The following is a 288,358-nucleotide window of genomic DNA, read 5'->3' as shown; positions in this document are numbered from 1 at the left end:
GGCCCGGCCCGGAACCCAGGCACGCTACCTGACTGGGAATCGAACTGGTGACCCTTTGGTTTGCAGGTCAGCACTCCACCCACTGAGTCACACCAGCCAGGGCGCAGGTCCTGGCTTTTAAAGGGAATTTGGAGAAGAGAACAAATAGCCCGATGCCCTAATGCTGGGTTTGAAGCGTTTCACGGAGAGGTGGAAGGCAACCCTCAATGAATACTCATTCATGGCTACAGAAGGAAGGTGGAAGATTTGGGGATTCTGAAGGCCTGTTTCACCCAGGAGAGCCGGGTGTTTGCCTTGGAAAAAGTTACCATGTAATTCTGACTTCCGGCATCTATATCTTGCATCAACACAGATCCAAAGATATGAATATCTGTCCAACACTGTTTTATGTAGTTAAATAACTTAGGTAGTCATTTAAGAGCAAAGGAAGTAGAATACCATCCCCTGGGTTTCCACGTTTGGTATTTTAAATATCTTTTCACAGTTGTACTTGAAGTCTCTGAAATACTCTCTTGCTTCTCTGCACATTGAAAAATTAGGCCAGTTAAGATGGTAACCATTCAGCAAGGGGGGAAGAGACCAGACATCAAAGTGTTAAAATGTGTAATTAGCATTGATATTTTTTAGGGTGGTAAAATCCTTCTGACTTTTATTCTTCCTTTGCACGTGTTCTGCATTTTGCAAGTGTTCCTCTTCTAACTTATAAAACGAACGGTCCATTTCGCTCCCTACAAGCTATTTGTCTTTACTCGGTACATACGAAAATGGTCATATTATGATCATTTGCTATTGATATTGTCTCTTCTTGAATTCCCTACAATATTAACCTGGACTCCCAGAGAAAATGATAAACCCTTGTTCTACATGTGTTACAACAAACTATGGGGTGTTTTTTTTTACATAAACTCTCCTTTGCCATTAGTTCCAGTACATTTTGCAAAAGTCCATCTCTTCTGCTTTTTCAAGAGTGCGTGTGGGAATATTAACACAGAGAACCAGCCTTCATACCATGAAATTACAGTTTTAATTACAAGAAAGTGTTTCTAACACACATACCCCTGTTCCTGTGCTCTAGACACTAAACATCACAAAGACTTTGTGGTTTTCAAATTTATACCATGAAGGTAAAAAGGAGAGAGAAATGTCAGTAACGCTTATAAATATGACAAAAATTCAGACTCCAACACATCAGAGAGGGAATTCAGAATATCAGCACAAAAAAAATTGTTTAGTGGTAAAAAAAAAAAAAAGTAAATCTACACAGATTTTTTTTTGCTTGTAGCAAACTCCAGCTTCATTTCACGACATACAACAGGGACCAATTTTTCTATAAGGGGGCAGAGAACGGATAGTTTTGGTATTAACATCAGGTGGTACAGTCTGATTCCCTCGCAGACAAGCAGGTTTTGGTGTTATGCAAAGAACTGGGGATGGCCTGGTTCCAAAAATTTAAGCAGTGTGTTTGCCTGTTTAGTTTGTCAACCTCTGGCGTAGCGTTCAGCTGAGAAAGGTGGAAATGTTAACAGAACAAAGCCATGGCGGGGGGAGTAAGACACTCTTACCAAATGGAACCCCCTCCCTCCCGGGTTCCCCTGTACTGGGTTCACCTTGCACGCCGCCAGGAAATTGTGGCTGTCAATGCCAGAGTTTGGTGAAAAGGAAAGGAACTGTTTATTCAAAAGTTATCCAGACTTAGAGTAATGACTGAATGTCTTTGTTAAAATCCCGAAGTCCCTTAAAACACCCACAAACACACACAGTCCTTCCTTCCCCCCTTTGCCCAGTCCAGGGTACTGCATCTCAGGAAAGGAAAGAGAAGTCCGTGGGCCAGGTAGCCCCCGGTTCTTCCCAGTGATCTGTGGTTGGCAGGCAGGCCTCCCGCGGTTCCCACCACCAACAGCTCTGTTGCCACGATCTCCAGATCTTAATCCAAACCCACGCAGCATCTTGTCCCGGCCCACCAGCAAGAGTCCCTTCACCCCTTTCCTCCCCGTGGCAGCTCTCCTGCATTCTTCCAAACTGCTAAGAGAGAGCTCTGCATTGCTGCTACATCTTCCATCCTAAGCAGCATGGAAGAAGGGAGCCCCCAAATCGCGTGGTCGATTCCCCTAAAACCACATGGTTCCATACCTCACCAAGGTTCCCCCAACCTCAAGACCACTTCCAACCCCCATGGCTGCCGTGCCTGGGTTTCAAGTCCCGACAGGAATCTTCCCCATTTCCGACTCCTCCCACAATCGGTTACACCTGCCAGCATTCCCCGATTTTCCCAGCCTTCCTGGGCCGCCATAGTAAGTCCAGGCAGGTGTGGCCAATCATCCCCAAGCTCTCAGGTAGGAGCTGTAACCAGGGGGAGTGTTCCCCTCGTTCCATCCTGGGTCAAAGTCATGCCCATCTCCCTGACTCAAAGCATGGCCATTTCACATATCCATGAAACCAGCCAAAAGTTACAGGTATGTTAAGACCATTCCTGAGGTTATCTGCAAAACTGTTGCTATGCAGAACATCTCTCTATGGCCCTGCTCCCTGGGTCCCATCCCCCAGTTCGGTCTTGTGGGGGTGAGGACATCTATATATATTTTTTTACTATTTTCTGGACACCCTGAGTTCTGGACCCCATTGCAACTCCCTCTGTGCAGAGGGTGGTGATGGCTGCACCCTGTTACAAAAGTACATCTGTCCCCATCTATGCAATGCCAAGGCTTAAATTAAACACAATAAACAAGAGCAGAAAACCAAAGACTCTAAAACACGCTGTGTAGAAATTCTGTCACGCTCTAGAGCAGCACAGAGGGTGACGGTCGTCCCCCACTGGTTCCCCATTTTAGCTTCTGTTTTCCTGCATTTATGGATGAGGGTGCACATCCCAGGAGGTCCCGGGCACCAGGGTGCACAATGGCAGCAGCCCCCCAGTCTGTCCCGAGATAAAACTTTCCTCTAAATAGAATAATGTGCGGGCAGCAAAAAAGACCCCTGGTGTTTATGGATGCTCTCCATCTGGGAGGAATGGTAACATTTTCAAAATCTCTGGGAGTTCAGCTCAGAAAAGCAGGGCAGCGTGGGAGGAAGGGGGAGGCAGGCAGGGCACCCTGGGCCGATGCCGCCTGGTACAGAGAGGGCCTGAGAATGTCCTCTCGGCTCCAGCCAGGAGCAGCTGTGCAGCCATGAGCTCCAGGGCCTGCCTCCCCCAGCCTGGGGATAGCTTGTCACCTTGTTCACCACAAGGAAGGGGAAAACTCACGCTAAGAAATACAGAACCGAAATACAGGGACTGCACGCAAGGCACGTGAACAGGAAACACACATCTAAAGCAAATGACAGCTGGCGGGGGGGTGGGGAGGGATGGAGCAAAAAGGGAAAAGGACACATGGACATGGACAACAGGGTGTGATTGCTGTGGGGAGGGGAGTAATAGGGGACTAAATGGTAACGGAAAAATCATGCAGAGAATAAAACATCCATGTGAGAGACAGACGTGGATTGGTTGCCTTTTTCATGCACTGGGAGCAGGAATCACACCTGCAGCCTGTTGGCGGACAGGACAACCATCCAAGCAACTGAGCTACCTGGTCTGTGTCCTCTTTCACGTCCTGGCAGTTCTCACTAAGTTTGTCGAGCATCCTTATAACCCTCTCTTGAACTCTGTCTCTGAAAAAGTGCTTGCCTCCATGTCTTTTAGTTCTTTTTCTGGAGGTTTCCCCTGATCTTTCATTTGGTGCATTTTCTGTGTCTCCTCATGTGGGCTGCCTCTTTGTGCCAGTTTTGATGTGTTAGATAGAATCTGAAGAAATCAAAAGCAGTAATTCGAAAGCATACATGCACATACTGTGTCCACTGTAGTATTATTTCCATTCGCCAAGATTGGGAAGCAGATGAAGTGCCCATCAGTGGATGAGTGGCTAAAAAAGCTATGGTACATTCACACAGTGGAATACTACTCAGCCCTAAAAAAGGAAGGACCTCTTACCTTTTGCGACAACATGGATGGACCTGGAGAACACTATACTCAGTGAAATAAGCCAGTCAGAGAAAGACAAGTACCACATGATTTCCTTCATGTGTGGAATCTAATGAAGAAACTAAACTAGCAAAGAAAATAGAAACAGACTCTTAGATACAGAGAACAGATTGACAGTTCTCAGAGGGGGTGGGTTGGGGGCTGGGTGGAAAAGGTAAAGGGATTAAGAAAAAAAGTCCTTAAAGGCACAGACAACAGTGTGGCGGTGACCAGAGGGGAAGGGGTTGTGGAGGAGGTAGAAGAAAATAAAGGGGATAAATGGTGATGGAAGGAGATGTGACTTTGGGTGGCGAACACACAATATAACGTACAGATGCCATATTATAGATGTATGCACCTGAAACCACAATAATTTCATTAACCACTGTCACCCCAATCAACTCAATACTTTTTCTGATGTAGAGAATAAAATGTGACATGTTATTTTATTCAATAACTCTGGCTCCATCCGCGGTACTGTTTTCTGGACAGACAGGGCAGGCATACTGCCAAGGAGATTTCTTGCCACTTTTGGGGGGAATCCCAGTCTAACTGGGTGGGGGGAAGCAAGCAGGTACAGAAATGGCTGAGGTCTGAGAGGGAGCTGCCAGCTGAGGGAGACAAAGGCCGATTTCCCGTGGGAATCAGTGGTCGGTGATGGAATCCAGTGGATGACTTCAGACACACACAGACCCTGAGGGGCCAAGAGCTTCGTCTTTCTCAGGTTCTGTTGGTGGGGAATGGGGCGTGGGCCCAGGCGCCAGGCTTGACCTCCGAATGCAGTCCAAGGTGTGTTATTCTAAGGCAGCATGTAAGCAAGCAAGCACAATAAAAGAAACCTTAGAGATAAGGTCAGATTTAAAAAATTAAACTTCATTCCATGGTTTAAGAGGAGCTAACCCAGCAGAAAATGAAATCCTAGCCAGAAAAGAAAAAATAGTTGGAAAATGAAGTTTTTGCCTCAGGGGAAATATCAGAAAATGACTAAAATAATGAAAAAAAAAAGATCAGATTGAGAGTGTAAAAAAAAGGGGGGGGGATGGAAATCGCTCATCAAAAATGGATGACACAGTCCTCAATAATAAATGGTGTGTAAATAGTAAATGCATGGGACTTGTGAACACTGTGGTACAAAAAAACCATGAATGATGAGAAAAAATGTTTTTGATTATAAATTTTTTAAAAATATTTTATTTATTTATTTTTAGAGAGAGAGGAAGGAGAAAGAGTGGAAGAGAAACATTAATGTGTGGTTGCCTCTATGTGCCCCCTACTGGGGACCTGGCCTGCAACCCAGGCATGTGCCCTGACTGGGAATCAAATCAGCGACCCTTTGTTTCACAGGGCTGTGCTCAATCCACTGAGCTACACCAGCCAGGGCAGGAGAAAGAATGTTTTTTTATCAATTGAAGGGGCAGGTGGCCTTCCTGCAGTTTCATTGGTTCCCTTCCTATCACTTGTGAATGGAAAAGGCTTTGTCACCTAAGACTGCTGATCTCAGAAAGTTAAAAATAGATCTCCTGCCACTTAGACCTGCTTTGTTCTCCTGGGTGAGACACATCCAGGAATCTTGGAGCCTATATATCTGGAAGATAATTTTGGTAAGAGTAGTAGGAACTCAAGCAAGTAATGGGTAACTTTGAGCAAAGAGCGTTAGAATGTTCTTTGTCTTGGTGATTTTCCTGGTGGGCATGTTGGGTGGATTTGTCGAGTGTGGTAGACATTTCAGTGGGAACATTTGGTAAAACACTTCGAGTAGGTGAGCTAATGCTTTGAACAGCCTACTGCAGGTTGGCAGGGCCCATGGCTCTAGCCAAATGGACTTGGGCCATAATACATCCACCAAGAAAGTGACTAGTCCTTAAATCCCAATCGGAAGGGTCAGGTACTTAGATGGACACTCACCACATGAGTTCCCTGATGTTTAAGGAGTGACCATTGTCTGCTGTATAGTTTCCAACAACCATGGACAAAATAATATACTGCAGTCAGTGAATGAGTACACATAAAAATGCTTTTGTTTGTCTTTGCCTTGTTTCCTTGGAAAGCATTTTTTTTTTTTACTATTTATGGAAGACCTTGGGCCAAGGAATCAACATTACACAAAATGTTCCTTTTGACGTAACGTGAAATATTTTTAATAGAATTTAAAACTGACTGTGATGGATAATTTTGTATCATCCGACTCCAGAAATTTTGTAAAATATTATTCTTGGTTTTTCTGTGTTTTCGGATGACCTGAACATTTAAAAATATTATTTTTTTAAAATTTTCATTGGTTTGAGAGAGAGAAGAGAGAGAGAGAGGACAATAAAAAGCTAAAACTTTGTTAGTGAAAATTAAAATACTGATATTCTTCTAGGCACCCTGGAAATGTCATCTTTAATCTACCCATCCAATAACAGATCATTGTCTTGCATTCACTGATGATCAACCAATACAAGCTATCTAGAATTGTTCAAATCTTGCAACTACTAAAGGGTTGAGCATCTATTTTTAAACAATGGCTTTTCCATAGATCATACTACCCACGGTCATACCAAATGCTTGTTTGTCATGTATGTTTGCATTGAGCATCACAATGCTGTGGAATTCGACCCAGGAGTAATAAGATGTAAAACAATTGGTTTTCATCCATGTTTTTCTTGTTGCACTTCCTTCCTTCCTTTCTTCCTTCCTTCCTTCCTTCCTTCCTTCCTTCCTTCCTTCCTTCCTTCCTTCCTTCCTCTTTCATTCCCTCCCTTCTTTCCTCTTTACAAATTCCATTGTAATTGTTGATGTGCAAAATCTCAGTCTGTAGTCAGTAACACAGAATCAGTGTGCCAACTATCTTTGTGATAATGAGTATTTGTTCTTCACTAGTGGAAAATGTTCTCTTTCAGAACACGTAACTAATTCTCAAAATGTTACTTCAAGAAATACCAGGTGATTTTTTAGTAAAAAGCAGAACAATCCTTCTACTAAGCATTTCTTCTATTTCTTTAGTCTAATTATAGTTTTGTTTATATGTATATAGATTTGCATCTATATTTAGTCTAATTTATAGTCATATATATGTATGTGTATATACAGAAGTGCCACATACATATAGCACTTAAATGTGTATGTATAAGTTTAATATATGTAGGTAGTTTTAGATACTGTTGTATATATTTAGTCTAATTATAGTTTTATATATGTATATGGTTTTAGATATCTATATTTATATCTCTCTCTATTTTTCTCTAATTTACTGATATACACACACCTGTCTATGCATATATAAGTGCTGTGTATGTTACATATTATGTTATAATGTATGTATGAGGTACACAACGTACAAATTGTAATTGCCATTGATGTGAACTGAAAAATAAAGAAACAGAAATTACAGTCTTTTGCCTTCACAGGCAGAGTGACCTTTCTGCCAACATCACCCAGTGCATTGTTGGCTGATGTGCAGCATCTCCAGGATGAGTGTGAATGAGTGTTAATAATAATAACAAGGCTCTTCTTCCTTTACGGCCTCCCCTAATTTCACACCCATGTCATCATCAAGTCAGGGACCAACCATCTAATTCCCACTCGACTGTCTTCATACCTCAAGACGTAAGTATCCATGACAAATCAAAGTAAGCCCTCCTCGTGCAGAAGTGCGTTGTGGAGATATTGCTTTTCACTAACCCTTCATTATACTTTCCTTTTATTCATGATGAAAAGACCTTGAATCACAAGGGCACCAAATGGCCATTGAGCGAGTCAGGCAGAAAAAAAAAAAACAGAAAAGAAGCTTTGCCTGCCATTTCTGTTGATTTGTGACATTTAGGGCAAAGGCCAGGTAAATGTGCGGTTACATTTCAGGGTCTTCTCATGTGTGTGGTTGTGGGGGCAGACACCAACGTCCGCTAGGCACCCAGACCGAAGTCATCAGCAACCTGATATACACAATTATTTAGGAGATTGCTTTTAAAATTTTGTTTGCTACCCTCACGCAAGGATTTTTTTTTCCATTGGCTTTAGGGAGAGAGAGGTGGGTTGCCTCCCTTTCACTCCCCAACCAGGGATCAAACCCACCACCTGGGCATGTGCCCTGATGGGGGACTGAATCCACAACCCCTCACGCTCCAACCAACTGAGCCACACTGGCCAGGACTAGAAGATCACTTTCTAAGAAATAACCGAGAGCCGATACACACAGTGAAGTGAAGGGAGATTTGTGCTCTTACACAAACTGTCTTCTTAAGCCTCTGTCTCGGGGCCCAGATAAAATCAAGGACAGGCGCACTCTTTAAAGATGATAAATGGTGTCCACCATTGGCCATTCTCTTGGAGTCTGCTAGTCGCTGTCCAAGGATGAGAGATAAGGGCTGTGGCCTGAGGCTGCGGTGAGGGAAATGGAAACTCTTGATCCCAATCTGAGCAGCCTTCTGATACTCAGGATGCGTTCAGAGAGCTCCCTGATACAAATCAATGTGTGGGCCCTTGGGAATCAAACAACTTCACTTTCTTAGAGGGAAGTAATGATCCCGGCTGACCTTCCTTTCCTGACGTGGCCGGCCTTGCAGATATTATTTGGCGGGCTTGTCTTGGGCTCTCCAGAGCTTCCCTTGCTGTGTCTGCTGAAAAAAAAAAAAAAACGCCCAGATTTTTAGCTCCCACTTCACACAAGCCTGCCGGGGTTTACCATGCAGAGCATCCGTCACTGCAGGAGAGTCTCCATGTTTTATGCATTTTTTCTGACCCAGAATTTGTAGGAGGTGTGGGTTTTGGGGAGTGAATGCGTGGGCATGCCTTTTAAATGGTTTTTGCTACCCCAGTAACAGGCTGACATTGCACTGTAATTTGATGACCAGTAAGCGTTCCTCCCTGTGGCACATTCTGGCTCACTGTCCTTTGCCGATGGACCCAGAGTATTTTGGGGGATGATGGTGTGAAAGTCACTCCCAAGGGGCGGTTTAGCAAGTTTCCTTAGTGAGCATGCGTCCTCGCTTCGGTCACGCCGATGGATTTTGTAGCGCAGGATGGACCTTCCAGCACGGAGCATTCCAGACATGTCCACAGGCCTGCCCCGCAAGAGTCTCAACTCGGCCATTTCCCCGTCCACCCCCAGCTGACCATCGATAATGGAAGTGCCCACTGTCATTCATCACCTATCAAAGGCCGAAACACCCATAATTCTCTTTCTCTCTCAGGCTGGTTAGCGTGCGTGGTTTACACAGAGCTGGTGGCTAGAGATGTGACCACTGGGATTTCTGAGCTGATTGCACTCATCCTTGTCTCTTGGGAGAAAGGAGAGAAAATTAGAATAATATGTGCCGGTCCTTTGCATTCCTGTGCATCCCAGGAATGGAGAGATGATGGGAAGGCGAACAGTTTCATCCGACTGGGATTCAGGGGGGCAGAAAGACAGCAGGAAGTTAAGTGTGGTCTGAGATCGAGGAGGAAGACCCTGAAACCATGGGCAAATCCACACATCTGTCCTGCCTCAGTGCATAGCTAAAAAAAAAATTCATGCCAACCTCTATCCTCAAAATCGGCTACTGTAGGATCATGCACATCCTGACACTGCCTAAGATAAAGTGGGCATCTCAAGAAAAGTAATGCTTTGTTTCTGCCCTTTTCTATTGATGGTAAAAAGTCAGTACACCATGTAACCTGATGCCAGCAGGGATTTCAGTTTGCTTCTGGGGCACCAATCACATCCTACTGGCATCTTATTAGCACGCTTGCCCACCCAGCCCCCAGGGCAAATGGACACTAGAGTGGAACACACCCCCCCCCATACTCTTCAAGTGGTGGATCTGGTTACGCACGCACGGCAGAGTAAGGTGGGGCAGACGAATGAAGACAGGATTCCTGGTTCAGCTGAGGTGAGGAATTAGTCTCAAAGTGCCCTGAACTGAAATTCAGACAGGAAAGAGAATGGGAAAAAAGGCAACCGTATGAGCAAGAATTGGGAGAGAAATTCAAAATTCGTGACTGACTCATAATTGGAATGCCAGAGGAGAACAAAGTGAGAAGGGAGAGAAAGAAATATGTGAAGTCATAATAACCAGAATTTTCCCAAAATCAATACCTGATTCTGGCCACATGATACCGCGCAAGAGAGCTGGGAAATCCTGAAATATTGGGAGATTAAAGAGCACAATTCTGAAGAACACATTGGTCCCAGGAGAAATGTCACGAAATTTTTAACATATTTCCAAAATCAATGAAAATGAAAATAAAATGTTAAAATTAGTGAATCAGTGACAGTAATGCTTAGAGGGAATTTTTTTGGTCCCCAAGTGCATTTATTAAAATAGAATAAATATTAATCATCTGTGATCTGAGCTCCCTCTTCAAAAACTGAGGAAAGGAAGAACAATTGAAGTCTAAATCCAGCAGAAGAAAAAAAATAATAGAAATGAAAACAGTCATTAATAAATTAAACAGGAAATCAATACCAAAAAAAATCAATACCAGCAAGAGCTGGCAATTTGAAAAGGTCAGTAAAACCAACAAGCCTCTAGCCAAGCTGGAAGGCACAGATTTTATGTCCAGATCATGTATATCCATGCATGTTGTGTATATTTACATACAAATACATTTCATAAATCATACATGTTACATACATCAAAAATAGGAATACTGTCTATCATTCGTACACACACACACATATATATATACACACACACACAATGCACTCAAATATACATTGCGCATATCATGGATATCACACAGAAACACAAAGAGACCATGAATGCTGATCCCAAGTTACCCATAGTCCAATAGAAAGAGCCTATTTAGTATCACATGGATGTGAACTTGGAAGGACTTCAAATGTAGCTAAACAAATAATAATGATAAGAAAACGTGGGTATGAAGGAAGTGAGGGACAGGAGACAGACATGAAGAGCCATGTTAACAGGAACAGGTGATGATTGACTAAGGGCTCGCCGTGAGTGAAGGACTGGACAGGGTTCAGCTCAGTGGATAGTTTTTTTTAACTCTTGGAGACAATATTATCTCCGTGTTACTGGGAAGAAAACAGCAGCGCAGAAGGTGGACCATGTTGGGACCCAAGATTGGTTGAGTCCTAACCCATCTGGGTGCCAGTATGGAAATCGACCTCTGTCACCGCATGTCACGGTCCCTTTCACACCAAGTGTTTTTCAACCCCCATTGGCTGGAGCCGGGGGGTCCCACAGAGCAGGAAGCCACAGGAGTGGGGCAGAAGGAGGAAGAGGAGAATCACACACCTTGGTGCCTCTGTGGTAGGCATTTGGCAGCTCAGAAAATTCCATTCACGGACGATAACTCAGTTACATTTCCACTTGGAAGCAGAGGCACCGCACACCCTTCATGTGAAAGATGCATCCGACATCCTTCTACACCCAGGTTCCCGTGGGCCATCAGAATGATTCAACCCACACTATGTACATACTATAACATCATACTCCCCACCTTATGAGAATATTTCTAATTATCCATGCCCCCAATCAAGGATGCTAAGTAAGATATGTTTTCTTTGACAATCCTTCCTTAGAAAATGGAAGGTATCTTCCCAACTTCATGATCCATGGGAGAAGGTGCATAAAGATACTTCACCCGAGACATGGAACCATGGACAGATGGTTGGACTGTTGTCAGAAGAGGGGGAGGCAGGGACTGACGGAAAGAAGAGGAAGAGAGATGTCGGAGAATGTACATGAAGAACAAAGGACATGAACAAGAGCGTGAGGATTGTCTGTGGAAATGGGCGTTGGGCTGGGTGGAGAACAGATTGTCAGGAAGAGTGCAATGATTTCTCTGGGGCGCTACCCTTTCCTCCGACTCCCCAGTCAGCAGCGGGGGATGGTTCTGGGAATGTGTCTGGGAGCCGGGGTGCTCTCTGTCCCCACAGTCTCTTCGAAGAGTGCATTTTATGAAACTCATGCCTTCACACCCAAAGTAAATGAAAGAACATCCTTATTGCGTTTTAGGATGTCAAGGACAGAGTTCTCGTACAGGGCAGGATAGAAGATGTCATGACTTTTCTTTTCTGGAGATCTGTTTATGCAGCTCGGCTATAAGAGCAATATTTCAAACACTTCTTTATTTTCCTTAGCCAAGGGAGGCGGCGTGAACAAAACATGCAATCTGGTGGGCCCTCCCACTGCACTGAGGGAATATTAATGATGATTAATTAATATTAATGAATATTAAAATGAACATGTACGCATTTCCCTCACTGCCTTACATGGGGAAAGTTTTCGAACTCAGCATTCAGTACCTTTTACTTCTTATGCATCTGCCTAGACAACTCTGTTGCATGAAATACAGTTCATTTCCCTGCACTGCCACACTGCACAAGAACAAGGAACCTATTAAAACAAAACAAAGACCAATGGATCTTTTTTTAAAAAAGCCATTAACACGAATAACTCAGTTTTGCATTTTCCAGAGAATTTATTATGGAAATGCTCTCACCTCGTCTAGGTTAAATGGTTACGGAAAATGGCCCATGCATCTCAGCAGTCTGCCAAAGAGTCTCCTGATTGTTATGTTCTGTTGTGACATACGAAGAACTATGTGGTGTAAGTCAACGGCCTTTCCCTTCCAGGAGGAGAAGAGGAAAGGAGGGAAAAATGAAAGATGAGGGACAGGAGAAAGAAGGAGCACAAAGCAAGGGAAAAGAATCTCTAGGACATAAGGAAAGAAAAGAAAAAGGGCACCAGATGTGCCATGACTCATTTGCTCTGGCTTTGAACATGAGTTTCTGCAAGGAGTGGAAGGAATCCGCAGTCAGTGGCCATGACTCCTAACCCAGCTGCTGACTATGGAGTGGTTCCCTCTGCCTCTTTAGGACTCAAAAGGGCACGAGGCATTTTTTAAAACCCCCTTAAAATCTTCTTGTTCAATGCAAGCTTCCAATCGTCCCCAAATTGTAATTCTAGGAATGTCACTTAGCTCTATGATTTTGATCTTTGCTACCCCAAGAATTATTAAAAATAGGTAGAAGAATAGAAAGCTCAGTCTAACATATTGAATTATAAATATTTCATTTGGAGAGAAGACTGCCTCTGTCATTTATCGATGTCTATCATCTATACGCTGTACGTAGACCAGCTACAGAAAGAATATTGACTTGCAAAATGACTGGCCATTTCTTCAGCAAGCGAATGTCCCAGGGAAGATTTTGACCCAGTTTCAAGATGGTTTCAAATCTCCGGGCCAGACAGGACAGAGAACATTCCACACCCACGTGTGTGGTACTGTGGATGCCTCCCATGCAGACACCACCAACTACCTTTACAAGGCAGGTGGGCACTGACCAGCAGAGCGTCCCACCTTCTAAGGAATAATCAATGCGCCTGTTTGAAGATGCTGTGGGCAGAGAAATGAAGCTGGGGTCCAAGATTTCAGGGTGTTACCAGGGAGGGCCCTCTCGTTTGCGGCTGCAGGGGACTTAGCTGCTTCTGTCTCTGTCCCCTCGCTCCACAGAGTGTTCAGGGGGCGGGGAAAGGACCAGCAGTATTTCAGAGGCTCTGATGGAGGATTCTCCCAGGCTATGCTGGCAAGGCCTGGGGTTCACGAAACAAAACACAATTTTTTAGGTGGTTAGTGTTGCCCGGCAGGCTGGCATCAGCCTAGGGGCGAAGGGAGTACCGTGCAGTGTTTCACCCTGAGAAATAATATCCAGGATTCGACAATTTGAACGTGGACCAACTATTCCCAAAGTCATGGCCAGGGTTACTGTGGCTTATGCTCTCAATCGGTCTCCTGTTGTTAAAAAAAAAAAGTCTCTTTCCCCCAATAAAGACACAGTGGTATTGGATCCAATGAAGAACCATTAACAAATGGACCCAGGTGGTTGTTTTCAACTTAGAAATGTAAAGGGCTTCCTTCCTGCCGAAATTTGGTGAATGAGATGCTCTGGGTGTCCTGGCATCTTAAAGTCCTGGATGAGGCTGCAAGTAGGAACACGTGGGGGGTGGCGACTTGAGTGTCTTTGTTTTCTCATTCGAGGGCAACGACCATGGCTGGTGAACTAAATCAGAGGGTAGGGAACCCCAGTGTAGTGGTAACTGGGGTCCCTTGAGGCCTGAAGTCTTCTTACAAGCACAGCAAACAGGAAGTGCAGCTCTGACCGCAAAAGCCATCTCTGGGCGGTAGGTACCCTCGCAAACAAGCAGCCAGCAGGCAGCTTTCTGCCTGTGAAGAAATGGGCGCTGAGCTGGCTCTCAGCTCGGTGGATGCTCAACAGTTTTCAGGTGTGAGCTCATGTGCCTTCCTGGAGTTTCCAGCGCATCTTGTGCCTACACACACACACACACACACACACACACACTCACACACACTCACACACACTCACACACACACTCATAACCACACATGTCCCTGGGTATACAGTAGAGTAGATATTTGCCTTCAGAAATGATCTTTGGACAATATGTGAGTCTAAACAGGAGGATTTTAAAGGATATGTGTGGGGAATAAAGTGTGTGACTCCTTTTTAACTGAATCTTTGCCCCTTGTCAGGTGGCGACATCGATGGGAAAAGTCCATTAGGGTTTGCGAGGCTTTTCGGAGGGCGTAGGTCCAGAATGACCGTGTACACATGGGGAAAGAACACGCCTGCTGTTTGTCAGGGGTCAGCCGTGAGCCTGTGGGCAAATTTCTTCGGTTTTTTTTTTCCTGATGTTGCCGGTTCTCATGGATGGAGACACTCAGTAGATGTGAATTAACACACAGGGTGGGGCAAAAGTAGGTGTACAGTGGTGAGTGTGCAAAACACACAGTTTATTCTTGTGTTAGCATTTCTTTGCTGTTGTGTGATTTTCTATACGAACAGCTGGACACCTACTTTTGCCCCACGCTGCATGTAACACAGGTGATGTAATTATAGCTGACGCATAGCGCCTGTTAAAATGAGGATGGTCAGGAGGGACAGGACGAGGAGGAAGAGGAGGATGAAGAAGAAGAGGAGGGAGAGGAAGAAAATAAAGATGTCGAAATACCACACTCTCTCGGGCTGAATTCCCTAGAAGCATGACCTGAGAGGTGATATACTGAGAGAACTGTGTCTTCATGAGTTATCTTGCCTCACGTGTGAACACTGCCAAAGTTGGCACCCCTGTAGGGCATTTTTTTTTAAAGAATGAAGCTGCGTGTGATTTGCAGGTAACACCCACAGTGGCAGGTCCCACACAGGCACCGGCCGATGACCAGACTCTGCAGGGATGACAAGAAAGTACCCGCTACAGCCTGTCTCTCTCTTGGGCAACTGTTCCGAAAGTTTATGTGGGTTTCAAATCTCAACAGCAATTTTCTCAAAGTAACAAACTTATTATTATTATTATGATTATTACTCAGTGGCTGCTTTTAATAACAGATGGCAAGCTGGCCCTCACACAGGCTAGCTGGCAAGTTTGTTTTGCCAAGGACTCGGAACCAGCTCCCATGTCTAACATGAAATGTATTGGGGCAACATTGGATCATAACATTATATGAGTTTCAAGTACCCAATTCTATGATACAGCATCAGTATATTGCATGGTGTGCCCACCACACAAAACCTACTCCCCCTTATATCATCATTTATCCTCCTTAAGCCTCTTCTCTTTCCCACTCCCTACCCTCTGGTAACTGCCATACTGTCATCTGTACCGATGAGTTTGGGGTTGTTTGCCTTTCTTGTTTGTCCATTTGTTGCTTTCAGTTTTCTATCCCACACATGACTGAAATCATGTGATCTGTTTCCTTGGTGCTTCATTTATTTGCCGAGCATTATATTCTCAAGGTCCATCTAGGTTGCCGCCAGTGGCGGTATTTCGACTTTTGTTAGGGCTGAGGAGTATTCCATGGTATGTATGTACCACCTCATCATCATGCAATCGTCCATCGAAGGACTCTAGGGTCATCTCCATGTCTTGTCCACTGTGGATAATGCTGCCGTGAAATTCATGGCACGTGCTTCAAGAAAGTGGTTTCGACACATGGTAATGAGGTATTTTTGTAAAGTCTTGGTGTTTGATTCCCTAGTGCAGGATTTATTTTGTGCTGGTTAAATGGAATTTAAGACACTCATTGCGGGCTGCCCTTCTTCGAACCTTAATTTAGTTTTGGAATTCTTAAGGGTAGTGAAAGGGCTTGCTCAAATAACATACACAATACAATTCTTTGGGTCTCTTGAGGTTGGCACATTTGAATTACTAATGAATCCACAGTATATTTCTATGCACTTCACTAGTCAGAGTGTTTCCTATTTTCCTTCATGCTTGATCATATAATATAAATGTGTTACATTTAGGTATATTCTGTTCATTTATGATGCATTCTATTAATATAAAAAATTAGCTGAAGGCTACATCTGTGAAAGATATTTTGAGAACAACGTTTCAGAATGGTGTGATGATTTGTTTTCTTTTTATGTGACTTTAAAAAATACACAAGAAAATGCAGAATAATGCCTTGCTTTTTATTGTTAAATGGTGCTCAGCTCAATTACCCCTGAGAAATGTGATGTCATTTATTTCTAAGCCAACATGTCAGCATGTTCCCTACTTCTTACAAGGAAGCATTTTTGCAGAAACATATCAATTCTATTAAACAACCAAAATTGGAACTATTACTCTTGACTCTTGCTCGAGAGTAAAAAATAAGTCAGAGAGCATGACAAGCAGGAGATGGATTCTCCTTATCAAGACGTTGGCATAAACCAAGACAAAAAATGACTTCAATTTTTGGAAAGTTACTAAAAAATTACCGTTTTTAAAATGTACAAGATTTGGGTGACTTGGGTCTCTCCTCGTGTGACCTGGCTTTTTTCGGAGATCTAGTTATAAAATGTTAAATTACGGTGTGTCCTTTGCTAGACTGGCCCATTCCAGAGAAATTTCAGAGTCAAGAAGGTACAGAATGAGACATTTTTGCAGAGAAAAAAAATAATAATTCAGAGGAACTGAGGCAAGAACCGTCAGTCATAAGTGAAGCTGAACGATGTATACTGGGTGCAGGTGAAATTCCACAAAAACAAGTCAAAAAGAAAAACGAAAAGCCTCGGGAATGAACTGCTTAACTATCAAAGATTTTCTGGAAGAATTAAGACTTTGATTTTCACAGGTGGCTTTTGAGTACTTAGTCACTGAGCATAACAATGCCTTCCTGAGTCAAGTCTTGGTGGAATCAAGTGCCTTGATGGACATCATTAAGCAGCGTTAGTGAGGTTGGCATGATTGGTAAGTGATCATCTTACCTTGTTGCTAGGCCTGGGTCTTGAGACCATGTGCCAGGCTTAGAATTCATTTACCTGTACTCCCTCACACAGCAAGGTGAGAGGGAGGGGCTCCGGGGCCCAAGAGCAATAAGTACAGCCAGAAAGACTGCCGGTATCCAACCGAAGCTTCTTCCTATGAACTTCCTTAGTCTTTGAAATCCCTGGGGAGTTAGAATAGTAGGTACACATGTGATTGAAGAGTATAAGATCAGATCACAGGGCGCCCCACCAGACTGGCCATGGAAAATCGGGGCTACGAAAAATTCTAGCTGAATGCGCTACAATCTGCAACCGTGAGTGCTTTTTCCAAGCAGAGGCCCTGCCAGATGTGATGGTGAGCTTCTTGTCCAGCAGAACGTTGACTTTTGAGAGGGCTTCCAGTACAGGAGAAGGCTCTGCCTTTCATGAGCCTAAAGGTGTGTCCCACTATTCACAATTCTACACAAAGTGTATAAAGTTTACTAAGATAACAGTTGAACATGACTCAATTTGTATGTGCCTTGTATCTAGATGGTTTTTGGGTATTGCAGAACAGCCTTGTGCTGTTTTCCGAATACCTGCAAAATTAGTACCACTTCCCACAGGGAGCCAAGGGTTATTTTCTAGGCATTTCTGGCTTGGATCCGATTTTACCCACTGAATTACTGCTTCTGCACCATTGTGATTCACAAGGAAGATGCTTTTTGACTGGTAATGATTCAGATCACCTATTTCTTAGTCAAGGAGGAAAGCATTGTCGTGGGAATTGCAACTTTTCACATGTTCCTCGAAAGTCACACAGCATTTTGCAGGAAAGGATGAAAAATATGGAGAATGGGGAACATCCAGTAATTCATTCAACATTCACTTAGCATGTACCATGTCTCATATAACTAAGCAGTGGGCCTGAGAGACCAAAAGATTCTGAAACATGCAGTAACTTCTCATTTAACCAGAAACAAAATCAATGCTCAGCGTTCATGATATGATACCAGCTTCCTGACATAGATTCAATGTGTATGGATCAACATGGTAGATCCCAGAAGACGTTACAGTTTTTCTTTTAGGGGGTTTTAAAAAATATTTTATTTATTTTTAGAGAGAGGGGAAGCGAAGGAGAAAGAGTGGAAGAGAAACATCAGTTTGTGGTTGCTTCTCATGTGTCCTCTACTGGGGACCTGGTCTGCAACTGAGGCATGTGCCCTGACTGGGAATCGAACCAGTGACCCTTTGCTTCACAGGCCCACGCTCAATCCACTGAGCTATGCCAGCCAGGGCTGTCTTTCAGTTTTTATGGGAAAATCTCTTACAGAGGCCTGGCACCGTGTTCACATGCTAATCTGAACATGCTGGTTGGTCAGTGGCCTTCCATGATCCACGAGCGAATTGAGGCACCTTTTCCATTGGACCCAAGTGCTTAGTCTGGGTGATGGTCCCATGGCATGAATTAGGTGGTAAGTGATTCAGTGGGTGCTGACACCTGGGGGCAGAGTTACAAGAAGGAGACAAATTACCAATGCAGGCAAAAGGCATCAGACCCTCATCCGGCAGAATTTCAATGGATTTCTCCCATTTGGACATTCGGGACATGCTAACGTGTGTGGCATTCATTGCTTCATTCAAAACAAAAGATGAAATTTATTAGAGGCAAGCACTATCTATATATTGCATTTATTTTAGGGGAGCTTGTATCTTATCGTTCATATTTTTGAAATATCTCTTTGTGGTTGAAATACTTCATGTCTAGGTGAGGAGCTCATATTCAAGGCCAACTTCCTGGGTCCCAATGGGGGGTTCAGGGTGTGCTGCCTGAATGGGTTTCTTATTGTTCTGATCCTGTAAAGTGGAACTACATCACCAACCACGTTGCAATCCTGCGTTAGGGGTTAGACAGTAGATACACACAAACTGCTTAGAAGAATTGCTGGTTCTTATTGAGAGCTATACATATGTTGTTATTATTATTTTACTATTATGATGATAATCCCGTAGATACTGGCAGAAGCCCCCTGCCTCACTTTTAGGTTTACATCCCTGAGGTCAACCCACAAATATTTATTTTTCTGCCCTTTGTGTTGGGGAACCTGCAACTTGGTGGAGACAAAAATGAGGAGGTGTACCAGGTCTTGCCTACCTGGAGCAGCACTAATGACGTGTTTCCCCCCAAAATAGAATATGGAAAATGTGGGGTGTGTTGATTCTGAGATGAGGGTGCCAGAGACAGCATTTTTTCTTGAGAATGAGCTGACTCCCATTCTCGGCTGGGTGTCAAGAACACTTCCACCCACCTAGGTGCGCCATCTTGAATTTCCACATCGTTCCAAGTCTACCTTCTGGCTCACATGTTGCATTGAATTCTTTTATCTTTGCCTCCCTCCTCGGATGCACCATCGTTAAATGCATGGATTTGGCGTCTATTTCTATGCTCAGCTAGAAGGCAGTGCTTAAAATTGCTCTATCAAGTTGTGGATACATCCACGAATGGTTAAAACAACATATGGTCATAGAGGGCCCTTTAGAGAGCTAGGCTGGGGGATGCATTTTTTGAAATCTTTGCCAACCCCATGTCTAGGCCGCAGAATAATAGCTATGCTTTATGCAATAGCTTGGACCAAGAATTTTAGCTTCATTAGCTCTAATTCTCACAACGGCTGAAAAAAAAACAAGCTGAATTTTGTCAATGAGCCAAGAATATACAGCTAGGAGGTGCCAGCATTTGGCACTGGACTCTAAAAGGTCTGTCTGGAAATTTGAGAGAATCGTGCAGGATTCTTGAAGAGATATAAACACAATCTATTTAAAATATATCCTTCTATATGCAAATTACCACCTCAGCCTATGATGAGCTAAAGCCAACTATTAGGACCCAGTGGGACTTTTCTTTTGACACCCATGCCTGCTCTGGCCAACATTTTTGTGCCCTTATTAACACGGGTCATGTTTTGTGTGATAAAACACAAAACACAGGATGGCTCTTTACACATGTAGATGTTTAAAGCTCCAAATCTCCTTCCTCACCAGCCAACAGTAATGCCTTACATGACAACACAGACAAGTAGATTAATTAGCCAGTGTTTGTAAAATACTTGGGTGTTTTTTTCCCCTTTCCCTGTGTTTCCAGCGGAGAACAGAAAAAGACGAATTCTGGGAACTGTGCCTGGGGCTTTATTAAATTATCCTTGTCCTGTTCTGTGATTTACAACCTGTGGGCTGCAGATTTGTGTTCTGGGGACATTTCCCAAAATGCCTGCGTTTTATTTTATCTGTGGTCCTTTCATGCAAAATGTGCATTCGCGTCCAAGTAGGATTTCTTTAATATAGGGCACAAATATCATCATGCCTCACTTTGCTGCTAAGTCAATTTAGGAACTATCTCCCTCCATACTAAATGAAGTTGGAAGTTAAAATCATGACCTCTGAAATCATTGCATTTGTACCCTCGGAGGGTTATTATCGTTTATTTCATATTTATCTAATCTGGTCGTAATTCACTTCATCCTTTCATCTCTGCCGTATTTGTTGGACTTGATTTATCTCGTGTATTAAAGACATTGCAATCATCAGGAAAAGGTTCATACCACAGGTAAGGATGGGAAGTTAAGAGGCTGTAATAAGTTATCTTTATTTCTTTTGAAGTTCTCTTCAAAGATATATATACTATATGCCGGGTACAAGGAATACTTTCCTCCATGTACGCAAAGCACAGGCTTGATGAGCTACTAGATTTGGTGATAGGAAACAGCTTAATGGATGATGTGCTCTTGCTAAAATCCAGCATGGTTGCTTTCGGGTTGTTTTGGTCTTTGTGGGGTTTTTCCTAATTCCTTATTGTGTTGTGAGCACATGAAACAAGCAATAATTATGTGTGTGGCTTACAGCTTTATATAGGAAGCTGAACATATGTGTTTATACATGGATCTTATAGAATTCAAAAAATTAAATTTTAAATCCAGTAAAAAAATAATGCCATTATTTTAACACCATTGATTGATCTGACCTAGAGTTTTTATAGAAAAAAAATGAGATCTAGGTTTGTTTCTTTGACTTTATTTATTATGTTGCAAAGGAAGGAGTTGATTCACAAGTAATTTCTAGACATGGTCCAAGGGCACATTGCAGCATCAGGATAAACTGCAAGGTTTAGTCAAATTGGTTATATTTTAAAATTACTAAATTACTCTTCTTATTAAAGGTCAGAGGGTGTCAACTTAAGCCAGTGGGTGTCCATTCTGTCATCCTGTTCGGCAGCCCAGACATCTCAGTCTTGCTTTCTTGTAACCATACCACTGCAGAAGGCAGCCCGTCTTTATCCAAGAATTCCGAGTGAAAAGTTAAGAAAACGGATGGGAGAAAATGGTCCCTGTTCTTCAGCCCCTTATGAAGGAATGGGTTTAGGCAATTCATCCAAGTCTTCTCGCTTCCTCCAAAGAGAGACGACCATGCATCCTACGTAGATTTTGGTGGAAGAACACACCACCACGTATAAAGCAGTCTTGCTAGAAATTGCAACTTGAGTCTGGTCAGTATTCTAGGTGCTGGAATAAGGTGGTGGCTGGGCTCAGCCCACCTGTTGGGAGCTGAAATAGCCGTGAGGGTCCTCCCAATGGAAGTAGGTGACCAACTGCATTATCTTCACCTGGACCAATCGTTGGCCAAAGTCTGCCTCTCAGGGTGGGATGTAAATTTGAAGGTGGATAATGTCCAGTGGTCTATGGCCACTCAGGAAAAGAGGAAGCTGGGAGCAGTGAGGAGCCGGGATTGTCAGCAGATGATGATGGGTATGCTCTTCTGAAGATGGGGTGGGTTAGAACCACCACGGTTGCTCTCAGCCACTCATAACTCCCTCACACCCACCTCTCCCCAGTCCCAGCTTCTCCTTAACCTCATTGGCCATCCATCACCAGCCACCATTCAGTGTCACTGAAAGGGTACCCACAAAGCTACAAACATGGGGTGATTTAAAATAAGTCCTGTGGAATATTAATAAAAACAAGAAGAAGCGATATCAAGCCGGGGAAATGATATTTCATACTCATAGGCTTAATAGTCTAGTCTATCAGTTGTTGCTTTCAATGATGTCTCTCAGTTTGGATAATAACCCTGCTTTCTCTTTCTGATTTTTTAAAAACATTTTATTTGTTTATTTTTACAGAGAGGGGAAGGGACGGATAAAGAAAAGGAGAGAAATATCAATGTGTAGTTACCTCTCTCACACCCCCTACTGGGGACCTGGCCTGCAACCCAGGCATGAGTCCTGATTGGGAATCAAACTGGCAACCCTTTGGTTTGCAGCCTTGTGCTCAGTCCACTGAGCCACATCAGCCAGGGCTGCTTTCTCTTTGTTAACATTTTTAATTGTATGTTGTGTTCTCCCTACCATCACTCGTCAGACAATGATGCCTTGGAAGGCAGTGCTGATTCTGAAAATACTAAGGAAACAGTGCCTATTGTGGTCATTATATGTGGAACTTCAATGCATCATCTATATTTCTACACCACATCCCTGTAACTGTGCCCTAGAATTAAGCTCCGCAACAATGGCAGTGCATGCTCCTAAATAATTATTCTCAATGCCATTTTGCTATTTTAGCTCATTATACAATCAAACACACACTGTCTCAAAAATCTCGAAAGCAGCAAGATGCTCCCCCCAAGTTAACCCTCCTTTACCACCCAGGGATAACTGTACTTCATGTTTCATTATGGGACTCTACCATCATTTCCAGGGTTAAAAATACTGATTATGTGATTTTCGCCACAGCATTTACATGTTCAACACATTTTTGAAATATGCATTTTTTCATCTGATAAGTAGTATAAACAGTCATCTTCGCTATTAAATATTTTTCTGTTTTATCACAGTAATGGATGAAATATCTGCATACACAGGATTGGGCACAAATAACACTGCTTTTTTATTACAAAATCTTTTATGACAAAATCACAAGCATGCGACTCTGTAACATGGCACTATCACACTCAAGCACCCCCTGGGATGTTTTGGGTGAAATGCTCAAATGAAAGCTATAAATTATTATTATACCACATTATTACCCTATCAACCACACACAAGCAGATGTTACTTCTGCTGGATCCTGTATTGTAAAATGATGTATCCAGCTGTCTAAGACTAAAAATTCAGGAAATTAAAGTATCATTTTCATCAACTATGTGTTAGTAAACATCCTCACTGAAAACTACAAATCCTACCTCCATTATTTCCTACTGGGAAATCTTAACATGGAATACATCATCGTACTTTCCTTACACATGAGAGAAAATGACGTTGGTGTCTCTCCCAGAAGTGGCAAATCAAGATAAATAAATCGATGCATAAAAATTGCAGTGCGCCAGTCTCACCAAACCCGAATTGAGGTAGCTAGGTCAGGTCTATGTGTCTTAAGAAAGTAGATGCTGAGGCTTCAAGAGCTGTGATGTATTAATAAGTACACTGGATATGGGTCATTTTGTATGAGAGCCAAATATGTAGTATTTTGTCTTCTCTGATGAGTCCATGCAAGTCTGGAGAGCACTCATATGTGACCATGCATTTAAGGCATTCACACACACTTTTCCTCAGGACACGGAAAAGTTGACAGACCACTAACTGTGTATGAACTTGGCTGTCATACGAAATTCAAGGCCTCTGCTTGGACTTCACAGCCTGACTGCGATGTGCTAATGAGACAAAATTAGGCAAATTCAGGAAAGAGTTTAGGACATGTAACATGTCGGTTAAATTCAGATAACGGAAAAACCAGTGTGAAATGGAAATTCAATGAGGGGATGTTTATAAATATGTATATTTAGAGAGCAGGAAAAAATAGAATCCATTTGAAGAACAGAATTTTTTTTTAAAAAAAAGAGACAACTTCATTTTAAGGGATTTCACCCACTTTTAATAAATCTGATAATGGAGTCTGAGAAAGTAAATAAACATCCAATTACAATAATTTCTGGGCATTTACCTCATGAGACTAAAGTCCCATAATCATACCAAATTGAAATGGAAAATCAACTTGTAGGATGTTATTTTAGGGCCTTCTTTGGATAGAATTTGGTGCCTAGGGTCACTGAATAATTTTTAAGTGCCTTTCCAAAGACGAAAATCATAATTTTAATTAAATAGAAGTGATATAGGTCATGTCTACAAAGTCTGATTCACGATAACATTTCTATAGCTGCTCCCAGCATTTGGAGTTTTTGACAAAAATTCTTAGAACGAGGGATTTTACCAGAGTGGCAGATTTCAGGAAAATAATCCTTACTCAACCTTCCCTGATAACTACAGGGCAGATCACCATTCTTTCCTCTTCTGAATCAATTTGTTTCTTAAAGTTTTTATTAAATGTATTGGAGTGATATTGGTTAATAAAATTATATGGGTTTCCAGTGTACAATTCTATGATACATCATCTGTATATTGTATGGTATGCTCACCCCCCAAATTCATCTTTTTCCATCACTCTGTATTCCCCCCCTTTACCTTTCACTACTTATCCCTACCCCATTAATCACATGTGCTTTTTGTATTTTTCTTACAAGTGCTTTTAGCGCCTGGTGAGGAAGACGAAAATGCAAGGTTTTAAAATCTCTCCTCCTTCCTGAAGTTGCCAAAAATCACTGTCTTTGGTTTTGCCTTTGCCTCTGTTCACGAGAAAGGGAAGTGCTGAGCAGGGAAGCAGTAATTCACTCTCAGGGTTGGAGGAGACACGTGTGAAATTTTTAAAAAACGTGAAAGGGGGCACTTTTCTGTGTTCGTTTATCACGTCTTGCTCTCTACAGGCAAGATCACCTACTTCTAAATAGCTCACGTCATAAATGTAAGCCCCCTGTCCCCAAAGTATGCAGTGGTGCTCAATTTCAAAGTCATTTCTACATGAAGGAGGCGGTGAAGTTGGGAACGCTTTTTACAAGAAAAATGCGTAAAACAATCGACTTTACTGAGTTCTCCATGTTCCACCGTGCGCAATGTTGACTTAGCTTGGTAGCAACAAGAATGGACTGCTATTCACCCTGGCTCCAAACAGCCTAACCATTTCAGTGTTTCCAATAGGTTTGGGCAAGCGTTTAAGGGAATATATCACAGGCAACAAGCCGTGGCAGGAAAGTGTTGATATCACCGAACGCTAGGCAGGTGCTGTGTTAATCTGCCAAGGCCAAGGTAATAAGAGGGAAGTGGTGATGAAGTCTGAGCTCCAAGGTTCCTTGCAGCTTTATGAACCATCAAGGAGACATGAAACCAACCCAACTGTCCACTGATGCATGAGTGGATCATGGACATATGCAAGCAAGAGACAGAGAGGCAGAGAGTGGTGGGGAGGGAGACCAGAGTACCTTGACAGTATTGAGTTTTTGGAAAGAAAGCCATGATGTCATTGGTGACAACATGGATGAACCTGGAGGACATTATGCTGAGTGACATAAGGAAGACAAATATTACAAGATATTTGTAGAGTCAAAAAAATGACCTCACAGAAGCAGAGAGTAGAATGGTGGTTGCCAGGGGCTGGGGCCGGGGGAAAGAGGAATAGGTTAAACAAGAAACAAAATGTTCTAATTGTGCAAGATGAGTGTATGTTCTGAGGAGCTAATGCGCAGAATGCTGACTACTGTTCACACTACTGTATTTTATCCTTGAAATGTTCTGAAAGATTCAGTCTTACGTGTTCTTAACTTACACACACACACAGAATGGTCACTGTGTGGGGTCATGCATAGGTCAATTCGTTTCTTTACAGTGATCATTTCAGAATGGCTACGTATTTCAAATCATTATCTTGTACCCCTTACATCTCTAAAATTTTATTTGTAACAATACCTCCATAAAGGTAGAAGTAGAAAAAAAGAGGAGTAAGTAGCAGCAGATTATATCAGCAGGAAACAGCAGTGTGACATTTATCACAAAACACACTCCGTCTTATGGGTCATGTAATTAAAAAACGTCCGCAAGCAGAGCCCATGGAATTTTCTAGAATTCTCAGGAGTCCCTGATAGGATTCTTTTCCCACTTTAAAGACATCAGGAAGCATGGATAGCCCATTTTGGATCTCCCACAGTCTTGGTGAGTGAGTCCCACCGCCTGTTTAAGCTCCCAGAGTCCCAGTCCCATTGCTACAGTCCCTCCATTCTTCCATCTAATTGGTCACCCTGCTTTGGGGGAGGTGGCTTCTAGACAGTCCAGTGACCCAGGTTGACTATTCTCGTGGACATTTGATATGGAAAAAACAGTTTCAGAAGGTGACAAAGACAACACTCCAAAGGGTTAGGACTTTGAACCATGGTTCTTCCCAAAGAGGCAATCATGTGCCCTCCTGCTTTCCAAGCTCTGGGTACACACACCTGCTTCCCTTGCAGACGTCCCTTTTTCATTTCCATCGGTTCATGCGTCCTCCTGAGCTCCAGGGAAGTGTCGGGCTGGTACCCCTGCCCTGGGCACTGTTTCAGCCTATGGCTGGTTGGGAGCAGTTGCCCCAATGACTCAATCCTCTGTGAGCACCCTCTGGTCTATCAGCCTCCCAGGGCTTCAAGTGTCTGTGTGTTTTATCCTTGTTCATCCCTGACTGTGTTGTCATCCAAACTACTCAAGGAAGTGCTTCTGAGAGATTCAGTACATAGACTCAACATTTTATGCGTTTACCACTGTTGATATATCGAGAGCCTGGCTGTGCATTTTCCTGGACTTCAGGTGTGGCCACATGGCTTTGTCTGGTAAACAGAACACGAATCTCGTAGAGGCCATAGGCGATAGGCTTCTCCTTGATCTCTAGTGATATGTCATTGCCACCACCTGCTTGGACTTCAGAAGAAGGACAGATGAGACATAGCTGGCCCTGGCTGGTGTAGCTCAGTGGACTGAGCTCAGGCCTGAGGACCAAAGGGTCACCCGTTCGATTCCCAGTCAGGGCACATGCCTGGGTTGCAGGCCAGGTCTCCAGTAAAGGGTGCCTAAGAGGCAACCATACATTGATGTTTCTCTCACTCTCTTTCTCCCCTGTTCCCCTCTCTAAAAATAAATTAATTAAATCTTTAAAGAAAAAAGAAACACAGCTGAAAGAAACCACAGCCTTGAGCCCAGCTGTAGGCTGAAGCAACTTGATTCATACCAGCCCGTACCAACCATCCTTTTCAACATTCAAAAGTGTGGCCACATTGGAGAACTATTAAAACACAGGCGTCACACAGAGTTGCTGAAACACTTTCAGATGCAATCAACACAGATTTTCAACGGTTGGATTTTTCTCCCCTTCCTCATATGGGATGTCAACACCTACTTTGGCACTAATACATGTAGCCACTTCAAAGCAGGAACAGGTACTGGTGACCAGGGTTCACAAGTGAGTTCTCAGGAGCTCTTATGAATGAATCTATCTAAAGGCTCTATAACTAACTCCACAGCATGTGGTGACTGTTTCACCTGCAGCCTTTAGAAATATCAGGTCTTGGAGAAGAGAAGAGGCCTCAGTATTTTGCTCAGGCACAGCCAGCTGGTGCAAGAAGCACACCAAAATAAAAAATTGTTATGATTTCAGAATTGCAGCCAGCACTGGGTGCCATCTTCCTGTCCCTTCCCCCCTATTACTTGGAAACTGTTGGTTTTAGGTTTTTAAATAGATCGCCAGTATATAATTCAGTCTCAATCATCCTCTAAGAAAGCATCCCTGCCTCAGTTTACCCTGGACCCAATCCCCCTTTTCCAAGCAAGTGCTGATGAGACAAAGGCCAGCTTCTCCCTGGGTCCTGCACACCATGCCTGTCCATCTTCAATTGGGCAGGTGGTCCTTGTCAGTGACTGAATCCTTTAACCTACATCAGATGGGAAGGTCTGTCCATATGAGCCACCAAAATAGAGTTTCTCCAAACAACCACAAAAAATTTCTCATTCGAGTCATTTCCCATTTAATTCAACCAAGTCATGCATTTTCGATGGCACGCAACTGTGTTTTTTAAGAGGACAGGAGAAGGGGCGTGGAAAAATCTACAGGAAACTCATTGACCTGGTTGCATCCCAGGAAGGTCTGGGTAAACTATTTGATGACTTCAAGAAATATTCTCATGGAAGAAGGAAGCACCTGTCTCAGGGCAAGCGGGAAATGGGTGGCGTGTGGTCATAAGTCAACCATCAGCCTGGGTGTACAATGGCTCAGCTGTCAGCCTGGACAAAGAGCCAAAGTGGACCTCACATTAGCTTGATTTCCCTTCCACCTGTGCCCTACTCAATGTCCGCTGAAAACTAGAATTCATGGTCAAGGAGCTAACCTTGAGCTGAGTGAGCAATTAGGGTGTATTCCAGACTGGCCCATGGGTGAGAGGCAAGGGTCATTAGGAAGACCAGCCCTCTGTCCTTTAACAGATTTGAAGTAAGCCCATGGATGTGGTTATTCTCCTGAATCGGGCAGTGACAGTGCCCTCAGTCAATACTCCTTAGTCAGCATGACCCACCCGAAGGAGAACATCACTATTTTAACAGCGTGAGGTATGAAGGGCATAGCCCAGGTTGATGTTTAGTCAAACTGGAGTGACATCAGAAATGTTACAACAGAAATACAAAGCACCCAGAATTCAGTTAGGAACGTGAGAAAAGAGGCACACATGACATCCAATGGAAGTCAGTTTGACCTCTAGTCCTGGGGAAGAAGATGTCTTTTTTCACTTTTAGAGCATCTGAGCCAGGACGGTATGGTTTCCACCCACTTTTACATAGAGACAAACAGGGGCATCGTGATGTACAAGACTGCCTCTTTCAAAACAACATCCCTAATACCTTTTGTCTTCATTCTACACATGCAGCCTCTAACCTATAAAGCGTAATAGGCCACATGCCACCTAGTTATATTCGTAAAGATATAACGATGTGAACTTTTTCATATTGGAGGTTACACAGCAGTGAATGTGTGCCTAAGAGGAATTTTGAACAAAATGGATTAAAGTAACTTTCTGGAGACATGAATAAGCTGGGACCGCAATGTGGTCGGTATCGTTGAAGGGTCTCAGCTCATTCTGTGCACATGACGAGGCTACATAGCACTGAGCACAAAGCAAAAAAAGGTTCCTTCTTGTTGTCCACGGTGGGACCTCACTTAGTGTCATAACTATAAAGACCTGTGCATATAGGTTCACAGGCACAAATTTATATATAAGTGTATAAGCACATGTGTGAGTCTCTATATGCAATATACTATGTTTATACTAAGTATATACCATATATAAGTATATATACCTTGTATGAGTATACATAGATGTACATGCTTATTATACATACTTATATGTCTATATAGTTATATGTGGAACATACTAGAAAGTATTTTAAGTATATACTTGTACCAAAAATATTAAAAACCTAAAATATAAATTTATACTTATATAAAACTATTTATATTTTACATGTAAAATATAAATGTATAACTCTATATATATTTATATAGAGTATACACTTGTATGTATCATTGACTATATTACGGCATACTTATAAATACCGTTATGTAAATGATGAGAGAGAAAGAAAAACTCCATATATTCAGAATTAAGAAGTTACAAAATGCATTATTTTAGCTGTTGGCATGCCCTGCTGTGTTTTACTAGTAATAAACAAAGCAAAATAACACAATCACAATACAAGTTTGCTCTTCATGTTGAATAATTATGCACCAAATCCGCAATATTCGTCTGTTGTTTTCATGAATTTTGTGCCAACGACAACTAAATCCTGAAGGAAAAATTGAAAACAAAAACAAGAAGAGAAAGAAAATGGTGGCGTTCGGTGGTTCCGCCACAAAAGGCGGATCGAAATCAGTGGGAACTGGTGAGGGCCAACTGAGTTTCAGGTTCAAGTTCTGCGAAGTTATCCTCTATTTTTATCCAAGCCATGTCAGCTTCGTATGCTTTATTGTGTTCTAATGTGTGGCTAAGACAAGCCACAGAATGTCATTGGTGTCTCGTTCAATGGGTGATGAGGAACAGGAGAAGCACTCATCATTTCTGAGCCTACCCAACCTGTGGCGTTTAGGGAGGTAGTACTCCTGACCTCCTTCCAGTGCGGGCCATCGCTGATAGGAACAAGGGCCCTGCGTCCCAGCGTCCTACAGAAATGAGGCGGCCAGCCTGGTCACCCATGTCACAGACAAGCCTGTGGGGATGGGGGGGAGTGGCAGTGCCACCTCATTTTGGTGAAAGGGTCTGTCAGAGTCTTCATCAACCAGGACTGCTCATCACATGCTACAAAACACTTTAGGCACTTCAGAGAGCCGGGAAATTTGTGCGTTCAGTGTGAGCAAAGAATCGAAGGGGGGAAATCCACCTTCCTGAATTTTCATGAAATGAGTTGGCTTCAAGGGAGTGCCTATCGATTTAAATGACACCGTCACCGAATTCTCAAAGTTAATATGGACTCAGGAGATATGCCATGATGTTAGGCTGTTTCCAAAGAGTGCAGAGCTTCCCATTGTTTTTTCCTCCCAAAATAATTATTTAAGATGTCTGTCAGGTGGAAAGATAATTATTTCTAGGCTATCATGATATTTTTTAGGTAAAGACAATCCAATTAGATTAATAATAGAGTCATTATGTCATATCTGTCAATTTGATGGCAGTATATGACAATGCATTATATCCATCAAGCATTCCTATGCATATTCATTTACATGATTAGTCAATCTTCTGTTTGCCTGCCAAAGTGTGTCATGTCCTCCATGACTTTTAAGACTGAGGAAAGTAAAAAAAAATTCATAGCATCATGAGCAAAATAAAGAATCATGTGTCTTATATCATAAGTCTATTATATATGTGTTTAACAGAAGAAATATTTGACCATCTTTTCATTAGTTCTATTCACTCAAACATATATTTTTAAAACAAATTTTATGGATCACACAGAGAAAGGGAAAACCTTTACTCCTTCATCTGCGATAATGCGTCATTCATCTTAAATCATTAGTGAGCTCTTTCACACCTTCCAGTTGTTCAAAATCTAACCATTCTGAAGCAAAACGCTCCTTAACAATTTTGGTTGTAATTTAACGGCTTCTCTGAATACTGAGTGCTCTTTCAATGAGACTTGTCTGACATCATCATTGTAGACTAGTCCCACGGGGTATTATTTGAGCTATGAAATTTATTGCATAACGCCTGTTACCACCTACTATGGAATTTATGCTTGCATAGCTTCATTTTAGCAGATTCTAATTTAACCGATCAACTTACAAGATAATGGCATCTCAGTAAAGTGTATGTGTGTGTAAGGAACAATGCGTTCATCTTAAGTCTGCAGCTTTGTGAATTGGTACTATCAGATGCATCCATGTGGAGAGGTCCCAGAACAAGATGTCAAGTATTTCCATCATCCCAGGAAGATGCTCCGTGCCCATTTTCCAAAAATCCTGTATCTCAAGACACTGTGGATTTGTCTGGGCTGCTCTTGGACTTCCTCTCAGTAGAATCACACAGTAGGTACTTTTTGTGTGCATACTGGGCTTCTTTAACTAAGCAAAATGTTTTTGAGGTTTATTCATGCTGTTATCAAATCACTATTATTTTTGTTTGTTTCATTGAATTTTGAGCGGTATTCCAATGTACGAATATGACGACAGATTTTTGTTCTATGTTGTCTTCCATTGATGAGCATTTGTGGTGCACCAGTCAACTGTATGAGTAATAAAATCAGTCACTGATTTTAAGCAATTATGCTAACCAATCTGATTGAAATAAAATTGCCTACTGTATTTGATTTTATTCTGTCACAAATTATAATACGGGAAAATGCAAGCAAGTAGATGTGAAGTCAACATGGTGAAAAGGATAGTGGAATCTTAATATTCCTTAGAATATATATTTTATTTATTGGTTGAATCCTTTAAAAGGGAACTTGGTGAGGCATCTAAAGTCTAACATCATCAACAGCAAAAGACCAGTTGCCACTCAGGTATCCCCAGGAACCCACTGAAGAATTCATTGGCCTTGGAGCCCACATAAGATTTCGACCTAAGAACAGGCGCTTTAGGAAACTCTGTACAAGTATTCAGAGTTGCATATTATTCTTGAAACATCCCCATGAGTGCTAACTAAGGCCATGAAAAAAGTTCTTACTCATAGATTTTCTTTTGCTTTTTTATGTATGGGCATTTCAGGGACTACCGGAAACAAATTTTGATTGTGAATCTTTGCTGGAGGTAACCTCTTTAAATTTCTTTTTCTCCCAAATTAACAGAGGCATCTCATTCTTCCAAGGACATTTTCCTTCCAGAAGGAGGGTTTCTCGGCCAGTAATCTACATATGTGCTGTAAATTCTAGAAAGTGTGTTATGTACAAAGGTGCTTACGTGCATGTTCCTGGTCAAGGTCAATCATCTTGATCAGATATTTTTTGTGACTCAGTGACATTAATAATTGCTGCTTCGGTGATGACAGCTTGTGTAACCTTGCTGGTATCTTGAGAAACAGCAGAAAAAATAACGTCTCCCAATTTGGGGAACCCATCTGTCCGTTCCTAAAATAAAGACTGGTAATGTCTGTGTTCAGACGGCAGCCAAGATTTCTGGAAGGACGAACATTTCACCTGCCGAGAAATCCTTTCAAGAGTCAGACAAAAACTTCAAAGAAAACGAAACTTCTACCGAAGGACTAAATCCATGCACTTGCCCAGCTATGGATTCAGAACTTCTAGCCACGAATGTGTATAAATGTGATTTTATATTGTGACAGAGTACAAAATTCATATTCCTAAATGTCTTTTTAGGAGAGCATAGCTTCATTAATATTTATGGTTTTATACTTAGAAGAGGGTTCGAAAATACTTTTCAATTTAATTTTATTTCCAAGAGCTGGTTTGCTCTGTCAGTCCACTGATTTAGGATAAAGATGGTTCAGTTTTCAATCTGTTCCTTGCGAAAATAACAAGTGAGAACATTTGGGATTACAAATCTTATTTAAAGAACTGCATCACTTGAAGCTGAAATCAAATATGTAAATGTTAATGGTTTATTTTACACAAATCAAACTAGCATAAATAATTTCATAGTAACATGTAGAAGCAATCTTCTCTTATTGATCCTGATAGGTTTATCAGCTCTCATGAATCAGAGGAAACACACACATAGATACTTTTTAAAAATGTGGAAATACAAGAAGTCTTTGCTTTAATTCCATTGGGTATGAAAGAAGCAGCTATAATTTTAACATTAAAATTGTGTTTTTAACTTTTCTGGCAAGAAAAACAATAATCTGAAAACCAGTGGGTATCTCTTTGTTTTCGGACACACAAGCTGCAGAGGAAAAATATTGGGGTGATTAGGGAGAACCAGCAGGGCTGATTTAGCTAACCCTAACCACCTTAGGTGCTGAAGAAACTACATGCCACATTTGCCGGTGAAGAGCCAAGTTTCCTTTGTGACCAACAGTGAGGAAAGAATAAGGCATCTCGTTTTGCAGTAACAAGCTCCTTCTGATGTGCTCTCATCATGTCTGTAGTCTCAGCTCCCTCCTCAATCAACCAGCTGATGTCTCCAGCTGGTCTACTGGACTAGGGCTGCCAACATCATTCTGGGGAATGGTACCCTACTCATGGCTCCCTTCTCCTGCTAAATTCAACATCGTTCCTCAAAACTCCTTTTATGCCTGCTTTTCCCCCAGCACTGTGCTGGGATCCCACCCCATGCCTTGTTAAGGTGACATTTCCTCAGGGCCTCGTGACACCACAGGTATATCTCAATTACGGTGCTTTGGGTCTTGTGTTTCAGTGGTCATTGATTCTTAACCTTGACATTGGCCCTGTGGTTTTTATCCTTATATTCTTTGTGCCCCACACAATGTCTGGTTGTATACTAAATGTCATGCCCATACATTAAAAAAAAAGATAGACAAAAATATTATTGAGATTTTGCTTTTGGTACAATTTCAAGAAAGTTGTAAGGCCACTGAGAATGGCCCCTACCAATGTTTGGATCAAGAGCCCATGATCCTTTGAGGCATGCTCATGTGTGATTCAAAGCTGAGAAATACCAGCATCCGGAAAAAAACACCTTTCATTTGCCCCTTCGGAGCTGTTGTCTATTCTTTCTCTGTCCCCTGAGGCTCAAATGTACGATCATATCAACAGGGTCTTCTGACACCTGGAAGCCATGTTGGTAATTCCCACCAAAATCTCTGGCAGGAAAACGAGGGTTCCTGATGTTGTATCAGTGATGTGGCCTTAGCCTGCTTTTTCCCCGAAGGTCACAGTGAACTGCCAGCCCTCTACCCCCCATACTCACCCGAAGCTTCCTTCTGTAGTCACTGGTAGCCTCTATCTTTATGTCTTTGGACCTAAGGAGGTGACCGCTCCATTGTTGCTGGTCCTGGGTTTGTGCCTGGACAGTGGTGGTGTTTCTAAACCCTGGGATGTTTCGTGAGGAAATCCTCTGGGGTGTTACCTGGTACAAGAGTTCTTCCTCATAGAGAAAAGGAAGTTCACTAGTCGCTAGGGAACCACAGTGGACTCTACCCTCTGTCTTGAGTTATAGTCTCTTGGTCTTCGGTTTTGTATCTTTCTGACTAGACTACACCAGGAGTTCTCTATCTGAACCCCTGAGCGTGTGTTTGCTTTATGGATTCACAGTGGGGCATTTTTCTAAAAGGCCACCTACTATGAGCTAAGGAATAATCACAGATACGCACAATGGCTAAGCTCTGAATACAAAGATGGTGTTCTCATATTGTTTCATGAGGTTTAATGCCATACAGGATAGAGATTTTAAAGTTATATGCTTGGGTTATATACATCTTTTTTGGCAGTTGGATTGAACTCAGGCTTAATTAGAAATTCTTCGTTGGCAATATTCTTTACTTGTTACTCTGAAACATAAATACATTTCCTGTTTCTGTATTTCTGACTATAATTCAAATTAATTACCTAACCACTTACTACTTAAAGGAGGTTTCTGAACTGCTTACACCTGGACCTATAACTTTGATATGGCAGTTTGGGGGGGTATTACAAAAAGAAATGTTGCCATATATTTACATGAAGCATGTTTAAAAATTGGAGTCAGTAGCATTACCGTTCAATATAAAATACTCATTAAAACACAAAGTTCAAAGGAAATGTGAGTAGAGATAAATAAAAGGTAGTTGGTATATTAGCATCAATTTCCACTGAAATAATTCCAGCTGTGATGTTACACTGAGGGAAGTAAAAATGCAGACAACCCTATTGGGTGAGTGAATTAAGATTAACTTTAGGGATTACTTTGATAAAGAAGAGACCAAATGTATACCCTGAAGAATTACAACCCACAGAACAAAATCCAAACACTATTGTCAAGGGAAATGCGATAAAACATAGCCAAACAAGGGACTTTAAGGCTTAAAGCAATGCAAACTGATATATTCATACAACTAAAACAGGATTAGTTTTTTGGGATCAAAAGATTTGAGGACATTTATAGAATATCAATGCTGGCTGAGTGTGGTGAGTGATAAATGAGTTGGGAGGGTTTGGGAGAAATCGTTACTGAGGGTGAGGAGATGAGGAGTGATTTCAAATGATTTGCTCTTTTCTCCATTTTTACAGTGTTGTAGGGAAAGAATGTTCCATGTAGCATTTCTTTCTCTCAGTGCCTGGAATCTACTGGGTTTTACTTCCAGCATCTCCCAAAGCCGCAGAAGCAGTGAGTGAATTTGCTGTCAGAAGAATGACGATGATTTTATCTGGGGCAGATGGAGGGCAGGGTTCATCAATCACTACCTGTGACAGAAAATGTTTGGGGTTGTGGCGAGGAACATGGACCACACCTCCTCTTCCTGTAGCATTTTCACTGGGCTGCGGTCAACGTTCTTTGGACCATGAATTATGTACGTGGAGTTGGGAATTCGTCACGTCTGCATGTCCTTTGATTATCTTCTGGGAGCGGAGATATTCCCGTCAGAGATTCCAGGTGATGAGGCAGAAACGAGAAAAAGCACAAACCATTTCTGGTCACTTCTCTACCTTGAACAGCTAGGATCAAGCAGGAAAACTGTGGGGGAAGCTGCCAGTGGAAAATCGATGTCAACAGTCTCCAAATCCTGACTGTCCTATCTCTATGTAATTCTGTGGCACTGAATGTTGGCTGCCCTAGTGAACTCCTTCTATCCAGGAGGAGAGGGTAGAATTGATGGGCCGACTTGGAATTCCCTCTTGTTGGCCTGCTCAGTCACCTTCTTGATGGATAGGCTTTCATCAAACAAGAAGCCAGGTGCCAGAGGTCCACATGGCAAGGAAACCCACATGCTCTTCAGACAGAGTTAAGGACTGAATGACTGTGTCCCCCAAAATTCCTATGTGGAAGCCCTAGTTCCTAATGTGGTGGTGTTTCAGGTCAACTCTTTGGGAAATAATTAGGTTGAAATAAGGTTGGTGTCACCATGGTGGGTTACTGTGCTTATAACAAAATTAGAGACCAAACCCTACTCACATTCTCTCTCTCTCTCTCAGTATCTTTGTATCTGTCATTCCACCAATCAAACTATCAATCATCTATCTATCCTATCTATCCATTTATCTATCATCTATCTCTCCTTCTTTTTCTCTTCCTCAATACCTATGTATCTATTGATCATTCCAGCAATCAACCTGTGAATCAACTGTTTATCTATCTATCTATCTATCTATCTATCTATCTATCTATCTATCTATCATCTGTCATCTCTCTCCACACACAGAAACAAGATATGAGCAAACCAGCAGATGGTGACCATGAGCCTGTCAAGCTAACAGGACTAAGAATGAGACTCTACCTTCATGAGAATACCTTTGACCTTGGACTTTCCAGTCTCCAGGATCATGAAAAATAAAGGTCTATTGTTGAAGCCTTCCTGTCTTTGGAATTGTGTTAGAGCAGACCAAAGAGTCTACAACAGCAAGTAAGACTCACAGTCCAACAACCTAGCCAAACTCAATTCTGCAAAGAGCTTTACTGACCTTGAAAATACATCCTGTCCTGGTCAAACCTTTGCAGCAGACCTCATTGACAGCCACCAGCTCGAAGGCAGTCTTGTGGGGCACAATGAGACAGATGCCCCCATGAAGCCATGCCTGGACTGCTAACCCAGAGGAGTAAGTACATAGTCTTAAGCCACATGCGCAATGTGATTTGTGCTGTAGTGATAGATAACAAGTCACGATGATGCGAGGGACGAGGTAGAATCGTGGACGGCCGTGAGAAGGATGACAAATGGCAGGTCTCGGGTGAAAAATAAAGTCTGCCAAACAGTGAATCAGTACTAGGAACTGGGTTCCAAGCATCAAAAATGTGCCTTATTATCTGTTCGAAAATGGGAGTCCCTTACATTCATCATGTCATTTCTGTGTCATTTGGCTCAAATTCCACACGAGTGTCACAGGCCCGTTCCTCACATCAGGTATCCTGTTTCCCAGTGCGGTCCTATTCGATCGGCACTCTCTGGGTCTTCCCACTGTTCCCATGCATCACCGGTTCCGGTGCTCTTGCCAAAAAGTTAGCAGGTAAACAAGGAGTTTTGGCACTGGGTGTCTAGTACTTGCTGTGAAAGATGCGTCCTGTATTGGAAGGAGCAAGAGAAAACTTGCTTGGCATAAGCACTACCCTTGCTAGAAAAGAACTGAGCTACCATGCAAATCAACCATTCACCATCTTCTTTGTCGGATGAGATTACCGTTAATCAGGTCTTTCCGGTGATCAAGGCAAGTCATGTATTCATGTATTCACGGGGTGATGCATAAATTCTGGAATTGACTTACAAAAATATGTAATTTTGCTCTTTTAATCACATGTACGCTGTTCGATGGTAACTCTCAATAAAACATGAAGTATCCCCAGTGCCCCCTTTGATGTTTGCAGTCGTGTTCATTATTGCGCTAAGAGGCTCCAAGCAGCTAACCACCAGAGAATCACACAACAGTGAATTGTAGGAATGACGCCCAACTCATTCGGGCCCATTCAATAGCCAAGGGGACTCTGTTCTCATTCCTGTTTTAGTGGGCTGTGTCTGGGGGCACCCCAAAGGTTAGCCTCGGCATTTCACGTGAGCATGAGAAGAAATGTTCCAGAGGTGCAAAATGACAGTTTCTTCCAGTTATTTATTGCAAAAGGTAGGCAGAGACAAGTCTGTCTTGCATTTCAGCAGATTCATGAAGCTAGATTCTACTGAGAGATTCAGTGTGCGGAAGTGTGGCCAAGCTATGGGGATCTTCCTAGGGCAGAAACTACAGTAACCCTTTCCTTCCCAATTTCACATCCATAAAAATAATAAACGATAGGCTCAGGAAGGCCATGACTCCTTAATGAAATGAAGGTTGAGAAAAATATTGAACTTTTCCAGTCTGTGGTTTCAAATCACCGAATGTGAACCTGGGAAAAATGAAAGAATAGCTCACCAACATTATGGAGAGTGAGCTGAGTAAAACTGGTGAATAGTCAAAGTCGTATCTGGTCATGACTTCCTTATCTCCTTTTAGTACACACAACAGAAAGAGTTAGAGAATAAGGGGAGAAGTTAATTCACTGGAGAAGTTTCTCTGGTAATTTTGCAATTAAAAAAGAGTTCATAAAAGGAGGGAGTTTCTAAGAAAAGGGTAGCTTGATAATAGTGTCTCGTCAGACATCTGTGTCTTGTTGATCAGGGAAGGGGACTGGGGCAGTGGTGTTTGGGGGCTATGGCTTAGCAGCAAACAATGTCAGAAAGAAACGCAATCCCAAAAGAGTTACTAAGATAAAGGGCTACGCCCGTGGCTGTGTGATGCATTAGTTTCTGGTGAGCATGCTTTATTCTATGGTCAAACGACAGCTTATCCCGCTGGTACTGCTCCAGGTCGAAGCGGCATCAGAACATGACATATATTAATAACTCTGCTTTCTCAATATATCGCGGATCTGAAAGTCACCAAGTGCCTTTGAAAGAAAAACACTTCCAGTGAGGAGGCATGAATATCGTCATTGATGAGGGAGGCATGTGCAGCTGTATATCACAAACACCTTTCAGGCATTCATAGTTAATCACCATGGGCACTGAGTTATCTTTACTCCCTCTACCCAAATCGGTTAGTCCCCCCCCCACATTAACATTAAAGGTAGACTCACTCAGCAATAAAGAAGACAAATAGCTTAATTTAAAAAATAATCAACACAAGCTTTGAACGGACCTGCCTCCAAAGAAGATACATAAATGGTCCCTGAGATTGTAAAATAATACCCAACATCATTAGTCATCAGGGAAATGCAGATCAAACCACAATGAAATGGCACTTCAAACCAAGGTGTTTATTTTTAGAAAAAAGAAGGGATGATAGTGTTGATAAGGATGTAGACAAACAGGAGCCCCTATACAGTGCTCCTCATGGGTAGATAAATAGGTACATAGATGCCAGCACAATGATAAAAGGAAAAAGTAATAGAAAGATACAGATAGATAGATATGGATGGATGGATGATGGATGGATAGATGGATGGATGGCTGGCTGGCTGGATGGATGGATGAATGGATGGATGGATGGAAAAATGGGTAGGTAGGTAGATAGATACATGTAGAGATGGATAGATATGGATGGATAGTAGACAGGCAGGTAGGCAGATGACAGATGATAGATAGATAGATAGATAGATAGATAGATAGATAGATAGATAGATAATAGATATAGATGGGTGGATGAATGAATCAATAGGTAGATAGGTGGATAGATAATACATAGATGAGAGATTGATGATACAGGTAAAATATAAAGCTTATAATAGCTGTACCCTCATCTTTATTGATTTCTGTCCACCCTGCACACGAGTCCCATCTTATCCCACACTGACCATTTTTGTAATGCTCTCCTTCCCAAGACTATGCCCGCCACCCATTTTGCTCTCCAACCCCATGGAATCATTTCTATCCCACCTCACCTGCCCTGCCAACCATTTCCAGTGCTGGCGGCCCCTCCCTCCGTCCCTGAAGGCTCTCTTCTTTTGACCTTGGGGACGTCATGTTCACCTCCTTTACTTATTGCAATTCTAGTAGCTCAATCTTGGGGTTCTCTGCTGAATCCTTCACGTATGCATACTCCTCAAACATCATATTTCTTCAGAAACACTATCAGGTGCCTGCATCTTGGATGTAACCACTCCATCTCCAGTGCCTCATGGGATCCCCTTCTGGGTGTGTGCAGAACGGACATTTTCATGTCCTCCTTGCCGTCCACCCCTCCCTTTCTAATGACCTTCTCAGGTCAACTAGAGGTTCCTAGTCTGCTCTTCCATACCTACCCTTCTCTGCCCAAGAGCTAGCCCAGGAGGTCCCAAGCCCACAACACGGAGGGGCCCTGTCTGGTTCTCTTCCGAACCACTTCCTGCAAGCCCCCTGCTTGGCTTCAGACTGATCTCCACACTGCCCCCCTGGCCCTCCCACTCAGCCCCTGGGCTCTTCATAGCTTTGTGGAGCTCTGTGGACCTTTGCCTGCCATGTAGTGTCCCATGGAACATGGAACCATTGACTGGAATCTTTCCATCTATCACCAAGATTACAAAGCCATAGATTTGGCTTCTGCTCACACCAAAGTACATTACAAGCTCACTTTGAACCTATGCACTCCCTACACATTCCAGGCCCCCTAAGCTTTCTTCAGTTGTCATTAAAGTCCTGAATTGTTCAGGAGTCCTGCTCTGTCTACCAGCTTCCTCTCTCCTGACCTTAAATGCTTGCGAGACGGAGCTCCTTCTCATTTTTCAAAACTCAGCTCTGACCGAACCACCACTTCTTTTTTTCCTGGAAAGTTCTTGTCCAATTTTGTACTCCACACACTTTGTTTATTTTCATCACCAAATCCCATGTCATTAAAAATACCTCAGCTCCAAACTATGGCTCCCCCCCGCCATTTCTGTTGTTTACCTTCTTGGCTAAACTAAATTCTTCTTTCATTTCAAAAGGAGCATGTCCCCAAAGCGAACAGGAAATCAGGCCCACAACAATCACAAAGTAAATACCCCTGCAACAGGCCAATTTTAAGAAATAGTGTTCAGTACAAATGATTGGCACATTCTAAGTTACCAGTCTTCTCAGCTCCCAAAATAACCACGTCTCCTAATGGATCGCAACAGTCAATTGAGTCTGTCACACAGAATCATTTTACGGTGTTGTGCAATCGATTCCACGGTGAAAGAGGATGTCAAACGGAATCTCCAAAGAAAAATGTAATAAAAAATAGACAGGAGAGGTTTAACGGAACATCATCTTCTATATGACTGAAAAGCCGTATGTCTCAGCTGAGGGTCTAACCATGTCGAATTCACTTTATAGTGAATTCACATTCACTATAAAGTGAATTCACATTCACATTACAGAATTCACTTCTTTAAAGAGCCGTAGTTGAGCATGAAATATCTGTGTAGGTTTCACTTCCCATCATGTTGAAACCATAACCTTTTCCTAGAACTGGAAACGATAAACTTTTCCTAGAACTGGTTTCAGAACAAATAACTATAATCATTTCTCAATGTGTGTTTAAGCCGCACGCGTTTCTCCGGGTGGAGATGCTGCCAATTCCCGATGTAATGTTTTGGGGATTTTCTTTAAAAAGTGTTAATCTAGCCCTGGCTGGTGTAGCTCAGTGAATTGAGCGCGGACCTGGGAACCAGACAATCGCGGTTTGATTCCCAGTCAGGGCACATGCCAGGGTTGCAGGCCGGCTCCCTGCAGGCCAGTTCCCAGCAGGGGACGCACGAAAGGCAATCATACATTGATGTTTCTCTCCCTCTCTCCTTCCCTTCCCCTCTAAAGATAAATAAATAAAATCTAAAAAAAAGTGTTAATCTAAAGGTATTAATAAAATAGGCGTTCATATACTCCTGTCAAAAGTGCTACCTCATGGTTGATTGGGAGCAAAATCCAGGTGGGATTGTTGCTTTAGTTTCGTTTGGCAGCAGTAATGAAAAAGGGACCATTGAGCTAGAAAAAACTATTGTAAAACCAGCCTTCATGGGGGTATATGGGGTGGGCATGGATGCTTCAAGAGAGTTTCTGCAAAGAATGATGAAGAGCCTTGCATTTTTTATGTCAACGCATCTCCATGTCCCAGCACCCGCCATCCTCTCCTCCCCTTATTCAACACAGTCCCGAGAGCCATGGCCATTGCAATCAGATAAGAAGAAGAAATAAAAACCATCCAAATCGGAAAGGAGGAAGTAAAACTGTCATTAACCACAGATGACATGAGACTGTATAGAGAGAACCCTAAAGAGTCTACCAAAAAAACGACCAGAATCAATAAACGAATTCAGTTAAGCAGCAGGATACAAAATAAACATCCAGAACTCAGTTTCATTTTTGTACAGTGATAATGAACTATCAGGAAGGGAAAAGAAGAAAACAACCCTACTTGCAATTGCATCCAAAAACAATTCTTAGGAATACATTTAACCAAGACAGCAAAAGACCTGTGTTTGGAAAACTATACGACACTGAAGAAGGAAAATGAAGAAGATACAAGTAAGTAGAAGCATGTCCCCTGTTCACGGACTGGAAAAATTAACATTATTTAACACGTCCACGCTACGCAAAGCAACCCATAGATTCAATGCAATTCCTATGAAGATGTTAATGGCGTACTTAAGAGAACTAGAAAAAAAGTTCTAAAATCTTATGGAACTATCAAGCCCCCAAATATTCACAGCAGTCTTCAGAAAGAATAATAAAGTTGAAGGAATTACACTACCTGATATCAAACCATAGTACAAGGCTACAGTCAACCTTCCCCTTCAACCCCAAGTGTCTACTCTCCGTGCTCTCCTTACATGGCGCCACCTACTGGGCACTTTTTTCTGTTAAAGTATTTTTTTCTGATTATATTAGCACACAGTAAAACAGAAACCCTCAAATATTTCACAACATTATTCCTATGAGTTTATGATATTATTTATATTAGGGTCCTAAAACTGAATGAGGGGACAAATGAGGAATGTAAGGAATGTACATAAGGTTGCCCAGGTAATTAAGTGTGGGGGGCTGGAAATTGAAATCGGTCTGGTTTTAAGCCAACTTCCCAGGCGTCTTGCAAAAGATCGTCTCCTAATGAGGGAAGGAGTGTGTGGATGGGAATCATTGCCTAATTGGGTTTTAATGACCCTTCTCCAAGGGCCCTAATCGACTGCACAGAAAGTCGTAGAAAGTTGCACAGAAAGTTGTTCATGGCGTAGAATATGGTAAGATTTGTATTACTGGCGTTCATAAAATGGTAACATACACTTACTTATACGTACATACTTTTACAACTAAGACAAACACAATGTATTATATAATTACCAATACAGGGCATGTTTTACACACACCACAAACACGTATATCATTAGACACATATAGCGTGTGTGTTTACATCCTTGGCAGTGAAATCCTGTTCTGGAAGAGGAAGCAGAATTTGGCCTTTGGTTGTCCCCCAACACGTGATAAAAACATGGGTGCAATAGGACGGTCTCCCTTTTCTCCATGTGTGGTAAATGGCTTTGATCTTGCTGGGGCAGGTGGGGTGTGCTACCTGATGTCTGACTGGCCCTTGACAGGAGGGTAAACGGCAGTCTGCAGCCTGTGGGCATCAGCGAGATGCTAATCTGAACAGACGAACCCCACGTCCCCAAGAGCATCTTTGCTCTTATTTGTGCAGCTTGAAATGATGATGAAAGGAACGGACAGTGTGCCCTTGATCTGAAGATCAAACAGGCCAAGGAAATCAAAGGTCCATGTTCATGCAGAGTGTGGCATCAAAAAGAGCATGTGCTAACAAGGGCGCAGTGCCTGCATTTGCGAGGGAGAGCTGATACGCCGTGTGGGTCGTTTAGCAACAGTTATGAATATGTATATGTGTGTGTATGTGTGTGTATACATATATATCTGTATGCAATACATAGCATGTTATGTACTATATTGTCCATGATTGTATAATACATACACATATAGCCACCTTAGATAATAACTTGCGTCTATGTAGCTGGAAAATGTATTATAGATATAAAACATACTATAGCCAGTATCGTATGTTATATAATATACATGATACATCATATACATACCATGTAATAATGTATAGCATATATACAGATTATATACTATACCCAGTAGATTGTATTCTATATTGTATTTGTATTTATTATATGTTATAGCTGGTGTACTTAAAATACAATTAAAGAAATATTTGTGATAACTGTTCATTCCATAAAAGTCTTGAGCAATAGCCAAAACATCGTATTTCTCAATGTCATGCCTTCTAGCTATACACCCCAGGACGTACCCAGGGTCACCGTGTCCTACTGTAGCATAGAATCAAGGGGATGGAGTCTGAGCGGTTCCTCTTTGTCACTCACATTTCCTGCTTCATTTAAGATCAGACGTGTCATGTCTGAGACACACACCCCTGAGCCCTAAACGTATCTATCTTTTTGTTTCGTATTGTCCTTTGATATATAGTTCGGTGTTGGTCTCCAAACTTCCTCAGATTCTTTGTTCCCTCTCTGTGTGTCTGCACAGCCCCCAAAGTGTCCCTTTCCTACTCACGAGCGTGAATGAATCACTTGTCTGCTTCTCGGGTATCCCCACAGGACCTGGTGTGCTAGCTATACAGGTGCCAAAGAAATAAAGAGAACACGGAAAGAAAATTGTCACCAGGTTGTAATGCCGAGTTCCTAGTAGTCCGCAAGACTGATGGTGCTCCCTCTCTTCAAATAGTGCCTGGGACACGGCCATAAAAAAGAAATCTCGTCCTTCATGATGGCATGGGGGAACCTGGAGAGCATCATGCCGAGTGAAATAAGCCAGACAGAGGAAGACAAGTACCATATGACCTCACTTACATGTGGAATCTAATTAGCAGAATAAATGGACAAAGTAGAAACAAGTATGGATACACAGAGCAGACTGACAGCTGTTGTGGGGGTGGGAGACAGCAGCAGGGTGGGGGTGCTTGGATGAAAGAAGGGGAAGGGAGTAGCCAAAGACCATGTGTGCCCGGCCCGTGGACACAGACAACAGTGTGGTGACAGCCACATTACATTTTGGGGACCATTTATACAATGAGTGACAGAGAGAGAGAAGCAAAAGTATGTTTTTTCTAGCACACACAGCCATCATCCAATGCCCGCAAACTTTTTGCAGATGTGACGGGCGATGTCATTTTCTCTGGTCACCCCAATAATTAATTCAAAATACAAAGCTGTAACCCTGCATATGTGATACATGAGACACGCATGTCAAAACGTTTGTCTGGGCCTCATTTCTGCCAGGGCACAGCATGCATGTAAGTGTGACCGAGGAAGAATTTGCAACCGAGCTAACACTTGTGTGATGAGTGGCGTTAGGTCTATAACAAACACGTGGTGCACGGATGTCAGAGGTGAACAGATGTCCGATGCATTTTTCCTAGGACTGTGTCAGCTCATAGAAATGTGTCATATGGGGAGAGGAAGAGAAAGAAAAACACCACCTATAAATCCATGATGGATATTAAAGGTGGAATGAATCTTCCTACATGACAACATTAAGCCAACGTGTTTGCCCCCCAAAATCTGGGACTCTGTCTACTCATAGTCTAGGTGTCCTCCTCAAGATGTGAGGATGGTTGAAGGAGCTTCTTACGCAGGCACCTGCAGCCAGATTGGAAAAGGGAGGTTCTCAATATCGAATACGTCTTGGGGAATGGGTTTCCCACTGCACACCTGTATGGATGAATCGTTTTGGTAGCCACACTGGATTTCAAGCGCGTGCTGAGGCCGCACGGATGCCAAGCTGGAAACAGCTGCCTCCTTCTTGTTATTCACAACCACCAAATGCCACGTCTTTTTTACAGGCTGGTTTGAGGATACAGTGGGCCACTCTGGAGCCTCAGCTCATGTCCATTCCTTAGGTTGTAAACTATTGACAGCATTGCCTTGGGTATTAACTCCTTCTTTCTTCTCAGCAACCCTGATACACACAGATTCAGGCCGGAGGCAGGTACTGAAGCAGTTTTCAACGTGTAATGACGCAAAAACGAACCCAACCATGTAAACACAACAATAGTTACAACAGATTTCCTTTACAAACATAATTCTATACGCACCCCGAGTCTAATGTTTCTGTATATGTCTTTGGGTGTGTGCGTGAGCCATCATTTTTCTCAGGTGTAGAGAGGTGAAGATGTTTTTATCTTCTTTTATATCTTGCAAAATCCCCACAGCAGTCATCTATCTACATGTGCCCTCACCAGGTCTGTTAGAGATTAGCTGATAAGCCTTCCACAGGCTGAACTCTCCCATTTCAGAGCCCGTTTTAATGCCCGACTCTGCCACTTGGGGCAGTTCATTTACCCTCTGCACCTCTGTTTTCTCATCAGTGCAGCGGAAGAGTCTACACCCAGAGGGTGGCCTCGGGATCCAGGGTCTTGATGTGCCACTATTTAGAGCAATACATTTGGATGACCATTAGCAAGCTCTACAACTCACAATGACTAACTGCTGCTTAAATACCTCACTTGACTCTTTAAAAAAATACGTAAGCTTAAAATTTGCTTTAACTTTCTTTGTAAGAAATACATGGCCCCCTAAAATGTTATATATTTTTGCTCACTGTAATTGGACAAATCATCATTTTTCACATTACCTATACCATACCAGAAAAAGCACACAAATAGCACCTAAAAATAAGAGGTAATAATGCCTTATTGATAGCTAAAGCCCAATAATATCAACAGCCTGCAGATAATGGTGTTGAAGTTATGTGTGTAAATCATGGATTCCTCTGGAGAGAAATGTCTCGTGCAGTAAGGCTCACAGAGTTTAAAGTCTGACAGATCTCACCACTGGGGCGCAATCAGGCTCCCAACATTGGGAACTGGACCCCCTCTATGGGTCCACTTTCTACGGGGCATTGCTGGGGCCGTGAACTGCCAGAAATGTCCATGACCACCTCCTTCCAACACCAGGAGAGGTACTCCAGCCCAAGGTCTTGCATTTGGAGACTAGAACCTTTGTGTAAATGCTTCCCCCAGCACCCTGACTGGTCATTTCTCTCCATACCCAGAATGGCCTGCCCACTCCTGTTAGGAGGTGATAACCTCAGGAACGTATCTGGAAGGTCACACTCACCTCCCTGGCAGATATTCCCTCTATTTCTTTCAATGATCTTTGCTGCCTCTTTGACCAAATGGGAGACAGCAGGATATTTCGGCCATTTTTCCTAAAGTCTTTGCTTCAAGAAAACACAACCATTTCTAGGCCTTCTAAGTATCTGTGCTGATTGTCACTTTATGGGGAGAATGGGTTGTAAAATACTTTTTCCTATATACCCATTATATATATATATATACATATTTATACTTATATATGTATATATATAAAACGAGAGTCTACAGAGACAGAATTGCTTTTACTTCCTTGGCAGAACCTATTTTTTCCCCCTAATCACGTGTCTCATAAAACATGAGGTGGCAAGTTCATTTGAAGGACGTTCTGAAAAAGGAGAAACAGCCTGGCCATCTGACTTCTACTGACCAGTTTGAACATTCATGCCTAAGTTGCAACGGGTCCAGCCATGTATGAAATACAGTGGAGCCCTGGCTGGTGCGGCTCAGTGGACTGACCACCAACCTGAGAACCCAAGGGCTGTTCGAATCCCAGTCAGGGCACATGCCTGGGTTGCAGGCCAGGTCCCCAGTAGGGGGCGCAGGAGAGGCAACCACACATGGATGTTTCTCTCCCTCTCTGTCTCCCTTCCTTCCCCCTCCTCTAAGAATAAATAAAGGAAATCTTCAAAAAAGTAAAAATATACTCTACCCTTGAACAACAAGGATTGGAAGTTCACGGGTCCAGTTATAGATGGATATTTTTAAATCCTCACCCAAGGATATGCTTATTGACTTGAGAGAGAGGAACTTTGATTTGAGAAACATGGATCCATTGCCTCGTGTATGCTCCCCAATAGGGGACCGAACCTGTAATCTAGGCATGTGCCCTGATGGGGATTGAACCCATAACCTTTTGGTGCATGGGTAGACACACCTACCAACTGAGCCACCCAGCCCAGGCGGTCCATGAAGTTTTGGAATGATACTAGAGAACTTCTTGAGATTCCCTTACGACCATGAAGCAATCTTATTGATTCCATCAAGTATTTCCATTGCAGTTCTTTGTTACCAACGCAGAAACCGTTCTACCTGTAAATGAAAGGGAATCTCCCTTTCACTCTGCCTTGTCATTTCTCATGTTTATGGTTGGCAATCTTGTTATAAAACTTACAGACTTGTATATCGTATAAGACAATATTGACGCAGGTACAGACAGGCAAGTCTTCTGGTAAACAGCTGACGTAAACCTAGAGTATCAATAAATACAGTGCAGGACTGTAAACATATTTTCTCTTCCTTATGACTTTTAAATAACATTTTCTGTTGTCTAGCTTACTTGAAGGGTAGTCTATAACATACATGACATTGAAGTATCTGTTCATTGGCTGTTTATGTGATTGGGGAGTGTTCCAGTGAGCAGGTGGCAAAGTTTGGGGGGAGCCCGAATTTTTGTGTGAGTATTCTGCCTGAAGAAGGGGGCGTTTGTCCATACCCCTAACCCCTGCCCTTGTTCAAGGGTCAACCGTAACTGTAACCTTGTCAACCTGATCAAGGTCATCCCCAGCCATTCTGGATTAAGACAAATAAATCAAGGACCATCTGCAACCAGTAAAGTGGACTCAACACCCCCTGTTATTGGACTTCCTTTACTGAGAATTCTAACTACTCAAAGTTTCTGATCCCCAACTTTTTTGTGTGTTTAGACATAAACACAGGTGCTGCCCCCTTAGGGCAACAGTGAATGTGAAATAAGATAGAAGGCGTGGCCAGATGTGCCGTGAGAACGTGACAGATTAGCCGTCGCTGGTACCATAGCGCTTTTCTGAGTCTCGGATTTTACTCAATGGAATTCTTTGGCTGTGCCCTTGAAGAGTTACTCAGAAGACCGCACCGTGCTCGGAAGCTTGACGGCCCCGTGACATCGCACACAACTCAGAACCCAAAGACACTCAGCGTGGCAGTGTGTTTGGTGTACGGTTTTCGGTGGTTGCACCGCAGGGATCATCTCACCCATGGGTGTCTCTACCCACAGCGTTTGTCTGCAATGTCAGGCCCGAGGAACGGACCCAACCACAGCCCAGAAAGTGTGCTCCGAACTACAAGAAACTGACTCTGTTGGCCACGGCGTTTTCCCTTTATAATGTAAGTCAGCTGCGGCAGGAAACTCGGCCAATGAAAAGGGCACGCGGGAAAGAATCAGAATGAATTCATCAACTGCCTACGAAAGAACGGACGCGGAATTATTTGCACAAAGCATTAGAAAATACTGTGATATTTTATTATTAAAAATGCTTTGCTGAAAAGTTTATACATATGTGTCCAGCCATATATATGTTCTATCATTACTTAAGGCAAAATCAAAAACAAGATCGCAAAATAACAACCCGAAAAACCATGAAACCCTGCGAGCCTGTGAAGGTCGAGAAGAAAAGCCTAGGAAAGAAAAAAATTTTTTTACGCATTTTTTCTCATTTTCCTCTTTTTTCAGTTTTTTTTAATAGATAGCAAGTCTATTTTATTCTCATAGAACTCTATGAAGATTCTAGAACTCCTTCTCATGTAGAAATACGGTATCGTTGAAGGCGTATTAAATTGCTTTTGATCATAATCCTCTGGAAAAGCTAAAGTAGTTATTCACTGAAGAAGAACTCCTTCCCTGCCCCCCGCGGACCCAAATGTGACAAGCCTGATACAGTGCTGGGCATAGTGCTAGCTGAAGACAACTGGAAATACTCAACAAATACTGGAAGTCCTAGTACAGACGTACCCACACCGATGAAAGTGTCTCTCCTCTGTGGTGTGATGGAGTGGGTGTTTGCGGTCAGTATACAGAGCCTGAGGGATGGTGTGACGCGAGCTGGCGGGGTTCACGCACCGGGGGCACGAATCCTCTCCTCCAGCTGCAAGAAAGGTGCGTGGCTTCGCTGCCTCCAGATGGGGGAATGAGACGGTCACAACAAGAACATACCGAGACTCCGCCTCCAGTTTAAACCAAGAGAAACAGGACCTTCGACCATTGCTAGGAAGTGCCTTTGCCCTCAAGGGCTTTCTCGAGCTCTCTGATTGAAATTGCTACCACCTCTGTCTTGCCTTCAGAGAAAGCAGGGTTGTGTTTGGAGGCACCCACCTGCCTTTGCAACAACACTGGAGACTAGGTTTCTACGGGACACCCCATGAAGCCCAGAGAGGCCCTCTGCAATTATCTTTGGCTACTCTTTCCCGGGGTCGCAATAATTTCTGCAACACAACACATAACCGTGGACACTGGCCCCCATTTGTTCCCCGCCCCTCCGTTTACGACACTCAACATACTCTTCACCTGGGGAGATGAAAGGGACAACGAGAAAATGACCACATGTCGGGGGGGGGGACTCTGCCCCCCAGGTTGCCCACTCTAAATGGGTGAATGACTTCCGTGTGTCACCTCCACGGGGAAGCCCCCCTAACTTCTTGGACACCCCACACCAAGCGCCACTGAGGTTCTGTCTCCCCTTCGGTGTGTGTTTTTCTCTGTCACGTTCGTGATCACAGCCAGATACACCCATCCACACAAAGCAATGTTGTGAGACGGACCTAGAAAGCATAGGGCCGAAAACCAAACCAACCAAAACTCTGCTTGCTGATTGATAAAGAAGGGACTCCCGGCTTCTACAGCGGAAAGGGAAGTCAGGCGCTGTCCTGCCACCGGGCGCGCTGAGCTAGGGACACCCACGCCTTGCACAGACAGACCTCGGAGCAGCTGCGGCAGAGGACAGAGCTGTACTGACAGGGCAGCACCCGCCTCGCCAAAGGCCTGCTTTCTCTCGTTCCTGGCAGGGCCCCCGCGCTGGCAAGCAACCCTTCCCCAACACAGTCGAAAAGCCCGGACAACAGAACTGAAATTTCCCTCTCTCTCTTTTCCCAGCCTGATGGGCCTTCCACAGACCCCACGCGAAGTGTCTTTGTGTGTCGACTTCATGAAAACTTCACACACACACACACACACATACACACACGCGCGCACACACATGAAAATAAACATTTCCTAAAACATCGGTCTCCTAAGGTTGCGGTCACATGCACTGGTACAACCTGGGAAGGGGACGGTGTCCCCAGGGCCACAGACGCTGCCCCCTGCTACACAGAACACCCGTGACAAAGCTGTTCCTCCTCATCCTCACAAGGAATTAAGAAGAAATACCTCCTACGGTTGGCAGGAAACAGAGGTGATATGACTAATGTGTGTGTATATATATATTATATACATACAGACCACAATGGGGCTAGTACAATCTCGCTAAAAGCTCTTTCAAACTAAAAACACCAATGAAAGCCTGTTTTGTTTTGTTGTGTTTTCTTGAGGGGGAGGAGGACGGGAGTGTCTGTGGGTTTCAACGCACATCTATATACATTTTCTTTTTATTGTTACAAAGTTTCTTAAATAGAGTCCAGGCTGGCAAAACACCCCTTTGCCCCCAGGTGTACCTACGGTTCTGCATAGTCAGTGGTCCTACTGGAATAATAAAATTGTAGTTCTCTTCCTTCTTGGACTAGAGCTGTTTGCTGGGTAAACGCCCACAGAGTCTTTCTCCCCTTCACTAGAGCCATCTGTCGTATGGCACATAAAGAACTTTTATTATCATTATCATTATTATTATTATTATTATTTTGAAATTGCAATTAAAAAAAAAGAAAACACCACCACCATGAAGTGTCCCTGGCTGAGTTTCGGAGGAGTCAGCTTGAGTGGTCAGGCTGGGGAAGACCCCGGTTCCGGGAGGGTGCTGGGCCCCGCGCTGAAAGGTTCGCCGCCACGGTGGCCATCTGAAAGCGGGGTTGGTGCTCGTGACATCTACGCTTCACATTTCGTGGGGTCAGAAGTCGATCTTGAGCCAAGGGGGTGCGTCCACAGGGACAGCGCAACGGGCTGCCCTTTCGCCGTGTGTTTTGCCTGTGTGGTCCTCAGGTGGACATTCCTTGGGTGGAGATGTTGCCTCGCTGCTCCCCCACTCTGGCTGGGAAGGGCCGAGGGTGCTGGCCAGGGGCGGGGCGCGGTGGGGCCAGCCAAGCTATACTCTGGTGGTGGAGTGCCCGTGTGGTAGGTTTGTACTGTTCTGCCCGCCGCTGAAGGTGTTGAAGGTGTGCAAAGGCTGCATGCTGGTCAGTGTGTTGGGGATCATGGTGATGGTGTTGGGGGTCATGAGCGGGATGTCGTCCGGGGAGCGGCGCAGGGTGAGGGTGTAGTCGGGCGGGCAGGTGAGCCTCAGCGTGTCATGGGCCTGCAGCGCCTCGCACTCGTGGTCGTGGTCCAGCTGCTTCATCTGCAGCGACATGATCTCCTCGTTCTGGATGTGCGCGATGTCATTGGTGGTGTTGCGCTGGGGGCTGGGGCGCCGGTGCGTCTCGTGCCGCCTCTTGTCCTTCTTGTAGTACAGGGCCGCGAACGCCAGAATGTTGAGGAACAGCAGGGACGCCCCCACCGCGATGGTGACGCTCAGCTCGGTGGAGTAGTCCCGCTTGGTCTCGATGAGGACCGTGGTGTCCTCGGGCCCCGTCTTGTGCGGGTCCTTGGAGTGCTTCGGGTGGTTGGCGGGCGTGATGGCCGGGCGCTTGGTGGTGGGCCAGATCTTGGCGGGGGAGCGCCGCGTCCCATAGGGGAAGGAGGTCATGTCAGGAGGAGGCACCTTCGTGGTGGTGGAGACGTACTGGAATATCTCGTTGAGGTTGTGCAGATGCGGCACCAGCTCCAGCCAGAAGGCCACCTTGGTGGCCCGGTAGTGGTCGCGCACTCGCGGCTTGAGGCCGATGTGGAGGTACAGCTGGTCTTTGGGGTTGTACTTGGACCAGGCTACCTCCTCGAAGCGGTTGGGTTTGGTGTGGATGAACTTGGTGTCCTGAGGCACGGGCTGATTGGGGTCACTGCAGGGGAGGGGTAACGACAAAACAGAAAGGAGGTCACATTCTCCCACTGGGCACAAGGAAAGTCTAATCGAGTCAGCACGAGAAATCACCATCTGTTCATCGTGGGTGCTTATCGACAGGCATAGAATATACTGCAGTAGCCACAGACGCGTTCTGTGTGGCTCTAAGAATGGCTACCATTTTCTCTCTGCCTTACAGTTCCCACACTGATCATTTTCTGTTTTATTTCTCCACTTGCTTGGTTCTTTAGATTCCTCACATCAGTAAAATTATATGGTATTTGTCTATCTGTGCCAGACTGATTCACTTAGCACAATACCCACTAGGTCCATCGATGCTGTTGAAAATGGTTAAGATCTCATTGTTTATGGCCAAGTAATATTCCATTATGTGTGTGTCTCTGTGTGTACGTACATACTATGTTCTACACATCAGTAAACTCATATGGTACCTCTCTTTCTCTGCCAGACTGATTCACTTAGCACAATACCCACTAGCTCCATCGATGCTGTTGAAAATGGTAAGTTTTCATTTTTTATGTCCGAGTAATATTCCATTGTGGGTATACGCGTGTGTGTGTACGTACTACATTCTACACATCAGTAAACTCATATGGTACCTCTCTTTTCCTGCCAGACTTATTCACTTAGCACAATACCCACTAGGTCCATCTATGCTGTTGAAAATGGAAACACTTCATTTTTTTATGGCTGAGTAATATTACCTTCTGTGAGAGTGTGCGTACATCACATTGTACACGTAAGTGAGATCATATGGTATTGGTGTTTGTCTGAATTATTTCACTCAGCACAATACCCTCAAGATCCATGCATGCTGTTGAAAAATGGTAAGACTTTACTCTTTTTATGGCTGAGTAATATTCCAGAGTGTGGGTATATGTACATCCCATTCTACACAGAAGTGAGATCATATGGTATTTCTCTGTCTGAATTATTTCACTCAGCACAATACCCTCAAGATCCATCCATGCTGTTTAAAAATGGTCAGATTTCACTCTTTTTTTGTGGCCTGCCAATATTCCCTTGTTAAAAAAAAAAGTGTACCACACCTTCTTCGTCCAACTATATTTTTTAAATAATTCCCGATGGCAGCATTAGGGCATTTCCATACTACTTTGACTAGAGTGCATCAAATGATCTTCAACGTCAGTACAAGAAAACCACGTCTGGGTGCATTTTTATGACGTTCCCTGCTCGCCATGGTCTCCCATGCTGGAAACCAGGTGGACCAGAAGGTCGTACTGAAAGACATGAGGTCTACAGGTGCTCTGAGACATCAGTAAGGATGCACACAGTAGACTTGGCCAGCAAACACCGCACCTGCCAAAGGAAGGACCTTCAGCCCACCCCCACCCGAGGCTGTCGAAATCGTTTCCAAAGTTGTGAGCTTTTTACACCTGGGAACTGGGGAGCAACCTCTCAGGATTCCTCATCTATAGAGAACCCTGGGTCTGCAAGTGAGACATGAAGGGGAGGTGTTCACTCCAACATTGCTGGTATACAGTAGGAGCTCGATAAATGTTACCCCTTTCTGCCAATCCATACATCAGAATCCCTAAAATATGTCTCATTTATACTATACCTCAATATACAGGGTCTGGCACAAATAACGCCTCTTTTTTATTCTAAAATCACAAGCATGTCACCCTGTAACAACACTATCGCACTCAAACACACCTTACGGCATCTGGGGTGAAGTGTTCAAATCACAGCTATACATTATGACACCTGTATTATTACCCTACCACTCCACTGAAGCGGGCCTTACTTCTGCCAGACCCTGTATAGCTTAGAATAACTGAAAATATAATTTTGAATACCTAAACATTCCCTTAGGGGGAGCTATGAAGTGGTATATGCCCATAGTAGATAGAGAATACTGTATATTTTTGTAGCGTATGCTATATAAAAGCATAGTGCATATACAGCATGTGGTATACTGTATATAATATATGCTCATAAAACTATGTATTCCAGTGTGTAGTGAATTATAGAGTATGTCTGTATTAATGCATATTATACATCACAGCTTATACAGTATACATACATAGATAATATGGTGTATGGATATGATTATATATGTACAGAAGGAAAAGCAGTTTTATCTCATGACTGAATGCACAGTAAAAGCAATGCTTTTATTTTGCTAATGGGACCAAAAATATAAGATTAGAGGTGCTCATGACACGCACTTTTGTTTGTATGTGTTCATTCACAGACTCCACAGTTCCAGACAAACTTTTTATTTATTTTAAGAACTTTTTATGTTGTCCACTAAGTGCTGGATTCCACAGGACACCTTGTATTTCTTTTACTTGAGCCCTCCAGAATCCCTTTTTGAACACTTTCTGTGTTTAACGGGAATCTGCCACAGACGCATTTCTTGGTGATTCCCACTGTCGGAGGCCCCGAAAGGTCGTGGGGATCTCTGTTAACCCTCCGCTCATCCAGCTGCAGGGACGTCATGGGGGAAAAAGAGTGTTCATGTTGGGTACCAGGCCGTTTTTTGATGGAATGTAGGGGACATTTGAAAAGCAAAGAAACACATTTATGTTGCTCCCAGAGAACAGAGCCCTGGCTGGCCTTGGGGAACCCAGACAGGTAAACTTGACCCTGACGCAATCCAGTAAACTTCCCAGATGCAAAGTTGAAAATGGGAACCATAGTAAACCACGGAGCTTCGGAAGGCCGACTTCACCGTGTCAGATGCTCCTCTCACTGTGTGGGTGTCTAGATGGGACCCTGAGTTTGGATTTTAGAGCTCCCCGTAGCATTTCACATGTTTTACCTGCCAGCTGCAAAACTCAAGATGGTAATGGTTCACAACAGCAACACACACATTTCTCCACAGCAGGGGCCTCTGTCCGCAGCTTCGTCCGGATGCCCCAACCCCCAACATGGACGTTTTCAAGGGTAGTATTCTACTGGAGAGGTCATGGTGGCCCTGAACACAGAGGGTCATGTGTTCCTAAGGTTTTCTGGGTCACTCATCGACCAGAGATAGGTGAGAGGAATTCTCTAAAGACAGCAGTGAACCCTGATACGGTGTTCTTGCAGACACGGGGCTCTCCTTCAACCTGAAGCTGAGTGGCTGATGCCTAGTTGTCCCCGGGCCCCTGGGGCAAACAACAGCCACACAGCAAGAATGGCATATTCAGTGACTCCTGTGGTATGGGTACAGGTGTTTATTTCTTTAGTATAAAGCACAGTTTGGCCATACAGGTCACTTGTAATGTGAGACCCACGCTGCTGGGCTATTCCCCTTGATGGTCTCTTCCCTGCTTTCTGCAAAGATTCGGTAAAAGTGCACTGTGAAGTCAATCGTAGGCTTCTGGCAAATTCCAAAGGAGAGATGCACCTGAGGCCAGGTAAAGAGGTAAGGCATTGCACCATACCCACCCCGAACTCTGGAGAACAAGGTGAAAATATTGAAGTGTGTGTTGGTTTTATTGTAGATTTTACGTTTTGGAACAAGTTTGGTGTATTAGTCATATTGCTATCTGCATGCCAATGGCAGCTGAAGTCTTCAAGGTACAGTTGAAACTCTGGTTGTGTAAACTCCTCTCCCCATGCCCTGGCTGGTGTGGCTCAGCAGATTGAGCACCAGCCTGAGAACCAAAGGGTCGCTGGTTCGATTCCCACTCAGGCCACATGCCTGGGTTGTGGGCCAGGTCCCCAGTAGGGGGCGCATGAGAGGCAACCGCACACTGATGTTTCTCTCCCTGTTCTCCCCTCTGTCGAAAGATAAATCAATAAAATTTTAAGAAAATAAAATCAAAGCCCTCTTCACAGCCATATATTCTAGGGAGATCTTCATTTTTGCTTTCTATCCACCTTTTCCCACACAGAACCTGGGCTGAATCAACAAGTGCCTGAGTTGTATGGACTGGCCAGGACTCACAAGGCCTTCTCTTCTGTTGCCAACGAGATCTGATAGGACAAAGATGCATCATCTTCACCATCGCGGCCAACGTTGGAATCGGCTTCCATTTCCCCTTGACATCACTTCTCATTCCCTGAATGTTCTGCCTGTGTAGTTCATTTCCCTGCCTGTTTGCGTTCAGTTCTCACGTGGGTCACTGAAACCGTCTCTTAGGTACGAATAAATCCTCTTGTCTTCCCCGACTCCCTTCCTCCCCTCTCTGCTCTCCACCACACGCACCTTCCCAATGTCATTTCTTGTGTGCTCAACAAAAAAACAAGCCAACGAGTCGAATATGCTAAATACATGCTCATCTGCACCCAGACATAAGGAGGTGTCCATCAGCTTCAGCATGTACCCAACACAGCAGCCACCCCACCTTGAACAATTGGGACTAGAGGGTGTTGTGTGTGACGTGGGAAAGCATTCAAGTTGCACTGATGTCCCAATACATGATAATGGCAATTAATGCGTGTTCTGGAGCCATGTGCTGCTTTCTCTGCTTGTGTTGTCTGGGATGCATGACCAGCTATTCTTTTCATCAAACTCCTGTCTCCCTCACGCTTGTAAGGAGTGGTGGTTGGTTGTCACCCGTGTTCTAGGCTGTTCTCTGCATCCTTGCTTGACCTGGTGTTCTGCAGGTGAGAGCTAAGCCTCCCACCTCGGACCGCGAGCCCAGACATGGTTTAACCTGTGCCATGCCGTACCTGGCACCATTTGGGCTCATTCTCCTCACCTGGACTGTTGAAGCAGTTTCCGTGGGGACGAGGAAATTCTCTGCACGGGGCTGCTGCGGCCACAGCCCTCTGCAAACTAACTAGCAGTGACCTCTGAAGCCTTTGTCATCTGCTCCCAGATACCTCAATCTCTAGACTATGCCCATCAGCTGTACCCCTTTTTCTCGTTGAACCAGCAGCCTGTGAAATACTTCTCTCTACTTACTTACCTCCAAAGTGGCGTTTTGCTTTGCACATTAAACGGAGCTCTGAGTGCCGCCCTTTATGGATGCTCTGAGTCCCATTGACCATCTTTACAAATTAACAACAAATAAACACCTCACTGCATGCATATGGCTAGAGAATCATTTCAGCGCTGATCCTCAAGGACCGCAGAAGCAAACTGAGCTCACGCTTGCGGATGCTTCTAATGGACTTCTGAGGCCACCCATCATCTCTATCCCGTGACCTCGGGGACACCCCTGCCTTGGGGTCAGGTGGCAGCTATTCTGTAAGATGAAGAAGGCATCATTCTTTTCTGTCTGTTCCTGACACTTGATGTCACCATGAAGAAGGCCAGAAACGTCATAGCCAGGTAAGAAGAATTGTCCCTTGAGTATGTGACTTATCCCAGGTGATGTTATATGCCTATTCCTTGCCTGTGCCCCCAAGGAGGGTGTGCACCCCCACTGCCAACCCGACGGGTCGTAGGAAGTACAGTTACGACATTAAAAAGCATTCAAGGCAGAACGGTGTGGTACTTTCCATCCTGGCTCGGCAGTTGCTGGAGGCAGCTACTTGGTGTGAACACACCACTCATCACCCCCCTTTCTCTTTCTTTCACTTTTTAAAGATTTTATTTATTTATTTTTAGAGCAGGGAAGGGTGGGAGCAACAGGAAGGGAGAGAAACAGCAATGTGTGGTTGTCTCTTGTGTGCCCCCTACTGGGGACCTGGCCTGCAACCCAGGCATGTGCCCTGACTGGGAATCGAACCAGCGACCCCTTGGTTTGTAGGCTGGTGCTCAATCCACTGAGCCACACCAGCCAGGGTTCTTTCTTTCATTTTTTAAAAAGAGAAAGCCTCTGCCCCAGGGCTGCTCTGGGCATCCTCTGTCAAGTCAAACAACATCCTTTGGGTAATTTCTTTCAACAGCCCTAGGAATCTAATGCATTGTTGTTAGTAAACACATGAATGGACTTGACTTCAATTCTCTCCTTGTGGAAGAAGAGAAGCTGTTTCAGGACAAGGGACCAGCCTTCTTCCCACATCTTTGCATCTGCAAAGATGCAAATCTTTTCTGCAAATATTGAAAATCTGACCGTTGCAGGTGGGCACCCAGGCAACACACTTCCCACTGGGTAGACGCGCCCTCGTTGGGCTAACCCTGCAAAGCATTTGGAAGCCCCTTCTCTCCAGCGTTTGGAGGCCCTGTAAAGAATGATGGCTTGCAGAGCCCTAAGCATAGAGACCCTCCAAATCCCCCATAATGCCCCCCTCTCTTGAGCCCCGTAGGGTGGGCGCCAGCAGGGCAGCCCTGTGGGAAGCTGACCCGGGCATCTGGCTCGCCATGGGGAGACTCATCCGCCTCGGAGCTGTGAGCGTCTTCATTTTCAATTCAGCACAAGAGGCTCGAGGTTAATGACAGAAGCACAGGCAGGAGGGACAGAATGACTCCTCATTAATCTCCACAATTAGGTTACGGGACAAGAGAAAATGAAGATGCCCGGGTTTGTGTGGCCACTGAAGGGTACTGAGCAGCCTTTTCTCTCATTGTTTGCAGAGAATCTGCTCTGTAGAATATTGGTGGAGGCTGTTGTATGTGTTGCTCTTGTGTATTTTCCACACATTTAGCCAAGGAGCTTTTAAAAAAAGAAGTACTTATAGATACACATAAATACATATCTCTCCATATGCACATATATATGAAATGTGTATTTACTTATGAAATCAGTATGGATCAATATTTCTATATATATTCCTATATATAAAGCACATTTCATAACTATACAGGGTTAGAAATACAGGCACCGCCATAAAGCAAATATTGCCATAAAGCGAGGGACTCAAATTGTTTGCTTTCCCAGGGCACACACAAGTTATGCTGGCATTATACTGAAGTAATTTTGGACTTTTTTCTTAATTTGTTTTTTTGGTCTTTTTTAAAAAAAGACTGTATTTACTTTTTTTAAGACAGAGGAGAAGGAAAGGAGAAAGAGAAGGCGAGAAACATCAATGTGTGGTTGCCTCTCACACGCCCCCTACTGGGGACCTGGTCCACAACCCAGGCATGTGCCATGACTGGGACTCGAACTGGTGACCCCTTGGTTTGCAGGACAGTGTTCAGTCCACTGAGCCACACCAGCCAGGTGAACCTTTTTCATGGCACACCTACACTCATCCCTAAAATTCTGCGGCACACCCAAGAATATATCTTTAGTGAATCTGACAAAAAAATAGGTATAATTTTGATTTGTTCACACTGGATGCTTATTGTATTTTTTTAAATTTGACCATCTAAGGTAAAAGAGGTCCGTGCCCCCAACTAAACTGTTGGGTGTTGCATGTGTTAAAAATTCTGGGGTGCCCTGGTTGACCATCAGTACTAGAGTATATGGAGTGTGCAATAATAGCATTATGTTTAAAAAACAACGCCCATTCATGAAGAAAAAATACCTTATTGCTTCAACAGTAGTGGCCATGATCTGATCCTTCAGTAAGTCACAATCTGTGGCTGGTGGAGGAGGGTCTTAACCTTACGTTTGTAAAATAAATGAGTAAGTGAATGAAGCAACTTTGAACAATAAAGCCAATGGTTATAAAATGAGCTATGCCTGTGTGTGTGTGTATGTGTGTGTGTATATATGTATATATATATACACATTCACATTATATATTTATTTCCATAGTTCATGATTAGGATATTTATCACGTGGCTTGCATTTTTGGATAACCCTGCCATTTAGCCAACGAGATGAGGTCTTATTTACATTCGAAACTCTACAGTTAGCTTTCAATAAAACTGCCAAGTATGTTTACATCCTGAAGTGGTACCACTGGTTAGAGCAACATCCTATGATACGGTCAAAGGTTGCAGGATCAATCCCCAGGCGGTGCACATACGGGAGGCAACCCTTCCATGTTTCTCTCTCACACCCATGTTTCTCTCACTCTCTCTTTCTCTGTCCCTTGCCCTCTCTCTAAAATCAGTAAACATGTGCTCAGGCAAGGATTCAACAAATGAGTCTTGGCAGAAATAGTTTAGGGGTGAAGAACAAACGTGGCCCCTGTAGAAGCTGGGGAACAGCGACTATCATGTGAGTACCTGCAAGCCGCGGCTTCATACCCGTGCAAACACCTGTACGGAGGAAGCAGCCAGCTGGGAGGAAGGGAACATAAGATGGGGAGAACCTACCCGGTCTTGGCGAAATTGGTCCAGTAGGTCATGACCACAGCGCTGAGCATCACGTCGTTCTTGGAGAAGTTGCAGCTGAAGAGCTCCGTGGGACCGATCATGGGGATGCCAAAGACGTAGGGGACCTCGTCGCCGTGGGCCGAGTCCGCCCAGCTGGGCTTCATCTCACTCTGGCAGTGGTGGTAGAAGGCGTAGAAGTAGGTCGGAGACCCGTACTGGGCGTGCAGATCGGCGGTGGCCACCGCGGGGGCCACCCACTGGTGGTCGGTGAAGAGGGCCACCAGGGTTTTACGGCGCGTCTCCGGGTTCTCCTTGTCCGCCCAGTCCGTGTACATGAACTTGATGGTCTCCCGCAGGGTGTCCTTGCCCTCCGGGTAGCCGTACAGGTTGTCCACAAAGTTGGACACGGAGAAGTCGAAGTCGTTGGGCGTCACGCCGTCTTCGTTGTCCACGATGCCGTCCACGAACTTGAGGCCCTCGCCCTGGTTGACGCCGAGCATGATGTCATAGTTCAGGAACTCGCCCTGCTCCATCAGGATCTGGGGGTCGTCGGGGATGACGTCCCCGTCAATGACGGGCCCAAAGGAGATGTGGTACGTGGCCGGGGTGATGGTCTGCTGGATGAGCTCCTTGTAGTTCTTGTTCCGAAGGCACTCCACCATGTCTGTGGTGTCCAGCATGTTGCAGCCCACCTTGTCTGCCAAGATCCGGGTGTACTTGGCCGGTTGGTAGTTCACGGCCCAGCTGGACAGCGCCGTCCCGCTCTGGATGATAGCTTTCTGGAACAGGCCTGCAGGTGCAAGATTGGGGGCATGCAAATGAAAATCCGACAGACACAGGAGCGGCTTGTAGCTCGGGGAAGAAGGCTCCGATTGAGTCCCGGGTCTGGGAACATCTGGGCTGGCGGCATTCAGCCCGGGCAGAACCTCTTTGACGCTCTCCCCACACCCCCTGCCTCCCTGCTGGGCGTTGCTTTTAAGGGGTGTTCTTACACACGTACACACACACCAGATATGGTGTTGAAGAAAATAAAACTACATTAACACTTACCTATATTGACAAAAAGAGGCATTCTCTTTCTCCCAGGACAATCTGCTTATTATATATCAACAAAGTCCGTCTCAGTGACAATCCTCCCCAGTCCCTAAAAATGCACTTTGGGCCAGAAGGAAGGTCACACAGGCTATTCTGTCTCATGGGGAAAACCAGCTACGGCTTCAGTACAGGAAAAGCAAATCGGCGGAGACCAGTCTCAGAGGATACATTCAGAGATGCAGTTCCGCCCGCCCCCTCAACTTATTGGGGGTATTAAAATGTTACAATTCCATTCGCGGAATTAACTATTGCTCAAGAAAGCCTCTGGTGGAACACCCGACTGAAATGTGGATTAAAAAAATATATTAGTCATTTCAAAATGGCACCCATTTTAAGCCCAGATGTTTGTACCATTTATGGTGTCCTGTTCTAAAAACATCTGTTTGGGGAGAAACTTGAAACACCTTGGGCAATGTGAGGAGTACAGTGTGGACTGCCCAACGATGAGGTACAACCTTGAGACTTGGCATTGAGGTGGCTTTGACCAACGCATGATCAAAATCATTTCAGGCCCATGTCCACGAGTTGATTACTGCCAGAAATAAGCAAGTACTGACTTGTGTGTTGGATTCTGAAGACTGATGCTCAAAAACACTTCAAAGAAATGACGTCAGTATTTGATCTATGAAGACGTTTATGGGTTCCAACCATCAGAATTAGAAAAATACTGCTAGAAGTTACTTTTTTCTAAAAATCTGTCTCACCACTCTTGGCCATGTCTGAGGAAGAAGGATGGATGTACCTGTCTGTTAGGGAAGTAATAAAGCCCCTGAAAAATGAGAAAAATTGAATAAAGAAAAAATATCGCCTACAATTCGTACTGTTAACATGCAAGTTACCTTCACATGTTAGTATCATTCTTTTTGGCTATTTTTCCCCCTTAGTGCACTTTGCTGAACTGTGTCCCTTATACGTATATTTTTTACACGGTGGTTCTCAGGCCATTGCATAACTGAAGCTCAGTTATTACAACTAATAAGTGTTCCTTTGAGTAAACACTTGTGTTCCTTATAACTGTCCTGTCCTTTTTTAAATCTTTGACCTCTTTTCATCATTCTCTGCTTTGATAATTCTATGGTAAGTGTGTTTGTAAATGTTTCTTTGATGTGCATGCTGATTTCAATAGAATATAGTGCTGGGAGAATATAGCTTTGGGTATATGTGTCATTCTTGACTCTATCTTTTTTTAAGAGTTTATTTATTTATCTTTTGAGGGCAAGGGAAGGAGAAAGGGAGAGAAATATCAATGTGTGATTGCCTCTTGTGCACCCCCTGCTGGGAACTGGCCTGCGACCCCAGGCATGTGCCCTGACTGGGAATCGAACCATGATCCTTTAGTTCACAGGCCTGCGCTCAATCCACTGAGCTACACCAGCCAGGAATTCTATCTTGGGGTTGATTTGGGGAGGGCACTCTGCCAAAACGAGCCACACAAGCCACTACTGCCCAGCATATTTGTCTCTATTGGTCAATTTAAGCAATTTCACACCCTTGCTCCCATTAGTTTTGGCTGACACGGGTTAGATTCCTATGAAATTTGGTTCCGACAAGTCTCTCAGTCGCAAAGTGAGAAGCAGGAGAGAGCCTGGGTGTTCATCCCATGACCCCTTTTTCCTTGTGGGCAAGGCTGAACACAAAGATAAACCTTGAACGCCACGTCTCCTTATCCATGAGGAAACGAAGCATCAAAAACACCCAAAGTCGAGGACTAAAAAGCTACCATCAACGTTCTCTTGCTAATGAGGACACCAGGGCACAGACAGATTCAGCGACTTGTCCGCGAGGGTACAGGAAGTGAGGGCAGAAGGGGACATCCTCATATGGCACCACGGTGGCTTCCCTGCTTGGTGTGTTTGTGGATCAGGAAGACGCTATGGAACTATTTAAAGTAAGAATAACGCCTTTCCAATTGTAAACGCTCCTGATAAATGGCTCAAAGAGGTCTGGTGTACCCTGTGTCCAAGCCCCACTGATCTCTCTCTTTAATTTAAAGTCAAATGTTTACTTTTTCAACTACAGTGCACATTCAACAGTGTATTAGTTTCACTTGTACTGCCCTGTAGTTAGACATTTATATAACTTATGAAGCAATCCCTCCCCCAATAGGTTGAGTACCCACCTGGCCCCATCCATAGTTACTACAGTATTATTGACTGTGTTCTCTATATGGTTGGTGCCTCTCTTAAATCTCCAAATTGCTTACATCCTCTGTCACCAACGGACAAGAGGGAAGGACCTTGAGTAAGCCTGGGTCGGAAAAGTGACCTGTGTTCGATTACAGCCAACTGTGAATTTTATTCTGTACAGTATGGTGTAGGGAATGCAGTCGGTGACAGAGGGGAGGCCGCCGGCCTGGTTATGTGAGAAGGCGCGTTACTGGCGACAAACCCACATCCATTATGTACGTTCTTTTTCTGTCTCCCACGGCTTCCGCCAAGTTGACATGAGAAGCTAACATTTCAAGTCGAGTGAATAAGAGTCAAAAGGCAAAAGGAAAGGGTTAGCCTTTCGGAAGAAGTCATCTCATTCCAGTTATTGTACGCCACAGATAACGGCTGAACATTTAAGTAGGAAAAAAGATGTCTTGTGAAAATACCGTATTTTGCTGTATATAAGCCATACATTTTGCCCAAACTGTTTAGGGGGAAATAAGGGTGCGCATCATACACAGGGAAATACGGTCGTGAAGATTACTGTGTTGCCTATCTGAACGTTGCTGGGACAATATATCTTGAAGATACTTTGTGACAATGGAAGGCAATGGATGTGAGTTAGACGTACCACAATCACCTGGCAAGATGTCCAAATAGGGTATCGTCATGTTGTACGCCTGAAACCCATCTAATGGTTTCATGTCCATTCTGTGTCCATTTTTGAAAAATGGAAAGAAAGCGGAGTCCAAAGGAAGAGAATGTAGATGCATGTTCAGCGGGTCCTGGGCACCAGCCGTCCACCGTGGGGAAAAGCGTGATTGATTGATTGATTACCTTCTGAGTAGTGCGACAATGTCAGCAGGCTGACGCAGGAGGCTCCTGCGCCCGAGCCGAAGATGGTCACGCGCTTGGGGTCGCCACCGAAGGCCCCGACGTTCTCCTCGATCCACCGCAGCGCCTGGATCTGGTCCAGGAGTCCGTAGTTGCCTTTGGCCGCCTGGTCGCCGGTGCTTAAAAACCCTGCAAGAGAAGACACGGCATTGTGATTGGTCAGCTTGCAGCAAGCACATCGGCCCGGATGCTGAAGGAAAAGCTCCTGGTTCACGGGGACCACTCTTTCCGCCCTGTGAGACATGGTTCACGGCAGCGAGGCTCAGAGGTTACGTCATCACGGTGGACGCTGTGAGGAAATGCCTCCTCGGTGGGTGGAGCTAACGCGAAAGACAAAATTAGTCTCAAATATTTGAGCCCTGGCTGGTGTGGCTCAGTGCATGGAGCACGGGCCTGAGAACCAAAGGATCTCGGTTCGATTCCCAGTCAGGGCACATGCCTGGGTTGCAGGCCAGTTCCCAGCAGGGGACCCATGAGAGACAACCATACATTGATGTTTCTCTCCCTCTCTCCTTCCCTTCTCCTCTAAAGATAAATAAATAAAATTTAATAAAATATTTGTAATGAGTAACAATGATAGGGCCCACAAATTTGACTGGATTCAAGGCATCATTCCGGTGCGTATGTCTGCTCTCTTCACAAAATGAAAAAGACTCCTAAAACACGTTTTCCCAGGGGAAAAGATCCCTGTGTATGTGTGTGTGTGTGTTTGTGACTCTCTGTAAGGCTGTGTGTGTGCATGTGCACAGCAACACTGAACAACACCCTTTTCTCATTACACGTTTATTAATATTTTAATGGAATACCATCTTCCTGCTTAGCTTTCAAAGTAAATTATAGACATAATGAGATCCCACACTTAATAGCTTAGCGAGTACCTCTAGTGTTCCATGCAGAAAAACGCTCACAGTTACACGCGCACACAAATAATTATTTTTTAAAGATGTTACTTATTTATTTTTAGAGAGGGGGAAGGGAAGGAGAAAGAAGGGGGGAGAAACATGGATGTGTGGTTGCCTCTCAGGCGCCCCCTACTGGGGACCTGGCCCGAAACCCAGGCATGTGCCCTGACTGGGAATCGAACTGGTGACCCTTTGGTTCGCAGGCTGGCACTCAATCCACTGAGCCACACCAGCCAGGGCAGGGAATCAGGATTTTGTTTTCAAATTACACCAGTCAGAATCCCAAATCTCTTGGCCCTAGAAGGAGATGCAGGTGACCCCTGCAAGGTCGTGCAGTTAGGACCCATCCCCTGACTCCTGCTGTCTCAGACACTCACAGGGACGGGTGTGCTGAGAACACACAGATGCACCAACCCTCCTTCATGGAATTAGCAATCACTAATTACCTGTTCTTGCCAACGAATGCTGTGCATCTCCAGCATTCAGCCCTAAGCCCCCCCTTTTTTTTTTCCTTTTTACACAGTTTCTCATGAAATGAGCCCAAGCTCTGCTTGGGAGGAAGGCCTCCTTCATGCCATTTGATGAATAAAACAGCTTGTAACGGCAGTGTGGGCACCGCGTAATCACCAAGACAGACCTCCCTCTCCCCATTAAGGAGGGCGGTGATTAACGCCGCGAGAGGCTCCAGGAATTTTCTGGCAGAACCATTCTGTCTCCAGCAGACGCCCCCTCCCCCACCGGCCTCACTCCCTCTCTGAATGCTTTGCAGAAATGACCTACTTTGCTTATTTTGTGTCTGCAAAGCAGGAGGAGGATTTGCAACAGGCAGTGATCGCGGCTCTTCATTAACTTGGGGCCCCTTCCCTCCCCAGCAAAATGGGACTGCGGTGGCCCGTGAAACCACCGGTTAATTAACGTCCCCCACTCTGGGAAGCCGTCCTTCTTCTCAGAGCGTCCCACTGAAAGGCTGGAGTCCGCGTGATGATGTTGAATTCTTTCCAAAAGTCCTAAGGGAAACAGCCCTCCAAGCACGTCTGAAGTTCGGCAAACAAATAGGTTTATTTTAAAAAAGAAGAGAAAAAAAACCCTGGTGTTTCCATAGTTTCTGCTCTGCAATTTTCATTTACATTCATCCCCAGGGATTTTTTCCCCCATCTCTTTTATAGTTTCCCCAACCCGCCGGGCCCGCGTTCCAGTATCATGTTCTCCACGCCGCCGCATTCCTGTCTTGTGCTGATAGTCCAAATACGATGTTTGATATGACCCAGAAGCAGGCTGCATGTGAGTTTACCGGTGTGAGAGGCTACAGCAACCCCGTGATAACAGCCAATCCATCTGCACAGAGGTGCTCACGCTAGCCAAGATGACAGGCACCGTAGACGCGTCTCTGTGAGCCCCGGGACCTCCATCTACGCTGGGGTGAAGAATAAACTAAAGTCCTCTCAGTCACCCTTCCATCCCAACCACGGAATGGGGACAGATAGACACAACCAAGACTGCGTGAGTTCAGACAGGCGAGGGAGCAATTGGGCCCTGAGTTTCAACCAAGAAGGGACAAGAACAACAAAAAATATACATGCTACAGAAATGCTCAGGGGTTGTGTGGTTATTCTAAAGGGTGACTCCTGGAAAAACGCCTGAAAAACACTCATCATATTTCCCCACGATGTGAGAGCAATGAGCGTGCTATGCAGATCAGCATGGAACTGGGTCTCCATACTGCTGCCGGACTAGAACGGTCCAGGGCTGTGCAGTAGGTGATCACGACATAAAGTTACCTTTTTCTCTTTTTTTCCTTTTTTTGTCTCCGATGGCACCGCTGGATTCAGGTCACACGGCTTCCCACGTGCTACCAGCCAGCAGAGGAAACCCAGTGGGGTCAGGTGCGCTCACCCCTTTGTTCATGAGTAATAGGGCATTAAACCCATCACCCCTTTTCTCGTGGGAGGTAACTCCTCACTCGTCACGCACAGTAGGCATGTCGTTGGCGACAGTGAACCAGAACACAATGTTTACGTGAAATACACGTTCAGTGACTGTGTATTCACCTGTAATTGACAGAATGAATCTGGAGTCCCAGGTGCATTTCCACGTTCTCTCTGTGTGGGTGTGTGTACGCTCAAATTGAAAGACGTCTTTCCTTGCGTATCTGCACAGGGAGAACTTGCAATATATGGAAAATCACTAGCCTTGTGACATCAAAATCCCTCCCTCCCATGTACTTACACGTGTGCCTTGGTGTGGACCTGCCTAGACACACACAGATGTTTCATTTCATTCCATCAAAGCAAAAATAAAAACGTTTACATAAAACGCTTCCCTGAAAACAGGCAGAATGAACTTTAGGTCACATCGATGAGCCCCCAAATGAAATGTCTGTGGTGAGACAAGGGCACACGTAAAAAGAATGAGAATCAGTCCAATACATGCATGTTGAGATTGTCTGGTGTCTATAAAAATCATTCACTGGGCTCATTTATCACAGGGTGAATCTTCCAATTTTCAATTTTCTTTACTGATTTTGGAAAGAGGGGAAGGGAGGGAAGAAGAGGGGGGAGAGAAACATCCATGTGTGGTTGCCTCTCATGCGCCCCCTACTGGGGACCTGGCCTGCAACCCAGGCATGTGCCCTGACTGGGAATCGAACCAGTGACCCTTTGGTTCTCAGGCCAGCGCTCAATCCACTGAGCCACACCAGCCAGGGCAGAATCTTCCATTTTTATTGGAATCATTTATAAATTAACTTAAAGAGAAGATGGCTTGGAAAAGAAGGGAAGTTGCATATTCAAATTCTATAGAACTGATAGGTAAAGTTGATTGAAGTTTACTTTCTGTATTTTTTTAATTTTACCTAAAAAGGACATGAATAGTAACTCAGCACCCTTGAATTCGGTTTAATGATCCCCTTAATATTGTACAGGGTCAAATTCTATTTCTAATGTCAGTAAAATAAATGTAAGGCCATTATAAAGATTGCTTTAGCATCAGTTTCCAAAGTTAGGATTCACTAAATTATCCATGAGATAGATAAAGTGTGTTCTGTCCCCACAGGAGTACTCAGACTGAAGCTGCGTGCTGTCTTTAAGTTCTTTGTTGTTTGTTTATCCTTGAGAATTCCTTAAAAGTATTACTTATTCACGACACTGGGAATGACCGAACAGCCTCATCAGTACTCCCTAAAATGGGAATTTCTCCGTTGTAGGTGTGGAGCAGAGAAAGCCTCCCTGTGGTACTCTGGTCCTTCTGAGGCTCAGGTATGGATTGTTGGGCGAACAATGACAAGGTGGACCATGGAGAAACACTGGTTCTCCTAAAACAGGAAGCTCCTTCTGTGAAGCATCAACTCAGAACACTGACGTGTGCTACATTCTAGAAACAGAACACGGAATCGCCAACACGGGTTCGTTGGGTGCACGGTGCAGGTCAAGATGGGAGCCCAATTGGCAACACTGCAGAGGGATGGAAATGGGAAAATGGCCATTGGAGAACCAAATCGCCTTTGATTTGCATGGTTTCTCATTCTCAACCCCATAGGGAAACGTTTTCCGGGAGGCGTGGATGACTCCCACTCAATGCGCTGCCAGCTCCTTTAGGTTTGATTTCTTACCGGGTCAACACCTCTGTGGTAAGAGCGTCATGTCGTTTCTTGAACCCAGTCTACGGCATCCCTCGAACCAGGGTGTTTACCAAGGCAGAACGCTGACACAACCATTCAACCCAAGCAAAGGAAAACTTGAAACCCGTTGACCCCAAAGGTCTATTTCTGTGCCAGCTTTCTATTTTAAAAAATCTTTATTTGGATGTACATCAATAGCCATGCACAGACCTACAATCTTCAGGGATAGTAGTTTTGAAAACAAGGATGATAGCCATTTCTCTGTCCGAGAATCGGAGATTCACTGCCTAATTCTGTTGGCTGAACCCATACTATGGGGAGCTCTTCTTTTGGACAAAGTCATAAAATAATCTATCTGTGTGGACAAAGAGACATGTCTCGGGTCTCTCCAGAGAAAACTATGAGATGTAGAATACTACATTATATGATTCCATTTTTATTAATACAAAAAAATTGGGTGCATAAAAGACACAGTCTGCCAGAAAATCCAACAGTTCATTGTGTTCACCCTGGGGATGTGGTTATAGATGATTTAGTCCGTGATATTTTAAGCCTATGCTGATAGTCTGTTCCATTTGAGCAACCACAGACACACACCACACAGCAGGTGTGGTTTTAAGATCAAGTTCACTAGTCGGACTCTGACAGACTTTCCTGTGGTTCCCTGTCTCCCTGTCTCTGGCCATGCCCTGCATTTAACCTCTAGCCTACACACCAGGCCCAGTTACTCTGACCAGCTCCTGCAATGTGCTTTGTCTTTTCTATAACTGCCATTTTACTTTTAACTTATTTTTAATCCTCACCCGAGGATATGTTTCTGGATTTTGGAGACAGAGGAAGGTGGAGAGGTAGAGAAAGAGGACAGAGAGACATCGATATGGAAGAGAAGCAATGATTAGTTGCCTCCTGCATGTGCCTTGAGTGAGAATCGAACCCACAGCCCTGTGGTGAACAGTCAATGCTCCAACCAACTGAGCCACCCAGCCTCTTATAATTTACTTTGTTGAACTGCGATTTGCAGGAAGCATTATATGATTTACGTTGGATTCGGGGGTACAGTACAGTGAGCTGTCACTTTTATGCTGTATCCTGTGACCGCCCCACTAATTCTATCACTGCACAGACTGACCACGGTATGTTGACTATACTCCCTTTCAGCCACCCCCCAAACCTCCCTGTGGTAACCATCCCCTTTGGTCTTCCTTTCCATGAGCCTGTCTTTCTTTTGTGTTTTTTCAGACAGCACCTACAAGTGACACCATATGGCATTTGTCTCCCTCTGTCTGACCTGTATCACCGAGCACAATACCCTCTCGATCCTTCTACATTGTCACAAAGGACAACGGTGCATTCTTTTTTATATTGCATTGTGTATAGGTACCACGGTGGACATCTATCGCCGAAAAGCTCATGAACAATTTGTGCTGGCCGTGGAGAAAAGGGCACTGTGGATGGGAATGCAGACCGGGGCAGCCACTACAGAATACAGAATGGAGATTCCTCAAAGAATGAAATACAGAACTATCTCGCCACCCAATCAATTCCACTTCCGGGGGTTTATATGGATAACGAAAAGAGCAGTGGCTCAAAAAAGATACACACCTCTATGTTCATTGCAGCATAATTCCCAGCAGCCGAGATACAGAGATAACCTAGGCATCCATTGATAGATGAATGCATCAGGATGTGATATCTATGTCTTTGTCTTTCAGACGCCCTTCGTCATTCTACATGCACTATCCTATGTTAGAACAGTGTCTACAGGGCTGCTAGGAGCCCGTCAACTACATTGTCCACATGGACCCCACACACCGCGCCTTCCTCCTGTAGACACCTGGGAGCGTCCCTTCCTCACGGAGCCCAGTGCCACCTGCAGGCCACGCCCATCACCACCTGGCCCCAGACCACAGGTACCAATCTCGGATCATCTCCGCCCCTCTTCCTACCCATGCTAAAGCTCCCTCACCCATGTCCTCAACACAGGATGTTGTCTGACATAAACTTGTACGATAGAACGTACCACTTTATATGAATGGTTAGGATTGGGGATTAGGGTTACGATGAGCGTTATGGTTTGGAGTAGTTTGGGGTGAGGATAAGATTGGGTTCGGGTTACAGTTAGGGTGCGTGTTAGGTTAGGGTTAGGGTCCCAGTTACAGTTCAGGTTAGGTCTGCTCCCAGATGCCTGTACTGGATGCAGGATGGGTCACCATCTACACACATCTCTTCCCATTTCCAAGCCCCACTTCTGCTCACTGTGGGAGCGAAAGGAGAATAAGAGCTTTGTGGTTGCTCTGTTGGGGAGCCCCATGGGCCGTCGGCATGCAAATCATTGCCGCTGGCATGCCCTCTACGGAATGTTTGCATCATCACCAGCTAGACGTATCCCTGGCTGTCAGGAATGTGCTTCTTATGTCTGTTTGTAGCTTCACAGCAGGGTCCTCTAAGTGAATGGGTTCCTGGTCTATTGACTTCTGATGTTGAGAGTATGCAGAGAATGCAGAAAGCTTCTATGCTGTCTGACCACCCATGTGGTTTGTGGTGGACTTCGCAGGAAGGTGATGAATAGTGTTTAATATAAATGTGCTTAACACCCAAACGGAAATGCAAGGCAAAGAAAAAAACATCGCCGCTTTTATTCATGCTGGGGAAGTCAGGGAAAGGCTTATTCAACCAGCGCTTACTTTAAACTCACACTTTTTAAACTGCACGATCCAAGCCGTGCAGATCGGAAGCTGGGGAAAATCAATGAGATGTATTTTGAGTGGATCTACATGTATATCTTCATACGTGAAGAAAACATTTTCTTTCCATTATAAGCAATGATTGAAATTGAAAGTCCTAATTTTTTATGATTAGCTATTATTACCCCCTTTTATTTTTACAAATTTTAATATCTTTTAATACAGTTGTATTGATTATGCTATTACAGTTGTCTCACATTTTTCTCTCCCTTACTCCCCTCTGCCCTGCACCCATTCCCACCATCAAAGTCGTCATTTTTTACATTAAAGTGTACTTATAAAACAGATTTAAGTGATGGTGTTCATTGCACGGTACTTACATGGTACCCCACATATGAGCAAAAAAGGACTTGCAAAAGGCTATGTAACAAATTAATTAAACGTAATTTCCCACAATTCCTCCTAAATTGCACCGAATCCAAATTTGCTGCTCTGTGGAGATATTCCCTTCTACCCTCAACTTGAAAACAAGCATGGAGCCCTGCTCAGAGAGGTCAGTGGGTTAGAGTGTGGTCCTGGTACGTCCACGTTGAGGGTTCGATCCCCAGTCAGGACACATTCAAGAATCAACCCACGGATGCATTAGTGGGTGGAAGAACACACCCATGTCTCTCTCTCTCTCAAACCCATAAATACAACTTGTAAAACAATTTTTTAAAGACTCAAAAATTATTTTTCAAAGGCTTTCAAACGACCACGGAATTGTGCATTCAAGGAACGTGGGTTTTGTCTGTAAATTATGTATTTAAAAAGGCACGGAAGTTTATCCCTACCAGGTTCAAAACAAAAGAATATTGTGAACACCTAGGGAAAATAAAGAGCTATGGGGGACTTGTATGTGGTTCATAGTCCGGGCCACTGAAAGAGTGTCTGAAATTCTCGTGTACAGAGAAACAACACGTAAAACATGGTCCCAGAAACCTATGCCGAGGTGAAGAAATTTGCACACTATTTCAGCAGCCTGGTCTATATAACAGGTCGACCCAGGATAAACGTCCAGTGTCAGAAAGAGAGTTGACTCTCTGTGGTCTAAAAATAAACAGGTGATCGCTACACCCGTGACTACTGGTGACCTCTGGTGACTGACGCCTCTCCATGTCCCTGGGGCTGAAAGCACGTTATTCAATGAAAATGCTCCATGAATAAGGACATACAGTCATCCAATGTCAAAAGATCAAAGACAGCCTACGCTTGAGATATGAAGAAGGCCACTGTGGTGATCACCATATTCATAGAGATAAGCTTTAGTAGAAGAGGAAACAAGAACCAGGATTCAGGCAGTTTATAGTGGCATTGGAGTGGGGACAAAGGGACCCGATTGGGGGAAGAGGTAGGGATTCAAAAATCCATACCGTATTCCAATTTTATTTCGGGTTGTGCATAGAACGATGTTGATTTGATTTTTTTTTGTCCTTGACCGAGGATATGTTTTTATTGATCTTTGGAGAGAGGAGGAGGTAGAGAGAAAAATGGGAAATTGATGCATCGATCAGTTGTCTCCTGAAAGCACCTTGACCAGGGATCCAACCCACAATCTAGGTTGGGGCTTGGATCAGGAATCGAACCCTCAACCATCTCTTGTACGGGACGATGCTGCAACCGACTCAGCCACCTGGCCAAGGCATCACTGAATTATTGGTGTCCACGTATAAAATATTCTCTAATAATAAAAAAATTGTTTATATCATCTTAAAAAGCTAGAACCAGGAGAGCTACGTAGCTAGAAAGCGGCGGGAGAGATAAAAACAAGGAACCCATTTTGCATTTCAGATCAAATTCAACAGCACAAAAGCTAGCATCATCCCAAAACTTAAATGTTCTAATCCCAAGGCAGCCTTGGTTAAATTTAAGCTTCCATCCTCGTTCCCAATAAACACTAAAGTAATGGGTTATCTGGAATGAACGAAAATGATCCATTTGCTCATTTTTCCTGTCCTGTGCCAAATGCCTTTTCTCAGCCGTCAGCACATGGGAATCCAAATGATTAAGTCTCGATTAGTGTTTATGAAGGCATTTATTAAAATGGTTTTTAAAAGGAAAGTCCCGGCATTCTCGGTGGCCACCTGTGGGGAATGTATTGCTTGTTCCAAATGTTACCAGAGGTTTGCAGAGCCTGCGGAACACCTGTGATGTGTTTTCCCAGAAGGCCCCTGGCTCCGCCTCCCCGAGATGCGGACCTATTGAGTGGGAAGGGTGCTGGTTCAGGTAGGTAGTAATTATTCAAATCACGCCACTTCTAAGGCAATTCCTGTGTGGCTGGAAATCTACCTGAAGAGGCGCACAGACACACTACTACTTGAATGAAGAGAAACCCAACCAGTCCCAGGGAGAGACCTGCCTTTCAGCTCCAGACGTAAGCTTATCAACAGGAGGCCCCTTCCCGGCTCTGTGAGGAATTTGCAGAAAAGCTTCCGGGCCGGCTGGCTTCCCCCACAGAGTGAGACCTGTATCTCAGTCAGCCACGGTGACAACCACTATAGGAATGTCCGCTGCACAGGGACAGCCACCTGGGGGTCTCCTTTGCTCAGGGCTTTGCAGCTGTTACAACCCCTGGTCCCTGATAAACATTTGCTGGGTGGCTAGGTTTCCAGGGTGCAGAAGTGCGTGGTAATGTCTAGAGAATACTGTGATGTCATCGCGAACACCGAGAGTCCCACGCGGTGGATATGACCGTAAACTCTGCCCACAGACCGGTGAACCTTGAACTTCAAACTCCTGCATCCCCTGACCCTGAGCGTTTTTCTGGGATGATGCAAGAGAGCCCTTGCCCAGGGCTATGTCTTCTCCAGTGCATTTCCAGCCCCCAGACACCCCTTCTCCCACGTCCCGGATAGGGACAGCTGCCGGTGGGCTTCAGCTCACTAGGTGATATTTAGGGGACGCCCATCTTCTGATGTTTGTGAGACTCCCCAAACCGAAAACAACACTTTTTAATCGCTTCTGTGCTACCACGCCAATTTATCATACGGTTATTCATTCTCTTTGACCTTTTCCGTGTCTTAACAGTAGGCACAGGTGACAAAGATTTTCCCATCTCTGTGCATTTCTGTTACGGTTTTCAGTCTCAGTGATGCCAGTGATGAAGGACGTCGTGTGGTTTTGCCAGTTCCCGCTTTGGTTGCAAAATGAGAATAACACAAGACCAAAAAAAAAAAAATGTCAGGGAGAAATCACCGAAAATAATTTGGTTGACGTGGCAACACTAACCATATGGCGTGAAATGTGCTGGCGAAGTCCCTTTTCCCCCCGAGCACCTGGAGGTGCTTTCTGCTTAGATTTTAATTCTTCAAAGTCTTCCTTGTGCACTGGAACTGGCTGCCCAGGTGAGACATCATTGAGGTGCAGAGGGGAGACCTAATGAAGTCTCTCTACCATGGAGAAGGGCATCCAGAAAAAGCCAAAATGTCCCTTTGTCACCTTGGCTCGACTAAATAAGGTGGCAAAACACACTGTTCCTCATATACTTCTTCTCTTAATGACTGTGTTTCCTTGAGGGGAAAAAACTCTTTATTTCTAATACTCATCGATGAAAAGAAAGCCCCTATTTCAGGGATTCAGGGATGGCCCAGAAGTTTACATTTATTCTCTCTGGTAGCTGTGGTGAACTTCAGAGTCGCTGTGGTAGGTAGGTGATGACCATGTTTCCGTGGAAATTTGTACCCGAGTCTCCTTGACAGTTGAGCTACAACTGATGAGGGGATGTTGGTTGAGGAAACATATGAGTCAATCCCTGCCTTGGTGTTGTCTCCAATACGGCATCTCAGCAAATTTTGTTGCCTGCAGTCCAACAGCTGGGTAGCCCTTGTGCTGTTCATACACTCGGCGAAACAGTTAGACTCATACCCTTGTAAAGATGTGATGTTGAGCAATATTCCGTTCCTGCTAAATATACTAAGGATACATAATCCGGGGACAGCACTTGCTTCTTTTTCCTACAAACAATACGTTGTTTTTTTCAGCTGACCACAATGGAACATAGAATCAAAAACCGTGTTCAAACATCTTTCTTCCGTTACTGAATTATCACAGCCCCGGAGAAGGTGTTACAAGATACGGGACTATGACAATAACCACCGTGAGCAAGCAACCCACTACCCCATGAATAGATGAGTCAATAAAGAAGATTCGGTGCATAAATACCATGCAGGGTTACGGGACTGAAAAAGAATCGAATGCTCCCATTTGTGAGCTAGGAGGTACGAAGTTAAGCGAAACAAAGCCAGACACAGAAAGACAAATACTTCATGACTGCAGTTATCTAGGAGATCTAAAGAACAAAATAAAATAAGAAACAAAACACAGACAGACTCGTACACACAGAGGACAGAGAGATGGCTGTCTGAGGGAAGGGGGCTTGGGGGGCTGGGTGGAAAAGGTGAAGGGATAAAGGAACGCAGAAGGCAGTTATAGAAGACTCACAGGATGTAACAAGTCCAGCTCGGGGAACAGAGGCAGTAACATTGTAACAACTGGGTGTAGGGCCAGGTGGGGACTGGAAGTACCAGGGGGATCACTTTCTTGGGTACAGAAATGTCTAACAACTATGCCGGACCCCTGAAACTAATACAAAACACTATCAAATCTCCACTGTAATAATGAAAAAACAACAAGGTACAAGGACATAAAATCAACAAAGCCAGACTCTTGCTAGAGAAGTCTGCCTCACACGGTGAAATGCAAGTTCATCATCACCAAGCCCTTACTATATGAAATGGTAACGGGACTTACCTAAGAAAAAGAAGATAAAAAAGATAAAGAGTGAAAAGGACAGCAAACTCAGTTATGAACAACCACACCTAAAACAAAAGCAAACTAAGAGGACAGCTAGATCAGGAGCGGAACACAGAAATGAAGATCGCATGGAGGGTTAGCAACAGGGGAGTGGGAGGAGGAGAAGGGGGGAGAAGGTACAGAAAACAAATAGCATAGATGGTGGGGAGAAAATAGGGGGGAGGGCAAGAATAGTAGGGGAAATCTAGAATCTAAGAACTTGAGACACGTGGTCATAAACTAAAGGGGGGATGGTGGGGGAGGGGGTGTGCAGGGTGGAGGGGAATGAAGGGGGGAAATAGAACAACTGTAATGGCATAATTAATAAAATATATTTTAAAAAATTAAAAAGTTCTTAAATCTAAAAAAAATGCAATGGAAAACTTAGCTGGAAGCAAAGATGAATCTTTGTTCTGGATGTTCTATGGCCAGTTTTATTTCGTCTTCACGGTAAGAGGCCGTTTAAAGACAGACTGTTTCACATCCCAAGCTGTATCTCCGCAGCGAGAACCCAAAGGAAAGCAAAGAGGAGAGAAACCTTCTGCAGGGAAGGTGGGCGTGGACCTAGGAGCTGCCCTTGCAGAGACCACCGCTGCTGAGGATAATGGGGGCAATGGCTCCGAACTCCCAGCAGAAAACGGTAAGTGTTCACCATCCAGGCTTCAGGGGCAGAGAAAAACCGCTGTAACCCTTCCCGAGAAGACAACACTTCCAGAGAATCAGGTGGTCCTCCAAGCTTTGCCTGGTTCTTTGCCGTTGAGAGCAAGGCAATTAAAAACGCAAAGGTCGCCAAATGACTTATTTCTAAAAAATGCACCCTGCTTTTGAGTCACTTCTGGAAACTGAAGGAGGGGGGGAAAGGTAACCTACGATGATACAAAAAATAAATAAAAAGGGGGGGATGGAAGAAGAGGTGGTGAGCACTCAGTCACCAAATTCCTTCACAGGAAGATGAGAACCGAGGCCGAGGTAGAAATAGCGAAAGAACAACTCCCTGTGGACCAGGGTGGACCCAGGGCAGGGCTCAGAATTCTGAGAAACAAGACTCTCTACCCAAAGCAGAGCTCATGGGGAGACAGGTTTGGGTATTTTGCATGTCTTCATGAGGGAAGTAGGTGGGATTTCATTGTTTCTGAGCATGGGCGGTACTGGATGATTCCACGGATTCTTTCTTAGACTGCATCCGGCATGAAGGTGACAGCAGTTCCTTCCCCAGCAGGTCTCTTGCTGGGTGACAGGGCCTCGGCCAGCGAAGCGGGGACCCAAACCCAGCGGCCGAGGGGGGTTCAACCATCGGGAACAATTACCGACATCCCGGGACCCAGTAAACAGAATGCCAAAGAGAAGCCTTGGTCGGTCAACGGGACCTACATGTAGGTCCTGGTGGGAAGGGCATCTGCCAGTGTCATCTGAGGGATGGGACAGGCAGTGTGACCTTAAGAAGATTGCCCCAGGGTGCCCGAGGGGCTTCTGTGGTGTCAGAGGATGATAAACAGGAAAAGACCAGGGTGGGATGATAGAGCACAGAAATGCAGGGAAGATGGATGAGGAAGAGGCAGGCAGAGAGATGTCAGAGTGGTCGGTTCAAAGAATCAGAAGCTGCCATGGGGAGGGGACTTGGGGGGGTGGGAGCAAGAACCAAGGGGCCCTGGGGTCCTCCAGAGACTGAGGACCGAAGAGTGAACATGGAAACAGGACCTTTACCTGCGCCAAATCCAATTCAGTGAGACAAACAAACAAACAAACCATGCGGGCTCCTGGAGGGGGACACGTCCCTCCCTCAGAGCCTCGAGGACGCAGTGGAGCTCAGCCACACAGGGCTCTCAGCTTCCTGTGGCTGCCCACGGTGAACTCGACTTTGCAGAAGATGCAGCTCAGAATCGTTGCAAATGCTGAGAAATTCATTTTCAGGGAGTTGGAGAGTCTTCGTACCCGCAGGGCAGTAAACAAATTTCGCATCAAAGTTAAAGGGATCATTTATGTAGGCATGCTGGCCATGTCTTATTAAGTTTCTTCTCCTCCCCAGTATGGTGTAGTTTATGTATGTAAAGGGTACTTTATATTTACATAAATACGTAATTTATGTATCTGCAGTGATTGACCATGTCCTAATAAGTTCCTCTCTCTGCCTTTCCTGGACGGTATCGCCCTGACTGAGCAGAAATACCAGGCATATTGGCAGCTTAAGGACTGTTTCAAGGTAGAATTGGCTCACAAGGCACTTCATCCCTATTTTTTTTCAGTTAATCCCTTCACCTGTCTCACCCAGCCCTCAACGCCCACTGCTCCGACAGCTGTCCGTTTGTCCCTGTGTCTGTGCCTCTGCTTCTATTTTGTTTGTTCGTTCACTGTGTTCATTAGACTCCACCTGTAAGTGAGAGCATATGGTAGTTGTCTTTCTCTGCCTGGCTCGTTGCACTCAGCACAATGCTTTCCAGGTCCATCCATACTTTCAGCAAAGGTAAGACTTGCTTCCTCTTTACGGCCGAGCAGTATTCCATCCTGCGAATTCACGAGAGCTCCCTGTTTCATTTCCCATGACGTGTAACACGCTGTGAGGAGCAGGCTGGAACATGGCTCTGTTCTGCCCCTCGTTTGCAGAAGCAGTGTGAGTGCCTTGTATGCGGGGAGCAAAAGGTGTCGGAACACTTGGCAGGTGAACACCCTGCCTGTTACCTCCCATGAGCAAAACTGCTTTGAGGGAGCCCAAGGCAGCTTCTTGGGCTCCTTCCTTCCCGCCGCACGACGTGACTCAGGATGAACGCGGAGAGGCCGTCTTGGCCCACAGCCCAGGCCACGGGGAGTCTTCAGTGGAAACTGGCCATATGTGCTCCACCTAATAAAGTGGTAATTTATGTCCCCACCAGGAAGCCCGGGGAGGAGGCAAGGGCTGGCCCATGGCCAGGAATGCCAGGCAATGCAGACAGCTGTTGTGGGCAGACAAATACTGAGCTCCCGTCTCTCCTCCATGCTTGGGGGAATTTGGAGAGGGAAGCCATTTCTAGGAGACTGTGAGGCATTCAGGGGACAGAAAGGACTCCGCTTATAGCCCTGGCAATTTTTAGCCAATGACCCCATTAAAGTGCGTTCTCTCCCTTTCCCTCTCTCTTTCTCTGTTGGACCGTTTTTGATCATCTGAAATGTGCACTATGACAGAGAGGTAGGAAAAATTTGCAGAAACTGTCAGAACACTGGAAAACAACCCATGATGCACTGGGGTTTAGATTATTGCAAACTTACCCATGAACATTTCACCTGATCTGTTTTACTGTGTTTTTGTTTGGTTTTGTGTCTAAGAGACGACAGACTCGAAAGCTGGTCGGACGGAAAAGTACTCCTGGCTTTTTTTGCGATCCTGTTGGTGGTGTGTGTTCAGAAACAAGGAAAGTGTGTGTGTGTGTGTGTGTGTGTGTGTACAAAGAAGAGCAAGGCAAAGGGATAGAAAAAGAGAATAACAGACAGACACAAGGAGCGAAGACAAATCAACAAATTTGTAAGGTCCAGCTCAAAGCTGCTTTCAAATATACCCACAAGCTTCCTTCTGAAAACCTGTTTTTTTTTTTAAAAACAAATGCCACTTACTGATAAAATTTCGAAACATTCTATGGACTGCCTGCACTCTGATGTGCAAATCACATAATAATGTAGGCTTTATCGATCCCTCTGTGGGCAATGCATCTTGGTTTCATGAGTTGCTCTCACAGGCCATCTCGACCACAAGAATTTCAGGGACAAATCCCAGGGAAGAGAAGGCACCAGACTGAAGATTTATGAGATTTTCACACGAGTGTGGCCCACTCATGCTCACATGTAACATACATGACATGAAAATACTGCCTACGATGAATCTGAAAGCCTCTACAGAACTTCCTTCCCTCCCTCCTTTCCTTTCCTTTCCTCTCTCCTTTCCTTTCCTTTTCCTTCCTTCCTTCCTTCCTTCCTTCCTTCCTTCCTTCCTTCCTTCCTTCCTTCCTTCCTTCCTTCCTTCCATTGGCTATCCATCTATACAATCCATTCGTCTGTCCACCCACTCATTTTTCCTTCCTTCCTTCCATCCATCTATCCATCCATGTATCCATCCATCCATCCATCCATCCACCCATCCATCCATCCATCCATCCATCTATCCATCCATCCATCCTTCCATCCATCTATCCATCATTGGTTCTCCATCTACACAATCCATCCATCCGCCCAGGCATACTTCTTTCTTTCTTTCCACTATTAAATGGAGTCAGTGGGCACTGAAGAAAAATGTAGAATAAAACAGGCTACAGAATGATTAACAGTACATTCTCCCAACCTCCTTCGTAAATGCCGTTCGATGGACAACAGCTTATGTTCTGCTACCCGGCGTCTATAGAGCTATGACAATACGGCAGATCCTGTGGCTTTTGCAGATTAGACTAAAACGCCTGACATGTTATTAGCAAAACCTGAAATGTATTAGCAGCAGAATCTGAAAGATGGATAAACAATGACACCTCCTTGGTGTGTTGTGGAACGCAGCTACTTGTATCAATTTGGCTCACTTTCCTCATCACTGTCCTATCATTTGCTGAGCTAACCCATCATGTATATTTTTCCTCTTCTCACTTGGTCATGGTTTATTGAGGATCAGCGAACGGCAACTGCATATGGCATTTCGCTACCCAGCTTCCAAGGCCAATATGTTTATGGATAATTCTTAGGTTCGCAGGGGGTCAATACTAGTAACCGCCAAAGAAGGTGATGGTTAGCTACACTGCCCTGCACCCTTACACCTTGAACCCACATTTGTCACAAATGCAACCATTTATTACACTCCGATGGAAGCCACAGAACATAGTTGGTATGAATAGCTCTATAAACTTTCAGGAGATTCCAGCGCTATCTTGTGCCTTCTCCAACTCTGGAACATCAGAGGACCACCAGGGGTCATCTTCGAATGGCCTCAGGCAACCAGAAATTATCTGTGGTCACTGGATGGACACAGGACTAGTGGGGCTTCCAGCCATGAGCACGGGACAATGGAACAGACACAGACCACTCTGCAAAAAGTCTGCAGTTTTTCTTTTGATCACACACGCGTGCATCCTGTGTTTACCACGTTTCGGCCAATCCATGTACCTTGCATATCTTCAATTTCTAAAGCAAACAAACATTTCTGTATTGTTGGGACGTTTCAGGGCTCGCTATGAATCTACTGGGATATAGGAAAGTACATAATCAAATAGTGCCAAAGTGGAAGTTAGAAAAAATTAACTCCGGGAAGGCTAAAGGATGCCCCATTTCGACGGAGAGTGAAGGAGAATTATCTTTATTATGCATTGCATCTCAGACATCCCAGAAAAACCGTGTAAACTGCATATGAGATGTTTAACTTACCGTCTTTCTATCATCACATTCATCACTAACCTTCCAAAGACACGATTCCTTAAATCAAAAGAGTATCAAAACTGGGGGGAATTTCACATAAAGTGAGCATGCCAGGAAGATGTTTAAGAAAGCAAGCATATATTCACTTAAAAAATATGCTGTCATTTCTTATCCTTCTTAAGCAAGTTGGTAATGAAATTATGAATGAGCTGTGAGACCATATAACCAGACTTGGTTCCATCATGTTTGTGAATTATAGACTTTACGGTGTTTTCCATAGCTTACGTTATCATGGAAAAACTCTTTTCATCTGAAAGAGGAGTCACATTAGAAATAGACACCAGGCATTAAGAGGGAAATAGTATAGTATTCAAATGTGCAATAACACTGTAGCATCCTCTCTGCAACAGAAGTTGAAATTCTGAATAACGGTTTTTGTAAACAGGAGGCTGGCTTTTAGAATCAAGCAGATGTTTTGATCAAGTTGGAACAGTGAGTATCCAGAGCTTTTGACGTTCTCAAAAACAGTTCCATTGGTAGAGTGTGACTTGGAAAGCAGTTCTTACTTAAGTAAATTATAACTCCTTCCACACTGGAATTGGTTTTCCAGAGGCATAGATATGCCTTTGCAGACATGCTGACTACTTGAATTTCAAATTCGCATGCCAAGAACAGGTAGGACAGTCTGGAAGAGGACAAAAATCTCTATTTTAACATCCTATCCCTTTAAGATCTAAAAACGAGAATGCAAACTGGTTTTATATTCGGTTCCATGACATTTTCTGGAATGTTCAAGCCCATAAAAGTTAGCAAAGCCATTTACATAAGACACAGGAGTTTAAAAAGAAAAAAGCGAATTGTGATTTACCAAAATGTCAACATCAACTTGAAACCCTATTACAGCTGGAAAAAGAAGTTCTTTGCCACGGATACCAAAAAACGTGTGTCATTTCAGACTGTAAAGGTGCTTGTATGTTTCTGGGGTATCTTGAGGAGGATTTAGTAGCTGAAAGTCTAACAACATAAAGGAAAAACACAGCATGTTGAATGCCTCCAAAGCAGTGTTCAAAATGGGCTTATTTCTGCTAACGATGCCTGCATGGAGGTCCCCATCTTCCCAGGCACGTAATCCGCCAAAGACAGACTGGAAGGAGCCATTGTCATCTCCTTGTAAATATAAATCAAAACCTCGTCTTGTCTTGAGTGTAGGTGAATTCCCTTCTTTAAGAAAAATCCTCATCTGAGGACATGTTTATTGATTTTAGAGAGAGAGGCGGGAGGGAATGTGGGGGGAGAAAAAGGAAGAGGAAGGGGAGAGAGAGAGAGAGAGAAATTGATGTGAGAGGGAAACATCAATCAGCTGCCTCTTGTACGCTCCCTAATCAGGGATTGAACCCATAACCCAGGCAGGTGCCCTGGCTTAGAATTGAACCCACAACCTTCTAATGTCCAGGACGATGCTCCAGCCCACGGAGCCACCTGGCCAGGATGAGGTGTTTTTTTATACTTTATTTATTTATTTTTAGAGAGAGGAGAAGGGAAGGAGAAAGAGAGGGAGAGAAACATCAGTGTGTGGTTGCACTCCATTCTGGGGACCTGGCCTACAACCCAAGGCATGTGCCCTGACTGGGAATCGAACCGGCAATGCTTTGGTTGATAAGGCTCACACTCAATCTACTGAGCGACACCAGCCAGGGCAATAATCCAAACTACTTTAGATTAAGTATTTAACTATGATTCCACAGAAATGAGAAGCAGAGAGACGGGTGGATTATAATACTGTGTATTACGCTAGGGTACCAGAACTCTCTATTGCAATTTCATGGGGACTAAATGGGTTACCTGAGGCAGCACCTCTTGAGGGACGGGGACCAGGGTCCTTGTCTTAGATCAGTGGTAGAGCACGCCACCCCAAAATATGCTCCTGGGACCATGATCACTTGGGAAAAGAGGAAATGCTGAAGCTCTGAAGAGAGTGGGAATTACTCTTTTGTGAGGGGCATTTGTGTCTATAAAGGCAATCCTCACTGGGAAGGGCATCTCCTTCTCCGCACCCAGAAAAGGATGACTATAAGTCGCAAGGAACTGTTATCAGGAACTTAGACCGGCAAGACAAGCTTACTCCTGTGTACATTGATTCTCCTTGCCACTTCCCCATGTGTGCCCTTATTCATATACCCTTCTCTCTTGTGCCTTTATCAGGAGATGGTGTTTAAGCCTCGATTCTAAGACACGTCTAATAGAGGTACTCAGGTCTCCCTGGGTATCTCCCATGAAGTGTACATGCTAATAAACTTCTGGTGGTTGTACTCTTATTAATCTGTCCTTTTTGTACAAGGGCCCCAGAGAAGAACTTAGAAGGATAAAAGAGAAATTATTCTCTCTTCACACATCTTAAGACTCAAGAGACCGGCTTCTGAGATATTGGGTAAGTTTGCCAAGAGGGTTTAAAAGAGAGGAGACGTACAGCAATTCTAAAGCTACACTCATGCCGATGTGTAAGGGGGAGTTAAATATCCCTACCTGAATTCACCTTCTGGGTCAAGAATAACCCCGGCAAAGCAAAAGCTGTAGAAACAAACACATACGTGAGTGTATTTCAATGGAAAAAGTGGATGAGTTTATAGATTTTCACAGCTTCTGGCATCTTCTTAGCTCTCTAACAAATTCCTTAAAAAATAAAATCCAGGGGGAATTTTTATCTAAAGGCTAATACAAGTAACTTCCTTTAATATTCAAATCCTGGCATTATTAGAAAAAGTCCAAAAGCCACGTGAGTTCAGTATACAAGCAGGAAGGAGACACAGGTGGCTGGTCTTCTCGAATCTTTCAGTATCGGTGTGGAAACGGTATTTGTAAAAGCCCACACACATGCCACCATGTCTACAAAACCTTTAGCTTCATCGATGGAAAATCAAGGCACTCCCTTCTCCTGCTTTAGGATGTCATTGCTGCTGTTTGTGTATCTTTTTGTGCGTTTTTCAGGACAATGGGATGACTGTGAGTGGGCCAACCCCACCAAGTACCTGGGTGCTTGGAAGGAGGTCACAGATTCCAAGACAGCCTCAGGGGGCTGGGAATACTGCGTCCCCCCCTTGAGGAAGGTGGACACTGGCGCTGGTCACAAGGTGGGCGATAAGTGTACAGAGAATGACGTCTACAGGGGCAGAGCTGGGTAAACAAAATTGCCGGAGAGGAAGTACCTCACAGGGCAGCACCCTGAATCTCAAGCTTTGAGAGCAAGCTTGGCTGACGCAAATGTCCCACATTCTTATAAACAGAGGCACATTAAAGACAGTAAGAGTTTATCTGAGCAAACATGGATTTGAATCTGGAGGCACCCAACCGAGCAGAAAGAAAGGAACTATGAGAGAGAGAGAAAAAAATCAAGGACATATCGGCAGAGGTGAGAGGGCATAAGAAAGTTATAAGGGCAAAAAAAGCAGGTTGCTGATTGCCAAGTGACTTTCCTTTGGGGTATTGGCGGTGGTCCGTCTGGGATGAACTAACTGGTGGTACCCAGGCCATTCTGACCAACTGCTTCCATCTCTTGCAAAGCTGAAAACATCACTATGTTACGTCCAGGTTTGGAGCTTCGCAGAAAGCAACTTCATTTTCGGCGCCTTGTCTTGTGTCTCACCAACATCAATCCCACAACTACACTCAACTTACTCAACTGTAGCCTATATTACAGTGTATGCAGAGAAGGCAGAATTGATTCTAGTCCTGGGTCTTCTACAAACATTACAACAAAGGTAAGAACTGGCTCCCACCTACAGAGCAGCACACAACAAAAGGGGAACGAAGGTTTAACGGGCGAATTAATGCCTCCCAAGCAGAAAAGGGCCAGAGCGTGGTCTTGTTACTGTATTTCAGTTGCGGTTCTTTTCTTCTCGTATGTAAAATGCCACTACCACACCACTAATGCTGTACACTTGAAAAAGAAGAGAGGGTGTGCTACATAAGACATTCAGTACTAATAGTCAACATTGATAAAAAATAGAATTTCCCTGTCGTGGACCACTCTGCTTGGTTTCAGGAATTGTAACAACCTCCCATGGCTAAGGATGAGCGAGCCGCAGGAATGCGGGCCGCAGGAGACAAAGCTTGTCTCTGGTAGCAAATGCTGCCTCAGTTTCCTCTCCCTGCCCCCAAAGCTTGGTCTATGTTGTTGATGGGTAAGTCTCCTCACAGCGGGGAGCAACCTAAGCCAGACACGATCACTTGGGAGGCCTTCATGGAAGGACTAGGGGGGGCTGTGACAAAGAGCAGTGGACTCTCACCCCCCCGCCGGCTTTGACATAGCCCGAGCCCCATGTTCTCTGGGAGAAGTGCTTCCTGGCTCTAATCCCCTTAAGCCTGAATACCTGATGGGGAAAGGTGCAGCTCCTTGCCTTGCTAGAGCGTGTCCTGGGGAAAAATCTGGCATCACAAAGACTTGCTGATAAACCTGTGAAATCTGCTCATCTGCTCTGCTAAGAGTGCTTTCATTCATATGTTAAGGTTTCAAGCAAGAAACCCTAAAACTCTGTTCCTGACAGACTCTGACGCATACTAAACCCTCAGATTTCTTTGAAATGGTATCTACTGTTTGATCCTGTGTATTACAACCCAATAAAAGTCCTTGGAGGAAGGGGCTCAACGCCTTTTTCCCCTGAGAAACTGGCCACTGCTCAAGGCCCTTCCCTTTTGAGAGATTGGCCACCTCTCCTCCCCAAGCAGATCATATATTGATAATGTTTCCTTTCATCGGTGGTGGACGGGGGGACTTGGACGCAAAGTTTCCCCCACATTTCCCAATTGCCGCCATGACATTATCTAATACACATGGAGCACCAAGTAGGTTTAGGGGAATTATATGGCCCTGTGTTCTGTGAAGCTTCAAGGCCATGAGTACATTTGTTGAGTTGAAGGAAGAGCTGGGTGGGGATTAGTTGAAATGCCTCTTTAAAACATCCTCTGTAATTGCTATCGATCGGATATCTGCATCTCCTCTAAAGTTCATACTGTATACCGAAACCTATTTACCCAATATGATGGTATTAAAAATGAGGCCAGTGGAAGCTGATGAGACCAAAAAGGTGGAGCCCTTATAAATAAGATTAGTGTCCTTATTAAAGACACCCCCAGACAGCTCAGCTGCCCCTTCCACCTCACAAGGACAAAGAGAGAGAGGTAACAACTGGCTGTGAACCAAGAAGAGGGTCCTCGGAAGACAGTGAATCAGCCACCATCCTGATTTTGGACTGCCCACCTCCATCTATGGGAGATCAATTTCTGCTGATCATGAGACAGTTGGACTATGGGATTCTGCTGCGGCCGGCCACATGGACTAAGATCCGAATTGAACGATGTATCTGAGAGAAAGCTCAGTAGCAGTGCCTGTCCTAGGCACATGGTATGTGCCTAAAGCACCGTGTGGGGTGTGTGAGGATGAGTGTGCCCTATTTGACAAGCACACAGCAAGGGTGCTCCCCTAAATGGCGGGGAAACGCAATGCAGGTAGCAACTCGTTCCTGACTGTGTCCCTAGCATGACCGCCTAGAGCTCAGTGCCTCTGTGGAACTTCAAGGGACTCTGCAAACAGCCCGCACAGCTGTCCCACTGTCCTACAGTAGCAGGCAGAAGAAGGCTGAGTGAGCGATTTTTCCACCCACACTTCCACACTGTTGGTTGGGAACCACATTCGAGTTCTTTCCACTGCTCTGTGCCTGCCCCTGGCATGGTTCTCCGCAGCTTCAGGGCAAGAACGGTACAAAGAGTGCCCTGGCTCGCATGCATTTTTTAAATTGGCAGGATGGGAAATACGACGTTTGGAGCTGTCCAGAGAGGAGGTGCTGAATCAGGGCTCTAGGCAGACATGGGCTATGCTACTATGCCCGCCTGCGGAGGACACCTTCTCTGAGAGGGGTGCCAACGTTAGATAACATGGAAGCTGAAAGAAGGGGAGACATGGATCCAAATTCAAACAGTCAGTGCGCAAGAAAGCACCACTTCCAAGTTGAGTCTTGTTCGACTCCACATAGCCCTGACCTCCAGTAGACAGATGTGTATTCGGTGGCGTGGCATTGTAACTAGCGTCCCTTCCATGAGAATGACAGGGAAAATTCTCTACGTGTGGCCCAAACCCCATTAAAAAAAACAAGAAGGGGCTTGTAGTGTCTGCATCATCACTGCCGTTATGAGATCTTTTCCAGTTAATGAGATGGCACGCCTTGTTGGCGGCAAGGAGCATCCAACATACCAGCATCCCTCCAAATGTGTCTGATCATTGATCAAGTTCTCCACAAAGCCTGAAAAGTGTGGTGTGAGGTATTCTTCCCTGAGCTTAAAAAAATAACATCCAGCCCCATTTTTTCATCGGCGTCCTCCTGAGAGTGAAATGTGCTCTCGAGATTCCTTGCTCTTGTTCGTAGGCTGTTCCACAATCATATGAACAGCTGGAGAGCCAAAGAAACAGACTTGGAGTGGAAGGGAGAGGCTGAGTCATCCAGCAGCTGAAATGAAATTTGAAATCACACTTTTTGGGAGAAGAATCATTTGGATTTTCCACGCTCCCACCTTAGCTTTTCAGGGCATACATTTTTGCTCCTTTATGAAGCTGTTTCACTCCCACGGCCTCACGGCCCGTGAAAATTCATGCACATAATACGATTTGTATGATAATATGTAAATATTGCACTTGGCGTGTATGTAGAATAGCCAATAAATATGTTATACTTTAAAACGCTGAAAAGGAGTGATTCACCATATACCACATTGGTTTGTTATTATTAATAGATAAATATACTCTAAACCACATAAATGCAAATGCCTACATTCCTTAATGTCACATTTAAATATACCCTTCCAAGTCGCTTTTGTGTGAAATCCAAAGGAGTAAATGCATGACAACTCTATATAAAATTTTAAATAACCCCTTTAGAATAATTTCAATGCACAAAGTAGAATACACATCATTTAGTAAAATGTCAAGGTTCAGCCGATTTTCCAGAACGCAAACTAAAGCCGTTTGTGAAATTGGCCATGGCACCAAGTGGATATTAGAAAAGATTCCTGTAAAGCATGATTACTGAAAACTTGGAGGGGAAAAGACAGCCTGGTAACGAAGTTCACACCCAAAAGTGGATGAATAATCTGTAATATCATTTCCATTTTTACCACTTCCACAAAAGACAGTCTCGTTATTTCTCTTCATTCGCTAAATATAGCAGGCTGGTGGCTGCGGTAGATCCTTGTCAAAGCTGAGACACATTCCTCTGTTATTCAGGCAAAAAAAAAAAGCCGGAAAAGGCCTCTTCGGCAGCCAGAATGAGGTCACTTCATGGGGGTTGGGGTGACTCGATCAGACAGCTGTGACGAAGGGCATGATCAAGCAGTTCTCACGTTCATTCCTTTCTTAGCGCCCCGACCCAGGACAAAACACGAATTTTTATTTTTTTTATTATTTTTTTAATTTTATTTAGTTATTTTTCAAGTACAGTTTTTTGTCTATTTTTCCCATCCCAGCCTCCCCCGCCCCTTGCTCCCCACCTCCCTCCCATTTCCACCCCCCCTTAGTTCTCGTCCCTGTGTCCTTCCTATTTGTTCCTCCAAATCCCTCCCCCTTTTTCCCCTTAACTTCCCTTCCTTCTCCCCTCTGGTCACTATCCCCTTGTTCTCTATTTCAGTGTCTTTGTTTTTTTTGTGCTTGCTTGTTTGTTTTGTTGTTTAGCTTCCTGTTAAAGGTGAGATCATAGGGTATTTGTCTTTCAGCACCTGGCCTATTTCACTCAGCATAATGCTTTCCAGTTCCATCCATGTTGTTGCAAAAGATAGTAGCTCCTTCTTTCTCTCTGCAGCATAGAATTCCATTGTGTATATGTACCACAATTTTTGGATCCATTCATTTACTGATGGGCACCTAGGTTGCTTCCAACTCTTGGCTATTGTAAATTGTGTTGCTATGAACATTGTGGTGCATAGGTTCTTTGATATTGATGTTTTAGGATTCTTAGGATATAATCCCAGCAGTGGAATTGCTGGGTCAAAAGGCAGGTCGATTTTTATTTTTCTGAGAAAATTCCCAAAACACGAATTTTTATAGTAAAACGTATCTAGGGCTTATTTTTAAATAGTCCACATTTCGTGTCTGTCAGCAGAACTTTCTGCAACCTTAATCATCCAGATACTTTTGCAGAAAATCCACCCTCCTGGAGCACGGACATCCTTCATCACAGTGGCCTCAGGTGGGCTGGGTTAGGAGAAGGGTGTTTGTTTTTGGCCCGCCAGCTTCTGCTTTATTCCCACGCTCCCACGGTGGAACTGGGTGGAAACTTCCTTCTTCTGTACGACTTTTCCTCCTTCTCTCGTCCTGGATTCAAACTGGCCCTGCACAGTCGATTGGTGCAACGCTCAACTCCCTGCCTCTCGGTCTCATCTGTCCACCTTTGTCCATCCACTCCCTTAACCATTAAGCTTTCAAGGCATCTGAGCCTCATCAGCTTCAAACAGTCCGAAAAATAAAGGGTAGCCAACCTGTGGCCCTGGATGGCTGTGAATGTGGACCAACACAAAATCGTCAATTGACTTAAAACCTTTTTTCTTTTTTGCTCATCAGTTTTTCTTAGTGCTTGTGTATTTAATGTGTGACTCAGGACAATAGTTTTTCTGCCAGCGTGGCCCAGAGATGCCACAAGGCTGGACTGCCCTGGTAAGATCTGCTGACGGCAGAAACTGAGTTTCGGTTAAACTACAGAGAACACCTCAATATTAGCTGGGTTTCGGCACCAGGCCTGCGAATGCGAACTGACGCTAGAGAGGAGATTCCCAAGAGGGTACACAGACAACTGTTATTGAATAACAATTAAGTATTATTTTTAAAAAGCGACAGAGTGTGCCCTGGTTGCTCCCAGGACCTGACACAATGATCAGCAACTCCCAACCCTGGTCCAACCAGTCAGGATAAGCCGGTGAACTCAACCAACTTCCTCATTATGATCCATACAGTTCCCACATGAAATCCATCCCCCAGGTGGGCCACGGGGGAGGTAGGTCTCACGGTGCCACCTCAGCTCTTGTCTCTTGAATTGGTGCCATTTCCTTCAACAAAACTTTCCTTTCTCTGGCACGAACCCATTTGCCTTTCTTTGGGCTCTGACAGACACAAGCAAACAAACTCCTTCTGTTCTGTAAAAGTAGCAGAATCTGAGAGGTCTTGGGGCCAAAAGGTAAGGAAGGAGGAAGGAGTTCAGAAAAACTGCCGAGTCATTCCACCCCGGCTTCCCTGTGGTCTCAAAGGTCTCAAAGCCTCCGTTCACTGAGCCTTGCTCAGGGGAGCTGAATCTCCAGGGCTGGGAAGGGGATTCGGAGAGAAGGTTCTTGTGGCGTCTGCATCAGCAGAGCTGGGCGTGGGTGACTCCTGTGGGGCAGACCCGCAGATGGGCTCTCTCTCCTCAAGAGTCAGGTGCAGGCCCAGACAATAACCGGTGGAGGCCACCGAGGAAGAATTATTCCACTGGAAGCTTTTAACGTCAGCCCTGCAGGGTCAAGCCCGACTTGCCTCTTGCTGTTCCCCAGACACATTCCCCAGACACAGGAGGAGGTGTGTGGCTTGCCAAGTGCATCCTGCTTCCATCACGCAACATCCAGGGAGCCTCCTCCCTCTTTATCTAGTTAGCTCCCCAAGTCCTTGAATCGGTGGTCTGGAAATCGGGTTTCCGATCTGGACTGGGCATCCAGGATTCATCCCAGGCTTCCCTCCACATCACAAAAGCCCATTTACGCATCTGCCTTCCCATCAGACTGTGAGCAGAAAGCACTAGCTAAGTGGATGATCAATATATACCTTTTTTTCTCCATGAAGGAATCAATAAATGATCTAAAAGGAAACTAGGGAAAATCCTCATGCCCGATTTTTATGATGACTCTAGGCTGTTCTCTCCAGACCTTTCATTCTTTCCTGAAAAGACCATGAGGAGGAATAAGTGCTGGAAACGAATATGAGGGTAGAACTGATACAGGGTGCAGCCAGGGCCCCCCCCCAAAAAAAAAGATTTAGAAAGGTGTCCAGAATTCAAAGTGTATAGAAATATTGGAGAGACATATAAGATGTCCTCACCGCCCCCCACCCCCAGGGGGAAGGGATGAATAGAGCCAGGCCATTGAGAGCTATTTTGCATAGCAACAGTTTTGGAGCTAACCTCTGGAGGAATGGTTATTTAACATATCTATAACCTCTAACTGGTTTCATAGATATGTTAAATAGCTGTGGCCAAGTTTGGAGCAGAAGGGAAAAGGGAGAAGGTTGTGGCAGAGACTCAGAATGTACCTAAGGGCTGCTCTCCTGAGTGAGTAGACTGGGACTCAGGAGGATGTAACTAAAGTCTGGACTCCTGAGTGAGAAGGGCTTAGGGACTGAGGATGGAACTTGGGGGACTCAAGATGGAAACTAGGGGCTACTCTCCATAGTGAGAAGGGCTTGGACTCAGGATGTAACTAGGGGCTGCGCTCCTGAGTGAGAAGGCCTGTGTGGGAGCTTGGAAAAGACTGGCTCCAGGACACAAAGGGTCCCCGCTTGGCCAGATGGGAGAGGGCCACGCGGTTTCAGCAGAGTGAGGACCCCCTCTTGGTGAGGTGAAAGAGGGAGCCACGTGGTTTTGGCAGGGTGCGGACCCCCTCTTTCCCAGGTGAAAGGGAAAAACCACGCAGCTTTGCCAGAATGGAGATCCCTGCAGCCAAGTGAAGAAGAAAGCCACATGGTTTTGGTGGAGTGCGGACTCCTGCAGCTTTGGTGGAAGAGGCCCACGCGGCTTTGGGGTGCCCCCTTTGGCTGTGGGGCCTGAAAAGCAACAGAGACTTTGACTGGAACTGGGTACAAAGGACTCTTGCCAGTGGACCATGAGAGGGTACCGCAGTACTTTGGATTAACTCGAGATCCTGTCTGCACGGTGACACAGCTGACGGTGCCAGCGGCCTGCCACACAGACGCGTGCTCTTTTCCTGATTTACGGTACCCGGAGTTGGGACAGTGGGAGAAGGGAGCGCTGTGTGGGTGTAGGTGTACAACCTAAAGGACTTTGATATTTTAGTGGTGGCATTAGGCCTGAATAGCATTAAATAAACATTTTGTTTCCTTTTCACAAATCTCTGGCATTAAGAGATGTCTTTCCAATTGGCGGCGGACAGAAGGGCCCAGTAGATATCAGTATTTTGTTTTTGGGAGGGGCCCCTGTTGTATAGCAGTTTTGGGCATCCCTAGGTGGGCCAAATATTGTATTGCCCCTCCCTCGGACCTCCTCTTGTTCGGTAACAGAATGAATGCAAGTTCAGGGGGAAGATGACTTTCTCCCCACATCCTCTACCCACATGCATGCTGGTAACGTGGCTCTGAGCATTTCCCCTTTGCCTGCATGCCCTCATCCTTCTCTCTGTGTATTTGTATCAACTGGATCTGGCTGTGTTATCTTTGATGGCGGCAGGGTTCAGGACACACTCCCCCAAGATCTGGCACCTTGGCACGCTGCATATTTTATGCTGATAGAGTTTGCAAAAACAGAAGAAGCTAGAAATTCACACTGAGGATCTCCCCCACCCCCTTGGCCCTGGCACATTTCCTGAGACCCTCAGGTGAGAGTCTGAAGGGTCTTAGACTCTACAGACCCTGAAGGTACATCCTCCTTGTACCCAAAGGAAAAGAACATCTTTATCTTTGAGACAAATGGACCTGAGAAGAATCATGACAGGACTTGCTAAGTGCCCCCCCACCCCACACTTTCTTCACATTCCTTAAGCTGCATATTCCAGCATGACCCACCCCCTCCATCGAACCCACTCTAAAAACACTCACGTTCACCTGCTCCTTTGGGTTTTCATCCCCTCCCCGTCAGACCTACACTAAACAAATCTACGTGATTTTTCTGTTGCTAATGCGTCTCTGTCAGTTTAAATTTCACACCCAGCCAAGGTCCCTCATAGGGTCAAGGAAAACTTCTTCCTCCCCCCCCCACAACTGTGGGAGTTTCTGCTATGTACGGTTTATCTAGAATGTCGACACAGTTCAAGCCTTGGCCAGGTGGCTCTGCTGGTTGGGGCATCGTCCCACACACCAGAAGGCTGCAGGTCCCACTCCCCATTGGGACACACACAGGGGGCATCTGATCAATGTCTCTCTCTGTCTCTATTTCTCCAACCAATAAACGTGTGCTCCAGTGAACATTAAAATGAGTGAGTGAATAAAAATTTAACACGTTTCTAAAGAAAATCAACTCCCATGAATGAACCCATGCATCCAAGTACTCACAGAAGCCTCCGCAGAGTTAATGAAATAAATAAATATCCGACCCAGAGCATTTTGTGGTTTTTTAAACAGGTGCACTTTTAGTAACCGAGTTGTTCTGAATGTTTTACGGTCCAGACCGTAAAACTTAAAGGCATTTAGTGGCCACCAAGGAGGAGCTACTTGTCTGTTTATCAGCTGTTCCAGAAAACCCCCATCCACCGAACCCCTGGAGATGCCTGAGTGTTTGCTGGTGGCTCCGATCCACCTGTTCCCTCCAGAACCAGCTTGGCCTTTGGATGCTCACATGATTCCAATAACTGAAAAAGGCAATGAACACCTATCTTAACGTCTCTGCCATGTACCAGCGCCTGAACTCTGGGAGAATCTTTACCTCCTTACTGGTCTCAACAGACATGTCCTCCAGTCTCCGGGAATCAAAGCATTTTCTACTACAGACTCAAGCACGTATATTCCTAGCTTTCGAGGGTGTATCTGCCTTAAAATTCACTGTTGAGCATCTTTCTGGGTTATCAGTACCCATCTTATTTCCTCCCTTTAGCAATTTATAAAGCCTTGTTTCTTTTTTAAGGCTTTTCTCTACATCTCACAGGAAGCCTCTTTTAGTTCTACTTGCAGAGGTAACTATTGTTATTTTCCAAGTTTCATTTGAATGACATGTTCTCATGATCACATGTATGTGTGTTATATGACTAAGCCTTCACATGTAGCTTTTAACCTTTACAAGCCATGGCCATACTTTCTCTCGATTTTCAATCAATCTATTGGCGATTATTAGAACAACGATGATGGAGAAAGGTTTGATGTGAAACGCCCGGACTTCAAGAATCTTAGAAAGAATGGCAAATCTGGCTAATTTCAAAACTGCTTCCGAAATGAGAATGAAGTTCGGACCACCCTGATGAGTATTTCTCCAACTACTGATGAAGCACCTTCAGTGGTGAGAAATTCACTGTCCCCTAAAAAAGCCCACCTGTGACTGCAGCCCTCAATTACAGAAATAATCAATACACATTATAAATAACCTATTTACTAGAACTGCAATTTATATGATTAGAAGTAATTATGGGAGACCGCCATAAGCTAGAGAGACTCTTAGCCTGGCTCTCTCCATTAATGAGTAGATCATCCATAATTCTGCCTCTTGCCTAATCCCCCCAACCAAAAAAAAAAATCACATCTGCCTAGACATTGGAATTGTTTGTCTATATTCTGCACATCTGAACAGCTCAGCAGGTAACTCACACCAGGGTTACACGATGCTATCTCTTCCCAAGACCTTCTTTGTGAGACCGACCCCCGAGTAATGAGCCCCCATCTCTGCCTCGGTCTATGCTTTGCGGTCCCCAGTTCGAGAGCTCCAAACAGTCTAACAAATTCTGTCCCTTCTAGCAAATAGAAAACAAGCTCTTATTCTGTGGATCACATTGCAACCACCTGAGAGTGATGTCCTGTAATTTTCACCTGCAAGGAACAAACATATTTGGAAGGTTGATGTTCGTGCTGTGAGAAAATGATGCCAAGTATGTCACCATGTGAGTCAACCTGGTCACCACTTCCTCAACTACACTCTCCTTGGCGCAGGGGCACAGCCAGTTTCTGTGATCAGTTCCATCTCGGCTGCCCCTGTCCTCATTTGGGTGTGATCTGCACCATTACAGACAAAATAGACTTTGGGGAAATGAGGCAGGATGTGGCTTCCGCCACTGTGCCTGGATAGTGCTCTGTGCCAGCTCCAAGCGGTGACAATAGTCACTGAATCACAATGCGTATCCCAAAAGGCAAGGCCCTTCTTGGTCAGTGGGAAACTCAAGTAAGATGTTCCTTCAAGGGTGAAACTTTAGTTTGTTTTTTTTTACTTTACTTTTAACGTTTTCCCTTCTGTCTTATGCAATGTGCCCTAGAGGGTAATGAATCAATTTGTGATCTGACAGTCATTTGAAACACTTCTTTTTGTATATATTTGCATATTTTTATAAGTGTTTTTGATTTTAAGAAGCAAAGGAAACACATGTGTTCTCCAAAGCTGTGTCATGGAAATAGTCTGATTCAGAAATTTTTTAGTATTATATTCACTATGATTTTACTAGCACTAATGAAATCTGGTCTTGCAATGTGGTTTCTACAGGTCCCTGACCATACATGGTCTGCCTGGAAAAAGTCCAGCCATTGTTACTACAAGGAGAATCTTTTGCACAACATGGATGTAACCTGGCAGCCAAGGACAGTGGACTGGAATGCGCATGTGTGAACAATGACGACTTCACTGCACTAGTCAGTGGGGGCAGGAGATGCCACTGAGTGAGCATGTGTGCTGTGTGGCCACCATAGTCAACAGACTGAGCTACTAGAGCAATGAATCTGCATCCAACTTTTCATTAAACTTGAACATCCCTGTGTGGAAACTATTTGGATGATTCAGAAGGCTGCAGTTTCGGGCAGCTGGTGATTGGTAACTTCATTAGGACAATGCACCTGCTCATCACATCTGGTGCAGAGCTTTTTGGTGAAACATCCAATCGCTCAGGTGACTCAGCCCTCCTCTAGCCTGAATTTGGCGACCTGTGATTTGTAGCTTTTCCCAAAACTAAAATCACCTTTGAAAGCAGAGAGATTTTAGACCATCGATGAGATTCAGGAAAATACGACAGGGCAGCTGATGGTGACTGGGACAACTGTCTGAGGCACCCAGGTGCCTACTTTGAAGGAGATTGAGGTGTCATTGTCCTGTGGACAAGGTTTCTTGTATCTTGGATCTTATTCAATAAATGTCTCTATTATTCATATTACGTGGCTGGATACCTGTTGGACATGTCTCCTTATATTAACGAAATGACCTTAAGTCAGGATGAATCTAACTGAAATTGGGAAGTGGACAAGGCTCTACTGCCATCAAACAAATATGAGATAAAATTCAAGTTCATTTTCCCACATACCAAAAATATGGAAAAAGCAGATCTTGTTCCATTCCAGGTAGAACCGATCTCCTGGGAGTTTCCCAGTCCCTTGAAGTGAAATCACGGAGTAAGAAGAATCGTCCAGGAAACCGTTGTGTTAAGAAGATTAAATCCCATTTCCCTGCCAACAAAAGCATGCTCACCGCGTTAAAGAAAGAATTCAAATCCCTACCTTCAAGGAAAAGTATACACTCAAACGGTCACTCTTGAGCCGTTTCCTTTTAGCTTCACTCTGGAAGGAAATTTTCCCTTAAGAGTGCTATAGAAGCCATTGAATTGAAGAAAGGGAACAAAGCGTAAAAGGGCAGAAATTACCAAAAAAAAATCTGACTTCTAAATGGAATCCCTAGCAAGGACAACATGCCCACACGTTAATCCGTCTCCAAATAACAGTTCTCAGTTGGTAGAACTGTCCCAGCTGAGTTGGGCATGTCTGAAACCACACCAAGTAGAGATGCATTTGAATCTCTACATTTTACACACTAAAATCTCAAAATTTCATTAAATTCATCGGGAAGACATGGGATCAAAACAAAACAAAAACACAACTCATAGACATAAACAACAGTGTGGAGATGACCAGAGAGAAGGGGGCTGGGGGAGGTAGAAGGGGGTAAAGGGGGGTAAATGGTGATGGAAGGAGACTTTGGGTGGTGAACATACAACACGAGATACAGATGACGTCCTCTGTCTGAACTTGTACACTTAAAAAATCTCTACATATTTAACAGCTTACATCACATTTGTGTTGATGTGTTCTTTCCTTGGATTTTTCTCATAGATTGTGGAGATCACTTCATTGACAAAGTGGGATTTTCCTAACTACATTAAAAAAATATGTTCGTTCTCCTGGTTACCAGCTTTGAAACCAAAAGCCATTTTTTAATTAAGTTTCTAATCTCAAGATGATCATAAACATGCATGCAAGAGACACACATGTTCAGGAACTAATACAGAAAGCATGTCCTTTACCCAATTTTCCTCAGTGGTCACACACTGCAAAACTACAGCACAAGATTAAAATGAGAATATTGATATTGATACAGTCAAGATACAGAATACGTCTATCCTCGCAGAGATCCATTGGATAGCCAGCCCTGCCCTCTTCTTCCTTAACCCTGGCAGTGACAAATCTGCTTCTCAATGACCATTTTCCCACTTCCAGAAGGCTCTAGAAATGATATCACACACTGTGCGACCTTTCGGAATTGGCTTTATCCACTCAGTGAAGTTCTCTGGTGAGTGGTTCTACCGAGTTACACCCAACCAGGAACAGAGGAACGATTCCATCTCGCCACTCCCTTGCCAGCCAGCACTGGGTGCTGAGTGAGACGGTCTTATGTTTTCATTATTGTTATTTGAGCCATTTTGACAGGTGCAGCGAAACCTCACTGTGATTTCAATCTGCGGTTTTTTAAAGGCTAATAATATTGAGCATCTTTTCATGGGATGCCATCTGTACAACCTCACTAGGGACTCATCATATCTTGTGCCTTTTTTTTTTACTCGACTGTTAAGTGTAGAGACTTCTTTATACATGGACACAGGAGTCCTTGGTCCATACGTGTTTTGTCCATCCCTGTTCTAACCTATGAAGATATCTCCAAATCTTAAAAATACCTTTCTGTTCACAAACTGCCATGGCGTCTTCCTGATTCAAACAATATAGCTCACATCCCTCAGGAAGAGACAGAAGGAGGTGATATGAAGGACCCTTAAACCCATGGAGGTTCTTGGAAAGACCATAATGGAAGAAGAGTGATCCGATTACACTGAAGTCAGAAAATCAGTATTTTTTCTGTTCTTCAAAACCGTGGCTCCCATGCACCGAGACCTTAGTCCCTGGTTACAACTGGTCAAACGGAGTATCACTGGTCCCTCATTCGACAGTCACTGGAAGATCATGACTCATAAGAACCTACCAACAGAACTATTCCAGATATACCCAAACTCTCCCAAGTAGAAGAAGCATATGCCCCACTTTATAAAGAAAAGAGCATCTACAGCTTTTTCTAAAGCATCAATCAGATCATAACAATGCACCACGGAGAGAATGTTGCTTCAGGAAGTACTGGCTTCCTTCAAGCTTCTTCAGACAGCGATGCAAAGATGTGACTTCAGGCTCAGCAGGCCAGAACGGCCTCACGTCCTCACTCAAAGAGTTTACTAGCTGAGCACCGTGTTTTTCACTTCCATCATTTTTGACTTCTCGGTGGCAGCTGATGGACAATGTTGTATTCGTTTCATATGTAAAGCCCCATGATTAGACACGACATAGCTTACTAGGGGCTACTCCCTAAGATACTAGGGGATAAATCTGGTATCCTTCGGACGCCCCACAGAGCCAACACGAGCTACTCTTTGTTAAGCCCACAATGCCAATGTCCACTTTGGGAAGGTCTGTTGGCAGAAGAAGGAAGAACTGGCCACTGGAAATGCCAGCAAACACACAGGGACATCCACGGATGACTATGTGATTCCAAAGCGAGCACTTGTTCTCGTGGCTATTCCCCCCTAAGCTTCGCAATTCCTATGTTTCCAACAAACCTACCTAGCCTACTTTTGTGCTCCTCCTTTGTCAGGACATGAAACCATCCCCTGGGGAGATACACACAGTTATCTTCCTTAGTGAACAACACCCCGCACAGGCTGAGAATGGAAGACAGACACTTGAGGGGAAGAGAGGGATCTTCGAAGGAGATGAGTCAACCCAAGGAAGATATCAAGGTTCTGCTGCTCCATGCTCTGCATTGAAAAAACTCATTGGCTCGAGAACAGAACTCATTCCCATCTGCCTCTCTCCTGCTGTGAATCCACTTCGTGCATTTTTGGGAAGGGAAGTCCTGTACACGGAACATTCTTGCCCTTACCCTAATGTGTGTTCCTGCTTTCTTCTTGCTGTCAAGAAATAAATAAATGGGTGCCTTTTGTGTTTGGTTTGCCGAGATGATGGCACTTCAACACAAGACACAGCCCCTCACATCTCAACTCTGCGTTATACTTCACACATGATTTTGTTCTGGAAGATCCTTGATTCCTTTAGGGTCATTCATTCTAAATCCCCACAGGCTTGCAGAAAGATGAAGAAAAGTAGTGAAATCTTTTCACGTGCCCTTGTGTGGTGCTTATATTGAAAGAGGGGCTACAGTCGAGTTTTGCGAGTGTCTGCTTTGCTCACGATGCTAATAGAGAGCTGAACAATTCCATAACACTTCTGGAGTCTGTCCACTTGCATATCAAAATATTTTTAACATGTGGCCAGCAGCATGGCTGGGTGTCTTCCTCATAAACATGAAGAATAAATACTGGCAAATAAACTTCTCAACCCATATCACATAAGGAGTCTTCAGTGAACACTTACAACTGGACCTCAAAACACAATTTAATAAACAACTCATGTCCTTAAACGTACTGTTAATGGCATGATGGTACCTTCTGTTTTCACACAGGTTTTTAAATGCTAATGAAACAGAAGATGTGATGGGGAAAACTCCTCACATTTTGGAAGTGCCAACCAGATTTACTATTGAACACTATTTACCTCTAAGGAGGCTCTGTTTATGTTTAGCCAGTTCACATTATGTAATTTTGGGCTAAAACTGACCACTTGTTCCATGGGATTCTCATCACGTAAAAATAACAGTATGAATTGCTTCACTGATGCGGTACAGTTTTCTATCTTCCGTGGGACAACAAGCAACACTGGGACAGACTGCACAGATATCTGATTATCACAATTCATGGAAGGACCGGTTTGGGAATCTATGAGCCTCTCTGGGTGGAGGCCAGGAATGCTGGCTATCATCTTACGGTGAACTATCCAGCTCAAAAAAACCACCAGTGCCACAGTTAACAAGCCCTAGCACAGATCTGTGTAGATGTTTCAAAACACTGGACCACCAGACACAATATTTTCATCGCAGAAGAAAGAGTTCATAGCCAACAGTCAATCCCTGCCCAGAGAAGAACAGTGTCAGACTTGTCAGAACGCCCTACAGGAGGGCCACAGGCTACCCGCTGCCACGCACGTTGCTAGTGGTGGCTCAGAGGGAGTCACTCTTGCTGCGTGATCATGTGTCCCAAGCAGCTTGTCCTTGAAGACCCGTCTCAGGTAAACACCTGGTGTCTCAGTCTGCACAAGCTACTGAAATTAAATATCATAGACTGCGTGGTGTACACAGAACAAGCATTCCTTTCTCACAGTTCTGAAGGCTGTAAATCCAAGATCAAGGCAAGAGCAAAGGTTGGCGTCTGGGCAGGGCTCTGTTACTATTTCACAGGTGGCCGTCTTCTTTGCTGTGTGTGTCCTCACCTAGTGGATGGGGCCAGGAGCTCGCTGGGATGCCCTTGATAAGGGCACTCATCTTATTCATGGGGTCTCCCCCTTCATGACCATATCACCTCCCAACGGCCCCTCCTCCTCATAGCACCTTATTGGGGGTCGAATTTCAGCACATGAGTTTGTGTGTGGGGGGTGGCCCATCCACATCCCATCTGTAGTCCTTGGCAGGTCGTCCCCAGATGTCTCTGAAACTATGCACATGCAGATCTTGAATAAAACTCCAGGAAAAGCAGGCCAGATGGAAAAAGAATCATTTTCAGAGACACATAATGCTAGTTAAAAACTGTCGTGTAGTTGATTTCCCCCAAAATTCTTTTGTGTGTGGAAATTCCATGATGCAACTCACTTTGCTTTTCTCCAAGATCAAGAGTTCTATCTCTTTTGATCTTAATTTTTTTCAAATTAGAAAAAAACTACTACAAAATAAACAAGAGGCATTGAGTCAGGCATAAAGAGTGTCCCTGTCTAGTTGACATGTGAGACATCTCATAAGCTAGATTAACAGGCAAAACAGACATTTCACCAAATGCTATCAATTATTTTTATTCTATAGAATGTTAGTTCTGCTTTACTGCTCAGGAAAAATCAGTGTGTCAGCAATATTGAATGACCGATGAGGGTTTCAATGAATAGGCTATAGATAGGTAGATAGTTAGACAGATAGGATAGGGTAAGGTAGGCAGGCAGACAGATGATACATACAGATGATACATACACCAATGGACAGACAGACAGATAGATATCTTCCCTATTTGCACAGTATTTTGTTAACGCCCCTCAGTAAGAGCATAGATTTCAATGCACACACAAGCCATGTAGTTTGTCCTATTTACCAGCACGTGGATTGTACATCGATATATCAAAGTCCCTCTCCATGATGGATTCGAAATGTAAGAAAAACCACCCAACAAAGAAACCTAATTATCCACGACAGGCGGTTGGGAAAGGTGGTGCTCCGAGATTTTCCCGAGCAAGGAGACCATTTTGAAAGCCCCCCATTTCTAAAGTATTTCACTTTCGGGCAACCCCTCTGTGCATTGTTCATCTGCTTTCCCTCAAAAGACTGGCACAAGTTCAACTCCTGCCGCGCGGCGCTCACTGGCGAGTTTTCCGTGTTTGTGTATCCGTGTTTTCCTCTGCTTCCCTTCGGCTAACCTGAAATTTCCTGCCCCGAAAGCATACTCCAGATCGGAATGTTTAGAGGTAAGTTTGCCTTCAGAGGATGGTGGTGTCCGCCCGCCAGAGAAAGGTAAATACCGTTATGATCTCGAAGTGAAGCAGAATCAAACCAACAGAATAAACTGACATACAAAACAGAAATAAACTCACAGAGAACAGACGGATGGTTCTCGGGGGCTGGGTGGGCGGGAGACTGAATGAAAGAAACTGAAGGGATTAAGAAAAAAAAACATATATGCATAACCCATAGACACAGACCACGGCATGGTGAAGGCCGGAGAGAAGGGAGGAGGCAGGCAAAGGTGGCAATGGGGCGTAGGGAGGAGTAATGGGGACAGAAAGAGATGTTTTCTTCACTCGGACACTTGAAAGCTAGATGGCTTTATGAACCAATCTCACCCCGATAAATCCAATTTTTAAAAAAAGGTGAACCAACAAAACTCTGAAAGTAAATCAGCCAGAGTCCAATGTTCAAAATGATCACTAAAAAAATTCTAATTTGCATTCCTCAAAAAAACCTATTTTCCTATCTCGAGAAATGGTAATATGGGGGGGGGGGGAAATACGCCATTATTCTCTTTTACTGGGCCGAGACTTCACACATAAATTCGCTCTACAGAACTGAGGAGCCCGTCTGTAGTGGCAGGGACTCTTGCTTAGTGATGAAGGTGCCCAGAGAAGCCCCCTTGGTCCTTTACAGGGACTGCATCAAAGGAAAAGGAAGTCTGCACAGGAGGACTTTCCTCACAGGAAGTCCTCAAAGCAGCCATCTTTATTGCCACAAGGTAGATTCAACTCAGACATCCCTACAGAGAGCTGCCAGTGACAGCCATTCATCTCTGAGGTCGATGACCTTGCATCCCGTTCTGCCCATGTAAATGAGAGCACCTTGATGAGAAAAATTTAAGTATCTGAATTGTAAATGAAACACCGGCTGGGTGATTTCTATTTATAACACTCAGGAGTTTATTCTGAAATGCTTTGTAATCACGCATTTTAAAGGTCAGACTCTGCCACACACACACAGACAGCTAAACTTCTATTTCCCAGGAAACACTCCTAGGCTGATTGAAAAGTTTAAAGAAAGCTAGGAAGTATGAGTTGATGCGCCACAGAGAAACGTAAATAAGAATATCTTCTCATCCACAACTCCAGCAGGGACATGAATCCTAATTATAATCCAGGGGGCTTGTGCTGTCTTGTTAAACAATCAACTGTCTGAAATGTCTTTGAGGTGGCGGTTGTTAGGAATACGGGCGCCTATTTAAAGCCTCGGAAACAGCGAAGTGATTCTCAGAATCCTAAACTGCTCTTAGAAGACTCGAACTCTAATAAAATATTTTGTATTTTCTGTATAAACGGGTATGCCTTCTTTTCCCTTCATGTTACAATTAGAATAAATCCGTAATCTGCACCTCGCAGTAAAAGACCACGAAATTCAAGCCGACCGCCTTATTAAGAACAAATAAAAAACGTGCATGACTCTGAAAAAATCTTAGAGCAAAACTCACTGCTGAAATCATACAGATGACAGACAGCATGGAAGCTGATGAGAAAGTTTTGACTTGTGTAGGTAGGACCCCAGGTGCAGACAGACAGTTAGCCGCTGCCCTTGGGACTCTTCCAACCTGGAAGAAATTTCTACCTAAGGGGGCATCTGTCAAACAGCAGTCTCTACTGAAGGTATGCTATCTGAGTAATCCCCCCCGCCGAAACACGAATCCTTCCACGCCTTTTGCCTCGAGGACAATCAAGAAAGCAAAGGGACTGGAAGCTTGGGTTCATGATGAAGGAGCCCGCACGCCACTGCTGTGCCCATTAACCCAAGTGCCAAGTTATTACTGTAACTATGGTTTTCCAGACCCCGAGACCGGTTCACAAGGACAACCTGGAACATACAAGGAGAAACAAGAAGCCACTGGTAAGATCCAGCAGAAATAATGGTCACTGGGAAGAGACTCTCCCCCCAAAATATTTAGGAAGTAGAACGATCAGTGTATCCGACGAATAAAACATAAAAATGAGGAATGACTGAGTCAGCTTAAGGGCAGGTCAGAGAAAATGCGTGAGCAAGTGAAGAGGAAGTGCTTTGGAAGGATGGAGAATACAGAAGACAGAATTAGACATGGGGAGAATAAAATGAGAATTTCCGAGATATGCCAAGACAGAATATACTCAGGTCAAGAAGATCAAGACTCGAGAGAGGGAAAATGACTCAGGGGTGACCACAAAAACAGCCATACAAGACGCAGGCATGGACACAGTAGGAAGAAATAGTGACAAAAACGTAAAAGGATGAACAGCAAAAACAGGAAATTATAAGGAGAAGTGAAGCACAATTCTAGAAGAAAATATGGAACAAAATGATGCGTTTCAAGCATTGCTTTCATTCCACATTAGGTACAGAAAGAAAAGAGAATCAATTAAGTAGAATATAGGTCTGAAGAAATAAAAAATCCAGAATGACACCGCAAAATTTAAAAAATACAAATAAAAATACAAAACAGGGACAGTCCCAGCTGGTGTGGCTCAGTGGACTGAGGGTCATGGCCTGTGAACCAAACGGTCACTAGTTCGATTCCCAGTCAGGGCACATGCCTGCATTGTGGGCCAGGTCACCAGTAGGAGGCGCATGAGAGGCAACCACACACTGATGTGCCTCTGCTTCTCTCCCTTCCTTCCCCTCCCTCTAAAAGTAACTAAATAAAATCTTTATAAAAAAAAACAGGGATAAATTCTGAGCTATGTGTAAGTAGACTACTTATTGGAGAAAAGGAAGAAAATACAATTGCCATATCTGAAGACTAATTGCAATATTGTAATGACGAAGCATTCTCAGAAGTTCAGCGAAACCCCACTGCAAAGCTTCAATGCAATTCAAGAATTCTAAAGAGATAAATGGGAAGAGTATGGTCTTCTCTGTGCATCCCAGCACAACGGCAGAAACTCAGAGGCAAACGGTGCGAAAGCCACCCACAGAAGTGAGATCTGGAATATGCACCGTTTTCAAAGGAGAACGTCCTTCCACAGACAGCTTCATTCTTTCCAGCAACAATGGAACCCAGAGGCCATGACAATGATGTGTTTGACAGCTCCAAGGAAATAAACGCAGATTAAAATGCAGCACGGATATTCTTCCCGGGCGGAGGGTGTATTGAAGGCATTTTCAGACAGGCTCACTGCAGTTTCCAGCGGCTCACACCCTGGGAGGAGACACTGTAGCTTTTGTTTTCCTTGTTTCGGTGGGAGCTGATATTCACTGGTTGCTGTGCCTTGTTTGTGAATTAAAATTGCATTAGACAATCTCATCACTGACCTCGTTCACCAGGACCCTGCCTGTTTCCAACAGAAGTTGGTTCTTGAGGATGAAGACCTGCCTCAAAGCAAGACATGGAAAACAAATGACTGTGGGCTCTGGGGCTGTTCAGAGCGGACAGACACACAAAGGGACCAAGCAATCTTACGCCCCTGCAGTTAGCACCTTGCCCCCAAAGTGACTGATGTGTACACAGCCACGCTTCTCTGGGGTACGTCATTTCTGACCGGCCCGCTCACTGACATCAGCCTCATTATGTAACGGTCAGCACCAACACACGTTCAGTATTTTATGGCGCTCATTCACGGATTTCCCGACCAACATCACCGGTCCGTGGATGGACAGGCCCGTAAACTGGGGTCCATCCAGACAAGGGAGTATTAACTCAGAACTAAAGAGACAGGAGCTGTTCCGTGAGGAAAAGAAGGAGAGGAAAGCGAATGTGCATTGTTCCTAATTGGAAAACAAAATCCAGTCTTAAAATGCTATGTATGGAATGATTCTGCATTCAGGATGAAACTCTGCCAAGGGTGAAAGGGCGGAGACAGAAAAGGATGGCTCACTGGCAGGTGTTGGGGAGGAGGGAGGGGTGAAGAGGGGAGCCCAGATGGTGTTTCGGGCAGGGAACGAGTGCTGTGAGGACAGGCACAGGTCATCCCATGGTCCTCCACCCCCACAGAGTGGACGCCAGCAGGCGCGACTCCTAATGTCAACTGCAAGCTCTGGACGAACCAATGTCCCCTCTGGGGGGGCGCTGGTAATGGGGGAGCTGTGACTATGGAGGCTGGGGGTGCATGGGGATCTCTGCACCTTCCTCTGTCTGCATTTTCTTATAAAACCCCAAAACTGGCTGGGGTGGCGGCTCGAGGGAGACATTGCTTTGATTTTTCCCAATCTCTCAATAGAGGAAGTCAAATAACAATCAGCTGAACCCCAGGTGTGGGCGGAAACAGAGACAAGAAAGAAGCAAAATAAATTGCAAAGAATCCCTCAAAACATACTGAATATTATAGTGATAAGAGACAAGGGTGCAGCTATCATTGCACAAACGATGCTCTAAAAACACCCCTAAAACGTTCTCAAAGCCTTTAAATATATAAGGAATGAAAATTTACTTTATTTTGCAGTGTCGTAACATTTCAAAAATTAAAGGATACTAGCGGTCGCCATGCATAGTTTTTTCAGTATTATTGACTATATTCTGTGTGCTCAATTTGACATTCTCATGGCTTTTTGGTGACCAATCTGTACCTCCCAGTATTTCACTGTTGCCCCCTTACTGGGAGCAAATCTCTTTTGAAGTGATGTAAAGGCTTCACCGTGACGCTGTGACCTGAAACTAACATGACATTGAATATCACCTGCAATGAAGAAATAAATATATATCCTAGCTGGAGTTGAAATTAAACAGAAGATTACTCAGAAGTAACACAAAAAACAAAGGTGATATAGCTCTGTGGGCAAGTTGGTAAAATAATTACGTTTTTCAAATATCTGACTTCTAGATTTGGGAAGATTTTTCAAGGACCAGAGTATAAGCAAAATACAGGTGGGAAAAATAAGTCAGAACATGCCCAGAGTCACAGGGATTGGCCCAAGTGACCAAGACCTGTGTAGGATGAAACTGAAAACCTCATGCCTTGGGACACCCCACGGAAGCTGCTGGACACCAGAAGATTCATCCAAAGACCGTATATGTCTTGAGAAAGAAAAACTAAACAGCAATTACAGTCATCTGTTGTGGACAAGAGAGACACACAATGACAGTTGTACCCAACAGCAACACAGAACAAAGCAGACACACATTCTGACATCCATGCATTTTGTATTTTAACCATTCATCCTTCTGTTCAAGAAATATGTGTCCAAGGCCTTCAAGGTTCCAAGGACTAATTTCGACACCGAGGCCCGGGCCGGCTACAACCCATCAAGTCAGGATAAGCAGACCAGTGACACATTAACAAACAAACTGATCGGAGGGTGGAGTGTCCTGGGCACGGGGTGAGGGAGACGCAGGCTGGGAGCCTCCTGTCAGTCAGGCGGCCACTGCTGGGGGAGGTGGAAGTGGGCACACCTGTGCCCAGGTGCCGAGCCGCCTGCCTGCACACAGGGGGCAGATCACACAGCCACGGGGACCTGCAGGGGTGTGGATGCACACCTTATGATGTTGACTTTCTTTTTTTAAAAAAAAAATGATATGGCATTGCATTAACTTCCTTTTTTTAATTGCATTTATTTATCTTTAGAAAGGAAGGGAAGAAGAGAAATACCAGTGTATGGTTGCTTCTGGTGCATTCCCGGCTGGAGTGGCCTGCAACCCAGGCATGTTCCCTGACAGGGAATCGAACCATGATCTTTTGGTTCACAGGCCTGTGCTCAATCCACTGAGCCACACCAGCCAGGGCTGATTTTGACTTTCAAGAAAAAACACGACTAGACTTGAGCGGCGGCAGCTTCCCTACCGACGGAGGTGCAAGGCAGAGACTGGCTGCAGCCCAGAACAGCAAGGCACGCACCTGGGCAGTGCCAGAGCCGGAAGGTGCAGCCCAGCGTTTGGCGGGGAGAGAGCTGGACCAGCATCGCTTTGCCACCCATATTCTGGGGTAGGAAAAGGCAGAAAGCACAAGCAAGTGGTGGTTTATTTATTAGTTTAGTATCAGATGAGACCGTTCACATCTGGGACTGCCTCCTGTCTGCCGTCCTCACAGCTTCATTAATATCAACAGGCCGGAACCTGGCACCTCCAAGGTCAGAAAAGCCAGGGACAGTGGAGGACTCTCTAGGACACTGTGACGTCCCTGTAGTTCCTGGAAGGAGAGGGAGATGTGCACCCCCCCGCAATGCACACAGCTGCCACTGGCCTTGGTGTTTCCATGAGCCCCGTGTGTTTTCCAACGAGCAAGACGGAACGAGCGATACGTTTCCACGTATCCGGGCAGGGCTGCAGTCTGCTCCAGCGACCCACAGGGCCATCAGGTCCCTCCCTCCGCATGCAGTCTTCAGAGGAAGACATGGACGTTATACCCGGATAACCACAGTGAACAAGTGCAGGTAATAGCAGCCATCGGCGGGAACCCCTGAGAAGACCCGGGACACCACTGTGGCTCATCGCGGCCACGGGTTCTCAATCGACGACAGAGGGGGTCACAATGGCACATGCAGAGGGAAGACGGGCCCCCGATGGCTGGACGTCTTTTCCCTTCCTTCTCCTCTTCTTACAGTGTCACCGCCTGGGTCCCTTTCAGGAGCGGGGCAAGAAGCAGGGCCAGAGACAAGAAACACATTTTGACTCTCAGGATTCTTTCACCCATGAGGCACTGCCTCCCAAAGAGAAGTTTTGTGCGGAAAGAATCATGACAGGGGCCTTCTTCCTGCTACCACAGTATTGCCTGAGATCTCGAAGCTAAAAGCAGAGTGCTAGTGACTGAATGACACTTTCGAAGAGCTTGCTGTGGCTCCGGTTGGCCCATAAAGCCATGTTTTCATGGGGTGGGGGGTGGGGCTTAAATAATAGACCCTGATTTCCCCCCCTATGCCCATTGCAGCGCTATTCACAAAAGCCAAGGTTTGGAAGCAGCCCCAGGGTCCACTGGGTGAGGAGTGGATAAAGAAGCTCTGGTGGAAATCTTGTCTTTCGTGAGAGCGTGGATGGACCTGAAGAGCATTATGCTACATGAACTAAGCCAGTCAGAGAAAGACAAATACCGTATGTTCTCACTCCGGTGTGGAATCGGATAAAGAAAATATAATAGCACACAAGACAGAGACAGAGTCACAGAGAACAGACGGACAGTTGTTAGAGGGGAGGGGCGTTGGGGATTGGGTGAAACCGGTGACAGGGTTAAGGAAAGAAAAAGGACTTACAGACACAGCCTCTCAACTGGGTTTATACCTACAATCTAGTTGTGTACAGTGCCAGAGGTTAAGAAGCACCGAGAAACAAGCTGTGTTTCAGAGGCTCAGGGCAATGGGGGAACTTGTGCAAGACCCCACACAGAGCGCATCCCTATCCAGGTGGCACAGCTTCAAAACCGACGCTCTGGGCTGCTTGTCAAAGTGGCTTCCAGCAGCAGCCTCCGGAGCGAGAGGCACCCCGTGTTCTGCACGGAACTTTCTCACCTTGAATGGTACTAACACACCGTGGCTTGGATCATGCTCCGCTGTTGAGGGTTCTTCCGTCCAGGGGGAGCGTTAAGTGCATCTTTGGTTTCTATCATCTTGATACCATCCCTGTGTGACTGTAACTTGTGGCGAGGAAAAATGTCCCCACACAGAGCCACATGTCCTCTTGGAGGCGAACCCGTCCCCTGTCGAGAGCTCAAGGTCTAGAGAAATCACGTAGTCATTGGGTAGGACAATGTGTTGACCTGAAGCATCCTGGTGCTGTTGACTTCTGGAATCAGATCATTCTTTCTGTGTGTGGCTGGCTGTGCATTTTCGGGATGCTCAGGAGCGTCCCTGGCCTCCACCTTATTTTGGAGAGGCCAGTACTGCTTTCTGCTCTCATGGTGACAACCAGACTTGTCTCCCGACGTTGCCGACCATCCGACAGGAGGCATGACCATCCACAGAACAGAGTCAGGGAGGGATTCCTCATCAACAGCCAAGTGCCTCCCTGTGAGACTGTGGAGACTTGAGATGGCCACCGCGGTCATTAGCCCATCAGCCTGTTTTAGTCTGTACCACACAGAGAGGTGGGAGATGCTGGACGGTTGCTGGGGAGGAGTCTACCTACGCCCTGGGCCAGGGATAGAGCCAAAGGTAGACCTGCCAGAAAGAGGCATCGTGTGGGTTGCCCAAGAGAGGCCCTGCTCAAGACGAACATCTCCACGAAGTCCAGGTGCGTGCAAGGACAGAGACCCAACAATGGGAGAGAAGACACGGACACAAGCAAAGGGAAATCGCAGCTGGTGGGCTCAACACAGCTCAGCTCCAAGGCAGAGCTGAGCTGGAGATGCTTCTGTCGCTCCCAAAGTCAGAGGCATCCGACTGTAACTCTGTCAGCCATGTAAGTTTGCTTCTTACTCTCATTTCCAGGATCCTCTTGAAGGAATAAAGCCACTGTCACTGTTGATCCCCTCCCTCCCTCTCTCCCTTCCTTCCTTCCTTCTCTTTTCTTTCCCTCCCTCCCTTTTTTTTTTGTTTAGCATGCTCCTTCCTTCTCAGTGAATGTTTGTCCCATCTGTGGCTGGCCCAGGAAAAGAGCGTGAAAAAGTTTTACCTGGAAAGAGATAGCATGTGCAATAGACCAAATTGGAGAGCTGTGCTCTAGGAGTGGCCAGAATCACTTTTAACGCACCTTTAATGCATGAGCATAAATAAGAGAATTCAAAACATTTACACAGAGACAGATTTAGTACTATCCGTGTATGATGCAATGCCCATCCTTAATTTTTCCCTCAAAAATTTGGGCAAAAAAAATGTGTGTATTACACACAGCAAAATATGGTACTTCTGTCTCTACAAGTTTTGTCTGTGCTTCTCCAATGAGTGAGTAAATATTTTTTTGGTAATTCCTCTCAATTTAGCTGTGTTTCTATCACACGATTTCCACATTCATTTGGTAAAATGAGGGGAATATCTGGGTTAATTAAGTGAATTGTACTTAGCAGAAAGGAATAATAATACCCCATGAAAGTATCATCCACTCTTCCCTGGGAACCTTCTGCACAACACAGGCTGTGTACAGAAAGGCAGCCAGCACAACACAGGCTGGCCGACACATTGTGACGGCCAGCATCCACAGAGAGGCGTGCACAGCCACACACGGGTGAATCAGAACGCAATCGGAGACGTGGCAGGTATGGACGTGCAAACTCAGCAAGCAGGCGTGTGACTCAAGAGCTTCTTGGTCACATTAGACTTTTTCTCACTTCAAAGGCGAGAGCAGTGTGAGCGCTAATGCATTCTGCCAAGTAGAGACCGTGTACTTGAGTTTTCTAGGGATGAGCCGCATGGGAGTAGCCTTCTATGGGCAGAATTGTGACCAGCAGGGAAGACCTGGCCAGAGTTTAGAAAGGCAAAGGATACAGGACTTGATGGTCACATACAGACCTGGGAACCAGCTGGCACATGAGCTGGTACTCAAGGTAAGTCAGGGACATCAATTCTAGTGGCCAAAACAGTCCACTTATAACAAGCACCAGGGAAAACACCAAAGAGGCTCAATTTGTGAAAGAAGCCACATTTGAGGGGCCGCCAAGATAAAGCTTCATCAGCCAGGCGGCATGAAATATCAAGGGCCACAGCATAAAAAGAAAAGCCTGTGTTTTTCTGACCGTGGAGAGCCTTCACACGTGTGCCAACGCCTGACCTCACGTCATCCCAAAACCTGGAGTCCTCGCTCACCAAAAGAAGTCAGCAGGTACCTTCTGTCTAGGCACATCCAAGTGGGCTCTCAGACCGTAAGACTATCCTCGGAATGAACCCTTTGTCCAACACTGGAAGTTTTACTCATTCCAGAGCACATGTCTCCATGACTTGTCACAGGGGGAGACACGTGAAGATGCTTATCACAAGCGAACAAACGCTTTTGCTTGTTTGATGCAAAGAAAAGGTCCCACAAAAGCAACGAAGCCCATCTGACGTCTGGGCTGGAGGCTGTGGTTGGGGGAACTCCCCTCCGGATGGGACTCTGATCGCGATGCCTGACGCAGGCCTTTGCACCTGAATTTCATCCTCGCCTCGGGGCCATCTTCTCGAGATGTCCGGCCTTTTTCTCCCCGTTGTCACGCCGCCGTGACAAACACCCGGAATTCACACGGAATAAGGTTGAGTGTTCACCTGGACGGGAGCCTGAGATGTCACAAGTTAACTTTTTAAAAAAGGTGTATATGAAATACTTGAAACTAGCGATCCACTTAGATTAAAATGTCGTTGCAGTGAGTCAACGAGTTTTTAGGCCAATAAAAAAAAAAGGCAGAAACTGAGTCAGAAATAAGGAAGCACACAGGGAATAATCCTGCAGACGATACATAGTGTCTTCTTAAATCTACATCGTCTGTGATACATAGTGTCTTCTTAAATCTACATCATCTGTACAAGGAGCCGGAAAGGAAATACTGTGCAATCCCATAACGAGGTTTCTGCTAGTCCGTGTAGATGCTCCCACAGAATTCACGTGGAATTTCATTCTTTACCTTTAGTGTCTACTTTCGGGAGGCAGGGGAGAGACAAAGTCTAGGGGGATTAAACAAACCCTAGACTTTGTAAATTATGTATGTAAATATTTGCATGCTTAAATAAAATAGATACTTCTATGTATTATATATGCAAAATACATGTATGCACATGTTTGTTTTTCTTGCCATGTATCTTTACATACTACATAGTTTTGGAGTTTTTAAAAAGATTTTATTTACTTATGATTAGAGAGAGGGGAAGAGAGGGACAGAGAGAGGGAGAGAAACATCCATTTGTGGCTGCCTCTTACACATTCCTCACTGGGGACCTGGCCCGCAACCCAGGCCTGTGCCCTGACTGGGAATCGAACCCGCGACCCTTTACTTTGCAGTCCGGCTCTTAATCCACTGAGCCACACCAGCCAGGGCTCTACTACATAGTTTTATATATTGTATGAGATATATACTTATTTTTATATTTTACATTACATACAACATATATTCAAATATGTATCATATGTTATATTTATAATATACAATGTTATATGTGAATTATATACACGTATATAAGAAGGCATGGGGAAATTTTATATACAGCTCATATACATTTAATATATTTTTACATATAAAACTTGGAAAATATATGTATGTGCTGCATATGTACATATATGCACATGTACCTATGGAACATATTTACTATAGTGTACATGGGCGCACATCTATGTGCCTATGAACACAGATACATATACTATACTTGGATGTGTAAGTTCACGTAGTACATGCATACACGTATGTGCACACACATGTAATGTAGGGAGTCTCCCGCCTGAGCCACTGCTCCTTCCACAGTCTCCTGAGCTCCCTCAGCACCCGCTGCCTGCCCCTTGCCCCCCACCCAAGCAGCCCTGCCTGCACAAAGCAGTCCTTTCTCTGTGTGCTGTCAGATCTCGGCGGTTCTCACGCACCGTGTGGAAGTCAGACATCAGTCTACGGGGACCCCGGTGGGGAGGAAGGAAGGACTTGGACCAGGAGTGTGGTGGGCAGGTGTGGTCCTGACCCACCGGTCCATGAAGAAAAGACACGAGTGAGATGCACTGGGCCAATGAAAAGAACCCAGTTATGAGGGTGTTGGAATCACACCAAGTGTGGAAAGAGGAAGAGGGTCCGGAAGGGAGACAGAGAAAGGAGACACCAGATGAACACCAGGACACTGACGTCGCTCTTGGTCCTGTCTCCCAGAAGTTGCCCATGAGTTAAAAAAAATATTATAGTTTTCCAACGATAGAGAATTTTCAAGAAGAATAGAAGCACAGTCTTGAGTCTCACCCAGCAACATCTCCCCGGAATGCTTGAGTATACAGTTTATAGTCCTTTTTTCCCCGTGCATAATATTTAACTTATAAGTTAAATGTATATAAGAAGGCATGGGGAAATGCCTTCTTATATACATTTAACTTATATGTAGTTACAAAGGTATAACGTAAAATGGGGGACCACAAAATACGCGCTGCTCACGATTTTGACGTTGAAAGCTTACTTGGAAATATTATCTTTCGCTTTTCGGCACTGGGAGTCCTTCTTCACTAAACGCTCGATTGAAATTCCCTTTATCTCATGGGAAACCAGAAATGAACGACATGGGATGAAGAAAAACGAAAATACTTGGGGGTAAGGCAGCAGAAGCCGCGTGGGGGGCTTCACAAATACTTTATTATCACCGGTGTACAGGTGAGAAAACAGCACCCGGAGAGCTGAAAATTCAGTCCCTCGTTCCACAGGTCAGGGCTCACGCAGGCAGACTACAACACCACTGCCCCACAGGTAAAGACGCCAGGTCGGGCAGGTGCAGTTTTAAGCAGCCTTAATCTCCCTTCGCTTCACGCTACACCTTGCGGCTCATGCTGTTCCTTCCCAGAGTTCGTGAAACACTGTCTTGTCCAAGAAGCTCAACATACAAAATTTCATTGTGCATCTTTTTATCGCATCCTCTGCATTGCCTCTTCAGGCCAGGATCATTCAGATATATTTGTCAATACTAGCACCTTTCAAAAACAATACTAGGGGGACGCTCTCCCAATACGTGAAAATCATTTTACGTCTTGTGCAAAGAGGTTACAATGTTTGGAATGCGCAGAGAAAGTATTTGCAGTCACTGACAGTTCAGACTTCCCAGTAAAGTAGAGCAGATTTTTTTTTCTTCAGAAGCTATGACAGCAGAGAGATGTGGCAGTTGCATTAAAAAGTAGAAAATTTAGCCCTGGCTCGTGTGGCTCAGTGGATTGAGCCAGGGCCTGGGAAGCAAATGGTTGACAGTTCGATCCCCAGTCAGGGCACGTGCCTGGGTTGTGGCCAGGTCCCCAGTAGGGGGCGCATGAGAGGCAACCACACATTGACAATTCTGTCCTTCTCTTTCTCCTTCCCTTCCCCTCTCTCTAAAAATAAGTAAATAAAATAATTTTTTAATTAGAAAAATTTTTTTTAAATTTTAGATAACAATTCTTTTTGGGCTACTCACTTTAAATATATGGGAATCTTGATTAAAAATAAATACGTCCAGGAATAAATCTACCGATGTACATAGGTTGGTTGTGGTTTTTCAAAAACTGTGAAATTGGCAGCTTAACTTGTCTAGTTCCATTTTCATAAAATACGAGCACGTCGGTCCGCGCTGAGTGAGTTCTTTTGAAAAATCGACAGCATCTGCGGGCCCAGTGGGTAGGAGCCATTGCCCGACTCTGCCTTCCACCCATGGACACTTGCTGCTCTTTTCTCTGGGTGTAAGGCAGGGGGTTCTGAGCTCCGGGCTTTAAAGCCAACAACCGCACCCCACACGTGCACCAAGATGTTGTGGGGCCAGCCCTGACTTCTCCCCTCCAACTCTCGTGGTTAAATCACGGGAAGTTGCTTGTGCAAGAGGAGAAATATACGTATTTTTCTCTCCGGGCTTTACCCACGCGTGCTCTGCCTGTGTCTTGAACACCCCCCCCAAGTGTACCCATAAGCCTGTGGGATAAAGGTTACAGGATTAATCATACACCTCAAGATACAGAAGTCTAAGTTTCTCTAAGCACTGTTATCTGTCAGTCAGAAGGTTTCCTAGTGCAGTCTTCGTGACATCTTTCAACCTAGTATTGCCGATCTAGCCCAAGCTGCTGTTTTTTAAATAAGCATGATACGATCGCCTTTCTCATCCAGTCATCCAAAATGACCTGCGTTCACCCAGCAGAGAGCAGCAGATTGCCTTTATTTCTGGGATAAATATGAGTTTCTTGGCCTATTCCTCCGGCTCTCCAAAGCCAGAACCACATATTGAAAAATGAGGGCTGAGCACGTGAGAGCCAGGCTTACGGGTTGACAATAAATGGCAACATGTCTTTTGTCCATGTTTTTTCCTTTTGCATTTCCTGTTGATTTTTTAGCCCGGGAGGAAAACAAGCATTTATGATTCTACTCCTTGCTTTTTGCAATGTGTGTGTGCTACCTGTACCTCTTATACTATTTCTGCCGGCTCTTGTTGAGTTTCTGACCTTTGTCCCCTGTGTCACAAGGACTAGGAGACACAGGTCGCTCTGGGGGAGTCAGTGCGGGCGCAGGAAGCGTGTGTCGGCCACGCACCCAGCGCCGATGACCTGCAAAGACTTGACCTCGGTTATCACAATCACAGAACAAATCACGCAGCCTGGACGAGCCTCCAGCTACCACAGGCCGTATGACAATGAAGTCAAAACTCAGAGACGCTGGGACTGACCCTCCACCCCCTTCCAGAAGACGGCGTCCAGGATGAAGAGGGAACTCTCCGACGCCCTCAGGACACCGGCCTCCCCAGAATGATTTATATGCACCGTCGGTCGATTCTTGAATGTGCCCTCACCGGGCTTGGAACCTGCAACCTCAGTGTATCAGGACGACGCTCCAACCACATGAGCCACCAGGCCGAGGCCTGTCCTATTCATGTGTAACTATGTATCAGCCTCTTACAAAGCAAACATGCACACACGCACAAAATACATCAGAAACAAAAAGAGACGGCTTTTTCCCCTGAATAATTTAAGCATATAAAAAGCAAGCAACAGCCCTTTGGAAGACGCTGGTGAAATTAGTTCAGCTGTTATATAATAACGGGTATTATCATGTTCTCGGGTATTGATGTAGAATTGCCTTAAAATATTTCACCTTGGAAAATCCTAATCAATTATTCTACCCCGAATGTTGTCATGGTTCTTGATGGGAGGAAGGTTCTTTTATTTTTTAACTTTTATTGTTGTCCTGTTTCCACTCTTTGGAAATTCACCGGTATCTTTCTCCCTAGCAAATATTACTCCAGAGATTCTACTTTTTAAAGTGTCGTTACTATGGAATTTTTAGTCAACAATGTTCATAGGAGTACAGGTTTTGTCTTTCTCTTGTACGTGAGCCACCAGGTACACAACGCCTGTTTGACTTTGGCCAACAAATGATGCAGTGACCCAAAAGACTGGTATAAACCAATCTTTTCTTTAAGTCAGGCAAGTATCTCAATGGTAAGACTCCCGTTGATTCCATCCAGCGGTGGGGAGAGCTACCCAGCTCCAATGCGAGGACCGAATGCTTCCGAAAGCCAAAACCTGAAACGTCAGCGTTTGGAGCAAAAACAGTTTATCGGTCTGCAAGGTTCCAACCTAGGAGACGGGGCAATAAAAAACACCTCCAATCCATCCTGCCCGCCAGACTCAGTCTGGGGCTTTCAAAGCACAAAAAGGGGAAGAGGAGGAGGAGTCGGGATTAATTCTACAGCCCCCAGCTGTTGGATCAGATCTCAGCGTGCCGGATTGTAGACTCCGCCGATGACCTCCTGGGCTCCAAGGTGTGCTTCCTTCTTGTTCTTCTCTGCAAAGCAAACCTGCCCATCATCCTCTCCTGATCTTTTCCCCGCTACTTTTTTCAATGAGGAGAAACACAGACATGATAAGATGTTGTCTGCGGTTTCCTACATTTCAGTGACAGCTCATGGTACAAACTTCTTGGGCGTTCTGGTGAGGCCAAAGCCACCTGTGGCTGTAAAACGTAAGGGTCGACTCGTCCCCAAGGGGGAAGGGGGTGGTACCCCGTAAAAGGGAGGGATTACCAGTAGAGACCCTGTTACAGCAATTCTGAGCTTAAAGCCCACTTGCTCCCCTCCAGGCATTGCAGAAGTGTATGTGATGAGTGTGAACTCACACTCCACCTGAAATGCTAACCACCGCCCCATGGCACACACGGAGAAGGTATCAAATATTAATTGCTGATGCCAGTAACATTTAAGTACACCTGGAAGGATGTTTGACCCAAATAACTCTGCCCCCAGCATGCTAGGATCTTATCTCCAATACAACTTGCAGGCGGGCCCCCCGGTTGTCTGAGAGAGAAAACATTCTCAGCCTTGTTTTGCCATCACAGGTGGATTAGCACGGGCAGGGAGATGCTGGCCAGCAGAATCGGCAGGGGGGGATGTAGCCACAGAAAACGGCCTCCCCCCCGGAGTGCATACACCAAACCAGATGTGGTGAGAAGAAAACAGAGCCTGTGCTGAATGCAGAATCAGCACACTGGCCTGGCTCCCTGCACAGACTTCACTAAGAAGGGTCATGATTTAAAATGGCTGGCATCGTGCGTGGAAAAAGACGGAGGGTTACTGCAGAAAAGAGTATCGGGTCTCTCAGGGCACATGGCTACTGCATACAAATCACAGACAGGGATGAGAAGATCGTCCCCCTGCCGAAGAAGGGCATGAAAGGACCGTTTGCGGGTTGGAGACCTACCTGAGGATGCTGCACTGTCAATAAAAAGCGTTTGGTTACCAGATCCCAGAACTCGTCCCTGCTGTGGTCCGCTTCCCAGACGGCACACCTGAGGCCCCCGGAATGTTTTCAGAGCCCTGACTTCTCAATCAAAACACCCACCCAGTCCAGCCCCAGGCCTCGGAAAAGAGAAAGCCGTTCCTAATGAAGCACAGAAGGAGCCAGAAACCTGTGAAAGAGATTAAGGACCAACCCGAGATGGAACGCATTGGATTCTGTCTGGTTCTCAAGGGAGGGATGGACTTTATTCTCTAATCTCCTCTTAAAAACAAAGGTGCATTTAACTTACTTCTACAGGACACGGAGAATGTGGAATGAATTGGTAAGGGACTTGTAAGAAACTCATTATGCATTCTTTTTTTTTAATTTGCTGCATTTGGCTGGAGCTCCCTCCGAAATCCGGGGACACGTATGATTAATGTCTTTTTACAAACCAGCCGAGGCACAGGGTGTGAACTCCACAGGACTGTGTATTCAATGAATGAAAAAAACAGTTCAAGGAATTAAATGACATTAAAACCCCACACAAACTTTTGTCTTGCACACCAAAAATAAACACAAAACCGTATTTACGGGTCATAAATGTTGTCTTTCTTGGTGGACACTTGTTCCCTCACAACACAAGGATGCTTAAATTATGAAACGGAATAGGTGGATGAAGACACAAGAAATTTGCTCCGATATGCTGAATGGTTCTCGAAATGGACACTGTCCATTTAGATGAGGGCAAACATGTCCTTCGTCACAAATAGAGGCCAGTGTTTGTGACCCATGTAGTCACAGAAATGGTACAGACTACACCAAGAAAATTAAAACAACAATGATACAAAGACTGGGGCAGGAAATGAGAGGGAAATTGAAAAACGACATGCTTTTCTTTTTCTATTGCTTAAGTGCCCAATTTGTTTTTTCTTTCTGGCTCAGGCTGAGCAGGGTTTTCGAAGCAGGTAACCAGGAAGAACAGCAGGGAGGTTCCTGAAACAATGAAAAATCGGAGCTAGCCCATGACCCAGCTACGCCACTTGTGGGTATTTATGCAGAGAACATGGAAACACTTATTGGAACAGACATAGGCACCTGTGTGTTCCAGCCAAGATACGGAAGCAGCCTAAGCATCCCCCAGATGAAGAGTACATGAAGAAACTGTGGTACACTCACTCCGTGACAGATCACTGAGCAGTAAAAACAAGGAAATCTCACCGTCTACCACAACAGGGGTGGACCTGGGGGGTATTACACTCAGTGAGATACATCACACGCAGAAAGACAAACACCATATGTTTCCCTTACACGTGGAATATAAAAACAAAGTACGTGAACAAGAAAGATACAGACACAGAGAACACATGGGTGGCAGCCAGAGAGAGAGAGAGAGAAGTCCAAATTGTCAGTTACAGAAGCATCTCAGGGATGTCCAGCGCAGGAAGTACAATGACACTGAAGTAACCACGTGTGAGTGAGTGCAGCAGATACACAGGGAACACTTTCTAAACGACATTAAGTGTCTATCTAACCACTATGCCACCCACCTGAAACTAATGTTACAAGGTGTGCCAGCTGCCACTGAATTTTTTTACATTTTTAAATGAAATAAGTAACACCCTGCTCTACGGGTCACTGTAAATCTCATCATTCCCGGGAGTCGAACAAGACATCCTGGCTGATGCGTTAGTGGGTGCAAGGACAAAGTACAACAGGTAGAGCCCTGGAAAGGGAATCTTTGCAACAGGTGACGGCCGAATGGATGCCTAGGTGGAGGGAGAGGGAGCAAAATTCTCGCATTTCCACAAGTTCGCAGTTTTTAGGGAGTTTGTTCAAACTAGGGCTTTCCACCTGCTGGACGCGTAGAAATTCCGTCAGCAGCTTGAGCTCGCTCTGACAGCGGATTGAGACGTTGCGGCAGTTCAAGGTCAAGTCCGACCTTGCAATGAAACACAGAGGAGTGGATTTGACAGGAAGGGACAAGTGCTGGGGGCCAGGCTTGTTTTGTTCCCTCGTTTCAGCGTGTGGGGGGTATGTTGACTGGCTTGGCTCAGTGTTTGGTTTCTTCCCCAGTCCCTGTTAAGCACGGGCTTCACACACGTTCCTGGATTACGGTGCAATGTGTCACACACAGGTAAAATTAACCATTTAAAGTGTGTGATTCAGGGCGGCTCCAGAGGTCCCCATTTCAGTCCAACAGAATGCTGCCCTGGCCGGGTGACTCAGTGAGTCAGAGCGTCGACCCCAAACGCCGAGGTTGTGAGTTTGATCCCTGGTCAGGGCACATGCGAGAATCAAGCAATGAATGCATTCATAAGTGGAACAACAAATCAGTGTTTTTCTCTCTCTCTGAAATCAATGAATACATGAAACATTAAGAGAAAAAGGTTCTGGCAGGGTGGCTAAGCTGGTTGGAGTGTTATACTCCATGCACGAAAAGATTACAAGTTTGAGCCCCAGTTGGGGTACGTACGAGAGGCAACCAATGGATGTTTCTCTCTCACATGTCTGTCTGTCTGTCTCTCCCTGCTCCTTTTCTCTTTAAAATCAGTGAAACGTGTCCCCAGGTGAGGAATGAAGAAAACAGAGCCCTGATGTGAAGCCCATTCAGCCCCCGTTGAGGGCCAGAACAGATACCTCAGGACTCTAAGTAGCCACACACATCTCTCTTCCGACACGTCCATCCTCACGATTCCAGGTACCCCGTGTGTGGCCCTCATAATGTGCACGTTTCTGCCCAGAGTTTTGAGGGGGAAAGTAAGGAAGTGCATTACACATGAGTCGTCCAGACTCTGTACCCACGGAAATGATTCTAGTTATTTTATTGATGCTTATGCGTTAGAAGTGTAACTCCGGACAGAATAATGATATCTGTTACGTTCAAAATAATACCCTGGAATACCATCATCGGTTCTGTTTCTAAATATAGGTGAATTTTTTTTTAAAGAAAGGAGTTAAAAAATTAACATGGAAGATGTCTTTTTTTTTCCTGAAAGTTTGCACCAAAAATGTGGGTGTGCACAATACATGGTGTACATTATACATGGAGAAATACGGTGCACAATACATGGTGTGCATTATACATGGAGAAATATGGTACACAATACATGGTGTACATTATACATGGAGAAATACGGTACATAATACATGGTGTACATTATATATGGAGAAATACGGTACTTGGGGACATGGACTGGAGTCCAAAAGGATCCCACACCTCGGTCTCCACATGAGACACGGGTCCGAGTATCGAACTGCTCAACACGGGTGCAAGTCTGCCTTCTGTGACCTGGTCACAGTAAGGTCAATGTGGGAACATCCTGTAACGCCAGGGAGGCCTCACCTTACCAGCCCCGGACAGGTGAGGGACAGCAGGACGAGCCTCCACCTGGCCAGCCTCAGTGCCACCGTGCTGACGGCAGCATCTGAAAACACCCTGCCAACCAGGGGAATGTCTCTGCCAGGAGCCCCATCTGCCCTCCCCTCCCCTGAGACTCCCCCCTTCCCCCAGAATCCCTTTCGTGTGAACCGCTGGCAGTGACAACCCCCAAAGTGTGAACCCCTGGCTCTGGCAGCCCCCAGGAGTCCATCCGCAGCCCACCGTCCAACAGAACTAACAGCTCAGTGAAGAAGCTGGGGCTTCAACAGCCTCATGCATTAAATATATTTGTGACACTGTTTCACAGATGGTCTTTCCTACATCACCGTAGTAGCGATGACTCATATGGAGATGCCATCCCTACTATTTCCCAGAGGAGATTCCAAAAGGGGACTTCAAAGGATGGCTTTAAAATGACGGTCCCTAGCATCCCGTAGCCCTGCTATCTTTCTGAGTCACAGCGAACAGGAATCACACGGGGAACTCAAGGAAGAAGGGACTGCCACCACGAACGACTGTATCACATTGGTGCCGCCCGCTTCTAACAATCTCTACAGCTACCCTGGACCAGGCAAGATGATTATTCCCCAGTAGCAGATCTGAAACAGCGTCTTCCCAAGAAACAAACGGTAAGGACACCAGGTGGCGGTAAGGACACCAGGTGGCGTCTATGAAGGACGCTCATTGTAGCGAACGTTTCATGGCACATGGGTAGTTACATTGTTGCGCTGTACACCTGAAACGAACACAGTGCTACATGCAGATTTTATTTCAGCATAACTGGAAAAAAAATCCCTGAGTTCAGAAGCTCTTCACGGACAATTCATGGAAGAAAAAAGATTCATTGGACAAGGAGTACCAGAAACTACTACTACTAGCAATCTTGCCCACAGAAGAAAAGAAACAAGTTTGCCAATCTGGGAAAAGGGTGCGTAAGTGTTGCCCAAAGGGTGCCTCAGATGGTTAGAGCATTGTGCAGATACACCAAGGTTGCAGGTTCGATCCCTGGTCAAGGCACATGCAAGCATCGGCCCATGAAGTGGAACGACACATGTGATCTCTCTCTCTCTCTCTTTTCCTCCTCCTCTCCAAAGTCAATAGAAAAAAAAAAACTACTGTGCAAAAGGAAAGCTATTCCCATTCAAATAAGGCTACCAACCATCACTACCCCAACCTATCTGTGCTCAGGAAGTAGGACGCTCTGAAATTATTCCAGGAAATAAAAAGATCGAGTCTAGAGAACTTCCCTAAAAGCCACTTTCTCCCATTCTCCCCAGCCAGACACTCCTCCGGAAGGGCAGTCCGATGACGTCACCTCACAGGGAGAAACATCGCCTCCGTGTGCAGGAGTGTGAGGTGGGCTCATTCTCATTACAGGTCCAGGAGTGGCGTGAAAACTTGAGCTGTATTTGAAAAAGGCCCTTTTTTAAAAAACCCAAATTCATCTTGCCTGTTCATTTTCGGGAGTCTCCATTTGCCATGCTCAGGGAGGGCATTAAGGAGCATTTATAATTGGATTTTATAATAGAGGGGAAAAAAAGGTGGGAAGAATGGAGTGAAGTGGCACTTTCCGCTTTATATTTATAGCTTAGTAATTTAAGGAGAAAATGGGAGCTCTGGATTTCTCCGTTGCTGGAACAAAGGCATACGTCTTGGAGCCAACAGGGAAAAATACTCGGGGATGCTTTTTATAATGAGTGGGGAAGCTTTAAGTGCTCCGAAAATACACTTCTGGATGCTTCATTATTGGAAATCCGTTATCTGAAGGAAAAGAAGAAGCAAGATCATAGGAGGATGTGATATGAATGGGGAATGGCCAGTAGGGGACCAGGTTTCATCCTGGGCCGAATGACACCCCAACGCACAGAACACCAGCATTGACCACCCCTCTGTCCACACATACCGTATTCACTGTGTATAATGCTCACCATGATTCTGTGGGCATTATACACACAGGATTATGGTGCCCATGGTACATAACCATTCTACCCACGTATAATGGGCATCCTTATGTTTTCCTCCAAAGTTCGGGCAAACTACATGGCAATATACGGTACATAGGGCAGTCCTGACCCATTTTAAGAAGCAGGGGTTGAAGAGTGTCCCTCCAAAAAGTCACGGCCACAGAGAACCTCAGAAGGCTACCTTGTGTGGAAATGACCCTTTGCAGATGGAATGAGTTCCATGCCCCGAGATGAGCTCCTGTTCCACCGGCGTGGTCCTCAGGTCAAGGAATGGTCTCCTGGTAAGAAGAGATAATGCAGACCGAGAGGAGAAGCTACATAGAGAAGGAGGCAGAGATGGAAGGGAGGGACAGGGCCACCAGCCCAGGGACACCTGGGGCCCCTGGAACTGGGAGCAGCAGAAGGAATTTCCCTGGAGCCTGTGGTGGGAGCGTAGCCCCAGGACACCTGGCCCTCGGACGTCTGGTCTCCAGGATGAGGGAGGGTGGATGTCTGTGGTTTAAGCCACACATTTGTGGACATTTGTCATGGTCTCCCTTGAACACGCCTCCACTGAGATTTCAGGATCATCTAAGAGACCTGCCAGTCATTTGCAAAAATGCAGGATGGCTCTTCGGGGAAAAAAAAAGAAAATAAAACCACAGTTGGTGTCATTATGGTAATTGTTTAAACCACTCATGGAAAAAATGAAAAAGAAAGTGCACAGTAAGAGAGCAGTACTGTGTTTGGTCTGTTTTCGTCACTCTGAACATCCAGCAGAGTGTGGACACAGAGAAACCGTTCAGTGTTTTGGAGACCGGGGTCCCCGCTGAGATCCACGCTGTGGGCGGCCCTGAGCCTTCTGCATTCGGGGCCAACCCAGGCAGGAATCCACGACAGGACTTGAACTGGTGACACGGGTTTAAGTGGGCACTTCCAGGGAAATAGAACCTTCAGGGTTTGAAAAAAAGGGAGCCGCTGCAGAATGTACGGAGTGAAAGTAAACATGTTTTACATAAAAGTAGCTATGTACAGATTCTGACAGGCAGGAACTGACCATGCAATAAGAAAAAAAATGATTCCATAAATACGTCCTCTTTCTTTGTGAATGAGGTCTCATTTTGCAGTTTGGAGCAAAACACATTTGACCAGCCCATCCTCCAGAAGGTGTTTGTTACCTGGGGTCAGAGCAGGAGGTCAGAGCCCTGTGTCCAGCCCGGAAAGGGCTCAGAGCTGGGCAGGAAGAGGTCTCTATTTCCACACCAACAAACCCAGCTGTTCGTCACTTGGTGTGGATTTTATGGTTCAATGTGAATCCAGGGATGGGGCGCTTTACCTCTGTAAAGCTTGTTCTCAGACAAGCAAAAGACACAAAAGGTAGGCACTTCTCCGCCAGGTAAGGTCCTTCCGTCTGCCTCTGCACTAGGGGACACGGAGCAACACTGGGGGACGTTGCTGGCCATCAAGACTGGGGACCACGGGTATCTATCCAGTGGGTGGAGACCACGCAAGACATGCAAATACTCATTGCCATATAAATATATGTCGACACAGATCGATAAAGCATGAGAGGTCAAGTCCTTCCCCAGAACCTGAAATGAAGGGACACAGCATTGCGGTCAGAATAAATGTGAAGAACCCACTTGGAACTGGTGACACACCATCCCCCACTCAGGGGACCTCTGTGCTGGTACCCACAGCAGTCATTGGACAATATCCCATACTATGCTGTCATGATTGGTGTCTGATTTTTTTTTTGCCTCATTGGAATAAAAATGTTACATGCTGAGGGATTTTTTTTTGTTTTATATCACTGTTCTATTTCTAATGGATTGCGTCCTGTGGCAAACAGGAAGTCTTTGATGTGTATTTCTTTCCTTTAATTTTTGTTTATTCCTTTGAGAAAGAAATAGAGAGAGAGAAACACTGATTTGTTGCCTCATTTCTTATTCTTTGGTTGATTCTTGTATGTGCCCTGACCAGGATCAAACCCATAACCTTGGGGTATCAAGAAAATGCTCCAGTGAGCCCTGGCTGGTGTAGCTCAGTGGATTGAGCATGGGCCTGTGAAGCAAAGGGTCACCAGTTCGATTCCCAGTCAGGGCACATGCCTGGGTTGTGGGCCAGGTCCCCAGTATGGGGGGCACATGAGAGGCAACCACACGTTGATATTTCTCTCCCACTCTTTCTCCTTCCCCTCCCATCTCTCTAAAAAATAAATAAAATATTTTAAAAAAGAAAATGCTCCAATCGACTGAGCCCCCCAACTGGGGCTGGTATGTATTTCTTAAATGAATGAATGAATGACTCCAACTCTTGACTCTTCCTTGGCAAAAGCTGTCTTTGTAACAGTAGGGGAACTCTCCTTTATATTATACAACCCCTCCTCTCTCTGTCATTTACTTATTTATTATAACTTATTAGGACGATTGACAATTCCCTACACAACCCGGAACAAGATGCTTGCCAATTCACCATTGAAAGATGCCTTCACAAATTCCTATTCCGTTTATGAGATGTTATGTGCCCTCTGGTCCACGAATCAATCTGCATTGCTGTCTGCTCGGCGCTGGTCTCCTGGTAGACGAGGAACCACTGGGTGTCAAGTTCAGAAACTTAGGTTCCCAAGCCTCCAGTGGGCAAGTGCAGTCCCCTGTCCTGGTAAAGTGGCTGAAATCAAGGCAATTTGGTGACTGTGATGGGACTCCATCCTAGGGACACTTGACCAGTCCCTGTGTCCATGAATAGGGTCAGTGCCAGGATTATGCAGTGGTGACAGAGGGACACAGAGGGTGGGGAGGGGTGGCCACAGACCTACATTTAGGGACAAGCTATGGTGAATAATAGCACAGGGCTTTTGTGAGAGACATTCGGTGGCCCAGCCTGTTTGGGTGACGACAGTCATCACGGAGAGTAGTAGGTATGGGAAGCTGGAAACTCCACTTTCAGGGACCTACACGGTGGGAGAGAGATGAAGGCGCTCTGCCCTCTGCCCCTCGGCAGCCAACTTTATGAGCATTAGGGGGGCCTTTTCGGGTCAAAGAGCAGTTTGGAATTTCAACGGAAACAGCCTCCGGGTGGGTGGAAGCTGAAATGAGTACGGAGAGGTCAGCATGGAGGTGGTAAGTGAAGTGCGCCACCTCCAAGGTGAGCGCCCGGTGCTCACACCCTGCAAGTGTTTAAAGAACAGGTGACAAGAACCTGAACAGAACTACACTTAGAGAAAGTGAGTTAGTTCCAAAAACACTTTGGCTCCAAAAAAACCCCAGGCCCAGACGGCTTCCCTGGTGAAGCCTACGGTTTGTTTTAAAGGCGAATTAGCTCCCATCCTTCACAAACTCTTTGGAGAAATACACGTGGAGAGAATACCTTCCACTCCCACAACAAGACGAGTACCTGATACCGAAATCAAACACATCGCAAGAGATCTCACCTGCTTATGAATAACAATGTAAAACTCCTCGTCTAATATACCCAATCAAGGTCCAGAATAAGGTCTAAAGCGATATGACTGCTAGAAAGACATAAGACTGCATGGGTGCGACCCTGGGTTAGGCAAACACTTCTTATGTGCCCCACAGAGAGCAAAACAAGAGAACAAATGACAGATACACTGACCTGCATCAGAATTTAAAACATTTGTGCTTCAAGGGCTACCACCAAGAGAGTAGGAAAAAAAACCCAAATGGAAATACCTATTTAGAAGTTCTATACCTGCTAAAGAACATGGATCCAGACTATATTCTTTTTAAAAAAATTCTAGCAAGTCCATACTAAAAACATAAATACCTCATAATGCACATGGGCAAAGGATGCTAACAGCCATTTCCCCAAGGAAGAGTTACAAATCGCCAGTGTCCATGTGAAAAGGTGCTCAATGTCATTATCCATCAGGGAACGTGAGTCAAATATGATACCACCTGGCACCCCACAGGATCTGGTACATAAAGATGGACAAGAAAGAGTATGCATTAGGGTGTGGAGAAATCGGGCCCCTTTACGCTGGCAGGAATGTAAGAGGCATTTAGAAAAGCAGCCACTACAGAAAAGCGTTTGGAAGTCACCGAAATAGTTCAACAGAAGTACCACCAACACAGCGACTGCAGCCTTGGGCGTGTACTCAAGAGATATGAGAATGTAGCCCTGGCTGGTGTGGCTCAGTGGATTGACTGCTGGATTGTGAAGCAAAAGGTTGCTGGTTTGATTCCCAGTCAGGGCACATGCCTGGGTTGCAGGCCAGGTCCCCCAGTAGGGGGCGCAAGAGAGGCAACCACACACTGATGTCCCTCTTCCACTCTTTCTCCTTCCCTTCCCCTCTCTCTAAAAGTAAATAAATAAAATAAAATAAAATAAAGAGACAGGAGAACATGTACTCACACAAACATTTGTGCGTGAAGGTGTACAGTAACATTATTCAGAAAATCTGAACAGTGGGAAAAAGTCAAATGCCCATCAAAGATGGATAGACAAAATATGTTATATCCGTGCAATGAAATATTATTGGCACGTAAAAAATAACAAAATGCTGTCAAGCGTGTCAAGCCAGGGAGACATGAAGCTGAGTAAAAGAAGTCACATGATGATGAACACTCAACGTGTGATTCCATTTCTAGGAAATGCATAGAATCAGCATGTCCGGAGCGTGGACGAGTGGTTGGTAAATCTCTGGGGACTGGGGCGAAATAGCATTGGGTTTCTTCTTGGAGTGACAAAAGTCTTCAAAACCCAGATGGTGATGATGTGGAGTCACTCCGTGAACGGAGTAAAGGACCCTGAATGACACACTTCAGATGCGCACGGGGCATAGAAGTGTTTGGCGTGAAGGTCACAGACAGTGAGGGGCGGGGGTGGGGGAAACACTGTGCGGGTCATCGAAAAGAACAACGACACAGATCAGAATGTGTTCGAGTGCTTGGGTGCTTAAAAGTATTTGCAGAAAACTCTTATGACATGAGTGGTCCTTGAAGGAAGAGTCTTAAAAAACGATGATTAAAAGGGAGGATGCGGGCCAAGGAGGGGCTCAGAAGAACGAGTGGACCTTGGAAGACTAAACACACAAACAAATACCATGAAAAAAGGGGGCATAAACATGAGGAGAGGCCATTTGCTCAAGATTTCTTTTGCACGGATTTAATAAAGAATTACTGGGGCACAGGAGGGGTGGTATTTGAACGATACTTAACCATTCAGAAGCACAGAGGAACAGGTATTCTGATGCAGTGTGCTGACGTGTTTGAAAAATCAGAGGGCGGAATATGCAATTGTGTGTAAAAAGAGAAAACATACAAGGTAATGTAATACATAACAGAATATAATGCATATGACTGTATTACATAGTTATTATGTGTGTGATATTATAATAGATTCTGTCATTTTACATATGCATTGCCTAGATCACTAAGGGAAAAATATGTCATCTAACCAGTTATTGGGATATTTTAGTAAGAAAGTAGGAGTCCCATCGAATGATCGGAAACATTTCTCAGTCCCAACTGGGACGTCTTATTCTTCATTCTAAACTGTTCTCCCAAGTGTGGTACAACTGTTACTGGTTTCTTTTTTTTTTTTAACTAGTTCATTTTATTATTTATTTATTCATGTATGCACAGTGTCCGTCTGGGAGAGGATGTCACACTGATGTCCCCAGTAGAATGTCTCTCTTTGTCATAGCTCATCCCACCCACCTGTGTGTGACTACACCCACTTCACAGGCACAGCTGCTTGTGTGTGACATCTGAACACTGTGACAACCAGTCCATGTCACCTCAGGGAATTTAAAAAGTCCACACAGCCTTACGAGTGATTTGTCTCCATGGAGACCTCGCTCCCTCATGTCCAGTGGCTAAAACAGCATAACATTGTCGCATTTCCTGTCCCCAATTTTTCTGATTTTTGTTATCAATCAGAAATCTGGGGATTGCACCCTTCTTTCCAAAAATGCTGTTATTATTCTTCATCGAAGCTCACACTCCCCTAAGCATTATCCCCAACTTACCGAATGAATATTCTACAAGGGAAGGAAGGTCATTGGAAAACACACGTACTCTGCTAACGCACAGTGTGTCTCCCTTCTCCGGGAGGGAGACACACTGTGCTGCTTCAGAAATTCACTTGGAACCCATGCCTCAACCTGGGGCCCAGCCCCACAAAGCCAGTGAATTATCAACGGTGATTGGGCAGAAAAAAGACAAAAAAAAGGGTAAGAGGGGCACTAAACATGCACCAATGCATCATGGCGTCATGATGCATCATGGCACCAATGCTATGGTGTGTGGGCACATTCATTTCGGGTTTCCCATATGGCCCACGGGTGCCAGGGTTTCAGGTGAATGTCAGAAGGAAAGAAAAACATCCCGGGGTCTGGAGTGTGCATAGGTGTGGGGCGTCTCACTCAGAACGCCTTTCCCAGATTTTTCCGTTATCGGACTCGAACAAAGTCATTTCCTTGAATTTAGCGAGGGACAGAAAGAAGGAAGGGCTCGCACAAGGCAGGGAGCCCCTTACTTTTTGGAGATGGTTCCAAAACCAGGTCTCTCACCAAATCATCGCCGGAATCTTCATTCCCGGCTCACCCCAATCGAGATAACATGTTTTGGGGGTGTGGACGTGTTTTGGGGGCTCCATTTCAATGCTTCTCTGTGGATCGTCCCAGATTCCCTGAAGCCCAAATACCAGTCCCTCTCTCGTTTGCCTTTAGAATGACGCTTTGCTGCCAACGCAGAGAAACACTGTCTTACCCAAATAAATTAAACATCATCAACCCTTCAAACGTGATGTGAGAACCACAATGAAGAGGAGACACAGAGGTGAAAATAGGAATCGTAAAGACACTCCATTTGGGACATAAATATTTCCAGGAAAGGACATTTTTGAAGGTGTTACCAAGTCATGCTGAAAGGACACCGTGGAATCAATGAAATAGCAATTATTGCGTGGAGCCTCCAATCCCTGGGACCCATTCTTCGTCAGGTGCTTCTGAACACGGCGATTTCCAGCAACGGCAGTGCATGGTTATATAAAATCCCACCTTGTTTAAAGAAATCCCGAATCTTTTTTCCCCTTTTCTGATTTTAAAATTATTGAATTCCTTGGCGTGACATTGGTGAATAAAACTGTATCAATTTTTCAGATGTATAATTCTCCTTTTGCAGATGTATAATTCTCTTTGTGAACGAGTCAGAATTCCTCAGAAGAGGTTGGAATTTCTGGCCCATTGCTTTGAGCATTCAAAATGGAAAGGTAGGTCTTCTGCTTTCTATCCACCCTGACTCTGCTCATCCAAAACACCCATTCACATCCCCCATTGCTCCATTTCCTGAAGTTTGCTTTCTTCCATGCTGAGAACGAGGGGTCGTGTTTGCTTTATTCAAATGAAACTGCCCGACCCCTCGCAAGACCCCCACAAACAGGGCCCTCCCCCCCTCAGTGCACCCTCCCATGTGCTGAATAAATGGAATGCACACAGTAGGCATTTTTAGCCACAAGGAGGCAGAAGAAGAAAGTCGGTGATTGTTAAACTACTTTGCTGCATTCCTCTGTAACTAACAGAATAATAGAGAATGGAAGCTGTTGTGAAAAATGAAGAAATTGGAAAGGAAAAATAGGGGCATGACTTTTGGTCACAGCCAGATTTCCTGTTCCTGTCCACAGTGGCCACAACAAATACACGGATTACGGTGTTTCCAAATGGGTGTTCAAAGTGTGGACACCCAGTGAGGAAGAAGACAATGAAACTTAACTTGTCTTTCATAAGAGTTTCTTGGTCTTTCTGTTCTGCCTGACTCTGGCATCTGAGAAATCATGTCCCTTCTTCCCAGTGTCCCTGCGGTATTTTGGCATTGCTTGAAGCACATGGCCGGCTCTGTCCCTCAGTGCCCGGTCCCCCAACCTGTTCCCCAGCTGCCAGATGACCTCCACCACCCGCCACAAGGTCCAACTCCATCTTGCCCCTGCACCCCAGTTTCTCACGCTTCTCTCCAAGTTCATTTAGGTCCCTCCTAAATTTACATTTCCCGACGCACAACACCCCACCTGGGCTCGTGACCTGGGGGGTTCACGTCACCCTGTGGTTTTCGGGGGCTTGTTTTTTGTTTTGTTTTGTTTTGTTTCTGCAGCTCAGTCAAACTTGATTTCTCTGTTAAGATGGAGAAAGGAAACTTTCCCAGTTTCAGAAGTGAAATCAGGGGAAGTCAGAGGGAAGAGGAAGAAGCAGTTCGGAAGGTCGCAGCATGTGTGAGCATGTGACTTAATAAAGAAGGTGCGTTCCACATGGAGTGTAAAAGACTTGATACTAAAAGAGATAAACAAGAGGGAAAAAATATCCTTAGGGGAAAAAAAAAGTGAACATACCAAAAAATATTCACCACCTTGAACTTGCAGATGAAAGAGGATGCTATGTAGCATCTCTACAGCAACGAGACATGTTTCAGAGAATATGTACATAGTCTATTCCGGTGACCCACAAAAGTGTCACTGTCGTAAAATGCACCCCAAATTCAGACTGCAGGCGCTCCTCAGAACTCATCCATCGTCTCTGGCAGTGACCCCTTGTGCTGAATGGACACAGGCAGGAACCCCAGTCTCTCACAGGGACAACTGCTCTGGCTGATGCCACCAGATGCCACCCACTCAGCCTGCCTGTCGGTCCAACAGAAGCAACAACACCACTGTGGAGTCCAGAGCAACAGAGCCGACCACACACACCACGACAGATGCATGTAGCTCACGTCATGCACACGCTAACTCAGATGCTCTTCTTTGTGTGCATGTACAATGCCGTCACTTCCAACGAACACTTCTGTCTCGTGTGTGCAATCATGGCACGAACATACCTACCTATATTTACGTGATTAATGAATTACCTTGGAGGAAAAGCGACCTTCAGAACACAGAAGGCTGTTTCTCAGCATTCCCTGAGGCTGAACCTTTGGACGTAGCTGAACTACCTGGGGAATGAGGAAGGGTTCTGATGTGTTTCGAATCCTTAGAAAAAGCAAATTGTCAGGATGGGTGGGGTAGGCCAAAATGGCGGCTGAACGACAACCCAGAAATGATGGCTGACGTCAAACCACAGAGCTGAAAGGGCGGGCTTTGCCAAAACAGGATATCTGCAAAGCAACCTGAGCCCGAGGAAAGCCACCAATGATATATTGCCGCGTTGTTCAAAGGGGACCAATCCCCAGCTCCCACGAAGAGAGACAACCAAAATAAAACCTCCACCATATTCCCTGCTTGGGCGGGACTTCCCCGGCCCCACTCTGCAGACAGGAGAACCTCACCCAGTCACGCAAACCCCAATAAAGCTCTATACTGCCTGATTTTGTGGCTGATGGGCATTTCTTCCTTGGCAGAGCCTAAGAAAACCTTTCACAAATGATGTGAACCTCTTGGTGACATTACTTAAGACTATGAGATACCTGCCAGCTGGGAAATCTGCTGAGTCATCATTTGGCCCAAAGGTCTAAACTTTATTTACGGGCCATCGGGTCAGTGGCTGGCAGCCGCAGGTGCACGCCCAGCTTAGTGACAGAGCGTTAGATCTTGGGTGTGACAGTCACCACTGGTGGGACAGACACCACCATCGCCGCGAGGCACCATCATGGACCAACCATCGTGGCTGAACATTAACGACGCAGCCTCCAAGCACACACTTGGAGAAACACTGTAAGTCTTGCATTGCAATGTTGCATCTAGACCAACGATCCCATGTTTTTGTGCCATTATGAAAGCTCAACCCAATGCTCAGGTGGCATCTGGTTTCCTAACTCATGTCGCACTTGACCTGACTCACACTTGACACCGATAGCCAGGCTAGAGGTGGGAATGAGGCAGGAAGGCTGGCATTTTGGCTTCTGTGAGACTGGGTGCCACACCCAGCCCTGATGCCCACAGATTGTATCTTGGTGACTCAGTTCCATCGCCTGTGCTGGGCCTTTGTGTCCCCATCGGCATGACCAGTGAGCCACTCTGAGGGCAATTAGGTCGAATAAAAATCTACAGCAACTCATTGCTGGCTGTACTGCAGGCCCCCGATATACACTACATACTACATACTATATACTACATACTATATACTATATACTATATACTATATACTATATACTATATACTACATACTACATACTACATACTATATACTATATATACTATAGTATGTAGTGGATGGGCCAAAAGGGTCACTCGGTTCTTCCCATACGATGGCTCTGCTAGAGCTCAGTTGTCTTTAACTTTCTTAGAAACCGTTTCGTGTGATTGTTCTGTGACAGCTGTCCTATGAGCGTGCATTTGAAAAAAGCGTATGGAAATGGGTGAATTGAGGGGCAGCCATTTTAGCATTGAAGGTGGAAGAAAATGCGCAACTTTTTTGGCACATTGTGCCTCACTAGTTCAAGGTAAAAACACACAACTCAAAGGCCAAAGAGAGATGCCTGCAGTGTGTGGAGAGGAAGGTGCTGTGACTGTTCGACCGTGTCAAAGCGGTGTGCAAAGCTTTGTGCTGGAGATTTCTCACTGGACAATGCTCCAAGGTCAGGCCGACCAGCCAAAGCTAACAGCAATGAAACTGAGACATTCCTTGAGAACAATCGATGTTACATCATGCAGGAGAAAGCCGACATTCTCAAAATAGCCAAATCAATAAAGTTGTTGGTGAAAATGAAAAATGTGGCTTTTAGTTTCTGGGGGAAAAAGCCTAAATGGACTTTTTGGTCAACCCACAGTAGACAGCACCATTTTGGGAGCAAAACTAACATTAAATATACCCGACACATCCAAGCATGGGCTGATGAAAAATGTACCATATGAGCTACATGAAAGTGAATATTTAAATTAAAGTAGACTAGACCTGCTGAGAATGCCGGCGGACCCCGTGCAAACTGGACACAGGTCATGAGGGGAAGGACCGGAAGAGCCATAAATAAGTAACGCTGAGAATGTGTCCATCAATAAGCATCATCAATAGCATCTTCTTCGCAAAGAAATGGAACGCTAGTTAAATCGTGAGACCCCCTGTGGGTACCAATGATCACTTTAGGGTTCTGAGGTTACAGCCCAGCTTGCCTGGGACAAACCCAGTGTGTGAACGAGACAGGAACAGGTCTCAGAGCGTCCTGGACTGGCCAGTCAACTACATGGTCAATGGCCAACAAGACCACGGCTCAGTTCTCACGAACCACGTTTCAAAAAGCCAATGTGAAGATCTCACTGACTTCACGAGACAGTTCTTCATTTTTAAATTATGGTGGCTTCCTTTAGACGATCGCATTTGATGGATAGGAGCCATTCTGGACGTGGCCAGTGGCACTCATTTGTCTGAATTGATAGTGATATTAATACAATGTCCAGTGGGATTTATAACAACGGAAATTATAAGGTGACTGGGTGTCCTCCTTCCCAGTCAAGGGCTGTGGAACTTCCCCACTATAAGCCCAGGGCATCTTTGTATGACACGTTCAGTGGCCTTGCAAGAGGCGGAAGGTCACAGGCTTCTATATATAGACTCTCCGAAAAAATTAGCTGATTTTCTCAGGGCCACACCACAGACACAGAGTCGAGGGAAGACGGGAGTTCCTTTCTGTCATGTTTTAAAATCCATGTTTTTTCCAAGCCACCATTCATTGATACCATTATTCATCTTTTCACCCTGTCTTTTGGGGAGGATGACACCCCTTGTTACTCTGTTAAAAAAATTAATCTCTAGCCACATGTTTCCATTCTTTAACATGAAAGGGGCATGTGTAGATGGATGAGGACTTTTTTTAAAGATTTGTATTCATTTATTTATTTTTAGAGAGGGGAAGGGAGGGGGAGAGAAGGAGAGAAACATCCATGTGTAGTTGCCTCTCTTGCGCCCCCTGCTGTGGACCCAGCCCACAACCCAGGCATGTGCCCTGACTGGGAATCGAACCGGCGACCCTTTGCTTTGCAGTCCAGCACTCAGTCCACTGAGCCACACCAGCCAGGGCTGCATGCTTGACTTTTTGGAGAAAGGCACTCCAACAATGTTTCCACCGTTGGCTCAGCTCCCATCGACTGGTCCCCCACAGCGATCACTGGAACGAACACCCGGTGTCCAGTGCACCATTTCATCTGATGATGACTTACAGATCTAAAGGCAGAGCATCCCAGGAATAATCTGGAGACGCATCATAATGATTTCCCGAAAGCCTGTGGTGGATGGGGGCTAACCAGCTCGCAAAGGGACGGTGGCAAAGGCAAGATCGGAGAAAGAAAGAAGCGGAGTCACCTTCCGCAGCCTCTATCAGGGCCCACTTCACTCCCTCAAATAAAAGGGGGTCTGTGGCCTCCTGAAGAAGTTCCACCGAATGTAAATAGAGGGGCACAGAGGCACTGAATGGCTCCTTTTATCTCTCTGCTTCCCGTCACCCTCCACGCCTCCCCAGGACCCTTCCTCTAACTCTCCACAGCAAAATGTACACGTAAGTCTTTTTCCCTGAGAGTAGCTGTAAAACCAAGCTTTCTCTCTCTCTCTAAACAACTAGCTAAGGGCTTCCAAACTGCTACATCCTGCTTCAAGATAAACCCTTAATTCTCCGGTGAGCCAAATGCATAAGAGATAACTTTGTAGAGCTGCGTAGCAGAGTTTGGCATAAGAGGGGAGGAATCGATTTCTTTTGAAATCTACCCTTTTAAGGCACATTCACCCATCACGCACAGGGAAGAAATGTGCTGTGATATCTCCAAAGCAAGACGCTGGGCCGTGCCCAGTTCTTTCATTCTGAGAACAGCTCCGCTTACTCTGGACTGGGGAACATACTGCCCCCTTTGACAGGCACAGGAGGGGGCCCAGCGGGCTGCTTCCTCCCTCCCCACCTCTCTCTTAGAATGGACCTTTTGTCAAAGATCAGAAAACACGATTTCCTGTTTTCAGCAGGAGTGGCCAGAGGCAGCAGCCAGAAGTCGCTGAATAAAAATGCTCCAAATGGCTGACTGTCATCACTTTGTGAAATTAAGTAAAATTATTCCACAAAGATCTGGCTCATGCAACCCATGGGAAAAAGAAAACGAAAGAGCATCAGGCAAGGGGAGGGCTCTCGAGTGGAACACTTTGTTTCTCTTAAAAACCAAGAGGGAATTCCGAGTATTTTGCAGACACTGCACAAGGCACCACTTTGCATGGCAAACATCCGGGGAGTTGGGGGTGGTGTTCACTTATTTCCACATTAGAAAGGCATTTCTACAACTCAAGACCTTCTACTGTCTTTCATAAGTAGATGGAAAATAAAACTCAAAATCAAAACATCAAGAGGAAAATAAAATGTTGGTAACATTTGTCCTTTTGGAGGGAACACGTTCAGTCGCATTTCTCTTTGACGTAGCTCCATTCATCTCTGTTATTTTATTGTTGACGTCACCCCACACGGGGCAGACACATCTCACGCTCAGACACCACGCTGCATGTTTGCCTCGAAAACAGACGTAGCTCCTTAGGTCAAGGGGTATTTTATGCACGAGATACACAACCCGACAGGAAAAGCCACTGAAGGCAAACCTTAAACGATGCCTCCCAAAATGCATTTTCCAATATCCAGCTGGAGAAAAACGGATTACACAGCAAAACAACAACTGTGCTTCTTGACTATCCTCTCGCACTGAGCCAATCTGCTATCACCTCTAATCATAAAATGGTATATAAAAGACAAGTAAGAGTTAACCTGTATTATCGGCAGAAAGAATGATGCTGCAAACACGTTGCAGTTCTAGGAAGCTCAAACACAAACAAACAATCCACTAAAAAAAAAAAAGATTAAGCCAAGGATTTTTTTTTCCCCAACGCACAACAAACAACACCTCTACACAACTCCCAAAGAAAGCGACCATCTGCGGCCACCGTCAACTGCTGTCACGTCATCACCCATGACCAAGTGTAGGGTCACACACAGAACATCCCACCCCGTGCCCTGGGAAAGTACTAAAAGGAGCAAACAGATTCACTGGGAAGCAGAACTTCCTGGCAACCATGGTGCCGCCACGGCCAACAGTCGCCGCAACAGAGAGAGCAGAACGCCTTGCGGACTCACCCAAGATCCCCAGGCGGTAGTTCACGGTGATGACGATCACGTTGCCGTAACTGGCCAGGATGCTCCCGTCTATGATGTTGCCGGTCCCTTCCATGTAGGAGCCGCCGTGGATGTAGACCATGACGGGCTTCTTGCTGCTCTGATCATGGATGTCTGGCAAGAAAGGGGAAGTGGGGGGACACCATAAAGAACCACGCCGATGAACGGATGCTCCACCCCCGACAGCGGGCACTCCTTACCCTCCTCCCTGCCTTTGGCTTGACTCAAACCCTTCTCTGCATTTAAATCACAGATGCCGTGATAGGGCTACCTAGGCAAAAATGGTCCATGTTACTGCATTTCCCACTTGCAGAAATGGTATTTTGAGAGGCATACTGACATCTGAATACGTGTGTTTCTGCATACATCGAAGACACTCAAAAATGAAGGATTTAGATGAAATATGGTATTCTCTAAATAGTGCTCGCGCCCTAAAGGGTGACTGAAGTTGAAGAAGCTCAAGGCATTCATTACGAAACATATTTTTTTTTTATCTCCTAAGGGTGAAATCAGCGTGAAAGCTGCCATTTACTTTTACTGTAACTGCCGCCTTTGGTCAAAGGTGAGCTTCGTGGGACAGCAGTGAATCTAGAAAATGTCACCACGGCAAAACGATAAAAAGTAAATAAATGGCTAAAAAAATGATCAACAGCACAGAACGGTGTAAAAACAAAAAGCATATCAAACCAAGAAAAGATGTCTGAGCACATGTTTTTGCTCTTGGTGACTGACTGAGTGTAAGATGCCAACACATTTAAGTGATAAAAGGAAAAAGAGATGAAATAAAAATAGCCCAAGATTGCAACCTCCAGACAAAATAACTGAAAAGCTCTCTCTGTATTTTCCCGGGGAATGTAAACTCCTGCTGTAATTTGCCACCAATGTGGTAATGACTTTGTTAGTTGATTGGGCAATGATGGGGAAGCAGCATTTTTGCAAGGGTCTGTGAGGATCGAGCCTGCTTTAGGGAAGTGCAGGATGAAAACCCAAACGCTTAGTGGGACATCATCCTGTGGCCTTATTTTCCTTTTCACATTTGAGACATCTGACCGCAATCATAATTATTTCTGGAGACACACCCACATATATATGTGTATGTGTGTCTGTATAAATAAATCCCTGATATACCCGTTACCAAAAGAAAATCAAATGTACCTCAGGGCATTTATTTTCACTTCTTGTTTTGTCTTGATTCATCAAGACACTTCCCCAAGATCAGAAAGACATTTCAAGGAAATGAGCCGCCCTCCATTGGATCCCGTGAATTACCACGATCATCTCAAAATGAGCTCCTTAATATATAAAGAGTCTGGAAGGTTCCAGAAACCCACCGGTCACAGTCAAGTACACAAAACCAGTGTCAACGCTGCCCTCAGTTACATCCACAGCTGAAGGACAATTTTCTCATACGCAATTCAGGTAGAAAGGAAAAACGCTTTGTCCATGATTTATTCATCCTGCTTTTTAAATAAACCGAGCACTAGAGTGCTCGGTGTTGGGTACGGTGCCGGCTCTCTCTCTGGCCCTTGGCTCGCCTTTATTTAGTAAACTTTCACGGGCTGTTGGCTACTTTGCTTCGGAAAAGGGAAAAGGTGAGGTTTTGACAACCTGCTTCCAGGGCTTTCCTCAGAGAGAATGTTCGGTTAACATCGCTCACCTCCCAAGACACAGAGAACAAGATTCTCTTGAACTTGAGGGCGTCAAGGGCCAGATGCCGTGTTAATTCAAAGCCTAACGAAGCTGTCTTACGTGAGTCATGGAAAACAGACTCCAGCGATCCATGGAAATACACTAAGAACAGAACAGAGCTCAATGCAAACGAAACCCCTAGACTGTGTACGATGACCAGAAGGAGGAATTGGTTTGGTTTGGTTTTTTAAAACTCAGGGTCTGGCAGAAGTAACGCCTGCCTGAGTGTGGCTAGTAGGATAGTAATATACGGATAATAACTGACAGTTTTAATTGGAACATTTGAACTAAAGTGTCATAGGGTGCTGTTCTCCTCGGTGTGATATTGTTCTGTTGCAGAACGACATGCTAATCATTTTGCGAGAAAAGGTTTTGTCCTTTGTGCCAACCCCTGTATTTTTATTTGAGTACCTACAAGAGTGCAGGCGCCAAACTGCGGGCTGGCTGTTGAATGAAGTGCAGAATGAGACATTCCACGGCCCACAGAATAGATTTCTTATCTCTTCTCTTCAGGTACCGCCGATATGGAGAGCTCAGGTGAAATAGTAATAATTTAAATTGTCTCTCAGCCCGAGAGGCACAGGTTCCTGCTGGGCCTTCCTCCGTTTAGGAGAAAGAGGAGGGTGTGAGTTTTTTAGATTGTAGGGTGGTGGGCCACTTAGATGTCTCTGTCATCGTTTTTTTAACAAAATCAATTTCGTTCTGGTGGGTAATTTGTCAAGCATGTAGGGATCCTTCGAGAAACTTTCCGTTAGAAACATAGGAAACTTTTTTTTTTTTTTCCGACGAAAATGTTTAGAAAGCAGCCAGGGTATAAAAGTAAAATACATAGAACTAGATTTTTTTTTTCACTTCTTGAGTATGTCTACCTTTTTTTTCTTTAAATGATGCTAAAGGCCATCCTTAAAGAATCAACAGCATCTCGTTCAATAATAATACACTTTTTCATGTATTTCACTGTGAACCAGAGAAGAGTCTTGGAAACCTGGTTTGGAATCAGTAAGTTTGAAAAACAAACAAAAACGGACACGCCAGCCACCCCAAAAAAGTGCCACAGAGGTGTCCCACGGAGCTCGGCAGATCACAGACGGAATTAAGACCAAAGGTCCAAAATACAACATCAATGCACAAAATAACATTTGGGAGGAAGAAAAGAAAGAATACATGCATGTTTTGAAAGTTCATCTCCTCTTCTCGTGACCAACACAAAAAAAGAAAAAAGAAAAAAAGAAAGGAAAAGAAAAAGTGACCTTGTTTGTAAATCACCTCTGGTTATTCAGTTCATATTTACAAACAATGCGGATACTTCTTTTGCAGGCACGGTGAGGAATATACCACCATCGGGATGGAAAACGACTGGTTTCCGTAAACAAGAAGAAAATAAAAGAAGCACGCCAGAGTGTCCTCACTCCAAGTCAAGGGAGGAAAAACAGGTTGAAAGGAAAAAGAAAAAAAAAGAGAGAGAGAGATCGAATCATGCATCAGGGCCGAGGTTTGAAAAACCAAAAAAAAATACCTTCATCTTCACCTCCGTCATTACTGGTGATCTCATCTGCGTGTTTCTTTGTGTTGGCTCCTGGGGTCATATTGCGAAGGAAAATAAAGGGGAAAAAGAATTCAAAAACAACAGGTTTGCAAAAAATTCAGGAGAGACAGAGAGAGATACCACCCAGTAAAAGAAAAAAAATGCCATACAAAAAGTGAAAATCTGTTACAGCTGGATTTCAGAAAAATCAAATTGGGTGATGCAAGATGCACAGAAACATAAAAGATGTCAAGAAGAACCAAGTCAAAATGTCATTTTCAAAAAATATTGGATATCCTGTGAAAATGCAGTTTGGGGTTAAAATGAGACTACTGCAAAAAAAAAAAGCTAATGTGAGTTTAAGAAAAAAAAACAAAATTAAATTGTTCAAGAAGAGACTTCCCACATTCTTAAAAGAAAGGCATATAAAGTGCTCAATGCCTCTCTCATTTTACCTGTTATAATTTAGATGAGTTTTCGAAATATCTCACACACTCTGGTTAGGGAATTCCATGATGTACCAAAAAAAAACCCATTTAAACAATACACATGAAATCATTTTCATAAAAGCATCTGACAACTGACATCAGTTTCATGCATAAGAACATAAAAATACATCATTTCCAGTAAAAGTCATAAATGTTTCTGGTCCACTGAGATCTTGGCCACAGCAATAACACACTGTGCTCCAACTTAAAAAACAAAGACTTGCGATAAGTATTTCTTAAGATAAAATGCTATGAAGAGTGCTTTTTGCGTTTGAAACACTTATGCAGTATGACTAAAAGCTGACCGTTATTTGAATTGTGGAGAGCAAATAAGTAAGTGAAGCCACCTACCTTGATCCCTCCATCAGAAGCGACAGAGGAGTTTCCGTGGAGACAGAAGTGGGGAGCACGCCTGAACCACAACCAGGACTCCCCTACTCATTCTGCACACAGCACATCATTTAGGGGTTTCCTATTTTCCAGATACAAGGGGCCAAGCGTTGACTATCACTTGAATTGGTGAGTCCCTTGGTTCTGCTATCTTGTTACAGACAGACATATCCAAGAATGCACATCCCGTTACCCAATTCCTGTCACTTGAACTGTCTCCACCCATGACAGTGGCCCTGGCCTTCCTGCTAGGATATGTGGGTTGGGGGGAGACAGGAAATAGCAAGGGTCACCCAGAACCCCTGACTTTGACACCATTCCTCAGCTCTCCCCAAGTCCAAAGACCTCCGACGTGTTTTGAAACCAAGATTTTCCATTGCTATCTGCAGGGGTCCGGTAAGGGCTGAGTGGCATCTATTTCTGGTGAGTATGTACCTGTGCACGGGCAGATCTGGGTAGGGAGGAATCCTGCTTCTTTGTGTTTGCTGGTTTCTGGAAGTTTCCATATGCTCACTGTAGACAACTGCAAACCACCGCCATGAGACTATTGAAGAGGAAGCTGGGATACTACTGTGTTAATCTAGTGACCTCATGCGCTTGCCACCAAACCCAGTCATGGGCAGGAATCCTACTGCATTAAATAGTGTAAAATCAACTTAAAAACTCCATCATATTAGCTTCACAGACATTAGGGTCCTTTTGCTCAGGGTGTATCAGGATGAGATCTATTTCAAAGCCATCTTTGTACACCAAATTTCCAGCTGCATTGGATTAGAAAAAAAAACACCTAAAAAGATAACTTGCTTAGAGAAATAGACAACATGGATAATACAACTAAACTATCGGTGTTGGAAAGTAGTCTTCATTTTTCAAAAAAAAAAATTTAATGCCTCCAATGCGGAAGATTCTTTTTAACGTTTTTCTGGAAATAAGTCCCCTCTTTTATTCAAACACAAGAGACAGTAGAGAGATCAAAGATGGAGTCAAAAGACATGGGTGAGGAGACAAGAATGCGTTTCCCGAATAAGCCAGTTCTCACCCAGAAAAGCGTGGTTTTGAACAGTGACCCCCTCTCCTGGAAAGGGGCAGTTGGGAGAACGGATACAACGCAAGAACACTCGGACCCGGGATTGGAGTCCCCTTCCCAGGATGCTGTCCTGATACGGGGCCTTCCTCGTCACCCTCTCATTAACAGTGCCCTCCCCTTCCTCCCCGCAGCCGGGGGCACAGAGGCATGACCGCTGCTGGCCTGGCTCACACCAAACAAAGGCCGTTCTGCCAGGCCCAGGGTCAACCAAGTGTCACGGTCTTTCCCACAACCCCGCTCACCATCAGTGCCCAAAATGTGAGTAATTTGAAATATGTCTGGGGGCCGACAAGACCTCCCGAGTGAGTGGACGAAAATGTTCTCAAGACGGACAATGTGGGTACCGTGTTCATGACATCACTGATAATCCGTCCAGGCTAATCTCTACCAGATTCCTCGGTGATTTTGAAGGACGTCACAGCCCTGGCTGGGTAGTCCAGTGAATTAGAGCATGGCCCCAGTGCGCCAAGGTTGCAGGTTCGAACCCCGGTCAGGGCACAGACCAGTACCAACCAAAGCATGCATCAGTAAATGGAACAACAAATCGATGTTTCCCTCTCTCTCAAATCAATAAATTTTTTTAAATGTCCAATACCTTCACAGAGGTATAATTTACATGATCACAAAATCAACTCACTGAGGCACACAACTGCGGGTCTCTCTTACACACTTTCTGTCTCTTCACAGATTGGCCATGGCTGAGCATGTCATATAAATAGATTCACACACTATGTGGTAGCTTGTGGCTGCCTTCTTTCAGCTAGCAAAATGTCCCCAAAGTCTGCCCGTGTTGTAGCGTGTACCCAGGACTTCCTCTGCGTGCGTGTGAGTGAATACCACGCTACTGTTTGGATTCACCACGTTTTGCTTATCTGTTCATCTGCCGATGGCCACTTTCTTGCTTTTTTGCCTTTGCATTTTTTGTGCTGTTTCCAAGGGGTGGCTACTATAAATAATTCCACGATAAACATTTGCATAGGACTCTTTTCCCTGGATGTGTATGTTCATTCCCTTTGGATTGAAATCGGGGAGTGCAACAGCTATTTAATAGGGCTAATTTCTGTCTCATACGTGAAGACACCGCCAAGCTGGTTTCCAAACGAGTCCCAGCACCGGACATTTCCCACCAGCCTTGCGAAAGGGTGCCAATTCCTGTCCCTCCTAGCCAAGACCGGTCATTATCTTTTTGATGATACTCGTCCTAACGCGTGCGAAATGGCTTCTCCCGTGGTTTTAATGTGCACTTGGCTAATGAATAATGATACGGAGCATTTTCTCATGGATCACCCGCTTTGTCCGTTCAAACGTTTAGCCCCTCTTGTAAACCTTCCCCTGAGGATATGCTGGTTGGCTTTAGAGAGAAAGAATGGGAAGTTGGCGGGAGAGAGAGAGAGAGACAGAGAATCAGTGATGTGAGAAACATCAATCTATCGCCTGTTGCCTCCTGTATGCGCCCTGACTGGGGATGGTACCCGCAAACTTTTAGAGCATAGGCTGGCACTCCAACCCACTCAGCCACCCAGCCAGGACCATTTTGCCCATTTTAAACATTATGTTCTTTGTTTCTTATTATTGAATGGTAAAAGTTCCGTATGTTTTTTTAGATACAAGTCTTTTAGCAGAACTATAGTGTACAAGAATATGAAGCTCCAGTTGACTCAGCCGCAACATGGGAAAACCCTCACTTTTGTTCCTCCCTGAATTGTTTTCACACTCGGGGAAAACCAACACTCTGCCTCTCTGCGAGCTGGTTTTTGTTTGTTTGTTTACTTTGTCCCGTAGGTTCCGCCCACGAGTGAAATTGTACGGTGTCTGTCTTTCTCTGCCTGGCTTACTGCACTGAGCAGAAGCCCCCGGGGTCCACCCTGCTGCCCCCCCCCCCCGTTGCATCTCTGACTCTGACGACATATCGATGAATGTGTTTCTGTTGATTGGGACGGTCGGTCGCCGGGGAGCAGAGCTTGGGAGGAGGGTGTAGGAGGTGACAAGATTCAAAACAATAGTTTGGCAGTTAGAAAATGGTCACAGGGATGTGAAATCCATCACAGGGAACACGCCCAATAATATTCCACTGATGTGCATGGGGCCAGGTGAGGACAAGAGGGGAATCATTTCATAAGGTACATACTTGCGTAGCCACTTGGCCGTACCTCCAAAACTAACATAATATTGCATGTTCGCTGTACTTGAAAAATTAAAAATACGTATTTAAAAAAAGGAAGCCCGCTGACTGTAAATGCATGGGTTTGTTTGTGGACTCTGGTTATATTCCTCCGTTGACTCTGTACTTCTACCCACATAAGTACCCTACTGTCTTGGTTACAGAAACTTACAGAACCTTTTACAACAGAGAAAGTGCCGTGTTCCCTCATCCCTCTGCTTTTTTAGAGAATAGACTCTGCCATTTCTGGAATCTCTGCCTCTCGCGGCAAATTTCCAGACCAGCTTGTGGACAGAAGCAGAGTCACCTGCCGGGATTCGTCTAGAAATTATTTGCCAAGCCCCAATTTTAAATTAATTTTAAATAGCAGAGCCTGACCCAGAACCGCAATTAGACAGTGCCTCTAATTCTCTCTGTGTATTTAAACTGTCACCCTTTTGTTCTGTTTTAATAAGCCACGGCTGTATTTGTCCTGGCAAATAAAACCACTGAAGTGGCCTGAAATCCAGCCGACTTATGGTATCGCACCTGGTACCAATCGAGAATCAGGTAAATGCGGGAATGATGTCACACACGGAAACCCGTGAAAGCGTTTTGCTCAGCCCAGGCAGGCTGTCTCTTTCCTCCCTGCCCCTCCAAGGTGCAAGCCTTCCCCGCAAAATGCCAGAAAAATGTTCCTCTATATCTTACAGTTAGCCTCTCCCACGGGGGAAGTGGCTTTCAATATGAAAGGGAACACCTGAGTAACTTCAAGCAAACGTACGGGCATGCCGTAATTAAAACCTAAATGTGATTCTACAAATGAAAGGTCTCCATGCTTTGGATCTGCAGAAATGTCCGTCGTGTGTTCATGCCTTTCTTTCTGGTGCTTGCCATACACCACTTTCAAACGTCACAGCCCAGAAAGCCAAGCGTTGTCTGCTGAACGTCACAGGAAACTGTCTGTGGGAAACTCGGAACAGCAATTTTAAATCTGTTGCTATTAGCAGACAGTGTCCGCTGCTTGTTATGTATACAGGGTGGGCAAAAGCGGGTGCGAAGCTGTGAGTGGGCGAAACACAGACTTTATGCTTGTATTATTATTTATTAATTATTGTACAATTTTGCCCCCCGCCCCGTACATAAGGAAATTACGAAATAAATACCTGGAATAGTGCTACGGAGGTACATGACCCACATAGGACAAAATAAACCAAGAGAACACCAAACACCTTACAATTATTCCTCTTAATATGAGATACCACATCCAGTACGTGCTTAGTAGTTCACGTTTATTTTGACTCTTCGAGGGGAAATTTCCAAGTTCAATGTTGCCCCCTGATCTTCGTTACAAGGGAGCATCTAAGTCAAAGAGATTATTTTCGATGCAGAAGATGCCACATATTGGCCTGGGGGGAAAGAAATGTTTCCTTAACCGCCACAGATGCGTGTGTGACTGATCAGTTTGTCCCTGACTCCGGAAGAACAGTTCCTTCACCTTCTAATCAATACTGGGAGGAGACCAGTAAGCACTCACATTATCTGGGGTCAAGAGCGGTAGAGCAGGGAAGGGACCCCATCTCTTCCAGAGGATGATGACCCAGAGGATGCTTCCTCTGTTACCTCTCCACCTAGACAACTCGCTGTACCTGGGAGAGACACCCCTGACACATACAGACACTTCAGTGAACTTTCTAACTCCCTGTCACATCTGGCTGGACTCATGTGGACCCTGCCATGGGTCAGTCCATCCCTGCAGGGGAACCGCGAGAACCTGTCAGGAAGGTCGAGGTCTGGAAGGAACCAGGAGAGTGGACCTACTGTGGCATTGTTTGTTCTGAAATCAGAACATTTGGCCAAGGCTCGGTGTCAGTCTGAGGAAAAATGAAGAAGGTGGGGAAGCCTTCCTACTCAACAGAGAGGCATTAGTGAAACCAGCCCTTGGAGACAGAGATGTTTTTCCCCAGGTGGGGTGCTGGAGGTGGTGAAGGGCCTGTTTTATTTTTCACTTAATACTTCTACTTATTTTCACAATAACAGTTGTTCATTTTTCAACCACAGATGTACTTGCACTGGCAGAATAGAACATACAACGTTTGGTCTTGGGAGAGAGAAGCTCAGTAGAGGGCCTTGCTTTCTCTAAGGTGATCCGCAGAGAATTCCGCTTTGAAAACATTCCAGAAAGTTATCCCTGTGTTTAAAGGCTTAGAATTGCTGACCAACCCGTAGTTTGCCGTGTCGAATGCACTGTTTTTGCTCAAATTTTTGAGGGAAAAATAAGAGTGCACAATATACACGGGAATAACGATTATATACCATGGGTATAATAATCCCACGTACAAATCACTCAGAAAGGTGGGTGCGCATTATATATGGCAAAAAAAACAGGACAAAAGGGGTGGGTTTGGGTTCAGAAGGCCAGGATTCCCCTCAGATGAACCCTGGATTTGTGACCCCCCCAAACTCACCAGCTCCAAGGCAGAGTTATGTCTCCCACCAGCCACGAAACATAAAAACTACTCACACAACAAACACACACTCTTCTATGAACTAGTCTCTTCAGTGGGCGGAGCAAATCAAATGTTGCCTTCTCTTGTTTTGACTTTCAGAACAGATAGCCGATTGTAATTTATCATTACTTAATTTTCTGGGGCCGTCATTTCGGGGAAATTGCAGGCATGCATTTGTGATTATACGGTGGCACCGAGGTGTGGGTCTTTCCAATTTTCCCATCGCTCAAAAATGTTTCACGGTGATAATGAAAATAACGGAGTTGTTTTTTTTTTAAGGGCGTTATATTTTCTTCTTCTTCTCTGGCTGGCTTTGGAAGGCAGACCTGAGAGAAAACGTGAATGATAGTTTTCTTGTTGTGCTGGAATTAGGAAGAATTGATTTTGTACTTTGCCAGGAATCAAATAAATGTGAAGTTTTATAGGTTTCTGATATGTGGCTGTGATTCTTATTAAAATCGCAGGGCGCTGCATTGTTTGACATTAACATTTCTCTCTGCTGTAAATTTTGTTACTGAAATGTTTGTGTTCTCAGGAATAAAAGACAAATCCTATTAGATTTACATGGGTTTCTCCCATTTTTATCAGGATTTTTGGCTGATAGAATATATTAGCTCCCTCAACCATCTCTGAAGCCTGAGATTAAATCACCATGTATTTAAAAACTGGAACTAATTTCATCTTAGATTCCAATAGACATTCCTCCCACATCTTCATATAGAAAACTCATGTTGGAAATGAAACCGGCTTTCATTTGTTCTGAGACGCAGCTTCCGGAATGTTGTGTTCACACACACACACACACACACACACACGTACACAAAAGGAACCTCTGTAGATAGACATGTTCTCCTACGTGTCGTCATATCCAGTTTTGTCAATGTTAGCATCTAATATTACTCGGGCACTTTTGTTACAAGTGTGTGAGTCAATAATGAAATACGATAAGGAACCGAAGTCCGTATTTTATTCAGATCTCCGAGCGTGTACCTAATGTCTTTGTTTTCTCCTCCCCAACACCACGTTCCCTGTTACTTGTCGTGCCTCACGAGGCTCCCGTTGGCTGTGACAACTTCTCGGACTGGCTTTGTTGCTCCTGACCCAGGCGGGCAGAGGGAGTGCTCCCCCCAGGCACTTGGGAGAGTACCCCACAATCCGGGCTCTGGTGACGAGACTGTCAGGCAGTGAGGTCACACAGGTAACGTGCTTCCCCATGACGCTATCTGAGGGGTGCATCATTGCCATGGGACATATCCTGGCTCACGTGGATCTTGCACACCTGGCTTGGGTGTGCTTGTCCGAATTCTCCACTGAGAAGTCGCTCTTTGTCTTCCCCACTGCTCCCATATTACCCCTTTTGGAAGGAAGTTGGTGGGCACCGGCAAACCTGGCGAGTGGGCTTTAATGCACCATGACTGTGGAGGGCAAGATCAGGATAAATTACTCAGAGCGCTCCTGCAAGCTGGATTTGTCTTGTCTTTCCCATGGCTCTGGGACAACCATGTCACCCCATTTCCCAAGACATGCACAGCTCCATGCCTGCATCCTACAACATGGTAAAATTTTCAGATGCGATTGAGATGATAATCCAATGACCTTAAAATAAGGAAATTATCCTGGATAACCCAGGTGGCACACATATACAGTATTTTTGCTGTGTATACTAAGCATTCACGTTTTTGGCCCAAACGTGCAGGGAAAAAAATGTTCCATTTTTTCTAATTCAATTTTATATTTATAGGTAAAACCAAGTATGGTATTCCAGGGTATTATTTTGTATATGACTATCGGTATTGCTTTCTAGAGCTATGCTTTGAATGCATAAGCAGAAATAAAATGATTGAAAACACGTCTACGTATACAGAATTAATACTACTTATGTAGAAGGCAGATCCTTACTTTTCCCCTCAAAAATTTGGGCAAAAAAAAGTGGCCGTTATACACACAATACAGCAACACCAGAGTCTTTCAGATGGAAAAAGGGTGTCAGGAAAACACCAGCAGCCTCAAACCCAGAATGGGAAATAAGACACGGCTGGACATGTCTGTGGATGGAGGAAGGGGCCTTGATCCCACGAATTTGGGCAGCGTCTATAAACAGAAAATGAACAGGAGTGGGTTTCTTCCCCATCCTCCCAAAGGGACTTGGTGCTATGGAGGCTGATTTGACCCCCATGAGGGCCGTTTGGGAATTCCGACCTGCAAAATGGTAAGACCATCCTGCACTGTTCTGAGCCAGGAACCAAGTGGTCCTTTGTCAGGTACCAGAGGAAACCTATATCCTGTTGACTTAAAAATGTAGCCATCGGTGCCCACATGGGGTGATGAGTGTTAACACTGTGCCAGAGTTGTAATCCAGTCCTTTCTTCTGTCCGTCAGTCTGTTCTGGCTTTGTCCCGACAGGGTGCTCTTACTGGGCTTCCAGGTCCCTGCCTCACACCGTCCTCACGGTGCTGTGTTTTGGGGTTTTGTTTTCGGTTAGTTCGGCTACCACCTCATTACTTTCTGACGCTGCAAAAACCCATAGGATCCTCTTCCACATTTCTTGCCCCATTTTTAAAGGTGGATAATTCTCAGAGTTGCGTTCCTTCTAGCTCACACCGGCATTTTATAGGCTAAGGAGCTGAAGGAGCTAACACGAGGGGGACTTGCCTACATGAAGCAAAAAATAAATGAAGTCGGTGAACCTCCCAGTGTTTAAGTAATAGTCTCCCCACTGCCCAATTGTGTTTATATATAATCCATGACAACAGAAGAGAGAGACTGCAAATCGCTCCTCGACTCTTTCCTACAACTCGTCACGCTTCCCACTCCCCCAGCTCTTACGTCACTAGAAGTTCCTCATAACTCAATTGTACTGCTCACTGATTACTCACAGGGCAGGGCTCCCAATTTCTTGCATCCCCCGTAAAAACTAACACGCATCAGAAAGTGTGTGCACGCCTGCGGGACCGATGAGACCTCCACAAGCAAGCAAAGAAAGGTGAGGTCACTCGGTCCAGGATTTCAAGTTGCCACCATGTTCGGATTTACAATGACAATCGTAACACGCGGTGCACCATTTTAGCAAACGTCATTTTATGCAAGGTGGTAGGTTCGTCTCTGGCATGATGATTCTGTTTCACTCCCCCAAATAAATTATAAAACACAGAGATATATATTCCTCAGACTATGTGCTAAGACATTTGGTCTAATAAACCAAAGAAAAAGTATTCTTCAGTAACTCCATAGAGGAGGAGGAAAATGCGAGTTCGGGGAAAAGGCATGAGCTTGGAGTTGGGAATTTCTGTTTCAAAAGAGAGATGGAACTGCAGGAGTAATCGGATAATGCAGAGAGCCCTTTTTCTATGGGGCTGGGTTTCCTAATCACCAGACGATTTAGCAAGGACAGCCCCTTGTTGGAGGAAAACAGAGACACTGAACTTGAAGAAGCCCCACGAGTTTTGAATACAACCATTAGCAATACACAGGTTTTTCAGCTATTGCAAGCCACTCCCCTCCCCAACACCAGACTCAAAACCCTGACCTAACGCTGAAATCAGAATATAGGACCCAGCTTTGCTAAACCCATGCCGATGATCGCCAGTTTGCCTCGATTTCAACATTCTGGTATATTTGCATTAGCCGTGTATTGCTTCCGAAACCAATACCATGCAGAGATTGTAGGATGGGATTTCCTTTAATATCAGGGTTTAATCCGGTATGCTTAATGACTCTAAGCCAATCCATTCATTCTATTGTAAGTCCATAAAAGCATTTGCTTCAGGCCAAGACGGAAGCTTAACTCCTCTCCAGGTGTTTGCAGACTTAGGCTCAAGGAGCACCATGTGTAAAAGCGCGTTATCTTTGCCACCTTCCTGATTTCATTTCATCGGTAATTACATGCCATTTCAGGTATTTATAACAATCTCTCCAGGTTATGGATTTTGGTCTTTATTGTTATTACTTTCTGTTGCATACATGGGGAACAGCTAAATAAAGGTTAGAAGAGTTGGCACACAAAGAGTTTGTAAGCAAGTGGTACATGCGGTTAATATACGTTCAAACACAGCAGCCCTTTCCCAGGAAAACCCACTGTTCCTCCCAAGGTCGAACCTGCCTGCTGGTCAGTAACCCGTAACCGAACCGCTGTTGGAGATTCCCATAAAACCTCTTCTGTGCATGGTGTGCTCCCTCTCTCTCTCTCTCTCCCCCCCGCCCCCATTTTTTCTTGCTTGATATCATTCTTGAAAATTTTTTATTGAATTTATCAGGGCGACACAGGTTTCCAGTGTACGGGGGCTACAATGCATCACCTGTACGTGGTACTGTGTGCTCACCACACCAAGTCAACTCTCCTTCCCACAGCAAAGATCGGACCCCTTTACCCTCCTCTACCCCCCCACCCCCATTCCCTCTGCTGGTCACACTGCTGTCCTCCGAGTCTCTGATGGTTTTCTTTGCTTAATTAACCCCTCACCTTTATCCACCCAGCCCTTCCGTGAAGCATGGCTTCTGAACCCTTCTGAACAACTTCTGCCTAGGCAGCCTCCTCTGATGCAAATTTCCCAACCAAGGCTCTAGTCTCGAAAACAAAGAGAAAGACGCCAGCGTGACCATGAAGCAGGCACGTCAGAAAACCGAAGGCCGTACCGGGTGCGGTTCTATGAAGACTGTGGAGGATCAAGAGGGAACAGGCTAGTCAGGAACATGTGTATGGGTGTCACCACATTGGGGCTGGCTTTATAATTGTGGTAAATAAATTAGGGAAGCCCTGGCTGGTGTGGCTTGGTGGATTGCAAACCAAAGGGTCACCGGTTCAATTCCCAGTCAGGGCACATGCCTGGGTTGTGGGCCAGGTCCCCAGTAGGGGGCAAGTGAGAGGCAACCACACATGGATGTTTCTCTTCCTCTCTTTCTCTCTCCCTTCCCCTCTCTCTAAAAATAAATAAATAAATAAAATCTTTTAATAAATACATTAGAGAAGAATCAGGGTCCCCCCACCCCCTGCGTGTACCCACCTGTCACAGACAATACATGTCACTTTGTCCAAAGCAAAAAGCCTGGGCAGTACGTTCCTGTCTCAGAAATAACCCCAAGTCCTACGCTTCCATGGACACATTCCAATCCAACCCAACTTAAATCCACCAAAACTGAGAGGGAGAGGGAGGGGTGGTGGGCAGAGCTGGCCGGTGGCACATCGCCGCAGAGGTGAGCAATGTGGGCACAGGCCTGGACATTCAATGTCCTTTTCATACCCTTGGCTCCCACAGGATATCTGAACATGAACTAATACCGAGACTGTCTGAGTAAGAGACAGCACTGCCCAGGGATGAGTATCTCTCTAGAAACTGAGTTTCAGCAAGAGTTAAACAGATGAAGCACCCGTGACGCCCTGCATTTCTCAGGGGCCCCCCACTATTTCTCAGGGGCCGACCCTTGAGTGATGAGGGCTTGCTGGACCATTCAGAAACAAATAAACCTCCCCCGTATCTCTCAGGCCAGCAGACACCTTATCTGGGTCCATCTTGACTTGTTCAAAGACGAGGAAAGAAAAGACGAGAAAAGCAGCGTCTGTGTTACAGGGACTAAAATCGGCAGAGGAGAAAAGGTACCCACAGGGTTGGGAAGACTCCATAAAACCATGGAGATAATAAACGTTTGCCATTTCTCACGGAGCAAGATAAGAGGCAGCAGCATGAAGTGGAGACCGTCTAAGATAGGAAGAAAGAAAAGAATGGAGTGATAACGCAAGATACAAGACATAGCACACGCAGCGGAAAGATTAAAATGTGCACTCACTGGGCGAGAAAAGGCGCAAACAAATATATATATCTTAGCACTGAATTCCAGGCAAGGAGCCACTTATATAGAATGTACCACAGAAAGTCCATCTGTCTGGGGATAGAGAGTACGAACCCACTGCTTGTATATACGTCTGACCATCTTACTGTAAAGATACTTGACAAGGCAACTGCTCTAAGAAAATGGGAACTTCAACAGAAACAAAAAAAGTACACAATTGAGTCCTGAACTTCCATCTACAAACACGGAGAATTCCACTGGTCCCCTCCACCCAGGACAGAGTTCAAACAGCAGCATCGTAAACTGTAAAAGTTGGCGTGAGGAATCCAAACACACTCACATGTCTCTTTCAGAGACCACTTCGACAGGTAACATAAAATAATAAATTTTTGCCCTGGCTGGTGTGGTTCAGTGGCTTTGAGCGCTGGCCTGTGAACCAAAGGGTCACTGGTTTGAGTCCCAGTCAGGGCACATGCCTGGGTTGCCGGCCAGTTTCCCCAGTAGGGGGTGCACAAGAGGCAACCACACATGGGTGTTCATCTCCCTCTCTTTGTGCTTCCCTTCCCCTTTCTCTAAAAATAAATAACTAAAATCTTAAAAAGATAATTACATTTTCACAACAGGAAAACTATGTCATGACCCCATAAAGAATTAGGCTTACTCCGCAAACACTGGCAAGCGTTTATGGGAAGCGTTCATGGGAAGATGATAAGATCTAGGATACTTCAAGGGAACCCTTTCCTACCCCCCGCACCCAATGAGGCCAGGCTCACAATCATGACAGAACTCACAGCCCAGGACAGGGTGTGCCCCTCGAATGTTCATGAAAAGTGGAAGCCGGGAGATAATATCTTCAACACCATTTTTCAAGATATTTTCACACATTCCAGTGGATTTTTTTTTTTGTAAAGGGCTGAGAACTGAAACTATTTCAAAGGAGACAAACCAAGTCACCACGGCATCTGGTTCCCTAACCAGGGGGGACATGTTTAGGTCAGAACCTGAGAGGGAGGCACGAAAGACTTCCTTCTACCGAACCCCCAACGAGGACCATCTGTGTTGACTTTGACATTGGACTCCTGGCTTGTATGGGTTTCAGGCTCCACCCACTTGCTGTCATTGGTTATGGAAGTCGGGGAAATTAATACACTGGGGACTGACCGGTGGGGTGGTGAACACAACCAGAGGCGACCCACGCTGAGTCCCACTCCACCAGAGTCCCCACTGGATGAGCCATGTTGTATGATATTCTTCCTCCGGCAAATACACAGAGCAAGAAATTCCCCTGCTGGCCTCAAAGACGGAAGCAATCACGTGGCCAAGGAACGGTGGGCAGGTACCAGAAACAAAGCTCAGCCCTTCCTGACAGCCAGCAAGATGAAGGGACCCCCCCCCCCCACGTACCAACTGCAAGGGACTCAATTCCACAAACACCCGAGTGAGCTTGGAAGGCCATGAACAGCCAGCCAACACCGTGATTGTGAATCTTTGGGACCCTGAGCCGAGAAAGCTGCCTGGACGTGCCCAGATTCCCAGCCCTCTCAAACGGTAGGGTGATGAATGGACATCATTTTATGAAGCACTGCATTGTGGTAATTTCTTACGCAGGCACAGGACAGGCAGATGGGCCGTGCTTTAAAAGGTTATGCGTGGCCATCTATTCTCCCTCTCTCTGTCTCTTCCCATTCCCAGTTAGGTAGGGCATTTGTTTAGCCAATCCCACGAATTCCATCAAATCCCAGGTACTCTGGATTCTGTTCAGACCCAAGGAAAGGGCACCCGTGAGCACCAGCAGGCCACCCAGAGGCCACCCAGGGACACAGGCATTGAAACCATCCCTGTCTGTTCAAAACACTGTCCAGCTCTGCATGGCACAGTGGGCACGGGCGTGTCCTTGTTTGTCATTATTAATCCTCATTCGAGGATATGTTATTATTGATTTTGGAGGTGGGGGGAAGAGAGAGAGAGAGAGAGAAATAGCGATTGCTGGCCTGGACCAGGGATGGAACCCATGACCTAATAAGCATGTGCCCTGACCGGAACTGAACCCAGAACCCTGTGGTGCACAGGATGATGCTCTAACCAACTGAGCCACCTGGCCAGGGCCTGCGTGTGGTCATCATTGGCACTGAAGTATGTTACATATTCTATGACGTAGCAATGGTTTCAAAGGCAGAACAGAGAAGAGGCCTAGCGGCTGCTGAGTTCATCCTGAGTCTATGTGTACATTGCACATACGTTGTAGACATGTCAATGAATATGATTAATGACACTACCACTGATCAAGTACCGTGTTAGCCTTGGATATCCAATCCCGTCCTGAGACGTGAACTCGGTCACTGCCTGGGTCCCAGCTTTCCATCAGGAGCCTGTGGTCCCCTCCTGCGCCTCTTCCCTTTTCCACTCAATGGCTTTGGAAGTCATGGATTACGAGGGCCCCCCAGGAGGCGCCCCGCTCACTGGGGTGGGCACAGGCCCTGTGATACGGGGGATTCGTTACACAAGCTGCCAAGTCCAGCACAGTGGTCGCTGGAGAGAAGACATTCCCGCCAGGACTGGAGGCTGCCTGCCTGCCTGTCTGTCTGCCAAGCCTGATGATGCCCTTCTGGTCTGTGAGCACAGGGGTCTGGGCCGAGACCACAGGGCTCTGTCACACAGCAGCAGTTATGTCCCTCCTCCAACGGCCTGGGCAGAGAGTGGCAACTCGGGGAAGAGCGGCCGTCCCTCTTCCAGCGGGAGCACTCATCAGGCACTGAGCAGCTGGCGAGCCATTTGCAAGGACCGTGCTGCTCCCCCGGTTCTGCAGTGAACTGGAACTCAACCAGCATGCAGGCGCAGGGTAGAGCAGCCAGGGCGAGCAGACGCTGCCAGGCTCCAAGGGAACTGGGCCAGTGGGTTCCTTGCGGGGGACACAGCTCACAGGCACCCCATAAACGTGGAGGAAAGGGTTCTTTTTCCTCAGGTCGAAGCCCTGTTTTTTCGGGCAGGCGGTGCCCCATTTCTGCCTAGAGAGATGGCAGCAACCCTGATGCACCATGGCTCACGTTCAGCACGATACAGAGGATTTAACAAATGCCAGCACAGTTTAGGAGAGCGTTCCGCCGAGGCAATCCAAATACACTCTGGCTCCACAAGAGAGGAATCGTCCAGGGCTGGTCTGCACACTCCACTCAGGAAGCTTTCAAGGACACAGGTGCTGAAGAAGCCATTCACGTCGGGGATATTCTGTGTCTGTGGGGGGCTCCCACTGCTTGTGGAAGGAAGGGATGACTCCCACCGCCAACCATTGCCATAGGCTTCAACTGTGGTCCACCGGTCACGTCTTTATTATTAACCTACCACAGGGCTGAGAACTGTGGCGTCATTTGCAAAGACAGAGGCCATCTCTAGTAATCAGAGCACTGAGCTATTAAAAACCAGGAGGTCCCATGTGCCACGGCCATGAGTTAGAGAGTCATGACTACTTCCTCCCCCACCTGCAACATCTTTATGGCGGCCACTTAGCAAAGAGAGAGCTAACACACACCCAACAATATTTATTTCTGTCGCCAAATCAGAACCTCCCGTGTACTTTTTGGGGATAACAAGGTTAGTTGCCATGATGCATTTTAATCATGTTCAGCCGAAGATCCAAACACTGGGCTTCCAACTGCCCCTATTCTGCCAACAATACTTTCGGGAGCCTTGACAGGAGAACAAAGGTTTGCATCTGAAAACAGCCGCTTCAAAGGAGCTGAATCCCAACTGTGGATCTGTGCAGGAATTCTACGCTACCTGACACCGCCAAGCCTGCTTTCCTCCGCAGGTGTCCACCGTGGCCGTGTGGGAGTCACCCAAAATCGGCAGCTCTCCAATGGCCACCAGCCCCCTTCATTCATGTCTCAGAAGGATCAGCGGCAACTCTGCCGTTGAAGGTAAACACACGGCACATGGATGCAAAGGGGGGTGGCCAGAACCAGGAAATGCCTGCAGAATCAGGAAAACCCTGCAGCCGCCCCAAGCTCTGAAGGATCTCTCGTTTCTCCTCCCCGCGCCAGCATCTATCTGCCCTGGCCACAGTTTCCGTCTGTCCTTTCCACTCTGGGGTGGATTCTGTTCAGGGCCAACGGCCCGTGGACAATGTGAAGCTCCTGGCATGCCCACATGCTACAAGGCTGCGCGATGGGCGGTGTCATTTTGTCCTCCAAACCCTATTCCTGTTTCATTAAAACCGCAAGGGAGAATCCTGATGCCTTCCGCCAAGATCTGCCATTTCCACTGCACCCGCTCACGCTTTGAGAAGATGGGTAACCGGATCCACATGGTGCTCCGTGACCGAAGAGATTTAAAATCAAAGGAGGCCCGATCAAGGCCGTGCCGATGGCCACTTTTTTGTGTTTTGTTTTGTTTTGTTTGGATTGTGGTGAATGCACCCGAGTGAAGCTCTCTACCACAACTGTATGGAAACAGGTTCACTGGACGGCTCCAGGAATCCTGTGGGCTCTGGAAGGAAACCCCTGCCCAAGAGGAGAGGAGAGAAGCCAACAGCACATTAGCCGCGTTTAGCCAGATGTCACACGCTGGCACGGTCACGACAGTGAAGCAGACTGGGACTGGTCCACTGTGAAGATAGATGCTGTTTATGAGTCACACAGGGCCAGCCTTGGACACAAAATTACAGAAGATTCTCATGAGCAGGAGGGAAAGGACGGTGAGGAAAACCAGCAGAAAGAGAAGGGTGGCTTCTACCACCGAGACACGTCACTGGAAATGACCCCTGCTGGAGAGCAGCAAACTCCTTACCTAGTGGGAGAGAAACGTCAGGGGTGCCATGAATATTTTTTATAGTTGTTTAGTTGATTTTTTGAGAGGGAGAGAGAGAGAAGAAGGGAGACAGAAAGAAAAACATCAATTTGCTGTTCTCTCTTAGTATATATATTTAAAGGTTTTATTTATTTATTTTTAGAGAGATGGGGAAGGTGGGGAGAAAGGAAATGAAACGTCAATGTGTGGTTGCCTCTTGGGCGCCCCCTACCGGGGACCTGGCCCGCAACCCAGGCATGTGCCCTGACTGGGAATCGAACCTGCCATGCTTTGGTTCCCAGGCCTGCACTCAATCCCCTGAGCCATGCCAGCCAGGTGCTGTTCTGCATATTGATGCGTTCATTGGTTGCTTCTTGCCTGTGCCCTGACTGGGCATCAAACCTGCAACCTTGGTGTATTAAGAACAATGTTCCAACCAACTAAGCTATTGAGCCAGGGTGTGCTCTGAATATTTTTAATGACACAGATTTAATGATAGAATGCCGAAAACAAAAGAAAAAAAAAGTGTGAGATAGTTGACACCTAACAGGTACAACAGGCAAGCCATCGACAGTGGTAAGGTAAAAAAAACGTTAGGGGTGTTGGAATAAAGAGACCATGTTGTCCGCAGGATCATACGCAAAACGCAATGTCGGCTGAAAGGACCCTGCGCAGACTGTGTAAGTCACTGGTCTTTGCCTGCACGCGGTGGCCCTGGGGATGGGGCTCTGGAGCCTGGCCCCAGGGAAAGTGATTTGGTTTGCTGGGCAGAGGTGGGGCAATTCCGTGGCATCAGGCTTGCAGGTGACACCTCAGCGCAGATACAGCGTCACAAGCTCTTCTTGGGCACCCACGGCTGAGATGAAAAGACAGACACACGGGGGAGGGGGAGCAGAGTTGGGATGAAAACCTGGAAGGGCCTCCAAAAATGTGGAAGAAGAAAGAGCTAGTGACCGGGAATCGTGCATCACGCAGATCATACTTCTCGGTGCCTTTTCCTATTTAACATCTTTAAAATGCACATGATAGATACATATGGAGAGATCACAGATTTTGTGACTCAATGATTATTGAGGAGAGACCATCGGGCTGATGCATCTCCATTTAAATTCACAGTTCTTGTTTTAATAAAATATACTTCTGATTCTTGACGACCCTGTGTGAGCTCTGAGAAGCATTTATGGCGATTGGACCCTTACAATTAATATAATTTAAGAAACGCAAGCCTTTCTTTCAAAACCAGCAGCGTAAAGAACATGAAGAGTCAACAGTAAAATGCCTCCAGACAAGCTAAAACTATTAAGATTTTAGGGGCTGTCTCAAGTCCCTACCCAGAAAGTTTTGGGGGCATGGACTCAATCGAGTCAGCTTTATGATAGGGGAAGTCAAGAGTTGGAAAATTTTAGTTTTGGGGAATAGTTAATGAGCTTAGCAACAAATGCGCGTAACAAGCTTACTGTTTCAGGAGTTGAAGGCATGACCCACCCTGACTCCAGGAGACCACCAGCAGCTGGACTTCTGCGCCCTAGTAGGGGCTGGGAGCAGGGGAGGAGGTTCCTGAGTCACGAGGTTACAGGGAGAGAGAGACCCAGGACATGGACAAAGACTCACCCAGGACACGCCCAGGACAGGACGCCAGTAGAGAATCACTGGTCAACCAGTGAGAGCCTGCTAGGGAAAACTTCGGGCTGCAGCTTTCATCTGATTCACCTTTTCCCTGAGTTCCAAGTCCCCTCCCTACACATTTCCCTCCTTATAAAAAAGGCTGGCTCTCAATGAAACCCAAGACGGTCCATTAGGGCACAAACCCGTCATCTTCTTCTCCGATTGCTGCTGTCTGAAGAAAGGGCCCCCAGAGATTCAATGTCTGTCTTTGCTAAGTGGGGACAAGCAGTAAAAATGCAGGCTTTTCCAGTTTCCTTTACACAGTGAAACGCGTGTGTAACAAAACGATTTTATAAACACGTGAAGCTCTGGCCAGGTAGCTCAGTGGGTTAGGGAATCTTCCCGTTGCACCAAGGCTGCAGGTTCGATCCCTAGTCAGGGCACACACAAGAATCGATACAATGGACGCATCAACAAGTGGAACAACAAGTCAAAATTTCTTTCTCTCTCTCTCTCCCAAATCAATCAAAAAAATTTAAAAAATTAGAATCCTTTAAAAAAGATGTTACAAACACATGGAAAGTAATCCATATAACTTTTGGCAGAATTTTAAATGTCATAATCATACTGAAGAGGAAAAAAGTCTTTCAGGAAACAATTTCATTCAAATGCGTGTTTGCATACCCAAGTATACGTACATACATACATGTGATTATTACAGCAGCAACAGCTTGGCTATCAAAGAAATGACAGTTTTCATCTCTAAGACAAAATTTTTCATCGTCACCATGTGTTGCAGACAAATGCCTTCAAGATATTCAACTGTATGACTTAGAGCAGAAATATACATTCGCCGAGTTGGCAACATGTGAATCATTAAAACTCCATCAGAGTTAACTCTCTGATCCAAAACCATGGCCCACAGAACAAAACAGTTGTCTCTCTCAATCCTGCTTTTGCTTCTAAATCCCTTCTTGCCTATTTTGCAGGTGCCGAAAAACGACCCACTCATTGTAAGGAATTATTGTTCTTCAGCATATTAAAAGCAAAGGCAATTAGCCCTTTTTAGGGGAAGATGCCTCATATGGTTATATAAAACAATAAAAGACTAATACCAGGCAGTTTCATGCATTACACGTTCATCCATAATTGAAATCATTAAAGATCATTTTAAACTTATGAGGTAAACGATGAGCTATTTTGCATCAGCTGTTTTGTCTCTGTAGGCTACCTGAAATTCTATACCAACGGCACAAGCTGTTTAAGACAAATGACTTAGGTGTAAATGCACAACAGGAGACCCTATGAACCTACCGTGACGCATGTGTTTGCCCCCCGTACGGAAGGAGCCACTGCAGAGCTCGTCCATGAGTAAACCCCCAACTCCTGACCTTGGGTTTACCGGAAGGTTAAGCATGCAGAAACTTCACAGTGAAGAAAACAAACACCAGGAGTGCACATGAGACTATGGATGAGAGCAAACTCGGTTTTGGAATTTGCTCAAATCGAAAATACGCTCCGAAGCAGAGCACTTAGCAATGTGGGCCAGAGTCACCATGGTCTATTTTCGGGCAAATTCCAGGAAGAGAATGGCTACGATGAGAGCTTGGTCGTGGCTGTCCTTCACTTACCCATGAAATGGAAATTCAACTACAATCCCATCCCCCCGAGGATGGGGGGGCTGATACATTCACTGGTGAAGCCAGACCAACTGGCAGCCCCATTCAGGGGAATAAAATCCAACTCCGTTCACCCCAGGGGTGCGGAAACACAGAACATAACGTGGAATTGCCCGGGACAATTGCAGCCCACACAGGTGATGCTTTCCTCACTTTTTCATTATTGTCTAAATCCTGCAATCAGCACGTTAAAAACATCTGTTGCCCTAGCCTCTCCTTGTCTACCCCCCACCCACGGGGCAGTTAATTATACATTCTCCCATTCCCTCATTGCGGTCTCACTACAAGCCTTTCAGCCCCTGATGAATGGCCTCCAAACCCAGGCCATTTTTATAGCCACCGCCTGGCATGCAAGGCCCAACACCGTTTCAACCAATACTTTCTGCGTGGCCGTCATCAGATATCAGGACGCTCCACGGGCTGGAGAGAGACACAGAAATAACATCTTTGACCCAAAATGATGAGAGCTGAAGGCAGCCCCTTATTTACTGAGAAAACACATTTTCCACTGTGTTCGGTTTCCAGAATGTACGCTCTTGCTGTCATATCTTGTTTGCTTTTTCATCCAACGACGTAATTTTTTTTTCCAAGCAGGGCACGAGGATTCTTTACCGAGCCAAGGAATTTCAAGAAAACATCTGCTGGTTGATCCGTCCCTTAACTGAGTAGACAGGTGCTTTCGCCTCACCGGTTCCTGGCAGACATGGAAGAAATGATAAATGTCTTGCCCATGTTGGGGTGACCAGCCAGGTCGGCACTGGCAGGATGCGGAAAGAACATTGCACCCTCATTTCTCTCTCTCTCTCACACGCGGCTCTAGTTTCAAGATCTATACGATGCTCATTTTTTCCTTTCCTTTCTCCAGTTATACCTGTCACGCGTGCTATATTCGTTTCAGATGTACGCCACTGGGATTAGACATTTATATAATTTATGAAGTCATCCTCCCTGATGAGCCTAGTACCCACAGCTCTGCACAAAGCTATTCCGATACTCTTGGACGACGTTCCCTGCGCTGGACTTCACATCCCTGGACTGTTTTGTAACCACCAATCAGCACTTGTTAATTCGTTCGCCTTTTCCAGTCACCGCCCGTCATGACCCGGCCAATTCCAATTCTGGTTATTGATCCGAAAAAGGCGGGAATCACTAATTTGTAAAGATATGTGCATCATTATGCACAATATACGACTTGCGTTGTAGACCAAAGCTGGAAAGCTGTCCTCCTTCACACGTGGAGAACTATATGGGAATTGGTAACCTGTGCACTCGGCGAGCTGAGTGCAAAGACAGTGAAGCCCCCCTTCCGAGGTCCCTAAAGTGTGACACAGTCAGCTGCGTACAGGGCCGCGGGGGCCCTGGTCTTCACTGGCTCATTTAACTCTGTGGGTCACAGGTGAAATGATTCGCCATTTCCTTTGAAGTCTTCCTTAGTTCTATGCTATTTTTAGATGCAGTCTGTGAATCTATACTGCTCCTGCCCAGACATCGGACAATCGGATGAATGGCGGACACATCTGGGACTTCCTTTGTCCCTTCCCCCCTTCTCCATCCTGACCAAGCCTTCGAAGTCTCCGGTTCCTAGAAGGTTCTTCAAAAGCTGGGTTTGAGTTGGCCAAGACGTCATCATTAGGGATGAGTCGTAAAGCCACACAACCAAGCGGGGGGGCCCACGTGTCTTTCTCAGGAGGACAGACAACCACATTGCCTCAAAAACCCATGATCCTGGATCCTTGGTCTCCAGGACATTTTTCTGGGGCTCACTGCATTCCAGGAAATCCACGCAATGTCACCTCATCTTCAGACCAGGCAGAGAGGGGCCATACGGTGAGCAAGGAAAGAGAAGACGGGTGTTTAGGGGACATCTGTGCCTGGGTTCCCCCCGTGTGGGGACACGTGGGGGAGTAGCGAACAATGCTGCAATAACCAGAAGGCAGCGCGAGCCCAGTAAAGCTGGCCACAAACACGCAGGGACAATGATGGGTTGGACTGGGAAAAACTCAGGCACACGGATCGTCCAAGAAAATGAAGTTATTATGTCTGCTGATGACAACCTTGGCTCACCTCCACCAGAGACCTTGAGAAAATACAGCAAAGTCAAAACAGAAAGGATGACAACTCAGAATCACATAGTCACGATTTTTTAATCCTCACCATGCTTTCAGTGATTTTAGAGAGGGGGCGGACAGACAGACAGACAGACAGATATCTGTGTAAGAAACATTTACTGACTGCCTCCCGTACACACACTCCGACCGATCAGGGATCGAACCCACAACCTAGGTACAAGCCCTGACCAGCTGTCCATTGTGTGACCTTTTGGTTCATGGGTCAATGCTGCAACTAACGGACCCAGCTGGTCAGAGCCTAAATAATGATTTTTAACCCAATTTCATCAACCAAGTTTTATGGGGAGAAGGAAGAAGGTTTTGTAGTTCACTCATTGAGCGATTAAATGTGATGCCTACCAACAATCCCCTGAAAATGTATAATGATACAGTTGCTCATTCAGAAATAGGGCACATAAATCATCTTTAATCACATTAGAGAGGATGACGTCAGTGACACTAATGTTATTTGTGACCATAACAAGGCCTGCCCTTTGGCGAGTTGAGACCCTTTCCTGTGAAAATGCAGAATGATTTTATTCGTACTGAAATGCAAGATGTAGGAAAGCTTCTGGCTGTCGGCTATCAGACATACCTCGTGCTTATATATCAATGAAATAATTGAGCAAAGGTTGGGTTTTCACAGGTGGAATGAATGAAAGTAAGAATCTAATGTGACAAAAAGCTACTACCACCACCAATGGAAGCTGTCTCCATTAATGTGTTCCCCTGCATGTCCGACACTACACTACTTGTATAACAAAGAGAACGCCTCATTCTTGAGAGCTGTTTGGATTCGCAGGGAGGGGAAGTAAGAAACCCACCACTATCGAGGAGCAAACAAAAACACATGCAATCCTAAAAGGAACCATGTGACGAATTCTACAAACAAAAGTTACCTATGATAACTACCAAAAAGCTAAAGACCTTGTATTGCAATTATAACTGTAGCAGGAGACCTGCTTAGACAAACCCAGACAAGTCAGAAGGACACAGTCCCTCTGCTGAGCCACTTAAGATAAGGAGGGGTGAGCAACTAAGTAACTAAGAAGAAAAAAAGAACGTTGTGTGACCCTATCAGCAGCCCTGCTTTCTTGCTTCTGTAACCCTGCTTCTGCCATGTAGGCTTAGTAAAATGGCTTCCACATGCCACACTATATAAACAAGCCCCCCTGCCTGAGCTTGGGGCCCAGAATTTGGAGACTTCCTCCTCTGGGTCCACATGCGTAAATAAAGTTCCACTCCGTACACCCGAAAGCGGCTGAGTTGTTTTCTGTAACCTAACTACTTTCAAAATGTTAATAGGATATAATGTAATAGTATTGTTTTTTCCACTCAATAGACATTTCCCATAAAGTTGGCAGAGAAGTTCTATTGTTGATTAAAAAAAACTTCAAAATACAGTTACCGGAAACACAGCATCTAATAATCCTGATCAAAAGAAGAAAAAGAAGAAGACGACTTCCCTTAATGAGTAAGAAACCATTAGGGACCAAAGGCTGCATGCTTTCACCATAATTAAAAAGGTAATAATTGCAGGCAGGAGATGGTATCTATGGTCTATTTGACTTGTCTCTATGTTCTGGACCATTGCTGGTGGCGGGCAGGAAAAAATAACATCAATTTAAGAGAAACTTAAAAATCAAGCTTTTGCAGCCATAGCAAAAGCACTCAAGCAAAAAAAAGTGAACAATACAGGAACAGCTCTCACTGTGAGGATGGATAAAGCTGAGACTCAGCCATGTTCTATCTGCTGACACTTTTGTGCACAGCGGTGAGTAGGGCAGGGGTGGGGGTGGGGGACCCTTAACCTGACTGATATCGTGATAACTGTGGACACAGCCAGCAGCTGCCCACCAGGCCATGACATTCCCCCCTAAATGCATTTTGCAGTTCGTGCAGCCAGAGAAATCTTTGCGTGTCAATGGAAACCCTTGCTATGTGACAAGTGAGATTTGAATTTGAAGGGTCCCTGCGGGGACCCTTGACCAACTCATTAATGAAGACACCGTGATAGACAATAGTCAGGCTTCTGGGACTCAGTCCATGCAGGTGGCTTCTCAGGGTGGCACCTTATTAATTCAGGACCACGGAGAGCTGATCTTTGCCTTGAACTAAGGTAAGCACTGGTACAAGTGAGGGTGTAGAGGGTACAGGCTTCTCCCCAATTTCAAGGCCTATTGAGAAAAAAAGCTGGTGACAGGTTTCCCCGGTGTGATCAGGAGGTTGTGCTGTTCGGGTATCTATCTGCCACGGACATTTAACTTCCACTCCCCGCCCCACCCCCCGCCACTGTGAGACAAACTGAATGACTTAAAACCACACATTCTGGCCTCTGGGTGTGGGGTTCTGAATTCAGACTCACAGAGCGCCGACTTTGTTCTGTTTCTCGAGAACACCTCTGTTTCTCCAGCCGCCAGGTCAGGCGTACATTTATGGAAGCCTGGGAGGCACGGGCTAATCCCAGACCCTCCTGTCGACTCTGCCTTCTCTCATTATCTGTGCTGCCCCTCGCTTGAGGCACTCACAATGCTCCAGTCGGGTCCAACGTTTGGGATAATCTTCGTGTCTGTCCTCCCGTTCACGGAAGCTACATCCCTTGTTAGTCTTGCCTCTTTCTTCCCTGAACTTCCACCCTTAAGCTCTACAACGGGCGTCTCCAACTTCCTCCTCTGCTTTCACCCAGGCGTGGCCGTGACAATAAGCCCATCTCTCTAGAAACCAGAGTAATTCACGCCTACTGTCGAAGGCTCACCTCCGCGGCAGTCTGGGCCGTTCCCGAATATGACCCCAATGCCCTATGCCCCTCCATGCAGAAATGTACTCTTCTTTATGCAACAGGGACCCTCTGTTCTTCCCAAATTGAACCTCCCCTTTCCTACTGGGACACCTTGCTCACAAGAGTCCCTCAGGTGCAAGGCCCCATGGCTCACTCCCTCATGGCCATCAGGAACCGGGTAGCACGGCAACGCTTATGACCCCTCTCCTTACGTTACAATCTACACAGCACCACGCCCCCCACTCTACTCCCCCAGGACAGGTCCAGAACCACCCCATTCTTTGTCCAGAAAGTCGTGTTACCCGCATTGCATTTCCCTCACAGCACAAAATGAGTTTTCACGTTTTTGCTCCGTAGCATCTAAGGCTATGCTTTGTGCAGATTTGGAACTCAATAAATTGGGATGAATCAATGAAATCACAGAGAATTACAACCCTGGCAGGAACCTCACGGGCATTTAAAATTAGGATAGACCAGGATGGAGACTGGCCGTGGATTTTAGCCCTGTTCTCTGTGGTGAAAATTTGTCTAGACGACCCATGTCTCATCTCATCTTTTCCAAATGACTGTCGCTGTGTAAAAAGAAAATAAGAAGAATGGACAGAAAAGAGCATGTATGGCCACCATCGGTTGCACTTTGAAGAAGGGAGACAAGTAGGGCACGGTCTACACCCTGCTGGGGCGCACAGTAGGGCAGAGCAACAGAACGCTCAGGAGTATGATGACTGGGGACAGTTATTTAACAATATACACAAGGCACTGACTCATAAATTAGGAAAGAGGAAAATGAAGAGAAAGGGTAAAAAAAATGTGTGGTGAGGGGAGATAAAAAATATTGCAAGTGTTGAAGACTTAGTTGATGTTTCCAGGTATTCACAGAGGAAGAAATGAAAAGTCCTGGAGGGACAATGTGGCCTGGACGTGTGCACCCAAAAGATGCGTCATTTTGTGAACCGGTGTCACCGCGGCACAATCAACGGAAAAGCAAGTTCCCCAAGCAGAAAGGGATCAGTGGTGAGGAAACGAGCTGTTCAGCCCAAATTCTGTGACGAGGACACTGATGCTCTCCCAGGCCAGTGGGGTCGTCTTAGGTTTGAGTGAACACGCAAGATCACAAGAGCATCGCAAGTCACCACACTGCCACCCAACTCAGCAGGCACAGGACAGGAAGCCAGGCTTGGCATCAGACCAGCAGCGACCCTCTGGGAGGTATTCTCTGCACAGGTGACAGTTCCAGTGCACAGCACCCAGAACTGTACAAAGCCAACGCCCCCGGGGGTTGGCTTCTCCGTGGCCCAGAAACCCCAGCCTCACAGGAGCCTGTCTCGTCTATGAACGCACGAGAAGCAGAGCTTCCAAGGTCTCTATAGGGAGTGTGGCTGTCTTAGAAACCTCTTCTCAACAGAGATGCAATGCACCAAAACACCAACCCTCTTTATAGCAAGCCTAGGTAGGGGCCAAGGTCATTATGGCCATGCCCTTGATCTGGAGGAAAGACTAACTAACAGAGCTGGACGAATAAAGGGAAGGTTCTCAGGTACCAAGGTTAAGGTCTTGTTGACCATTCTACCCAGAGATACATGGCATGTCTGAGCCCATTGAACTGTCACAGAAATGGGGACATTAGGAGCAAGTGTCAGAACTACACAGATGAAGAAACTGAGAATGAAAGAGAAGAAGATGATACTATTGACCACACAGAAGAAACACAAGGAGCTCAGGAGTTCAGACTGAAATTGAGCTGTGTATCTATACAAAGCTCATATTATTCTACTGATTCAACGAGAACCAGCAGTCACAGAGCAGAGGAAACATGCCCAGGAATAAGTGTGACAAAGGACTGATGTACAAAAGGAGCTCCCACAGCTAAACAGTCATTTCCAGAGAGCTTGCTAGGTGCTGGGCACAGGGCCGTTCCACACCGCAGCCCACTCTTGCATAGGCAAGACTGTTGGAGCAGCTGCAAACCTGAGGCCAGCAGGAGCCTTGGCAACAGCATGAGAACAAAGCACTTGATTTGGTACGGCTGCCCCTGGCCAGCGTGCAAACGGAAAGCTTTGCAGAGAAGGTTGCATTAGTACAGAATCTTGAAGGAGGAGTTATGAGGTCCTAACTCCATCTGCAGGGACAGACACTCAGTTCTGTCCACAAAGTGCAGGGGGCTACTACTGTGTTTTGGGCAGGAAAGGACGGTGACCACACCTGCATTTTCTAAAGACAACTCCAGGCGAGTCACCAAAGACTGAGGCTCCGGGGAGAGAGACTGGCCATTGCACAGAACAAACCCGATGGGAACTTGAAGTCCGGTATGGAGGAGAAAAGATAAGACTAAGGTGCACTCAGAAGCAATTTGCAACTCCTTCATCAACTGGGCTCTCAAGCCAGAAATATGAACTCTTCCTGGGCTTGGCTCCTCCATGTATTCCCGACTGCCACCTTCCAAATCTTTCTCCAATGCATGCCAGTCCCACTGGCAAAATATCTATCTACTTATCTCTAAATCCAATATGACCTGAGGTCTTTACTACTGACTGAGACATTGGCATAGCATTTGGCTGTCTATAGGAGGATGAAACAGAGGTAGGGTACCCTTTATAAAAAAATATTTGGAATTCATGTTTAGCACCAGAGACCTCTTACAATGTAAATAACAGAGGGAGGAAACCAGCTTAATAAATTGCCCCATAACACTGCTCGTACATCAGTCCTATTAAAATCAGTGAGGTCAGGCACAACCACCCAGTGACTCCTGGGCGCACCATAGATGATAATAAATTCACGCATTATCATCTGGGAATAAAAAGCTTTTTTTATGAATCTGGCAGATTTTGTGATGGTTATGATGCAGTTTTTTTAGAGTTTCACGGAAGCAAGTATCTTCCGTACATAGAGTGGTCTGTTCCTGCTCATTTCTTAGCGGCCAAGCACGGCTAACCCACCGGGGATCCAGTGCCGCAAAAGCGGAGTTGAGTTCCTCTCTCCAGCAACTCCTGGTTGGATTCTGGGTAAAACGTTATCACCAAACACTGTTATCACGCACTCTTCTCTGGGATGCAGAGAAAGTTACAGATGAAGACCCCGGAGTCGTTCTACAACCACCGAAATCAAATGCCAATTCATTAGATTGACCCAGGGTCTTGCTTATCTCAGCGCAGGGAAATTATAAAGCTGATTCAGCTAACACTGTGGACTCCTTTATTCTAATGCTGCTTCTGTTCAGCAGGTGAATTGCAAATGCCTGCCAATCGAACTTGAGAAACCACAGTCACCATCATGCGTGATCAGACCCTAAAAGAACAGAGTCCCAAATAATGTTTTCACAATGCCAATATGTTCTTTCATTAAAATTCTAAGTTTACCATTTTTTTTCACCTTTTTGGTTGTACTCCCACATCCATATTAAATATAAAAAGCAAGACGCCACCTGCCAGCCTTGACATTTGCACAGGTGTGTATTTGAAAATGTTTATGCTCGGAAAGCGAACGCAGAGAGAGCAATGTGTGTGATGCGGTTCAAATATATTTCGCATGATCTTTTCTCATAACTCACTTTACGGTAATGGGAAACAACTGCATTCCAAAATGTTATAACCTCCTATGCTGACATTATCTCTTCTCTCCTTGGGATGCTGTGTCACGGACCCGTTGCCTAGCATTAAGTATAAATGGCATTTTTTGTTTCTGTCCTCTACCTTCCCATTTTGGAAACATCTCGCTCATTGTCCAACCACCCAGCAACGCCATCAGAATGGACATGAAAACAGAAGCTTGGCTTCCACAAAGACAAGACATCACAGGAAGACACTTGTCCTTTCTAAGGTCCGGCGCCTTTTTCTTGGCTTGGAAAATGGTAAGAGATGGGACATTTCAGACCATGACCAGCTTCTCAGACTGCAAATGGGATCTCCTGTGGTGGACCCCTCAGAATCCCACCAGCCCCAAAGGATGCCGGGTTCCCCGAAGCATGGTCCTGAACTCCTACTACTCCTGGTATTACATCCCAGCAAACTCGGGGAGTTCCTTCACGTGGTGAAGGCTTAGACCGGGATCTCTGTCCAGGCTATGGGTGCCTTGCTGGCTGTGCTGATGCTCTTCCACCTTTCATCTATGTCCTACATTCACCATCCTCACAGAGACCTTCCCAGGCCACCCAACTGGAAGCACCCCCCGTCACCAACACCAGTGACATTCGGTTTTTAGTGCCCTCCCCAGTTCTTTTCAGGGTCAGACAGTCTGTCCTTACACCATTGGGGTATCCACTTCCTTCCCAACTAAGTTGACAAGATAGAAAACACCTGTGTGTACTGTTCATTATGATGTCCTCAGCATCCGGAGAAATGGCCCATCCCATCACTGACTCAGTGAATCACTTAATGAACCAATCAGTGGAGGGACCTGTAACAGGTTTATTTAACTTGCACCATGGACCCACAACATCTCCAAGGTACAGGGTTCTTCTCCTCGACCAGGGGTTCTTCCCTCTTCACTTCTGATCTCTCGTGACATCTAGCATCTCACTCCAGAAAATGCCCATTCTTGCCAAGTCCACAGCAGTGGGGAACAAAGGGATGGGGCTGTTCCCATGACGACGAAGAATCCCAACACTAACAGGGTCGTTTCCATGACTATTGAGATCCCCCACACTAACAACAGGTGCACAGCCTTCCTTGCACGCCCAGCATTTCATCCGATGATCCCCCAGGCCTGAGACAAGACTCCCCCTTTTCTAATGAATAGTAAATCACAAGAGAATATTGAGAATTTTACAGTGCCCTCAAAAGCATTTATGAGTGGCACCACGGTTCCCTTGGCAATGGTGTGGGGGCACCTGTATGACCTGATTGAAGGGAGAAAACACGCTTGTGGAGGGGGCCGAAAGGTGTCCTGTTTTATCATGGTCGACAGTGTGATGCTAACAGGTGTCATGACTGTCAGTTCTCATCTGCTGAGTGTGGGGCTGTGCATGAGCCCAAATCCTCACTGTCCACGTGTACAGGCTTCCTTTGGTGGCCCAGTCCAAGGCCACCTCAGCGGACATCTGCCATGCCCTCCTTGTGTAAACCAGCTGCTCCCCCCTCATCCTGCTCCCGTGATAGAGGGGCTCCCCCATCACCAGCTGGCCCATTTCATATTCCAGACGCTACCTTTCTGAGTTCACTGTCCCACCTCAGAACAGGCACGCCAGCTGCAAGCTACAGGTGCTCCGTACATCTCTGTGTGCAGGGGTGGGCCCAGAGTAGGGAGGAAACCAACCCCCAAGCAAAGCACACAGCTTAACCTGGCACACGGGCAATGCTCAATAAATATGACCTGCCATTTACATGTTTGAAATGGCGAGGAGACCGCTGGCACTGCTTTCTGGGCCACATTTGCCACCCAAGGGGAAAGGGAACATGCATGCGTTCATGGTGAAATTCCTAGCTCCTAGGACGCTAGGAAGTCTTGATATCCCAGCTTTCCAGAGAGTCCCATGAACTCCCTGCTCACCCCACATGAGACGCAAGATGGGTCTGACTGAAATACAGTCCTTCCCAAGTGACAAAGACTATGAGTGCGGAGCCACCGTGCCTGCAGACCTGGGGGAGGACCAGAAGCAGATACGCCCCGTCATTCAGAGATGCTTAATACTTAGGGGGCGGAGATTATATAAATGTATGTAAAATACAGGGTGAGCCCTATGCAAATGAAAATAGTTGACAATGGGAGGTACAAGAAAACAGCAACCACAAACACTTCAATCTCATCCATACTAAGAAGAGGTTCTCCTTCGGCTCCAATGAAGCTTCCAAAGGGCACTCTTGGTGTTTTCAAGGTCACAGGCTTGTATGAGGAGACCGTTTTCTCAATGGAAAACTAAGAATGTCACCCACTAAAAAAGCGTCATGGGGGTTAGGGGGGACTGTCAGAGCCCCTGGGCATCTCTGCCTCTGGGTTTAAGAACATGTACTTCCAAGAACGCACAATTATGAGTTCAGCTCGACCTCAGAGTGAGACACGCAGTGTTCGTGGCCTTGCAGGACGGGAGGGAAATTGGAAATCGCAGCAAAAGTGGCACCTGCCTCCTGTGGGATCTAAATCAACTCTCGAGGGGTGGGCGGTGCTCACGGTCGGCCACGCAGACAATACCGGCCAAAGACCTGCTATCTGTTATTTGGGAGGAATATATTTAGCTTGAGAACTCCCCCTTGGAAAGTAACCACAGTGCCTCTGTTTAGAAAGCAAATTGATCCAGGGGATACGAGACGAGAGGATTCAATGTGCTAGTAAAGCCTCGATGAACAATTCGTGGAGAGGCTCAAAGGTTAGGGAGGTAGAACAGGGCTGAGGCGTGGACAGCATGGTGGGAAGGCTGTGGGCGAGGACTCCTGCCTTCACGCCCGAGTCCAGTCCCTAATTCCGCACCTGCCTGCCGCCACTACCAACCATGGGTGTAAGATGACCTGTGGACCTCTCAGGACGGTTGGAGGTGAACAAGCCACCCACCAGATGCCCACGATTCTGCATCCCTTTGAACGGAGCATCCCACAAATGTTGGGTGTGCGTACGTCCAACCAGATTTGATTTCCCTCCTCTTGTCCCAAGAAATACATCCTGTTCTCTACCCTCAACACCACAAATCACAGGTTCCAGTGATCCACTTGGACATGCAGGGGACTACGGTGTGGATGCTGAACGGGTCATAAGGGAGCAGCGAGGGAGGAACACAAGATGGAGAAATGCCCTGAGCGGTGTAGCTCAGTGGCTTGGGAATCATCCTGCAGAGCTAAAGGTCACTGGTTCAATTCCCAGTCAGGGCACACACCTGGGTTGCCAGTTTGGTCCCAGGTCAGGGCGCATAAAAGAGGCAACCAATCGATGTCTCTCTCCCTCTCTTTGTCCCTCCCTTCCCCTCTCTCTAAAAATAAGTATGTAAACTCTTTTAAAAAGAAAGAGGGTGTTAAGAATTCTCTCATTCCTCAGAGGTCATTTTTCATGAGAAGGGGAGCAGGGAGAGTTTCTTTATGCAGACGTGTATAATTACTCAGATACGCAAAGTTACATGTGTGTTCACGGGTGGCTCTTCACATACTTAACCTGACATCTTAAATCCGTGAAAGCCAATGCCCAGAGTGACGGGTGCTAACCAGATTTACGGTGGTAACCGTTCACAATACATGTCCACCACAGCACTACACTACATAGCTTACACTTCCAGAGAGGTGGACATCAACTATAAGTGAACAAAAAGAGGGAAAAATCAACCTGTAAGAATATACGTATACATGAAAACCAAAGCTAAATTTCTTACTATACTATGGAACAAAGTTAGAAGTGTGATAGTAATTCTCCTTCCAAATGGAAAACCAAATGTTTTTCATAATGCATGGAAGAATGATGCAGTATAAAATTTTCAAAAGACCCCCTCTTTGGGGGGGCACCTGAATCCCCCCCAAGGCCATTCGCTGGGTCTAAGATTCGATAATTTGGCAAAGAGCCACCCCATTCATGCACATGTGAAACGAGAAAGTATTTGCTACATAATTATTTTAGAAACACGCGTCAGCTAAGAGAGAAGCACAAAAACATGTCAAACCATTCATACGTGAGTATGTCATGTGTGTGTGTGTTCTCCAAGGAAAGCAGGGTGGAAAATAACAATGTCCCTGGATCCCATAAATGACTAGGACCTGCCAAGTGGCCAGGGGACAGGACGATGGACGAGGACAGCTTGTCAGAGGCAAACTCAGCAGCATGGAGAGCAGAGTGGGCTCAGGGAGTGGGGAGCTATCTGTCCCCGTGGCGGAGAGCACAGGTCATGGGGCAGAATGTGGAGGGGGCGTGAGCTCAAGCACAGAGGTTTAGGTGTATTGTGCAGGTCCTTGAGAACCGTTTGAAGGGTCTTGGGTTCTGCCAGGCAGTCCACAGGGAGCCCTTGGAAAGAGATCGACCCACAGTTTGTTCTCAGTGAGGACATGAGGACCTCAGAGCCGAAAGTCAGGGTGACTGCTATGAAGAGGAGGGACTGGAGGTGGCAGGGTAAGGGCCCAAACTGAGATAACGAAGACGAGATTTACGACAGACAGCGAGCGTGGAGAGGACAGCATCTATTCAAGGGCCATTGGCAAGGTGGAAATGACGGGGTATATGGATGATCCTTTACGTTCTGCTGAGAAAGGAGGGAAAGTCTTTGAGGGTTAGGAGCAGGCTGGTTTCTTTCTTCCACACCTTTTCCCCTAATGCAGGGTACATCCTCAGGGGTGGCTGAGGGGCAGCCACCTTGGCCGAGGGTGGGCACTGTGTGGGGGTCCCGGGGAAGAACGTTTCTCCTGCATTGTTTCACCCCATCTGGTTGGAACACCTTGAATTAGAGTGCTTGCCCTGGGTGTCACACGGGTCTCCAGGTCAGCACCAACCCGTTCAAAAAAAGACAAAGAGATATCAAAGTTCCTGGGTGGCTCGGGCAATGCTGGGGAAATGAGGTTTAGGGACGAAAGAAATGGTTTTTTACCTATCACAGCTGCTTCCGGGAGAGGAAATACAATTTCTGAAAAGCGAGATGCTAAACACACTACAGAGTATTGCTCATTTCTCTGAGGGGCTTGTCCCCGGCCGCGGGAAACCATGAATAATGAAGGAAGGAAACAATAAAGCAGAATGATGTGCCAGCCACATGGCCCCCTGCGTTGATGTCCCAGGAACAATGAGCCCAAAGCAGTTTCCGGAACTTTCTGAGGTGTTCTGTACAAATGTTAGAGTTGGGCTGATGGGTGTAATCATTTAGAAAACTCATGGATCGTCCCTCTAAATAGTAAGGAGTTAGTCACGTTTGCTGAAATGTCTGCCTGTCTTCCGTGCGAGGCAACTGGGACTAAATGGAGATGGTTAAGTATTACCCCATCCACCACGTCTATACTATTAACCTGGGTTATCTTTGTTTACCGCGTTATACTACCGCCTCAACCCACTGAGGCTCACGGACATGGAAATCTGCCTTAAAGATGATTTTTTAAAAAAATTCAGGCCTACAGGGCCGAAGTCAAAAAATGCATGAAGTATAGGAACCGTTGTCCTTACATTTCTCCCGAATGCATGGTACACGCTTAGCGGTAAACACGATCGTTTGTTCATGTCCGGGTGTTCTTCTCGGCAATGACACACACATACTTGCGTGCATACTTGCACATGCATGTAGCATTTTGTGTATTTTTTATTGATTATTTTTTAATCCTCACCCGAGGATGTTTTTATTGATTTGGGAGAGAAAGGACGGGACGGAAGGAGGGAGGCGGGGAGAGAGAGAGAGAAAATCAATGTGAGAGAGAAATGCTGATCGATTGCCTCTCATATACTCCCGGATGGCGATGGAACCAGCAACCTTTCAGTGCAGGGGACAATGCCCCAAACACCTGAGCACTGGGTCAGGGCTACGGAACATTGTACATACACATATGTGTGCACATGCCCATTTGTGTGCCCATAAACATACACACGTATGTATATTTGTGTACAGTGCCTAGTCAAGGACCTACTGATTCACAGTTAGATTTAAGAGGTTTAGGGACTATATATCTTCGTATCTTGCTTGCTTCCTTCCCTTTCAATGAAATTTTTGTCTTATAAGTGCAAACAGTAGTTCATTCACTCATTCCCTCCTGTGAGACAAGGTTTTGCAGCAACGCCCACACATGCCTTCCACTGGATGTTTGCGTCCCCTCCAAGTTCCCACGTTAAAACCCAACCACCCATGCAATGGTGTTAATGTTAGTGTTAGTGTCAGGATGGGTCGGGCAGGACAAAATGGCGGCTGAACTACAACCCAAAATGGCGGCTGAACGACAACCCGGAAAAGATGACTGACATCAAACCACTGAGCTGAAAGGGCGGGCTTTGCCAAAAGGGATATCTGCAAAGCAACCTGAGCCCGAGGAAAGCCACCAATGATATATTGCCGCGTTGTTCAAAGGGGACCAATCCCCAGCTCCCACGAAGAGAGCCAACCAAAATAAAACCTCCACCATATTCCCTGCTTGGGCGGGACTTCCCCGGCCCCACTCTGCAGACAGGAGAACCTCACCCAGTCACGCAAACCCCAATAAAGCTCTATACTGCCTGACTTTGTGGCTGATGGGCATTTCTAACTCGGTGCAGCCTAAGAAGAACTTTTCAGTTAGGAGGTGGGGAACTGGGAAAATGATGATGTCGTGAGTCTGCAGTCCCTTGAATGGGGTCAGTATCTCTACAAAAGGGACCCCAGAGAGCTCCCTCCCCACCGTACATCCTGTGAAGGCACAGGATGAAGACAGCCATCTGTCATGCAGACACGTAACCCTCAGCAGGTGAGGAATCACCCAGCACCTTCCTGGACCTCAGAGTCCAGTCCTCTAGAACTGGGAGAAATAAAGTTCTGTTCTTGATACCACCATGCATGGTCTGTTTGTTGGAGCAGCTCAAAGGCACCGAGATACAGAGTCTTTATGCAAATGAGCGTAGGTACCATCCATCCTGGGAAGGGATGGCTGGAGGCAAAGGTAAAAGTGTGCTTTTACTCTTTAACATGTAATTGCCTGATTTCTTCCAAAAAGACTGCAGCAATTCACCCACCCAGGAACAACCTGAGAAAATGGTCACTGGACCACGCCTGCGGGCAACTGGATTTGGCCATCAAGCAAGACTAAAATAAAAGGAACGGCAAAATGAAACAAGGTGAAAGAGACTTGCCTGCTTTCAAATGTGAGTTTACATATTTCTATTGACGAGCTCTAGACACTTGCCATCTTCCACTGTGAGGTTCCTTAACAGTTTTGACAAGCCCATCTGCAACTTATTTCTCTATTTCTTGGTGCTTTTCTCTAGCTCACTGTTATTCCCAGTGTGCTATTCTCAGCCACCCACAGTTCCCACATCTGAGGCAAAGCGCCGCCCTGCCTCCAATCCCCAGTGGGGCACGCATTTGACACCAGCCAAAATCTGCAAAAGGAAAAGGAAAAACGCGACACCCTGTGGAACCCAGCCCCAAAAACGCCCAGAAAAGCCACTTTGTTTTCTACGTGGCATTTGTCACGGGACATTTAAAACTGCGCATCTGACCTTTTGAGCAACACCAGCAGGTCCCAGGAGGTAACGCAAACATCTTCATTTCTTCTCCGTGGCCCCTGTGGACCAGGAGCCTGGAGTCTGACGGGGTGTCCAGGTGCCTGAGAGATTCACACGGCAGGGCTGTGGGGGGTTCCTTTCCTGCCGTATTCGTGGTGGTGCCCAGGAATGCCCCGTGAGTCTCACACCAAAACCAGCACTTCATACAGCCTTAGGTAGCTCGGCCCAAGCAAGCCCTTTGCCATTAGAAGAACAGAACTATTTTCCAGGAGGTGGTAAGTGAAGGGGAAGGAGGCGTGAACGTCTTTTATCGACTAGCAAGGAAAACAGAAGCTTCCAAGGTCTCCTCCCCACCCCATGCCTGCTTTCCTACAGATGAGTGAAGTCGAGATACAAGCTGCTGAGTTTTGAACACGCTCAGTGATAGTAATATTAGAAACTATGTATCCTGCCCAATTCGTGTCGATCATTATTTTAAGTGAACAAACACACCCCTTCACAGAGTTAAGGGAAAGAATTCACAACAGTTAAGGGAAGACTGAGTAACAGCAGTCAGTTAAATCTGGGTATATTTTAACCCAGGCTGGTGTAGCTCAGTGGATTGAGCATGGGCCTGCAAATCAAATAACCGTGGTTCGATTCCCAGTCAGGGCACATGCCTGGGTTGCAGGCCAGTTTCCAGCAAGGGACACACAAGAGGCAACCACACATTGGTAGTTCTCTCCCTCTCTTTCCTCTTCCCCTCACTCTAAAAATGAATAAATAAAAATTTTAAAAAAGAATAAATAAATAAATCTGGGTACACTTCATCACAGTAAAATGATTCCTCTGTCTAGGTAAGGAACATTGAACCTGTAGAGAATTTTTGGCGAGGCTGTTATTACAACAATGGCCAGGACACAACATCTCCCCGGATTAGGAAGTGCTCCCAAGAATGGCAGTTTAGCACCTTATTTTGTAGCTGAGCATCGAAGGAGGTGTGAGGGGTTTCCATGAAGGGTGTGGTTGATCGATTAGGGAGGAGAGAGGGAGCAAAGTGGGGGGATGTCTGTGGACTCGATAAAAGGTAAAATGATAGGAACACCTTCTACACAAGTGGGCACCGGATAGTTCACAGCCAACAATCCATGGTTACAACCACCATGAGCTTGGGGGAACAATGAGAGCTAGTGCCCCAAGGGGGTTGGGGGAAGAGAAAAGTTGCCGGACATTCTAAAGGTCACAGATGCAAAAGACAACAGACAGATAAAGACTGACCTTTGTTAAGGAAAAATACTGTCTAGCACTTGACCTCCCGCCTCCAACTGCTTTTCCTTGGAAACTCTTAATTTCAGGCTCTCCTTCACAGTTTCTTTAGGTCTCTCAGTTTTAAGTCCACCTCCCAGCCTCTGCCTGAACCTCTCAGGTGACTATGTGGCCCCACTTCTTCCACATTCCTTTAACAGTTGAGACTTAAGAATTAATGCATTAAAAGTTGCCTCTCAGTTATTTGAGCTTCCTTTTTTGGCATAATACATTGCTGGTTATAGGCACTAGAGTTAAAATAACTGAACTTCCCCCCCCCCAAAAAAAAGCTTGGAAAAATAAAATAGCACGGGCACAAGGTCTAAAACGTGGGTTTTCATGTGAAATGAAGAAAAACTCATCTCTTTTAAAAATTCTTAAGTTTGCTTGATTGGTGTTGAGTTTTTCTAAGTTCTTTAAAAATTCTAGATGTTAGGCCCTGGCCGGTGTGGCTCAGTGCATTGAGTGCCCACCTGCAAACCAAAGGGCTGCTGGTTCGATTCCCAGTCAGGGCACATGCCTGGGTTGCAGGCCAGGTCCCCAGTAGGAGGGGGCCACAATACACAACCACACACTGATGTTTCTCTCCCTCTTTCTCCTTCTCTTCCCCTCTCTCCAAAAACTAAAGAAATAATTTTTAAAAATCCTAGGCGTTATCACCTTATCAGAGATATCATTGGTGAATATGTTCCCCCCCCCTCAGTGGGATCATTTTCTTGATGGTTTCGTTTGCTGTGCAAAACTGACCCCAAAACGCCACCATTTCAATCATTAAAGCAATTACACAATCCACGCATTTGTGTTCTTCTCTGTGTAGGTTATTCCTCAATAAAATTTGGAGAGAGAAAGAAAAAACAATCCCAGAGATGAAAATTATTAAAGGTAACCATTACTGATCGCAAAGAAGTAAGTGACTCTCTTGAAAACTGGCCTGACCTTCATGCCCTGGGGTCTTTCGGTACTTCCTAATAATTCATCAAGGGTTTCAATGATTTTCTGCATGATTAATATACCGATTAGATTTCACTTTGTAAGCCAAAAACTTGTTGCAGCGGAAGGTGCAGCTCCTTCAAATAAACAGAAGCATTTGTCAGGATAGTAACTGATCCCTTGTAAGTCCACCAAGCATTCGCTTTAAATCTAAGACGATTCTACTGCCCTGACTTCCTCACGTTGGTGGTGTATGTTAAATGCTGAGCACAGCATGCCCTGGGCCCTGGCTGGGTGGCTCTGTTGGTTGAAGCATCGTCCCCTGCACCAGAAGGTTGCAGGTTCGATCCCCAGTTGAGGAATGTACCGGAGGCAATGGATGGATGTTTCTCTCTCACCTCGATGCTTCAACCTCTCTCTCTCTCCAATCAGTAAACATATACTCGGGTGGAGACAGAAAGAAAACTTAGGTGTGTGCTATCTTCTCCCCATGAGTGCCGTACCACTCTCCCCTTTCCCCAAATGCAGCCCATCACCACGCACTGTGCACGACCCCTTGCTGCCCAGATCCCGTCACTGCCCCTGCTCCATCTGCTTGCCCAATTTTCTCACTGAACTCACTCGTAAAGTGTTCGTGAAAATGTGACTCATCCGACCCTCAGGACTGAGAAGACAGCGTAGGGTGTGTCCTGTCTGACCCCCCAGTTCGGCCCCCAGACTCCTGGGGGCTCTCAGCTCAGCACGGCCCTGCTCTGCCTGCCCCCCAACCGCAGGCAGTGTCTGGTCCCAAGAACGTGCCGCTCACAGGTCTGCTGTGCTGGCTTCACCACCTCACAAGGACCAGTCATGGGATTTGGTGAGAATAACACGACTAAGCCAGCTTTTGGCGGTGATCAAAGCGCTCTGCTTATACAGGTGAAAAGGGAAGAAGCGATTTCGTCCAAGAATGAGGTCGGACGAATGGCTGCTTCCTGAGTGAGGATGCTTCCATGCTGTGTATGGCCCTGCGGTCCATCCCACCAGGGACCCTGGGGTCGCCCCCCGGGGCAATGCCACCCACACATCTCAGGGCTGCAGTGATGGAGGGGGTGTCTACCCAGCTTTGTCCCTTGGCCAGGTCCTCGATCACTCCCATCTCAATGAGAAATCCGATTGAGCCCCTTCATCTAATCTCTGATCTCATAATTTCAAAGCTCGCGTTGACCTATTTTTTTGCAATCCCCAAAATATAGTAGCATGTAAGTAAACAGTAGATAAGGAATAACATGCATGTTTAGGAACATGGTTTATCATTTTCTATTAAGGAATGTTACCTCCATAAAATGCTGTATTTTAAATTATTATCACCCTGGCCGGGTTTGTCAGTTAGTGAGAGCACCATCTTCATATACTAAGGACATGGGTTCGACTCCTGGTCAGGGCACATACAAGAATCAATCAATGATGTATCAATAAGTGGAAAGACAATTTGATGTTTTTCTCCCTCCCCTTCCTCTCTCTAAAATCAATACATACGTTTTAAAAATAGTATTTATTTATAGCATAACTTCCTTGTAAGATTTATAGAGCCCATATTTATATTATTTATTCTAGGTGTGTGGCTTTCTAATGATATTATCCCATTTAAATGATTATCATCGGAGCAACATTTATCCATTGTTGCCGTAAAGAAAACAGTACTCGACCCGTTACAATCCTGAAAGGCTGCATTTATCACAGGAGATCCTGCATTCCATGTTGCCGTGATTATTCATCACGCTGATGTCCATTGTCACGGATGGCACCCTATTATTCCTGGAGGACACTTCACAGGGACAGAAGAGCTTCCAAAGGCATCCATTGGAAGGTTGTATGTAGGAGGAGGCAGAGACAAACGTCTTTATCATCTCAGTCCAGAGGGGAGATCAGAAGAGAAACGAATCTTGTTGTGGCCACAGTGGCTCAGGTGGCTGGGGCATCGTCCCACGTACCCAAAAGGTGGCAGGTTTGATTCCTGGTCTGGGCACATACTTAGGTTGAGGGCTCGATCCCCAGTCAGGGCACATAAGGGAGGCAGCTGATTAATACATTCCTCTTACATCAACGTCTCTCTCTCTCTCTCTCTCTCTCTCTCTCTTCCCTCCCTCCCTCTCCATCTCTCTCTAAAATCAATGAACCATATCCTTGGCTCAGAATTAACAAAATGAGACAGAAAGAAACAACTCTTTATGTGAATCTGTGCAGTGTTGACTTGCAAGCATTCCGTGTGGTTCACCTTAAATGTTCCCCACGCAGGTAGGTGGTTCCAGCCAGAGACTAAAGACACGACCGCACCTCGCTTCCCCACGACTCTCCCCAAGTCCACGTGCATCATTACTAGTTCTCTTCCCTCCCAAACACCCCTGGAATGGGTCCGTCTAGCTCCGTCTTGGCTGTTCTGGTTCCTGCTTGCAGTCTGTCTCCAGGAGGCAAGACAGTGAACTGAAGGCCACCTGCCCATCACCCTGTCTCCACCAAGTGCCCCCTCGCCACCCCCCAGAATCTACCAGCATCACAGCACTGTCCCCGACACACCTGCTTAAATGACCTGGACACTCTCTCGGTTTTTGTGCTCATTCCATGCCCTTCTCCCTGCTGGCATTCCTGCACTAACAAACGGGCCAGCCCAAGATCGAAGAAGAGGAAATTCTCAGGGACCATTCTTCTTCACCTGCCAAACTGTGGGGTACTTACACACCCCCTCAGCTCAAGCTCCACCCACTCTGTCCGCTCAGTGATGCGGTCAAGGTCAAGGGGCTTGTTCATCATTGTGACACTAACCGTCCTCCATGGTGTAGACCATGAATGGCTTCTAGCTATATACTTAGTTGGTTGTTTATCTGATTATTGTTTGTCCCTGTATTTCTACTGGGAGCCCCCCCCCGAAGGCAAGCTGGGCATCGCTTTCTTGAGCATTTTTGCCCCAGAGTCTAGCATAGTGCCTTACACAAAACAGATGGTTAATACGTCTACAGAAACCTGCGTGAGGTAAAAACGGTCCTTACATTATGAAGGGGAAATTCCAACATGCTGCCTTAATATAGGATAATGATAAGTGAACTCCTTTAAAAGAAGGTACAATTTGGCCAGAATTTAATTTCAACCAGTAGATATAGTTTGCCATGATAATCCAATTTTATTATGTGAGTAAATTACAGTGAGCAGTGTGTAGGCAATACTCAATAAAGGTAGGTAGTTAGAGATGAGGCAATGTTAGTGCCTATTGAACGAAACAGAATCGAATGAACACCTACCCTCCACACTCTCTATGTTTCCTCTCCATCATCCTGTATTACCCATTAGAAGTTTTATGTGTGCGTATCCTGTCTGGGTAAACTATCTCTACAAGCCCTAATTATTATCATGAATGATGATCACGGAGCACCTTGCATTTTTTCCAAGAACACAACAGGTGTTCGATAAATAACCACTAAGTGGAAAGATACAGGAATTGAGAGCTGTTCTTTGGTTAAATGAAGTCGAACATCAATGGGAACCGATTTCAAATATACCCGAGTAGCATGTTACTAATTTTCACATTTCCTTGCCCATTTGCCCAACCCGGAAGTACAAAGAAGAGAGAAGTAACTAAAGTCAGTGTAAGGAAAGTTTATCCTTTTCAACCCAAAGAACAGGCGTGGACAGGGGGTGGTAGAAAGAAGTGGAGAAGGTTGGAATCCTTCACTCCATTAAGCAGAAGGGTTTCAAAGGCAGAGATGATACCTCAGAATCTTCTAGAAAGAGAATCGCCTAAGAGAGCCCAGTATGGCAAACTCAAAGATGCACCCGGTGAGCATGCCCAGACACCAAGTGGGAATGTGGGGACAGGCCTTGGCAAAGGGTCGACTGCACTTGGCCCCCAGTAACTAGGTACAACTGACCAAGTGTTTCACCAAGGAGTGCCTTGATTTACCTTTCTGTAAAAGGATGGCAATTGATGCAATTGTGGTCACTGTATCAGGAACCACCACGGGCTTGCAAGTTGGTGGCCCAAGCTGAGAACAAATCTGAACAACAAATCATCCCTCCTTACGTTGTCTGCCTTCCCTCGTACTTTGCAGAGCATGGAACCCTCAGAAAGGAGGGTAAATGTTCCTGTGTGAACTCAGTATCTACTTTCCACAAGTGCTGGTTCTTTGCACAGTATATTAAGAGTCTGTTAGTGGCTGGATGTCTGCTCTCAGAACTGCGACATCATGAGAAATCAATACTGGGAGGGTTTCATTCACACACACACACACACACACACACACACAAGTGACATTACCATCCTAATACAGTTTTTCTTCTGCTCCTCATATTTTAGATTAGCATTCATCGTTACAATATGCAGCTCTATTCTTGCCAACTGTGTAATACTGTAAAATCCCTCTTTATGAAACGCATTTCCTCGTGGACCTGCGTTATATAGAGGGAGAGACAGCCCAGCCCTCTCTGGAAAAATAAATTAGCTTGTAGGATAAGCACCCATGAGAACTGGCTTTCAAATTGGGTAACGTGCTTCTCAGCCCTCCCTTCCTTCTCTTCTCCTTCTTGCCTTGTTCCCTCGCTCCTTTTCTTCTCTTTGTTCTTGCCATTTTTTCCATTTGTTCTCTCTCTCTTTCTCATCCTTTCCTTCTTACATGGTCAGCAGGCCAAACAACACTCTTGAGAGAACATCTGTGTAAATAACAGTTAGGTCTTCATAAGACACTCTCAGCGAATTTTGGGGCATTCTCACAGAGCGGAAATAAACGAGGTTGATGTCTCTCACACTATGTCCCCTCAACAGTGTGGGCGAAAGAATACTTGGGTGTCCTGAGCAAGGAAAAACTGGAAATAAAAAGCATGTCCCTAGAGAAACATGTCTGTTGTCGCAGAGTATGACGGCTGGCGCTGTAGGGTAATCAAGTCAGTCAGATGGGGGTGCTCCAGCCAGGAGAAGGTGGACTGGGGTCAAGTCTCCCCATCTAGGTCCTGTCTTACATTGCTCACCTGCTGGGAAAAGAATCCTGGCCCTAGCCTGAGATTTCCCACAGATTAGATCAACCAAACACGAGCTCACAGCGAGATTTTAAAGGGACTGTGCATAAAATGTAAGCAGCTCTGACTGAAATCTCTAAAGAAATTTCCAAAGAAATCCCTAAATTTCTTTCTCTAAAGAAACACGAGAGGAAACATGGCAAGATAAGCTGGATATAATAAACTACTGCGAGGGTCACAGAAGGTTGGAAACATGACCACAGAAGAGCGAAACAACTAGACACTGTCATGGCTGAGATAAATACAAATCAACAAACCGGTCAGAGAGAAGATCAGAGATGGCAGAAAAGAGAGTGAGTGGGAGATGGGTCCGAAAATGTGATAAAATACGGCAGATTTAAATCAGCAACATAAAAGGGAATTCAGGAAACAGGGGTGCAAAAGTAAGAATATCTATCGAATCGAGGTCCCGGAAGGAGAGAAATATTGGTTTAAAAAATTGATACACACACACACAGGTGTGCCTGTCTGTACGCCCTTTTAATAACTTGAACTTTACTTCCCAAAGTAGATACTTGATATTACTTATGAATCCCAACACTACATAGGATCATCTTAATGTATGTTCTAGTTCTTAAACAACGAAAAACATCCTATTAAGGAAACAAAGCCAATAATGAAATAAAGTCATGTTTTAGACCACTGTCTGCTTTTTGTAATAACCACCAAACACATTCCAATGTGCTTATTTGAAAGTTACCAAAGCCGACCGTTCAAGTGTTAATATTCTAAGACATGTGTCCCTGTACAAAGCAATTTAAGGCATGTTCTTGGTCATCGTCAGCATCACCCTAGCACAAGGTACAATTTTTTCTTCATATTTTACAATGATCAGAATGGAGAGACAAAACGTGGTTTTTCTAGCATCACCCAAAGTTTTATCAACATCCTCTCCCCCCAGTGTTAGGAATGAAGCAAGACTCTGAGGGGAGTGATTTGAAAGGAAGATGCTCCTCAACTTCAGAACTTGTATCTCAGACCTACAGGGGCGCAGACCTCATAGAGCGGTGACCAAAGGTGCCACCTGGCTTGGAAGGAGCTGTTACCCGAGTTTCCAGTGCTAATGCAGAGAACTGCGTACAGAAACCGAGATAATGGGGTCACATGACTGGAGACACCCCTTGTGAGGGGAGAGAGGATGCTGAAGCTAATGTGTTTTTTTTTTGGTAAAATTTTTTTTTTTGAGGGGGACGTCCTGCTTGATCCTGGGATGTCAACACTACAGGGCAAATGTGTTTTATCTCAAGTGTGCTTGATAATGGCCAGGCAGACGTCCTGCAGGACATTTACAAAGAACTTCTAAGAGGAGCTACCTCAGGTTATAAATTAGTGCAAGGAATTTACCTCTCTGGCCAGGAGACTTGAGCAACAGGGAACGTGACCTTGAACTATCAAATCCTGGAGACTCCGGCAGGACAGGAAGCAGAAAGGTGGTCAAGTCAGGCTGCACACACATACACAGGGTACCCCAGGGCCAGACCACGTGCAGAGAAAGAGCATTTAATAAGAGATGGCGCATCCGATTAAGAAAAAGAGCCCTGGCTGGTGTGGCTAAGTGGACTGAATTAGCCTGCAAACCAAAGAGTCGCTGGCTCAATCCCCAGTCAGGGCACATGCCTGGATTGTGGGCCAGGTCCCCAGGAGAGGGGTCCAAGAGGCAACTACACATGGATGTTTCTCTTCCTCTCTTTGTCCTTCCCTTTCCATCTCTAAAAATTAAAAAAAAATGTTTTAAGAAAAAGAACAGGCAATTGCATTCAATTTGCACTAGAAAAGTTATTTCCTAGAATAGGTTTGTTCTACTAAAACATTTAGCATTGTGTCCTGAATAAGAGTCCCATGTTTATGAGGTTTAGATGTTCAATTCTGTTAGAAGCTGGTAAGGATGAGAGAGAGAGAGAGAGAGAGAGAGAGAGAGAGAGGGGGGAAATGGTTTTTTGATTAGCAGGATAGATGTATGGATGGATGAACACATGGAATAATAAATTGATGGATAATGGATGGATTAATGGCTATATATGTAGAGAAAATGGTTTTTGAATAGTTGGATGGATAGATGGATAAATGGACAGGTGGATGGATGGACAGGCAGAAGGGTGAATTCACAGATGATGGATGGATGAATGGGTAGAGAGACATATAGGGTCTGGCACAAATAATGTCCCTTTTTTATGACAAAATCATAAGCATTTAATCTGTAACATAACACTATCACACTGAAGCACACCCGATGATATTTTAGGTGAAATGTTCAAATTAAAAGTATGACTTTGGACACCCACACGATGACTCTACCAACCACCCCCACAGGGTATAACGGCTGTGTACGTGGTGAGCAAGAGGAAGGAGAGTGGAGTACCTCTTGGAGTACCAACACTGCGTCCCGGAAAGCGAGCCTTCCCACAATACTCCTCGATTAACCTGGAAAGAGATTGGTTCTAAAATGTGAAGTGTTCATTCCGGGTGTCTAGAAAAGGATGCCACCTTTCCCGCCTATGCCATGGAATGGCAAGGGCAAGAAGTCATTATCTGAAGATGCCCATTTTCAAGCAGGCAAGTTCTAGCCATGCACACTAAGGAGAGATCATAGACTGCAAGAGACTACAGCCCTGGGGCTCAATGGGAGGCATGTGGACCACTCCACTTGGCATTGGGCACCATCTTGGAGAGTTTCTGGTGCTCATTCCTAGCAGTGAACGAAGGGTGCATGTGGGTGGAGCTGCTAACTGTCCTACCATGCACATGGCATTTTGTGAGCCCTGGATTTGGGACAGGAGGTAGGACCAGGAAAATGGCCCTTGGCCAGGCTGCATGCCAGGTGTCTGGCATCTCCACCTGAACCTAGCGTCTCCAGCACTCGACGGCTTGGCGTTTCGGTAGGACCTCGGAAACTCTTCTGCAACGTGAAGCTGATTAATGATCCCTGAGGACAAGGGAAACACAGACCTGTGAAGAAAGAACTAACTTTCTGGGTAGACAATACTGAGAATTGTTTCTATCAACCCCCCAGGAAGAAGGTGATACTGTGGGACAGGTGTGTTCTAGTCCTAGGGCTCCCAGAATCATCCTGCTGCAGCTCCAGAGAGGATACCGACCCCAAGTGTGACCCACACAAATCCTGACCGAGGTCCCCGTCTCCCAGCTACCTCGACAGTGTCCCTCATGTTGGCTCTTCTGTCTAATCCAGCCACACTTGTCTTTGTTTTCATGGCAGCTTTTTTGATTAAAAAAAGGTTCATATGAGTATTTTACAGATGATTTTGCATTCGGTATCAGGTACCTTTGGAGGGTCTGTACCCTGCTTCTAGCACTTCGTTTTTTTTAAACACCTTTATTACCAGTATTTGTTTTTTATTGAAATATATATGATCTATGATGTGATGAAGTTTGAGCTATACAACATGCCGATTTTAAAACATTTTTAAATTACAGACGACGTAATATTTTGTATTAGCATTTAGGTACAGCTCAGTGGCTACACAATCTATTATCCTGTTTTAATGGTGATAGACAACTTTGGAATTTTGTTCTGGCAGCTAAACAGTGCACACAGCAATACTGTTTTGAATATGAAGCTTTTTTTCAGAAAAAACATGAAACAGTCCCTTTAACTGCAATGAACAGTGTAGCCGCACTTTTTCCCCTAACAGAAAAAATGGCCAGCGAAAGATAACAGTACAAAATCCCATCCACAAATCGGTGTTCAAGAAGGAGTGTAAACAGATGTCGGATGAGAGGCTAAATTTAGGAGACAGGAATAGAAGAGAAGAATATGGAGAAGCTGGTGTCTGTTTGTGACCTTTTCAGAAAATTTTTAGACACTTTTCTTCACGTAGGAACCAGCTTCTCCTCCTGTTGAGAGGCCACCAGGAGAGGAAAATGGTAATTTAATCATCTGAAGTCAGCAGGGCCTCGCGTCCTCTGTACACAACCTCTTGACAAAAATGTTCACCTTCAACGTGTCACCCTCAGAGTTAACCTTTAGAATATGCATCCTTTGAAGCAAAAAATTGTGGCACGAGGTCTCTCTACACAACAATCCAATTGACAGTGTGTGTTTGGCATTTGGGTTTGGACAGCAGTGCCCATGCCCCCTCCCCACCCCCGAGCTCTGCAATGTCACTGTGCAGGTGTAGACAGGTGCATGTCACCGTGTCAGGGACTGAAGGTCAACAACACCTCACGGAGCGCCTCTGGCTGGCTGCTATGAAAATCTCACAGGCAAGGGCATGCACAGGTAGACACGACAGTGTCTTCTTAGCACCCAAACCACAAACAAAATGTTTCAAGGACGTGTTTGCCCAGAGCCAACTGTGTCTGCTGCAGACAAACAGCGGTGTCAGAGTGAAGGTATAAATAAACTTATCACGGAAACCATAGGACGAAGAAGTCCCGTAAGTGCACCAGAAGGACTCTTCATTATCTCCAGGGGGTGGGGGGGTGAAACATTCTGTCTGGGAGCCAGGGTCGGAGTTCCAAGTGCAATAATCAGATCTCACATAGCTCATTCAGCACACACAGAGTTAGCTTCTCCATCCATTGTGGGTTAAAGCTGCCCATCACATATGAAGGGGACAATGCCATCAGGACATGTGTGGGGCCCAGGGGACAGTGACAGGTGAGCAACCCTGGTCAGGTAGCTCGGCTGGTGGGAGCATCGTCCTGAATGCACCGAATTTGCAGGTTTGATCCCCAGTCAGGGCACACGCAAGAATCCACCAACAATGCATCAATTAGTGGAACTACAAATGGATGTCTCTTTCTCTCTCTCCCTCAAAAAATCAACATATAAAGATATGTTTAAAGTGAGCAAAGGTGAGATGGCTAAATAAATTGATCAAACACTGCCCTTGAAGACATTTGCTATGCTCAGTCTATGGCATGGCCTAACTGTGGAATCTTTCAAGATTGTTTCAGTTGGACAAGGAAAAAATTGTGGCTTCCAATCTTGGTGGACCCTTCATGTACAGATCCCTGGACAGCAAACACTGGCATAGATCTTAAGATTTCTTTGCTTTCTTCAAGAAGGATGACTGTTGTCTATATTCTCCCTTGCTCCTGAAGGTGTTGGTGATAAGCCAAACCTACAGCACGGAGTAAATAGAAGCAACTCAATACACAGGCTCCACAGAGAAGGAAAAGGAAAAGTAAAAAACCAAAAAGACAATGGAAGGTCCTGGTCCCATGTGTGTGTGTTAGGGTGCCTGCTAATTCTGCTGTGTCCCCCTGTCTCTGCCACACTGCCACCTGTGAAAATGTTTCTCTTGAAATTATGGGTGAAAATGTAAAAGGAAAGGCAACATCACAGGACAGAAGTCTTCACCAGGACACAGGTGGAAACACCACAAAACATAGTCGATAAATCCGCAGCAAGGGTGGTCGATATGGTACAAAGTTGGGAAAGCATCAGAAACGTTCAACATTATAAACAAGAAAATCCACACAAATAGGAGGATATTGAACTGGGTCATTTTGCTATGAAAACCAAAATAAGATCAATAAGACAAGATTAAGTAACAATTATTTGGTATTAAATGTTAATTGGGTAAATATTTCAGAAAAGACCAACGCAGTGATAATATTAGTATTTTGGCTTATCGAATTTTATATCATTTCCATAAATTAAAAAGTTTAAGGTATATTATTTGTTCAATTTTGTGTCATAAGCAAGAATATAATGACTATTTATAAATGTCTCAGAGTTGCAATCCTACTGTGTGGGCACATTTTCGCTTAGGAATAAATTGAACAAAAATGGCCAAGATTTCTACACTAAAAATTATAACTGTTGCCAAAAACATCAAAGAAGGTTCAAATAAATAGAAAGCTAAATGGCGTTAATGGCTTGGAAGGTTCGGTCATCTTAAATTGTTAATTTTGCTTTCAAATTACTTACAGATCCACTATTATTTTAGTATGAGTCCCCAAATCTCATGTCCTTGTTAAACACGAACACTCTATCCCTGGCTGGTGTGGCTCAGTGGATTGAGTGCCAGTCTGTGAACCAAAAGGTCACCAGTTTGATTCCCAGTCAGGGCAGGTGCTAGAGTTGCAGGCTAGGTCCCCAGGAGGGGGCGCACGAGACGCAACTGATAGTTGTTTCTCTCCCTCTCTGCCTCCTTCCCTCCCTCCCTTTCTCTCTGCAAACGAGTAAGTAAAATCTTTTTTAAAAAGTGCACTGCAAGTCTATAAGGTACTACCCAATGTCTGCCAGGTTAGGTAGACTTCAAATTCCATTTTCCAACCAGTTTCTTGCTCAGTATCTCGTGTGTGTCTTATATCCTGAGATCTGACAAAAAAAAATCATTGATGAGCCTTAGGAGTTTCTAAAGGCTTTGTCAGTTTCTAGCTAAACGATCAGCTCATGTGCTCATATAACACAGGTCTTCCTTTCCAAACCCATATACCTAAACCTCTGTTTACCTCACTATGCTGGGAAGGCAACCAAATTGCTGTTGGATAGACTTGGGCGGAACAGACGTCCTTGTCTTGCTCCAGAGAGTAACAGGAAAGCAATGAACAGTCTATGAGTATGTTTCCATGGGTTCTTTTTTTGGTAAACGATTACAGAACTGGTCCAAAACATCACCAGTACAACAACTAAAACGTTGCAAGACAGACTGCATGGTATCACTTTGCCTGGAGAAGAGGGGATTCCAGAGAGCCCCTCACCCTCAACCCCAGAGATAGCCTCTCTCCATGACCCCAGAGCAAATCTGCAGGACTCCTAATCTGACTGGCCTAACAAGATGAGGTGAAGTCGTGATAAACTAAAAAGAGACACAGAGTGAACTCAGTTCTGGCTGCAATTATGTGCCATGACCTTAATGTCTTCCAAAACAATGTCTCTATCACGGGCATACCCACCCATAAAAAAAAATCCACTCTGACTCATTCATTCAGGAACTCGCCTACACACAGTAGGTAATCAACTGCATGCAACTCAAATCCATTCAAACTGAGACTTCAGAACAAATCAAACTATTAGCGGATGTAACTTGAAGAATCAACATCCAGCGTTTGAGATTGGTGAGTGACAAGGTTTAGCCATTTCCCATCTAACTCTACAGAGAAAGCGAAGAGGAGAAAAGAAAAAACTTTTGAAACTTTAACCTACAATATGGGAAGAAGATAAACCAGTGGAAAACCAGCAAAGCACAAGGTATGAAAAGAAAATTGAGCTCTGGCTGGTGTGACTCAGAGGACTGAATGCCAGCCTGCAAACCAAAGAGTTGCCAGTTTGATTCCCAGCCAGGGCACATGCCTGGGTTGCAGGCCAGGTCCCCAGTGGGGGGGCATGCAAGACCACACACCGATGTTTTTCTCCCTCTCTTTCTCCCTGCCCTTCCCTCTCTTTAAAAATAAATGAAATTAAAAAAAAAGAAAATTGGCATGTATGGCTGAATCATTCATGTAGCGCAGCAAATGTGTGTGGACTGAACGGGAACTCCCTGGGGTAGGGACCACTGTTTGGTTTCGTTTACATCCACCGAGGTCTATTACCACTGGGTTAGAGAACAGCAGACCACAAAACCTGCTGATGCTGTCATGGAAGGTTATTACCGAAAGGCCTGGAGAATAACAGAGGAAAGGTGTCCATACAATCCCAGGGGTGCCCCACACGGGCAACTGCTGATCACACACGTCTAAGATGTCACGTCCACCTGTGGTTCCAAGTGGCCTCCTGTCTATCCCCACCTTTGCCTGCAAGCCGCACCTGCACCCTCAGATCCCCGGTTGCCCCAGGCTCCCGCTGACCCCAGGCCCCTCTACCCACACACCTTCCTACCCTGGAGACCCACCCGGGTACTGTAAATTCTGTCTTGTTCTCATTTTCAGTGCGTAGCCTCAGGTCAGTCCGGCCAGCATCAGGCAGGTATTCCAGTGTCTACTTATACTCGTGGGCAATGAGTTGCTTATTTTCCCTGTGCCCGTAGGCCAGACCTTTCCCAGCTCCGCACTCTGGACATTTTGGGTCTGACAATTCTGGTGGTGGGGCTCTGTGGGATAAGGGAGGCTCTGAAGCACCCCTGGCCTCCACTCACCAAATGTCAGTGGTAAACCCCAGTGAGGACAACCCAGACTGTCTCCAACCCCTGCTGAAGGTCCCTTTAGGGCTAAAGCATCCCCGGGTGAGACCCACTGCCCAAGACTACAAGCCACATTCCATCAGAGACCAGCCTGCTGGGTTGGAGTTCTAGCCCTAGGGTCTAGCACCATGGACAGCGCCCTAGGGACCTTCGTAACATTTTTGTGGTCACACCAGCAGGACTTGGGTTCATTTTGCAGCTGGTGACAGCTGGGGGCGTATTCTGGGATGGCCAGTTCAGATCCGCACGTCTCACTGACCCATCACTGTCCACCTCTGAGCACTGAAATACCCCGGAAGACCCCCTGACCCCGTGGTTTTCCGCCCTCCTCCCATGAGTTCTATTGTTCCTCTTGGTTTGTGTTCTTCTGTGGTCTGTGGCTGGAACCACCTCCGAACGAGACGGCGGAACATATTTATTCCTTCACTCAAGTGCTTCCTGAGTATGTATCACTGGGCAGTGGACTTTCTAAGTGGGATAGAGTAAAAATTCTGCAGCTCACAGTTACATCCTCAAGAACCACCCACGTCATGATACCTTGAGCCAAAGGTTCTTTACTTTATGTATTCAGCCCTTAATTATTTTTTTTCAAGTTTTTATGAGTTTTATTAAATCCTTATAAAACAGAATACAAAATCCCGGCACTGACAGTTGGTGTCGAGGAAAACTTCCGAGCTGCATCAGTGCGCCCGGTACAGTGGAGTTAAAGTGCTTAGATGTTTTTCCCCCCACTTTAAAAAAACTTGAGTTGTCTTTTCAAACACATCTTGACATGGAAACACTGCCATTGCCCCACCCCTGGGGCCAGAGCAGCCCAGCAGCCTGGGTCCCTGGGACCTCGGTGCTCATTCACAGTAGCGGTTCTGGCCCAGTCCTCCAGGTTGCACTGCAGACGTGATGGGGGAGAGGAAGTGGCTGTCCCACCATTGAAGGGGGAAAAAAAGCTGCTCACAGCTCAGCTTTCCAGACTGAAGTGGCCACAACGTCCGTAGCTGGGTGAGGCCTCATCTTTCACAAAAAGGCAGAACCCCCAGTTGGGATACACTGAACCACTGATGGGCAAGAAATGGAGGGGAGGGCAAGTGCCCACCTGGGGTCTTTGGAACGGCCAGCCCAGAGTCAGGTGGGTGGAGATGGACACCAGCCTGCAGATGGCAACAACTGTACAAGACTCAGGGGAGGGGTCAGTGTCCGAGCCCCCCAGCCCACGAGGCCCTCTGACATTCAAGTATTCTTCAAGAATAGGAAAGGAAAGTCAACTGATGTTCTTAAAAAACTAATGGAACAGAATGAAAAACTAGACGCCAGAGGACTGTCCAGCTGGCTTGCCTGAAGACCCAGCCGCAACTCAGGCCGAGCTGCCCTGGTAAGGGCTGGGGGCTGCCCTGCTGGCAGAAGCACACACGTGCACAAAGGAAGAAGCTTGTATTGCATAGTGTTTCCCACCCAAGGACGAAGAGGGGTGTCAGAGTCTCCCCAAGCCCAGCGGGTCATACGACATCTGACCTGGGTACTGGGGTGGAGTGGTTCCTGGGTGTCTGAGGGGGCGGTTTTCCTGAAGGTGCAGCCCTTAATTATTTTTATTCAAAAACAGAGAGAGAGGAAGGAAAGAGAAAAAACGAAACATCAATGTGTTCTTCCAAACTGATGCATTCATTCAGGGGGAGCTTCTCGCGTGTGCCCTGACCAGGGATAGAACCCACGACCTTGATGCGTCAGGACGACCCTCTAACCAGCCGAGCTACCCAGCTCAACTCACCAGGCAAAAATATCAAAGGCTTCTCACTGAAATGTAGCTCCCAACAGAACTTAAGTTTTCTTTGTACTGAACTGCATGATATCGGGGGTCATTTTCCCACCAAATGATGACTTCTGCATGAATGAAAAATCAGAGCAGACACATAATGCTTAGTTACAGAAACCCATTATCCATCCAATCAAAGAAACGGACTACAGAACTTAGTAAGTGGGTTAGGGTGGCCAATCCCTGACTTTCGATAGCTCGGGTTCTGGACAAAATTATCCTTCCTCCAGGAAGCCCTCAGGGTTGTCCCCAAGATCAGGTCAGATATTGGTACATGCTGCTCCCAAGGACATTGCTGTTTCAGGCATCATGACACTAACGTTATTTTAAGCACGTCCCTAATTATCTGTCTTTCTTTTTACAAAACCTTGAATACCTTCCTAACATTATAAACCTTCTGAAATCTGGGCTCATACTACAAGCATAAAGCAAACCACTGAGTGATACAAAACAGGAGACTGTGTAAGGTCGAGGCCACGAGCAAGAGAGACAAGGATCGCAGGCAGCATGGTGGCTAACCACGGCGTGACCAGATTCTCATTATTAGGGGGTTCATCCCAGTGAACAAAAGAATGTGTGAACTGGTTCACAGATTCACTTTTTCCTGATTTCCAACATTTTGCCCCCTCCATCGTAAGCCCAGGCTTTCAAGAGCAGCAAACTGCAGACGTGTGTTGATCACCCAGGTACTAAGGGCTTATGCGTTCGTTGAGTTATCTGGATAAAAAAACACCACCACAAACAACGACGCAAACAAAAAAGCCAACACTGCAGCTGACTCTACTACCGTATGACTCTCTTTCCAAAGCACTGCTGTTTCGTGACTGCTACCGTTTTCCAAACCCTTGGCACCAGGTCTGAAATCACAGAGGAGACACCCCAAACAAAGGAGGGGTTTCAGGGCAGTGGGTGCCAACTGCAGGGCCTCCTGATGGATAACCACGTTCTGCGGCTGGCCAGGGAAGCCAGTGTAAAGTCACTTTTCTAATGCAAAAGGGGGAAACCAGAAGACTTCCCCTCTTTGGACACGGGGCTGAGGGCGCCCCACTCGCTGTTTATTGCCCTTTCTGCCAGCCACGCAGGAAGGTGCAGTCCCAGCTGGGGAAGAGATGGAACACCTTTGCAGATGACGATGACCTCTCTATCTGCAAACAGGTGGCTGCCTCCGAGGCACAGCGCTGTCAGGGTTTTGCTCACGGGGGGCAGAAATCTCTGGGGAGAGGGAGGTGGGCAGGTGTGGTCTGGGGCAGGTACCCAGGGGCCCTCCCTGAATCCCTGAATGCCACGTCCCTGGGGCCACCATACTGTGTGGCAGTGCCTCCCGCCCGTGACCAGAGGAGCCCCACACCGAAAAAGAATTGTTGTTTCATGAGTATGTGGCAAAAGGACCGTTTTCATGATTCACAGCGAGGTGTCCGGGCCACACTCATCCTTAGGTAGAAGGCTGGGGCTGGGAACCAAACAGGTGGATGTTACAGGTTCACATGCAAGGGGGAGGCGGCCAGGCTCTCGAAATCAGACAGCATCACCTGTGCCCTTTGCCTAACAACCTGCAAAGAAGGTTCGTGTTCCCTGCACCCCTGTCCTCCTTACCCTCAGTGTGACGAGCCATGGCATCAGTCAATTCCCTGCCGTCCAGTGCAGAGGGACCATATTACTCGGGGAACATCAGAGATGAACAATTCAACCGTGCATTGACGAAATCCCGCATTCTGCGGGTCCCTACACTGTAGATTGTTTTATTAGTTACTGTTCATTTCTCGTGGTGTCTACTTTACATATTAAATGTTATCCCAGGCGTGTGTAGAGGGGAAGAGGTGTCTAGCGGATTGGCAGCAACCTTAGGGTTCTAGAATCCACTGGGGGTCCTACAATGGGGCCCAAAGTATTCTGAACACCTCTCACCTGTCCGCTGCCCACCGTCATCTCTCCCTGGACAGCATGGTGACAGCGGCCACCTAGAGGAACCTCAAACCAGGACGAAAGCGATGAATCAACCTTCCAGGAACAAATACACATCTCATCTTGTCACTGACTCAGAAAGCTGTTTCATAACCATCGCCATCAAGAACACAGGCAAGAATGAAGACCAGAGTCACCAATGGGCGTGTCCAAGCAGGACAAGGAAGGACCAGTCCCTCAAAGGACAGGCGTGCGGCACACAAACACAAGTTCAGCTGTCCCCCAGCACCATGTCTGGCTCGTGAGTTTGTTTTTAAAGTCAGTTGAAAGGAAGGACGGTATGGAAAAGGGGTGAGGTCCTGCATGGCTCACCCCTCATTGCAAGCCACGTTGTAGTGAATAAAATTACTACCACCTGGCATTAAGGAAGGACCTCCCACGGGCCAGGCACCACGCTGGGAATTTACATAAAGTACCTCATGAACGTTTTCACCAGGTCTGTGAGGGAGAGACTCTGATCATGGCCACCTCTTCCATCGGACAACTTGGAGGTCTGCCCCATACCGCAGTACCACCCAAGACCTGACCATGTGCAAAATCTCTCTCTTACTCAGGATGCCAGGTGAGCTTATGAACCAGATTTTGTAGCCTACGCTGCATTACGAAGAGAAAAGAGAGATAAGCACTTTTACAAAAGCAGAGCAGCAGGCAAGAAGAAAGAAAATGCATTACAAAGCAGGAAGGAGGAGGAAAAACCTACAGTTACTTGGTTCTGCTGGATAAAATCCCGAGAAAGCTCAGAGAGCACCGTGGTTCCTGCAAGCATGTTCCAGGGAAACTAATATCTACAAGAAAAGCTTGAGTCAACAAGTCTGGCTCCTGTATCCTTTGTTAAGTAGATCTGAAAACGCCTGAGTCTATTTTCAAGTGATTTACACAGCTCCACGCAAACTTTTCCCATTACAGAGAAAATCCCACGTTACGGCTCAGGCCGCTGGGGGAAAAAAAAAAGATCTCCTTGCAATAAAAAGCGATTATGCTCAAGGATTTCAGGCGGGAGAAATCTGACTGCATTGGAATCCGCAGCCTGGATTGGAACGTGTGCTAATCTTCTAGAGTGTTCAAAAATTCATTCTCTTGGGATGAGCCCAGGATGAAAATCCGCTGGGTTCTATGGTGTCTCAGGGTGCAGAAATGTCCCAAGCTCAGTGGAGACTGTCACTGTGTCATTCGAGATAGGTTACGTGGGAGGCCACGTGAAAAACACGCACTTCTGTAAGAGAGACACGCCTGTTTCTCTTGCGATAACAGCCATTGGCAGTCGAAAACACTACAGATGGTTGTAGATTTGTTGACCCACAAGTTAACCATCCCAGACGCAGGACACAGCAAGATGCCGAGAGCCAATATTCTTGGAGCCAGAAGTAATTCCCTTTTTTTTTTTTTTTTTTGCTCTATGACATCTGGAAATAGTCTGTTGTTATTTACAGAAATGCCGGTGCTTCTAAACCAGCGCAGAGACAAAATTTTCCACTCCATTTTCTCAACAGCTACCTACATTCCTTTCCCTGCGCCTCTGATCGAAGTCTATTTACCCTCCCTGAGATCACCACAAAAATTGAGGGCTGCGTGGAGAGAGGAAAACGCCACTGGGTGCCGTGGTGTTCGCTGGCACTGGGGGTGGGGGCAGGCCTAGGACCTCGGCCTCACAGGTGTCCAACGGCACGATGACCCCCTCACCCCGGGCTCGCATCATCCCCAGCATTCTCCCTCAGAAATCCCATGCAGACCCAGCCAGACCAAAAAGCCCGAGATCCCTGGAAACTCCGTTGAGACCAGGTTTCCCACTGGAGGGGGAATTTTATGGCAATTAAAGAAAAATGTCGGGATGGGCAACCGTTTTAGGTTCAACAACTGAGGGTGTGTCTACAAATAGATAACAGAGATGGTGCGGGGGAGTGTAGGTAACACGTCCTTGGTTCAGGGATGACAAATGCGACCCAGAGACCCCAAGGAACCGCACACTCTCCCCCCTAGGGCCAGAGGCAGGGAGCTGAGAGCCAGCATCTCCATAAACCATTAAACATAAATCACCTGCCAAGGTATCTGCTGACTCCCGGGAAATACATGATAAACTAATAGGAACCACTTAGGAGCCAGCCAGGAGCACAAAGCCTGGAAAGAAAGAGAATAATCTATTTATTAGAAAGATGAACGAGCCAAACAAATACAAGCCTATGAAATCTGCCCCACTGCATTGAGAGAGGATGATCGCAATAAGGGATGCAAGGCCCACTGCAAAGGGGGAGATAGAGCGTCAGGAGGGATGAGAAATTAAATTGCTTCTCAGAAGAGCTCACAGGACGAGCTAAGAGCAAAGGATGTGGCCAAAAACTGTGTGTACGAGCAAAAGGCACTCATTTTCCCAAAAGGCATTGGGCAGAGATGTAGGGAAAATTCCCTACCTGCCAAAATACAGAAGATACAAAGATGAATACCATGATTCATCCGTGAAAATACTCATAAAGAAGGACCAACAAAGATCAAATGTAAGAGAGATCTTATTCAAATTCATGGAAGAGAATTTCCAAGAAGCAAAGAAAAAGGGAAGGCTTATCGTGGAAAGAACTCACTAATAAAAGAACAGAATTATTTTTAAAACTTATGGACCCATTATCATGATTTTTTAAGAACTTAAAATACATGCAAAATATGCTTAAATTTTCCAGGAAGAAAAAAACAGCTACTGCGTGGAGAAGACTGAGATGAGAGGGCTTTTCCACCCAAACACGAGATGGGAAAAGCGATAGAGGCCACAAGGGGTGTTTTCCTTCCAAGTTAAAGAGTGAGGAAGCTGGCCTAGAATTTTCTACCCTGTGACACTGTCTTCCAAATGAACAGGAAAAGGAACAACTGAAGATATGTTCAAGTATTAAAAGTCTTAACACAAGCCACCAAGTTAAATTCCATTTCAAAAACTCTTGGACTGGTAGCATTGAAAAAAAAAAGAAGGGAGGAAGGAAAGAATGAAGGAAGAGAGGAAAGAAGAAAAAGAAAAAAACTACAATAGCAAAACACGAAAAAGGTCAGCATAAAACATGAGTCATCCTGAAAAATTATAATCTAAAAGAGTTTCAAAAGTTACCTAGTGCCATTAGAAACCAGCTGGGTAGGGATGGATAGGGAGGGAGAGAGAAAAACAAGTAAGGGTGAGCTAAACTCATATATACCATTTGGCGAAAATCACAATGTTGAAAAATATGACAGGTAATACTAATAGCAGATAGGAGTACGAGCCTTTCACGAAACTATAATTGAGAAATAAAACTTTCAAACGAGCAGAGGAAATTTGCATTTTTCCAACCTAGGAGAAGGAATAAAAAAACAAAACACAGGAAAACAGTGCAGGGGGTGGGGCGGTTGGAAGAGGGTACCGGGTGGGGGGGTACACGGATTGGCCAGGAAGCCTGACTTGGGGTGGTGAGCACAGAGAACACCAAGAATGGGGTACAGAACTGCACCCCTGAGCCGACCTAACTTTATTAACCCATGTCACCCCAAGAAATTCCACACAAATGACATACAAGGGAAGAAGAGTATAACGATGACGTTGGCAACAGAAATGAAGCCCCACGGTGGGAGTTAGAAAAAGCCAGGAAAATAAACAAAACCTCAGCAAGCACGGAAAACCGAAAACGCAGAAGATGGTGGCAGTGAGCTGCCTCATCCCCATATTGGTTAAAGGACAAGGAGAATATACCAAGGAATAGCATCACCACTAGCTTTAGTGATGCATTGTTGACAACAGATGCACTTCAAACAAAAGGCTACCTGAACGTAAGTGAAGTAAGAATATGAAATATGAAGTGTGATTGAACACGCGTCTGGGACGGAAATGAATACCAGACAAAAACCCACAAAGGTCAGAATGGGGCATTAAATACTGAGAAAGGAACAGGTGACGTAAAAGATGTCACTGAGGCAATGATGTGAGTCCCCGTGTGATGTCTCGCACTCTTTAAAAAGTTAACAATAGCCCTGGCTGGTGTAGCTCAGTGGATTGAGCGTGAGCCTGCGAACCAGACAATCGCGGTTCGATTCCCAGTCAGGGCACATGCCTGGGTTGCAGGCCGGTTCCCTGCAGGCCAGTTCCCAGCAGGGGACGCACGAAAGGCAACCATACATTGATGTTTCTCTCCCTCTCTCCTTCCCTTCCCCTCTAAAGATAAAGTATTTTTTAAAAAAGTTAACAATACATTAATACTACTGATTTATTATAACATGTTATTAACTTTTAAATGTTACTGTCACTGTATACTTAATATAGTACATACATACTTGCACACATAGATTAGTGTACTTACATATACTATTACATATTATTTACACATACTGTTGAATATATGTATATACTTTCCAATTATATGTATATAATTTCCATCTGTAGACACTTTCCATTGATGTTTCCAGAAACATCACTGTGTGGTTGCCTCTCAAGTATTACTATTTAGTAATATATATTAGAGTTTCTATACACACATAATATACATTGTTAACAGCAGCATGTCTATAATTTATTTATAATTGTATATTATTTATAATCACTCATAACATGGGATATTTATACAACAATCTATATATTTATGTCATGTGTGAGATGTATTTATTGATATGTAATATTTTTGTATGGTAAATGACCAAAACCCAACTTATAAATGTTGTTTTTGTATATCATAATACATATATAATACTCATAAAGTGTTTAACATAAAGGAAATGTAAGAAAAACTATTACAAGAGACTAAAATACCGCATTTTTGGAACTGATAGACATGAGACAAAAAGAAGTAATCAAGATACCGAAAATTAGAGTAACCCCATAAGGGTCACTTGAGAGAGATCTGTGCAAATCGGTGGCCCCAAAATGTGCACACACCTCAGTAAATATGTGTGTAGCTATGGACATGCATGTGTGTGTACACTGTTCAGACACATGTGCCACGTGCTTACGACATGTGCCATTCATGACTGGCTCTTCACAGGAGTAGCACCAAACCACAGTATGTTCCTGACAATTCAGTCGGGTTAGAAACCCACCATCAAAACCATGCCACAAAAACATGGGTGTTTCTGTGCACGCGTGTGCATGTATGTGTGTGTGTGTCTGTGTGTAGATACACCTTGGCACTCCAGGACACACCACCAAGTACGTGGATTCCGATGACAACGTAGGTGCCGCCGTGTGAAACACTGACAGTTGAAGAACGCCTTATAGAGATAATAAAACCTTCAAAGGCGTTTACAAGATAAACAAGAAAGATTGCAAATCAATAAGCGATGGAGGCAAATCAAACAGCCAGAATAACAGAAACAAATTAGACCCAAGTAAATGAGAAAATAGACCATGATTAAGATAAGAGCAGAAAGCTGTGAAATAGGGAACAAAGAATGGAGCAGAGCTAATGAGGAAAGCTAGTTTATTGAAAAGCTTAATAATATAAACAGACTCTGGCGGAGGCTGATGGAGGAAAGTGGAGAAACAAGGAAAACAAATGGAAAGAGCTGGAAATCACTTTCCATAATCCCAAATAAAATAACAGGATAAAACGTTCTAATGATAAAAATCATGGATGTTTAAAAATCTAAATAAATATTCCAGAGAAATAATAAGAATGGCACCCCAAAAAAAAAACAGATTTAAATCACCTCGCTCACAAGTACCAACCGTAGGTAAGAGTCGTAAAATGTTTCCCACATAAGAACTCACCAGCCCAGAAAATTTCCAGGGAATTTTTACTAATTATTCTTATTCGCATTTTGTTCAGATAAATATAAACTTTAATGTACTTACTTTTAAAGATTTTATTTATTTATTTTTAGAGAGAGGGGAAGAGAAGGAGAAAGAAAGGGACAAACATCAAAGTGTGGTTGCCTCTCAAGCGCCCCCTACTGGGGGCCTGGCCCAAAACCCAGGCATGTGCCCTGACTGGGAATTGAACTGGCAACCCTTTTGGTTTGCAGGCCTGCGCCCAATCCACTGAGCTACACCAACCAGGGCCAGGTAAATATAAAAATTTTAAGAAGAAGAAGCATTAAGTGTTTCTGTAAGATTAATTTGCATAGGAAAAGCTACTGAAGATGGTACAAGATCTGAGACCCAAATTTAGAAATGAAGTCAAATTCAAATCAAAACTAGAGATCAAAGTCACTTTTGAATGTAGATGTCGACCTCTTAAGTGAAACACTAACAAACCAAACCTAAGAAAGTACTCACATTTTTTTGAAAGTTAACATTATAATCAAATTGGGTTTTGTTTCCAGAGAAAAAGTCTACTATGGTATTAAACCAGGTGCATTAAAAAAAATTGAAAACAGGGCAAACCATGTGACCAGCGCCAAAAATTACTTAGACAGTGGTCAATGGTTATTTATAACTCTTAAAAAAAGATTCAAAACTTAAAACCACTGGCCATGAAAGGTAGTATCTCTTATCTGATTATGGCCATTGGCCAGAATTCTCCTCCCAACATCATATTTATGGAAGAGTATTAGCGCTTGTTTTTGTAAAATCAAAGAAACGATGTCCCTTTGCTCCATACAGTTCAATACAGCCCTGGAGGTATGTATAGTAATGGCACGAGAATTTAAGGCAAGGGAATCTGTACATATTCAAAAGAAAGAGAGAAAACGGCCACTATTTGTAGAAACTGCAATCATTTTTATGTAATCCATGAGACCTAATAGACAAGCCACTAGAAATACCCATCCAAAGAGACTGCGAATCAATGTACCCAAAATCAACACATAATATTTACACCAGGAGCAGGAAATAACATGGAACATAAGAGACTATTTACAAAAATAATAAATGAGCACAATTTTCACAAAATTGGAGCGACCGGACTCCAGGGTAGAAAACGCCCACGTGAATTTGGAAAAGCAGCTGCTCTTCCCAAAGGCACCGTTTGGGTCCACGCGGCTCCCGGCAGACAAGGCAGGACTTTGCAGATCTGACCCACTGATTCTGAATCCTGTACGAAAGAACAGATATCCCCAAGGAGCAGGGATAATGTCAAAGAAGAAGGACACAGGGATTTGTTCTCTTCTGATTCACCGACTTCAGGAACAAACGGAGGAACCAGAAGGATCCATTAGAAAACCGTGGGTTGCCTTCTGCGTAGATGTGGTACATGTTACAAGACTGTACACGGTGATTCTTCAGCTACTTTCTGATGTTCTCTCCTGCCCCACAACCCACAGGGATGCACCCCTCCCTACCTCTGGCTTTACCTCAGTTTCACCCAAGGCAGATACTAGCAAGCAATCCTCACAAGCAAAGGAGAAAATGGCCTATATCTGGCTTCAGCAGGCAAATGGGGATTTTCCGGGGGACCCCATGAGGATTTCCTAATGTGACCACCCCACCGGGGTGGTCCTACCTCTGCTCCTCCCCATATCCCACTCCTGCGGTTTTTTTTAAAGATTTTATCTATTTACTTTTAAAGGGAAGGAGAAAGAACAGGAGACAAACATCAAGTGTGTGGTTGTCTCTCATGTGCCCCCTACTGGGGACCTGGCCTGCAACGCAGGCATGTGCCCTGACTGGGAATTGAACCGGTGACTGCTCAGTTTGCAGGACATCCCCCAGCCCACTGAGACACAGCAACCAGGGCCTGGTCCCACCTTTTAATATCCTTGTGTGTGCGTACCGTCTTGCTGTACCTGGACCCTGGCTCTCACCACCAACGGTCGGAAAAGGACACATTGTTTACAATGCATATGGAGGATGTGTGTTCACTGTTGACAGAAACATAACACCGGATCCCTACCTCACACCCCATGTGAAAATAAAGTCTGTAAAGCAGAAAAAATGCTGAGGGAATTTTACTACATCGAAACGACACCAAAGGGCTTAAGAACCAGCCAGGGGACAGCTGAGAGAAGGTATATGCAATGAATAAAGAGAAAGGCAATTGACTGCTGAAACCAAAGCCCACCCACCTGTGCACCTGGCCCTTGATGAGCCTTGGGTGGGTCTTATTTCTTCCTCGAAGGGAAATAAGACATAAGTTTCTGGGCACAGAGCCTTCGGGCACGCTCCTGGTGTAGGGAACTCTCGAGAAAAAGCCAGCCGGTCCAACGTAATTTAGTATGATTCCGATGTTTTCATATACACTTGGTATATACTCCCACATCACTGCAAATCACACGATGTTAATGGCTGATGTTCCACGCTTCTATTGTGCCTCTAATAAATGTAACAAGTACTAGGCTGTTAAAAACTGTGGCATCCTTTTTATTTTTTATTGTTGCTCCCAACAATGGCCAAAGATAAATATCTGTATACGCACAGCTGTCTGTATGTGTACAATTACCTCCCAAGGATAGAAGGCCTTGAAGATTGGTGCATCCCAAGCACACAGACAAGGCATCTGCTACCCTGGCCATGAGGCTGCCCGTAAAGATGATAGCCAATCGCAAAGCCCCCAGGAATGTACCGCTGGCATTTCCCCGCAACCCACAGCGAATGGAGTTTTAGATACCAGTGACCTGATGCAAGGGAAGAGAGCGTGCTTCTACAAAATGCAGCAGCTGCGGGAAGCCCTCCTTGCAAAGAGCCAAAGAAACTCCGACCCAAGACCTCCCGCTGAGATTCCTATCAATTTCACCCACAATTATCATCTGCTACCTTTGCATGTCCCTGTGGTTAGCGATTCGGAAGACTCACGGGATGGACACGAGCCTCATCTGTCTGTAGAACACTACTTCTGGTGGGTTTAAAGGGAACGCCTGTCACCTAATGGGAGAGGGGAGGACCAAGGGACGTGAAATCTACAAAGCAGACAGGCAGGTGTCTTTGCAGGCTGAGAGGCGTTTGCAAACAAGCTTAAGTGAAACCTCCTGTTGATGGTTCATTTTCCCTGGGTGCGTCTACCAGGTAAACAAAGACATATCCCTAATTGTTGTTTTTCCTGCCAAACATGAAATTCACAGACGCCTGGCTGCACAGGAGCAAGGTCTTTTCTTCGCTTACCCTAGTATCTTGCAACACTCTTTCTTTCTTGCCAGGAAAAGAGAGCTAATGGCATGGGGAGGAGGTTTCATCTGGGCCTCAGGAAGCCCTGCTGGTTTCCTGGGTCGCCAACAAGGGCAGAGGAAGATTTCTCACACCGTGGGGAACAAAAACTCTTGTTCTCCTTCCAATGAGGCTCTCCAAACCAGCAAAAGTACAGAGCCCATATACAACAAAACCATATACAGACACGCAAGCCTGACAATTTTTAAATACTGAAATGTTCACACTCTCGTTACTGCCTTGCTATCCAATGTTTGATGTTCAATGTCTATGCCGACTGTGAAAAAGGACACGAGATTCCTACTCTTTAAAACATTTCCTATGGCCCGTTTTTTTTCCCCCCCTTAAAATGTTGATCTTGAATTTCCCCACAGTATTATATAGCTATGTTAGGCTATTTTCCCCCCACTGAAACCTGACATGGAGAAAAGTCCCCAATGTGAATAGTCATGTTTGGGCTGTTGGGAAAAATAAATAAATTAAAGGGCATCCGTTATTAGCCCAGTGGCCTGGTGGCTCAGTTGGCTGGGGGCATTGTCTGACATAGCCAAAGGTTGCAGGTTCAATCCCCAGTCAGGGCAACATTTGAGAGGCAAGCGATCAATGGATGTCTCTCTCTCTCATACCAGTGTCTGTCTGTCTATCTCTCCCCCTCCCTCCCCTTCCTGTCTCTCTCTCAAATCAATCCATCTCTATCTATCTATCTATCTATCTATCTATCTATCTATCTATCTATCATTTTAAGGCATCCATTAAAGGTAAAGCCTTGCCTAAAGCCACCCGGCTTTGGACACCCCGCTCCCTGCATTTTGCAGGACTGTGCATTCACCATCCCCCGTGAAAGCTGCTAGTGGAATTAATTCTGTTCCACGCACTCCCGATAAATCACTGCAGCTGCATTTCCCTGGCTCCTCTCAACGTCTGGCAACAAGGATGTTAATTGTGCATGAAAAATATATTAAAACTGTAAATCATCTCTAGTTTCGGGCAGGAAGGGAGAAACAAATTCAAAGTAACAAATCAAATGCTCTTTTTTTTGTCCGCCTTTGGCCACAGGCCATTATATTAAAAGCACAAAATTACAGCCTGTTTGTATCAATTAGGCCTGATTCTTTGCTTTCTGAATCTAATCAAGAACATATAAAATGTATCAGAACCCCCCCATTAATGACCACGGACTCATTTTGTTAACGGTGGTGGGAGATCCTGTTCTCAGGGGGGCCAGCTTTGCAGCACTTCCGTATGTGGACATTTCTGCACCAGCTGTTTACAAAGGGGCCCAGATGTTTCTTTTTGCTGTTTTTCATCTCGCCAAGTCACAGCACAGAGGTCAAGGAGCACAAGGAACTGGCTGTCACTTGGTCATGCCGACACCAGGCTACTTGAAAGTCGATGCCACGGTATATGGGTTATTTTTTCTGCAAAGGCTAAAAGACTGATCTTTACGTTTTTAATGTTTTTATCGTCCCCTTTAGGTATATGTTTATTGACTGTTTTTTTAGAGAGAGAGGGAACTGGGGGGCAGGGGGCTCCCACGTGGAAAGGGAGAAAGAGACATGCCCGTGAGAGAAACATCGATCGGTTGCCTCCTCTCCGCGCCCAGACCAGGGATCGAACCTCCAACCCAGGCATGTGCCGTGACTGGGAATTGAACCGACGACCCTTTGGTTCATAGGCCCGTGCTCAATCCACTGAGCCAAACCAGCCAGGCAGGCTGGCCTTTTAATTCAGGTGTATCTATGGATAAACCCTTGAAGTACTGCTCTAGCATTCAAGTTCAGACACAAATAAAAATTTTTTGTCCTGGCTGGTACAGCTCAGTAGATTGAGCATGGGCCTGCGTGTGAACCAAAGGGTCTCCAGTTCAATTCCCAGTCAGGGCACATGCCTGGGTTGCAGGCCAGGTCTCCAGTTGGGGACACATGAGGGGCAACCACACACTGATGTCTCTCTGCCTCTGTTTTTCTTTCCCTTCCCCTCTCTCTAAATAAAATCTTTGGAAAATAAAAAAATTTTTTTTCACCACCTAACTGAGAGAGAAGAAACCACCCAATCTCTTTGCCAAATAGACTTACTCAGCCCAGAATTAAAAATAAGTAATTCAGTCTTGGCTGGTGTGGCTCAGTGGACTGAGCCGTGGCCTCTGAACCGGAAGGTCCCTGGTTCAATTCCCAGTCAGGGCACATGCCAGGGTTATGGGCCCGGACCCCAGTAGGGGGCGCACAAGAGGCAACCAATCCATGTTATGTCTTGCACATGGATGTTTCTCTGCCTCCCTTTCTCCCTCCCTTCCCCTGTCTCTCTCAATACATAAAATCTTTTAAAAAAATAACTCATTGGGACAAAGGTCTCCTTTTCCGTCATATACACGATTTTGGTCTGCTTGAAAGGCTCCATTTCCTGACAGACCAGCTCAGCCAGGATGCTCCATAACCTAGTCCATTCCCATTTTTTCGGTGGCTCTTGCTATACACCATTCGCGGTCAGAAATTCCGGCAGCGGGCCAAGAGAAGGTAGGGGCTGAGCACCTCTCTGCAGAACGAATCAAATTACACCCTGTAGAGGTCGGCTCACGCCAGGGTGAGCAAGTCGGCAAGGAACTGGCGGCCAGTGTGGGGACTCTCCAGACACCCATCCGAGCTTGTCAGTCTACTGCTTCACAAGGGTCCTTCCTGGGGCTGTGGCTGTGGCTGTGGATGAGACCACCCGTCAGCCCTCCCTGTCCCCTCCGCGTTCCGTGGCTGGTGGGTGCCAACCGGGTCTGGCAGGAATGTGCCCCATAGGTCCTCGGTTTTCTGCACCTGGAGCAGCTGGAAATCAGAAGGTGGCTGGGCAGGCTCCGAGGACACCCCCTCACAGCAGACAACTGTCCACAGTGCTGAGGGTGACCGCTGGAAGTCCAACAAACATCACGGACCCTTCACCTTCCCTAACGCTTTAGGGAAGTCTGCATATATTCATGAGGAATGCAGACCTGTTAAAAATATTAGACCTACGTATATAGATACTCCATATACTTAGTTTTAGATGGTCCTTGCCAGAGACTTGCATGAAGAATCCTTGCAAAGCCTTGACCGGGGTGACTCAGTGGGTTGGCCATCGTCCCACAGAGCAAAAGGTCGCAGGTTTGACTCCCAGTTGGGACCCTTTGCCTGGGTTGGGGGATTGGTGCCCCCCATCAGGATACATACAAGAAGCAACCGATCGATGTGTGTCTCTCTCTCACATTGATGTTTCTCTCCCTTCCTCTCTCTCTAAAAATAAATAAATAAAAACCTTAAAAAAGAAAACAGAACAGGTCCCCGCCAAGATGACTGGGAAGATGTAGTTCCAGGAAGAGCTGAGATGGACGTTATGCTCCTGTTCCAGGCTGAGCATCATACACAGCTGTGGACAGGGGAGGTACCTGCAGGCATCCAATCCTACGTAACGGAGAGCACACGGGGACCCAGGAATGAGGCAGGCAGACACCAGCCCCGAGTATCTCCCAATCCTCCCGGCAGCACCCTGCCGACGCACCTACCCACCACACACGCCCCTTAATTACCTACAGATACGCTTTGTGACGCGTTCATCTTGGAGGTCCCGTGGAGGCCTAGCCAACGGGGACCCGAGTTTCTTGCCTGTGTTTCATGGTGTTATTATTATTATTATTATCTTGCTCCTTTTTTCTAATGGCAGAAAAAAAGTGGTGGCTTATACGTGGTCTCCAACGATTTAGACCCGATTTTCTGAAGTTCCGGTTGTGACGATTATTCAAACACTTCGTGCTATCATTAGTTATATCCTTCCTATAATCAGTCCTATAAAGTCAAACTATTGTTGGTTATTATTATACAAACAAAGCTGTGTGTTATTTACAGCTTTCATAGTCTATAAAAAAGTTTCCGTCATCCTGGTTGGTGCAGGTGAGGGGTTTAGAGTGTTGTTTAGTACCCCCAAAACGTTGGGGGTTCGAGTCCCAGTCAGGGCATGTACCTCGCTTGCAGGTTTAATCTCAGGTCAGGGCACATATAGGAAACCAGTGTCTCCCTCTCTCTGTCTCCTTCTGTCCCCTTCCTCCTCCTCTCTCAAATCAATAAACATGTTTAATTTTTTAAAAACCTGTGAGCATCAGCCTTAGGGTCATTTCAAAGCAGATTCTTGGGGACCAGCCCTAACTCGGGGGGAGTCAGGCAGGGCCTGGAAAAGTTTGCGATGACTCGGAAGACACCTACCGCATGACCTGAGAAAAACTCTGGACTGGCTGCCACTGACGTGTGTGTGTCAAACAGAAGACGCCCGCTGCCTTCGTCAAGACACCCAGTGCCGTGTCCTGTTCTCTACAGGACGAGGAAATAGATGTTTGAGATGCTGTGAGCCACGCGGTGCCTTCTGCAGCAGCGGTTGAAATTTCTCGTGCAGAGGCAGCCGCAGAAATGGGTACAGAAGCGTCACTGAGTTCTAGTCACCTCTGTTGCAGAAAGAGGCAGCAGCCCCATGAGTCCAGCCGCTGAGCCCCTAACAGGAAGCAGGTCCCTCTGTGAGCCGGGCGCTTGTCCCTGTTCCGTTTCTCGATTTTCGTAAGACAACGTCGGTCAGTGTTCTCTGGCGCAGAAAGGACGGTGGCACCGTGTGGCTGTGGGACCCAATGACCATAAAGAGTGTCCACATTTTGGACGCTTGGCTGAGCGAAGATGGCCGGTTCACTCACGCGGTCTCTTAAATGGTGCTCAGAAAATCACTATTCACGTCAGCCTCTGGGCCCCGTCGTGGAACACGTGACAATCCGTCCTCTGGGGAACCCCCTCGCCGCCCAAGCAACCCAGTCGGTTCCTGTCCTTCACATTTCCCAGGGCGTCAGACCTTCCGAGTCTGGAGCGTGTGTCCCTGGGAGACTTGCCCAGCTCTCTCCAACTTGCCACCTCATAGCGTGGGTTATGTTTCATGCTCACGCTGGGCAACTGTCAATCTTGCCCTGTGTGGTTTACAAAGGAAGGGATGGGTCCACTTCCCGCCAGGGGTCCTGACCTTCAACTCATGCTCGGTAAGTATCCGATGCAGGAGAGAATTAACGAATAAACGACACTGTGGCTAATGCCAGAGAAACACAAAGATGTAAGGGCGTGGGGGACACTTACTTGCATGAACAGGCTGTGCAAGAATTCCAGAGGAGCCTCGGACCAGCAGCCCAGGAGCCTACCCCCCGCAACCCCTCACAAAGAAGCCCCTGGAGCAGAAGGCAGGGGATGATGCATTCCTACTTCTTGGAGAATTCCCGGAGGGACAGCTGAATGTCACCTGGCCAGCCATCTGCCTGTGCCCCACAGTGCAACTCCCCGCAGGCCTGTTCCACTATGAACACCTCAGGGTGAAATTTCTCTCTTCAAACTCCATCTCCCTTGTGCCAGGTCAACTCCATCACTTGCACGAGCCTTCTGTGTGCCCAGCACCTTGGCTGCAGCGCCTCAGAGGCACCGAGGCCAGAGCAGGGTGCTCCCATTCTCCGAAGCTTCCCCCACGCCCCGCGGAGGGTTCCACCCGCAGGCAGACTCCCCGGGACTTGCCTTGAGCTAACGTGTTCCGGTCTCCTGAGTCTCTCCGGCTGTCCAACTACAACATTCCAGATCTGCTCAATGTCCTGTCACTTTATCACAACAATATGTCACTCGCATAATACGTCGTGATGCTCACAACGCCAGCACAGCAACCACTCAGAAGCAAACTTCCCATCTTCACATTCTCAGACATTTCCTTCTGGCTGAAAGGCAGGTGGTAGTTTAGGGTACAGCTTTGTCTTCTGGGCTCATGTCTTCCCCCACAAAGCCGCGCCTTGCTTTCTGGCTTAACTACGCTCCCTCTCGTGCGGCATGAGAACAGAACGGGTTTTGTTCTGTTCTCTCAGAATGCTGAGCATTCCATTGCTGAACCGCCCTTTCTGCATATATCCTCTGCCAGCTCCCGTCCAACCCTTGTCTTCACGCTGAAGTGAGGACCTGAAGCTGGCCCACACCCGTGCACACACCCCTTTATCTTAGATGCAGACTTGGGGTCACCACCCCGACCTGCTTCTCTGCTCTGTAGGGTGATATCGCAGGGACATGCTGGGGACTGCTTTGGGGAGGCAGCCTCGTTGAGAAGGAGGCCAAGGCACTGGTGGCTAGAAGGACTCAAAACGCCGTGTTCCTTGGCACGATGCTGAGAACACGAGTTTCCGGAGCTGCAGCTCCTGCCGCTATTCTCACTACACAGACCCAGCAGGTCGCTCTTCTCCCCTTTAAGGGGCTTCAACGTGAATTTTTCACATGCTATCAACTCTTTGCTATGTGAAAACAGCTCGATCCCTGTCCACCTGTCTAGTCCTCCAACCAGAGACAATGCTACCTGAATGGTAGGGGAGTGATGACTGGGCCAGCTTTGGAAATGCATTCTCTCCGTGAGAGCGTGATTGCCTCCCGAACACTGTATATCGAGTGGCCTCAAAGCTGATGGCTGCGAACAAGCCAGTTCACAGTGGCTTGTGCGGACGAGGAACACAGGCCCAAGCTTCTGGACTGTGTGCACCAGGGTCTCCAACCAGGTGTCAGCCAAGGGGTTTATAATCTGAGCGACAGAGCAAGATCGCCTTCCAAGCTTCCGTGCTTCTTGGCAGGATCCACTTCCTTGTGGCCTGTCGGACTTTATGCTTCCATTCTACTGGCCAGGGACCGCCCTCAGGTGCTGGCCGCAGGGATGTTTGCGATTTGGCACCAATAAGGCCACACAAAGGCTATGCTTGTAACAGGGAGGTGGCGGGGGTTCCGCGAGGATGTGAACGGCAGGAAGCAGGGATGTTCCGAGGCGGAGTCAGGCTACCATACATCCCTCCTGGAAAAGTCACAGTGCGGGTACCTGGAACGTGCCAGAGAAAGATGCTGAGCATCGTTAGGTCCCACCAGCCATCCATTCAGGTGTCTTAGTGAGAACAATGCTACCTGAATGGTAGGTGAGTGAGACAGAAATGAGACCAGGGCATGTTGACTCTTTCTCAGGAACAAAGGTTCTGTAGAAGGAGGAGGGCTTCATTTGCAGCTCCTGAGTCCATGGGGTGTCCCTACCAGGAACCCCAAGGTTTGGGGGATGACAAGCCAAGACCTTCTCCTCTGCTGAGCAGACACAAGAGAGCCAGGAGACCTCAAGGCATCAGGAAGGTGTCCCCAAGGAGAGAGCAGCGGGTGCTGACAGAGGACTTAAGGAATTAAGAACAGGGACAAGGTAGCCTGGCTTCTTCCAGCTCAGAGGAGACCAGCAGGCGGTATGTTCCTAACTCCAGGTTGTTCCAGCAACAGCTGGGCAGCGAGAAACAACAAGAATTGGTGGTGTTGCTGTTCCACAAGACACACACCTCCGAAGGAAGGAGTCGGCAGGGTTGTTTGCTTTGTACACTCAGAGGAGGGACCTGTTTGGCGTCTCCCCTTCAGTCGTAAGCTTCTGCAGGCTGCTTCTCTCCTCATCCTCCCTCGGTTTGTAGACACGTCACTCCCATCTCAGCCCCACAGGTGTCCTCCTGTCTGTCTCTGTGTCTGTTCTTAGGAGGACAGCAATCTTCCAGGATTCAGGGTCCTTGCTGATACAGTAGGGACGGACCTCCGCTTCCCTTCAGTACACCTGCAGAAACCCTACTTTCAAGTAAAGGCACGTTCCCAGGGACCAAGGGTTAGAGCTTTGACATACGACTTTGGGGTGACAGAGTGACCCCAAACATGCAGCAACGCAGCTGAGTCAAAGCTCTTGACCAGAGAAGCAGGTGGAAGGATTCATAACCATCCCATAGTCTGCAGAGGTTTCTAAGAGATTCCAACAGATAATCCGCTGTGTTAGAATTACAATAACAGAGCTCAGAGACACTCAGTCCCTTTTAGGCGGAGACCTCATTGTCCCTCCTCATTCATGATTTCAATAATGTCATTTAAGCAATGACGAAGATAGAACCAAAACCAGTAACCAACAACTACAAACCGTCACCTGCAGAAAGTGCTGGGGGAAGTCCCTGAGTCCCTAGGCCTAGCAAAAGCCTCTAAGACAATGAGCTCCACTCCTTTGCCATCTGTGAACTTCAATTAATGTCTCAGAAATGGCTCCACCTCCATTAAAGCCAAATTACAGTCCGTGGCATTTAAAAACAGGCAACCCACGGCTTTTGCAAAACTGCAAACTAATTAGGCAGCTTGTTGGCTGCTCTGTGGCAACTGTAGAGCTGCTTTCCCATGTAATAGCTCAGGGGCCTGGCATTGCAGGGAAATGGGCGGCAAAAAGGCTGCGGAGCCTCGTGCGTGGGTGGTCAGCATCCTGCGGGGACATGTGAGCCACAGCGGTGAGTTACTGTGTCCGGGCGTGTGCCAACAGTTTTCCACGAGAAGCAGAGGGATCCTGTGGTCCTTCAGGTTCTAAATCATATTGTCACATAGACTCTTTAGGTTTTAAAGCATATGAAAACAGATGTCTTCAGGTTCGATGTGAATGAGACAGGAGCTTCATGCATCTGGACAATGAAGGGAATGTAAACTTCGGATGCAGTCCCTCCCAGGACATGTCGTGGTCCCGGAGAACCAATGCATGCCCATCACCACCCACCGGGACACATCAGCAATGAACCCACACATCCCTATAAGAATGTGGGACCGCGGAACGGGACAGCCACGATGGAAAAACACAGCGGGGGTCCCTCAAAAAATTACAAGTGGAACTACCATTCGGTCCAGCATGTCCACTCTGTGGTATTTACCCACAGGAAATGGAAACGCTAATTCAAAAAGACAGATCCAATCCATGGTCCTGGCAGCCCTGGTTCAGCGTGCCGGGATGTGGACGCAGGCTTGGTGTCCACTGAGAGACGAAGGGATGGAGCAGATTTGGTACATACACAGAGTGGAGTATTGCACAGCCATGAAAAAGAATTGCTGTGGCATGTGCAACAGGATGGGCGGACCTGAAGGGGATTTTGCTCCATGAAGTGAGTCACACCGAGAAAGACACATGCCATAGGATTTCACTGATGGGTGGACTCTAAAGAAAGAAAACAAACCAAACCAGAAACAGACTGACAGAAAACAAACTGAAGGCTGCTAGGTGGGAAGAGGTGGGGAAGCTACATGAAAGAGTTGAACAGATGGAGACATGCAGACTGGCAGTTACAGAACAGTCACAGGATGTCAAGACCAGCACAGGGAACACAGTCTGTATTATTGTAATTCATTGGCGTGGTGACAGATGATTACTAGAATTAGTAGAGTGCTCAGATTGTAAAGTATAAAATCTCAAATCCCTACACTGCGCACCTGAAACTAATATAACCACTACAAGACGGCACACCAAGTGTATGTCAATGAAACAAGGAGAATAAGAACATCCATTGATAGCCTACCCTACCGTAAGCCAGGAAGCAAGATGAGGAGCTCTCCAAGTCAGATGCCCGAGGGAATCAAGCCAGCAGAACATGTCTGGAAAAGACCCCAGGGCAGGAACGTAGCTTGAGTTCGAAGGTTTTCAAAGCGATCGAGAGGGAGAAGAAAGAAACCCCCAGCTCTGCTTTGGCTCTCTTGGCGGAGAAGTCACAGGACTACTTGGCCAACCGTCTCCACCAAGGAAGTGATGAAGCCCTGAACACCTCACACAGGTCTCTGCTGACCGGGTTCAGGTCCGGGGACACGGACTAACCACCTCGCTCAGGTGGTCTGCGTTCAAGTCAAGGATTCACGGGTTAAGCTCCCCAAAGCCGCCTGCCTTGATCTAGGAGGTGCACACTCGTAAAATCATAACCACACCAACCATCGGGAACAGACAGCAGAACACTTCCTGTCCGCCAGCACTCAGAGGGTTCCAGAAGGGGAAAATGCTGCACGGAGGGAAATGGGGGGGGGAGTGACTCCTTCCACAAGAAGAATTTTACCACTCCGAGCTCGAGATCAGAGTTCACTCCATCACTGACCGTCTTTGGCTGTGTATAATGCACCCAACTTTCAGCGGAGAGAAGTCTTCTGTTTCACATGATATAGATGCAGAATTAGTGCTACCCCGTGTATAACGCACATCCTTATTTTCTCCTAAAAAATTTAGGCAAAAAAAGTGCACGTTATACACAGCCAAATACGGTTGTTTCCAGGTAACTCTGAAAATGATCTGGAATAGACCAAAATCCCCTTGTGAAATGCAAATACTCTTCTAAAGCATGCTGTGGCGGAATTTGAGCTCATTCTGATCTCATTTTAGCTCAAAAAGGCACTACCTAATCTAGGTTTATATATCTTTAACATTTTAATGTTTTTACCAAAAATGCTGTTTTCTCACGTGTCTCCACAACATTTTTGAAACATGCAAAGTTAATAGTGTCACCTGACTCCATGTTAGTTATCAGGAAGGATCCCAGAGAAAATGCAGTGGGACACTATTTTAATAGGTAAAAACTCGTGGGGAGCCAGATTTTAGTGAATGATGTGCCTTTCAAAATTCCCGGTGATAAAACGTATGAACTTGGTAAACAGTTGTATGTTCTTCGATTTAGCCTGGATTGCGCAGTCTGCTGACAAGAAAAATAGGCATCAGAACTCCTTCCCGTGGAACCACGTTTATAAATCTCGTGATGTCAAAAATGTAACAGTGCCAAAATCCCCAAGTGAGTCCTTTGCGTGTGAAATGACACTATCCAAACTCCTTCCTAGAGGCCCACCATAGTTTTACCTTTCCCTCCCCCCACACTGTATACCTTTTATGTCCTGGTCCTTCTGGATAAGCCATAAATATGGAACTTGGTTGTAGGGAATCTCGACATCATTTCATCCTTGCTCAGTAGATGTGTGTCTCATGTGCTCAGCTCGCAACTGCTGGGAACCTATTCCCTGTGGGATCTCCCTGGAAAACATCAACTTTCAGGTTCTCCTGCCTTTTCCCCCTGAATCGTTGCCCTAAAACATCTAGAATTCTGGCACCCACAAATCCTTGGGCTCATCGGCTTCCCCAGCCAAGGGCTTCTATTTCTCCCCACCACCACTTGGAAATACCCAGCGCTCTGTGCAAATGGTGTGTGTAAATAATGGTTTGTTGACCCGTAATTTTTAAAGGAATCAATCTGTTAACAAGACCCCTAAAGAGAATAAGTAAGGGATGGAAGAGAGGAGAAAATACACTAAGAATCAACGTTGGGATGAGACCATCAATACAGTAACTGGGAGGAGCTGGGACTATGGTCAGCACGAAGTTAGTAAAACAAGACACCCAACTCTTGATGAGTCATGTGCCAAAGGACATGATCGGGACCCCTCTCAAAGCATCGACTAAGAGCTGAGGTCACTAAATATGGAAAAGGTTGAATGACTTAACTAAGATCCTACGGAAACTAAATGATGGCATCCAAACTAATGGTGTCATTTGGCAACGGATAAAAACCTGGCATGTCCTGGTAGTAAGCCTTAAATAATAAACTAGAGAGAGACCTATGTGATCTTATTAACCACATGTCACCCCATTCAATTTGTTTTTAAAAAGTCAATCATGACCAATGGAAAAATAGTCCAGCCAATGAACTGCACCCAGGATTTCTACCCTGAGCCGTTTTGTATTATTATGTTGCTTACACTCTACCCTCTGTCTGACAGATTGGGTGTCTAATACATTCTCGGCGACCTGGACTCCTCCTACTTGTGAAAGTAAATTCTAAATTGCAAAGGGAATGCAGTGGAATCTTAGGTCATGGAAAATGAGAAGTAGAAGAAAAAATGCCTTTTTTAGAGAAAGCTTTTCCTAAATTTTCCAAAGTATAATTCACAGTAAGAAAATAGTATTCTTCCAGACATATAGTTGGTAGACTATTATTAACATTATTCTTCTTCCAATAAGATCATTATTCTATGCCCAAATTAGCGAAATCTTTTAAACCATGTTATCAGAAATGAACTCTGGTTTAACCATATACATAAAATTCTAAGTTATTTTCAGTTCGTCATTGTCAGGGAGAGATTTATTTAATAATCTGTCGTAATTATCTTCACTTAAAAAGTACATCGACATGTACTAACATCCACATGACAGACTAAACTATGAACCATTCGATGACTTTCACATACAATAGTGATGTTTAGGGTTAAACATAAACCCTTCTTTCGGTGGTAACTTAGTTAACATTTAGCTGTTCCTGCAGATTTTGTGACTCACCACATACGATTTGATTATTTGTGACTTCACAGGAGGAGAAAGAAAACTAATTTTCCCTTTACCTCAGATAAAACAGAAGAGCACCATTGTTTTCCAACGTTCTAAGGCATTCTTCCAAGAAACAAACGTTCATGCTTTCTTAATGACAATTTCTGTATGTCACATAGAATGCTAAAAATCCACGGGACAGCTCGGTGCGAAAGAAGATGAAGCCACGGAAGAAAGCAGGCAGAACGATTCTTTGAGCTTTTCACAAACAAACGCTATTCGCTTTAAACTCCCTTTAGCTAAAGCCATGCTCGGAACACTAAGAAAGGAGGGTCCCTTTATCCACTTCCTCAGTAAATGATTGTGTTATAAACAATACACATTTATTACGGGCTGGATTCATCTATTCAACCCAATACACACGAGCAAGACAGCCCGAATGTCCTGTTACTTGTTCTACTATTAATTGTATGGCACTAACACCAGATTACAGTGGCTGTTTGTGCACGATAATGACCTGAGAACTTGCTATGGGTTAAAGCCTTAACCTTCCCACTGCAGCTTCCTGTTACACACAGGGAAACTGAGGCACGCCCCAGCCCAGTAACTTGCCCATCACCATTCAACTGGGAAGGCGACAAGCAAGAATGTAAGCCAGGCTGATAAGTTCTGGGCCCTGTCTCTAAGCTTAGCCAGACCAGTAAACCAAAGTTACATATAAAACGGTAGAGGGAAAATATTTGTACCCCGTGTTCACACAACATTATTTACAATAACCAAGACATGGAACCAACCTGGACGGTCAACGATGGATGAATGGATAAAGAAAACCTGATAGATGATTGATTGATAGATAGATAGATAGATAGATAGATATTCAACAGGTGCATAAAGATGTAGATATCATGGAATATTATTCAGCCAAAGAAAAGGAGAAAAATCCTACTCTTTCTAACAACATCCATACACCTGGAGGATATTTAGGCTAAGAGAAATAAGTCAGACAGAGAAAGACAAATGCTGTATGTTCTCTGTTATACAAGGAATCTTTCAAAAATAAAGGCAAAAATCACCAAATACCAAGAAAGCCCACACTCAGAGAAAAAGATGGAAACACTTGTCTCAGAGTTGGGGGAAGGGGATGAGAGAATTGGGTGAAGGTGGTCAGACACCCACTTTCCGGTGGCAGGAAGACTCCACACTCGGGACTGATGTAGACCATGATGAACGCCGTTAATTAGCACTGACGGGTGGGATGCAAGAAGGGTGTTTGCAGAACGAATCCTGAATGCACATCCCGAGATCTCATTCTTTTTGTGGGATCTCTATGGGAGAATGAAGGTGAACTACACTTAACAGCAACCACTCCACAGTATATGTAAGTCCGCCCACTGTGCTGCAAATCTCAGCTTATACCACGATGTGACTCAGTCTTCTCTCAATAAAACTGGAAAAGAGAGAGAGTTAAGGGATATTCTGTTACGAGATCAATGCATGAAGACTGTTTGGAAAAAACAGAGAATCGGTTTGGCCAGAACAGATCGGATCTTGAGGTCTACAGGGAAGAAGCCGGGCACCCAAAAGATTTTGCTTAACCGGGTGTTCAGTAGGACTGGAAGACATTTAGGGATATGACTGCCATCACGCATGAAGCTTTGTGGACAAAGGACAATTTGGATGTTTTGCTCTATGTCACTCAATGACATCTACTCTGGAAACCTGCCCAGAGAATCTGAAACTCCCAATTCTTGCGTGTGTGAGGTCTGGGTGACTCTCTGAAGACGCCATTTATGAGGCTGTTGTTCACATGGGGATCGACAGTCCTGGTGTTCACCCCACAGAGTGCAAGCCTCAAACACACCTCATGTTGCCCACCCGTGGGGACCGATTTTTTTCTTCTCCTTGGTAAGAAGGATGGAACACAGTGTTGAGATGAGTGTTTCCTACCGGGAATTCTCCAGGCAGACAAGGAAGAAATGCGTGAGAATCCCAGAATGGGGGTGATTTCCCAAAGCTCAAAACAGCTCTCAGGGAGTGGCTTTGTTTCCCATGAGGCAACACACTCATGAGGAAATTCGAACGGGAACTCGCTCTGGGCACGAAAGTGCCCAGATGTCATTGAGTGACATAGAGCAAAACATCCAAATTGTCCTTTGTCCACAAAGCTTCATGCGTGATGGCAGTCATATCCTAATATGCTGTGGGGGCAACACGGCTCACTGCTGCCGTCCTACAGTTCTGAAGGTCGCAATGCCGTGCAGCCGAAACCAAGGTGTCCCGTCAGCTGTGCTTTTGGAGGGGCGGGGGAGGGAGCTCAAAGCAATCCATCTCCTTGGCTTCTGTAGCCCCTGAAGACTGCCAGACTCCTAGCTGCCTCCCATCCACAAAAGCCAGCCATGGCCACCAACATCTTCCTACACGGCATCACTCCAGCTTGGTTCTCCTGCTTGGTCTCTCCCACAACTAAGCAGCTTTGTTATTAAAGCACCAAGCCCACCCCCGATGAATCCAGGATACACTCCTCCTAGGTTAAGGCCAACTGATCGGCGAACATACATTCACGTCCGGATTTAATTCTACGCCCCTTGTCATGTAAGGAAATAGTCACCGGTCCGGGGATTAGGACGTGCATATCTGTGGGAAGTCAGTATGCTGCCTGCAACTGGCGTCTTTGAAAATTAAAAATCCACGTCCCTTTCGGGACCCTCTGGTGGAGCACATGACTGCCACGTCCCAAGTGCTTGGAATTATTTTTGGTAGTGAACCTGCACCCTCCAATCCATGGACAAACCCAAATCTAAAACAAAAGCAGTATCAGAGTGGAATTCTGAACTTAAATTGTGCACCGTTGCTGCCTGGGTTGTGAATTAAAGGCAATGATTGGAATCGTTAACACGCCCTGAAAGAGGACCTTTGGAGACGTCAGTGTGAGGCTGTTATGATTGACGTTTGTGGTTAGAACTGGGGTTGATCACTTAGTGAATGAGCAGTAGTTAAATATGTACAGTTCCACACTGATGCTCAAACTGATGTCACAGGAGACAAAACAAACAAAAAAAAATGTGACCCACAAGACTGACTTGTGCTTTTAAGCAATCTGTGACTTGAAGCTGTCACCAGGAAACTTCAGATATTACAGGGGGATCGATTCTACCTTTTCAGTGATACTTAGGGGCCCGATTCCCTTTCCAGACCCAGTGAAGACAAGTGTAAGCAAAACTGGTTTAAAAAAAACAAAGAAGTAATAAACAAGTTGCACTGGCTTCCTTCTTTCCACATTTTCACATTCTCCAATTCCTCTTCAATGGCAAGCCAGCCCCAGAAAAATGGCCCAGTGGCTTCTGGTTGCATTGCACACACACAATTGCACAGCTATAGCTTTGCAATCAATGAAAGGAAACTATTGATTTTTCTGCGTGGGTGGTCTAATTTGGTCCAACCTCCCCAGCAGGAGGAAGTCTATCTGAGGGGCAGACATTGTTCATGAGGTCAGCTGTGAAATGTCACTGGCTCGGACCCTCTGGCACACCAGCTGCATTATGAAACCATTTTCATCCTTTATCCTGTGTGGTATCTCTCCTCCCTCTTTATTTGTCTTCCCTTTTTTGTCATTTTTTTTTTTTTTACTGGGAATAGTCCGTTAGGAGAAAGACCACCAGCCAGGTAGCTTGCAAAAACGGCAGCTGTAACTGCAGGTGGGGGCTGCTATTCACCTTCTCCCAGGCTCACGACACAGGGTGCAGGGACTATTCCCCACAAAGTCACCTCCACCCAACGCTGGAAGCACAGAGTCCAAATGTCAGTGGCACTCTGTGAATCACACTGAGACCCACAGGTCTACAGGATAATTGTGCGTTCTGTGTCCATGACAACAAGGGACGCATGCCAGAAGCTACCAATACAAGGAAGCATGGCTGCTTCCTTCCTTTCTGTGGCCGCTGTTGTCTGTGACGTGCAGAACAGGTGCCCCTGGCTGGGGCGTTCCCGACACGGCACTCCCACCACATTCAAGCCCCCACATGCAGAGTTCAGTTTCTGAGATCCCAGAGCAATGTCCTCCTTTATTTCCAACTGCCATACCAATCTCACTGAGAATCATTTTCCAAGGATTAAAAGGCGAAAGAAAAACACAGACCTCCCTCCATTCAAGTCAGGATGGACGCACGCTGGTGTCTATGGAAGGTGACGTTGGCCGTTCTCGGAAACTGTTTCTCTGAATTTCAGTAAGGTTCCCTCTACGCGTTCCCCTGTCCTTGTCTAAAAAGAGCGTCTGCAAATGGTGAATGAAAAACAGGGGGACATCATCGAGCCATAACTGCTCTGGTTGGACACCACAGAAAATTTTAATCTGAAGTCTACACTTCGGATTGGAGAGGAGACCCTCCAATGCCACCCTCCCTGGACGGTGGATGAACACAGCACACACGGCCGTTTTTAGAGGCGTTTTTCACTGGCCTGGCATCGAACACAAAGAGGCCATTCTGCTCCGACGAGCCCATTATTTTCTCACGTCACCTACTATCACGTCACAACACACGCTGGCCCTTGGATAGCCCTGGATGTGGGGGAAAAAAACGGAACGCCCGTTGGTGTTCAAATCATGGATCCCCAATAACGAAGCTTGACCACTTTACAAAACAGCCCTTGCTTGGGTGGCAAATGCACCCAGTGGCTCCTTTCAAGGCTGAAACGGACCAAAGAAGGTTACGGGACTCCTACAGGAATACGGCGACTGCAACCACTCCTTCAAATATTCAGTGCAAAGCCTGCAACATCCTAATGTTCTCCACTGTACGATTTTAAGACTCACCTCTTCTCAGAGGAGTCGGGTATCGGAAGGCACACGGCACACTCACGCCGATCACCTCCTGCCCGTCAACCCGTAAACGGGGCTAAAAAGGCAAGATATAAACAGGAGGAAATACTGACCCTCTTGTAGAGGCTCAGGAAACACGGTGGCACAGGCCCACAGTGACCCCAGAACGGTACTCTGAATACGAGAAGAAATCAATGGGTGCAAGGTGAGAGGAGGCATGGGGAGGGCACGCCGAAGGCCCCCGGGCGTCCCCGTCTGAGACCAGACAGCGGGGACGCATTTTTGATTCCTTCCGGGACTTACCATCTTCCGTAGGTACGTAGATGTTGAGATAGAGGCAGTCTTCGTTTTGGTCTTGAACGTAGGTCATTAGAGTATCCAGGTTGGCGGTAAACCAAATGGGGAGCATGTCATGCAAGAGCGACCTCTCATCCAAGTGCTGGGGACACACGGCGGCGAACTGAGTGGCATTGCGAATCCCAGTCCATGAGGAGGGCGGCTCCGGGGGCTGAAACCGCCTCTCGCCCGTGGGGGGAGAGGCGTACGGGACCCCCAGGTACTGCTCCACTGGGCCCAAAATCTCATTGGGCAAGGGTGTTCTTAGGCCACGGATTTTGCCGTAATTGGTGTTGACGACAGGGTGCTGGGCTTGACCGTCAACGAGCGTGACCTTGAGGACCAGGGCCGTGAGCCCCAGCAGGACACTGGGGTTCAGCAGGGCGCAGACCGGGGGGAAGCACAGAGCAAGCCATGACCGTCCCGTGGGTCTCGACATTGTTCACTGCAACATGCGTGGGCGCCGGGGAGACAGGACTCCGAGCAAGCGATGCTGAGACGCCAGCCGCAGGCAGAAAGGCCGGACCTGGGGGGCCGGGGACCCAGCAGAGGAGAAGGGCTGGCCAGCGAGCCTCGCCGATGGCTCATAGACGAGATCAGTGTCCAGCACAGGCCCAGCAGGGTTCGAAGCAGCCCATGGCCCGCAAGCAGCCTTCTCTCGAGGCCGCAGGCAAATCGAAGCAAGTGCGAGGGTCTGAGGAGGCGATGACCCCAAATGTCTGCCAAGGGCGCCGGCTCCTTACGACAACTGCGGGAATGAGCCGTTGTGGGCCTGTGGGGAAGAGGAAGCAAACAAAGATGATGAAGGCCAGACGGCAGCCGCGTGTGCCCTTCACTGTCCCCTCTATGCAGCCTTTGACCCCACGCTACGCAACCTCCTTCACAGCTGAACCTGTACCTTGGCACAGCCAGGAGGTAAGATCCCGTGGAGCGTGACAAGCGAGTCCTAATTCCTGCCACGTGCCCACTGAGCTCCGACTACCCCCGGCGTCGGGGAGACACACTCACCCAGGCTTTGGTGAACGAGCAAACAAACCCCCAAAAGTACACACATCACCTCGATAACTGTAATGACGTCTCCCAATTTCACTCACTATTACTGGCAAGACTGGCCCACGGATGAACAGGGAACTCCCCCAAACACCAGTTCTCAAAAAGTTTAAGCCATCGCTCTCTCCAGAGGTATGGCGGGAGCTCTAAGTTTTCCGGGACAGGGATGAGAAGAATGAGCTAAACTGGCCTCCGTTTTTGGCCAGTCCCCTCTGACAACCCTCAGTTTCTTGTCTCTATTTTGTTTTGTCCTTTATACTCCACAGGTAAGTAACATTACATGATGTTTGTCTTTCTCTGACTTAATTCACTGAGCACAACACTCTCCATGCAGTTCATCTGCGCGGACGCAATTCTCAGATTTCCTTCTTTCTAATGGCGAAGGAATATTCCAGCATCCTTCAACTCACACGCTCATTTTGTAAAGACACTGGGGGCTTCAGGGGGGTGGCATTTCTGGACTGGAACCTAATTACACATTTCGTTTACCTGGACAGCTGAGCGGACTACGTCAACATGGTCACTGTTGTTTAAATGTCCTGTGTCGGGATTGAATCTGTCATGGAAATGTAGTACATTTATGGGAAATGCCATAGGTAATGACTTCCTGGGTCAAGCTCGCCAGAGCTGAATGCAGATGCTCCAGAAATCTTATGGTAACAGGGACAGTGGGAAATAGCCGCCTCCGGGAGGCTTCATTGGTTGGAGCTTCACCTCGTACACAGAGAGGTCGCAGGTTCACCCCTAGATAGGGGTACATCTGGGAAGCAGCCGATTAATATTTGTCTAGCATATCCATGTCTCTCTCTCTCTCTCTTAAATCAGTGAACACATCCTCGGATAAGGATTGAAAAAAAGGAAGAACGTGAAAAATAGCATCGCCCGCAGTGGCTGGTTTATGTGTGCCTCTTTGAATTCTTCCGCAGACATTTGGAGAGCCGCCACACTGTGACCCGATGTCTCCGTAGCCGAGAGACAGACCAGAGGTGAGGACTTGCTGGGAGTCTTCTCTCTTCCTGAAAGCCATCCTGCTCTCCAGCCACAGTGGGTTCCTCCTTCTCTAGCCTCCCACGTGGTAATGAGAGACGCCGTGAATTTCTGAACTGGACCGACTTCAGCCCCTGTGAGGGGAGGAATGTGATCTGACATCCTCAGGTTCGGCAAAATGGCCATATCTGTGGGGCTGTGGTAAAAAAGCACAGGGGGCGATACACAGAAAAAAGGCACAGTCCACCGAGGCGCCATGCTGGGATTTTGCTCACGGACCTGCTCCAAAGGATCATGGGGACAAGCAGAGGCTTTGCGTCAGCAGAGCGTGGGGCGCTGAGCTGGCGTAGAGCAAGTCATTTAAATGCTTTGAGGTCCTCGTTACTGCTCTGTCTATGCCGCAGCCTAGGACCTCCCCTTATCCACAGCGTATGTGTTCCAAGACCCCCACTGGATGCCTGAAGGGATGGATCATCCCAAAACCTCCCTATACTGTGTTTTTCTCCTACCCACACTCACCGATGGCAAAGATAAATGACAAACTAGGTACAGCAATATATGAACAATCGCCGTATTTTTAGGACTGTAAGACATACGTTTCTCCCCTCCCCAAATTTGGAAGGAATAATGATTGTTAATGCTGCTGTTGAGTTCTGTGGACATTTCTATTGGTGAAATATTATTTAAGCTATAACATTTCTGCTTCAAAATTTCTTTTCCTATTTTTTCACCTCTAACACCTAGGTGCGTCTGATGGCCCCCAAAATACAGTAAATAATGATAAAACAGGAGAAGTATAACAACATACTGTAATGAGTTATACACGAATGTGGTCTCTCGCTTTCCAAATACCTATGCTACTCTGCTTTTGTGACAACGTGAGATGATCCTACAGTTACGTTGAGAACGTCCAACTTTTAACTTAAAGGAGGCACCTGATGGCTGGTCCTCGGCACGCAAACCGCCAGCCAGCGTCTCTATTCTTATCCTTGGAGGACGTTACGAGTAAAAGAAGGGTGATGTGAACACCCTTCACTGGATCCAGGACTGTCAATCGGATCCGACAGATAGAGACCAAATGACTAACAGGTGGGTCAGGGCTTCCATCATGAAGTTGCCACCCAAAGAGATGATCCAGGTCCCCGGTGGCCAGAGTGGGCATTGAGAGATTTCCTCCCGCTCTTTGACGAACGGCATGCAATTTAAAACTCATCAACTGTTATGTTTCTGGAATTTTCCACGCACTGCTCTTGGACCGTGGTGGAATGAGGCCAGCGCAGAGGGGGAACCACAGATAAAAGAGGGGACACAGAACTGGGGGACTGATGAGGGAGTCCGCGCAAAGCCTCGCTCAGTGACTGCAGCTCGGGGGTCCGTGATCATAGGATCCAGGCGGCGTGGGTTCGCCCCAGGGCCTCCACAGTGACCTGCTGCAGGAACTGTGGTCCAAGGCTCACTTCCCCCACCCAGCGGGGACACGGGCACACTTCCCGCTTGACAGCATCATTAGGTGTCCCCCTTCTGTCACCCTGCCCACCCCCAAGGTTCAGAGGGCACCACGGGAACTGGGAGGAGGCACCTCAGCGCATGTCCGGATTTCCCACATCTGGCTTACACATTCCAAACAACCCTGCGTGCAGAGCGATGGTACTTGCTCAGTTCTTTTGAAATTTGACCACTTTGCACAAAGAGAATGCAACCTAAATCCTGGGGCCCTTCCACCTTGGCACGATCGCTATTTTGGATGGTGTGATTGTTTGTGCGAGAGCTGGCCTATGCGTTTCAGGGGTGAGCCGCCCCCCTGCTCTCCATCCAGAACATGCTTGTAGCATGGTCTCCCGGTGTTAAGAGTGACAAATGTCTCCAGATGTTGCTACCGGGTACAGTCACTCCAGGGGGAGAGCGACCGGTCTCAGTCACCAAATATGGAATTACGGGGCCTTGGGAGGACCGGTGGGTACACTGATCACTGTGAGCACCGGTACCCTATACGTCTGTCTGTATGTGTGGGACTGTGTGCAAATACCATCCGAAACAGTCGGCGAGTCTAAAAGTGTTAGCATTCCAAGTCGTGAGGACTTTGAAAACGAGCCTATTAAATACCCATCACCATCGTTAAAACACCATCACTATACACTTAACCAAGCAACATACTTGGGGACAAAGTAATAAAAGCTTTGTCACGTCCATGTCACATGCTGAAAGAGATTATTTCACAAGGGGTGGAGTGTAGTTACACACACATACATGCATCGATTTAATATATGTTACACATATCGATACATTACATTGTCATAAAGTGCACACAGGGTCGGGAGTAAATTAACGCCTACCTGAGGGTGGCTGGTAGGATAACAATACGAGCGTAACAATTTACAGTTTTAATTTGAACATGTCACCTAGCAGGTCCTAGGGTGTGCTCAAGTGTGACAGCGTCACGTGAGAGAATCACAAGCCTACAATTTTGTAATAAAGGATTTTGCAAGAAGAAAGAGGCGTGATGGGTGCCAGACCCTGTATACTAATTTTCTCAAACACCGAAAGGGATACTACAAAAGGAATTACGTGAATAAAACTTTTAATGAAAGCAGGTGAGAACCAGTAATTTGCTGAATACCTATAATTTGAGAGTTAAGAAAGACGCTAGAGTACGTCTTCTCTGCAAAGGTGGGGAAAACAGCCGTATCTGCCAGCGGCATTTTGACGTGATGCATACCCCGATTGGGTATTCCAGCACCATCCTCTCCAGGGGGGAGATTCTGTCGGAAGCCGCCATTAAGACGAGGCTCCCCCTACTCAGACCTCCCAGACGGTAAGTAACTCCAAGTACCAACGGCCATGATTTCTGCCCCAAAGCACACGTTACCCACATGGAGGCTGATCTCATTGTAAAATATATTATGTAAAGAAGGCGAGGCCTGATGGCCTCTGTGTTGGGGTTTTGGCTTTCCGAGCGGTAAAATCACATTTGCTGGGCGTTTTCCTCTCCTGATGGTGAAGCCCATTAAGAGACAGGGAACTTTGTGGATTCACCAGAGAGAGACAGAGAGAGAGAGTGAAAATGAATGAGGTATAAGCATCCAGCTCTCTGTGTTTTTTCTCAGCCACATGGAAGAGCTGGCGCTCAGTGAGGTGTCTGTGTCTGAGTAAATAGGCTGGACAACAAACTTCTCTACCATTGACGGAGAAAGCTGAGACTATTCTGTGCCCAACAACCTGTACTTCTCCACCCTGTCCCCCTTTCCACCTGGCCCCCCAAACTCAGTCTGCTCTCTGTGCCTATGACCCTGTTTCTGTTTTGCTTGATTTGTTATGTTCTTGAGATTCGAGATATCAGTGAAATCATACGCTATTCATCTTTTTGTGACTTATTTCCCTGAGCATAATACCCTCTAGGTTCACTTTAAATGAATATAAAAGCCCTGGCTGGTGTGGTTCAGTGGATTGAGCACGGGCCTCTGAAGCAAAGGGTCACTGGTTTGATTCCCAGTCAAGGCACATGCCTGGGATGCAGGCCAGGTCCCCAGTAGGGGGGCGCATGAGAGGCAACCACACATGGATGTTTCTCTCCCACTCTTCTTCCCTTCCCCTCTCTCTAAAAATAAATACTTAAAATAAATATAAAGTACTGAAAATCAACTGTAATGAATTTTTAAAATTGCCTTTAGGATAGTTTTTAATTAATTATATGTCATCTTCACGTGAATAAATATCTGGAGCCATGCTGTGTCTCTTCCTAAAAGCCTGTAACAGCTATTCACAAATGGCGTATAACCTAGAGACACTCCGACTTTTCCTTTTTTTCTTTTTCTTTTTGGTGTAAACTGAACATTTTGTGCACCAACTTTTGTCCAAAAACACAGAACTCGGCCCCGAGTCAGCCTAGTGCACCTGTGACCTCCATCCACCCCCAACCTGTGCTTCTCACCGGGGCCCTCACACACACACCCCACAGTCCTTATCTTCGCTACGGAGCCCCTTCGACTTCTGTGTCAGGACACACGCACGGAAAGGTCCCCTGCAGCCACAGTCACGACAGCAAAAAAAAAAAAAAAAAAAAATGACCTAGCACAGACGTGCATTAATGGGAGAACCGATAAGAATATGTTGCACGTTGAAAGAACACTACGCAACCCCCAAAAATGAATAAGCTAGAGACATGTGTTATCAAGAGGGGGACCATTTCGTGGAAGAATATGCGTGGCATGACTTCACTCATTATTCATAGTATTTAACACTAAATAGCTCATTGCTTAGAGTGGCGCTTCCACTGTCCTATGGAAATGGCAAAGGCATCATTAAGACCCGGTGTGGGGACAACGCTTGCGTGCAAGAAACCAGAGGAAAATCACTCACGTGGGTACAGAAGAATACCAGCAACATTCCACTTTGTTTTCCGGCAGCAGATATACTTGCTTCAATTTTATTTTTAAGCATGTACTTGACGCGCATTTGGTTTAATTGCTTTGCGACGCAGGTGGTAAGGAAGTGACCCATACCTACGCAGCCTGACGCAATGCCTTTGTCTTCCCACGTACTCTCAAAACACCTCAGCCTTCAAAAGTGAGTAAAAAACGTAAATCGCTCTTGTCAAGGTTACGCTCCACGTCCAGCAGGAAAAAAACCGCCATCTGCCAAGTCCATAAAAAGCAGGGGATTCCCAAGACCAGCACTGACAAGGAGAGAGAGGTCACCCAAGACCGCAGCTGGCCTGGGCGCTCATGAGCCAGGTGGCCTTTGTCACGTCACGGAGAGCCTGAGACTTCTGGGCGCCGCTGGGCACAGGATGACACAGGCAAACTGAATTCTTCGGGGGCCCACAGCCTGAGGCCACTGTGACAGCTGGGAATGGGGAACTAGAATCAGAGTCCACAAGATGTGCAGAAGCGGGGGGGACAGACAGGGTTGATGGGAGTCAGAAGCCCTGAGCTTGGTGAGGTGGTCAGAGCTGTGGGACATGGGGATGTTTGTGCTGTGAGGTGCAAGCAGGAGGAGTCTTACACCCTTGTTCATAAAAAGTCTTACACCCTTGTCCAAGGCCACACAGCGTCCAGTAGCAGGTGACAACAATGTCACCGGGTTGTCATTTATCTGAGTTCCACATCCACAGTGAGAATGAACATTAATTGCTCTTCTCTTCATAGTCACGGACTCATCGCGGTACTCATAACCCACTCCATTCTCAAGTTTGCACACAAAGTATACATGCAAGTCTTCCATTATACACGTGTTATTCGCACTTGAACCACACATCTAAATATTGTATGTATTAGGTGTGCAAACACTACAGATGTAAATACATGTTAACATAATATATATTTAAAATTTACATCGATAATACATATTCACATATACAGGCTCCAGCAGGAGTAAGGCCTGCTTGCATATGGTTGGTACAGTAATAATCTGGGTGTCATAATTTATAGTGGCAATTTGAAATTTGCACCTAAAATGTCTTTACGGTGTGCTTGACTGTGATACTGTTATGTTATAGAATTATAAGCTCATGATTTTGTGATCAAAGATTTTGTAGTAAAAAGGGGTGTTGGCTGTGCTGGCCCCCGTATAATTGTGTGTATAGTAGTTTTTAATCTACAATCAAACCCAGAACACACCATGATGTGTGTGCAGATACAAAGTAACCCGCTGAACTATGAAGCACCTGGCATTCCCAAACTCCACCTTCTGCGTTGTTTGTAAATCCCCGCAGGGCCTTCCGCAAGGAGCTGTAGGTTGCGGATAATCAATACACTATGTTTACGTGACACTGATTATCCATTTCTGGAGAGACGGCTGGAAGCGTGAGCAACCTGAGGAATGATAGACCCAAGACCGCACTGACAGGCAGGAAAAGAGTCGACCGGGCATCCGGCGTCAGACGGGCAGTATCCCGGCTGGAGTAACTACGCGCGGGTCTGTGTGCAAGTCCCACAGTTTGACCTGAAGCTCGCACCGCAGACATGGTGCGAGGGGCGACCCGTGGAACGTCGGGTCTGCGGATACCTGGTCAGACCCTGAGGTACACAAGAACAAGAGAGAAAATGTGATCAGCATCTTGAGTGATCATGTTCCGTGTGTGTTGTCAGGATTTTAGGACAGGTGCATCTCCAACCTGCTTTTCCTACTGGACTAATGAAAGAACTAGGCAGTGTCCAACATGGGGAGCTCTTTCGGAACACTTTCCGAGACACCGTGCGTGGACTGGGAACCTGCTTTTTCCCCGAAGTGTGTATCCCGTTTGCCTCTGTCCTTAACGGAAAGCCTGCCTTATCTTACAGGGAAGAGTCTGCACTGGGGAAATTACAGGATCCTCTCTCGCGTGATGCTAGGGGCGTACAGTCCCTCGGATGACAAGGTGATGTGCTTGTAAGTGACAGACCAACAGGTTATTAAGCGAACCTTTCTCACACCTTTTACATCCTCAGCAGGATGCTGGTCCAAGCTCCCAGAAACACCAGGTTGTGCCTTCTGCCTTGACCCCACCCACTCCCCAAAGCTTCCCTCTGCATTCCCCAAACTGAAACATGCTTGTGTGAGAACAGACCGCCCCCTGCCCCAAGTCTGAGACCCCGCCCAGAGAGGCTGCCTGTGTTGGATCACTAGCAATACTAACGTATTTCCAATCCCAGATGCACAGCCAAGAATAACTAATGTCTGTTTTCATGGGAAATGCTGCAAGTTAACCACACAAGAACCAGGTATCCCTACTATGGCCGGAGCTCCCAGCTCTAGTATGAAGTGGAAGAGAGTGAAGAAATTTCCTTTACACACCAGTGAGTCTCACTCCCCGGCACAGAAGGCAGAAGGAAAAGGAACAGCAAGATGGAAGAAAACAAACAACAAGAAGTTGAAAGTCAAGAAACAGAAATAGCAGTCGAGTCAAGAACACACAACAGGACTGGAAGGCTTGCCCTTTACAATCTGTCTCCCAACCTGTACGAACACAAAACCAAGTCATTTTCATGACAGTGAAGTGGATGTCGCCAAGGAAGGCGGCCTGTGGCTTCACCGACATTCGCTCTGGAGGCCTTCACATTTTTTTTTTAAATAAAGTCGATAGGAAGCTTCTAATCCACTTCCTCCTTTCCTTTCTTTGTTGACACCAAAGGAATTCCGACACCCAGCCCACTAAATTGCCATCTCATGACTCTCACAGACTCTGCCTCTGGCGTTAACTGCTGTGGAGACAGGTGGGTTTTAAAAGGGACGTCTGGACAAAGTAAACCTAAAAAACTTCCCTCTACCCAGTTCCAGAATCGGAAGTTCTCTCCCCAGAGTCTGTGGCACGCACGTCCACCCAAGTGTCTTTCAGCAGAACCCACGAGTTCTGTCAACTGCAACAGACCAGAGAAAACACACCATTCTTCTCTCACTAAATGTGAGCGGAAAGTTAGCATTTGCTTCAATTGTGAACACACGTACTCACAGGGACAGACCCACTCAGTAACATTAGAAATTCCTGCACCTTTGCCCCCAAGAGGAATCACACCCATTCTCCTATCATCTGAATGCTCTTACAGATGTCTTGAAACACTGTTTATAACCCCCCACTACCTGGGCATTGTGGCCATGATGAGCTTCTTAACTAGACCTGATTATTTAATACACGATAAAGATGTACATAGATCACTGTGCCACATTTTAGAAATAGCTTGATTACTATTCCAATAAAAACCATTTATCTTCTTTTATGACTTCAGGTTTTATGTTTAGGAAGGGTGTGTGTTTTTCACCAAAGGGGCAAAGGGAGCTATCCCTGACACACATGCATGCACATGCATGCACACGCAGGCACACACATGCACCAAGCATGCACGTTTACAACCCTCTGACTACTCACTACTCTAGCTTCACCCCCTGTGTCTGCAGTGCTAACCACCTGGTGGGCAGAGCAAAGCTTACAGACAGAATCGGTGTCTGCTGGTGGGCGGGACGCACCTGGTTGGGTGCACAAAGACCCCCTGCTCAACTATCTTGTACAACCACAGGGTCCTTTGCTCTCTGAACCCAAGCCTCCTGACCTTCAGACCGAAAACCTGAACATAAAGGAGGATTAAACACGAATGTATTTCTAGTCATAGAAAATGAGAGCTTGTGCATGTTTTCCTGGAAAACACTGCAAGTTCATGGAGAAAGGGGACACGTCGGAGGAAGTGGAGGTGATTGGTTTGTCACTGGACACTGTGAGCCGGGGGGAGTCTTCACTCCGTGCAAAGCAGCCGAGCAAACAGAACAGAAACAGATGCCTGGATGCAGAATAGTCCCAAGGATGTAAAATCCAGCACAGAGAATACAGTTAATAATGTTTCAAGATGTATGTATGGGACCGGGGGGGGGGGGGGGGGGTTGTGCGAGACCTACCACAGGAATCAGTTCGTATATGATAGAGATGTCTAACCACTATGCTGTATAACTGAAACCAATATAAAACAACACTGAATGCTAGTTGTAATTGAAAAAAATTAAACTAAAAACAAACAAAACAAGAGAAGCACAAAAGTAAGCCCCAGAGAATTTCAGAATGAACACTACCAGAGGTGACAACAGTAACTTCTGTGTCTTTGCCTGCATTACCTACGCTCTACACTTTCCACAGGAAAATGCAGCCAAAGGCTCCACGTTCCATAAGCTCTTGAGTATTTTTCATAGTTCACGACAAGATCCGGAAACTCTACCGGGCAGGTCTACCTCTTGCCTCTCTTCTGTCTGGTAGCTCCTTTTGAACCTCAAAGGCTCCCTCTTGCTTTTTCTTCAATACATTATGTGTTACAGAGGAGGATATAAAAGGGCTGATCTTTTTTTCACTAAACAAATCAGATGTCACCGATTTGTCTGCAGTGAATGCTTTTCTTGCTATTTTCAGCCCGCCTATTAACAGCTATTCTCTCGCTCCGGCCGAGCCCTCCTAACCCAATTAGACCCAATTACACCCTCTGCTGCAGTCCTTCCAACTCCCCTCAGCTTCATTATCTCTTAACCAGTCCGTTGCTGGGTGTTCTTTTCAACTGGCCCACCCCTGGCAGTATCACCCAGCGGACACACACACACAGACACACACACGTATAGAATCTTGACTTTGAAGCATCATCTAGGAAACTGTGCACCATGAAAATCTACCCGCAGGAGGAAGGTGTCAGTGTTAGATGAAGTTCCTCGTGCATTGTCACACGTCGGGGCCCCGTGGCCACTTGCCTCAAAGAAGTTTTATAAACAACAGATATAAAATGATCTGCCCCCGGAAGTATGTCCCGTGAATCAGTTAGGTCATCAGGAAGCCATAGTGAGTCATGGCAGCCTAGATAGATGGCTGCAATGTGTACTGTTAGTGATGAACTTAGGTTCTCTCTTCCCCCATCTCTCTCACACTGTCCCTCCATCCCTGACTCCCCCTGTCTCTCTCTGTAGGTGCCCAGCCAACATTTTTACAGATGACATTACAATGACCAGCCTCCTCCCACTGAGGCCATTTTGACGTTGGATTTCACGTCACACATGCAAAGCTTGTAGAAATGCCCTGGGAACATCGACAACTCATCAGCTCGAAGGATGTTCTGCGAGAGAAAAGGAGGAAGCCAGAAATCTCAGAAGAAGCTTCTTTCAAGTGGACACTTTGCTTTTTACCAGATGAGCCCTTATAAAAATGGGTTTTCAGGTCCTCGGAAGGAGCCTCAGGCGGAACAGAACACAAGCATGTCAAGCAAAGCGTGGGTGGACGAGGAAGTGCTACCACCATCTACACTCCAAGAGACAGACACCAGGATACGGTCACGCCATCCAGGCAGGTCTCAAACACATCCCTGCATAGAGTTCCCTGGTCAGCTTCTCACAGACAACAAACGAACGTGTGTGGAGGCCACCAGCTTCTCACGCAGTGACAGAGACTTCAGCTGGCTCTGACGTGAGGCCAGTGAAAGGTACGGGGCAGAAAAGGTACGCTCCCTGCAAAAACGAGAGCGGCCTATTAATACCCACGTGTTTAGTGGTGGGGTTAGTCCTCTTCGCTGGGGCAGCGTGGGAAAGGACCGATTATAGTGAGAGGAGGTTTGGCTCCTGTCCAACCGTCCTGGGCCACGGAGCAAATCTCAGAGCAGGTCATGACGGCTCTGGCCCTTGAGTGCACAGACCACGGGGAATTCCAGCAGCAGCACACAGGGGGCCCCTCCCAGGAGCCACTTTGCTGTGACTGCCCCCGAAATGCCAACTGAGAGAACGGCCTTGAAGCCAGCCTCGGGGGGCCGTCACGGAAACAAGAGAGCGTGGAACAATGGCATCGGAATGGCACCTTTGACCTTGTACAAGGGGCTTCCGGAACCACACAGCACTCAGAAGGGAGAACATTCCGTGACTTCCGTTCGAACTGAAGTGGGACGAGAAAATGGGCAGCTTTGTGAGAGGCGCATTAGGTCATCTGTGAGCAATTACTGGCTTTGTATAAAGAGCACTTCGGATCACAAAGGGAAAAACAGCCCAGCGTGGACGTTTGCACAATCTGCATCCTTATTTTTTTTAACGGAAAGCGCTGTATCCCAGTGCACAGAACTCTAGATGGGATTTTAAGTTCAAGCAATAACCCAGGCAGTCCTGGGTCCCTCACTCCCAGAGGCTGCTGTGCACTGGAACCCTGGGGGGAGATGCAACACTCTCACAGCCTGGCCGCACCCTGCACTTGACCATCAAGCTCTCTGGGGAAACGAGGTGCGGAGCACTGGCACTTATGACACTCTCCCCTCAAAGGGCAGCCGAACGGGCACACGCGTACATGCGCTTTCCACACACGTGCTCACATCCACACCAGGCATCATTTGGGCGGCGTTTTCTGTATTTCTTTGCCTTTGAGAAAAATGGTGTTTTGGCAGAAAACACTAGCGCATGCAGGCTTGAAAGCCAGCCCACACATATTAACTGAAACAGCAACAAAAAACAGCAACCCCACTCAAAGTAACACCCCCGGGTCCCTTCCACAGGCAGACACTGGGAGGTCAGGTAGACTTTCCTCTCCAAACAGGCATCAGCGCAATCCCAAACAAGGTTTCTTTCTCCCTTTCCCTTGACATAGTATGTCTAGATGTCAGCTAAAAATGACGGGTAGGCAGCCACCACGCTGCTGGCTCCCTCCTTCCTAAATTCTCCGTGTCACGGCTGCTCTGTGGTGGCTGTATCCCTCTCAAGTGCTCCCATGATTGGAATTGTGCAATTCAGGGTGACACGTCCATCAAGCACCATGCCCCACTTGTCTTTCACCTGCAGCAGGTCAACGGTACGAAGGTGACTTTGAGAACCGTCGGAGGGAAATGATTGAACATCATTGCCCATCAAAGCGCACGAGTGCACGCCAGCTGTTTCGTCACAACGCCAGCCCCTGTATTTACTGAGCATTACAGGCATTTTCCCACCCTTCAGTCTTCTGTATAAAACGTATCCAGAGCACAGGATCATTTCTGTACCCTCCGTGTGTGCAAACGGGAATGCAGCAGCTTGTCTACACGGCACGGTGGGATTAACATTCGAATGACAGGATTAGACACACCGAAAAGGAAATCCCATGCGTTTTTCCCACATGGGAAGCTTAGGCAGGACAGACTGCAAATATGTGGAGAACATTTACATTTAGAGAGAAGGGAGATGATAGGGGAGCAGATGTAATTTTCTGTAACGTCAATGGTTTATCACGTTTGTCTGGTGTTGGAAGCTCTCAGAGGTAGAAATTAGCTACCTATGCATGTGTGTGGTGTGAAGGCAGGTATGAAGACCTCTAACACCCCCATTATGGAAGGAGAGGATGTTGGGGGGCTGGTCTGCAAGGAGGTGGGCATCTCCTTAAACCTCCTTCCCATGGGCTTGTTTTCACGCTAGACACGCTCCCCTAAAAATAGGTCTCATGCACCCCGTTGGCCTCTGCTGGGTCCTTCTACAAAGTGCATTCTCATTCCCAATGCACACAACTGTTTGAAGACTTCAGGAAATGACGCAGTTGCTTCCTTTTCTAGAACGCCACAGAGTCTGCCCCAGCCACTGACCACCTCGGTGTTCACAGGTGAAAACTCGGATGCACACAAAAAACTGCACGTGCACATTTACAGCAGCTGTGTGTCCCTGCCAAACCTGGAAGCCACCAAGACGTCTTTCGGCGTGTGACGGAGAAAGAAACCACCTTATAGCTGGATAACAGAATATTGTTCAGCACGAAAAGCAAATGAGCTGCCGAGCGGTGAGAACTTAAGGAGGGAATGTGGAGGACCAAGTGAGGGAAGCTGGTCTGAAGAGGCTACATGTGGTCTGGTCCCAACGCAAAGACGTTCCGGAAAAGACCACACTAGGGAGACAGTGTGAAAAGATCGGTGTTTGCTCGGGGTTGGGAGGGAACAGGGATCAATGGGAAGGGAACAGGGGGAAATGCAGGTCAGTGAAATGATCCTACGGAACCCCCGCATGTTGGGTAACATGTCATTTGTCCAGACGCAGAGTCTACAACAGCAGGAATGAGCCCTAATGTGGACTCCGAACTTTGGGTGATTACATGTCAATATAAGTCTGTCCACGGTAACAAAGGTAGCGTCCAGTGGGGTGCTGATGGGGGAGAGGCTTTATTTGGGGGAATGCAGAGGGAATGTGGGAAATCTCTGTACCTTCCTCTCCATTGTACTGTAAACCTAAACTGGTCTTGAAAGGTCTTCATGAAGAGAAAACAACAGTGCTCTGAGCAGTGTGGCTCAGTGGGCTGGGTGTCCCCCACAAAGGCAAAGATCATCAGTTCAATTCCCAGTCGGAGGAGGCACCTGGGTTGCCGGCCACGTCCTCTGTGGCGTGTGACAGCCGACTGACCAATCTTTCTCTCACACTGATGTTTCCCTCCCTCTCTCTAAAAATAAATAAGTAGTATCTTTAACACTTAGCCCTGACTGGGTATCTTCATTGGTGAAAGAGTTGTCCCAATCACACAAGGTTGTGAGTTCAATCCCCAGTCAGGGCACACACAAGGATCAACCGATGATGCATCACTAAAGAGAACAACAGATTGATGTTTTTCTCTCTTTCTCTGCCCCCCCTTCCTCTCTGCAATATCAATAAGCCAAATGATGACTGCAGACTCATAGGCTGATGTTTCCTAAATGTCAACCACCTGCCATGACCCCAAAGGCTGTGGGTACATCATTTTCTTTAACGAGAACACCAAGGAGTCACAGTAGACCAAAATTCAGAAGACTGCCCCGTGTGTGAGTTTGTGGCATCCCTAAGAGGAGGGACACCTACATTTTGGGAATGTTAGAGCTTGCCTGTGGGGCGCCCTGGTCCGATTTGTGGGTGAGCCTGGGCTGATGTGGTTTTGTCCCAATCTGATCTGTGTTTGATTTGTACAACATCCTAGGACTGTCCCTTTTTCAGTTTTCTCAGGAGTGAGTGACCACTCACTCCCCCCACAGCCCGAGCTCTCAACTTCATCAGGTGGATGAGGGAGCAACTGCTTCTGTCCAATGTCAAAGCCCAGGCACACCACCCAAGTCCAGGTTCAAGACAGAGGCAGAAAGAAAATGGAGCCGGAGGCGGGCCATTCCTCGCCAACAGGTCTATGATGTGGGGCTCTTACTTCTTTCTCCCCTTTTAGGGACGTTGCCCGTATCATCCCCAGATGTCTCAATGTCTAACAGTGACAACACTGAGGACACGTGGAATCATGTCTTCCAAGCACGCGCAACAAATGCCTGAGAAGTTCATGTCTGACTTGTCAAACTTCATCAGTGTAGCTCATGTTGTCTCAAGGAAGTGAATGTGTTGCTTCAGGAAATCCGTTCCAGTTGCAAAGGCTTTCAAGTGAGAATCCTGCGGGAGAACAGGAATACAAACAGCACTTCTGAGGGAGCCCTGAGCTAAATCATTCGGTGTGAAGAGACACCCAAACACACGGTAGGATGAAAGCGTTCCGAGTAATGCTGGATGGGTCCCTTCACGGCAGGTAACACGGAACATACTTGTTTATTGTTTGAAAACACAGAAGGTAACCGCAGAACTCGGTTAGAAAAAGAAATATCTCTGGCCATTCCATTCCTCCCACAGAGAGAAAAATAATCAGAGTTGCCGTGAATTCTGACTATCCACATGGCCTTCAGAAGACACACAGTGAACAGCATCTTTTTTAATGCTTTCTTTGCTTGGTGTTATTTTGAAAGTGTTATGTTTTTTAAATATATTTTATTGATTATGCCATTACGGTTGTTCTATTTCCCCCCTTCATTCCCCTCCACCCTGCACACCCCCTCCCCCACCATTCCCCCCTTTAGTTTATGACCACGTGTCTCAAGTTCTTTAGATTCTATATTTCCCCTACTACTCTTGCCCTTCCCCTATCTATTTTCTACCTACCGTCTATGCTACTTATTCTCTGTACCTTCTCCCCCCTTCTCCTCCTCCCACTCCCCTATTGCTAACCCTCCATGTGATCTTCACTTCTGTGGTTCTGCTCCTGATCTAGCTGTCCTCTTAGTTTGCTTTTGTTTTAGGTGTGGTTCTTAATAACTGTGAGTTTGCTGTCCTTTCCCTGCTCATCTTTTTTATCTTCTTTTTCTTAGATAAGTCCCTTTAACATTTCATATAATAAGGGCCTGGTGATGGTGAACTCCTTGAATTTGATCTTGTCCGAGAAGCACTTTATCTGTCCTTCCATTCTAAATGCATTATGTTTTTGTGTCTTCCCTGGAGTGCAGTCCTGCCCGTCAGCGGGCAGTCACCAGCTCGTTCCTTCCATTCTCGCCTAGATTTTTATTGAAACCCAGTGAGAGCAAAGTTTTCTTGGGAGGGAAAAAGTAGTGTAGTAGGAGGCACCTGTATGGAGCTTCTGCCCCTCCGAGTGACGGCGAAGACGTTTGGGGTGGAATTCAATTCCCGTCGTCCTGGGTACAGTCAGTGGCCCTTGGGAACATTAGGACGGACCTACGTACCATGACAACAGTCTGGGTCACTTAGAACACATCCTGTTTCTGATAACTCTATACAGATGTTCATGAATTCCAGCAGATGTTACCAAAAATCCTCAAGGGTGTCAGGTGACTTCTTTAATAATCTAACACATGCCTGGCCAGGGAGCTCAGTTAGTTAGGACGTCACCTCCACACGCGAAGGTCGTGGGTTTGATCTCGTCAGGGCTCACACGAGAATCCACCAGTAGGAATTAAAAAAGAAAAAGAATCCACCAACGAATGCATCCATAAGTGGAACATTAACTCTATGTTTTTCTCTGTTTCTCTAAAATCAATCAATTTTTAAAAATGTGCCTAAACACACAGGTGCACATTCTAGGAAATGCACACAAATAATTACGTGAATGAAATGGAGGGCAGAGAGGTGAAGTTATGTCCACATTCAGCCTTCGTCACAACTCCGTTATCGTAAGAGTAATTCGAATTCCATCAGTGATGTCTGACGGTGCCAGGGTGCACTGTCCGATGAGGTGGGGTTTACAGAAACCCTGAGTATCTCCCACACTCGAGGGCTTTTTTAACCGAGGGGGCAAGTCCAATGTGTCAGTAAACAGGCAGCAGAATATTACGATGGAGGCGCCGTCTTCATTAAATCGTAAGAAAGCAGGAGGATGCTTTGGTGAGAAGAGACATGGGGGTGAGTGAGCACCCTAAGACTGAAACAGGGTTTTTCAGGAACTCGGCCCCAGGAAGGAAGTTCCACAGTAAAAGGAGAGAGGGGCGGCATTGAGCGAGAACTGGACTCTCCTAGTTCTGGAAGGTTCTGAGCGGTCCCACGGGCTGGGACAGTGTCTGAGAAGGGGTGTCCCAAGTGGCATAGAATCGGGGGCCAAGTGACCCAAGAGCATCACAGTGGCCCCAGTCTGTGGTCACCTATGGGGGAGGGTCTTGCAAACTCACTGGCCATCAGAGACAGTGAGACTCCCAAGAGGGGGAGTAAAGATGGAGCCCAGGGTGCAGGGGACAGAGGCAGCCAGGAGGACCCTGGGGAGGAGATGGAGAAGCAGACCTGGGGCAGAAAAAGGAGAAACAAGAGTGCCATCGAACAATATGGAAGGCAGCACTGCAGGAAGAAAGCGGATGTAGTAGGCGTCACCGAACATGACAAATGACAACTGGCAGCTGCTGGCTGTCACCACCATAAAATCACAGCGTCGTAAGCGTCGTGGGTGGAGTCACGTCAGCCCCCTATGCAGTTCTGAACCCCCTAGATCTCCGGGAACTATACGACCTTCCATGGCCAAGGATGCAGACGATGAAAGAGTCTAGAGAGGAAAGGCATTGTGGGAGGTCCTCAGAGAACAAGGTAAAAGGCAGAGAAAGGGATGGGACTATGGAAACAGAGAAGAGGACAGGAGAGGGGACTGGGAGCCATGGAGTGAGGGCACCTGTAGACGCTGGAAAGGGCCAGGGAACTGGGTCCCCTCCCCCGGGCCACCAGGAGGAAGGGCTCTGGGTGCACTTGGGTTTCTGCCCCAGACGTGTGCCCTCCAAAACGGTGTTTATTCACGCATGCTGACAGTTGTCACCATTGCCACAGCAGCAGTAGGAAATCGATACATTCCAAAAAAAAAACGTGGAAAGTGAGGAAAAGGAACTGTGAATGATTCATGCAGAACTCTGCACAGGCACTCAACTCATTAACTCACAGTAATTAGTGTGTATGAAGCACGGCGGGTACCAGACTCATGGGGGAAGCACTTGGTAAGTCACGCAAATGTCCGATCATGACGCTGTAAACCCAAAGTAACGTAAGACTGCATGTCAATGGAGATTTTTGACACTTTTTAAATGTTTCAAAGGCTGAGTTAAGAATGAGGAAGCAAGCAAAGCTAAGCACAGAGCTATAGGAGGGTGCCTTGCGATTGGCAAAGACTGATATTTCAAACCCTGCAAACACAGGGGCCCTAAGACAGACGTACAAGACCCCCAACAAGGAGCGCATGGAAACCCAAGGTGGGAAATAGGGTTCTGATCCAGCCACAGTTTGCTTTCTCAGCCCAGAAGGGTCCAGTCGTCGTGAAATTTCCTTCCAAAGCAGTTGGGTCTTTTCGAATGAAAACAGAGGGACTCGCCTTCTCTTCAAGATGGAGGATGAACGAATGGATTTTCAACGACGCACAAACATGGCTGGTGCCGGGGAAAGGGGTCCAAGTGTTGTGTGCGTCCTTTCAGGGGCAATGAGAACATAGTGGCTTTAGCCTGGAATCCGTCCGGTCCAGCTCGCATTATTCTGGAACTCCAACTCACTGGCTGCCATGCTACTTCCTTAAAAGGTTGAAGCCATAGTATTTCAGAGACCCATTATATCAGAAGAATGGTAATCATTTAACATACCTGTGAAATTCGATCCCTCCTGTGTCCTCATTAAAGTGTTTAAACAATAATCTGGTATTTCCCAGCAGAAAGTAGAAGATGGCAATTATTCCCTTTCACATCTAGTTCCCCCACTGATTGAATGTTGATCATGAATTTGGTTTAGATATTTTTTAAAGGCAACTTATAATACCTCATGAAAAGAATTGGGTTAGTTCCTCTGTTTCATTCACGAATGATTACACGGGGGAAGAGATACAGAACGCCCCCTTTTTATTACAAAATCTTTCATTACAAAATCATCAGCATGTCGTTCTGCAGCAGAACAGTATCACACTCAAGCACACCCTAGGACATTTTAGGTGAAATGTCCAAATAAAAACTACAAATTGTTACACCCATACTATTATTTTTTAAAGATTTAATTTACTTGTTTTTAGTGAGAGGGGTAGGGAGAGAGAGAGAGAGATGGAGAGAAACATCAATGTGTGGTTGCCTCTTGTGCACCCCCTACTGAGGATGTGGGCCACAACCCAGGCATGTGCCCTGACTGGCACTCAAACCAGCGACCCTTTGGTTCGCAGGCAAGCACTCAATGCACTGAGCCACACCAGCCGGGGTGTTACACCCATGCTATTACCCAACCAACCACACTCAAGCAGGCCTTACTTCTGCCAGACCCTGAATTATAAAAGACTAATAATAAAAAGTGACCAAAAGAAACACCTGTTACGAAAGCTTAAATGTATAGCTGAGAAATGTCCCATACTTTCAAGTTCACCTTCATCCCAAATCTGCAACTTTGGAACGGTAAGAAATTAATGCAGACGCCCACCCTGGACGTAGAATGTTCTTCCTTCACCAAATGCCATTTACTTATGACCCGGCCACATTCTGCGTGTCAACTTTCTTCCCAGAAGAGCAGAATTTGAACAAACCAATCCATTTACCACTGAAAGGAAAAGGGAAAGACGAGGCATTTCCCCAGGAAGGTTTAAATTTTCTAGGTAATGGAAGAAGAAAATGCAGCAGGTACCATGGCGGTCCATCTAGAAGACTTCATTACAGGTTAAGTCCACGTTGAATAGTTCACATTCTTCTGTGCATTCACAGGAGACCAGAACAAATACTGGGAAAACACATCTCCAGAACTGACATTCCATTGCTTCTAAGTTGCTATTATCCATAGAAAAATGTCATAAGGAACAACATTTATTGTCTTCACTCACGTTGGTAAGATTCAAGGCTCGTTGTTGCCTTCACTTCTCAACTGAAGGGATTGCAGGAGGTTAAGTGGACTCATCTAATGTCACTTGGCCACTTGGGCAGTTCAGCCACGACTAGTCCTTCTGGCTACCAGTTTTCCACAAATACCTGTTCCATCTCTTGTCAAACAAGGGAGCTGCTCACATGAACCTGCCTCTGGCCACCGCTGCCTCCGTCTCTCCCACCTGCCCTGCACAGTGACAGGTCCTGGGGACAGTGACACTCTTTCCGTGGAAGTCACCAACTGCCTACGAAGGTTGTTGTGAAAGTTCTGATGAGCCTGGTACGAGTCTGGGTACAGTTTGCATGTGGCTTAGGGTACAGCCTGCCCCAGTGAAGCTCTGTGACAACCCCCGCATTTCATGTGATGCTTCAGTAAATTAACGCTTAGGAACACAATGCGAAATGTGTGCAAAGTCCCTGTGCAAAGGGAAGGAAGTAGAGCATATCTAAGGAACCTTTTTAGACAGGACGTCCTCAGCCGAAACCGAAATACAGTTTGCTAATATTTACTGCAGGTCCACAGCACAGGGAACTGACATCCAATGATCGGCAGAGAATGACGGAACAATTCCATCCCCTACGGGAATTAGTTACCCACTTTCGGAGAGCGTGATCACAATCACCTGGCTCTGAAATTCTCACACGCGCACACACGCAATGCTCAAGCTCTTGGGTCTTCAATGCAAAAAAAACAAAAAACTTCACTGAAGGGGGAAGGATGGAGGGTGGGAGGGGCGGCAAGAAAATGCAGATGACTGTACTGGAACAACAATTTTAAAAATGCAAAAAAAAAGAGAAAAAATTTTAAAGATTCGGTGAGCAGGCTAAAAGTGGCAACGATTACTTGTGCCAAATTAAGCGTTCTTGTCTTCTGGGCCATGAAACACATCACTGGGTGTGAGAGAGCCTGTCAAGAGGGTGCCCCTTGGTCACTGTGGGTCAGTCTGGTTAATGACGAAGCTCGTCCCCAACAATCAGGGAGCAATTATGATCTGTCACCGGGACAGCTGGTGACAACCCACAGGCATCCGTGTCAGCCACCCCTCCTTTGTTGTACGGGGGTGGTCCCCAGTGTCTCCCTGGTGCACACACATTCCACGTGTGAAATTCGGGGGTTCTCCCGGGCCCCATTCCTGCGTGCATGCAAGATTTCAGCTCAGAGACACCTGCTCTGTGGTTCACAGATTGTACCGAACACATTAATAGAATTCCTGGTGGGAAAGCATGCCTCTCCGTTATGAATAATCATTTGCTATGTATTAATATGCATTGCGAATTTCCAGATCCGAGCTGTTTACTATGAACTGCCTCCCCGGCTCTCAAAGAACGGAGTCGCGCTCTGACGCAGGGATCGAGAAACTCATCGCAAAGGGTCAAACAACCTGTATTTTAGGCCGTACCAGCCACACGGTGTCTGGTACCAACATTTAGGTCTGTCCGTGAAGTGTGAACAAACCACGTACGGAAAAATGCGAGCCTCGGGCTGTTTCAATCAAACTTTATTTATGAGAGCAAGGGACTCACCGGCAAGCCATAGCTGGCTCACCTGAACCCGTATCGTGTGACTTACCCACAAGTGAGTTTTTACACCATCCAAACAGCCAACAAAATTAGCTGACGCACGCAACTTATAAATAGTGTAAGGTGATTTATCTACCTACACGAACCCCTTGTTCTACTCTGAAATATATCCTTTTGGCAGAAAAGAAGCATTATATGAGGGAAAAAAATAGGTGGTATAGGGTGTTTTCTTTTTTAATGGAGTTTCTGTGGGTGGCACTGTTGAAAAAATTTATGTAGGCGTCAAGACATACATAAATGGAAGCCATCGTCTGTATGTGGTACTGTGTTCACCGGGTCTCCTTCCACCACCATGGGCCCCCCCCTTTACCCTCTCCTGCCTCTCCGACCCCCTCCTCTCTGGTCATCACCACACTGGTTGGTCATCAGCTTTGAAGGGAACTGAGTCGTCCCTGGAATGCACCGAATTCATTTCCAATGTCAGTGCACCAAGACCAACCCAGACAACTAGGGCACTGAACGGGGAACAGCTTGTCTCAACAAGAGCAACAAAGCCAGGTGGGGTTCAGTCCACCTTGGACGGAAAATCCGACTAAACGGGCATTTGAGAGTAACCACACGTAATGAATTATTGGTATTTCCTCGGCCCCTGCTTTTCTTCATTTATCATCAGACTCGCCCCTCAGAAAAGAGTTGGATGCCTCTATTTTCCGAACACACCAGAAGCCTGGGCATTCAAAAGCAGTTACCATGGGCAGGGGGGAGAGGAGGGAGGTGGGCTGGGGGGAGGAGGGCACGCAGGGAAAATTGGGACAACCGTAACAGAATAACAATAAAATATTCCTTATGACGTTCAAGGACAGTTGTCTGCACTTTCTCCCCACCCCAACATTTCTTAAGCAAAGAAACCAGCTACCTCGCAGCAGATGTAGATGAAAACAAATGTGCCCCCATTCACAGATCCATGTGTTTTCCCCGTATACCCTGCACCTCTCAATAACAGCAACAGCTGTCCCTGCCGGGGAGGCTCAGGAGGTAACAGCGTCATCACCAGGCACCAAGGTCACAGGTGCGATGCCCGGTCAGAACACAGACAAGCAGCAGCCAGTGATTGTGTCAAGAAGGAGAACAACACAGTGATGTCTGTCTGTCTGTCTCCCTCTGTCTCAGATCAATACAGAAAAAAAATTTAAGGGAAATGACAATGGTGCCAATTAACGAGTCCAAGTTCTTTTAGTTCTTAAAGTCTTGAGGCCACAGGGGAAGACACTTGGGTTATGAGCTTTTCATCTAGACAAGCCATCCTGGGGAGATGACAAGGGACATTGCATGGCAGGGCCATCCCTTGAGGGCCACCCCAATGTCACCCCAAAGCCTGCCCCCCCGTGAGAGGCAGGGAGACAGACCCTTGCATGAACATGCTGAGGCCAACCCACCGTGGTCTCAAACGCAGAGGGCCCCTAAGGTGCAGAGGCCAAAGATAACACAGCTCCTTTCAAAAGTCGGAGGGTCTCACGTCCCTTCCCCAATTAGTCACTTTGTACCACGTTCCCTGTGGAGTCTCGTCACGGGGGCTCTCCACCACACACAGTGCCACGCCAGCCCGAGGAAGGTCACGTCCTCGCCCTGCAGTGACCGAAATCGCCACCACCCGCCAAGCTGCATGGGGTGGCTGTGCCAAAGGCCAGTGGGCCAGAGGGAAGATAGGAGCCTCTGAGACATCATGCCACCCAGCTATATACACATGTTCCTCTGGACAGAGAAAAATTAAAAACTTCACAGGTCACCTACAGTCAATAATATTGTGGTAACTATGTATGGGTCCAGGGCAGTACTGGAAATACTGAGAGGAACACCATGGAGAGGATGTAACTGTCTAACCACTAGGCTGTGTACCTGAAACTACTGCAAAATAAAACTGAAAGAAGAAGGAATACAGTGTATCCACTGGGAAAACGTCTCACAAAGCAGAAGACACGCCTTGCAGAACACAACTGTTTAACAGGAGGGGCGGGTAACAGGCGTGTCCACTAACTGCCTTTGATAAAAACCCATACATCGCTAGGCAATCAAAAGAGCAAACAGATCATTTTTCTCAACCACCATCTTTCGATTTTTGCATGTTCGTGACAAAAAAGGGGACAGCGTTGGACTTTATGAATCGCCAATGATCTCTGGAAAAGAAATCGTATTTTCTTCACAGAGGGAACCAGAGAGAGGAATTTGGAAATCAAGTTCGTTGAAAAGGACTTCCATCCAGGGCGTGACCTTGATAATGTTCTGGAGTGCAGGAAAGCCACGGAAGCTTGTTATCAAGGAAAGGAATATACACGGGTGTGATTTCTTTCCACCGGAACGAAATGCCCAAAGCCACCTGTGCTACCAGTTTCGGCAAATGCCTGGAAGCCCTGCCTCTGACATTGGTAAGAAAACCACTCAATAACCAGCATTTAACCAATATGTGACTATAAAGACCGCCTCAGCAGGGCTTACACGGACTGCTGAACCATGAGGAGACACAACCGTTAGCTGGAAATATCCCAAAACACCCCCTTTAAGACATTTAAGCCAAGGAGGAACAGGTCCAGGTTTGGAATTGCAACGTGTCTTTGTTCTCGTGTGGTCGCAAACGCAGGTGGTAAAAGTATTCTTACTGCCCATTTCTCCTCCCCTAGGCTACGCCCGGCTTCTGGTAGGGCCTTGTGTCCTCAGTGGTCCCCCAGCCTGGACTAGAAGCATGTGTCCACCCTGGTGGTACCAGTGCTGCAGGAACCAAAAGGGTCCAAGGAGAGGCTGCTGAATACGCCCAGATGGCTTGAGACCGTTACTATGCAATAGAGGGGGCTTCCAGGGACCTACAGGGACAAGGGTGAATTGCAGAGGGTGTTACAGACAGCTGACCCTCATTAGGAGATTTACCCTGCCTTGCGGGTACCTGGAAGAACCAACAATTCTCAGAGAACCCTGAATTTCCAACGCATGCCATCACACACATTCCAGCTACACTGGAAAACACGGCTTGGTCCTTTTGTTCATTCCAAATAGATTTTTTTAAAGAAAACCATTTGCACCGCCAGAGTCATGCGAACACACTGCTAGGTTTCGCTGACGTACGTTCAACCATCAAACAAGTCTGCAGAGGTCAAGAAGCACTCTTGGCACTTACCATCCTCCTAAGAAGATGTCTTCAAGAGTGTCTCCACGGGAGCCCGCTGGGTTTCTTCCCCATCTCAGAACATCTTCCCCTACGGAAATGAAAGACAGCGAGACGTCAGGGCTCTGCTCAGTCGGAGAAACAGTGGGACAGCTTCCCAACCAAGGTGACGTTCCTCACAAGCTTTCTGCTGGGGAGCTACAGGCAGTAGCGGGTGGTGACGGCGTCATGCAATTCTTAGCCAGTCCCTTAATCATACGAGCAACGGCTTGGGAGAAGACACACGGGAAATGTGGATTCTATAACCAAAGGGTTCGGCCCACAAGCCACTTGAGAAGGGCAACAGCGAGAGCCTGCACACACCAAGGCATGTCTCCTGGGCACTGTTAACTGTGGTTGAAGATGACACATGTCTAGGTTACATCTAGCTGCTGTACGTTACGCATTGAAGGTCTTTGGAAAGTTACTCTGGACAAAGAACCAGCCCACGTTTTACAGAGTAATTTGCAAGAGCTAATCCTGAGCCTGAAGAATTTTTTTTCCCTCCTGCGGCCCTGTGTCAGAATAAATGAAAGGTAACACTGCCCCATCCTCAGGGCTACGCTGTCAACTTGTGTCTCTGTTTGGTCAGTCATTATTGTAGGACGAGTCACAGTCTTCTTGTCAACTTTAATTCCTCTCTTTACAGGATGACCCGTGGGCAACACGGCTCTTTCTACGTACAAGTGACATGTCACTGGCAAAGTAACATGTTTCCAGGCAGTTCTTTGTACCTGAAGCCCCCAGACCTGGGAGAGCTGGAATCAGGCAGATGCCTCTCGTGACACCTGTGTGTCGGTGCTAACCCTGTACATGTGGGAGGTGCAGAACAACACGCCTGCACTCAGACCAAAACCGCCTTTGGGACGTGTTGTCTGCAACATGACGCACTGTGGGCCGTGAGCTGGGAAGCGCCGGTTCATGCATTGAAAGTGAAGTGACAACCTACTGTCATGGGGTGAACGAGATGTTACCAAGGGTGAACAACATGTTCTCTGGGTTAACAACACTTCTTACTTTTACCATTTCATTCAGACCGCGTGGCGTCTTACGCCAACACAGGTAACTACGACTACAAAGAACTGATTAGGCTGAAATGAATGCAGAATTCTATTTTACAATCTGTTTCCCCACATAACTATACAATGCACATATCGTTCGTGAAGACTTGCACTACTCTTATTGATTCATCCATAAAAGCTCCTTTTTTTTTAAATTTTCCTTTACAGTAACATGTACTATTCTATCAGTTCCAAGTGTAGAGTATAGCGGTTAGACATTTCTACACCCCAGGAAGTGATTCCTTGATAAAGCTACAACACACCTGATGTAATATATAGTTATTTATCATCTATGATGGTTTGGTGTTAGATAGTCAAGGCAAACCTATGTTGCTGACTACTAACCTGTTAACAAATGTTACAAGAAGAACCTCATATTATTCAATGGCCTCTTGGCACACAGACAATAGATCAGTCAAAGTGAACGAACCTTTGAAGGAATCAGATGTGGCACCTAAGGGCACTGTATTCCACACTATGATAATGTCTCAAGCCAGCCTCGCCATATAATTTCATCCCCACCCCGGGAGATTTGGGGGTGCATGGGGACCTTCACAGCCATTCCAACTTGTCCTGGGGAGGAAGTCCAAAAGGCACCTGGAACACAAGAGGTCAGGGTATAAATGTTTTTGTAAAACACAGCGTCGATGAGCTCTTGACTTTTCAACATGGTACCACCGTAACCTGTTCTTCTTCATACCGACATCGTCCCCAACAAATGCTGCCTGGAAACCCTGTAAGATTTCCTTTAAGGAGGGTTCACACAGCACAGACCCCGAATGGGACAGGAGAGAGAAGGATCTCCAGATACATGGTGGCCCAACCCCTCCCTCAAAGGCTTGGGGGCTTGAGGTAGAAGGGTGTCACTTAGGTCTTCGCTGATAAAGCAGTATCAGCGTCAAGCTCAGAAAAGTGACAGCTCTCAGCCTGTCTCAGGAGACAGCCTGGAGGAGAATCTCGAAGGAGGAGAGAAGGGTCACGGTGTTCAGAAGGCAGGCGATGAAAACATGCCAAGGGAACAGGAACGAACGCCCCAGGGTGTCAGGACGAAGGGGACCCACGGCTCGGAATCAGCGGTGACCAACACCCACGGGTGGATGTGCGCAAACACACACAAACTATGGGACAGTGGGAACCTAGTTTTTTAAGCCTGAAGATATTTCAGGGGTGTTTTTAAATCCGAAAGCCAGCTCTAGGGTCACGCATCATGGATTGAGTTTTCTCCTGAGTCACAGTGACCTGCTAAATTTCTAAGGAAAAAGAAAAAAGGAGAAACAAGTTTCACTTGGGGAGATGTTGTTGAGTACGTTCAAAGCAAGCCACGCTCAACGGAGAAAAGAACTCATCTCTACCTTGTGGTGGGGTTATCGGGACATTTCAAATTGTGTGGGTAAACGTGGGAATGAGCAGAAACGACCTTAATTTTCACCCTAATTCATAAAACCCACGCTTTACCCACCCCCGTCTTCCAAACAGAACAATCTCCCAGACTCTCCATTTTCAAAAAGATGCATATTTAATAAAACATCTGTTTCTGTGTTGGATATGCTTCCAATTCTTAACGCAGTCTTGACATGGTTTCATTTTCAGCATTATGAAGGTCAAAAAAATAACACAAAGATGAATTTCAATTTGGAATTTAACAAGACTAAAGTAAAAATACATATAATGAATTTTCAACGCCACTCTTCCGGAATCACCCCACAATTCTCGTAATTCAAAAGAAATTGGTTTCTTGCCCATGTGGGTAATTTTGACCCAAATCTTTAGAAGCAAACTCAATGCACAGAATCATCCACCCCCCTCCAAACAGTGGGAATAACAGCACACACAGTAGGTGTACAGCTTTCAGATAAGACTGGAAACAATTAAGCTCCCAAATCCTCCACATTCCCCAAATCGATCAGTCCCATTTGCCTGGGATGGACCAGCATGGAGAAAAGTTGACAGAGACTTTCTATGACACTGTCTTCAAAGCCTCCCCCCAAAACTGTGAAAACTTTAGGGGTACCAATACCAGCGAAGAAGCTTCTGAAAGCTAAGCAATGTTTAAATACTAAATCACGTAAGAATATTGAATGCTCCATACATTCTCAGTAAATCCCGCCCGTCGATAAACACCAAAGCAAGCAACCAGGGAAAGTCTTCCCTCGCTCGGGTACAAGGGAGTGTTCCCCCTATGACCAACCGGTTCAAGGAACAAAAAGGGGTGCTGCCCTGTCTCCCCGGGTGGCATAGCCCTCCGCAAACACCGTGGTCAGCGCCTTGTGAACCCTTGTCCTAGACACACAGTATTCAATTTCTCATTCATTCTGTGACTATCGAGAGAGCATCTTCCAAGGACTCCCTTCTTCGACCATTACCCAGTGAGAACCAGGACAGACTCATGACACTCACCTCGGAAGGGAGGACCGGGAAATGCTAGCAACACGTAAGCAGACAAGTCTGGGTGCGCCCTGAGAAGGAAGTAAATGGGGGGCTCCTATGAAAACAATCGAACGTCCGGTCAGCTCGATGTGGCAAGGGGGAAGCGAGCTCCAGGCGGGCAAGGTGGCTCATGGAAATAGCCTTCTCTCTAAGTGCTCAGAGCCACAGAAGCAGAGACAACTGGTATACCAGCAATGCTGTAAGCAGGCAACGGTTGGCCAGAGAGCATGCAGAAGCAGGCAGGACTCATGGTGCCTAAGCATAATACGAAGCCATCCTTCCCTAAACACTGCGACTAAGAAAAAAGGACCATTAAGTCAAAGATGAACACCAAGAGCCCTCCTTTCACGCCCACGAACAGTCTCCACTTGGAAGCCCCTTACGTGCTTCATGAACGTATCCATTCTGCAAACACCGTGACAAGGCAGGTCCCCTCGCGCTAACTCTCTTACAGATGATAAAAGTGGACTGTGGAAATGAGCGACTCAAATTCACGTTGCTAGGAGATGGGGGGCGGGGGGGACCTGGACCCTCAGGCGGAAGCTGAGAAGGACCGAAGATGAATGTATAAGTTGCTCGTCAAAGGCAGAGGAGGCAGCAAGTGGATTGAACCGCGGTAGCCTGTGGACATGGGTCAAGTAACAAGACAATATACATATTGGTATCTGGCTCCTACGCCCCAGTTCCTGGTATAGGGCTTCTGCAACCCTTACTGTTTCATGAGTGAGAACTAGGAATCAGTGTTTTGGCTTTGACCCTGGTTCTGGTCAGAGAGCCCCTTGGCGTTTCCTGGGAGCCAGGAGTGTATTTTGTTCTAAGGAGAAGGCTCTTGGTGGGCTGCTGGATAGCTTCAGGATGGGGGGCTGGCCTCCAGGAAGCCGTGGTCAGAAACTCGGGACTTTGGTGCCCACACCCACCCTGCGGGAGGGCAGGTGAGAGGGGCTGGAGGTGGGGTTAGTGCAGCATCATGCCCACCTGACCAAGCTTCCCGAAAACCCCCCCGTGTACAGAGCTCAGGAAGCGTCTGGGTGTCTGAGCGCGTCCACGTGCCAAGAGGGGATGCACCCCAAGTTCACGGGGACAGAGCTCCTGAGTCAGGTCCCTTCCGGAGCCCGCCTCATGTTCCTCTTCACCTGGCTGCTCACCTGTACCCGCCCTCACACCCTTTGTAAGGTGATAAACTGCTACGTGTAAGTAACTGTTCCCCTCAGTTCTGTGAGCTGTTCTGGCAAATTCTGGAGCCCGTGAAGGCTCTCACGGGAACCTGAGCCTGGTAGCCACCTTGAAGAAAGTTCCTGGGTAACCCGGGGAGTTGCAGCTGGCCAGGATTGTGTGACACAGAACTGGGGGAGCCCTGGGGAGCTGAGTCGTTAACCTGTGAAGTCCATTCGAACCCCAGTGCCTGTCAGAACGGAACCGAATTCTGGGACACCAAACTGGTGTATCAGAGAATGGTTTGGGATGGGGGGGAGCGGGGGAACACACACACACACATCTGATGCCAAACACATGAGCAAGGTTGCCAAGCAAGACGGGAGCGAGGAAGACAAGGGTACCCCAGAGCCACGGACGAGTCAGGGAGGGAGACCCTGAGGACGAGTAAGTGCGGTGGGTCCAGGAAGGCTCCCCTTGGTTGGTACACGCGGCATCCAGAGATGAGAGCTGCGGAAGGGCCCAGCGTGCCTCCTGACGGGGTCTGGGTGGGGAGAGTCACCGTCTACAACCTGTAACTTAGAAGATGAAGCAGGAACGGTCTCAAAACTGCACCCGCCCCAACGCTTAGTCTTAGCACCGTCTAGATTTTCGAATGTCAGTACCGCCAGGCACCCAGACTTTGGCCCGCGTGGAGCTGGGAGGGGAGGTCAGTCTCGATTCTGTCGAAAACGATGTGGTTTTTGCACTGTGAATCTCCACGCCTGCCTGCGGCATTTCCCCCAGGCCTCAATGACGATTATTCACAAAATACAGGCCCTGCCCTCGCTAATCATGGCTGCAAAGGAGCGGCATTGAGTCAAGAGCGTTAATTACCAGGATGGTGGCTCTTGAATGCTGGGTGAGTGGAGTGGGGAAGGGCGGGGAGGCGGGGCCGGCCCACTCATTTGATGGTGGAGGGGGGTGGAGCCCGCTACTCTGCTTCCGAGCGCTGTCATTAAGCAGGGGCACCCACCCCTGCTCTGGAACGCGAGGGTGCTGTGTTCTCTCTCGGGCCTGACTCTGGAAGGACAATGGTCCAACTCTGCCCAGTCGCCTTGGAGAAGCAGCAAAGAGGGGTGCAGGCACTGGGCTGCCCTTCCCCTGCTTCTTCCCTCAGAGGGCTCTCTCTCCCTCCAGGGACTTTGCTGGGGCCAGGGTGAGAAAGGTCAGCCAGCTGATGGTTTGTGACTCTAGGAATTCAGTCTCCTAAGATACCGGAGAGCAGAAGGCATCTGTGAAAGGGCTGGCCAGCCATGCTCCCTGCTCCCTTCGAAGGCCCCGGGAGCAGGGAATCCTACTCCTCCTCAGGACTCAGGTGGCTGGGGTAGTCCTTGGCATCGCTGGGCCAGCAGCTCCTACGCTCCCAGGTCTGTGTCCACCTGCTGCCTGAGTGTCTCCGTCTCAACTTTGCCTTCCTAGGAGCTCAGTCCTCACAGGGCATTGCCCCCCCTTACACGGGGGGCACCAGTCCCCCTGGACTACAGCCCACTTCAGTAACTCCCCTTCATTCACGTGCAGGGACCTTATTAAGGGCACGGTGTGGTGTAGCAGGTTTGGATTTCATTGTATCTTTCGGGGGAATGATTCAGCCCACAGCTTGGTTGATTTGTAACATGAGATGGTCGGACTGACGGTGTTTCTGCCTCAAGGCTCCAGGGTTACAGCTGGAAACAGGATGAGAAAATTGCAGTGGGCCCCCCTGTCTCTCTCTCTCTCACCCGTGCATGTGCCAAGACACAAACGCTGGAATTCGGCATTGCGGAAACAGAACATTTAGATGGATGGCTTGCCTGCAAGGGTTTACTTTCAAGCAGGTATTTTATTCTCGTACCAAAGCCACCTTAACAACGCCCCTGCAAGTGGGCGTCACACTGAGGGATGAGACCAGGATGGCTGGCTATCTGGACAATTCGGATTCACCAATGCACCCGCCACCCCCCCAAGGGAGCTCCCTCCGCCCTCAGCACACAGGCCACCCACGCTGTCTACAAAGACGGCGTCATCAACTGGCTTGTTCTTTTCTCCTGCATTTTGTGGGAGTTTGGCTTTTTGACCCACCTCCCTGGAAGAGAAAAAACTGATTTTTTAAATATCTATTGGAGTATGGTACCCATGCCATTCAGCAGTGCAAAAACAGAACCGCAGCTTTCAAAAACGGAGGCAGGAGGAAACCGTTTATATGTAGGGACTATAGCATGAAGGCCACGCGGTTCGTTTGCATGCTTAGCAAAGAGGCACACGCAAGGAATGTGTGAAGAGAGACGGAAAATGAACGCAAGTCCACAGCCGGCTCCTACGGAATCCAACTCCTCCTAATGCGCTACTAAGTATCATCCAGGGTGTTGAAATCTACAACAGTTTCATGGGGACCCTTATGCGAACCAGGGCAATTGCTGTTTTATTAGCATGTGACTAAAAAAACAGCTGGTTTTGCATCATCCCTTCCCCGTAAAAAAATGACAAAGATGCCTATTTATCCCAGAAATTAAAGATGATAATACAAAATCACCTATTACAAAGTTGTTTCTGAGCAATGTTACCTCCCACGCCTTGGTGCGTGGGGTCTTCATTCCCACTCTCCGAGGTTAATAAAGCGTCTCTCCAAAACACCTACTCCCTCCCCCACGACAGAAGTCCACCTTGCAGTCACTCACGGAATATTAAAACTTCTTATTTGGTCGAAGAGCCTAATTTGAATCCATCAAGGCCAACAGTTCAGAAAATACAAGGCCATTTCCAACAAGTCTTCCAGTTTAATTTTCTGTGCAGGGCACTTGCAGGGCTCATACACAGTGCCTCTGTCTTCCCACCTTTCATTAACTTTCCCCAATTTTAGACACCCTAGCTGCGTGTAATCCCAAGGACTGTCCTTTCTTCTCGAATTTCCTTTCTGTCTCCTCCCAAGCTCTCCTTAATACAAATCTCATCTTTGTTTCTGATCAAGCGCATCATGTGGAGTATTCCCCCAAAGCCACCGAATCCTCCGTCTGAGGGATAGGATTCATCGAGTCGATGCCTGTGACAAAGAGGAGCCTGGAAAATGGTGGGTTTATTATCTCACCCGGCACCGTCTGCCTGGTTTTCTGGCGAGGGCTCTGCAGGCGGAATACCCCAAAGATGGGGAACTTGCCTCTGTCAAGGCATAAGCACACCTCAGCTTATACAAAGATTGTTCACAGACGCAGATGGTGCCCCTGGGGACAGCCAGCAACATCAAAAGACATTTCTGGCTGTCACCGCTGGGCACAGACGGGCTCCTGGCTCCCGGAGGCATCAGACCCACCCTCCATGTGCAGGGCAGCCACCGGCGAGGAAAAGAACCTTCCGCTCCGTATCAGCAGAGCCGAGGTCAGGAAACCTTGTGTGGTGAGAAAGACATGTTCCTGCAAACTCCCCCAAGGAGGTCAAAATAGTATTTTCAATGGGATCCAGCACTTCCTGGCTTGCCAGGTGTGCTAACGTGACTTTCTGTAAGAAATTTCAGCGATCTTCCACTCATTACAGTTTAATCGCGTTAATCTATGCTACAGAAAGTTGTATTTGTCAATACACACACAGACACACACTGAAAGGGCACACCTTACTATTTCTAGCAAGATCATTCTTTCGAGAGGCGGTGAATTTATCCTTGTACTTTGCTCTTCGAGTGACATGTTGAGCGCATATTAGGTTTTCAGTGACGCAGCCAGGAACCAAAGGATGCATGATTGACTCTCTTGTTGGAGGAAGAACTAAACTCAGACACAGAATACGTGCGTGTTACCTGGGGGTTGGGGGGGTGAGGGGAGCGAGTTGGTGTTGGTTCAAGGGCACAGACTGCCAAGTTATGAGATGGATAAGTTGTGGGGATTACAGTAACAGTGAGCTCTGTGCGGCAGACTTGAAAGTTGCTAGCAGAACAGACCTTCAATGTCCTCGCCAGAGAAAAGAAACAATCACTATGTAGCGAGATGAATGTGTCAGCCGAGAGCACCGCGGCAATATCTTTGTAACACAGTTATGTATCCGATCAGCAGCTTAAACCTACACAACACAAAGTGGTATGTCGACCACGGTATCTCAGGCAAGCTAGAGGGTGGAATGAACCTACAGTGGGTCGGCCATCTGTCCCTGAACGGTCTTCATTCCGGTCATGCTTCTATTGGCACAAGAAACATGTCCGAGTGTCCCAGGGTACATCCAACCAAACGGACGTAATTTGGTGAACCGTGAGGGGACCTCAGACATCCCTGGCAGGGTGAGTGTGTGACCAGTGATGGGACAAAGGCCAGCTGCCAATCTGCTTTCTGTCTGCACCTGCTGAGCACCAGATTGAGTGAGGTCCAGGAATCTCAGAGAGCACCTGCCCCCTGCAAACACACCTGCCTGTATTTACCAAGCTTTCCTTCTGGGCCAGGCACCACCACCTCAAGCCCCAAGCCCCAAGCCCCAAGCCCCATTCTCTGGGGAGCTGGCAAACTCAGACCATCCTGGAAGCCACGCCTCTTCCTTCAAAAATAACCCAAGCACCGCATTTTGCTGATTCTGTAACCTACTTTCGCCCAGGATGAAAGAAAGAGCAGTTTCTTCCACCGGAATCCGCCCGGCAAGAAGGTGGAGGGGCAGACAGAGGGATGCAACGCGATTCAATAGGCAAATCGAGTCACCGCCACACCACTGACAGGGCATGATTTAGTCAACGGCTGGAAGGCGATTTCTGACCTGCACCAGGTTGAAGCCGAACAGACCGAGGCGTGGCTGACGATTTGACGTGTGCAAAAGATGGGGGTGCCTATGTTAAAAAAAAAAAAAGACAGTCCATATGTTTCAGTGCAATGCATTGAATTCTTGGGGCTGTAATGAGAACGATTCTCACTGGATCCTTGAGACAGATTCTTGGGGTTCTGATAAGAACAGGGTTAGGATCAACCCCGGAGATGATTCACGCACCCCTAGTTGCTGCCCCCGAGTGACGGGTCCCCCATGTTCCTTCCTCCATGTCTGTAGTTTTTGTGTGCACTTGAAATGTTTGACAATCCCATACTCCCTGAAGCTTCAAGTACACACAAAAGTGCTTCTTAAGAGGACACAAAAAAAGGTTTACGAACCAAACAGTATGAAAACTAGACAAAAAATAAGGAATACCGCTACAACGAAGAACATGGAATTTCCACGGAAGAATTTGGAAAGACATTATAGGATCAAAAGTGCAGAAATAGTCGAAAGATCAAAAAAGTAAAGAATAATTAATCCGTCGTGACCTTCTGAGAGAATTAATCATGAAAAAACGATGCTCGTGAGGATTTGTAAGAGTCCTGAGTGACTTCTGCTATAATATTCTGGAAAATATTATCTTCAAAGTGGTATCGCTGCAGGTAGATACAGAAATAAATATACTATAGAGACATAAAATGTGAACACAGTGATCTAAATATGGGCATAATTTGAGTACAAATACAGGTAAGTACAATATCACGTATGTATAGTCCTAGATATCATAGTTATGATGTTGATAATTATCATAAATTCAGTGTCCAAGAGTCAGAAACTGAAATTGACAGAGATGTGATTTGTACAGATATATACACACGCATTACACATAACACAGATACAAAAAAGGTAGATATAGATCGATAACGACCATCTTTGTTTAAAATATCCACAAAATTGGTACCAGAAGTCACATCAATTGTTTAGGGTTGAACCATGACTTGTGCAATGATGAGTAACGTTGAGTCGAAATTTCGATACTTCCTTCCATACACATTTTTACCCTGCGAGAAAAACACAAACACCGCTGTGTCCTAACAAGCTCCTTGAAAAGCCACCATGCACCTCCATGACTTACTCCTAACAAGGACCCGGTTCCCAGAACCGCACAGAAGATTCCTCTGGAGACGCACGTCTGCAACACACTCCTGGGTGCGCATCAAAGTGTGCCATTAAAGCCGACGCCGTCATGGTAAGAGAATGAGATCAGTTTTAAAACATCAAGGACTTAGCAGCGGGGAGTCTGCACGGTGATCAAATCTCGGAAGGAGGATGGGAGAGGGTATAGGAGGGATTCACGGTGGTGCCCCCAAATTAAAACTGAGGTGCAAAAACAGGAAAGATGGAAGGGAGGAAGGCATCCAGACTTGGGAGTTCTTCCCCCCAATCAATGTTTCTTCCTTCTGAGATGACGCAACAAGCTACACCGCATTAGTGACGCAATCCTAGTACGGGGGACGCTGTCTAGTACCCAGGTTGAATCACGGAACCAAAGCGCCTTAAATGGTGGGGAAAAACAGATCCTCTCAGGTGAGCGCAAGTCTGAGACACCCACCTGAAATTCCACAGTCTCTGTGCCTTTGAGGTCTTGTCGGTGCCCTCAAAACGCGGGAACTTTGAGAAACTTTTGCCTATTGACTTCAGAGACTGTGGGAAAGGGACTGCCCACCACCTCAGGTTACACACGTGTGTGTGTGTGTGTGTCTATATATGGAACTCAAGTGTCTGTTGAATCAACGTAATGTTTTACATAGTTATTTACTCACAGGATTTCCTAAAGTGAAAATCCATGTTGTACAAGTATCGAATTGGACAGCTATTTGAAAGTATATTCAGCTACATAAAAATGACACACGAAGAATTCTACTCAATTGCCATAGAAATGTTTCTTTTCCATTCCACAAGCCATCTTCTTCTCTCTTTTTTTCCCCTTTTCTTTGTACTCCTCTCTCCCGATTTGCCGGTCCATCCCTCTAGCTACAGCAGGGTGCCTTCCTCTCCCCTTCAAGATTTTCGGGACCTCTGGGTTTGAGGCACTGCAATGCCTTGAACTTGAAGAAAGCTACGCAGGAAGACAGGAAGGAAGAAGGAGCGTTGGGGAAAAGGATAAAGAAACGAAAACCCCACGATGCCCACCTGCAAATGGGAAGGGCTCATTTATCCAAGAACTCAATGCCCTCAGAACCTTCAGATGAACACTCACCTGGGCAGGGGTTCTTGAGAACAGGGAAATAAATGCCCAACTCACATTTGTATCCGCAGCACTCAATCCACCTGTGAGCCTGTAACTAGCATATAGAATATGCTCAACCAAAGCAACGAATGAAGCCAGGCCCGTGTGGCTCGGCTGGATGGAACATCAGCCCGTAAACCAAAAGGGTGCCGGTTCAATCCCCAGTCCGGGTGCGTAGGAGCCGCAACCAATCCATGGTTCTGCCTCACCTGGATGTTTCTCTCCCTCTCTCTCTCCCTCCCTTCCCTTCTCTGCAAAAATAAACAATCTTTGGGGGAAAAAAAACGTTTCTTTAAAAAAAGGTGATGAGTGAAAGAAGGGGCATGAACAACAACTTTCTGCTGGAGGAAGATGCTGGTTTCCAGAAAAAGAGATAAATGTATCTTAGCCAGCGAGTTTCCTTCTTGCCAACGCCCAGGAGCTGCACTCCTGAACCAGGGCGCGGCGACGCCCTGCACAGAGGTGCTTGGAGAAGTGCCATGGGCTGCACCATCACGCCCCCAGGGGCAGGGACCACACCACCAGCTGCAGGGGCATCTTCCCTGCGGAGCTGCACGCCCCTCAGAGAGATTCCGCCTTGCACTCCAGCGGCAGAAGATGCCTCCCCTTCTGGGCAGGACAGACATGTGGCCCCACATCGGTGCCCACGGATGGGGAAGTGCCCCAGAGGCTCACAAAAGCTCTCAGAGGATCCACTAATTGTTTCCGCAAGTTCTGCAATATTCCTGTTTCTCCAGAAACAGTCACGACTTTTCTGTGGCAGGTGGACGTCGAGTGCAGACACCAGGGACCAGCCTGGAAATTTGGACCACGCAACACAGTTTTTGCTGCAAGTACGTACATCCAACTCCCTACTCATCAGCTTGTCTGTCTGCCTGTCTGCCTACTGTACGCACTATACATTTACATTGTTTCACATCTCTATACCAGTGTTACATGCTTATAGTCACTTATGATATAGGTTATGTATTTGTCTACAATGCTATGCAACATTGTAATTCAGCATTGTGTTTCTGTAACAATTATAGGGGCTGAACAAACTGTACTCGTGACACAGAAGTCTTCCAATGGAGTCTGACACAGACTGTTTGGATAATAAAGGCTTTCTTTCCGTCAGGTGTACATAAATGCAGCCCCAGACATGTGTAGGACATCCAATATCAGTACGAAGACAATGTGCTTGCAGTAACGTAGCCACCATTGTGGCTATTTAAATGCAAGGGAGTGAGTGTAGACACTGAAGGCTTTCTAGCAATCTGCCGATGAAACCACTTGATGGAAAGGATGGGCTTCGCGATGAGCCCCCCACGGCCGCCTGGGGCCTGGGCTCCGCGGGTCGGCGGCTCCGCACGCCCACCTGCACCTCAGCAGTGCGGGTGGCCTTAGAAGGCAAAGACCCCCGACAGGAGTGAGGGAGATGGAGACCATGAAGGGACTATTGTGTGTTTTTCAGCTCTCGGGGCTCAAGCTTCCGGTGTTTACCGATGTGAATGCCGGGTCTGTCTGCAGGGCTGAAGCAGGAGCCAGCAGGTTGGAGGGGAGCAGTCCGCACCCCCGCGGAGCCCTGGGGCTGGGACAGGAAGTCTGGCGTCTCTCCTATGGCGCCCAGAAAAGCGTCATGAGTTTACCCTTTTCCAAAGAGAGCAGTCTGTTCCTGTAAACACTGTCCGACGGCCCTCCCTGGGACAGAGCCTTGGCCCACGTCGCCCAGAAGTGCAAGGAGGAGCAGTGTTACATCCCACCTGCCCTACGGATTATTCCACCGCGGTACACGCAGGGACAGGGCCTTGTGAGCAAACACCGCTCCCACTGGAGGCTCGCCCCAAAACACACACACTCTTTACCCTTGTTGACCAGGGTGTTTGCCTTCCCCGGGGGGGGGCACACTGCAGGGGCAAACGAGGCCACCTCCACGACAGATAAGTTCGGCAAAACGACAAAGAGGAGTAAGAGAGAACGGCAAAGGCAAACTCACATCCTTCCTGCTGACAGCTGGAGTTTTCTGCTTTGCTGTGACACGGGGCCGAGGCTGAGAAGGACGTTTTGTGCAGGAGATCGGTTGCACTGGTCTGGTAGCAAATGTACAGAGACGCCAGGGCGTGTGTCAAGAGTCCCCAGGGGGCTCGAAGCCACGAGGGCATCCCTGAGTGACCCACGGAGACGGGGGAACAGGGACATTTCATTTCCTTCCAGGGGCCTGTTTTTCTGTTTCGCCCCCCACCCCATTCAGAGAGGGACGCTTATTTTTTTTTTATGGGTGCATGACTTTATTTTTTTTAACATTTTTTTATTGATGATGCCATTACAGTTGTTCTATTTCCCCCTTCATTCCCCTCCCCCCTGCACACCCCTCCCCCACCATTTCCCCCTTTCGTTCATGAACACGTGTCTCAAATTCTTTAGATTCTGTATTTCCCCTACTATTCTTACCCTCCCCCCTATCTATTTTCTATCTATGCTACTTATTTTCTGTACCTTCTCCCCCCTTCTCCTTCTCCCATTCCCCTGTTGCTAATCCTCCTACAACCAAGATTGCTCTATCCAGCAAAGTTTTCATTTAGAATGGAAGGACAGATAAAGTGCTTCTCAGATAAGACCAAATTCAAGGAGTTCATCATCACCAAGCCCTTATTATATGAAATGTTAAAGGGACTTACCTAAGAAAAAGAGGATAAAAAAGACGAACAGTGAAAGGACAGCAAACTCACAGTTATCAAGAACCACATCTAAAACAAAAGCAAACTAAGAGGGCAGCTAGATCAGGAGTGAACCATAGAAATGAAGATCACGTGGAGGGACGCTTATTTTTAAGGAGGGAAAATCGAGAACAATCGTTGGATTGCCCCAGGCCCTGGTCTCCACCACCGCCCTGGACGTGTTTAGGACTGGAACTCTTAGACCCCAGCTGGCTCACCACGCGAGTGTTTGCCACGGTCCTCACCCGCCCCCTGTGTGGTGCTGAAATACAAAACACAGAACAGGGCCCCTTCTGCACCCCCCAACCCAGCTGGAAGAATGAGACAAAATGAAGAACGAACATCGACACATCTCAATGCTTCTAATCAAGGCCAAGCGCACTCTGAGGAACCTTGGCTCTCTCCCAAGACACACACAACGGTCTCAACCGCTGCCTCTTTAAGCCGATTTTCTTTTTAATGCTCAAAAACAAGTGGCACAATCGCACACTCAGAAGATGTATCTTTTGCAAAATGCGTTGTCCTCTTCCGTCCCTCCAAAAAACAAACAAACAAAAAAACCCACCACTCCATCAAATCCATAAGCAAGCAAAACCAGAACTGGAACGTGACCCTGGAGGAGGGGGAGGCCGTGGTGGATACCTGAAGATTATCTCACCTAGTCACGTTCACAGAATAAATGAGGGTTGCCCGGGGCAGGAGCAGGAGTGGGAGAACATGAGAGGTGGGAATCAAGGGCCATCAAGTTTCAATCAAGGAGGATGAGGAGTTGCAGAGATGTGCTTCCAACATCACACCTACACTCAACAACTCTGTCTCATGTGCTTAAAAATATGTTCAGCGGTATATGGCCCGGCTGGTGTGGCTCAGTGGATTGAGCACTGGTCTGTGAAGCAACGGGTTGGCAGTTCGATTCCCAGTCAGGGCACGTGCCTGGGCTGCAGGCCAAGTCGCCAGTAGGGGGCGCATGAGAGGCTACCACATTTTGATTGTTCTCTTCCTCCTTTTCCCTCTCTAAAAATAAATAAAGTCTTTAAAAATAATGTGTGAAGAGGATAGATCACCTACTAAGTGCTCTTACACCAAATAAAACTACGCGTTTTAGAAGATGAGTTCACGGCCCTGGGCTCCCTCATCCAATCAGGGCTTATTAGCCTGTGGACGCCAATATGGGCAGTGATATCAATACACAGAAGCTAGGAGGTCTGATTTTGTAACAGAGAAACAGCGCTCCAGGACTATGACAAAGCACTATTTTTTTGTTACAGAGTTTTACACGAAGCCACCCACACAGAGCTCTGGGTTATTTCCCACCTTTCCAGAGAGCTGTGGACATGCTCTCGTTTGGTGAACTCCGGTGCTCAGAGAAAGATTTCTCTGCTCGAGACTGACTCCTAGGAGGCCTCCGGCGGGGGGGGGGGGTCCTGCTCCCTCATTTCCTTCCTAAATTATACTGGGATCGACTTAAAGCAACCTCGTCTTAGTACCTATTGCTATTTGGTTGGGGTTTGGTTGGGTTATTCAGGGAGAAGGCAGGTGGGTCAGACTGGACCGGAGTAGAGCATCTGTCTTGAAAGTGGAGACCACCCCGTCTCCACAGGTCGGTGGCTCTCGGGTGTGTCTCATCTGGGACAGGTGAACTCAACACCAAACACCTGAAGTTTAAAATCAGCGCCTCCGTTGGGCTCGCTCACCTTCCATCCATGTGCGGATTTGACGGGTTTTTAATTCATGTTTTCTTTAATAAAACCATCACAGACAGGAATCCCTCTCATATACATTCACTCCAAGCCACACACGTCTGTCCAAGGTCTGGGCGGCACCTCCTTTTTTTCCCCCTGTTCATTTGTGCTATTCCGCCGTGCCCCCCCCAAAATGAGGCGGGGCTCCCTGCCCTGCCATTCACTCAGCAAAGAACAGTGGCCGCTTTGAAAGACCCGATGGATGGGGTTGTTTAGAGAAAGATGACAAAACCGGAAAATATTCCTGGCCCGACTGGCCTATGAGTGATGACCCCGGCCCTCGCGACCTCACTGGCCCGCGGTCCCTCGTGGAACCGGGCACCACTGTGCGATTCATTCCAAACCGGTCGCCGCAGAGTTTAACACACCCCTTTCTGCCACACAGAAGGCATCGCCTGCCTCGGAATTCTGTTCCGTGATTAACTAGCATATGAAGTCTCTCTTCTGGAAAGACACCTTCCAGAAAGAAAGGAAAAAGAGAGAGAGAGAGAGAAAAAAATAGGGCAACGGATTTAAACGAAACCCAGGACATCTGTTCTTCCCTCCCTACAGAAAGCAGGAAGTCTGATTCCCATACTCCAAACCCTCTCCTTCCACCAGATTCGCACCTGCCTCCAATCAGCTGTCACCAACCCTGGAACTTGCGTATGTTTAAACCAGTGTGGGACGGCACGAAAGGACTCGTAATATTGTCACATCGGTTTCCAGCACGTGGCTTCACGGGGAGGAAATAAACTCTATCGGAAAGCGACATGGTTGACGATGCTGACACGTGGGACAACGAAGGGTTCAGACGTGGGCACCTTTCCAGGTGGCGGGGGGGGGGGTGATGTCGAGCAGGGTTCTGCATGTTTGAGGCACAAACGCACTGGATTCGGAAGAGTTCCCAAAGAGACCGACCCCCCCTGCACATTGTGAGAGCAATGTAACTAAAACATGGGCTAACCTAGTAACCAGAATCGCCCCTGAGCAGGGAACAGACACTTCCCACGCACGACCACAACACACATTTAAAAGGCCAAGCTCAGAAATCTTTTCAAAAATCACGCACGTATCTCAAGTCTACGCTCCAAGCCAAAATAAAAAAGGAAGAGGCAGCAAACCAAACTTCGATCATGCTCCAGTGCCTTGCCTTGTAAGTGTCCGCTGGCCTGGATCACCCCGCTGTATCTACCTGACGGAGCACCTGGTCACAGAAGTATCTTTTCTAGTCTTAGATTCGGGTTTCCTGAAACACCCAGGAAGACGCCCTTGAACCTGGCCAGAGACAGGTGCGTGCACACAGGCTGGGCTGGCCAACACCAGGGCTACAGGTGTTCCTGCGGCAAACAATACGACCGTTAACGAATGAACAAATAATAATACGAGAGTCAGCTCCGTGTTTCTTGGGCTCCCAGCTGTCCAGCTACCTACGCCCACCTCAGTGTGTATATGTTCCCCCACGTGTTCTTGGGTAACAGAATACTGAGCTTGTAACCTGAAAAAACAAATATCGATGCACCTGTTTATATGTGCAGGTAGAGGCCTTGGCGAAATTCTTATGCTCTTAATTTGGGGACAGATTTTAAATATGAGGATCTTTTTTTTCTGGAACGAAGGCATGCATGCCAGCCCGAGCCGTTGGCCCACCCCACGCCCTGCCTCCCGCCCTCGCTGCACAGGGACTCGTGTGCTGACCACTGCGAAGGTGGCTGGTGGCTTCTGCCCACAGCCAGCTAAAGACATGGAGTAACTCTCCACTCCCCAGGCCCGCCCACGCCACACATCTGGGAAAACGGCAGGGAGAAAGGCAGACTTTGGGGTCATGTCTCCCGGCTCCACACCCCCCCCCACCCCCGCCCTCCAACCAGGCAGCTCTCTGAGCAGCTGACCTTGTTTGGTCCTGATTCAAAGCCAGGTTTTTTGCGAGCTGGTGAGCCCTCTTTTGCAGCCAGAGAAGGTCCCTGCCCCGAATGTCCCAGGCATGCTTTTGCACGTTCCTTGCAGAACGCCTGCACAAACTGGAAATTCTGCTTCCTCAGGGTGCCTGGGTCGCCCCAAACTTTTTTTTCTTTTCTCCTTCTTTTTCCACCCCTTCGGGTCCACTCAAATCATGGTGAGCGCTCACCCAAAAGAGGACGCTGGCTCGCGCCCCCTCCCATTAGAAAGCAGTGGAACACAACGCGCTCTGGGTGGTGGATCCCCTTCAAAAGCATACGATCCCAGTCCATGAACCAACGCACAGCCCCCCCCCCCGTAACTGACCAAATACCAGGAAAAAATATCAAATCACATCAAAAGAAAAATCCATACTACCACCTTGTGGATTCTGCTCGCAAAAACAGCACCTGCTTATTAGTTCGGTAGCCCCCGCACCCACCAGCCCTCACCCCCAATGGAAGCCGGATCCAAGGGGCACACTGGGATCAGCCGACGCCGCGCGCCCCAGACTCGCGCAGGCACCGGGTTTCGGGCATTACGCGCGCACCCCGCGCCGGCGGCAGCTGCAAACCAGGGCGCATGGCGGGGCCACCCCACCGCCACCCACTGGACACCCCACCCCCGACTGCCTCCTGTACCCCCCTCCGTCACCAGTCCCGAAATAGCAGGAGCGTAGTGGCTCCAAAAATAGAGAAAACCCTCACCTGCAGGTCGGTTTCACAAGAAGGAGTCAGAGAATAGGAAACCCGTAACCAAAAAAAAAAAGAGAAGGAAAAGAAAAGAAAGGGATAAAAACGGCACCAGGAAAAGGAGCTGGCTGGATGCACAGCACGTCCTCCCAGGCCCTCGCCCTCCAGGCGAGACATCCGTTCCCACGGTGGTCCCGGCCAGGCCACGGGGCTGCGGGGGGCCGGAGGGACCCCGGGCGGCCGCCCCCGCCGCTCCGGGAAGAAAGGGCGCTGTGTCTAGCGGCGAGCAGGCGCCGGAATGGAGCTACGGGGCCCAGGACTGCGCGCCGCACGGGGGCCCCAAGCCGGGGGCGCAAACCCCGGGGGCCGGCTCGAGACCCCCGCAGGGCGGAAACCAGCTTACCACTTCTCTGCGGGGTGAAGCAGCTGGGGCAGGTCGGGGGCCAGAGCGGAGAGGCCGGGGGTGTCCAGGAGCCTAGAAAGCGAGTGCTCCCGGGGAGGCGGCTGGCGTCCTGGCGAGCGGAGGGGCAGGAAACAGCTGCGGGGCACGGGCGCGAGCGCAGGCGGGGACCTCCGCCCCTCCTGCCTCCGCTGGCCCCGGACCCTCGCATCCTCCGCCAGGCAGCACCTCCTCTCCACCCGCACCTCACTCGCGCTTCCGCAGGTCAGGCCGCGGGAGCGCGGGCGCAGGTCGGGGGGGCCGCCGCCGCCGCCTCCGCCGCAGCCTTGGGGAGAGGGCAGGACTCAAGTTCACTTGCTTTGGGGGGGGCCTCAAAGCCCCTCGCCCACCCCCACGCCCCCCCCCAACGCTGCGGGTTTGGCTGCTTCTGGCTCTCGGATCTTCCCGCTGGAATAAGGGGCGGCCGAGACCAGCCGCGCAGAAAGGCGGGTGTCTGGGGGTCCAGGATGCCATCGGCCGGGGCAAAGCGTGGGCGAGGGCGGGGGGACCTTAGGAGCGCGGGACAGCACACAGCTCGGGGGTGGGAGGTATTTGTCACGTTGCCCAAGGTCCTGGCGCCGGTCCCACAGCCTGGAACTGACTACCCAGCCCCCAGCCCCCGCCACGGGCAGGGGGCCGGCCGGTCGTGCGGTCCGCAGGCTCTGCTCGCGGGCACCCGGGCCCTCTGTGGGCGCCAGCAGGGGCCCGCCTCCCCTGAGAAGCCCGGCTAGCCCGCAGCCTGCAACTTTGTGGTCCTCCGCAAACGCGGGCAGGTCGCGACGGCGCTGCGCGCCCGCTGGAAAGCGCCAGGCCAGACCCCAAGGCTTCCAAAAAAGGGGGAAAAAAGCACTACCCCCCACCCCCGCGCCTTCTGCCGCCGGCCTCTCCCCCCAACCCACGCGCACGAGGAAAAGGGGGCAGGCAGCCCGCTCCCCGGCTTTGTAGGGACAGCGCTAAGCCACAGCGATATCGTCTCCCCCCCCCCAACCCCAACCCCCACCCCCACCCCGGGGTCTCCGGCTTGCCCGGGTCCCCAGCACACCCCAGCCAGGTCCCTCATCAATCACGTGCGCAGTTCCGTGCCTCACACAAGCCTTCCTCTGATCCCAGGCACCAGAGAAAGGGGGGCTGGTGGGGGGGTGGGGGGAGATCGCTGGATGCAACCCCAGCCGAGCCCGTTTTCCTTGTTCCTGTGTGGGTATTAACCCCCAAAGAAGCAGCCCGGGAGGCAGGAGCCGACAGCTGCCTCCAAGCAGAAGGAGGGGGAGCCCCCGGCTGCTCACAGTTTGCAGAAGTCGCCCTGCCTGGCCCGCCTGCGGCCCCGGTTTGCAGGGACCTGGTGCCTGCTCCGTCTCTCCCTCACTGCAGATGTCTGTCTGCGTGCCGTCCTCAGCCCGGCACACTCTTCTGTTTATGTGTATGGGAGGCAGCGCTACTCTGTAAACACATCACACACGGCCCCGGAGCCTCGCAAAGAGCTGACTGCAGCAAAAGGCTGCCCGGCCGCGGCGGACCCCGGTTTTATTTTCCAAGTCCAAACAAACAAACAAATTTTAAAAAAACGGGACATTTCTGTCGCGATGTGCAGAAAAGCCTACCCAGACACGCTGCCTGTCCATCTACGTAGGTCCACACTCCCTCCCACACCGAAGAAATGCAGCGACAGATGGGGGAACATGCTGTCCAAATTTCAGAAGAAAAGGGGCAAAAAAAAAAAAATGTCTGATGGATTCAGGCGCAAACGTTTGCAGGGAGATTGATCGCCTTTGGCCGGGCAGCGCATTCGAGATCCCACCTTTTCAAAGGCTTCAGAAAATAAATAAATAACCCGGAGACACACGCGAAAAACGGCACCTACCTTAGCCGTGGCGAAGCTGCGTCGGCTGACTGTTCTTTTTACGCATCCGGATTTTCCTCGGGGACCCTACCAGGTGCGCACGGCGAGGATGGATTCCGTTCCAGCTCCTCGGCTTTCTCCAATTCCAAGTAGACTCGCGTCTCTCCAAAGGAATGTGAGGACCCCCACCCCCACCCCACCCCAAGACACGGCCAGGGGCAGGAAATTCGTGGTTGGGGTCGCCAGGGGTCCCGGGGTCAGGAATTGAACGCAGCCCAGTCGGCAGGGGAAGGGCAGAGCGAGGCCTGAATGAGACCTCTGTGCTGGAGACACACGGTCCGGGCGGCGAGAAAAGGCGAGATGGCAGCGAGTGGTCCCGAAGCCTCCCTGCTCCCCCTGCGCGATTGGACCAAACTGAATGAAATTCAGGAAGCTAGCAGCCAATAGATGCCCGCAGTCGGCCCATCGCTACAGAAACCACGGCCGCCGCCGCCACCGGCCTCGGGAAAGAGCAGCTAATCCCGGCGCAAACCAGCTGGAACCCAGAGGTCCCGCTGCCCGGGCGGCGGAACAGGTGAGCGTCACGCGGGGCCGCCGGGCCGGGGGCGCGCAGGCCAGCCTGCTCCGGAGCCTGTGCGCCCCGCGCCCTGCGCTCTGCACCAAGCGCCGCGCAACATTTGCAAATCGGTTTAACTCTTTCGGGCCGCCTCCGCAGCAGGGCCCGGCCTGGGGAGCTGTGTGGGCTGGTCAGGCTGACCGAGGCTGCTCTTCCTGGACCTTACCGTGATTTTTTAAAAAATAGTCGAAACAATGGTTTCCATTGGGGAGGGCAGCTAAATGAGAATAAAGATTCACAAAGGACAAACACCTCCCTCTCCTACGCCCAGGTGCTGGGTGAAGGTATGTGGTTTTTTTCTTTTATATTCAACCCAAGAACATCTCTCCCTTGCTCTTAGAGAAAGGGGAAAGGAGGGAGAACCAGAGGAAGAGAGACAAATCCATGTGAGGAAAAAGCATCCATTGGTCGTCTTTCCTGCGTGACAGGAGCTAACTTGCAACCCAGCCGGGTCCCCTCAGGGCAGAACAACCCTGACTTGAGCCTCAACAGTGCCCGCTCTGCTCATGCTTTTGGTTTGTTTGGTTTTTTTTCTTACCCACCAGCGGCCTTTTGATACGTGACATACAGGCCGTATGGCGATCTGTGATTATCCAGTAGTATGCCAACACCCCTCTTGATTTTAGGGGCCCAGGAGTTGACCCTTCCCAGTGGACATCACGTGTGCTGAGATGGCCTCACAATCGCCGTCGGGTCCGAGAGAACCGGCACCGTGTGGGCAACGCGTGGCGTCCCCAGTCCATAAACAGGCGGACACGGTGTGGAGTGGTGGCCGTGGGAACACGCGTGGGCTGTGACGGTGCAGGGCCACAGGCGTGCCTGGAAACACTTTGTCCCAGACGCTGCTTCGGGGAGGTGGAGAAACCAAAAATCATCCCCGCCTCCGTGTTGTGCTGGCGGGAGGCTAACACAGGACTGGTCGGGCTGGATGCATCCAACTCCTGTTCGCTTTCCTCACAATTATTCCCCGGGCCTATGCATTCATTTACCACGGAAGGTCGTGTCCCCTTCCTGCAGAACCCTCGCACGATTCCTTCTGCATTTAGGACGCACACTCCGACGCCCAAGCGGGTGTCATGACTCGCTGTGACGACATTCTAGGGCAGTTCCTCGCGAGTTTTAAGAGAAGGGATCTTGGGGGACGTGGTGAATAAGGGGGCAGCGGGGCTCGTGCCACATCCCATGCCTGCCCTTGTCACTTGGGCCTTGTTGAGAAGTACGTCATGTTCCGTGAGTCTCAGGGAATAGCCGTGTTCAACTGTGGCTCTCTGGTGGGCTTCCTGGGACGATGCAAGGAGCTACTATGTATAAAAACACCCTTGATTAAAAAGAGGCATACGAAAAAATGCATATGTGCAATGTGGAAGAAAAGCATGTTTCCTCTAAGTACGCATTTTCTTCTACTGTGGAACCACTCACGTAATAGTTTTGTGAAGCATCTCCCAAAATGCTTCCCCTATCCGTGGCACACAGCAAGACACAGGCAAAAAAATGGTGATGGGAACGTATATATTCCCCAGTGTATTACTGTTCAGAAAGAGCCTCCCCATGAAGGTCAGGATGTACAGCAGTCCCGAAGCCAGTGCTGACGCTGTCTCCCCACTGATGACGTCCCCCATGGGTCCGGCCGCCAGGAAGACAGTACCGAAGGTGACGAACCCAATCGTCCCATCGTTGGCCTTCTGGTCTGAGATGAAGTGACGCGATTTTTACTAAGAGCATAAAGGGGCGGGGGCCACAGATAATAGGCAGGACCCCCAAGCCCAGGGTATGGCCCATCTCGGGTACCACACACGTAGCTGATGAAGCCCTTGGTCTGTGATGACAGGACGAGAAGACCACAACGAGGCTTCTTGGATGGCCCTCTGGGAATCACCGTCAGTCCTTTGGGAAAGCATATGGGTTTCAAGACCGCAAAGGAATATTGATGTCACATTGGCCACTTTAAGGAAAATAAATTCACCGGTAGGTCATATTTTTAAACTCACATTGAAACTGGACTTCATGATACTAAAAAAAGATAACTAAAACGTTTTTTCCCCCTTTTCTCTCCCCTCTCTTTCTCTCTGTTCTCCTCTTTCTCTTCACTTTCTTTTTCTTGTCTCTTGTCAGCCCCAGGTCCAGGATGACACACAGGTGACTTCACTGAGATGGCCTGTGCGCACTTGAGGAGGGATGACCTTCTCTGAGAACTGTGTTATATCCGGTTCTAGAAACCATGACGCAGGGACTCTCGGACTCTGCGTCTCTGAGAATCATCTTCTTCCTTCCGAAGCCTCATCAGCCTTTGTCAGTCCTAGAAAGTAACACACCACCCATTGTAAATGGAAGCTCATCACGGCACTACAGAAAACAGTGACTTTGGCCCCAGCGGGTGCGGCTCAGTGGGCTGAGCCCTGGCCTGTGAACCAAAGGGTCCCTAGTTCCATTCCCAGTCAAGGTACATTCCTGGGTTATGGGCCAGGTCCCCAGTAGGGGGCACACGAGAGGCAACCACACAATGCTGTTTCTCTCTCTCTCTCTCTCCCTCTCTTCCCCACCTAAAAAATAAACAAGTAAATAAATAAATAAAATCTTTTACGGAGAAAAAGAACAGTTATTTTGTACACCCAGCCCTGTGCTGAAAAGTGCACGGGAGGTGTGTCAGCTTTTCCAAAGGCATCAGGTCACCGAGTTTATTTTTTTGACAGTGGGTGAACATGGCATTTCCTCTCCATCACGCAGATGAGGAACACAAGCCCTGGAATGTGCACAAAGCGTGCTTTGCATTTACGGAGCTCACAGCTCGAGCCACCAGCCCCCATGGCTCGGGTTCCCCCCACACACACCACAAAGCACTTCTGTGACAGCCTCTCGTTTGACACACCTGGGACAGTCCTTCCCCTACCAGATGTAGCAGCTGATTTCTCGACTTAGGGGCTCCCGTCCCCGAAGACCATCTTCCACATCAGTGCTGATGGCAGGCACAGGTTGTCCTCTGTGCTTCAGACCAGCTGGACGTCAGCTGTCCCCTCCGTGGGATTGATAACACGGGCAAAGCAGCTCCCACAACTCAGGAAAGTACTTTCCTCACTAGATCCCTGGTGTGTGATGAAGGATGTTCATCCATAACCAAGTGAGGGGCACAAGGGAGCTTCTCTCACCAGGGAGTTCCAGGCTGGTGAGAAGTGAATGCATTCTGCTCCCCAATTCTGGAACCTGTGCCCCCCACCTTGTTTGGGGAATAAATACAGGTTTCAGTGCACGGTGGTGATGATGAAGTCCTTGGTCATTGGAGATGAATTCAGTCTCCAGCCCCTGTCCCCACCTCCGTCTGAGACCACTGGGTGAATTTGCAAGTCTTGACCCCATCCCTGCTTGGGTCCCCCCAGCAGTTGGTCCCCATCTTGGGTACTTTCCCAGTGTGGTCGCAGTCACACAAACAGGTGTGGCTGGAAGGTCGTACTGTGTACACAAGAAGACACCTGCTCCCCCTTTGTGTCCTTGAAGCGATTGATCTTTGAACTGAAGGAGCAAAGGAGAAGGGGCCTGAAAGTGGTACCAGCTGATGTCCCAGTTACTTCTGTCACTCGGGAAGTTCCTAGGGGTTGGGGAGCCGGGAGCCAGGAACCAGGCACACCATTGAAACACATGTTTTGCATAAATCACGGCATCAGAGTACTTAATAAAACCAAGAGCAGGCTTTAGAGAAATTCTTGTTTTCTACACAGAAGCAGAGAAGGCAAGAGACATCCATCACCTACTGAAAAAAGAATTTCACACAATAGGGCTTTACTTCCCAAGAATGACAAGTTACAGTAACAAATGTCAATCATGTTCCATGACCCACGTACGTCCTCCATGGCGGTGAGTCCACATGCAAGGGAACACAAATGGGACTGCCGGATGAAGGGCAACAGGTTGGTAAATACCGATCCAAGTCACAGAATTGACGCCCTGAGGAACAAATGGTAAAATATTACTGTTTTGTCCAAGAGCATCTGTAGCCACTCACCAAAAGTGAAGGAAATAAGAATTACTCAACGTACAAGGGCTTGGTGGAATGAAACGTACTTTAATAAATGCAAGAGTTGGTATATGTTATGGTCCTCAAGAAATTGAGTGTACTTACATTATGGAAAAAAGTTACAGGAAAAATGACTTTGTGCTAAAAATTATTTAAGGATTGGGTCTCTGGTTTCTGGGATGAGATACTGGGATCCTGGCCTGTATCCTGTATAGTGTGATGTCCCAAGACATGAACCTGGGAATGTGTGGTGTCCCAGACGACCCAGGGTTCCCGGCATGAGGGTCCATCTGACTTAAATAACACAAAAATATCCATCATATTAAGCTGTAGTCAGTCCATGAGCCAGTGGTAAGTTTCAAGCATTTGACCACGTTTTATGTCGTGTGTTTAATTTTAAGATGGTATCATTAGATTCTTAATAGAGGCTGTGTTTAACTACCAGTCTTGGAAGTTCCTGAAAAGGGAGCGGTCAGCAGTTCTGTGCGGGCTGAGTCCAGCGTGGCACCGCGGCACCTGGATGTAATCAGCAGGTGAGGGCATCCACAAAAGTCCCCCTAATGAGGGCTCTGGGTCCTTTCCTTATGGATCCAGAACTCTTTAAAAGAACAACCATGTTTTCTGGTCATTGAGTTTTCATATTTTTTTTTTAAAAAGCATAAATAGCTCTCAGTAAGGCCTCCAAATGCAAATTCCCCAAACCCACGACGGGAAAATGCCAATGGAGGTTTAAAAACGCAAATTGGGTCATTGGTTCTGTCTGACCCAAAGGAGAGAGAGTGCGGTTCTCGGGATTTGGGGGTGGAGGAAAGGATGGGTTGGGGGGAGAGAAACTGAGGCATGAGATGGTGTGAACAGGTTCAGGAGAAAGGTAGTAAAGTTAACTGAACCAATACCTCCAACGTGCAAGAGAGCATCTTTCTATAAACTACCAACTGTATTGGTTCTTTTTTTCTGGTAGTGTTTGAGGATTTTAGAAGAACTTTTGAACAAAGCGGAGGAGGTACAAAAAGCATGTTTTCGTCACGCTGGACTCCTTGAGGGTTAACGAGCCCAGCCCCACTCAGCCCACGGAAGAATCCAGAAAGTCTACCCGCCCTTTCTCCCGATTCAGTTCAAGACACCAAAGAGCATTTCTTCCATTGGTCTCCGTCACAAGTTGACCACCCTTTTCATCACAAGCGGGTGACATGTGTCATTAAAAGATATGATATTAAACATCCTTCTTCCCTGTGAGGTGGTGGGTGTTTGTTTTGTGAACACAGAGAAATAGAGACATTTATAAGACACTTTCTATGCATAAAGGCATCGCAAAATTTCAGGGGGCTGTCGTCCGACCTTTGCCAACGTTCTTTTCTAACTCGATCTGTCTCCTTGCTTTCTCTTATCGAAGCAGACATTTCAGTAAAACTCACACCGCGACTGAACTTGAGCATCTGCAGTGGATGAATGTTTTATCTTGTGGGGGGGTGGGGGGAGCGGCTGGGAGTAGAATGTGACTCTAACGGTGGAGACCTGCTCATTTCCACTTCCCGCAGGCAGCCCTGGGGAGGTGGAAGGCAGGAAGCCGTCACCTGGGACCCCGCGGTTGGCTCGCAGACCGGACACCTTCTCTCCCACCGGGTCCTTCACATCTCCTGACACAAAGCCACCCTCAAAAGGTTACGCTGGTCAACGCTGAGGTGAGGAATGACAATGATACATGTAAAAAAAAACATTTTAACAACCCATTTTCCCCTTGTCGATGCTGCGCAAATGCTGTGGTACATTTTTATTTTTAAAGGTGCACAGAGCCCTTGGTTTTTCAACTCGGGATGTGCCTGGAAAGGCATATCAAAGAACCTTCTGTCATTTCTAGTGGCAAACTTGTAATTTCTTTAACTGTATTGTCATCTAAATGGCATTCAGATGGCACGGAGAACAATTTTACTAGGAACGAAATCCAGAGAGGTACAGTTAAAATACTATGTCTAAAAAAAAAATGTGTTCAAGAATACTTGGCTGTGTCTCCCAAACACGTTGGAACCAGAGTGAGTTATTTGGATGGTGCTGAAGGCAATGAGCTTTTGGTGGCAAATGGCTTCTGCAGTGTCGGGAGCTCACGAGCCATACAGGTGGGTGTTTCGGGGCATGGGTGATTTTTATGTAACGGAATTTTCCCACCAAGGGACAAAAAATATCGCTGAATATTCCAACAGCACCCCAAATGCCAAGGTCAGGAACCCACTTGAAATAATGAGCTCCTTACGGTCGTGAAATTGTCTCCCTCTTCCCAGACTGCCCTTGCCGGAGATGCGACGTTTGAGCAGTGCCCACGAGTGTTATGTGGGGAAGTCGGAGTTGTTCACAGCTCATTTTTTCCCAATCTGTTCTGCTTGTTGCCGACTCGGGGGAGTGGGCTGAGTCTTCGCCCAGCACCTCCTCAAAGGTAATGCGGCTACACACAGCCGGGGAGAAATTCGCTAAGGAAAACGGCAGCGTGTGAATCTTGAAGGGTCCCCAGGAGTCCGGCTTCCTGGGTGGGTTTGCACATCTAACGAGCCTCGGCCACATGGCCTTTTGGAATTGTTGTGACGCTTTGTTTCCCTGGCAAGACAAACCAATATATACCTCTTTGCGAGCATGACTTCCCATGGGGTGTTTGCCTTTTGGAAAATGAGAAGAAAAGGATACGTTATTTATTCTGTTTCCACGCCAGGCACAAGGAGTCTGACTGCTAACCCATGTGTTGAAACGCTCGAGTGTTGATCTGCAAACCAATGCGTGTCCGGCCAAAGAAACGTCAGGACAGAAAATACCATGGGCGGGAGGAGAACGGGAAACCAAAGACAGTGGATTCGGTCGGTGGGTAAGGCAGAAGGAACAGCAAGCTGAAATGGAAGGTTCTGTTTTTAACTTGTAGTTGTTTTTGTTGGTCTCATTGCAAAAGGGACCGGCTGTTCTAACAGGCCTGCAGCCGTAGAAATGAGAAGGCGCACTCGATTTGTTGAGGTGGACCTTGACATTGAACATCCAATTTGCTCTGGCCATTAAGTCAGTCTTGATTTGCTCCGGCCATTAAGTCAGGCTTCAACAGGTTGGAGTGATTTTTTTTAAAGCGTTTAAAGTCACCATGTGGCATTGCTTAGGGAAAACTTTGATTTCAAGACTATAGGAAGACTGAGAAAAGCACACGATAGTTTTCTCCCCGGAAACGAAAATATGGACGTCTACATGAAGAATTCAATTTGAAAGTATTTATCTCTCCCCTGGGTGGGTTGCACAATGGTTTGGAGCATCCTCCTGTGCACCAAAGGGTTGTGGGTTCATACGTAGGTTGTGGGTTCAATCCCCAGTCAAGTGCATACGAGAGGCAACCAACTGATGTTTTGCTGTCCCATGAGTGCCTCTATCCTTCTGCATCTGTCTTCCTCCTCCCCTTTCCTCTCTCTCTAATATCAATAAACATATATTAAAATATTTATCAGCACTTTGAGATAATAGGATTTCCCACCCCCGAAGTGTGCATTTCTTCCCTCCATCCCGTTCTTCAGAACACGTCTAGAAAGAAAAATAGAAGCAAGTTCTTCCATAGTGACCCTGCGCCCTAAACAATGAAGTCATTTACTTAAACCAGGGTGGCTTTTGTTCAGGTGAGACTACTGTACGAGGCATTGCTGCCCCTATCATTTATGAAGTATCATACCCTGCACCCCACGCAGAAAGGCATCGTCTACCATCGCATCTTTCTGCAGATAAAACGTCCAGCATGAGTTGAACACCCTGATGTTCTTCACGCTCCAGCAGGCTTCGCACTGGACGTGATATTCTGTCTCTGGCAGCGTGGGTGGGCTTATGCTGTGTGTTCCCATGGGAAGGTCCCAATCACCCTCGCTATTCGGAGCAGGAGACTGAGGTGTGTGCCTGCCATAACTAGTGAAGGGCATTGTGGGATGGGGCGTGTTTTTTTCAACCACCGGATCAGACCGTAGTGGCAAAACGAAGGGATAAAAAAGGAGGAGGAGATGTATCTGGCAGCACAGACATTCGAAGTTAACGTTCTCACCAGAATTGGACCCATGCTTGCTGCCCGTTCACCTACAGCAGGAGGAGCAGGGGTCGTTGGAGAGGCCAAGGGTAGAGAGAGGAAGGGGAAATTCTTACGCAAATGGGGTTTGTTGGAGACGTCCTTTGGCCACCGACTCGGCCTCTGGAGTGAAGGTTCAGGGCTGACCACAGCACTGCACGACAGTTGGCACTGGGAGGGCCAGCCCCAGCGGTGACCCAATTCTGGAATGTGAGTCAAATGATACCATGCCTATTAAATAACCTTTTCGTTTCTATTTACTGATGAGAGACAGACAGACAGACAGATTTGTGATGCCACCTACTGATGCATTCATGGGTTAATTCTTGTATATACCCTGAGCAGGGATTGAACTTACAGCCTTGGTGTATCATGTTGGGATGATTCTGTAACCAACTGAGCTATGTGGCCTGGGCTATGAAATACTCTTACAAGGTCAGAATGATGGAGAGAGAATGTGGTCACACTCCTCGGTGACCTTCTTTTCCTTGGTGTGTTTCTTCTAAGTAACATGTTTTCTCCTTGGAGGGCTGAGGAGGAGCAAACCCCCGCTTTGTGAGCAACCTTTTAGCTGATCTGCATTTGTAGGAAACAGTGCAGAGCGCACAGTGTGTCTCTCTTCCAGGGCCTTCCCATTTTCTGCTCAAACATCCACCCAACGAAGCAAGAGAGGAATTACTGCAATCCCGTCATTTTCCACAGCTGTTGGGTCTTTGGAGACCCAAAGACCCATGTCATTTTCCACAGCGTGTCCGTCATAACCTAAATGACCCTGACTTGGGTCTTCAGTCCACCTTTTTCTGACTCGATTCATGTTCCTGTTGATGTGGTTGACTTTTTACGTGCGAACTCACAAAATCTGCCTGCCGCCATTTCTGCGTAGCAGGTGAGTGCCAAGGAACCTAGTGAAGGACACTTGGATCCCTCATGCCAGGGTCTCAGACTCCACAGTCTCTAGGCCAAGCCGTCCATCCCCCGCCCCAGAGCCACGCAGAGAGCCAACCATGAAAGCATTGCCCGTTTTCTGTGCTAAGAAACAAACAAGAGGAGAATCTCTGTGGACACATGAGGACTGTGTGAAATTTAAGTCGCCAGCATCCACGGATACTGTTTTACTGGCTCACAGCCACGCCCACATCTTCCGATAGAGTCCCGGAAATGCCGTTCCTCTTTGGGCTGCCCTGGAAGAGTCCCCAATTTGCACCATAAACCGCCAGGCCCCCAAGGGCTTACCCACCACCCGCTGGTCCTTTTGTGGGACACGTTCCCTTCGTCTGGGGGAAAGGAGGCTCCTGGAAGTGCCTCTCTGGGTGTGAAGGGCGGTTTCTCTGCACCTGAGCTGTGGAAAGAAACGCAAACAAGGAGACAGATCAGTTGTTTGGCAGCGCTGAGGAATGCGGGTTTTCAAAGGTCCGTCTGGGGAGAATGGTCTGGGATTCGAAATGTTCTAAAGAAGAATGCGACATGATGGCCCTTGTCAGGGCACTTTATGGACTTGCAGAAAGTAAAGGAGATGGGGGACCCCCACCCAAAGCTGTGTGCCCCCAACTGGAGGCTTCCTGGTGGCTTACGCACAGCACCGAATCAGTTCTGTTTCATCTCTTCTTTGCACACGGCTGCACCGACCTGGTTGAATTCCCTCCAGTTCTAGCTGTGTCTACAGAATAGTGTCCTCCACGGTCTCGTGGTGCAAGAGTAATGTTCTGTAAGAACCGCTCAGACCCTGAGACCCGTGCTGGCTGACAAGGTAGGTCTGCTGGTAAGGTACAGGTGTCAGGCATGAGGGTGTGGGGTAGAGCATGAGAACACACCCCAAAGGAGAGAGGGTCCCCCGAGGTTGCATCAGGGGTTCATCTTAGCAGTCCTGGTGCACGGAACCAGAGCCTGCCTCTCCAAATGTGCCCTTTGGGGACACTGGTGGTTTTTTTAAATATGTTATTGATTATGCCATTATAGTTGTCCCATTTTTCTCCTGTCACTCCCTCCACCCTGCACACCTCCTCCTACCCTCATTCTTCCCCTTTAATTCATGTCCATGGGTCGTGCATGTAAGTTTTGGCTTCTACATTTTCTATACTATTCTTACCCTCCCCCCTGTCTATTTTCTACCTACCATCTATGCTACTTATTTTCTGTACCTTCTCCCCTCTTCTCCTCCTCCCACTCCCCTGTTGCTAACCCTCCATGTGATCTCCATTTCTGTGGCTCTGCTCCTGGTCTAGCTGTCCTCTTAGTTTGCTTTTGTTTTTGTTTTAGGTGTGGTTGTTCATGATTGTGAGTTTGCTGTCATTTTACTGTTCATATGTTTTATCTTTTTTTTCTTGGATAAATCCCTTTAACATTTCATATAATAAGGGCTTGGTGATGATGAACTCCTTGAATTTGGCCTTATCTGAGAAGCACTTTATCTGCCCTTCCATTCTAAATGAAAGCTTTGCTGGATAGAGCAATCTTGGATGTAGGTCCTTGCCTTTCATGACTTGGAATGCTTCTTTCCAGCCCCTTCTTGCCTGTAAGGTCTCTTTTGAGAAATCACCTGACAGTCTGATGGGAACTCCTTTGTAGGTAAGTCTCTCCTTTTGTCTTGGGTTTTAAGATTCTCTCCTGATCTTTATCTTGGGTGATGTGATGATGATGATGGTTAAGGCAGGAAAGACTCCAGAAAAACCATGGTTGTGCATGAGAACTGCCTGAAAGAATCAAGAAGACCCAGGAAGGAGAATATCATCACAGAAAACTGTCATTTAATATGAATTCCACGTGACAGGCAGGGAGCAAGCTAGCTGGGTCCATCTGGTCCAAGTCCCCTCTGTGTCTCGTGGGTGGTTACAGAGGCCTCAGCAAACACACATTTTCCAAACCTCTGCGGTTCCATCTCCATGGGAATCACCGCCCTGCCCTCGGAAGCTCCGAACCACAGCGCCCTTCCCCTGAGCCACACATAAGTCTCCACTGCCTGACCCGTCCTGGGTGTCATGTTCTCCGGGCCCCCTGTATGCACATACGTAGCAAATGTGGTCATTTTCTCCTGCTCGTCTCTCTCCTGTTCATGTGGTGATCGGTCCAGCCACAAGAACTTAGCAGGGCAGAAGGAAAATGAGTGTTTGCGTCCTCAGAGTGGTCAGCAGGACATTCCTTGCATCCGCTGGGGACAACCAAGAATCGTGTCAAGGGGGAGGTGCAATGTTTATGTTATGTGCAATGTTTATGTCGGACGGTCTCTCTGTCGTCCCTCCTCAATGCTCCAGACTTCCCGTGGTTTGTGGGGTGTCTGTTGGGGCATCTGCAGCCAAGGGGGTGGCAGGTGGTGGAGGAGGCACAGAAGGTACTGAGATGAACCCCCAAACGTGAGTGAGTGGCCAGGGATTGCAACCCCCCTGAAATCCCTGTGGATGGTGACAAGCCATCACATTGGGATACTAGATGGACCATTTTTTCCTCTGAAAGGTGCCTGTTATAATACAAGGGGACCTGCAAAGACGGACAATGGACTTAGGGGTACCCAGATGGCTGGCTCTGGGGTTACACCCTGCCATTATAAAGAAGAAAATGTTTCGGTACAATGATCACCCAAGATCTTTGCAATTATGAACTTCCATTTGCCCTGTTCTCTGAGCTATTAAACGTTGAGAACATCGATGCCTGAATCGCTCTCCAAATATATATTTGGAGACAGGAAGGAGGGAGGAAAATAATAATGTTTTTGAAAAGTGCCAAGCGGATGCAGAAGATAATCTTATTGTAGATAAAATAATTAAACGAGTGTTGTGTTGTCTCTAATTGCTTCATGCTTAAAATCAAATGTGCTCGGGTTAATACTCTTCTGCATCTAATTGAATTTCCACAGTTCCTTTTTATTATAAGACTACCTTCTATGGAGAGGTGATGAGTGGAATGTGATTATTGCATTGTTATCTAACGTGATGATGTCAAAGAATGGGCAGCCGCACGACTTTTTCTTATCCGTCTCCCAGTGGAACTTCACCCAGTGTTCCGATGACCTCAGGTGTGAGCTGGTTCACTCAACTGTATTGGTAAGTCATACACAGCTCAGCAAAGAGGGAAATTGTAGCTACCATGTTAGAGAAAAGGTAGAGTCAGAAAATTATCTTAGATGTGTATGTAAGGTGAACTTTTCCAAAGAAGGACATTTCTAACATAACTCTGTATATTGTTCCGTCTTTTGGTTGACTTTATCAGCCATAGTTGGGTTTTTTTTGTGATAAAAAAAATGGCTTTTTTTTCCTCTCCCGGACATTGAAGGGGATCCAGTATCCCAGGCAAAGAACGTTATAGGTCTTGTCACATTAGAACAGTTTTAGAAAATCCGCAATAAAAATTTCAACAACATTTTAAAAAATCATAATTAGCGATCTCACCTTATTTTCACCTTTCTGTAGGATTTTTTTTTCTGTTTTTCACCTTCTGCCTGGATGTTTCAGGGAAATGGTAGATTGACACGTTTTCAGGTACCATCCGGTCGGTCTCTGGTCTCCACGTCCGAGGGGCGGGCACAAAGGATGAGCCCCGGGCCAACACCTGTTTGGAGAGGGGAGGCTTGGGATGTGCACAGCAGAAACCAAGAAGTGCCCCCGGCACAAAAGAGAAGGAATTAACTCTCCGAGTGGTAACAATGGTACAACGCATGTGATTTCCACATGAGAGTCCAAAGAAGCAAACCGCTGGGACTGACCACGCATTGCTCTCCTCGCTGGGCACACGCCTCTTCCCCCAACTACTGTCCCACCAGGTGAAAATCGATATTTATGAGTAATTTGCACAAGCTCACTGTCTGGATGAACAGCAAGAGCAGGTCGCGGCTATAAAGAAGCTTAAACGATGGCAACACCAGGACCTGAACAACAAGATGAACTAAAATGTGTGTGTGTGTGGGGGGGAAATGAGTCGATTTAACAATGGCAGAAGGTTTGTCTTGGAGAGGAAGAAGTTCTCTCCACCCTTGGGGTCCTTCTGGATGGTCTAGAAATCTAATGGGCACGAGACAGATCGGCGAGACACCCCAATGCAATGCATACGTGTGCGTGGGAATCATGTAACCCAATGCAATGTATACATGTACCTGAGAACCCTGCCTACATGAGGCTCAGACACGCCATGCGCATGAGAGACTGGGAGGCAGAAAGCAGACATGAATCTGTACGACGTCCTGTGCTAAGGGTGAGGCCAGATGCCTGCAGGGCTTCAAAGGGTCCTTGCAAGACGATAAGAAAGGCAGATGCTGGGAAATAGAACTTTGTCCTTCCCTACAGAGAGTTCCAAAAAAGGTTCTCTCTGATATTGTCTCACCCTAGTTCAAGTTCTTCCAGGGAGTGAAGGGAAGGGCAGATGTTGCTACGGAGCCCCCTGCTAAAGTTGCCCTTAGCTTAAATCAGGGGTGCCTAACCTGTGGCCAATGAGCCGCATGCAGCCTGCGGTGGCTGTGAGTTCAGCACAACCCAAAATCCTAAACTTACTTAAAACATGACGAGACTTTGTGTGTGTGATTACACGTCACAGTGTATTTAATGTGCATGTCCCACGGCAATTCTTCTACTGTGGCCCAGAGACACCAAAAAGTTGGACACCCCTGGCTTAAAACAAGCCAGAGACCCACATCTTGGGGTGACTAGCTGTGAGCCCCTACAGTCCCACCCAAACATTTAAACTCACTTTCCCATGTTTTCTAATAGTGGGTAATTTTTTTCAATCACTCTTCCATTCAAGGCATACTGCATTTTTTCATAGGTGGCGGTTGCATTATTATAGATTTTGATCCCATATATATGTTCTGTGTTGCCTTCCTGCTGGTGTATCTAATATAATTGCAGATTGGAGAGGGGGCAATGTCTTGATGATTTTGACGCTTTGCTTGTACGTTTGAGATTTCGTTTGCAGCCCAGGGGAAAGTTTGTACGCGATGGAGATGCCTTGAGAAAATCATGCGCTCTATCTTCTTGTGAGAGGCACTGCATGCCATTTTTAACATACATCCATGCCATCGTTGAGTGTGACCGCCTCCCAGATTTTATGTTTGTTCTGCTTGTTTCTTTCTGTTTTCAGTCTTCTTTCCTTTGATGACATTCGACAGGGGTTCCCTCGAAAACTCCCACTGAAGATGCGTTTTCCAAATATCCCTGGGTCACTTTGTCCGCTCAAGTTTTCTGTATGTGAAGACACATCTGCCACCCAGTGGTGCTTGGCCCCAATTCGATGCCAGCGAGAATGTAAAGAGGGAAACTCTGTCCAGGGCCAACAGCTGTATTGGGCCACGCAATGGCTGTGGGCTGGGTACCAGCTCCGTACGTTTCAGCTTGATTAGGAAGTACCGTGGCCAATAAGCCAGCACAGCCAGGGGGTGGCCTTGGGGTGAGACCCCTCTCCAGGTAGACCCATGGATCTGAGCTCCTTCTCCCACCATTTGCCCAACTCCAGCCCTGTCCTCTTGGTCTGCTGCCCGCAGCTCCTGTAAAATGTCACCGGTGCTTCAGCTCCAGAGAGAAGCTGACTCACGTAGCAGGGCCCCCCCACTCCAGGCCCCCGGTTGAGTCTTCCTCCTTGGGAACCCAAAGCTGAGACCACGCAGCTGGGCCCTGGAGACCCCGGGCGTCCGACCCACAACCATGAGCGACGGCAACCGTGAGATAACGCAGGGTTTAAGAGAATTGATGTTGGACGCCTGCCGGTTTGGGGGAAAATGTGTTAGCAGCCGTAGATAACAGATCCTCAGAAGATCTGATGATAATGTCAGTGAGACCGAGATCTTGCTTCGGGATCTAAACAGCTGCTGCTTCTCTCTGACTCATGTCGCTGGTTGATGAATCGGGGCGAAGAGCAACCCTCCTATCAGAGAGTTATTATGTGGATGAAGGATCGATATTTTAGAGCCCTTAGCAGGGTGACTTACAGTACACATTGAATAAAACTATCACTATCAGTGTTTTGTTTTGTTTTGTTTTTTTGTGTCCCTGTTCAAGAATCTCATCATGCTGAGAAAGTCATATTGCTCAGCTAGAATGTTTTCCACTCCTTGGACCAAAGGCGAGTCTTGCACAGACAGAAGAGGGTTTCTGAGGAAGGCACACTCTTAGATGCCCCAACCCTCTCTTGGCCGTGTGACAAGTCTAACTAGTACCCCTGTCCCCTCCGCAGATCCCTGTAATTATGTGCTCACCCCCAAACCTCAGCAATCTATCGATTTGTGAAGGGAACACATTGATTTTTCTCTCTCTCGCCCACTCCTATTACGATGCCAAGGGCTTGTCACAAATGAGTGCCGGCTTCTGTGGAAATTAGCAGACGTCCTCTGATGAAGCAGCTGGTGAGACATCAGCCAGGCTCATAAGCAGAATCCCTTATACAGCCCCGGCATTGAAACTCTGGGGCACCCCATGGTGGTAAACCCTGAGACCCCTTACCAAGGGCCAACTTTGCCTCTGTTCTGGAGCTCTCAGTATCTCCGTTTTAAAAGTCTTCCAATTTTCATTACACAAGCACACCTCCTTCTATTGTATCATCCTTCGACGTGTTGTATAGACACTACATTTTTTCGTCTTCATCTGAGGATATGTTTTTATTATTTTCAGACACAGAGTAAGAGGGAAAGAGAAACATCAATTGTTTGCCTCATATATGGGCCCTGACCGGGGATACAACCTATCATTTTTGGGGTACGGGGGCGATGCTCTGATCTGCTGGTCCATCTGGCCAGGTCTAGATCGGGCACCTTTTTGCAGAGTGAAGGTAACACCCTCCACCAACAAAAAAAAATTGTGATGAAGTAAAGGCTCAGAGGACAGTGAGACTTTTTTAGCAATCAAGTATTTTTAATTAAGCAATGTACATTTTAAAAACACAACCCGATTGTTCACTTAGTAGGACTACAGTATGCTGTGAAGGTAACATTTATGTGCAAAAAGAAACAAAACCATTTCTGGGACTCACTTTACGGTCACCTTGGTGTCACTGCGGTGGCTCAGGACACACAGGATCTCCAAGATCTATCTGCAGCTGTAGTAAACATTCTTAGCCTTTTGTTATTTACAAAAAAAAAATCTCTGTTGGCACCCAGGTGACTTGATTTTTGTAACAACAATGCATTCAACAAGAAAAGCAACAGATACAACCAAGAGCTACATTACGAGGGCCTAACAAGTACTACTTGATTTTCATTTATTATATCTGATTCAGTTCCTCTCCGCAAACAGTTAGCTCGCAAGGGTCTTTGAAAAATAAACCCTTCTATTGTTGAGAACAGATCAGCTCTCAATGGGGGGCATGTGGTAGACCTTTGGGAGCAGATGTTCTATTTCTTTTCTCTTGCTGTCCAATGAAGGACCTACACCAGAGGCCAAAACTAAGATCCATTACGGCTTCTTCATTTCCGTGCTTTGGGAATTGGAGGTCTTGCTCTGCTGGGTTCTTGGTCCAGATCTCGGAAAGCTGCAGTTAACACAGTGCCAAGGCTGGCTTCTCCTCTAAAGGATGAGATGCGAGAAACTCATTTCCAAACTCACTCATGCTCTCAGCAAAACTCGCCTCCTCCCAGGTATACGACTGATGGTCCCACATGTTGGTGCCCTGGTGACCAGAGACTCCTGCAGGTCCCAGGGGCCACCCACAGCTCCTGCAGGCCCCCCATAACTGCTCAGCCCGTGGGCATCTCCTGCTTGGGTGTCAACTTTCCCAGGCTTGCAGGGAGGGTCTCGGAGGTCAGTCAGGGCTCAGAGCACAGCAGGACTTTCTTTGGACAAGGTGAAGCCCACCCAAGAAGATCTTCCATTTAACAAATTCAGAACCAACAGATTTGGGATGTTCAGGATGCCTGAGAAACTCCTTTATTAAGGCCACATTGTGACTAGAAGCAAATCCCAGAGCCTGCTCGGATTTAAAGAAAATGGGTTTCCCAGGGCATGACCAGCAGGGGATGGGAAACCTGTGGGACCCTTATGACGGCTGCTGCAGATTGAGTGACATTGCCACAGATGGAAATTCCAGGGTCCTAGAAGTAAGGAACAGTCGTGTGGCCATTACACGTCAGCACACACATAAACACACAGACACTCAGGTAGACAAGGTACCAGCCCAGGACTGGGGACTGAGTTCTAGTCCAGTATAAACTTTCTGAGCTGCACAGGCCAGTTAAACTCTCCGAGACTTGAACTTGGCATTGGT

General features: G+C 46.5%; 1 protein-coding gene across 4 annotated transcripts; it reads right to left on the bottom strand.

Moving 5' to 3' along the window:
• Nucleotides 1-49,521: 49,521 nt before the first annotated feature.
• Nucleotides 49,522-270,657, bottom strand: NLGN4X (neuroligin 4 X-linked). Of its 4 annotated transcripts, none has more exons than XM_037157559.2 (9): nt 270,521-270,657; nt 251,004-251,170; nt 249,486-249,564; nt 224,172-224,976; nt 142,340-142,399; nt 139,096-139,248; nt 65,298-65,483; nt 61,216-62,005; nt 49,522-53,139 (listed from the first exon to the last, which is right to left on the bottom strand). In XM_037157559.2, exons 4-9 carry the CDS (start codon nt 224,641-224,643, stop codon nt 52,290-52,292), a joined length of 2,511 nt encoding a protein of 836 aa, XP_037013454.2. In that variant the 5' UTR covers nt 224,644-224,976; nt 249,486-249,564; nt 251,004-251,170; nt 270,521-270,657; the 3' UTR covers nt 49,522-52,289. The 4 variants fall into 4 exon arrangements, with proteins under 4 accessions (XP_037013454.2, XP_053529416.1, XP_037013455.2 ...); XM_053673441.1 differs by lacking the exon at nt 270,521-270,657 and adding an exon at nt 268,627-268,854; XM_037157560.2 differs by lacking the exon at nt 142,340-142,399.
• Nucleotides 270,658-288,358: the final 17,701 nt, after the last annotated feature.

The sequence above is a fragment of the Artibeus jamaicensis genome, unplaced genomic scaffold (genome assembly GCF_021234435.1).
Source record: "Artibeus jamaicensis isolate MK-2021 breed Jamaican fruit bat unplaced genomic scaffold, CSHL_Jam_final contig_859, whole genome shotgun sequence".
Classification (NCBI taxonomy): Eukaryota; Metazoa; Chordata; class Mammalia; order Chiroptera; family Phyllostomidae; genus Artibeus; species Artibeus jamaicensis.
Note: the sequence above shows the minus strand (reverse complement) of the source record. Positions and strands in the feature narration are given on the sequence as shown.

Bases quoted from the DNA above. Each gene is read 5' to 3' on its own strand.
- NLGN4X (XM_037157559.2), bottom strand. From the start codon at position 224,643: ATGTCGAGACCCACGGGACGGTCATGGCTTGCTCTGTGCTTCCCCCCG. The intron at 65,484-139,095 runs GTGAGTCCGCAA...CTTCTCTTGCAG, and splicing joins CTACCGCCTGGGGATCTTGG to GGTTTTTAAGCACCGGCGAC. The intron at 53,140-61,215 runs GTAGGTTCTCCC...CCTCCCCTGCAG, and splicing joins ACCAATTTCGCCAAGACCGG to TGACCCCAATCAGCCCGTGC.